Genomic DNA, 286,351 nt, shown 5'->3' on the forward strand with positions numbered 1-286,351 from the left:
CTGCCTGGAAAATTTGGTGCAATTTTCTAGGCAACCTTTTCAGAAGGGGCTTGCCCCGATCCCCCTGGGGCTGAGAGAGAAGATCTGGCCCAAGGATGGAAGGAGCCACTGGAACTCACTGCCCCTTGATCTGGACTGGGGTTTTCAACCAATACCACTGGACAGAGGAAACTGTTACCTTTACCTTGAATGGTGAACTATATTTATATACTATACACAACAGGTGGTCTTGGACTTACAACAATTCAACAATCAAGGGGAGGGGGTTGGGAGATGAAAAGCTTTGGATGTGGTTATTTGGATTGGAAGGGAAAATTTTATTCTATGTTTGGTTTATGTATAACAATACCTTGTGATTGACCCGGGAAGCGGGGAGGAGGGGGAGGAGGGGGAGGAGGGGTTTGGGAGGAGGGGGAAAGGGAAAAAGTTTTTGTTTTTTAAAACTCTTTCAATAAAAAAAAACAAAAAAAAACAATTCAACAATCACACCTGGCCAATAAATTCTATTCTATTCTATTTGTTAAGTCAATTTTTTCCGTGTTGGAAGGGACCTTGTAGGTCATCTAGTCCAATCACTGCAGTTGATGGTATTTAGTAAGTGCACTTACATTGCAGTTAGTAACATAGTTTTTAAGTGACTCTGACTTCCTCATTGATTTTGCTTGTCAGAAGTTTATAGGAGGTCGGGACACTGCAACCCTCATAAATGTGAGTCAGTTGGCAAGGTCTCTGAATTTTGATCAATGCCCAGGGCGATGCCGCCAGGGTCCTAAGTGTGAAAAGCGGTCGTAAGTCACTTTTTGCAGTGCCCTGGTCACTTGGAGCGCTCACTGAACAAACTGCTGTAAGTCGAGGACCTTCGCGTGCTGGAGCGGCGGAAACGGGGGCCCGGGCGGCCCCAGCCGGCAGGAGGGGCGAGGGGAGGCGGGCGGGCGGGCCGGCGCGCAGCAGAGGCGGTTCCCTCGCCGTCCCCACCTCCGGCCCTCCCTCCCCCGGGCGGGGACTCTTCCAGCGGCGGCAGCGGGAGCAGCAGCAGCAGCAGCGGCGTGGGCGCGGGGCGATGGGGCGGCCGCAGTAGGGCCGGGCCGGCGCGATGGGTTCGGAGCGCGGGGCGCCGCTGCGGCTTCCCCGGGAAGGGCGGCCTCTGGAGGCGGAGCGGGCCGGCGGGAGCTGCGCTTGCGGGCGGCGGGGCTCGGGCGCGTGGCGGGCGGTGGCCGGCTTCTTGGCGCTCTCGCTGGCGCTGCACCTCCTGACGCTCGGCTGCTACCTGGAGCTGCGCTCCGAACTGCGCCGAGAGCGGACGGCGCCCCAGGCCGGCTGGCAGCCCGGCGGTACCGCCAGAGCCCCGCCGGCCCACGCGGTCCCCCGGCCCGCCCGGGACCTCGCGCCTGCCGGACGGCACCAGCACCAGCACCAGCACCAGCACCAGCACACGCCGGGCAGTGGCAGCGGCAGCCTGCGGCAGGTGAGGGCGCAGCGGGCGAGGGCTGGGCGCAGGGGCCGGAGCCGGGGCTGCGCGGCGGAGGGAGGTCGGGAAGCGCCTCCCGGCCGAGGATGCTCGGGGTGACAGCTGGGCAAAGGCGCCGCTCTCCGGGCGCGCCAAGGACGAGCCGCTCCGGCGGAAGGCGGGCGACCCTCGGGAGGCGCGGCCGGAGCGTGGCGGCGTCCCCTGCGGCCTTCCGCCCGCCTCTGCTCAGCCCGCTTCCCCTCGGCGGCAGGTCCGGGCCGGCTGAGTCGCGGGCGGGCTGCGCTGGGCGGGGGGAAGCCGGAATCGGAGGGAGGTTCTCGGCAACTGGTTGTGAATGGACGAGTGATGGTTGTTCTGGGTCCGGAATCCTTTTTTCTTCTGCAAGCAGAAAACTTCGTATTGTTGGCATTGCGGGTCAAAAGTGAATGTCGGTAGGAGGAAGAAATGAGCCTCGCTCCACTCTGGGCTCCTGACTTAGTTGGCGCCTTTGGACTGCAAAGTAGCCAGATGGGCAGAGACCCCCCCCCCCAAGTACCAAAGTAACCGAAGCCAGCACCAACCAAGCTTAGCATGTGGTGCAAAGCCTGCAAGTGCTGGGAGGGTTATTTTGAGGTGTGTGTTTGTAAATTGCTTGTAGTTTTAGAACCTTATAATGCCTGCTTTGAAGAGTTTGCAATAAATAAAAATAAATATGTGATGCAATGATGCATCATTCTGGACATGTGGGCCGGCCAGCAAGTCTGGCAACTAGGCCAAACAAAGGTAAATAACCCGGGTCCTTGTGGAGCCCAGCGACTACAGATTGCACTCTCCTGTTCCTCCAGCACCAGGCAGAGGCACCATGGAGCCCCACAGAGCTGGGGAAGGGGGAATCATCCATTGGCAAGCTTTCCATTTGACTATAGGCCTTGGTGATAAATATCCTGGTGCAAGTTATTTGAAGAGTACTTAATGATCAGTGCACAGGCAGAGTAGCTCCCTCCTGCAGGATTAGCACACTAGGTGCAAATTCCATGAAGTTCAGCTTCTCCAGGGAAGCTCCACCTAGCGCACATTAGTAATAGCAAAAGCAGACTTGTATACCACTCCATAGCACTCTCTGAGTAGTTTACAAATGTCTATATACATTGGTTATATATACAATATACTGGTTTACAGTATATTGCCCCCCATAATCTGGGTCCTCATTTTACTGGAAGGATGGAAGGCTGAGTCAACCTGGAGCCTACCAGGATCAAACTCCTGGCTATGGGCAGAGTCAGCCTGCAATGCTGCAGTCAAACCACTGTGCCACCAGCATGCTTTCCATTTAACCACAGTCCTCGGTCCAATATTGCTCTCATAATGGCTCAGCCCCCAGCAGCTCTGGCTAACATGGCCTGTGGTGAGGGATGCTGGGAGTTGTAGTTCAACCAGTATTTTTCATTATGGTCATTGCTGCTGTATATGGATGCCTGTCTGATTTGGTTGTGCATCCAACGATTGTGCCAGTGCTTAGGAGTGGGTGGCCGTTAGCTGGTCGGGGGGGATATTAGGGTTTGACACGTATGGCACGTGCTCTGTGGTTCACCTTCCAGTGTGAAGCTCTGGGCAGTGCGGATGATGGCCAAGATGCCCACAACCCTGCCAGCCCTAGTTTTGACCTGCGGCTTTCGTGGCAGCCATCTCGCTACCACAACGAGGGGTCCCTCCGAGGACAAGTCATTAACCCCCCTGACATGTTCATCGGCTGGAATGCCTGTCTATGTGTGGTGACATGTTTCTCATCGGAACCCCCAGACTACCATTCCCTTATGCTGATAGGAACCTTTGTATCCCGAGGTAGCACATGTCGGAGTGAGTTCACCTGTGGGATTTCCTGCACTGCATGAGTCAGGCACACACTTCTGACAAGCAAAATCACTTAACAACCATGCTACTAACTTAACAACTGCAGGGATTCACTTAACAAATGCACACGCAAAGCACGTGCGCAAAGCGAACCGGTGGTAACACCGGTTGGAACCCACCACTGCTCCAAGCTCCCTTCCAGTTCTGTTTTTCTATGCTCTCTCTATACCAGTTTGATTTAATTACTGATTTTCCTGTCAGAGTCTTTGCACAGATTCGTTTTGTGTCAATTATGGATCTTTCCTGGATCAGGAGCTCCTTCAGTCGAACACTCACGTCCTCCTCGCTTTCTGTTTGAAATACAGCAAGGAAGTTCACTTGGGGCTAATTCAGAAAGTAGCGGTTGTAGCTGTTTCTTGGTTCACCCCTGTGACATATTTCTACTTTGTTAGCTGCACAAGTTGCCAGTTGGTTTCTGGGCTGCATTCATGGGATACATTGTCATCTCTAAAGTCTACAGGGCTTAGGACCATTTTCCTCTGTTGTTTCTGCCTGTCCTATCTGGATGACTCCTAGTCCCATCAGCAAAGCACTGTCAAGGGGTGGGGGGGTGGGGGGTGTTTCTCCTCTGGAAGAGGCCTCCCCTTCTAAGTCTTCCCCTGATCCTGCAGTGTGTTTTTGTAAAGCCTTAGAAATCTGCCTGTTGCAGCTGGCCTGGCAGGAGTTCCTCTCCTGAAATCTGTTTGTGAGTTTTGCAACGGAGTTTACAGTTTTCCTGATTTGTTTTTCCCCTGTGTGAACTGTTTTATTGTTCCTGGGTTTTTCCCCCCTTTTTTCCCTCTAATTGTGTAAGCCACATAGAGATGCAAATTGCAATTGAGGTGATCTGAAATACTTATACATACAGTTGTCATGTAAAGCGAGGAAGCATTTGTGTACCTCTGCTACTGGGAGAGTCACACAGCTAAATAGAAGATTCTTTTTGCATTATACATATCCATTTTAGACCAAACTAAAGGGTGTACCTTATATGCTTGGATGGATAGCTTGGCTGAATAGATCCATTTCATTTGCTAGGAGAGATTTATGGCTTTAATAGCCAGTTTGATCATGCGTCCGTCCATCGTCCTCACCTTTTGCAAAGGGTGCTGCCAAACACTTAGAAAGAAATACTCTTTGAGGCCAGTGTGATCAGAGTTGTCTGTGGGATGAATTAAGCAGCCTTAACTTGAGCAAAAAGCCCAACATTTTATTTTTTATAGATTTACGATCTCTGTGCTTCTCTAGTGAGAGAACAAAATGTTGATGCTTTTAAGCACAGCACCTTCAAAGTCTGGTTAATTTCTATGAATAAAGGTTGTTTATTTTCCTGGCTATTCTAGTAGTAGTATTCCAGTACTAATTCTCACCTGAGCAATAGAGAAAAGGGATTGTTTTTCCCTTTCTTTCTTTTTTGTTTTATTTTTCATGCATGGAAAATTGTTCCTAGGTTTCCTGTAAGATTTAACACAGATAAATTCTATATTCTCCCCTTATTTAACCTGAGTACATATTAAGTAAAGTTGGATTGAAGGCAGGCTGAGTGCAGTTTTGACACTGGAGGGAAAATATCAATAGCCTATACTGTGCTAAGGACCCTGTTGAAAGGTCCTGAGATTTAAATTCTTAAATTTTGGTTATTCGAAATAACCAAAAATGCAAAGGATCTGAAAGATCTAGTAATAAAAGTCAAGCTGCACAGTGATAAAATGGGGCTAAAATTAAATATAAAGAAGACCAAAGTAGTGACCAGCCTGAGAGTTGACAGTGAAAATATCAAAGTGGAGAGTAACTTCTGCCTTTTAGGATCAGCCATCAACAGTCAAGGAACAAGGAGTCAAGAAATAGGTTGCAGACCAGCAGATAATAGAGCAGCTGTGAAACAGAATAATTGAGTCAGAAAGAGGGCTCAAGCAGGAGACTGTTCTGTTCTGGACAAATGGCTGTCCTTAAAAAACTCTAGTGATGGAGCACCCTCAACCTCCTGAAGGCAGGCGGTTCCATTGGTTAATTGTTCTCATTGTTAGGAAATTTTTCCTTAATTCTAGATTGCTTCTCTCCTTGATTAGTTTCCATCCATTGTTTCTTGTCTTGCTTTCTTGAAACCTTGGAAAAGATACCCAAATGATGTGACTGTAGTACCCAGAAAGAACAGAATTGTACAAGCCATGAAATTCCCTGTAACATTCTATTTTTAAGAAACAAGATAGGAAGAATACTGAGGCCTTCGAACTTTGGTGTTGGAGAAGACTCTTGAGAATACACTGGACAGCCGAGGAAACAAACTGGGACATTGGGAAAAAAAACCAATGAGGCACAAATGGCCAAATTATTCTACTCAATTATTCTTTGGACATGTGATGTGAAGACCCAGCTGTCTGGGGAAATGTGAAAAGGAAGATGCTGGGAAAGGTGGAAGGAAGAAAACGACAATCATAACAAGGTGGATGGATTCAGTTAGTGTGGTGATGGGGACACTGTAAGAAGATCTGAAAGACCAAGGTCGGAATATTGGCATGGAGAAAATATATGTGGTCACTAAGGGTTGACAGTGACTTGATGGCAGATTCCTCTTCAAAAAAGGAAAAAAAAACAGATCCAGGAAACTACAGACCTATCAGCCTGACCTCAATACCAGGGAAGATTCTGGAAAAGATAATCAAGCAACGAATCACCAAACAACTAGAAGCAAACAACGTAATAACCAAAAACCAACATGGGTTTGTCAAAAACAGATCATGCCAGACTAATCTTATTGCATTCTTTGACAAAGTGACAAAATTAGTGGACCAAAGGAATGCTGTCGATATAATTTACTTGGACTTCAGTAAAGCATTTGATAAAGTAGACTATAACCTGCTACTAGATAAAGTAGAAAAATGTGGGTTAGACAGCACCACCACCAGATGGATTCGTAATTGGCTGACCAACCGCACTCAACGTGTAGTCCTCAATGGAACTGCATCCACTTGGAGGGAAGTATGCAGTGGAGTACCCTAAGGCTCTGTTTTAGGCCCAGTACTATTCAACATCTTCATCAATGACTTGGACGAGGGGATAGATGGGGAACTCATCAAATTTGCAGATGACACTAAGCTGGCAGGAATAGTCAACACTCCAGAAGATAGGCTCAAGATACAGAAGGATCTTTACAGACTTGAACATTGGGCGCTATCTAACAAAATGAAATTCAACAGTGAAAAAAGTAAAGTTCTACATTTAAGCAAAAAACCCCAAAATACACAGGTAACATATACGTGCTCAATAGTAGTAACTGTGAGAGGGATCTTGGAGTCCTAGTGGACAACCATTTAGATATGAGCCAGCAGTGTGCAGCAGCTGTTAAAAAAGCCAACACAGTTCTGAGCTGCATAAACAGAGGGATAGAATCAAGATCACATGAATTGTTAATACCACTTTATAATGCCTTGGTAAGGCCACACTTGGAATATTGCATTGAGTTTTGGTCGCCACGATGTAAAAAATATGTTGAGAGTCTAGAAAGAGTGCAGAGAAGAGCAACAAAGAAGATTAGTGGACTGGAGGCTAAAATATATGGAGACTGCTTGCAGGAACTGGGTATGTCTAGTTTAATGAAAAGAAGGACTAGGGGAGACATGATAGCAGTGTTCTAATATCTCAGGGGTTGCCACAAAGAAGAGGGAGTCAAGCTATTCTCCAAAGCACCTGAGGGTAGAATAAGAAGCAATGGGTGGAAACTAATCAAGGAGAGAAGCAATTTAGAACTAAGGAGAAATTTCCTGACAGTTAGAACAATTAATAAGTGGAACAACTTGCCTGCAGAAGTTGTGAATGCTCCAACACTGGAAATTTTTAAGAAAATGTTGGATAACCATTTGCCTGAAATGGTTTAGGGTTTCCTGCCTGGGTAGGGGGTTGGACTAGAAGACCTCCAAGGTCCCTTCCAACTCTGTTGTTGTTGTTGCTGCTGCTGCTGCTGCTATTATTAATCACATTACTAAGCCTGTGGATATTTAGGGATTTGGCAACAATCCATAAATTGTTGAAAGCAAGCAGCAGAAAATACCAAGATAAGATGTACACACATTTTCCTAAGTTAAATAACTTTTCTCATTGTGCTTCTATAACTTAGGAACATTATATTCTGGTATCACAATCCACAAACTGTTTAGACGCATTGTGTGTGAACTTTGGCTTGGATAAAATTCCCATGAATGCATAAACAGCTGGAACTGATTTCTTCAACTTCATTTGATATTTTTGTGGAACAGTTGGTAATCTGTTTTTTTCCCTTCATTTTGCTTTCAATATGTATAGAATACTTTTTGAATCTCTCAACAATCTCAGCTTCTTTAGCTTTTCTGTTGCTTACCTTCAACTACAATTGTGTCTAATTAATTGATTTATATCATCAACAACCCTTACAGATATTTAATTTTTATTGCATTGTTTGCTTTTCTCTCTCTCTCTCTTTTTTTGTATTTGATTTCTTGTTTTTTCTTCTGTTTTACCAAAGAGATTTTTAAATAGCCATTTGTCTGGAATGGTAGAGAGACTCCTGCTTGAGCAGGGGGTTGGACTAGAAGACCTCCGAAGTCCCCTCCAACTCCTGCTATTCTCTATTCTGTTTCCATCTCATTGTGGAATCCTCGGTTTGTTTTTGAACTTTTGCTAGATGTTTATGTAGCACTACAGTTTCTTTTGCCATCCTCCCCTTCACCATAATTGAAACAAATGATTCTTTTAGAATCCTTTTTTTCTGTTGGTACCAGAATCATAATTGCTGTTGGGGATGGAATCTCAATTCAGTTTATTTCCAACTGTAGTACAGAATACAGAAGAACAGAGAGGGAAGGGACCTTGGAGTCCAAGGCCCTACCCAGGGCTGGAGTTCTTAACCCATCCTGGACAGATGGTGTTGAAAATCTCCAGTCACGGAGCAACCACAACTCTGGGGAGGCAAGCTGTTCCATTGATTAATTGTACTTCTTGTCAGGAAATTAGTTCCGGATTAGATCTTCTTCTGATGAGCTTCCATCATTGCTTCTTGTCCTGCCCTTTGGTGCTTTGGAGTATACTTCTCTGTATCCCACTGGAGTCCCACTTCTCTGTGGCAGCTTTTTAAGTATTACAGGATGCTTCCAGGTCTCCCCTAATCCTAAGGCTATCTCCCTTAGCTGTTCATCATGTGATTTAATCTCCATACCCCATATCATCTTTATTCCTCTTCTCTGCCTGCTTTCTAGAATCCCAGCATCTTCTTTGTATCTTGGTGACCAGAACTGGATGCCGTTTTCCAAGTGTGGCCTTCCCACACTTCACCTGTATAGGTGATGCTATCACTTCTTATTCCTCTCTTGATGCAACCTAAGAGTGGATTGGCTTTTTTTGGCAGCTGCAGCACACACGGTTAGCTCCTATTTAAGTGGTGGTCCATCAGGACAACTAGATCCCTGTCAGAGTTACTATTTTTCGAGCCAAGTACTATCGGTTTTGTACCTGTGCATTTGGTTTTCTGAAGATACTTTAGTAAAAGCATTGAGCTGATTAATAATATTAATAATAATAATAATATTTTAATTTGTATACCGCCCTTCTCCCGAAGGACTCAGGGCGGTGAACAGGCAGATAAAATATAAATACACACAATAATTTAAAAACAACCCTTAAAAAACTAATTGAAATGCCCAAAACGTTAAAAAACATACTCCCCTGTAAAATAACACAATTTTAAAAACCCATCCAATAAAAATAAAAATCAGGCTAGTCCAGCCATATGAAATAAATAGGTTTTAAGTTCGCGGCGAAAGGTCCTAAGGTCAGGTAATTGTCGAAGTCCGAGGGGAAGTTCGTTCCACAGGGTCGGAGGATGCCCCTCCCTCTTTCTGGCTGTGCATTTGGGATACATCTCATTAACCACAGTGGGACCCAGAATAATTCATATCTCCTTATGCTCTTAATTTCTTCATCTCACTTTCCCCCAATTTTTTGGGAGGCTTCTGGAGTATATTAAGAATAAAATTTTAATCACATTGTAAGAGAAATATGATCTTAATTTTTTGGGGGGGGGGCCTCTGGTGGCTCAGACTGGTAAGACAGTCTGTTATTAACAGCAGCTGCTTGCAATTACTGCCGGTTCTAGTCCCACCAGGCCCAAGGTTGACTCAGCCTTCCATCCTTTATAACAGGGGTGTCCAAACTTGGTCCCTTTAAGACTTTTGGACTTCAACTCCCAGAGTCCCTCAGCCAGCAAAGCTGGCTGAGGAACTCTGGGAGTTGAAGTCCAAAAGTCTTAAAGGGACCAAGTTTGGACACCCCTGCTTTATAAGGTTGGTAAAATGAGGACCCAGATTGTTGGGGGCAATAAGTTGACTTTGTATATAAATATACAAATAGAATGAAAACTATTGTTTGACATAGTGTAAGCTGCCCTGAGTCTTCGGAGAAGAGCGGGATATAAATGCAAATAAAAAAAAAAATTAATCACATTGTAAGAGAAGTATGATCTTAATTTTGATGTGAAGTGTCAACGGAGTGCTCTAGGGGTGGAATATCATAACACTAAATATACAAAAGTTCACCTGGTTCTTGGCACTCCTTTTCTGCCTTTGGGCTTTGTGGAAATAATCCAAGAAATTTTGGAATCCACACACTCTTAAACACTACAAGTTCTACTGAAATTTGGCAGCCATCGCAACTGCTAAAGAGTCTAATCTATTTTCCACAGTCTTCTATTTGAACCTGTCTAAGACACGCGACATGGCTGTGTTTTTCCAAGTGACTCAAGGTTATTTCTCCTCCTTAAAAATCTGTTAGAATACTTTCTTCTTGTGACTCTGACTTGCTCAAAAACACCGTTGTGCTCTTGGACTAAAGAACTAGAAGGCCTGATCATTGAGAATACTTAGAAGTCTCATTCCCATAGGCCTGTAATGGCAGACCCATGGCATGTGTGCCACAGGTGGCATGCAGAGCCCTCTTTGTGGGCATGCATGCTGGCCACCTGGTCTTTGGGTTTCTGGCACATCAGCTGGTCTTTGCACATGCCAGAAACCTGAAGACCAGCTGGCACACTGGAAACCCAAGGACCAGGTGGCTGGCGTGTCATGTGCCCCGGCCACCTGGTCTTCAGGTTTCCAGCACTCTGGCGCATGCACATATATTCCAGTTTGGACACTCGGTGCCGAAAAGGTTCGTCATCACTGCCATAGACCCACAGGGTTTGAAGGGACCTTGGAGGTCTTCTAGTCCAATCTCCTGCCCAAGGCAGGAGTCCTCATACCATCTCAGACAAATTGGTTGTCCTATCTTTTCTTGAAACCCTCCATGTTTTAGTTCTTGGAGATAAGCTGTTTCACGGATTAGTTCCAGGTTTTGGAAAACATGGTTTATCTGGATTAAATTCAGTCTTATTGTTGGTATACGCCTTCTCCCGAAGGACTCAGGGCGGTGAACAGGCAGATAAAATATAAATACACACAATAATTTAAAAACAACCCTTAAAAAACTAATTGAAATGCCCAAAACGTTAAAAAACATACTCCCCTGTAAAATAACACAATTTTAAAAACCCATCCAATAAAAATAAAAATCAGGCTAGTCCAGCCATATGAAATAAATAGGTTTTAAGTTCGCGGCGAAAGGTCCTAAGGTCAGGTAATTGTCGAAGTCCGAGGGGAAGTTCGTTCCACAGGGTCGGAGGATGCCCCTCCCTCTTTCTGGCTGTGCATTTGGGATACATCTCATTAACCACAGTGGGACCCAGAATAATTCATATCTCCTTATGCTCTTAATTTCTTCATCTCACTTTCCCCCAATTTTTTGGGAGGCTTCTGGAGTATATTAAGAATAAAATTTTAATCACATTGTAAGAGAAATATGATCTTAATTTTTTGGGGGGGGGGCCTCTGGTGGCTCAGACTGGTAAGACAGTCTGTTATTAACAGCAGCTGCTTGCAATTACTGCCGGTTCTAGTCCCACCAGGCCCAAGGTTGACTCAGCCTTCCATCCTTTATAACAGGGGTGTCCAAACTTGGTCCCTTTAAGACTTTTGGACTTCAACTCCCAGAGTCCCTCAGCCAGCAAAGCTGGCTGAGGAACTCTGGGAGTTGAAGTCCAAAAGTCTTAAAGGACCAAGTTTGACACCCTGCTTTATAAGGTTGGTAAAATGAGGACCCAGATTGTTGGGGGCAATAAGTTGACTTTGTATATAAATATACAAATAGAATGAAAACTATTGTTTGACATAGTGTAAGCTGCCCTGAGTCTTCGGAGAAGAGCGGGATATAAATGCAAATAAAAAAAAAAATTAATCACATTGTAAGAGAAGTATGATCTTAATTTTGATGTGAAGTGTCAACGGAGTGCTCTAGGGGTGGAATATCATAACACTAAATATACAAAAGTTCACCTGGTTCTTGGCACTCCTTTTCTGCCTTTGGGCTTTGTGGAAATAATCCAAGAAATTTTGGAATCCACACACTCTTAAACACTACAAGTTCTACTGAAATTTGGCAGCCATCGCAACTGCTAAAGAGTCTAATCTATTTTCCACAGTCTTCTATTTGAACCTGTCTAAGACACGCGACATGGCTGTGTTTTTCCAAGTGACTCAAGGTTATTTCTCCTCCTTAAAAATCTGTTAGAATACTTTCTTCTTGTGACTCTGACTTGCTCAAAAACACCGTTGTGCTCTTGGACTAAAGAACTAGAAGGCCTGATCATTGAGAATACTTAGAAGTCTCATTCCCATAGGCCTGTAATGGCAGACCCATGGCATGTGTGCCACAGGTGGCATGCAGAGCCCTCTTTGTGGGCATGCATGCTGGCCACCTGGTCTTTGGGTTTCTGGCACATCAGCTGGTCTTTGCACATGCCAGAAACCTGAAGACCAGCTGGCACACTGGAAACCCAAGGACCAGGTGGCTGGCGTGTCATGTGCCCCGGCCACCTGGTCTTCAGGTTTCCAGCACTCTGGCGCATGCACATATATTCCAGTTTGGACACTCGGTGCCGAAAAGGTTCGTCATCACTGCCATAGACCCACAGGGTTTGAAGGGACCTTGGAGGTCTTCTAGTCCAATCTCCTGCCCAAGGCAGGAGTCCTCATACCATCTCAGACAAATTGGTTGTCCTATCTTTTCTTGAAACCCTCCATGTTTTAGTTCTTGGAGATAAGCTGTTTCACGGATTAGTTCCAGGTTTTGGAAAACATGGTTTATCTGGATTAAATTCAGTCTTATTGTTGGCAAGGTTACAAGATGGAGATAACCTTAGGTATTCCAACATATGGCATCCCATAGGATTTCAGGGCGTATTGAACAAGAAACCTGCAGGTTCTCTTTAGCCGCTTTGTCAAAGAAGACAATAAGGCTTGTCTGGCAAATCTATGGTGACGTCTAGTAATTGTCTTATTCTATGATGGTCATTAATGAACTACATACTAGTAGTTCATACAAGCTAGTTAAAATATGGGTAGAATGACACCAGAATTAAGTGGATACAGATGGTTAAAAATAGTAATTAAAGAATGCTCATGACATTTGAAAGGACTGTTGAGTGGAGCCCCATAAAAATCACAACTGGATCCTTGAGTCTTCAGGGTTTTCTTTATTAATGATTGACAGTAGAGAGAATTCCTATTAAATTTGCACATGGCTCAGAATAGGACAGTGTTTTAGAAGGCAGATATCAAATTCAAAATGATCTGGAATGTTTAAAAAATGGGCTGAAACTAATAGAATTTTATTTAATAGAGAAATCCAAAATTCTTCACTGAAGAATAAAAAAAACAAATCCACAGGGATAGGATGGGGGACATGCAGATTATTAACAAAATATGTGAAATATATATTGGAATCCTTGATGCTCTCTGAGCTTGGTTGTTTTATCTAGCATCTAGCATCTAGCATCGAGCAGTAACAGAGTTCTGTCTCTTTGTCTAAGAATGCAGTAAGGTTTGTTTAGTGTGACTTTTAACAAACCCATCCTGGCTCCTAGTAAATCACCTTGTTCATTTGTAGGTGCTCACATTTCTGTTGCTTGATTATCCTTTCCAGGATTTTTCCAAGTATTGATGTCAAGCTGTAATTTCCTGGATCCACTTTTTCTCCCCTTTTTGAAGACAAATGACATCGGTTGTTTTTCCAGTCCTCTGGCGGTTCCCCTGTGATCCAGAAGCTCTGAAAAGTTTTGTTCAGTGGTTCCAAGATCATGCCAGCCAGCTCCTACAATACCCTGGGATGGAAACTTTCTGGCCTTGGAGATTTGAACCCGTCCAAAGGAGCTAGCTGTTCTCTTACCAAATTCTTGCTTATCTTGACCTGCATTTCTGTTCTGTCCCCCATCATGTTGAGCTATTTTTTCCTTTTGTGATTACAGATGCACAGAAGGAATTAAGCAAATTGCTTTCTTCCTGCTGCCCACCAGCTTCTTCTCATATTCTACCATTAGTTATGCCCTTCTTTCACTTCTTTATATTTGTCATTTTTGTCCCTCAATTTGTCAGAGAGCTCTTTGGGTAATGCTGGTCTTGTGTGATGTATTTTGTTTTTGTTTATCTGTGGTATTGTTTTTCCTTTGGCCTTTATTCTTTATTAACTCAGTTTTCAGAGATTCCAAGTATCCTCAACTGTTTTTCCTTCTAGGATTTCTATCCTTGGAATCGTTCTTAATATCTTAGTTTGTTGAAGTCTGCTCTCTTAAACTCTGAAACACAAATCTCACTTTGCTCAGTTATCTGTGGCTGCATTATGGCAAATTCTAGCATGACATGGTCACTCTCCCCCAAAGTTCTGCAACTTCCACTCCCATTTCATCCCTGTTAGTAACAATGAAGTCCAGCATAGCTGCCCCTCTAGTTCCTTCCTCCACTGTTTGGATGATGAAGTTGCCAGCTGGGCACATCAGGAGCCTGTTTGATCTCCCACTCCTTGCAGAATTTGTTTCCCAATTGATGTCACAGTAGTGCTGCATTTCTTGTGCACCTCAGCTAACCAATTAGCAAAAATTCTGCTAATTTCTTCTGTTTGGTTGTGTGGCCTGTAGTAGACAGCAATGTCATTTCTTTTTCCTCAAATATTCACCCAAATACTTTCAAGATGTTGTGTATTTCTGTAGAGATATAGTAGTTCAATGCAACTCCTCCTCCTTTTTTGCTGGGTCTGCTTGTTGTTGTTTTTTAACAAATTACATCCTTCTAGGAATATATTCCAATCATGGGTTCCATCCAGTGGTGGGATTCAAGTAATTTAACAACCGGTTCCCTGCCCTAATGATTTCTTCCAACAACCAGTTCACCAAATTGCTCAGAAAGTTAACAACCGGCTCTCCCGAAGTGGTGCGAACTGGCTGAATCCCACCACTGGTTCCATCCCACCAAATTTCAGTAATATCATATCTGCCCTCATGTCCCAGGACCTCAGGTTCTCCCTGTTTATTCCCCATGTTTTGAGCATTAGTGTATAGGTGTCAGCTGCCACCTTATCTTGCTTCACTGCGGTGACAGACTGGGGAGGGGGGGATGAAGGGAGGAATGCTTGGGAAAATGAGAGTAGATACTGAACCTCCTGGAGACACTGCCTCAAGGTCACCCAGCGGGAAGGAGGGAGCCACATACCAACCTGCGATTGGACTGACCATTATGAAAACATCTTGCCTGAACCTGATTGGTTACACTGGGATAGGCAATGAGAGGCAGTTAAGGGGGGAAAAGTAGAACTTAGGGATTTTGGTGCACGATTTTCAGTTCCGACTTTGCACTACTGCAATACGCTTGATCTCTGATAAACTATACCTTTCTTAACAAATGGAGCCAAGGATTGTTTCTACTTAGAGGTGTAAGTTGTGGCAGGTCAGACATTAGGCATCTGAGTCCTTTATGGCTGACTCTGCACTTGCTTCCTGCCTCTCCTGTTACATGCCTGAGTGCCCCTTCTCACCACTTACTTCCTCGTCTGATTTACTGTCTAAGAATCATCCGAAAATTTGGATTTTTCCATTTGTTCTTGTTCATTTCAGGCCACTGTTCAAATCTGTCTAGATCTTTTTGGATCTTTTCTTTTTCTTCAGAGGTATGAGCCAGTTCTCCTAATTTTGTATCATTTGCAGATTGGATAATTGTCCCCCTTAGCATCATTATTCAAGTAAGTGATAACTATCAAACAAGCCAGTGGAGCTCTGTGACCCTTCACATGCTACCTTTGGCCAAACTGACACGGAGCTACTCATTACAGTCTTTATTCAACTAATTAGGAATCCATCTACCTTACATTTTACCTTTTTACCAATAATGGTACTATGAGAATATTTGTGGGATGTTTTCCTGAGGTCAAGGTGTAACTTTGTCCATGGCATTCTTCCAATCTAGTAAATCTTTCAAAAAGGAGAAGTTCGTTTGCAATGATTAGTGTGCTTAAAGCCTATGGTAGCTCCTGCTAATTGTAGCATGGCAACCCATGCGCTCAAAAGCAGCTTCTTGGTCATCTGTTTGAAGACTTTGCCCAATATAGGCATCAAGATGAAAGTCCTGTAATTTCTTCTTTCCCCCTTTTTGAAGATAGGGACAATAGCAATAGCACTTAGACTTATATACCACTACACAGTGTGTTACAGCCCTCTCTAAGTGGTTTACAGAGTCAGCCTATTGCCCCTAACAATCTGACTCGGAACGATGGAATGCTGAGTCAACCTTGAGCCAGTCAGGATCGAACTGCTGAATTGGCAGAGTTATCCTGCAATACTGCTTTCTAACCGCTGCACTTTTGGTCTTCTGGGACCTTGGCAGGTCTCCGAGGATTTTTTGATATTATAGGCCATGGTTCTGCTTTTGTTCCTCTTCATTGCCACTAATTCCTTGATTCCTCCAATTCTTCTGGCTCTGACTTAAATTAATTGAAAATAATTGGGTTTTTTTAAACCATCTCCTGAGCTGGAGCTCCCTCCTTCCTCAAGTGGCTGAATAATAATCAACTAGGGACAGGCACAAAATACAGAAAGGGCTGTTGGAAGATATCCATCTGGTTCAGTTTCAAGTGGGGAGAAAGACACTGGAAACCTGGAAGCTGATTGGAAAGATGGTTTACTAGAATAGGATAGAATTTTTTATTTTAATTGGCCAAGTGTGGTTGGACACACAAGGAATTTGTCTTGGTGCATATGCCTCAGTGTACATAAAAGAAAAAGAAAAAGAAACCTTCATCAAAGGTACAACATTTACAACACAAATGATGGTCATAGGTTGCAATTTAACCCTTAATGATAGCAACAAAAAGTTACAGTCATACAGTCATAAGTGGAAAGAGATTGGTGATGAAAACGATGAGAAGATTAATAGTAGTGTAGATTTAGTAAATAGTTTGACAGTGTTGAGGGAATTATTTGTTTAGCAGAGTGATGGCCTTCAGGAAAAAACTGTTCTTGTGTCTAGTTGTTCTGGTGTGCAGTGCTCTATAGCGTCGTTTTGAGGATAGGAGTTGAAACAGTTTATGTCCAGGATGGAGGGATCTGTAAATATTTTCACGGCCCTCTTCTTGATTCGTGCAGTATACAGGTCCTCAATAGAAGACAGGTTGGTAGCAATTATTTTTTATTCAGTTGAATGAAGCAGAACCATCAAGCATATGGTCCTGGTGCAGCTGACCACATGGAGTTGAGAGTGAGGGTTATTTATACCCTCTCTTGGGCCTTGCCCTTGAGCTTCCTGTTCCTGTGGCAAGAGCATGTATTCTATTGGTTGCTGTCAGACTCCCATGGGGCTATGCAGGGGTCATAGCTGAGGTTGCCTGAGCTCCTAGTTTGGTTGACCCTTGGAAGGTGATGATGTAATGAAGAGGCTTCTGTTCTGAAAGGGGGAAATTCCTATTGTATCTTAATGGCTTTGTCCTGGTTTGGATCTTGAGTGAGGGCTAATCCTATCACCCTGAGGCTGAAGGTCTTTTGTCTTGTAGATCGGCTGGCCCAGTCCTGCTGGGGCTATTAAGAAAAGTGGGGGCTGCTTTCCAAGAGCATGTTTCTCTTCTAGGGAAGTATAATATTCTGCCTTTTTAATATTTTTCAAAATATTTCCTTCTTTTAGGAGAGGGGTGGATGCTAATTTTCTACAGGGTTAAGGGGCTCTGCATTCTTGCTGTTTCCTGCTGCCAATTCATACTTTTCTCCTAGCAACAGACCCACACTCTCTCTGCCTTTGTTTCCAATGTACCAGAAAATCCATTTTTTCTGCTGCTTTGTTTTAGACATTTCAACAAGTCTCAACTCATTCTGAGCTTCAGCCTTCCTGACATAACTGTAGATTTTCTGCTGGCTGTTCTGTGTCTTTAGTATCTAAAATTGCAGGGTTTTCAATTCTTTTCTGGATGTTTTTTCCTTTGGGAAAGAACGTCTGTTCTACCATTGATGACCATGGAGATGTGACAACAATTGTAACTGTGGAAAATGGTCACGAATCACTTTTTCGGTGCTGTTATATTGTTGAACGGTCACTAAATGAATTGCTGTAAGTTGAGAAGTATCTGTAGCCATTCTTCAGGCAGCTCTTATTGTCTGAAGCTGGTTTAGAGATTGGACCTTCTGATTCAGAAGACACTTTCCCCAGGTCTCCTGATGTCCATGGAGATTCTCCGTCCTCCAGGTCCTGGTTGTCCCAAAGATGCTTTTTCACGAGGCAACTGGACTTTCTGGTTTTTCTTTGAAGATGTTTTGGTACTCATTGAAAAAGCTTCTTCAGCTTCAGAACTAAAGAAGCTTCTTGGATGAGAAGCAAAACGTGCATAAGTGCACAAAAGTGCCTACCGTTCCTGTCCTATTGTTCCCTTCATCATATCAAATTGATATAGTTGATGCATATTTTTATACATATATGTATATTTTCTTCAACATATGTTGTTTTATCTATGACAATTGTTTGTGTATACTGTTGTGACAAAAAGAAATTAAAAAAAAAAGCCAAAAAGTCTAGTTGCCTCGTGAAAAAGCACCTTTGAAATCCACATCTCCTGCTTACTTTCTCTTAGTGACCCAGAAATCATAACTTAAATCCTTGCATTGAGGAAGGGGCTCCTCTGTAGGATATTTCTGGATTAGGTAGTAATAGAGCAGACTTCCAATCTGCTTAGATATTTTTTTTTTTGCTGTTGCTGATATATTTTCCCTATTGCTTGCTTATAATCACAAAAAAATATTGGCTTGATCTTGTGCACACCTGTGAATTTGCATCCTCTGCCAACAATTTGTTCAATCCAAATGTTGCCTTTTGAAAATGTAGACAGTTTGTGCCATAGGCATTAATGTCTTGAGCAAGGAGTTTCTCTGAGTTTGCATCTCTCTTTGGTGTGATGGAAATGAGCCTTTGTTTTATCCTGCCAGGTGAACTGTTCCACTCTCAAGTGTTTACATCAACAGCCAACTATACTTGCTGAAGTCAACTTATTGGAAGGGGTTCTTCACCCCAGGGCAAGTTTTTGTCCAAACTGGTCATAATAAGAACTGGTGTCTCTGCTTCCTTTTTTCTTGATTTTTTTAAAGAGTATAAACCTTAGTAAGGGTAGTCCTTGGCTTACGACCATTAGGGAGCCCAAAATTAATGTTGCTAAGTGAGTTTTGCCCCATTTTATGACTTTTGTTGCCACATTTGTTAAGTGAATCACTGCAGTTGTTAAGTTAGTAACATGGCTGTTAAGTGAATCTGGTTTTCTCCCATTGACTTTGCTGGTCAGAAGGTCACAAAAGGGGATCACGTGACCCACGGAACACTGCGACCGTCGTTAATAAGAACCAGTTGCCAAGCATCTGAATATAAATCATATGATCTTCGAGATGCTGCGATAGTCATAAGTGTGAAAAACTCACTTTTTTCAGAATGTTGTAACTTTGAACTGTCACTAAATGAACTGGTGTAAATCAAGGATTACCTGTATGCATATCACTGGATTAAGCTGACATTGACTGAGTTCATACAACACTTTAAACTATACATCAACTTTAAAAAAAACCATTTTGTGTGGATTCTTCAAGGTTGAACCAAAATAAAACAACTATATTGTCATATTCCAGCATAAAAACAAATCCAGCGCAATGTACAAATAATATCATTAACATGCTATTAATAAAAAAAGCAAAGTTATAGGAGGTGCAAGTAAACTGAGCTGCAGGAGGCCATTGGAGGGGGTATCTTGCCCCCATCTTCAAATCTACACAGGATAGTTGGTGAAAATGACCACTAAATAAGTCAGAAAAAGACGCGATTGCTTCATGCAGATTCAAAATTCAGCCATGACTTGCTGTTGATACAGTCTGCACAAACTGTGGCTCACATTGCTATAAAACATGAGCCAGCTTTGCCACATGCTTTCTGAAAAAAGTGTGTGGGTGTGTGTGGGGAACTTCGTGCATTGCTCAACCCTGATAAACCTGTGTCTACTGTACGTCATCTTAAAATAAAACCTAGTTGTAATTTGATGCACCATTCCTTGGCACTGCTTATGAATGGCAGGAATGATGCAAAGTTGGTTTTTAGTGCTCTTTGAGGTTTGGTTGAAAAACCTTGCTGAAACCACAAGAAAGCTATCGGGTGCATAACTGAACAGCTGGAACAAATTTGTTAAAACTGTTATTAGGAAAACCGCTTTTTAAGCAATAAATCACTCATCCTTCATTATTCTTCAGTCTCCCATGGACTATGACGGGCTCTAAAATTATCAGCAATTGCAAATAAACTTCTGAATTTGCATGATTATATTACCAGTGGCTAAGATACTAAGCAATTTGAGCTATTAAGCTGTAATGCCAATGTATTTATGGCAGCCAAAGCACATGGAATTCTGGAAGGAACATAGAACAATAGAGCTGGAATGGATCTTGGAAGTCTTCTAGTCCAGGGGTCTCCAACCTTGGCAACTTTAAGACTTGGGGACTTCAACTCCCAGAGTTCCTCAGAAACTCTGGGAATTCAAGTCCACAAGCCTTAAAGTTGCCAAGGTTGGAGACCCCTGTTCTAGTCCAACCCACTACTCAAGAAGGAGACCTTGTGGGAAAAAATAGGGTTAGAAATGTCAAATTTACCCAAGCACAAAGTTTAAGAGAAAACTCTTATAAAATGTTTTATAGATGGCATTTAGATCCTAAAAAACTGGCATGTATGTATCCGAATATGCAAGCTAGATGTTGGAGATGTGATTGTGATGATACTACTTATTATCATATATGGTGGTAAAAAAATCAAAGCATTTTGGATAAAAATTTGGTGGATTATGCAGAATATTTTGAAAAAGAAGGTAAAGTTTACACTACAGTTATTTTTATTGGGTATAATTACGGACTGTACAGTAATAGAGACTAAACTGATTTTAAATTTAATATCAGCAGCGAGATTATTGGTTGCGCAACATTGGAAGAAGGAACATCTGCCTACTATTGAAGAGTGGATATTAAAAGTATCAAATTTAGCAGAAATGGCAAAAATTTCAGCGTATTTGAAAGACTATTCACAAGAAAGATATATTTTAGAATGGAGAAGTTGGATTGATTACATTCAAAACAAATATCAGACTAAAAAGTATCAAATAGTTTATGAGTGATTGTAGGAATTGTACTGTATTAGTGTATTTGTTTAAAGGGGAGAGGGGAGTTAAGGTTGCAAAGGGGAGAGAAGTTATGGGTGATGGTTTATTGTTGTATTTTAGCTTATGATTGTTAGATGTAACACCCTGTATTTTGCTCTGGGAAGTCTGGGGCGGGGGAAGGGTGGAGGGGAGTGGGTGGAGGGCGGAGGGAGGTGAGGGGGATAATTGCTGAAAAAATTTTTTTGTAAAACTTTTTCAATTAAAAAAAAAAGGAGACCTTATCCCATTTTAGACAAGTGGTTGTCCAGTCTCTTCTTAAAAACCTCCAGTGATGGAGCAACCATAACTCTGAAGACAAACTGTTCCATTGGTTGATTGCTCTCACAGTTAGGAATTCTTTCCTTCATTCTAGGTTGCTTAGTTCTAGGGTCCTTGTATGTCTTCTACGGAACGCCCTTGCCCAAGGCAGGAGTCCTTTTACCATCCCTGACAAATGGTTGTCCAATCTAGTCTTGGAAACTTCCAGTGATGGAGCACCATCCACTCTAGGAAGCAAGCTGTTCCCTTGACTAATCGTTCTCACTTCCAGGAAATTCCTCCTTATTTCGATGTGTGCTCATTTACTTTGGGATAGATGTAATTCACAGCTCTAATCTTAAATACAATGTTCTTTCAGCTTAAGGTTTTAACATAACTATTAAATTGCCATGATTGGTTCAAATACCTGATTTATTCCAAAAGATTAAATCAAGTGTGGGTGAAGATGTTTGAAGGACAATAAAAGGGGAAGTAATAGTTCTGACCTAGGCTTCCTGAGTAAGTAAAACACACTAGTAGTCCCCAAAACCTCTTTTATTGCAACCGCTGTGAATTCTGTTCATTCACAGATGAGTCCCAAATAGTTGTAATGAGTCCTTCTGGATAAGGCTGATAATCACCCACCTTTATCTCCCTTGACACGCTGCCAAAGATCTAATTGGCAAAGCCACACGGAGTCCAGAATCAAACAGAGCTTCAGGCTTTAAACTAAACAGAGTTAACAACGTTGCTTCCTGCAAAGGTCCATGTGCCTTTGCTCCTCTTTTAAGTCTTATGGGAGGAGCCAATCATCTCCAAGCTTTACTCCGAAGTCGTCCCTTTTGTTTTAACCATTCTTGCCTTCTGGCAGCTCTGTGCATGCACGCACTGGGAACAGGATCCCCCTCTTCCTCTGCCTCGCTGAGGTCCGACTCTGGAGGCTCCGGAGGCAGCACATACTTCCCAGATGGCCCTTTCTCTGCCTCCAATGCAGAGCCCTCGTCCGAGCCTTCCCCAGACTCCAGGACTGGCCCATGTTCCTCCCCAACCTCCTCACTGTCCGACTCTGCTGGCAGCTCTGCAGGCCGCTGGTGGACCACAACAGTAATGAGCAAGCAAAGCACATATTGTAGAGATGAATTAAGTAAAGCAAACAAGAAAATAATAAAAAAACCCACATACTGTAGGAGTGGTAATAATGATAATATATACCATACTAGGTAAAGGTAAAGGTTCCCCTCACACATATGTGCTAGTCGTTCCTGACTCTAGGGGGCACTGCTCATCTCCGTTTCAAAGCCAAAGAGCCAGCGTTGTTTGAAGACGTCTCCATGGTCATGCGGCCGGCATAACTAAACATCCAAGGCGTAAGGAATGCTGTTATCTTTCCACCAAAGGCGGTCCCTATTTTTCTACTAGCATTTTTTACATGCTTTTGAACTGATAGGTTGGCAGAAGTTGGGACAAGTAACGGGAGCTCACCCCGTTATGCGGCACTAGGGATTCCAACCGCTGAACTGCCGAACTTTCGATCGACAAGCTCAGTGTCTTAGCCACCGAGCCACCGCATCCCTTTTATATACCGTACTACTGAGGGTATTATTCCTATCTCTTCAGTTTCTTTGCAATGCTAGTATCAGAAATTCATCCAAAAATTATTCATTTCACAAAATTTGGCAGTGCCCATCTCACTATCTAAGTGACTCTGGGCGGTTTACAATTTTACTGTACCACAGTTTTAAGTAAGTGATCACGATTAATTATATTTAATTTACTAAAAGTTGGCATACACCTAGATTTAAGAGGCTGTATTCCTTCATCCATGTCTGGCTTTGTTTGTTTCCTGGATTCTTCTATTTGTGAGAGCTGTTCACAAGATTTAGCAGTCCAAAAATATCTGCCCACTTCTGCTATTAGAATAAGCTGGGAGATGGTGCGCACCCCCCACACCCGCTTCAGTATGCTGAGGTCAGAGACAAGCTCTGAACTCAAGCCTCTTCCTCAGTGATTTGCTCCATCAGTGAGCACTTAATGTCAGCATTTGTTTTTGCATATACAGATAGTCCTCTATGAGTTTCAACGGGCACTGAAAAAAGTGACTTATAACTGTTTTTCGTGTCTTTTGCAGCCTCCCCATGGTCATGTGATCAAAATTTGGAGTCTTGGCAATTGGTTCCTATTTATGACAGTTGCAGGATCCCAAGATCCTGTGATCCCCTTTTGCAACCTTCTAGCACAGGGGTCTCCATCCTTGGCAACTTTAAGCCTGGAGGACTTCAACTCCCAGAGTTGGCTGGCTAGGGAATTCTGCGAGTTGAAGTCCTCCAGGCTTAAAATTGCCAAGGATGGAGACCCCTGTTCTAGCAAGTGAAGTCAATGGGGGAGCCAGATTCACTTAACAAGCATGTTGCTGACTTAATAACTGCAGTGACTCACTTAACAAATGTGGCAATAAAGGTTGTAAAATGAGGCAAAACTCACTTGACCAATGTTTCTCTCAGCAACTCAGTTGTGATCGTAAGTCAAGGACTATCTGTAGTTATAACCTGCCTTGCTGAAATTTGAATTTATTTTTTTTCTGTGCGTCACTGGAATAAGAGAAACGGACAAGGCCAAGGGACCGGGGTTGCCAGGAGTCTTGCGATGTAGATTAACTTAGTTAAGGTACCGGAAAAAGAATCCTGAAAGCCCGTCAAAGCCTTCTCTACTTCAACATGACCCAATCAAAGTGAAATTGTTGTGAGTGTCAATTGGCCAGCCTGTGTCATCCCGCTTGTTATCTAGATCAGGGGTCTCCAGCCTGGGCAACTTTCAGCTTGGCGGATTTCAACTCCCAGAATCCCCCAGCCAGCATTCTGGGAGTTGAAATCCGCCAAGCTGAAAGTTGCCCAGTTGGAGACCCCTGATCTAGCCAAGCAACCGGAGAAACTGATATGGCAGGAGGCGGCTGAGGCCGAAGGGATTGTGTGTGTGGGATTTTGGACCCAACCGTTGGTGAATATCCTCTGCTGCTTCCCAGAGTTGCTTTGTGTCAGGGTAGCTCTTCCAGTGAATGAAACATTCAAGCCTCACCCTCCTGTGGAATCCAAAATATCCTCCCCCCCACTTATGTTCCTCTCCCTTGTCTGTGAGACTGGTGGGGAGGGGAAGTTGCTGAATGCGGGACAGCGAGGTCCCCTCTGCAGAAGGGGAGGACAGGTGAAATTCCAGGTGTTCCTTCATTGAGAAAGGCAACTGGAGACGGAAGGGCAGCTGGCTTAATCTGAGGGCAGGGGTCAAGGCACTTTTGGGTCTGATATTTTGGGTGGCTGGGAGGAAGGTAAACAGGCACTGAGAAGCCATACCAAACCCCCTGCGGCAACCGTGGCTATTTCTTGTCCGTGCATGTCTGCTGTGTCTTTGTGCAGAGTCCTGACCAAATCAGTTGCTTTAGAGGAGCTTCAGAGGCCAGATTAGTGGGGATTAGAGTCAGAAACTGCTGGAAAAGGACCCTGTTATAGGCAGGTTTTGCGATTGAGAACAAATCAGGTCGCATGTCCTGTTGGTAGGAATCCAGCAACGCAGAAATGGCCTCCGGCGTAGCATTCGACTTCTCGGATTCTCCATTTGGTTGCAGAAAACGAGACAGTGGCCAGTGAGTACAAATACAGGTAGTCCTTGATTTATAACAGTTCTTTTTTTTTTTATTCAAAAAGTTTTACAAATTTTTTTTCCCCCTTTCCCCCCCTCCTCTCCCCTCCCTTCACAACCCCCCTCCCCCCCCCCGACTTCCCGGAACGGGCACAAGGTATAGTTAAAAATAAAACAAACATATGCTAAAAAAATTTCATCCTAACTTAATTATACCCCTACAATCATCAATTCCTAACTTCCCCCCAAAACAATCAAGAATAATACATCATAATCATTCAAAAACAGTCTGATAACTCTTAGTCTGATATCTACATTGAATATAGTCAATCCATTTTTTCCATTCCTTTAAGTATCTTTCTTGCGTATTGTCTTTCAAAAAGGCTGATATCTTCGCCATCTCAGCCAAATTGGCAACCTTCAATATCCATTCTTCTATTGTAGGTACTTCTTTTTTCTTCCAGTATTGTCCTATTAGTAATCTTGCTGCTGTTATTAGGTTTAAAATCAATTTAGTCTCAATTACTGTACATTCCGTAATAATTCCCAACAAGAAAAATTGCGGCAGGAACTTTATCTTCTTTTTCAAAACATTTTGTAAAATCCACCAAATTTTTATCCAAAAGGCCTTTATGTCCTTACAAGTCCACCAAATGTGAAAATATGTAGCAGTTATAACAGTTCATTTAGTGACAGTTTGAAGGCATTGAAAAAGTGACTTTGGGCCTAGAGACAAAATCATGAAGAACAGTTGCAGGAATTGGGGATGGCCAGTCTAGAGAAAAGAAAGACGAGGGGTGACACGACAGTTGTGTTCCAATATTTGAGGGGCTGCCACAAAGAAGAGGGGGGGGGGTCAACTTATTTTCCAAAGCACCAGAAGGCAGGACAAGAAACAGTGGATGGAAACTAACAGAGGATGGAAGCAACCTGGAATTAAGGAGAAACTTCCTAAAAGTGAGGACAATAAACCAGTGGAACTGCTTGTCTTCAGAAATTGTGGGTGCTCCATCAGTGGAGGTTTTTAAGAAGAGGCTGGACAGCCACCTGTCTGAAAAGGTATAGGGTCTCCTGCTGGAGCAGGGGGTTGGACTAGAAGACCTCCAAGATCCCTTCCATTGAGTGATTGACTTTCTTGTCAGAAGATTGCAAACAATGATCTCATGACCTTGCAACCATCATAAACTTGAATCCGTTGCCAAACATCTGAATTTTGATCACATGAACATGGGGCTTCCGCAAAGGTGGTAATTGTGAAAACTGGTCATGTCACATTTTCAGTGCTGTTGTAACTTTTGAACAGTCACTATATGAACGGTTATAAGTCGAGGACTACCTGTACTACATATCTATTGTAGTGACATAGTATTAAAGATGTACTCTAATGTGGGCTAACTTATTACTCGAACAAAACGATTTAAGGCCCCGTGTTGTTATTGTTCTTTTGTTTGGGTGAATATCCTCTGCTGCTTCCCAGAGTTGCTTTGTGTCAGGGTAGCTCTTCCAGTGAATGAAACATTCAAGCCTCACCCTCCTGTGGAATCCAAAATATCCTCCCCCCCACTTATGTTCCTCTCCCTTGTCTGTGAGACTGGTGGGGAGGGGAAGTTGCTGAATGCGGGACAGCGAGGTCCCCTCTGCAGAAGGGGAGGACAGGTGAAATTCCAGGTGTTCCTTCATTGAGAAAGGCAACTGGAGACGGAAGGGCAGCTGGCTTAATCTGAGGGCAGGGGTCAAGGCACTTTTGGGTCTGATATTTTGGGTGGCTGGGAGGAAGGTAAACAGGCACTGAGAAGCCATACCAAACCCCCTGCGGCAACCGTGGCTATTTCTTGTCCGTGCATGTCTGCTGTATCTTTGTGCAGAGTCCTGACCAAATCAGTTGCTTTAGAGGAGCTTCAGAGGCCAGATTAGTGGGGATTAGAGTCAGAAACTGCTGGAAAAGGACCCTGTTATAGGCAGGTTTTGCGATTGAGAACAAATCAGGTCGCATGTCCTGTTGGTAGGAATCCAGCAACGCAGAAATGGCCTCCGGCGTAGCATTCGACTTCTCGGATTCTCCATTTGGTTGCAGAAAACGAGACAGTGGCCAGTGAGTACAAATACAGGTAGTCCTTGACTTATAACAGTTCTTTTTTTTTTTATTCAAAAAGTTTTACACAAAATTTTTTCCCCTATCCCCCCCTCCCCCCCTTCACAACCCCCCTCCCCCGACTTCCCGGAACGAGCACAAGGTATAGTTAAAAATAAAACAAACATATGCTAAAAAAATTTCATCCCAACTTAATTATACCCCTAAAATCATCAATTCCTAACTTCCCCCAAAAACAATCAAGAATAAAACATCACAATCATTCAAAACAGTCTGATAACTCTTAGTCTGATATCTACGTTGAATATAGTCAATCCATTTTTTCCATTCCTTTAAGTATCTTTCTTGCGTATTGTCTTTCAAAAAGGCTGATATCTTCGCCATCTCAGCCAAATTGGCAACCTTCAATATCCATTCTTCTATTGTAGGTACTTCTTTTTTCTTCCAGTATTGTCCTATTAGTAATCTTGCTGCTGTTATTAGGTTTAAAATCAATTTAGTCTCAATTACTGTACAATCCGTAATAATTCCCAACAAGAAAAATTGCGGCAGGAACTTTATCTTCTTTTTCAAAACATTTTGTAAAATCCACCAAATTTTTATCCAAAAGGCCTTTATGTCCTTACAAGTCCACCAAATGTGAAAATATGTAGCAGTTATAACAGTTCATTTAGTGAGAGTTTGAAGGCATTGAAAAAGTGACTTTGGGCCTAGAGACAAAATCATGAAGAACAGTTGCAGGAATTGGGGATGGCCAGTCTAGAGAAAAGAAAGACAAGGGGTGACACGACAGTTGTGTTCCAATATTTGAGGGGCTGCCACAAAGAAGAGGGGGGGGTCAACTTATTTTCCAAAGCACCTGAAGGCAGGACAAGAAACAGTGGATGGAAACTAACCGAGGATGGAAGCAACCTGGAATTAAGGAGAAACTTCCTAAAAGTGAGGACAATAAACCAGTGGAACTGCTTGTCTTCAGAAATTGTGGGTGCTCCATCAGTGGAGGTTTTTAAGAAGAGGCTGGACAGCCACCTGTCTGAAAAGGTATAGGGTCTCCTGCTGGAGCAGGGGGTTGGACTAGAAGACCTCCAAGATCCCTTCCATTGAGTTTCTGACTTTCTTGTCAGAAGATTGCAAACAATGATCTCATGACCTTGCAACCATCATAAACTTGAATCCGTTGCCAAACATCTGAATTTTGATCACATGAACATGGGGCTTCCGCAAAGGTTGTAATTGTGAAAAATGGTCATTGGTCACTTTATTCAGTGCTGTTGTAACTTTGAATGGTCACTAAATGAACTGTTATAAATCGAGGACTACCTGTACTACATATCTATTGTAGTGACATAGTATTAAAGATGTACTCTAATGTGGGCTAACTTATTACTCGAACAAAACGATTTAAGGCCCCGTGTTGTTATTGTTCTTTTGTTTTGAAAATATTCTGAACCTGCCATTTTCAATTCCAGTTACCTGTCTCCTCACACTACATTTCTTCTTTTTGATTTCCAGATCTTTGCCAAGTTGTTTGAATAGATTTAATGATTTATTCCGCTATCCTTCCTTTTTTTTTTCTCCTTGGGATTGTTTGCAGTTGAGCTTTTAGTATTTCCTTTTAGTTTTTGCTTATAGCAGGGGTCTCCAATCTTGGCAACTTTAAGACTTGTGGACTTCAACTCCCAGAATTCCTCAGCCAGCTTTGCTGGCTGAGGAACTCTGGGAGTTGAAGCCCACAAGTCTTAAAGTTGCCAAAGTTGGAGACCCCTGGCTTATAGTATAAAATGCTTCACTGCTAACTTCTTCCCCTCCACACCTTCCGTACAGGTGAGTCCTCATCACTTCTGCTTGCTCTACTTCTCTCTTGCTCATTAGCCAGCACCTGACTTGGTGTGTGTGTGTGTGTGTGTGTGTGTGTGTGGCCGGCCGGCCAGCCCCTCTTCTTTCTTTTGGTTTTCTTTGGATTCGGCTGCTTCTTGGCTGGGGCCTCCTCTACTCTGCCTGCCCACCTCCCTGCAGCAGCATTCATGGTTCCCCAGGTCTTTTGTTCACCTGCTCTGCCTTCTTTTGTATTTTCTCCTTTTACTCTATTACTCTATGCTCTAAAACCTGCCTGCCAGCTTGCAGGTGTTTCTGGGGAGTCCTTCCCCCCTTCCTTTGCCAAAGTCCCCCTGCCAAAGCAGGGCAGCTGGCAAAGACAAAAAACTGGGGAGCTTGATAGTTTTGAGGTAGCTGATTGTTCCATGCAGATCATCTCAACTTTCCTAATAGAAGTGATTAAATCATAGTTTGGTTTACCTAGCAGCTCTGCATTTTCTTAACTACCTATTATCAGGTTTCAGTCTCTATTCAGCGGTAGGAATATTGATCATGTTATTGTTCTTTTGTTTTGAAAATATTCTGAACCTGCCATTTTCAATTCCAGTTACCTGTCTCCTCACACTACATTTCTTCTTTTTGATTTCCAGATCTTTGCCAAGTTGTTTGAATAGATTTAATGGTTTATTCCGCTATCCTTCCATTTTTTTTTCTCCTTGGGATTGTTTGCAGTTGAGCTTTTAGTATTTCCTTTTAGTTTTTTAGGACATCCCACTAACCGTTTTTCTCCTGCTTTAGCAGGAGACCCAATACCATTTCAGACAAATCGTTGTCCAGTCTCTTTTAAACCTCCAAGATGGATCACTGACAACTTCTGAAGGCAAGCTATTCCATTGGTTGATTGCTCTCACCAATAGGAAGTTTCTCCTTAGTTTTCGGGTGTGCTTCTCTCCTTGGTTAGTTTCCAACCATTGTTTCTTGTCTTGCCTTCTGGTGCTTTGGAAAATAGGTTGACTCCTTTATCTTTGCAAAACCCCTTCAAATATTGGAACAGTGCTGTCATGTCAGCCCTGGTCCTTCTTTTCATTAGACTAGACATACCGTGCGGGTCTGGATGGGGAGAAACAGGCTTCGACTCAACCCTTCCAAGACTGAGTGGCTATGGATGCCGGCGTCCCGATATAGCCAGCTAACGCCATCGCTGGCTGTTGGGGGAGAGTCATTGGTACCCACGGAGAGGGCTCGCAATCTAGGCGCCCTCCTGGATGTACGGCTGTCTTTAGAAGATCATATGACGGCCGTTGCCAGGGGGGCTTTTTATCAGGTTCGCCTGATACGCCAGTACGTCCAGTATTCTGGACCGGGATTCTTTATGCATGGTCACTCACGCTCTTGTCACTTCCCGCCTGGACTACTGTAACTCTCTCTACATGGGGCTCCCCTTGAAGAGCACCCGGAGGCTCCAATTGGTTTAGAATCCGGCCGCGCCTGTAATAGTGGGAACAACCCGAGGCTCCCATGTAACACCTGTCCTGCGCAAGCTGCACTGGCTTCTGGTGGTCTTCCGGGTGCAATTCAAGGTGTTGGTTATCACCTTTAAAGCGCTCCATGGCATAGGACCGGATTATTTACGAGACCGCCTGCTGCTACCAATAGTCTCCCATTGACCCGTGCGCTCCCATAGAGTGTGTCTCCTCAAGGTGCCATTGGTCAAACAATGTAGACTGGTGACCCCCAGGGGGAGAGCCTTCTCTGTGGGGGCTCCTGCCCTCTGGAATGAGCTGCCTCCAAGGATACATCAACTGCCTGATCTCCAGACCTTTCGCCGCGAGCTAAAGACCTTTCTATTTTATCGTACAGGGCTGGCTTAATGAAGTTTTTGTTGGGGTTTTATTATAGTCTTTATTCCTTCAGTTTTTAATTTGAGTAGTTTTTATATGTTTTTTAACTTTTCTGAGTTGAGTTGTGTTTTTACCTTGGTTGTAAATAAATAAATAAATAAATACCCAATTCCTGTAACTTTTCTTCGTATGTTTTAGCCTCTAGCTCCCTAATAATTTTTGTTGCTCTTTTCTGCACTTTTTCCAGAGTCTCAACATCTTTTTTATATTGTGGTGACCAAAACTGGAAGCAATATTCCAAGTGTGGCCTTTCCAAGGCCTTGTAAAGCAATACTAGAACTTCATGTGATCTTGATTCTGTCCCTCTGTTTATGCAGCCTAGAACTGTGTTGACTTTTTTGTTTCTTACTTTTGTATTGTATCTCTTAGATTGAATCTCCAGTCTGCTTCAGCACATGTAGAAGCAACTACAGGTCTGGTTATTCAGGCATACTTGCAAGCAAGGACTCTCATCTGGGTAGAAGGTCTCAACAAAATAGACCCTTATGTGAAAAATGTCTCTCGTTTTTCAAACCTTTTCTGTCAGATTATAATATTATCTCCAAGTAGCTCATGCTGTGCTTTCTAAACATGTTTTGTAATTTTAGCAATTGCTGGAGAACTGCAGACAAGTAGCTCTCATTGCATAGACATGATGCCTGGCAGCATGTCACAACAACTGCCTCATCAGTCTCAATTTACTGTTTCACCTACACAACTTAAGTGACTTGTTTTTAAGCACCTGAGTGTTGGTTGACACATTCCAGTCTGCTTTACTCATATTAAGCAGTAAACACAACACCACTTTCAAATGTTTTTTGAAGAATTGCTTCATACATGCTTGGCAATTATAGGCCAATAGATTTATGTACCTTTGCATCCTAAAGTTAACTACAATTTGATGACTCTTTAATGAGTCTCCAAAGAATCATAATTGGCTTTTTAACACAGGTTTAGTAGTACATAGAAGAGGTTAATTTGTAGCTCAGGATTGATGATGTTATCTAGTCAGGTAATGAAATGTTCTGCAAGCAAACAACCAGGCTCAGAGAGGACCAGTGACTCCACAAATAATATATAACATGAATCATACTTTGTTGCTAGGCTAATTGTTGCTTCATCATTTGTCATAGGATTCTAGGGCAGTTATTAATCTGGCATTATAGTATATCATCTAGCATGAGCCTTCCATCCTTCCGAAGTTGGTAAAATGAGGACCCAGATTGTTGGGGGCAATATAGTCTATAGTCTCTACTCAAAATCCCAAAAATGTCAACCCAAAACTGTCTACTATTGACCTCACCCCATTCCTAAGAGGACTATAAGGGGCGTGCATAAGAGCACGAAAGTGCCTACCGTTCCTGTCCTATTGTTCCCTTTCATTATATCAAATTAATTTAGTTATTGCATACTTTTTACTTATATATATGTTTTTCTTTTATGATGTGTTGTTGTTTTATGTTGATGTTTACGTATGTATACTGTTGTGACAAAATAAAATAAAAAAAATACCCAATTCCTGTAACTTTTCTTCGTATCTTTTAGCCTCTAGCTGCCTAATAATTTTTGTTGCTCTTTTCTGCACTTTTTCCAGAGTCTCAACATCTTTTTTATATTGTGGTGACCAAAACTGGAAGCAATATTCCAAGTGTGGCCTTTCCAAGGCCTTGTAAAGCAATACTAGAACTTCATGTGATCTTGATTCTGTCCCTCTGTTTATGCAGCCTAGAACTGTGTTGACTTTTTTGTTTCTTACTTTTGTATTGTATCTCTTAGATTGAATCTCCAGTCTGCTTCAGCACATGTAGAAGCAGCTACAGGTCTGGTTATTCAGGCATACTTGCAAGCAAGGACTCTCATCTGGGTAGAAGGTCTCAACAAAATAGACCCTTATGTGAAAAATGTCTCTCGTTTTTCAAACCTTTTCTGTCAGATTATAATATTATCTCCAAGTAGCTCATGCTGTGCTTTCTAAACATGTTTTGTAATTTTAGCAATTGCTGGAGAACTGCAGACAAGTAGCTCTCATTGCATAGACATGATGCCTGGCAGCATGTCACAACAACTGCCTCATCAGTCTCAATTTACTGTTTCACCTACACAACTTAAGTGACTTGTTTTTAAGCACCTGAGTGTTGGTTGACACATTCCAGTCTGCTTTACTCATATTAAGCAGTAAACACAACACCACTTTCAAATGTTTTTTGAAGAATTGCTTCATACATGCTTGGCAATTATAGGCCAATAGATTTATGTACCTTTGCATCCTAAAGTTAACTACAATTTGATGACTCTTTAATGAGTCTCCAAAGAATCATAATTGGCTTTTTAACACAGGTTTAGTAGTACATAGAAGAGGTTAATTTGTAGCTCAGGATTGATGATATTATCTAGTCAGGTAATGAAATGTTCTGCAAGCAAACAACCAGGCTCAGAGAGGACCAGTGACTCCACAAATAATATATAACATGAATCATACTTTGTTGCTAGGCTAATTGTTGCTTCATCATTTGTCATAGGATTCTAGGGCAGTTATTAATCTGGCATTATAGTATATCATCTAGCATCAGCCTTCCATCCTTCCGAAGTTGGTAAAATGAGGACCCAGATTGTTGGGGGCAATATAGTCTATAGTCTCTACTCAAAATCCCAAAAATGTCAACCCAAAACTGTCTACTATTGACCTCACCCCATTCCTAAGAGGACTATAAGGGGCGTGCATAAGAGCACGAAAGTGCCTACCGTTCCTGTCCTATTGTTCCCTTTCATTATATCAAATTAATTTAGTTATTGCATACTTTTTACTTATATATATGTTTTTCTTTTATGATGTGTTGTTGTTTTATGTTGATGTTTACGTATGTATACTGTTGTGACAAAATAAAATAAAAAAAAATACGCTGACTCTGTAAACTGCTTAGAGAGGGCTGTACAAGTACTAGGAAGCAGTATATAAGTGTAAGGGCTATTGCTGTTGCTATCCACTGATTTCAGTTACAAGAGCAGAAGAGTAGATCCAAGAATGCCTGTTGACTTTGGTTATCCAAGTGCTGCGCTTCCAAAATATTTAGGCCTTGCTTCTTGTCCTGGCAGTGGTCTAGACCAGGGGTCTCCAACCTTGGCAACTTTACGACTTGTAGACTTCAACTCAGCTGGCTGAGGAATTCTGGGAGTTGAAGTCCACAAGTCGTAAAGTTGCCAAGGTTGGAGACCCCTGGTCTAGATGGGTTTTAGACTGTGGTCCTCTGACCTTGTGAGAGCAAGTATACTGAAGGCATTGTGCATTTATTTCAGTTGTGTAGTTGTTCACCCAACATGTGTAATTTGTGAATGAAAATCATCAGTGATTGTTTTGGGGGAAAAAAAGTGTGTGGGGGGAATCCCTGAAATAATTCCAGCTTCTCAAGAGAACTTGATGGGGAGAGAGGGGGCTGTGTACTCTTTACTGTGTACTTGAAACAAGAGGGCATTTTCAGTAGTTTATTTGCCAAATTGCTCTTTAGCAGAGACAGTTGTAGATCGACTGGGAAGCATCTGAACCAAAGAGTGAAAACATCTGGTTCCTTTACTGTATTCAGCACTAAAATAGCAAACTACTACGGAGACAAGACAATTGTTGTGTGTCATCTTGTCCAACACCATGCTTTCATGCTTAACACATTGAACACTCTTCAAAAACAAAGTTCTTTGATTTCTGCCAGTTCCTGCTGTCAGTTGTCCTCCTTAGCCCTCCTTGGCAATTTTGCAGGCTTCTGAAGCTTGAAAGGCCAGGCCTCTTTGGATTCAGACTGCATGGATTTCAACCATGGCTGACTTCCTTTGGTTTTGGGTTTTCTGCCAAAATTTGAAGGTCTCTGGGATCTGAAGTGTTAATGCGGATTTCTAAGGCCAGTTTCCTCCTCTTTCTCTGGCACAATAGAATCTCCTTTCTGAAGATCTGTTTTCAACAATAAGGAAGTTCTGAGGCCTACTTGCTTAAATGAATAGATGAAAGCAGACCCAGCCTTAATTCTCAAAGGAGAAACGGGCTGCTGCCCCCTCCCCTGTAACCCACTTGTGCTGAGGAGGGAGATCCACCCTTTCACTTCTTCTCAGAAACCCAACAGAACATGGGGGATGGGTGGGTTGCCATACCTGTCCCCCAACTGCCTTTTTCTGCCAACTTTTATCTTGAAAATGCAGGAAATGGATATGCTGAATCTCTGACAGTCTTAGCATAAATCTCCCAAAAATGAGCCAGAGGTTCACCTACCTTTCCCGACAACTTCATGTGACACAAATCGCTGCTTATCTTTTTAATTCTGAAAAATCAGTTTGAAAGAAATGTGATTATGGTAGGAGAAAGCTATCTGTCCTGACAAAGAACATGAACTGTGGGATAGTATAAAGATCTTGTGAAGTGTTAGTAGTGCTTTAGACTGCTTTGGTAAGATCAACGTTTTGGTCATCATGATACAAAAAAGATGTTGAGACTCTAGAAAGAGTGCAGGAAAGAGCAACAAAAACGATGAGGGGACTGGATGCTAAAATATGATGACCGGTTTCAGAGACTGGGTATGTCTAAGAGAAGGACTAGAGGTGACATAATAACAGTCTTCCAATATTTGAGGGGCTGTCACAGAGAAAGGATGCGGTGGCTCAGGGGCTAAGAGAGCTGAGCTTGTCGATCGAAAGGTCGGCAGTTCAGCGGTTCAAATGCTGCCGTGTAACGGGGTGAGCCCCCATTACTTGTCCCAGTTTCTGCCAACCTAGCAGTTCGAAAGCACATAAAAAATGCAAGTAGAAAAATAGGGACCACCTTTGGTGGGAAGGGAACAGCGCTCTGTGCGCCTTGCCACATGACCACGTAGATGTCTTTAGACAGCGCTGGCTCTTCAGCTTTGAAACTGAGATGAGCACTGCCCCCTAGAGTCGGGAACAACTAGCACATATGTGCGAGGGGAACCTTTACCTTTACACAGAGAAGAGGGGGTCAACCTATTCTCCAAAGCAAGAGAAGTCATCCCGAGGGCAGGACGTGGATGGAAATTATTATCAAGAAGAGCTCCAACCTAGAACTGAGGAGAAATTTTCTGACACTGAGGGAGAACAATTAACCAGTGGAATGACTGACCTCCAGAATCTGTGGGTGCTCCATCACTGGAAGTTTTTAAGAAGAGACTGGACAGCCATTTATCTGGTATTGGGCCTCTTGCTTGAGCAGGGGGTTGGATTAGAAGACCTCCAAGGTCCCTTCCAACTCTGTTACTTTGTTATTCATTCTCTGATAAAACTGTGATAACACATGTGCTTTCAGTGGAGAAGATCAAGGTTTCAGCTTGTACAGATGAGGTTGAATAACTCTTGTCTGACACTTGGAAAGCTGACAGCATGATGAGCAGACACTGAATTCCATTTATCCAGGTGTCTTGGCATGTGATCAGTGTGCCAGATGCATTGGGATGCACTTTTGCACTATTCCAAAAAAAATGGGTGGGGGAAGTCATGACAACTTCTAAACTACAAATATTCAATTTTTCCCAAAGCAGTGTTTATAAGCAATAGAATTCCAGGGTTTGGGATGGGCCTTCAGAATTGTACAGAAAGGATATAGTGTTTTGCTTATTATTTGTTTTATAACAATGGTTAGAGTAGACCTAGAATTCTTCTGGGCATGGCATTTGGGAAAGGGTATTGATGGAATTATGGCATATGCAGAGAACAGCAACGAAGCTGTTAAAACTGCTTGGAAGGACAACTTGAGTACAATGTCTGGGGGGAATAGTATGTTTAGCCTGGAGAAGAGAAGAATGTAAGGAGATTTGATAGCTGTCTTTTAGTCCTCTGTAAAAGACAGGATGGAATTGTTATGAATTGCTCTGCAGGAGAGGACAAGAAATAGTCTGTTTAAATTACAGGGCAGAAGGAGTTGATTGGACACCAGGAAGAAGTTCTGAATATGGAGGGGACAGCAAAATGTATATGGAGATTCTCAGTCATCCAGGTTATAGTTGTCCCAAAGGTGCTTTTTCAAGAGGCAACTGAAGAAGCTGAAGAAGCTTCTTGGATGAGAAGTGAAATGCATTCAAAGAAAACGAAGAAGTCCAGTTGCCTGTGCAAAAAGCACCATTGGGACAAGGTGTCAGCAGTGGAATGGACTACGTCAGGAGTGTGAAGGTTTCATTCCCTGACGGCATGTAAATTGAGATTGCAGGATACTTGGGTTACATTACATGCTTAACAAAATAAAAGAATCGGAAGGGACTGTGAGGTCATTTAGTCCAAGGAGGAAACCCTAGACCATTCCAGACAAATGGCTGTCAGTCTCTTCTTAAAAGCTTCCAGTGGTGGAGCACCCACAACACCTGAATACAAGCCATTTCATGGGTTAATTGTTCTCACAGTTAGGAAATTTCTCCTGAATTTTCACGTTGCTTTTGTCCTTGATTTGTTTCCATCCATTTTCATTGTCTTGCCTTCTGTTGCTTTGGAAAATAGGTTGACAAACCTATGCTAGCTTCTGGTTATAACTTGCAAGTTATAACTTGCACGATCCCTGGAAGATCCTGAAAAAGATAATCAAGCAACAGATCGTGAGGCTGATTGGTGTGTAGTTTCCTGGATCTGTTCCCTCCCCCACCGTTTTTTTGAAGATGGGAACCATATCAGCTCTTTTCCAGTCCTCTAGTAGTTCCCAGTGTGCCAGAATTTTTGAAAGCTATGGTTCAATAGTTCCGAGATCACATCTGCCAGATCCTTCAGAACCCTGGGATGTAATCCATCAGGTCCCAGTGATTTGAACATGTCTAGAGCGGACAATTTTCTTACTTATTTATTTATTTTATTATTTTATTAATGCGTTGGTTCCGTCCCAGGCGCCTGATGGACCCGGAGAGGTTTCAGATGGAGCTTGGGCCGTTTCCTGAGGATCTTGCCCACGGCACGACTGAAGAACTAGTTGCGGCCTGGGAGCGGGCCGCGGCTGGGGCTTTGGACCGTGTCGTGCCTTTGCGGTCTCTGACCCGGCGTAGATCTCACTTGGCTCCCTGGTTCTCTGAGGAGCTGAGGGAGATGAAACGCCGGAGAAGACGCCTAGAGAGTACCTGGAGGTCTAGCCGTTCCGAGGCTGATCGGACACTAGTGAGTTCTTTTACTAAGACCTACCTAGTGGCAATGAGGGAAGCGAAACGTTCCTACGTTTCCACCCTCATTGCATCGGCAGATAACCGCCCGGCCGCCCTGTTTTGGGTGACTCGCTTCCTCCTTCAACAGGGGGGGCGAGATGACCCCCTGCAGGGACGTGCCGAGGAGTTTAACGGTTATCTATATGATAAAATCGTTCAGCTTCGGGATAGTTTAGACCAAAATTGCGATGATCCAAGTGGGATGGCAGAGGCACGTCTTGTTGAGGTTATTTGGGATGAGTTTGAGACTGTGGCTCTCGAGGACGTGGACAGGTTACTGGGGAGGCTACATGCGACCACATGTTTACTGGACCCGTGTCCTTCCTGGCTGGTGCTGGCTACTCAGGAAGTGACACGAGGCTGGCTCCGGGGAATTATAAATGCTTCATTGTTGGAAGGGGTTTTCCCCGCCGCCTTGAAAGAGGCGGTGGTGAGACCCCTCCTCAAGAAGCCGTCCCTGGACCCAGCTATTTTGGGAAATTATCGTCCAGTCTCCAACCTTCGCTTTCTGGCGAAGGTTGTAGAGAGTGTGGTTGCATGGCAGCTCCCCCGGTACCTGGATGAAGCTGTCTATCTAGACCCGTTCCAGTCTGGCTTCCGACCCGGTTACAGCACGGAGACGGCTTTGGTCGTGTTGGTGGATGACCTCTGGAGGGCCAGGGCCAGGGGTTGTTCCTCTGCCTTGGTCCTATTAGATCTCTCAGCGGCTTTTGATACCATCGACCATGGTATCTTGCTGCACCGGTTGGAGGGGTTGGGAGTGGGAGGCATCGTTTATCGGTGGTTCTCCTCCTATCTCTCCGACCGGTCGCAGACGGTGTTGACAGGGGCCAGAGGTCGACCGCGAGGCGCCTTACTTGTGGGGTGTCTCAGGGGTCGATTCTCTCGCCCCTCCTGTTCAACATCTACATGAAGCCGCTGGGTGAGGTCATCAGTGGTTTCGGGGTGAGTTATCATCTGTACGCTGATGACACCCAGCTGTACTTTTCCACCCCGGACCACCCCAACGAAGCTGTCGAAGTGCTGTCCCGGTGTCTGGAGGCCGTACGGGTCTGGATGGGGAGAAACAGACTCAAGCTCAATCCCTCCAAGACGGAGTGGCTGTGGATGCCGGCACCCCGGTACAGTCAGCTGCAGCCGCAGCTGGCTGTGGGGGGCGAGTTATTGGCCCCAACGGAGAGGGTGCGCAATTTGGGTGTCCTCTTGGATGGGCGGCTGTCGTTTGACGACCATTTGGCGGCCGTCTCCAAGAGGGCCTTCCACCAAGTACGCTTGGTGCGCCAGTTGCGCCCCTTCCTTGACCAGGATGCCTTATGCACGGTCACTCCCTTGTCACTTCCCGCTTGGACTATTGCAATGCTCTCTACATGGGGCTGCCCTAGAAGTGCACCCGGAGGCTGCAGTTAGTCCAGAATGCAGCTGCGCGGGTAATAGTGGGAGCAACATGTAACACCAATCCTGCGCAGTTTGCACTGGCTTCCTGTGGTCTTTCGGGTGCGCTTCAAGATTTTGGTTACCACCTTTAAAGCGCTCCATGGCTTAGGACCCGGGTACTTACGGGACCGCCTGCTGTTACCTTATGCCTCCCACCGACCCGTACGCTCACACAGAGAGGGCCTTCTCCGGGTGCCGTCCGCCAAGCAATGTCGGTTGGCGGCCCCCAGGGGAAGGGCCTTCTCTGTGGGAGCTCCTACGCTTTGGAATGAACTTCCCCCTGGCTTACGTCAAGTGCCTGATCTTCGGACCTTTCGCCGTGAGCTGAAAACGCACCTATTTATTCAAGCGGGACTGGACTGAAATTTTACTGGGGTTATTTATATTTTAAGATTTAAATTTGTTTTAAAATTTGGGCCACATTATAATATGTTTTTTTAACTTTCTCTTAATGTTTATATATTGAATTTTATTTGGCTGTACACCGCCCTGAGTCCTTCGGGAGAAGGGCGGTATAAAAATCGAAATAAATAAATAAAATAAATAAATAAATAAATTTGTATTCCTAATCTGTCTTCTACAGTTATGTTTTTGATAGATTGGGGTCAGTGGTAGGTTGCTCGGGCGAACTAGTAGTGGTGGTGGCGGGAAGCTCCGACCACCCACCCACCCAGATGTCATCAAAAACACTCTGCGCATGCGCAGAAGTGCTGCACACTCACAAAGCGAATGCACCCATCCACGTGCGTCCAGTTGATATCAGGATAGTTAAAGTTCCCCATTACTATTGTGGTGTGTTTCCTACATATATTTGTTATCTGGTTAGCAAAAAGTATATCTATTTTTTCTGCTTGGTTGGGTGCCTATTGCTTACACCTATAGCAATGTCATTCTTTTTGCTATATGCCAGGGGTCCCCAATCCATGGACTGGTACAGGTCTAAGGCATGCCAGAAACTGGTCCATGCAAACAAGTGACGGCCCATACGCAGGATGCGTGCAGCACACAAAACCACACCCCCTTCAGTTCACAGAAAAATCTCTGTCCAAAGAACCGGTCCTTGGTGCCCAAAAGGCTCCTATGTGCAGTGTCATTCTATATGCTATGATAGTGGGCAGAGATTGGACTAGTTTCCTTCCAAATTTTTCATTTTAGGAAACAGGCTCAGTGATAACTTGTTTACTTTGAATATGAATACCAAGACTCATGTGAATGATGTCCTAGACAGTATTGAAGAACCTAACTGAACCCAGGCCTTCGAAAAAGGCTAGAGAACTTCCCTTCTGAAATTGAAAAAATGAAAATCCAGCAAACAATACGCTTGTCAGTCTGACACGAATGTCTGGTAAATTGTAGAATGTGTAATAATGTGTGTGATTTTTAAGCACCTAGAAAACAATATTTTAACTACCAGAAATCTGTGTGGATTAATCAAGTCCCTTACCTTTTGCCTGTGGTGGCATCTCCAGCTAAAGTGCAGGATAACTTTTCTATATAAATGTAAGAAGTCCAGAAAGAGTAAAAGAAAGTGAGAAAAGCAAAGTCTTCCACTTAGTCAGGAAAAAAAACAGGTGCATAGGAAGGCTCTGGTTCAACAGTAGAGCTGGTGGCGCAGTGGTTAGAATGCAGTATTGCAGGCTAATTCTGCCCACTGCCAGGAACTCTATCCTGACCATCTCAAGATTGACTTCCATCCTTCCAAGGTCGGTAAAATGAGAACCCAGATTGTTGGGGGAGTATGTTGACTCTATGAACCTCTTAGAGAAGGCTGTACAGCATTATGAAACGATATACAAGTCTGTGCTGTTGCTATTGCTGTGAAGGGGAGCTATGTGTCTGGTGGACAATAGCTTAAGTAGGAGCCACCAGTGTGTTGCAGCCGCCAAAAAGGCAACCCAGTTCTGGGCTGCATCAAGATCATGGGACGTGTTCGTACCAGTTTATACTGTACCACTGAGGCCACATTTGGAATACAAAATCCAGTTTTTGTTGCTGTAATGCAACAAAGGTGCTGAGGCCCCAGAACGGGTGCAGAGAAGATCAACAAAGAGAATAAGGTGTCTGGAGGATGAAATTACAATGAGCGGTTATTATTTTATTTTATTTATTTATTTTATTAATCGAACTTATATACCGCACCATCTCCCGTAGGACTCAGGGCGGTTCACAGGCATATTAAAACAGTACAATAAATAAACATTAAAACCCAATTAAAACTAGATAATATCATGGCCTGATAAGGTTATGGGCCTTAGGTATGTTTTTAGGTTAAAAAGAGACGGCTTAGGGGAGACCTGATAGCAGTCTTCCAATACTTGAGGGGCATCAATTTATTGTCCATAGCATCTGAGGGCAGGAGAAGAAGCAAGGGGTGGAAGCTCATCGGAGGGAGATCCAACCTGAAAAGAAGGGGGGATTTCTTGACATTGACAACGATTAATCAGTGAAACAGCTTGACTCCTGGAGTTGTGGATGCTCCATTACTGGAGGTTTCAAGAAAAGATTTTGCAGCCATTTGTCTGAAATAGTATGAGGATTCCTGCCTTGGGCAGGGGTTGGACTAGAAGACCTTTAAGGTCCCTTCCACTCCTATGATTCTATGAGAATACTGGTTTTTGTTAAATAAGCCATAAACCAGTATCTGTTGAAGGTTTTTGCCATTTTTTAGGCAAAATGGGATCTCCAGTCCCTTGTTCCAGACTGTGTTCAAAATGTGCATACATTGGTTTATTAATAACTGATATTTGTAGACTTATTCTTCTCTTACTTGTCTTGTAAGTGATCACTTCTCATAAATTAAGATTCTCTGGCGCTGGAAATGTTGTAGTTGTAATTACTGCCAGTGGGTGGCATCAGACAAATAGTATAACTTTAAACATAGAAAATGATAAAAAACTTACAATTATCAGCATCACCCAGTAGTTAGCTGATCTAAAGAAAAAAAATCCCATCATTTATCTAGATCTTTCATATAACAGATTGTTTATCTATTTTGTAGCCTGGCTTATCCAGTAAGTCTCAATGTGGCATGAAAATCTTTTTTTTTCTCATGAATTTTTTTTCCAAAAAGGGTATAGCTCAGTTTTCAAATCATAAAAGATCAGCTTTAAAATATAAGCATCCTTGTTTCAGTATGACAGTAAGTGAGAAAGGGGGCTTCAGATTATACAGGTAGTCTTTGACTGATGGCCACAATTGAGCACAACATTTCTGTTGCCAAGTGAGACAGTTGTTAAGTGAATTTAGCCCCATCTTAAAACCTTTCTTGCCACAAATGTTAATTGAATCACCACAGTTGTTAAGTTAGTAACACTTTTTTAAAATGACTCTGGCTTCCACATTGACTTTGCTTGTCAGAAGGCTGCAAAATGGGATTATGTGACTCTGCAACCGTCTAAAATATGATTCAGTCGCCAAGTGCCTGAATTTTGGTCACGTGACCATGGGGATGCTGCAATTGTTATAAGTGTGAAAACTGACCATAAGTCACTTTTTTCAATGCCATTGTAATTTCAAATGGTCACTAACTGAACTGTTGTAAGTCGGGAACCACTTGTATGTTGGACTCAAAGCATCTGTATTAACTGTGGGTGCTACAGAGTGGTCCAAAAGTGCCCAAGGAGACCCAAAAGTGGTCCAAAAGTGCCCAAGGAGAATTTGCACTAGGATGAAGTTTCCCCAAAATGTTTTTTTTTTGTGGTTTTTTAATTTGCATTTATATCCCGCCCTTCTCCGAAGACTCAGGGCGGCTTACACTATGTCAAGCAATAGTCTTCATTCATTTGTATATGTGGTACTATAGTCTCTAGATTATGACAGCAGTTGGGATGGGAATTTCCACTGCTAAACAAAGCTTCATGTGACCGCATTACTTAGCAACGACAATAAGATTGCCGTTGTTGAGTGAGGATCTCATGTAGGAAAAATCTGGAATCCAGAAGTGCCTGTTTAGGCTGCTGCAACTGCATCCCAGGCCAGAGGGTGGGCACACTGGCATTATGGGCAGGTGGGCAGCACTACGAAATGTGGGCAGGTGGGTTGGTGTGAGCAGGCCAGCGGGATGCAGGCAGGCAGGTAGGCAAGCAGGTGCTGCAGGGATGTGAGGAGAAGGGACAAGATCCTTGGGCTGTTCGGAGGCTGCTCAGGAGGAAAGTGCTGGGAGCAGCAGTGACTGGCGGGAGGGACACCTGTCATCACAACCCCACTGAGTGTGTTTGGGGGAAACTGGAGGGGAAGGACACAAATGGCAATCATGGGACCAGGGGACACAGCAACCATCAAAACTGTGAGTTAGTTGCCAGGCATCCAAATCGCGATCATGTCAGCATGGGGATGACGCGACAACTGCAACTTTGAGGACCAGTCGTAAGTTGCAGGAAACCAATATGTCTTGTCTAGCGAAAAGAAGGACCAGGAGTGACATGATAGCAGTGTTCCAATATTTGAGGAGTTGCCACAAAGAAGAGGAGGTCAACCTATTTTAGAACATAGAATAATAGAGTTGGAAGGGACCTTGGAGGTTTTCTAATCTAACCCCCTGCTCAAGCAGGAGACATTATAGTATTTCAGACAAATGGTTGTCCGGCCTCTTTTTGAAAGCCTACAATGATGAAGCACCCACAACTTCTGACGGCAAGCCATTCCACTGCTTGATTGCTCTCACTGTTAGAAATTTTCCAAAGCATTTGAAGGCAGGACAAGAAACAGTGGAGGAAACGAACCAAGGAGAGAAGCAACCTGGAATTAAGGAGAAACTTCCTGAAAATGAGAACAAGCAACCGTTGGAATGGCTTGCCTTCAGAAGTTGTGGGTGCTCCATTGTAGGCTTTCAAAAAGAGACTGGACAACCATTTGTCTGGAATGGTATAGGATTTCCTGCTTGAGCAGGGGGTTGGACTAGGAGACCTCCAAGGTCCCTTTCAATTGTTCTGTTCTGTTCTCCTTTATTCAGCATCACTGGAGGTTTGAACAATCACTGAACGACTGATAAGGGTTACAGATATTGGAAATAGTGAAGTAAATGAGCCACAGTGGTACAGTGGTTAGAGTGCAGTACTGCAGGCTACTTCTGCTGACTGCCAGCTGCCTGCAATCTGGCAGTTCAAATCCCACCAGCCTCAAGATTGAGCCAGCCTTCCATCCTTCTGAAGTGGGTAAAATGAGGATCTAAATTGTTGGGGGCAATTATGCTGACTCTGTAAACCATTTAGAGAGGGCTCTATATAAGTCTAAGTGCTATTACTAAAGTGATGCTGAAGCATCAGAAACCGGGGTGAAGGACCTTTGAAACAATATTCAAGTCACCAATTCCCTAAAAGCCTGTTAAATGTGCTTCCAGGTTCATTCCAGGTAAAAGTAAAAGTTCCCCTCACACATACGTGCTAGTCGTTGCTGACTCTAGGGGGCGGTGCTCATCTCCGTTTCAAAGCTGAAGAGCCAGCGCTGTCCGAAGACATCTCCGTGGTCATGTGGCCGGCATGACTCAATGCCAAAGGCGCACGGAACGCTGTTCCCTTCCCACCAGAGGTGGTCCCTATTTTTTCTACTTGCATTTTTACGTGCTTTCGAAACTGGTAGGTTGGCAGAAGCTGGGACAAGTAACGGGAGCTCACCCCGTTAAACAGCAGCACTAGGGATTTGAACCGCTGAGCTGCCGACCTTTCAATAGACAAGCTCAACGTCCTAGCCCCTGAGCCACCGCATCCCTCTCATTCCAGGTAGTGACTTATAAAGCCCTTCATGGCATGGACTAAGTTATTTGTAGGACCACCTCTCCCCCATTGTGCTTGACTATTCCATCAGATCAGGCAGGAAAGACATGCTATGGATCTTGTCTATGAAAGGGGCAGACCCAGTTGTGACACCCATTCTTTGGAACATCTGCTCCCCCGCCGGACTAGGTTCTCCTCAACCCTCATAGGCTCTCATAAGGACACTTGGCCGTGTCACTGGGCGTGAAGGTCACGACACTACAAACCTGACAGGTTCTTCAACCATCAGAAAACGCCCTTAAGATTCCAATGGTTAATTTAGACCTGGATCCTTTAACCTCAACTTGAAATAGAAGCTTGCAAAAGAAGGCAAAGGATAACCCTTCCCTGAAATCAGCCTACCCAGAATAATTGCAGTAGATATGGGTTGCAAGGCAGTGCGATGCCATGAAATGCTGAACTGCACCCCCCCCCAAGCGCCCAGTGGTTTTACAGATATTTTTTGCTAAATTATAGATGGGGCACTTGATCACAATTTAGGAGACAGTATTCTAGGTAGTAATATTCTGGTGGATAGCAATATGCTACACAGGGTTCATTGTTTAATCTGTTAAGTGTCTCATACAGAAATTAGATTTCCAACAGGGCACATATAGCATAATAGGGATTATAGAAATGTGCTGAAATAAAGTCCACTGTAATGTTGGGCTTGATGGAGAGAACAGGACATCATCTTTGAGGAAGTCTGAAGAACAGGGTAAGTGCCAAAGGCCTGAAGAAGACCAAATGTGACCTCCTTTCTTCAGGAAAGGGAAAAAAGAGGACCTCACATTCCCTGCTGAATATCAACCCCTGGTAGAGACGGTAGAGTGGATGGTAAACTAGGACACTTCTATGAATTATGAGGAGAGTACCATGATTTCCAAGATCCACCAGGACTTTGTCAAAATAAATCATGTGAGACAAATCATGTCTTCTTCCTTGGGCAGAGAAACTAGTCTAGGGAACAAGGGTAAAATCTTGATTGGAACAAAGCTTTCAGCAAGGAAGGCTCTGCATAAGATAACCATAAGTTTCCATAAGTTGTGGACCCACCTTAATTAAATACATCACTATCCAAACTATTACATAATAGCTTGTGGAGGAGTCCTTGGTGCTGTCTGAGCTCAGTTGTTTGCTTGCAGAGATTTCGTTGCCAGATTATATACTGTAACATCTTCAGTGCATCTTCAGATTTGCTCTCTGGTTATACAGTCACTTGCCCCGCCAATTTTGGGGGTGGGGGGGAGAGCAGGCTCTATCTACTGTAGTATTACAGAATGAAATTAATCTAATCTAAATCAGTCTAACCTGGACAGGTTGGAATACTGAATTGAGCTGGGAGGAACAAGGAGTTATTTTACAAGGAGAAAAAAAAATCCTGATGGCAAACAGTATACTTATAGAAGTTGTAGGTACTTTATCTCTGAAAATTCTTAAGACCTTTCAATTACTTTTCATGAATGGCTTAATTGATTTTGATGCAGAATGCAAAGCAATATCAACAGCACTTAGACTTATGTACCATTTCATGGTGCTTTAAAGGATTCTCTGAGAAGTTTACAATGTCAGCATATTGCCCCGAACAATCTGGGTCCTCATTTTACTGACTTCGGAAGGATGGAAAGCTGAGTCAATCTTGAGCTGGTCAGGATCAAACTCCTGACCAGCTCTGCAGAGTTAGCTTGCAATTCTGCATTTTAACCATTGTGCCACCATGACTCGGGTTGAAGTAGTTGACCCTTCATCATTGCTTCCCTTTACAGTTCTATGATTACCGTATGTGATTTTATGAGCTCTTCATTCAACCACATGGTGTTTAAACACTTGTTCCTGTAGCCTTTGAATGGCTGAAACGGGCAGCAGGGTTTGAACCAAGATTTCTCAATTGGGCTAATTTACAGAGTGTCCAACATTTGGAACCCACGACTCCCAGGAAAGTGAAATTTGGCAAATTTTATAAAATATTTCATGACATAATACAAAATGTCATAAAACATTTTTCCTGAAATGTTTTAACTGAACTTTGACTGCACTATCAAATTCAGCAGGGGCTGTTTCCAAGGCAGATATAGCTTTGACTCTAACCCAATTATTACAAGGAAGGCAGCACATTAGAAGTTCTGCCACTGGTGGAGGCATTGAGGAATCTGGTAAAGAAAGTTGATCCAGGTCATGGGTTGTCTGGTCCTTATAGAAAATTAAATTAAACTTTGCAGTACCCAAAAGCAGTCCTGAAATATCATTCTATTCAGATCTTCTATCATTAGTTTAAATTCCACAAATTAGTTTGGTACTGAGCCTTGTCTTGATGCAGACTTCTCATCTTTTAGGTCGGGGTCCCCAACCTTTTCTATAGCCTGCACCCCTAGAACGCTTCTGATATATTCTCACACCCCTTACAAAAGTAAATAATTATATCCATATAATTATGCATATACACTATAATTTTGAAACTGGGAAGCCACTGGGAAGTGGCTCACCAGACTAATGCAGCCTGTTATTAACACACAGCTGCCTGCAATTACAATTACTGCAGGCTCGAGTCCCACCAGGCCCAAGGTTGACTCAGCCTTCCATCCTTTATAAGGTAGGTAAAATGAGGACCCAGATTGTTGAGGGGGCAATACAAGTTGACTTTGTATATAATATACAAATGGATGAGACTATTGCCTTACACAATGTAAGCCGCCCTGAGTCTTCGGAGAAGGGCGGGATATAAATTCAAATTAAAAAAAAACCAAAAACTTCTAAACCCAAATTTTTGCACCCCTTGGAATATCGTCTCACACCCCTGGTTGGGAACCCCTGTTTTAGGTGGTCATGCAAATGTAGGGAGATAATACATGTGAAATTGAGAATTAGACATCAGTTTATGACATAATACAAAATGTCCTAAAACATTTTTCCTGAAATGTCTTCCCCTAAAAAATCAGGGGAAGAAGTTTTCCTTCCTTCCTTCCTTCCTTCCTTCCTTCCTTCCTTCCTTCCTTCCTTCCTTCCTTCCTTCCTTCCTTCCTTCCTTCCTTCCTTTTGTTCAGCTCTCAGAAAGAGCTATCCAAGGTCCTGTTTATTTGCTGCCTTCTTTTCCGGAGGGCTTCTGTCTCAGTTCTTTGCTGTCTGACCAGGTTTGATTGATTGGCTGTGAATGGCACTTTCTTTCCTGGATTACTGAGACTCCTGGAATACAAAGGTGTCAAAGAATGAGATACCTGCCTTTTGTCTGAGAGACCTTCAACGCATTGGTTCATTGATGAAATCTCCATGCTGTTCTATCAGAAGGCACTAAGCCAGCTTCTCAGAGTTCTGACCAATTGGAGTGAGGCGAGCCCTGAGCATTTCTGTTGAAGTTGTGCTTGCCTTTACCAGATGGCTATTCCAGCAGTAACTTATGTTACTCAACAAAGGGCTTTGTCTTTCCATACTATTTGCACCATACTATTTGCACCAAGTCAATTTGCACCTTGACTTAATAGATAGCAACTGTAGGAATAGGCTTCAGAGAGACTAAGGGTTTATATAGAAGTAGCATCTTCCTTCTCTGAACAGGATTCTTGGGCACCTGGGCCAGGCTGGCTCTGGACACTGGGAAAGGATTTTACTACCTTGCATGCTGAGCACTGGGATTTGGGACACAAGCACATTTTTGGACTTTGGCAGGTTCTGAGTAGCATGATTAAAAATTGTGACCTTCTTCTATGACTCAGATGTTGGCTTTCTGTTATACAAAAGCAGATTTTTCTCTTGCATTACCTTGGGCATTGCAATGTGAAGGATAAGATGTGAATTCAGGTGGAATGACCTCCCTAAGGCAACTGCACATTCCTTGGGGTTGAGGTATCATACTCTTTTTGAAACTTTATACTAACTTCAGCACCTGTTTAATGATCATATCACCGATGCTGAGCTAAATCTGGGTCGTTATGAAGAAACGCGTATGCCAAAGAATCGCAGTGCTGTTAGATCATTTGACGATGGAGTCTAACTGTACTATTCCCAGCCCCTTTGGTTCTCAAAGAACTGTCTCCAAGAGATTGATTTGTGCTATTACTAAGCTTAAAATTATGAAGCTGAACTATTTTGTTCATTGGTTGGAAGGCAGGCAGATTTAAAGGCTGGGCTGCTAATCAGTCAGTGACTTTCCTTGTTGCTCTTCCTGGTGAGAATAATGGGGGGGGGGGGGCAGAAATGGGACAGATCCTGAGAAGTGGCACATTCTGGTGGTTGCCCTCTGCAAGTAGTTCCACAGACACTGGGAAGACCACTGGAGGGAGTTTGAAGGTTTATTTATTTGTTAAATTTATTTGTCATCCATCTCGCCAAGCGGCTACCCTGGGCGGCTTACAACAGTAAAATGGAATTTTTTTTAAAAAAAACGTAAACCTAATGATAGCAAAGCAATGAAACAATAAAAATAAACAAGGGAAGTGCAATAATAAGATGAATTAAAAGATGGGCAGAACAGGAGCAGAAAGTGCAGCAGTGAGGTGGGGTTCTGCTAATTAGCCCAGTGGCCGCCACCAGTGTGGGGTACTCCCCCATGGGAGGAGGCCCCAGGCCAACCAGCAGAGCCAGGTCTTCAAGCCCTTGTGGAAGGTTAGGAGGGGGGGGGGAGAAAGTGTGTTCCAGAGGGTTGGCACTACAGCAGAGAAAACTCTTTGCATGGGTTGCGTCAGCTGGAGTCCCTTGACTGATAGGATCTGCAGCAGGGCTCCTCTACCGACATGAATAGGGAGGGCTTGTCTTAGTGCAATGTGATGGTATTTGAATCTATGCCAGGTTACCTTCCTGTTTCCCATTTTTCTCTCACATGGTTGAGAGGAAAGCAGGAACTGGGTATGCCTATCTAGAGAAGAGAAGGACTAGGGGTGACATGAGAGCAGCCTTCCAGTATTTGAGGGGCTGCCACAAAGAGGAGGCGGGCGGTCAACTTATTTTCCAAACCACCTGAAGGCAGGATAAGAAACAATGGATGGAAACTAACCAAGGAGAGAAGCAACCTGGAATTGAGGAGAAACATCCTAACAGTGAGAATTAACCAGTGGAACAGCTTGCCACCAGAAGTTGTGGGTGCTCCATCACTGAAGGTTTTTAAGAAGAGACTGGACAGCCACTTGTCTGAAATGGAGTAGGGTCTCCTGCTTGAGCAGGGGATTGGACTAGAAGACCTCTAGGGCCCCTTCCAACTCCATTCTGACTGATTGAGAAGAGTTTCACTGCTTTTGTCATCCGTTTGACATGTTACTGGTGATTATGTGTCATTGTGTTGGTACTTGTCTGTTGTGGACTTCCCCTTTGATAATGGTTGTTGATGATGGGTCCAGGCATAGCTGTGCTCCTCTCCAAAGACTTTGTGCCATCCTTATCCTGAACCCTCCATGGAGCTCATCTCAGAAGGAAACATTAGATATGGACTGCAGTTAGATTTGAACAATGTCTTAATATGGTCAGAGATCAAAAAGATGCAGCTGAGTGAGAGGTGGCAGAATCTCACATTTTTCTGATAAAATTATTTCTCTGAATTGTCCTTTAAAATTTGAGTCTAGTAGTTTCAAACAAATTAGAAAATTTAAAACCATAAAATAAAAATTAATATCAATAGAATAAAAATAGAAATGTGGACATTCGTTTCAAATTATTCAGAACAGAACAGTTTTAATATCCTGCGAAAAATCGTTCAATCCCCTTCGTGTGACTCAGCGAAGCCAGTGGCAATAAAATTGTCAGTGTTTCATTTTGCCTTCCCGCTCCCCTGCCCCAAGTCTGGTGTTTGCTCAACGTCACAGCTGGTTCTCTGGAAACTGAGGCTGGATGTGGTTTGGCTGCTGCTCTTACTTACTTAATGGTCAAAGTTGCTAATCTTGGCATTGTGCATTATTTGCTTTTCCAAACTGCCTGATGTGAATTGTTTGTGTTGTGCTGATCTCTGCTGACCTCTCCTGTTCTTCTTCTCTTAGATGGCCTGGCTGAATGTCTTCTCCCCCGAGGAGAGGACTCTCTTTAGAGAAGAAAGCCGCCGTGTGCGCAGAAACAAGAGAAGCAAGAACAGCGAAGGATCAGAAAGTGAGTTGGCTTCCTCTGGACTGTCTCCCAACAAATGGGTTCCTTCATCAGAGTTTTAATATCCCATCTTCCCACCAAGCGCTTGAGGGGATATGTACGTTGTGACCCAAGCCCAAGTAGGTAGTAGGAAACTCAGTTAGTGAAAAAACAAACAATCTTTATTCGAACAGCTGAGAATTACTTCATTCTCAGCATAGTTCAACTAAATTAAAGCAAATTCCTCCCAACACAAATTCCTGAGTCCTATCGCAAACCTTGGTCCAATTAGGCAAACTGCCAAAGGCCTTTCTTGGCAAATGTTCAGAAGTCACAAAAATAAATGCAAGACATAGACGAAGCAGAAGACGAAGCTATCTATGTTGTTTTCCGACAAAGAGCCCAAACACCATTGCTGGTCTGTTTTAAGCCTTATGGGAGGGGCCAATCATCTCTTGGCCCTACTCGCGAGTCATCCTCTTTGCTTGAGCTGCTGTTGCCTTCTGGCAGCTCTTCTCATGCGTGCACTAGGAACAGGCTCCTCCTGTTCCTCTGCCTCACTACTGTCAGCCTCCCCTCAGCCTCATCACTGTCCAATTCCATTGCCAGCTCCACAGCCTGCTGACGGACCACAACAGTGTATGTCTAGTGCTTTCTTCTTCCTGGTCCTTCATGGCCAGCTTGTGAGCCTGGCTGGGCTGAGAGGAGGAGGCCGGCTGAAGGTGGCTTCTGTGATTGAGCTGCTTGTTTTCTTCTCTCCCCCAAACCATTTATGTCTGGAGCATCAAAACATCTTCCACCCAAACAATGTGTTGCGCTTCTCAGTACAGGTTAATCTCAACTTAAAACCATTTGTTTAGTGACTGTTAGAAGTTACAATGGCACTGAAAAAAAGTGACCTTATGGCCATTTTTCACACTTATGACCATTGCAGCATCTCCATGGACACACGATCAAACTTCAGACATTTGGCAACTGACTCATGTTTATGACGGTTGCAGTGACCCCGGGTTCCTCTGATCCTCTTTTGTGACCTTTTGACAAGCAAAGTCAATGGGGAAGACAGAGTGACTTCATATCCATGTGACTAACTTAACACTTGCAAAGATTCACTTAACAACTATGGCAAAAAAAGGTTGTAAAATGGGACAAAACTCAGTAACTGTCTTGCTTAGCAACAGAAACGTTGGGTTCAATTGTTGTAAAATGAGGACTACCTGCAATGGATATATTTGGCTTAACAGAAATTTATCAAACCATCTATACATTTACCTGCAATGGATATATTTGGCTTAACAGAAATTTATCAAACCATCTATACATTTTCAAATTTTCAGGTTCCAGATTTAGGACAATAAAAGAGCCAGACTCCTCTTCAAATCAGTGATCTACAATTGCTGGAAGATCCTGAATTAGTTCAGAATTTCAGCTAAGTTCTGCCCTGGAGCTCTCTCTGTAAGAGGTTGCCTGGAGACAAAATCTGGAATTCTGAGTGTAAAATTGCTGGGGAGCAATGAGTTTTAATCTTACGCTTCCTGCATTTCTGGTCCTCCATTCTGAGGGTTCAGAAAGATGCACCTGTCTTCACCTGCAATGACATGAATGACCTTGGGAGATTTGGAGTGGGGGAGAGATGGGAATGATCAGGTGAGAGGGGGCAGAGCCTGCAGCTGTATAAGGGGCAGAGAAAGAAACTCAGAAAGGAACCCTAAATTTTTAGGCTGTGTAAAAAGTTTGCAGGAGATTTATACTATCAGACTTGCAAGATTCTACAGACTTACAGTAAAGTAGAAGGAGCTCCCCTGAAAGTGCTTCCTGCCTGCTCTACCTGGGAAGGTTGACATCAGCCTTCTGCAGTAGGAAACGGACCTTCCTATCCAAGGGCAGGGAAAAGTTTATTCAGCTGACCAGTCTTCATTCCTGCAGTATTATGAATTTCTGCAGGTTATCTTAGCATGGTAACTTCTGCTAAAACAACGATAGAAGAAAATACAGCACCATATTTGAATGATAGTTGATAAAGAGCAATAACGCATCTAATATATGGATGAATCAAGGTTAAGCTTGAAATATAATTTAAAACTGCTTGCTATAAATTACCTGGAACTTCCAAAGTAGCGTCGGAATTTAGCATCAGTATGTCCCACATTGACCCACATCAGATTAGATGCCGGGTGTTGTAGCACTTTTAAGCACCCTATCCCAGTGAGTGATGGCTAACCTTTTCTGGACCGAGTGCTAAAAGCGCATGCAAATGTATGTGCGCCCAAACCCCCAAAATGCAATGTGTGTGCGGCCCCTGCGCATGTGCCCCACCCCGCTGCGCATGTGTGCGTGGCCCCCTTGCATGCATGGCAGAGACCTGAAGACCAGCTGGCTGATGAGAGGTGTGCGTGCATGCACAGCGGAACTGAACTGAGGCGATGGCTTGCATGCCATCAGAGAGGGCACTGAGTGCCACCTCTGGCACACGGGCCTTGGCTCGCCATCACAGCCCTATCCGTTATTAAGGTATACACAGCTACTCTTGATAGTTGATGCTCCAATAAATTGGCTTAGCTTAGAAGCGGCTTTCAGACTCCATGTCTGCTTTATTGCTGTTGATAAACATGCTAGTGCCCTCCTTCTCCCATAACCCAATAAATAATTATTTAGAAGCAAATTTAAGAGTGTTGCAGAATGTCACATTTTAACAATAGGTAGTTCTGCTTATTTCTTCTGATCAGGTTTGAGTGTGCAGAGTGTGTTTGTGTGAATTGGACTTATTTTGAACTTAAATGTGGTGAGTAACCCAGAGTCATGTACTTGAGTTGAGTGGTCTTATAAAATGAATGAATGAATGAATGAATGAATGAATGAATGAATGAATGAATGAATGAACAATCCTCTCCCATTTAGGCAGGTCATATGAAAAGAGAAGTTAATCGTCTCTTTCTGTTGTCAAAGAGGTGACCAAAACCATGATCACTGGGGAGGGGGCAGTTTGAAGGGGGAGGCAAACATAGGTGATTAACTTAACATCTAAGGGCTTTGACAAGCTTGCACATACTATCTGGAAGTCCTTTTCATTATCACTGAAAATTATGGAGGGTAGGCCTACACATTGTACTGCAGTGTTTCTCAATTTTGGCAAAGTTGAAATCAACTTTGGATTTCAACTCCCAGAATCTCCCAGCCAGCATGGCTGGCTGGGGGATTCTGGGAGTTGAAGTCCACACATCATAGAGTTGCCAAGATTGAGAAACATTGTAGGAGAGGATTGGAGAAGGGCCAATGGAGAGACCTCAGATATTTGATGCTAATTGTGGGGAAAATATTACTAATTTTGAAATATTTTATTACTCTAATCCAAAACCAGTGATTTTCTTGTATCATTTCTTAAAGTCTAACAAATGTTTCAGTGTCATTTCTTGGTAACAGTGCATTAGTGTAAAAACCCAAAGAAATGACTTTCCTAAAATGGAGCGGGAATTACGTACCCATCATATATATCATATTTTTTTAAAAAGCCTTTTTTAAAAGAAGTGCCATGATCTAAGATCCATTGCAAACAGAACCGGAACACATCTAACATTATAGCCTTCCCCCCACCCTCTCTTTTTTATCTGTCTCAGGATGGATTTGATTTAAATCAAGTCAATTTAAATCACAATTTAAATCATGGTTTAAATCACTAGTAAAAAGGCTTGATTTAAATCAACTCAATTTAAATCATAATTTTTAAAGAGCAAGTGTCAACTCTATCCTGCAGCGTCTCCTCCTCTAACCTGCTTTGACTCACCGACAGCCCCAATACTGCAGAATATACAGCCTCATGCTACATAACTAAGTTCCATTTCATGCTGAATAAACTAAATTATTAATGTACCTTAAATAGAAAATGATCTTTAGGTAGATTTTTACTCCAAAAGCATTTTATTAAAATAAATTTGATAAAAAAAAAAAAATCCAGTTTAATTTTTTAAAAAATCTGATTGTTTTTATTTTAAAAAATCATTGATTTTTATCCACTCTGTCAGTCTGTCTTTCTGCTGTCCCTGTCTCTAAAATGAATTCTGTCCATTTTTGGCTCCTAAAAGATTTTAGTGCTTGCTCAGATGAGTAGCATTTCTGTCAGCCGCTTTTTACTTCAACTTTTGTTAGTCAAGAGGCGAAGAAAGAAGAGACACAAGACTTTACTCTGGCAAGCTTCAACCTGCTGTACATAGACCTAGGCGCACTCAGGCGTTGCGCGTCACGCCAGCAGCTGCACTGCCATAATTCTGACTGCAGCTGATATGCATAAACAGCCCTTTTGAGGAAAAAACCCCCGCCAATTTTTGGAATGAGAGCTGGATTCCTATCTTAGTATGCAGGTCTAGCTTGTGCGATCTCCACAACAGCTGTGGGATCTCACCCTAACCCTAACCATGTGTAGTGGAGTTGTTGTCATCGAACCAACCCAGGTTTGGTTTGAAAGAAGGCCAACTGAATTCCACCAAGTTCTTGTGGATTTTGCTTGCTTTGGGCAAGGGTCATAGGTCGGAACCAGTCATCCTACTGAAACTGATTAATAGCAATAGCACTTAGACTTATATACCACCCCACAGTGCTTTACAGTGCTCCCTGAGCACTTATAATGTCAACGTATTTCCCTCAATAATCTGAGTCCTCATTTGACCAACCTCAGAAGAATGTGGAAGGCTGAGCCAACCTTGAGCCGGTCAGGATCGAACTGCTGGCAGTCAGCAGAATTAGTCTGCAATACTGCATTCTAAGCACTGCACCACCAGGGCTTAAACTGAAAGAATGAGTGCCATTGACCCAACCAGCTCTCCCTGGTTTTCTGGGAAATAGCTGGCAGAGTGCTGTTGTAACCCAGGCCCAAGTAGGTAGTAGGAAACTCAGTCAGTGTAAAAACAAACGAACTTTATTCGAATAGCTGAGAATTACTTCATTCTCAGTGTAGTTCAACTAAATTAAAGCAAATTCCTCCCAACACAATTCCTCATTTCTATCACCGACCTTAGTCCAATTAGGCAAACTGCCAAAGGCCTTTCTTGGCAAAAGTTCAGAAGACACCGATGCGAAATAAATGCAACAAGAAGAAGATATCAACTTTGTTTTCCAGCAAAGAGCCCAAACGCCGATGCTGGTCTTTTAAGGCTTATGGGAGGGGCCAATCATCTCTTGGCCCTACTCCTGAGTTGTCCTCTTTGCTTGAGCTGCTCTTGCCTTCTGGCAGCTGTTCTCATGGAGGAAGGCTCCTCCTGTTCCTCTGCCTCACTACTGTCAGACTCTGGAGGCTCTGGAGTCTGAACTTCACTCCCCGATGGCCCTGGCCCTACCTCTGCCTCCGACGCAGAGTCCTCATCCAGGCCTTCCCCAGCCTCCAGGATTGGCCCGTGTTCTTCCTCAGCCTCATCGCTGTCTGACTCCGTTGCCAGATCTGCAGGATGCTGGCAGACCACAACAAGTAAAATGATACAACAGCTGTTAGGAGACTGACTGGGCCCAACTGCCAGCACCCCATCGCACCACAAGCGGGACAGTGCAGGTTTCAAAGGAGGCTCCCTTTATTGTCCAGCAGAGGTTTTCAAAGCAGTTCAGAGATTGCCCCTGGAACCCCTTAATGCAGCTCTTCCCAACCTTTCCAGCTGGGCAGACTGGCGGAGGTGTGGAAGGGGAGAAGGGATGGTTTTGCGTGCACACATGCCACTTTCTGAAATGACGCTGTGCCTGCACACACATGTGCTCGCTCACCACTTTCGTGGTCCAGTTCCAAACAGACTGAGGCCTGGCACTGGGCCATTGACTGGGGGTTGGGAACCCCTTGCCTAATGGAGCTCTTTACGGATGAGATGACTGTCTGTGCTGTTGATGAAGCTTTCAGCTCTTGGTTTGTAGACTTTCTGGCCCAGTTATGTTTGATTGCTTTCCATCTTGAAGGCCTCAGGAAAGGCCAGAAAACATCTGCCTGTGGCCAGCTTTTGCTCCCTTGCCCAACTTGACTTGAGGTCAGGTGAGCCAAGCAGACGTCTGACTGAGTAGATCCAGGGAGGAGTGAATTTGTCTTTCTGCAGTGAAAAGGGGTCACCAGTCTATTTTACTGGGATTTTTTGAGAGGATTCTCTCTATATATATATTACCTGAAGCCAGAAGCAACATTCCTGGAAAAAAAGTATTTTCTAATGCTCAGAGAAGATTTAGAAACAAAACAATCTGATGGGGAGAGTTTCCTTTGGGGAGGATTGTCTCATAGAGCCACAGGTATTTGCAGGAGGAAACATAACTGCTTTCCCTCAGAGTTCAGGGCCAGCTTGGATAATGAATCAGGTTTTGGCCGCTGATGGAAGTCTTTGGTTCTGCTGGATCTCTCTGTAGCCTTTGATACCTCTGGCTCCTTCTGAATCATCCCCACAGTTGGGGTTGGAGACCATGTTCTAGGATGCTTCTATTCCTGATAGAAGGACTAATTTCATGGGGACGGACTGATGGTCTTTGGGCGCAAAGGCAGTACCATATCCCCGGGGCTCCTTAAGTTCTGGACGGAACTGTTGGGGACAGCCATGAAGAGTCTGGGGAGGGGTGCCACCATTCTGCTGAGAATAGCTATATTTCTCCATAACATCTCAACCAGGTGAGACTGTGCGTGTCATGAACCAATGCCAAAATTGAGGAATGGGCTGGGTGGGAGCCAATAAACAGAGGCTAAATCTGGCAAGATGGAAGCTTGTGGGTGGATGCTTCCCAAACAGAGGCATCATCATGTCTGTCTGTTCTGAAAGAGGGTTGGGCTGCTTCGGAAGGAATGCAGTTCGCAGGGAGCTCTCTCTCATCGTAATCTCCCCTGTTAGGAAGGGCTTCACCAGCCACAACTTTCCTCGCATAGGGTCAGTCAGCTGCTGTCCCCTGTGAGCCGGAAGCAGCATTACTGTCATGTGCTATAGGTGGGCTGCACTTGTATCTGGAGAAGAATGTGCAGAACAGAATGGCAGCCGTACAGTTGAGGAGGGCCGTGTCACCACTGGTGACAAAACAATTCCATCAGATAGGAGTTCGCTACTGGGTGAATGATGCAATAACGTGCAGTAGGTGATATTCAGGGGAGAACATAATTTATCTCTTTTGAGTCACTCTTTAAAAGTAGGATTTTTAAAGCTTTTCCTGGGAAGTACAGCTCTAAATAACTTAACCTTCTGATACAGAAAGCAGCTTTCCCTTCATAAAGCTGTTCCATTATTATGATTACCTGAGGAGGTTCTACTGTAGCTCCACAGAATGAACGAGACCTTGAACATCACTGGGCCAAAACTCTCTCCACAGCTTCAGAACCTCTAACTGATGCCCCAGTCCATTTAAACACACACACACACACACACACACACACACACACACACACACACACACACTATGAAGCTTGTTCTACTGTTCAGTAGCTCTTCATGGTAAGAAATGTTTCTTGGAGTTTACAATAAGTCGATGTCCTTGAAATGTAAGCCCATCATTGCTTGTTTGGTTCCCTGGAATAACTCTAAACAATTCTGCAAAATGGCAGCTCTTCAGATACTTTAAGCTAAACATATCAGATGTGTTTTCTTTCCCGATCCCTTCTGCTCATGGCTGTTGTCTTTAGGACACACCTTGGAGGAGACTGTCAGATGTTCCTTCCAAATCATGGTGCCCACCTTGAGTAATGCCTCCTCCTCCTCCTCTAATCTTTGAGAGGGTGAACACTTAGGTTGTTTGGGTGCCCCCTGACTTCTCTATTCCAATTCAGTAGGTCACATTCTATTTTTCTTCAGGCATTAGACAAATTGGTTAAATGTTTAGGTAATTTTATAATTGTCTGTATCCTTCTTTTCTCTGATATTTCTTCATATTTTTTGCAGGGTTGGCTTTTTTTGTTCCATTGTTTTATTCCATTGGAAAGGGCCACACTTTTACAACAGGCCCTGTCTGTTTATTTTGATTCCTAGAAGTGGATCTAAGGAGTATGTCTGCCACCTTGAATTATTTATAAAAACAACAAAGGTGGCATATAAAGAAACAAATAAACACTTCACTTGTCCCTAAAAAAAAGTTGCTCTGAATTGGGTGGGGAAGGCTCCCCCGCCCCAAAGCAGGGCCTGCAGGTAGACCAATTTTAGCCCTTTTTTCTCTTGATTGTGAAGACCAAAGAGCAGGAATAGGAATCAAAAGGCGATGGGCATGCTTGAAGAGGCTTTCAACTTGACTGCAGAAAACCTCCCTTTTTACGATCCTGCAGCCCTTATTCAGAGTAGAGTCAGAGTGACTGGATGGAGCTGAGTGTTTACTGGCCAGATGCCCTTCCTGATGCCTATGCAGAGTTCCCAGCAGATATTTTTTCTTTGCAGCCTTTTGTGATCCTTTCCTCTCTGAACTTATACCTCTGCTTCTCTCTCTCTCCTCCTCCTCTTCTCTCTCTCTCTCACACACATACACACCAGGGGTGGGTTCTACTTACCTTTACTACCGGTTTGCACTGGGATCGCGTTCCTGATGATGTCAGGGTCGATGGGCAGAGCCTACCCCAGGTTTTACTACCGGTTCGTAAGAACTGGTCCGAACCAGGGGCAACCCACCAGTGATACACACACACACACACCCTTATATTATCCACTGACTTTCCTTTGCTAGAGATACTTAAATGGTAGGTGGACAACCAGGCCTTCAGTGCTCTGAGCAAAATGACCTCTTTCCATCCTCAGGCCGAAACCTGACATTGCAAAACAAAAATATTCTGGAAAGTTGCCCAGTACATGAATTTGAACATTTTAATATTTTCCCCTTACCAAATACACTTGGAACAAACACTGCAGAAAAAACAACAACAGAACAGAATACAAACAGGGCTAATCAGACAATCTTCTTCGTGATTCTCTTATATGTACAAATCTATTTGCACCAAAAACAGAGCTTGAACCTTGGGGTTTAAGAGACACAGAGGGACAGTGAAGCAGAGGTTGCATGTGACTAAATCCCTACCACCCCAAAACGGGGAGAGGAAATATAGTCTGCCTTCCACCCCCCACCCCCAATAAGACACTTTTTTCAGTGCCTCTGTAACTAGAAACAGTCACTAAACAAGCTTGTAAAGCTGGAGGCTACTTATAAAATATTGCCCTCTGAATAACAATAACAATCCTACATAGCAATATTCAAAACTGCCCAGTTTGATTTTTGGGGAGAATTTCTCCATCTCTTCCCATATGAATTCTGTTGCGAGCATCCTTGGTTGCAAAGCATTCGTGCCTCTTGGGAATGTGGGAGCTGCTGATGCCGAAGGAAACATTTTGTAGGTCCTCTGAGGGCGGTCACACACAGCTCCAAATTGCACATTAGAAGCCGTTTCTTACCTTAAAAGGTTTTGCTCCATGCTCTTCCAGGCAACCGCAAAGAAGGTTTTGCAATATGACCCACATGATGTTGTACAGGCAGCCTGGAAGAAGCCTCGGGGGGGGGGTGATCCCTCCCCAGCATCTTGTCCAGCTTCTGACTTGGATTGGGTCACCCTTGGCAACAAAACCGGATCAGAGGCTGGCCTGCTGAGAGAAGTCCATGGTGGACGCAAGCCCTGTTTGTTTCCTAACACGGGGCTAAAAAGCTGAGGCTTTCCTGAGCTTGGATAGTGGGAAGACCCTCTCCTGGGTGGTTCTTCCCAGGGGGCACTCAGGATGGAAGTCCTCTCCAATGGAGACCACAGCAGAGCCTTTCCTGGATGCAGCACCACGTGGTGGTGATTCTGCACACATGCACACTCATTTGTACACGCAAAGAGAAGGTTCTGCTCTCAGGGATGCACAGATTCAAAAGCCGGTTGAGGTGGAATAGATCTACAACGAAATACAGGTGGTCTTGACTTACGACCACAATTGGACCAGAATTTCCATTGCTAAGCAAAGTGGTTGTTAAGTGAGTTAGGCCTGATTTTATAACCCTTTTACCACGATTGTTAAGCAAGTTTTAAAGAAACCAGGCAGTCATTAACCAAATCAGCTTCTCCCGTTGACTTTGCTTGCCAGAAGCTGGCTGGTGATCACGTGACCCCAGGATGCTGCAACCCTCGTATCTATACTTTGGTTGCCAAGCGCCTGAACTGATCACATGACCTGCAAGGATGCTGCAAGGACCACTCAAAAGCCACTTTTTTCAGTACTATAGTAAGTTTGAACGGTTGCTACACGAATCGTAAATCAAGGTGCCTTTTTCTAGGATTGGATGGCAGGAACTGAGGATATTTACTTCATTCCCCCCAGCTCTTGGTATCCAGATCAGGCTCTGCTGTTCCAGAGCAGCAATCTCCAACCTTTCCAGTTCGGCTGACTGGTGGAGGCGGCGGGGAGGGGAGAGGGAACGGTTTCATGTATGCACGTACATCGCTTTCACAAATGCAGCGTTGTGCACATGTGCGTGCTCCCCCACCACTACCTTGGCCCCGTTCCAAACAGGCTATGGCCAGGGACTGGGCCACGAATCGGTGGTTGGGGACCCCTGTTCCAGAGCAAGGGGCCATGAGCAGAGAGGCCAGAAAGATCTGGACTGGGGGAGGGGCAGGCCTGTGCCATCTACAGTAGCTCCTCTCATGTGCTCTCCTTCCAATTTTCTCGTCTTCCTAAAGTCTTGCTTTTACATTTGCACAGAGTTTAAACCTTTCTGCAGAAATAACCTTTCCACTTTTAGCTAGTTTTTATTAGAACCGAAACAGGGTTTCCGCCTGCACCTAATTCACAGCCATCAGCTGCGTTAACTTTGCTTTCAGGTGGCTGAATCGTCTTGCAGAAAACGGAGCTATTTTCCCACTTCTTTCTGTCCTGCTCTTCAGTCCATCATCATTCAAGGTCCGACTCTGACTGTCCTTCCGTAGGAAGCTTCAGGAGAGTAGAGGGAGAGGGAGAACCCGGTAGAGAGAAGGGTGGTTGGCAAGGGGAGGCTTTCATTGAGTCATCCATGAAACTCCGTGTGGATGCCGTGAACTGGAGGGTAACTGCCTCCTGGACTCATCGGGGCTCCATCACCTTCGGGAGTGATTCTTGCTCGGGCAGGAGGTTGAGGACTACAGTAAACTGCAAAATATAATTATAAAAGTATTTATACTTTAGTTTCTTTTGTTCTTGTTTATATACTGAATGCATTGTGCAGGGATGGAATATTGGATTTTTATTCTTTATTCGTCAGATGTTAATAGATGTGGGACGTGGTTTCAAACAACAAAAATATATATGCATATATATTTTTTTCTTTTGTAGGCACAAGTCCTAAAAAGAAGAAAGGTAAGCTTGTTTTTCTATTTTAACGCACACACATAAACACACATATGATGTAGCCCAGGGGTCTCCAAGCTTCACAACTTTAAGCTGGCTGGGGAATTCTGGGAATTGAAGTTCTCCAGGCTTAAAGTTGCCAAGGTTGGAGACCCTTGATGTAGCCTATCAGTATTTTCTGCTTCGTCATCTGTTTCCAAAATCCAATCATTTGTGTTTATTTGATTTAGATGGCTGCCTAAATCATGTTGCAAGCCAGACATTTGGCTTGGAACAAAGCAACACTAACTAGTAGAACCGACATCCCTTTCTGGCTCAAAGCACTGGAGAACATCCAGGTCTTTCAAGGTTTGCAAAAGGCTAACAGGGTTAGGTCTGATGGGATTTTCAGAGAATGTGGTTCTCCAGAGGAGAGGAGATGGCCCAGAGTACATGACCCATCAACATGACGAAGGATACTGAATGTCCTTCCAGGCCGTTTCCTCTGCCCTGTACACATGAGAGCAGCAGCAGAGTGGAGAAGACATCCTACACCCTGTCCACAGTGTCCACTTGACTTTCCCACCCATGGCCGCTCCGGGCAGAAGGACAGGAGGAAGGGCTGCTACCAAGACAGTGGTTAGATAAAAGGCCCTGGGCAAAAATGTAATGCAAGGAAGCATCTCAGACCAAGATCCTTCCTAGTTAAAGAGAGAGAAGGGTCAAGCACATTCAGACTTAGAAAGTTCTGTTACTGTAGCTTTCCAATACTGGCCTATCCGGTGATGGTTTGCTAATCCTGAAGGGTTTGTTGCCCCTCCTGCTAGGTCGCATCCGAAGGTCTGGATAGGGATGGGCAACGAGCTCTGGCACTTCTTCCCAGGAAAAGCTTGAGGTGAGGGCAGGATCTCCAGGAACTTGCAGAAACGCGGGGAGGGTAGCTGCTCCGTGCTGGATTGCACAGCAGCAGAGAAGGTGTTGGCTAGTTTTTTAAGCAGGCACCTCACTTGGATGGGATCCTGGGTGTCCACGAGCCAGAACTTGCCTGCACGTGCCACTCTGGATTCCGTGTAATTGTCTAAGACCTGAAGTAGCAGCTAAATTAGCAGCCGAAGGCCCCTGGGAAGGATTAGCAAAGGCAGCTGGAGCGTGTCTTTCCCCTGGGTTGTTTTTTTTTTTTTTGGGTGGGGGGGGGTGGAGACCTGGCTTAGGTACACATCTCATCCCATGAAGTCTAGGATGATATGAACCAGAGGAATTTTATAATATCTGTAGATAAGATTTCGTGAAGTTCGAGATTCGCTTCAGACCAAAGGCAGGACAGCCGACAGGCAGACCAGCCAACCCCGTTGATCCTGAAAAGAGGGTGACTTGCATGGAGAATCTTCTGCCGCTCATGTTTTTTTAAAAAAGCAAATTTGATTTTTATTGGTATTTAACACCAGACAAGCTGTCCAGAATGTGTAAAGGTATTTTATATGTTGATGGAAGCCAGATTATTTTATGCTCAAAAACGGAAGGACACTTTTATCCCCACAATGGAAGAAAGACTGCAAAAAGTGATGGAGTTAGCAGAGGTCCCTAAATTGAATGCGTTGATCAAAGGGGGGGGGGAAACATTTACTTTTGTTTTTATTTGGAAATAGCTTCTGGACTTTGTACTCAAGGTGGGGAAAAAATGAAATTTTGATTTTTTTAAAATCAATTTTTATAGGTTTGTTTCATAGAAATGGCCAGTTTATAGTAGTATGTAAAAGTAAAAAGTTGAGATTTGATGTTCTTATCTTAATTCTCCTGCACCCAAGGGAGTCAGAAGTCAATGCCTTTTCTTTCTTTTTCCCCTTTGCCCCACACTTTTCCCTTCCCTTTTCTCTCCCCTATCTTTTCTACTATTTTCTTTTGCATTTTTGCATTTTATATTATAAATTAATTTATTTAAAAAATAAATAAAGAGCAAGTTTGCGGCTGCAACACCATGCACTCTTTATAGTAAGACCGCATTGCACTGCCTGGGACTAGGCTTAACACGGGTGGAAGAAAATAATATCATGATGTCATCCAATCAGATAAACCCAAGGAAGTGAGCCTTCCAGATCCACGCATTGTTCCTCAGGAAATAAAAATAGCTCCCATGGTGATATGTGGCCCCCCTGGGCCACCTGCCAGAGTGATAGAGGCGAGTGCAGCCTGGGGAGGGGTGTGAAAAAGACATTCATGCCCACCTTTGCCTGAACCTGCCAGTCTTGCCTGACCCATAACGGGGATCCAGGATCCTTTTGTGGCCCCTCCTGCGCAGGCTGGTCCAGAGAATGGGAATACCCCAAAGGCCAGTCAGGTCTCATGTCAGTTGAATTGCTGCTCAGCAAGCATCATTTAGGGCTTTATAGAGGTTTTGATTTGGGCCCAGAAGCTGACTGGCTACCAGCAAAATTCAAGCAAAATTCAAGACGAATCTTGGTAGATTACAGGAATAGAGTTATAGGCCTGGATAGTGGGTGCTGGTTTAGCTACTACTTGTACTACTACTGGTTTAGCTACTACTTGTAAACGGGAATTCTGGTTGATCACAAGGTGAATATAAATATCAGTTGTGAAGTAGTTTCAAAAAACCATAAACACCATTTTAGATCACATGAGTAGAAATAAAATTTCCAAATTACAGGATGAACTAATTCCACCCTTGAAGAGCCAATTTGATATAATGGTTAAGACACCAGGTTAGAAACCTGAAGCCAGCCTTGGGGAGGAAGCCATCTGGGCAGGAAGAACCTGGCCAGGTATATATACCATCTCAACCCTAGAAAGCAGGCAGTGGCTAGCAGCTTTTGAAATCTTGCCAAGAAAACTGCAGGGATTTGGTCAAGCACCTGCCAGGAGTCGAGACTGACTCAAAGGGGCTAATAATAATTCCACTCTATGATTTCAAGCTACTTGTTCAGCTAACCGGAGCAAGTAAAGATTAAGAGAAATCAGAATGGTTCACTTTAGGAAGAGAAGATGGGGATATTCACAAGCTCCTAACTACGGTGCCAAAACCTTAAAGCCCGATTCCAACCAAAGAGACTCACATGCAGAGATCGGCAGAGCAAAGCCCCTTGAAACCCTCTAAGACTTGGGGATGACAACAACGGCACCCCAAAGCCTTAGGTGGCACTTTCCAAGAGGGGAACGACCCACTCCAGGCCCACCCAGGTTTCAGTAACACGGATCAAATTGTGGACAAGGTCACTTTTATTGTCCAGACTGTGGTATTGAACAGCAATAGTTGCCCAGTGAGCCCGAAGTCCCCATGTCTGGACTGCCTTCAGGATCCCATTATTTCCCCTCCCTGCCCCCCATCCCTCTCCCAGTGCCCAGCCTGCCCCCTCTTCTTCCCCCAGAGCCCTCCTCATCCTTGCTCCCTCCTCCCAGGCCAAGGCATCCATTCATCCCACCACTCACATCCCCAGGGCTCCCAGCAGAACCCCTCCCTCAAGTCACACTTGCCTCCTAGCACTCAGTTGCAGGGTGGGGGCAGCTGCTATGATAGCCTCCAAGAAACACTGGATCAGTCAATAGCCCCCACCCATCTGAGAGTTGGGCAATCAATTGTTCCAAGCCTTTTCTCTCCTTCTTGAAGACTGCCATAAGCTTGCAAATATAGACCAGATTTCTCTCAGGCAGGAATGCAAAAGGATCACAAGCATTGCAGGAAACGAGTGCAGGGGCCTGTACGCTTTGCTTTGTTACCCTACGAGACTTTCCTTTCTCTTACTGTTGCCTCTGGCTCTCAGGAATTCTTCACAAACTCTCACAATGAAGTACACTGTTAAATTAATCATGGTGAATTCGTTCCCTGGTTGTTTATATTCCTCTTACAGCCTCTACTTACTCAATAGGAATATCAATTGACAGCTCTCAGGATATATTCATTGTGGTCAGCAGCTGTCCGGTGAACTCGGACACTTCTTGTCTTTCTCTGTTCATTCTGTTCTGTTCGTTCTTTCTTGCTTCTGTTGGTGCCCTGCAAATGCCTGTCAGCCCAGTCAGTGGGCTCGCTTCCCGTTACTTTCAAAGAACTGTATGTGGATGAGTTACTGGAGGAAGTTATGATGCCAGTCCTGGTAACCAACCCAGGAAGCAATAGAATCTGCCCATGTAGCTTAGCAGCCATGTTTATACAAATGAAAACGTAACCCTGTATTTTCAACAGGCAAAAAAGCTGGGCCTCCAGGACCTGTTGGGCCCCAAGGCCCTCCTGGACCACCTGGACCCCAAGGCCCCCCTGGGATCCCAGGTATCCCTGGCATTCCAGGTACCACAGTGATGGGACCTCCAGGACCTCCGGGACCTCCAGGCCCCCAGGGACCCCCTGGGTTGCAAGGCCCTACCGGTAAGTGATTAGGAGAGCATGCACACATGCGAGAAAGAGTAAAACTCTCACCCTACTATATAATGCTTGTCAACCTGTGGGGGTTTGTAGGCGCATCTCAGGAATCTGAGAAACTGACACCTCAAAAGATCCCTGGAATCTGTCCCATCCCAAAGAGCCCAAAATAGAGGATTGTCCAAACTACATATTTGATCTCCACATAACCCATGAAGAATGTCACAGATGAGCAAAGGAACCTTACCAGGACCTACCGGAATCATCTCTTGCACTTTGTTGTCTTTTCTATGTAGAGACTTGGAGCCAGTCCTCTCTCTCAATGCAACAGGGATCAGTGAATTAATCATTAATGCTGCAGCAAGTCTGAGTTATAGCAATAGCACATAGACTTATATACTGCTTTGTGGTGCTTTCCAGCCCTCTCTAAGCAGTTTGCAAAGTCAGCTTATGGCCCCCAACAATCTGGATTTTCATATCACCCACCTTGGAAGGCTGGAAGGCTGAGTCAACCTTGAGCTAGTCAGGATTGAACTCCTCGCAGTGTCAGCCTGCAATGCTGCATTCTAACCACTGCTAACAACTACTCTTGTTATGTCACTTTACACATTACAAAGAAGCACATCTTTCATTGGATAAATGGCCACGAACTATTTCTGAGATTATACTGAAGTTGCCTATGGTTCAAGTATAAAGCAAAACGTGAAGATTGTTGTAGCTGTGGGAAAAGAGTAATGCAACTTTGCATAAGCTATGGAGGAGGAATATCATCATGTCCCTTCAGTTATTTCAATCAACCCACCAAAATTATGCCAAATGTGGTCTTAAATTGTAGAATTAAGGCTGATGGATCTCTCTCCATTTTCCCTCCCGAAAAGGTAAAATTTCAAAAGGAGACACCATTCCTAACCTGTTTAAAAGGTCTACAAATACATAAAATACTCATTTAAGAATATTGAGTATAAATTGTGAAGCAACGTATTTTTCTTTTGATACCTTGATAATATAATCAAAAAAAGTATCAGCTATTCAGGAATTTTTGGAATTATGCCTTATGTTTTAATAAATGGGAATGAATAAAAGGGGGAGGAGAATAGAGCAATAGTGACGTAAATCTTCTGTGCTAGGGTTGGGAGGAGCTGCAGTTATATAAGAGCGACAAGGTGCTAAAAATGATTTTTTTGGCTGCAGAAGAGTAAAATACAATGTCACGGTATGGAAGGCATCTTTGCAGGATGTAGGTATCCTACAAAATATAGTGCAGATACTCAGACCAATGAAATCCTAAAAGCATGGGATTTTGATGCTTTTTAAAAAGCTTGCTCATATATGACTCTCAATACAAAAACTATTTTGCAGGCACAGCAGAAAGAGCAGGACCGAGGGATTCACAGGTCAGTGACTTCATTGGAGGGAAAACATCAGGTACCCTGATTACAAATGAATCTTGCCTCCTTTTTAAATGCAAAAATGGTAATTTTCCAGCCAGACCAGATTTATCCATCCATTCATCTTTACATAAAATCTAGGTGATCTGATTAGATCTACTATCTTTTTCTTATGTTATGCTGCTAAAGGACTTACTTGCTGTAATTTCACAAATTTGTGTCAGTTTTTCACAGCTTGCATTTAATAAATTCTTGATGACCAAATAAGCTATTTATAGAAATGAATGGACTTTAGTTCCCCAGGTCAGAAATTAATGGTCTCTTCCAGGTTGTCCTTAACTTATGACCAGACATTTAACAAACTTTCAAAGTTATGACGGCCTTGGAAAGGTGAATTATGGCCCTTAAAGCACTTCTGGCCATTTTATAAAAAGTTTTATAAAACCTCCCTTGTGGTTATATGTCCACATTTCAGCTGCTAGGCAAGTGACTCGCATTTACAACCAGTTGCCAAGCACCTTACAATCCTGTGATTGCCATTTGCAATCTTCTCTGCCAGCTTTCCCCAAAAGTCAGTGGGGAAACTGACAGGGAAGGTTGAAGGTGGAGAACCCATTCCTGCCGCCCCAAGGAGGGGAGGGGAAACCCTGCAGGACAGGGGTCTCCAACCTTGTCAACTTTATGACTTGTGGACTTCAACTCCCAGAATTCCTCAGCCAGCGCATGCTGGAATTCTGGGAGTTGAAGTCCACAAGTCGTAAAGTTGACGAGGTTGGAGACCCCTGCTCCAGGAGGCATTCTTTTACTTTGTCCATTCAATGACCCTGGAGGTGGCTTTACAAGTGCAACTGCCAGAAACCGTGACATGGGTGTCTTTGCTTAAAGATCATCCAGTGCCCGGGGGTTTCCAGTCCTAATTATGATCATAATTTGAGGACTATATTATAAATGTTCACGATGAGCATATGGGCATTTCTGTAAACTGGGTAAGTCTGCCTTGTTTTAATCTGAATCTGCTCTCTTCTGTTTTGCAGCCAGCAGTCGTTCACCTGCAAGGCCAGGGTTCTGCTATCCAGGTCAAGAATGGTAAGCATGCCAAGCGCTCGGCCACACCAAAAACTCAGTGTCAGTTTCCTACCACCTGTTAAAGAAAGGAATAGAACGTTTCTTAGGTTTCTGATTTTAATATTTCAACAGCATTTATCACTCATTTGATTATCTTTTTTCTTTCTCCTTCGTTTTTTAATTTTTAATTAAAATTAGTTACCACATCAATCCGGATATTTTGTTTTCACCGTCACCACCATCTTCAAACTAGGTTTGCCTCTAATTGTTGTGTCAAATCGAATTTTATCTCAGGTGTTCTGTGGAGTTTCTCCTTAATCTTCTAGGCCAAGGGTCTGCAAACTTGGCTCTTTTAAGACTTGTGGACTTCAACTCCCAGAGTTCCTCAGCCAGCAAAGCTGAGTTGAAGTCCACAAGTCTTAAAAGAGCCAAGTTTGCATACCCCTGTTCTAGGCCTCTAGTAGCAACACCTATAACTTTTCAGAACAGGTCCCTGTTCTTTGGTCCCTGTTTTGGTGTCTTCCATATCACCTTCTATCCCATTTGCCTCAAAGGTGATGCATATTTGCTTTACATGTGTCTACTATTAAACCTCGATGTGCAGCCAAACGTATACTTGTGTGGAGGCGCCAATAAAATTCTAATTCCGTAGCTCTTAGGACAGACCTTCTTCTCTGGTGGGCTTTTGAAGGTTTTCTCAAATATCTGCTTCTCCAGATGACCCTGCAGCATCAGGAGAGCCTTCCTTCTTCCCTTCCTGAAAGCCCGTTGAGTTCTGTAGGGCTTCGTTGTGGAGGAAGGGAGTTCTGAAGCTTCCTGAATTATTCTGCAATGAAAATATAAACTGTTGAATAGGCAACCGTTCTAACAAATACAACTTTTCTCACATAGAGAGTCACATGGTGACTCTTTGTGTTCGTTTTTAGTGTTTTTTTATCAGTGTTGTCTCCAACACCACCAAAAAAACACCACTAAAAACAAACACAAAGTGTCAGCATCTAAAATATTTGTATTCAGAATGCCACCCAATTCTTGCATCAGTCAGATTTTCTCAAATTTTTCTCAGCTTACTCAACAGCAACCCATAGACTTGACCTGAAATGTATTTCCTTAGTACAGTTCAATTTTCCTTTTTTGATTTATCTCCAAGATCAGGGGTCTGCAAACGTGGCTCTTTTAAGACTTGTGGACTTCAACTCCCAGAGTTCCTTAGCCAGCTTTAACTCTGGGAGTTGAAGTCCACAAGTCTTAAAAGAGCCAAGTTTGCAGACCCCTGTCCAAGATAAATCTTTCCTCTCAAATCAGTATACATACTATTCCCTCCACTATTTCTTCCACAACATCCCCATGAGAAATATCACCCAGTGAATTCCATAGCCTCACACAGTTATTGTCCTGCTTTGGGTTTCAATCACACACGGTCAAGCATGGTTGCTATGGAGATTAGCAATTTTATTTTCAGGCTGAAGAGGTAACAGCAAAACAGAACAACAACAGAAAGATGCCTCAAGAATTTGCTTTTAATAGGAGCATGCAGAAGAATAGTCCAAATCTGGAAGAGTAGGAAAAGCAGAAGCTGCGGGCAGAGTTAAAGAGGGATCAGCCTAGAATCTGATGTAGCCACACGCAGAATACATCAACCCCCCACCCCTTGAATTGCATTGACCCTATTCTAACTCCAAGCAAGTGCCGGCAGTTACTTGAGAAGATTCCTATGCCTGGGTTTTTAGCAGAAAATCAATGTAATTGGACTTTCTTGGGTGGACCAGGTCCTTTTTGTGCCTGACCAAATTCAGTCCAGGGTTCCAGAAGCCACATCAGGGATATCAGTCAAACAAAACCACAAATTCTAAGAGGCTTTCCACAGAGGTCAGGGGTTCACAGTTTCTTACACCAGGGGTCTCCAACCTTGGTCCCTTTAAGACTTGTGGACTTCAACTCCCAGAGTCCCTCAGCCAGCAAAGCTGCCTGAGGAACTCTGGGAGTTGAAGTCCACAAGTCTTAAAGGGACCAAGGTTGGAGACCCCTGCTCTAGAGGAAGGCTCGGGCCAAAAGTTGTGATCCAATTCCTTCCCATGACACACTTCCCTACAAGACAGAGGCTGGCTATTAGTGGAAAGGGTCAGTGCTGCCCATATCCATGCGCAGGCTGCTCACCCTTTCCATTCCCTATTTTGTCTTTCAAGGGAATTCCCAATAACCTCCGTAGCAGCCTCAAGGCCCTTGGCAAAGTCTTCTCTTTAGTTACCTGGTCCATATTCCCACAACGCTTGGACCCGGGTTGGAAGTACGTTGTGGGAACAGCAAAAGGCAATTATTCCTTTCCTGCTCAGACTCTTTGATCTGGTTTCAGCGGTGGGTTTCTACTGGTTCGCTCTGGTTTGGATGAACCAGTAGTGGGAGGGTCTGCCGACCTGCCCGGATGTCATCACAGATGCTCTGCACATGTGCAGAAGTGCTGCTTAAGCTCTCGATTCCAAACCAGTAGAGGAGATAAGTGGAATCCATTGCTGTCTGGTTTCATCTTGCCTCAGCAGAGACTCAGTGGCCTTCCTCAAAAATGAGAAAGAGAGAGAAGGGCTTCTTGTACGTGCTTACATAACAGTTTCAATAAAGGGTGACCCCATTTCACTGTAATATCCATAACTGATGCTTGCAGACAGATGACTTGTCCATCACAGAGGCTGTGATGCAATGTCAGGTCTCTACTGAGCAATTAGGGCCATCAGTGTATTTTCCCAATTTTTAAGGCCTAGCCTCTTAGCAATTTTGCTTTCGTTTGGCTCTTTTTTCCTTTCAATTCTTTTGTCATTGTTATGTTTAATGAAATAAAAGTTCCTTTTTTAGCGCCCTCCAAAGCAGAGTTGTGGGAGTGTGTGTGGGTGAGCCTTCTGCAATTTACCCACATAGTCTCTCAAGAGAAAGATCTGAAAATCAAGCTCAGCCAACACATCAGCAGAGCAGTCGCATCAGGTCTCCACTTCCTCTTGCCTTGCCCGCCTCCTCTGGGGGAAGCACTGCCTGGAGACGTTGGCTGTGAATTGGCTTCCCCGAAATAACTACTTCAGGCCAGCTGCCAAAGTCACTGATAAGGAGATCCGGCTGGGTGTCTGGTTCCCCAAGTGACCAGAAAAAAATCAGAAAGGAAAAAAAGAGGAGCTTATTAATAAGGAATTTGTAGGAGGAATTCAGTGCTAGTATAAACTGAAAGAGGACTGTTCCAAAAAGTAAAGATTATAAATGTTATACAAGAGGTAGAGGAAAGAGCAGGAGGGTGAGTCAGGTAAATTAACAGAAGGAGGGCCAAGTAGTGAGAAGGGCAATGAAAATGATGAGTAGGAGACCAGGTCAATACCTCAGGAAGCACTGCGAGAGCAGCGCCAGTCTCTGCCCATGTATGCAGAGGCTCTGGGGAGTCTTCCCACATAGCCCTGAGCAAGTGAGATTGGCCCAGAGCCTGGCAAGGGAGCCTCTGTGCCTGGGGGCAGGGCTGTCTGTGACTGGAACTGACATCTTGGCTGCTACATACCTCTGTTCCCTCTCTCCCCCCTCCACTCCTCCCCAAAGGATGCGGCCCATCCATCAACCCAATTCTTCCGTTCCCCTGCCTTCCCCTCCCCCAAATAAGGCTATTTTAATGCCCAATTTGGTGCTTGCTATGGGTCAAATGATGGGCGAGGACCTCTTTCCCAGTGGCAGCAAAAAACCATCTCTCTGACGGCTGCCTATTGGCGGGAGGCAGTTCTCCTTCAGCCACGGGATACAGGATGCTACTACTGCATCAGCCCCGGATTGTATGAATGCAACTCTTGGCCGCACCAAAATTTTATTTTGATCAACTCAGAAAAAAAAAAAGTCTGCGCAAATATTCCTGTATCTCTAATGCATATTTTTATTGGCCTTTTCACAATGTGATTTTTAATGGAAAAAGTGTGTACGTGCTGTATGGGTTTTTTGCTACACACTTTTCCTAATGTGTGTATGTAGATACGTGGAGTTGTGAACTCAGCTGCGCACTTCAGAAGATGGCAGATTTCAGTCTTTAGATCTCCCAATGAAAGGCTTGGGAGAGAGAGCACGTTTCTTCTATTAACATTCGGTGGCCTCTGGATATATGCAGCCTTCACAAGGTAGCTGGGTGGGGGAGGGGGACACCTAACATTAGGGATTTCCTCTGAACTTCTGGAGCCCCTCTGCATGGGAGTGGCTGGGCGGAACCTCCATACCTGCCTTCCTCTTTCTGTATCTTCCCAACAGTCATATTCTCAACATTTCTGCAACCTCTGATTGTAGAGGATTTTGTGGAAAACCTTCCTCTCTGTTAACAAGGCTTTGACAATTACTAGCCCACTTTTTTATTCTGGCAGATTACAAGTTTCCGCCTAAGGGTGGCTGTCACTGTCTAGACTGGTGAGGACACCTGTTGAATGTGCTTTGTTTTTGCTATTTGGAGTGTCCTTGAGAGGCCACTAGCTGCGTCTCGTCATTCATGGGACATGAATAAACCAGAGGTCTTCAAACTTGGCAGGTTTAAGACTTGTGGACTTCAACTCCCAGAATTCTTCAGTTAGCATAGCCGGCTGCAGAATTCTGGGAGTTGAAGTCCACAAGTCTTAAAGCTGCCAAGTGGCCTAAATCAATCTTCACCTTTTTTGTAATACATTCCACTTTGATCCCGTCAAGTTTGTACTGTTTTTATGTTTCTTTTCCTGAAGGCTTTTGAGTGACTGCCATTTTCTCTTGCTGAGATCTTTCAGGTGGAGTTCTTAATGACTGGTCTCGCATAACAATGAACCCGAAAGTCTTTAAGCTGCACACCCGGAGTGGCGAGCTGGAGGTACTGGCAGACGGCACGTACTTCGTCTATAGTCAGGTAGAAGTGAGTACGGTCTTAGGCCTAACTCCTTTTCCTCTATCCAAAATGGAACATCTGTGGCATCAGAAAGGTGTTGCTGCAGAACAAGGAAGGCAATTAAAAGTGGATGCATTAATAAGTCTCTTATCTTGTAGGCCAGGGGTCTGCAAACTTGGCTCTTTTAAGACTTGTGGACTTCAACTCCCAGCCAGCAAAGCTGGCTGAGGAACTCTGGGAGTCGAAGTCCAAAAGTCTTAAAAGAGCTAAGTTTGCAGACCCCTGTTGTACACAATAGGAAATAAATTCAGGGCGTTGTGGTATCGCTGAAGTAGCAGCTGTCTTGCTAGATCAGGAATGCAAACTTTTTCTAGACTGTATGTGTCAAATCTGATTCTTGACAAATGTGTCTTTTCTTTTTATGTACTCTGAGAGCATATGCAACAAGACAAATTCCTTGTGTGGCCAATCACACTTGGCCAATAAAGAATTATATTCTATTCTAACAGGATTCTGATGGAGCCTACAGCCCCCCTCCCCTCCCGCCTCGTCCCACTGACCTCGGCTCCCTCCCTTCTCCAACCTTGCATCTCCCTGCAGTCACCACCTGTCCGGCATTTTCCAACTGTCCTCTTTGATGGCCAGGATTTCTTCTCCTTAGCCCCTTCCCCATCAATTTCTTGGTTGCCTCACGTACTTATTCACTTACTGCCTCAAAGAGTGTGTCCTTTTCTATCTCTCCTAAATTAAAAAAAAATGAGAACCATTTTTTTAGTGTCATAGGTGCTAAAGGGGGAATAAAACCCAACCCGCAAATGCTGCAGATCATTGGGGTTGGGGTTAGGAATAGAGAAATAGTGTTACAACAAAATTACCCCACCCCCAATAAATAAATGAAAAATAATACAATTTAAAAATAAAACAAAATTTCAAATATTCTTGCCCATTTTCAGAGCACATCCCTCGATTTGCAGATCTCAGCCTCTAAGCCAATGGGAGTTGCACAAGGCTTATCATGGAGCATGTCTACAAAACTCTTTCCTCAGCTGCCTGTCCTAACCTGCCCGGCCCTTCTTGTGGTTGACCTGTTGTCCTACTGTATATTATAATTTTAATTTTAATTTTTTTAATTTTTTTAATTTTTATACCGCCCTTCTCCCGAAGGACTCAGGGCGGTGTACAGCCAAAAATAAAAACAGCAAGTATACAAAGTTAAAATATCAATTTAAAATACCTATTCAATAGTGGCCGAATTAAAACCGTCAGATTGACCTAACCTAAAATACCCCATATAAAATTACAAAGGATTAAAACTTTAAAATTTGGAATTTAAAAAATCAGTCAGTCCAGTCCCGCTTGAATAAATAAGTGAGTTTTTAATTCCCGACGAAAGGTCCGAAGGTCAGATATTTGGCGCAAACCGGGGGGGAAGTTCGTTCCAGAGTGTGGGAGCCCCCACAGAGAAGGACCTTCCCCTGGGGGCCGCCAGCCGACATTGCTTGGCGGACGGCACCCTGAGGAGACCCTCTCTGTGAGAGCGTACGGGTCGATGGGAGGCATAAGGTAACAGCAGGCGGTCCCGTAAGTACCCAGGCCCTAAGCCGTAAGTAAGTACCCGGGCCCTAAGCCATTATGAATTGAACCTTCCTATAGAATTCGAGGTGGGGGTGGGGTGGGGTGAATGAGCACCAGGTAAGGAATCTGGAACTCGCTAGCCGAAGACGGGCCAAGTCAGCAGGCAGAGAGAAGTGTTTACACAGGTGGCATCGGGTTGTTTTAACCGGGCACCTCATAAAACTGTAATTGGAGCATTCTGTGAAGAATAGGAGGGTGCTTATTTTTTTTAAATAGCTTTCCACAAATCATTTATTTAGGTAATAGAGCCCATGTGGATGTTTGTCCCCACAGGCCAAATCTTTCCGAATGAAGTTACATATTTTACTTGTGTCGATTGCCTTATTCCTCAATTTCAGCAATGCTGCTTTGATAGGCCACAACCATGGAAGTGGAAAATCAACTGAAGCCTTACGTTTTCTTTGAAAGTAATCCGTAAACAAAATTAGATTTCTTCCAAGGATAATTGATTATCAGTTCAATCATCATCATGTATTCCATTAAAACGAATTCATATTTTATTTTTTTTGGGTGGGACCCTGAGTGCGTGAGATGGAGACAGCTTTTGGCTCAGTGACAGGTGCCCATGTTCTCTGTCATCATTAAAGAGTAATTTATCCTGTATTTTGAATAACAAGCATTGCTGTAGGCGTCCTTTTACATGAATCTCCTGCAGGGTTCCTTCCTCCTGGTGATACTTTTCTCTCCCCAATGTTCGCTTCCAATTAGGTGTATTACATAAACTTCACAGATTTTGCCAGCTTCGAGGTGGTGGTGGATGAAAAGCCTTTTCTGCAATGTACTCGGAGTATTGAGACAGGGAAGACCAACTTCAACACCTGCTACACAGCCGGGGTTTGCCTCCTCAGAGCTCGGCAGAAGATTGCTGTGAAAATGGTCCACGCCGACATCTCCATCAACATGAGCAAGCACACCACCTTCTTTGGGGCCATTCGGCTAGGGGATGGGCCCTCTTCCTAAGGACCTGAGGTGGGAGCTTCCCCAAACCACCTGGCATCGCTGTTCAAAAGATTGGGAAGAGTCAAAGAACTGATATTTATTTTTTTATGCAACTACAGAAAGCAAGCCAGGTTTCCCTTGGCTCCATTGGAGCAGTGCTTAAAAATGGAGCATTCCACTTGAGCTGTATATATCACATCAGAGGCAGGCAGTGAGAAGGTCCCTTCCTTCCTGCAACTTGCACTGATAAGAGTTACTATGGCAACAGATGACGGAAGCCACGCAACTGAATGTTCTCCAGGAAGATGCATGTTAACGGGAAAATTCTTTGTTTCCCACCCCCTCTCCAGTTTTTCATACCAAAATTATAAGGGACCCTATAATGTGGCCACGACACATCCAGATTCTGATAGTAATAAATTTCATGTTTAGAAACTGGAAATTATAGATGAGGGACTATTTATAAAGTTGGAAGTCGCCTTTGGCAAAAACACACTATCCATCCAGTTAAAATAGTGAATTTGACTTTCAAAAGCGAATGTGTTGTTTCAGGTTTTTTAAAAGGTTTATTTCTGGATTTGGTTTTGTAGTCTCTGTCTCTACCCTGATAGATTCAGAATGTGGCATTTCCCAACTCAGTCTTGATACTTTTCTTCCAGACCAAGATTAACAGTTTGTGTGTGGGTCTGTTTTCAAACTTCCCAATGGGCCTTTTCTTTTCTTAGTGAGCTGAGTCAGAGCAGTAAAACACAACCTTGCCTTATGCAGTGTATTTGTCCTGAGATGTGGACAAGCAGCCTTTTTCCTATTAAGAGAAGAGAGGCTCAGGGAAGACAATCAGGCAGTTCTAGGATCGAGTTCAGACTTGGGTGGAATCTGAGAAGCAACTTTTTCTACTATGTACAGATCAATATCAGCCAAACTTTAAAGCAATTGCTCCCACCGGATACTTTAACGCTGTGAATTATGATTGCAAAGACAATATGACCAAGTACTCTATATTTTTTGTGGAGCAATTTTGGCACACTATTAAGTCAGCTGGCAAGGGGGATCACTTAGGGCTTGGCTGTCCCTTAGAAAGGTGATGGGAGAAATTTAAAGCAAGGATTGTGATGATACAACCTTGTTTCTTCCAGCTCTCTGCCAGGGAGACAGGGAAAAAAAATGTCACCAGTTTGTTTCAGCCAAACCTGTTCTCAGTAACAGCTACCCTGATAAGAGTCGTTGGAGAAGCAGAAAAGGGCCAGTGTAGTGCTTGGTTTTAACTGGCAACTGTACAGTTGAAATTCTACTCTTGTGCTATGCACAGATGTCTTGATTCTCCTGTTCTCGTTTATTTGCAGAGATGAAGGAATGCTGCTGAAAAAGGTTTGTGTATGATCTGCAGGATCTAGGTTAGCTATGATTTTTAAAGGGAGACTGCAGCAATGCCAATCCCATCACTTCTAGTGATGTAAGCTTATTTTACTTTGGGCAGAGTGGCCCAAGACTGGAAACTCCCCAAGAAATGATGAAGCCTCTTCTCGTTCTGCTCTGCGACCAGCAAGATCAGGGTCAAGGCTTCAGGCCAGCGGTTCCCCTTGGCCAATGGGACACGAAGTCCCTGGCTTATGACCACAATTGAGGCCAAGATTTTTGTGGCTATAAGTGAAACATTTGTTAAGTGAGATTTGCCCTCTTTTACAACCTTTCTTGCCACAATTGTTAAGTGAATCACTGCAGTTGTTAAATTAGTAACACGGTCGTTAAGTGAATCTGACTTCCCCATGGACTTTGCTTGTCAGGTCACCCAAGGGAATCACATGATCCCAGGACATTGCAACCGTCATAAATATGAGTCAGTTGCCAGGCGCCTGGATTCTGATCACGTGACTGTGCGGATGCTGCAACGGTCCTACGTGTGAAAAAACTTTTTTCGGTGCCGTTGTAACTTTGAACAGTCACTAAACAAACTGTTGTAAGTCGAGGACTACCTGTATTTACAGACCGTCCCACTTCAGGCTTCCTGGTTTTAATGGACTTAAAAGACTTGGCTTTATTAGAATATAAAGTACGACCCGCCATGAGGGGTTTTAAAAGAGTGATGTTAGCCAAACTCTGTTCAGACTGAATGACAGGAAAGCTCCAGGCACAATTCAGCTTCTCTTGCAGGGGGTACAGATGGCAGGGGGGGGGGCAACCTTTAGGCCGCTTTGTGGGCCAGCAGTTGTAGTCACGATATGATCTCTGTGTATATAGATAAATATATATGTAGGTCTTTGGTTATTCGGGTTTTCTCCCACGTAAAATTGGAAGTGTCTTGGCGACGTTTCGACGAGGTCTCATTCGTCATCTTCAGGCTTCAGCTTTGTGCTTGCTCCCAGAAGCACGGCTGAAGCCTGAAGATGACGAATGAGACTTCGTCAAACGTCACCAAGACACTTCCAATTTTACGGGAGAAACCCAAAACAAATAAATATATATATATATATGTGGAGACAGAGAGAGAGAGAGAAAGATATATATAGATATATATAGATATATATAGATATATGACTGTATATAAATTGGGATGTAAGTTTAGTTAATTTACAGAGTTTTCTTTGCAAATAAAGCTCTCTTGATGTGATTTCAATGGCTCAAATCCCAGTCTCTGCTTATCAAACACAGAGCAAGACAGCTGTACCTGATTCTAACTGAAAGCACTACCAGGGTCTGGGGCTTTTCATGACTCGGGAAAGAATCAGGACACCATTGTTAGAACAAGATTCCATTATACAAGATTACAAGGTCAATTAATAATGGTTAGGCATCCTTTTTATCCTTAGGAAGCATAAGGAAGCATTTTCTTGGCAAGACTGGAAAAAATGAAACGGTTTGAGAATGACTAGACGGAACTACAAAGAATGATATTTATCATGGTACACTACTCTGAGCTACAACACACCACCAGCTCAGCACTGAGAGAGGGAGGAAAAGCCATTTAATTACTTGCCACACTTCATGGAAACGTAATTCCTGCTCATTTTCCACCCTGCCAGTTCCCTAATAGAAGTAGGAAATGTTTTGAATGTCACCAAGTAGCTCACAAGTTTGTTCCAGAAATTTCAATAAATCTGTCCCAGATACTGCTTAGGCTACCATTTTGCAGGATTTTGAGGTACACTGAGGAAACGTCCTCTTGGTCTTCAGAACATGGAAGAAGCAGCTATGCAGATACATACCTGCTGAATCAGGTTCATTTTTATATACTTAGCAGGATCACAAACTACAGAAGATCTGCTCAGTGCCCTGGCCTCTGCCTGCATTTTAATTCCTCTACCAAGCCCGTTCACAGCAACAGAACAGGGATCCGCTGCCCACTGCCGGGAGTTCGATCCTGACCAGCTCAAGGTTGACTCAGCCTTCCACCCTTCTGAGGTTGGTAAAATGAGGACCCAGATTGTTGGAGGCAGCAGGCTGACTCTGTAAACCACTTGTAAAGCACAATGAAGCTTGTAAGTGTCGAAATGCTATTGCTATAGCCATGAAGAATTGCCGTCCTCCCTTAGGGCAGTGTGGGGGTCCTCCCCACTTCTATCCTCATGGCTGGGTTTGCCCCTCAGACAAGGGCAGGGACTACAGAAGGCAGGCAGGGCCTGAGGTAACAGCGCTTGAGGCACAGAAGGCTTCACGTTCAGTCAGCCTCTCAAAGCGGCTCTGGAGGCTACCAGCAGCCAAAGTTGGTCTGGTCAGCGAGGACTGGCCATATCCTGGATAGCCGTGACTTCCAAAGGCCCTCTGGGGACAGCTCTGCGAACCGACTGATTTCTGAGCCTCCCAGCCCAAAAGGGCTGCCAGTGGAAGGCTGGCTAAAGGCCCTCCTTGGTGCAGGTCCAAAATCCCATTCAAAACTCTCACTGGAAAACATGGGAAAAGGCTATGCACATCTCACAGAGGGAAACTGGGCATCCAGAGAAAAGGGGAACCACTTATTGTGTGCAACCCGGATTTAGCCTGGCGCAGATGCCAATCAGAACCAGCCACGAGAGCTGGTTCAAGGAACTTTTATTGAAGTACTCCAGCAAAAGGGCCTCAGCCGGTAAAGGAGTCAAGAATACACCAATTGAACAATACACCAATATAAGTTGTATGGTTATGATTAAGGAAGACTTTGGAAAAAGTGTAGAGAAGAGCAACTAAGACGATTAAAGGCCTGGAGACAAAAACATATGAAGAATGGTTACAGGAACTGGGTATGGCTAGTTTAGAGAAAAGAAAGACTATGACTTAGGATATGTTACAAGTGCCAATATCACCTTATAAAGTGCTAACAATGAAGCCGAAAGTTTAAGCAACACCATCATAGTTTCCATCTCCTCTTTTATGTCTCCTTCCCAAGACTTCACCTTTCCCTAATTATCCCTGTGTAATGCAACTATTTGCCACTGAATGAGTTTTCTGGAGAAACAAGGGATTCCCTTAAAGAGTGAGATGCCCCAATTCCTACCTCCCGATAGATAAGAAAATATATTTCAAAGGATGGAAGCAACTGACTCTGGGCCTGCTAACTAGGTGAGCATCCGGTAAAGTGATCAGTAAAGCTTGAATCATTTCAAAGTGCTTATTCCTGTCTCCATGGTAACCTGGGATGTTCTGAGATGCAAAGAGAATTTTCAGAGTAGAACCTGATGATGCAAAATGACATCACTGCAGAAGGCAAGGAGCGCATCAGTGATGGCTCTCAAGAGGTAGTAAGCCCAGGAGGAAAGAAAACATCCTGTCCCAGTCACATGAAGTATCACTTGATAAGACCACCCTTGGAGTCCGCATCCAGTTTTGGTCACAATATAGAAAAGATGCTGAGGCAGAGAGATCAAAGATGATCAGGGAACAGGAGGCTAAAATATATAAACAGCAGGGACTGGTTATGTCTAGTGTAATGAAAAGGACGACTTGGGGTAACATGATAGCAGTCTTCCAATATTTGAGGGTCTGCCACAAAGAAGAGGGGGTCAACCTGTTCTCTAAAGCAGGGCTCTCCAACCATGTCAACTTTAAGACTTGTGGACTTCAACTCCCAGAATTCCTCAGGCAGCTTTGCTGGCATTCTTCAGCTTTGAGGAATTCTGGGAGTTGAAGTCCACAAGTCTTAAAATTGACACGGTTGGAGATCCCTGCTCTAAAGCCCCAGAAGGCAGGACAAGAAGCAATGGATGGAAACTAATCAAGGAGAGAAGCAATCTGGAATTAAGAGGAACCTTCCTAACAGTGAGGACAATTAACCAGTGGAACGGCTTGCCACCAGAAGTTGTGGGTGCTCCATCACTGGGAGCTTTTAAGGAGAGGCTGCATAGCCACTTGTCTGAAATAGTATAGGTTCTCCTGCTGGAGCAGGGGGCTGGACTAGAAGACCTCCAAGGCCCCTTCCAGCTCTCTTCTGACTGATGAAGTTAACGCCCTAAGACAGGGCTCTGCAAACTTGGCTCTTTGACTTTGACTCTTGTGGACTTCAAAGCTGGCTGAGGATTTCTGGGAGTTGCAGTCCACAAGTCTTAAAAGAGCCAAGTCTGCAGAGCTCTGCCCTAAGAATAAACCGCTGGTTCCTTGACACCCGTTTCTTTCGATCGGGTTCTTCTACTTCATGCGCGGGATTTGCTGGTGCAAGAAGCCTGCTTTATCTATCCACGTGCTCAGCTGGCGGCCTTCCAGCCTGCAACGCCCCCCCCCCTTCCCCGCTGCTCTCGCGACCCCCAATCGCGGCTCCGAAGTCCCACCCGGAGACCCCGCCCTCGCCCCGCCCAAACACCTGGGGAGGGTGGGGGGGGCGGAACGGACGGGAGGCCACGCCCTCCTCCGGTGCGACTCCGCCTCGCGGCGTGACGTCTGCCCTGCGCCCGCGCTTCCTCGCGGCGTCACTTCCGGCCGGGCGGGGATGGCGGCGGCAGCTGAGGAGGAAGAGCCGGTGCGGCTGTCGGAGCTGCTGGAGTCCGGCTGGCAGCTGCTGGAGGAGGTGGAGAGCGACACCGAGGGGTCGTCGGGGGCGGCGGCCGTCCAGCGCCGGGTGCAGCGCGGCCTGGAGCTGCTGGAGCGCGCCGCCCGCGCCGTCTCCCAGCTGGAGCTCTTCAGGTGAGGCGGCCGGGCGGGCGAGGCGGGCCGGGGGCGGGGGGGGGCGGCGGGGGGCGCGAGGCCCCTCCGGCTCAGCCGCCTCGGCCTGTCTTGCAGCCGCAACGAGGAGCTGGAGGAGATCGCCTCGGCCGACCTGCGCTTCATGCTGGTGCCGGCCCTGCTGGCCGCGCTGACCCTGCGGCAGGTGGCCCCCCCGCGCCGGCTGGAGCACCTGCGGAGGGCGCGCGGCCTCTTCCTCGACTTCCTCCGCCTCTGCCGGGACTACGCCGTGGCCCGCTTCGATCTGCCGCGAGAGGCCGTGGACGGCGGCGACGACGACGAGGAGCAGCGCGGCGGGGAGGCCGCCCCCGGCCCGTCCGACGGCCAGGCCTCCCTGCTGGCCATGGCGGCCGCCCGGCGGGCCAAGATCGAGAGGTAGGTGGGAGGGGGCGCCGCGGTGGGGAAGGGGCTCTGGAGACCTTTCCTCTCGGCCCCCGCGGCTTCCAGCCTCCCCTCCCCAACCGCCGCCCGCCCGATTTAGGCCGAGCGATTTTGGGCAGCTCCTTCCACTTGGGGGGGCGGGGGGAGGGGAAGGAAGATCACCCGTTGAGCCTCTCTGGGTTGAAGCAGCTCCGGTGGAAATGCTCTGGGAAGGACAAGCTGGCAGGGAACAAGTTTTGATTCTGGATTCTCCCTCTGATTTTTGGAGCAGAGCTATTACAGTATTTTGCAGACACAAATTATGGTCAGCAGTTGGTTTTGTGAGAACCAGGTCTGTAAGAGGATGGGTTTTGATAATGCAGTGTGCCAGTGATTCTCAACCTGTGGCCCACGGAAGCCTGGGGGAGGGGAACGATATCATCACAGGGGGTTCATAAAGACTTGAAGAAATGTTAAAACTTGAGCGACCATGGTCCACGGCAGCAAAAGGTATTTGAAGGGGATCCGTGGTGAAGAAAAGGTTGAGAACCACTGCAATGTACAACACTTGCTAGGTTTAACATTAGAAATTGCCTACAAGTTATCTCAGCTCGTCCTCAAAAACATTGAAAATAACAGCAGAAAACATTAAAAATGCCTTGTACTGGAGGCGACCTCAGTTCAAGAGATTAAAAAGGAACATCATGGCTGGAGGTCTGAGGCAAGAACGAGGTTAAGGATGGGAAAGTTAGGACTGACTCAATTTTTTGGACTGGGGGGCTGGAAAGATTAACTAAAAAACACAATGCATTCCCTCTTTGGATGAGTTCATACAGAGCTATGCAACTGCCTGTTGCAAATGCTTTTGCTTGAATGCCTGTAGCTAGACTCGTTTTTCACTTCCATAAATCTTTTGGAAAACAGATACAAGCAAAAGAAAGAGTTGGAGAACCAGCTGGCTTCTTTAAAACCCTTCATTGATAGTGGCCAAGCTGAAGAAGAGCAAATACGAGAATTCTATTTGCTGCAGATCAAGAAGTGGATCACTGTAAGCTTGGAAGAAATTGAAAGCATTGATCAGGAAATTGCAATCCTTAATCGGCGGGGTGCTCTACAGGTGAGATAATGACGCAAGTTGTACGGATCAAATTGCAGGCCTTTTTTGATAATCTCCCTCCACAGTGTCCCCTGATCATCATTGCTGAAAATTAAGACCATAATTTCATAAACAAAAAGAAAAATATGAAAGCTATAACATATGCCTTATAACAAATAGGATATAATCTATATATTGGTGTATAATGGTAAAAAGTTCTATTCCTTTCTGGTCAAAAGTAAGAAAAGTCCCTAAATCTTGGGATATCCATTAAAATCTAAAAAAACATTAGATAGCAGAAAGTTAGATATTATCTTTATCTTCCAAAAACAGGTGGCTTTCCTGGCCAGCAAAATTCCTTATTGAATTATTTATTAAATTGATTATGCATTTTTCTTTATTGAATAGCTTTCAACTGAACAAACATTATTTATAAACCTTCACATTCCAGGCAATTGAATGCATCTGAGTAATCTTTGCAAGGGAAATATTCATACTTTGGGGATTTGGACTAGAATTTCCCTTCTCTCTCTCTCTCCTTTGAAACAGTTTGAATTCTAGTTTTATATAAGTTAATTCAGATATGCAACCAACCATCTGTAATCTGAAAGGTGAAGTGGCACTCTGTCAGATTTTATGTTGGAAAAAACCAACTCGCTCTCCCCTGCCTGGCCTATTTCTCAGCCTCAGTTTCCCATCTATGAAATGGAAGCCAGTCTTGCTCTGGAAGCAGTTTGTACACACAAAAATACGTTCTGTGCATAATTGACATGAGGAAGACCAAAATGGTTTCAGCATTTTGATGACTTTGGTAGACGCTGAATTGAAGGATAAACTTTAATCACCTCTTTAAAAAAGGTGTCTGTCTGCTTTTTTTTCCACCCCTAAACCAGAACATATTCTGCAGGTGGGTAGATGTCATGTTTTGAGGGAAAATATTGTTGCCTGTCCTCCGCTTCCTGGAGTTTTTGTTTTTGTTTCTTTTAGTGTGAACAGATGCTGAAAATTGCTCCTCCTCCTGTTTTTCCATCCCTTCTCCCAGGGTCCGTCCACACGACCTTCCCAGCCATCCCGACCTCCAATGAGGCCCTTCATCCTTACTCGGGATGCTGCCCAGGCAAAGTATATCATTTGGGGGAAGGGAGGTTCCTTCTGCTGCTTCTGGCAGGGAGGAGGCCTTGACGGCAGATGGGCGGTTCAGGAGGGGAGGGTGGATTCTTCCTGCTCCTGCTGCTCTGCTCAGCTTGAGAGGTCCTGGGCTGGTTTTCTCTCTTGCAGGGTGTTTGGCGCTGGCTATCCTAGCCTAGCCACCATGACGGTGGATGAATGGTATGAGCAGCACCAGAAACAAGGAGTCCTGCCTGACCAGGGCATCTCCAAAAGAGCTCCAGGTATTTCTGAGCGTAAAACATGCAAGAGTTGAGGAAAGGCCACTCTTAGAGGGGAGCTCCCCGTTTGGCTGATCTATCAAAAGCCCCAAACTGAGACAGTTTAGGATCACTTGGAAAGCTAACTGGATGAGGAACCTGAGTAGCAGAATTTGGGAAGTACAACATCTAACCTTTGGGATGTGGAATGCCCTCACACAGCTGTCAACAATTGTTATTCTAAAATGTGCTTGGTGAGATACAACAGGTGCTTGTCCAAAGGATAGTTTAAAATCTTTAAAGAATAAAATCCCCTTAGCAAACAATGGAAATTATAGTTAAGCCTCCATTCTTTGCAGTTGCACTTAAATAGCCACAGAACTGACGCCCCCCAAAAAATACCTGAATGTGTGATGAGAAGTATCTAGGGCAGCGTGGATTGCCCTTGTGCTGCTGAGCATAGGCTGCCTGGGGGAATGACCAGCACCCACATCCAGTAATTCTCAAAACCACGTAGAATAAATTTTGGAACCCATGGGCTTTTGTTCAGAATACAGAATGCTTAAATGTTTCGCTCATCCTATGTTGGTGCATAGTATGCCTCTTGTTTATCTCTTCCCCCATTCCATAAGCATCGCCTCAATTGAAAAGGTGAAATAGAGAAAGAGTAAGAAATGCACTTGATTGGGATTGTGATAACTGAACCCTAAAATTGTGTTGATGGACTTACTTAGAAGCATATAGGTGCGGGGGTAGGGGGCTGCTGTTAGCACAGCTCTGACTTTTGGCCTGCAGCAGGTCCCGAAGACCAGCTGAAAGAACAGGAAAACGCCACGGAGGAGGAGGAGCAAGCCACAGCATTGAAAGCCCGGGAATGGGATGACTGGAAGGACCTGCACCCAAGGGGCTACGGCAACCGGAAGAACATGGGCTGAGGAGAGCCCCTCGGAGCCTTCGTGAGGAAGTGTGAGTGGTTCCTCTTTGGGAAAGAAGAAACGGAGTTGCCAGGTGTTGTATCAAGGGCCGAGGTAGATGGGAGTTCCAGAAATGCCAGTATAGGAAACGCAGAAAGCATCTGGGGCCATTGCATTCCTGGCTCCTCTCTTGTCTTAAAATAGTCCTTACTGACCAGATCGGATGGCTGCTTGGAAGTACTTTGGGCTGTTGTCACTTATTTCTTTATTTTAAAAGACAAATAAAATGCTCCCGTCGGTTCATCCAAGCCTTCTTTCCTTGAGTCTTTCTCAGCCTCTGGCTGCTTCATTCTGTCTAAAAGAGAGCGAGACTTGCCTTGTCAGCCAGACATCTCTGGAGGACATCTGGAAGTGGTTGTGGCGAATCCTTTGTTTACTACCAGATTCTGTGCATCACTTTTTTACGCCCCTTGGAGAACGGGAAAAGCTGCCACGTGCACCTACAGGCTCTCCCTGTATTCCTGAGATGGGAAAATGTGTCCTTGTACTTTGGTTCCCAGCATGCTTGTAGTCCTGCGTCCACAGCTTGTGAGTGACTCAGGTTGCCTGGGTCCCCAAGGCAAGGTTTGAATCTCTGAACTTGTGCCTCCAACATTTAAACGGTGCTGTTTATCCAGCTGTTCCCCCTATGGAACTGTACGTCTAAGTTCTGGAAGCAGCTCTGAAGAAGAGTGCAAGGGAAGATACGGGGAGGGAAGGGGTGGTGGGTATCATTGCCTGATCTCCATTAGGTAGTTGAGATGGGTTTCTTAGAGGCAAATGACCCCAAATCCTTTTCACTTGTGATAAAACAAAGTGCTCTTGCACCCTTCATTTGAATTAAGTTTCTAGCCATAGAGGTTGTCTTGCTTAACGACATGGCAACATCGCTGAATGAATGGTAGTTACGACCAGTCCTTGAAACCTCAGCCATTGCAGTGCCCCTACAGTCACGTGATCCAAATTTGGGCACTTGGCAGCCCACCTACAGTTATGACCGTGCTGTCATTAGGCAAGGACCATATGCTTCTCGCCTGCACAAATGCCAGCTTCATCCCGCCAACTCCTCCCCACCGTCTGCCACTGCTCCCCCAGTTTCTGGCCCTTTGCGAAGGCCTTGTGAGGGTTGTTAAGTGAACTTGGCTTCCCCATTGACTTTGCTTGTCAGAAGGTCGTAAAAGGATCACGTGACCCAGGTACACTGCACCTGTCATAAATACGAGTCAGTTGCCAAGCATCTAAATTTTGTTCTCATGACCACGGAGATGCTACAACATTTGTGTGAAAAACGATCACCAATCACTTTTTTCAATGCTGTTGTATCTCTGAACGGTCACTAAACGAACTGTTGTAACTTGAGAACTACCTGTACAAGTGCTGTTATAAACCCCAAGGATCAATTTTGGTCCGGTGCTGACTGAATTCTGGTCCTGCCTTAGACATGGAAGCTGACTGGGTGACTTTGGGCCCGTCCTTCTCTCCCAGCTCAACCCACCCGCCCATGGCTTTTGTTGGGGGTGGGAGAGCAAATAAGACTTCTCCCCCCAGTCTCTGAGGATCAGTATCTGCTTGTAAGTACCGCACTTGGAATCTCTTCTGTTCCCATCACAAGAGGTGAGGACTATTTCCTAAGAGTTTTAGGCAATCTGCTAAAGACTTTTCCTCATCTTACTTAACGTTTTTCAAAGAAAATAAAAGAAGAATCCCAGCTTCATTGACGATGAAACAATGGAAAACAGTAATAAAGTTTAATTTGATTTTGACTCTGCCTGGCTTCAGTAAGATTTCTTGAGTTTTATTAAAAAAATTGAATTTTTAGATTTTCTAGAAATACCATTTCAACTCAGTTTTACTCAAGACAATATTATAGATAATTATACTATTATAAAATGAGTAAAAATATTAAATATAGTAAATATATTAAAAATATCAAACAATATTAAATATTAATATAAGTCTAAATTATTAGGAGTAGAATATTGACTTAATCATTTGAACGTATCAAAAATACAAAATTAATACAACATACAAATAGATAGAAAACTAGGACATGTTCATAGTAAATTATCACCTCTACAGTTAATCCCAACCTGATCTAAAATATTCAGTGCTCTTCGAAATGGCCTTTGAACTAAAGAGCGCAGCCTTACAAGTGTGACCATGCAGATTGCTCCAGAGATGGTGGGTGAAACGATACACTCAACTGAAGATGGATTTTTCTTCTATGTCAGAAATGGTAGATTCCATCTCTTGGGAATTCCGTGTTTTAGGGAAAAGATTGCTGTCATCATACTGCATATTGTTGCCTGCAGTATATCACAAAACGTTGCATTCTCTTGTTTATGGATTGCAATTGCTAACGGTTTGGAAGAAAGGCTCAAGATTCAGAAGGATCTTGACGCCTTGAACACTGGGCCCTATCCAACAAAATGCACTTCAGTGGTGAGAAAAGTAATGTTCTACATTTAAATAAGAAAAAAGTAAATGCAGTCTAAAGCAAGGGTCTCCAGCCTTGGTCCCTTTAAGACTTGTGGACTTCACCAGAGTCAGCTTTGCTCTGGGAGTTGAAGTCCACAAGTCTTAAAGGGACCAAGGCTGGAGACCCCTGCTTTGGAGAATAGCTTGACTCCCTCTTCTTTGTGGAACCCCTGAGATATTGGAACACTGTTATCTTGTCACCTCTAGTTCTCCTTTTCATTAAACTAGACAAACCCAATTCCAGCCACCATTCTTTGCCTGTTTTAGCCTCCAGTCCCCTAATCCTCTTTGTTGCTCTTCTCTGCACAAAGAAGAGGCAGTCAAGCTATTCTCCAAAACGGGTCTCCAACCTTGGTCCCTTTAAGACTTGTGGGCTTCAACTCCCAGAGTTCCTCAGCCAGCTTAAGTCCACAAGTCTTAAAGGGACCAAGGTTGGAGACCCCTGGTCTAAAGAGGACCTGATTCAATAGAAGTGCTTCTGAGAGGCATCTAGGTGTCTTGGTGGACACCACTTAAGTATGACTCTGTGCTGCAGCTACCAAAAGCCAGTGCAGTCCTAAGCAGCATCAACAGGGGTAGTATGAAGATAATGAAAAAGTGATACTGATAGACTCTATAGCGTTAGTGAGGCCACACTACTACGTCCCAGTCTGGGTTACCACGATACAAAAGAGAAGGGCAACTAAGGTAATAAGTGATACGGAGGCTAAATTATACAATGAACGGCTGAGGGAGCTAGGTATGTTTAGCCTAACAAGGAGAAGGGTTATGATGGCAAGCTTCCAGCACTTGAGTGGCTGTCACAGAAGAGAGGACATGGATTTATTCTCTGTGGCACCTGAGGGCAGGACAAGGAATAATGTGTGGAAGCTGATCAGAGGGAGATCAAGATCCGGAAAGACGTAATTTCCTGACTGAACACTTAATGAATGGAACAGCTTTGCTGGCTGAGGAATTCTGGGAGTTGAAGTCCACAAGTCTTAAAAGTTGCCAAGGTTGGAGACCCCTGCCGTTGAGCACATAGGGCTGACTGCTCCCCCCTTCCTGGTCTTTGGGAACTTCTAAGGCGGAGGAGGGCCAGAAGCTGGCACTGCCCCACTCTCTTCTAGCACCTCTTTGAGCTATGATCCTGGAGGCCCGGCCTCTGCGGACTTTTCTAAAGCAGCCTTAGTCTTCTGGAGGTCCCTTAAAGGAAAGGCATTGAGCTGTAGGCTTTTTTTTTTTTTTTTGGATACTTACCATATTTGGGGCCATATATTTGTCTGGAGAAGACTTCCATTGACTGCTCTCAAGAGTTACCGGGATGCAAACTTGATTGACAGATTTAAGTGGCTTCTGCATTTGGAGTAGGTTCTGTTCATCTTTGGTCGGAGGAGGTGGCAGAAGGTCAGAAAGTAAGAGCATTATCAAGAGAATTGTCAACCGCATTTGGCTAATTACCAATGAGTAGCTGCCACCATCTGTCACCAGGAGGGATCATGGCAGGGCAGAGCAGAAAGGGCACCTCAAGGGAGGGGAGCAGACTTTGCTGCCAGGGCCTCTGTCACAGCTGAGAAAAGAGGAAAGGAACCAAAAGTAGGAACAAACTTTTAAGATTCCTTCTGGGTCCTCCATCAAAGGCTCACACGGCCCTGCCTTCCTTGGATTCCCCTTCCCAAAAGGATTCAGGCAGGGTCAAGAAGGTGGCCAGGCCCAGAGCGAGCCAGGGAGGGGATGAAGGTTGCGGTCCCCCCCCCAGGCCTGGGCTAAGGGACTCCCTCAAAGGCTGCACCATGCTACTTCACTTCACCCCCTGAGCATTTGTAGCAGCTGTGGCTTCTAATCCTCTTGCACGGACTTTGAGGCCACCGCACTGACTTTAGGATGAGTGGGGCACGTCTCTGACCCAGCCTGTCACCTCCGCCCCCCCAGAAGAGCAGAAAGAATTTGGCAGGTGACCCAGAGGCCCCCTCGGTTTATTTCTGCCCCAGGGCCTGGTCCTCTCCATGGGGGTTGCTAAGCACCAAAGACGGCCAGCCTAGAAAAGCTGCTTGACGTTAATTTTTCAAGTGTGTTATGCAAGTAAGCTTAAGTAATATGTAACCGTTTCCCCAGAATTGCTTGCACGATATCCTCTAAATCTCTATCCTGTGTCTTCAGTTGCGGTGATAACTTTGGAGAAGATGCAACGGTCAGTTAACGTTTGGCTGTTGAAACCTTTCCCTTTTAACCAACTCTGGATATCTAAACTCCCCCCTGGATCCTTCTGGAATATTTATAAACAGCCCCTTTAGTTGATTGGACTGTTAAAAATGCTGTCTCTCCTGTTCCTGTTACAATGCATGGATGTGATCACGCCTTTTGTCTGGTTTCTGGAAAGCTGCCGCCTCCATGATGATCCTCCTCCTCCTCCTCTGGCCAGGCTGAGGACCACAGTGGAGCAGCCCCGAGCCTTCACTGGCTGAGAGGGCTGGTCAAGGGGAAGGTTGTGTGTGTGTGTGTGTGTGTGTGTGTGTGGGGGGACGTTGGGCTTTGGGTCTCCTGTTGTGAGGGAGTGGAGGGGCTCTTCCCTCAGTCTCAAGGGATCAAGGCCATTGCTCCACCACTGTCACCTCCTGGTAGGATTGACCATGGCCGGCTTTGCTGACCGCTTGATTTGAACTGTTTTCTGCTTCAGAAACTTCAAATGTGGAATAACAGAGTTGGAAGAGACCTTGGAGGTCCTCTAGTCCAACCCACTGCTCAATCAGGAGACCTTATCCCCAGCAGTGGGTTCCACTTACCTTCGCTACCTGTTTGGAACTCTGAGTGCGTGCGTGAGCGAATGCACAGAGCATCCGTGATGATGTGTGATGAACTGGGGCAAACCAGTAGAAATCCTCCACTGCTTAGAGCAGGGGTCTCCAACCTTGGCAACTTTAAGCCTGGCGGACTTCAACTCCCAGAATTCCCCAGCCAGCTTTGCTGGCTGGGGGATTCTGGGAGTTGAAGTCCTCCAGGCTTAAAGTTGCCAAGGTTGGAGACCCCTGCTCTAAGCAGTAGATGCAAAACTAAAGGACATCCAAGTCTTGCTGGTGGAGGGCAGCCTCATTCAAGGACAAGGATGGAGACCTTCTCAGCCCAAGGTTTCCAAACAGCCACTCAGCCTTATTAGAATTGAGCTGAAGTCTACTCTGCCCCATCCAGACCTTGGCCAATGCATTTCACCTGTGCCAATTGGGATGTAGAGCTGGGTTTGAGGCCGAGATCGAGGCTAAATGGTTGTCCGGTCTCTTTTGGAAAGCCTCTAGTGATGGAGCAGTGAGCATTAAATCTTTCGAGGCAGAAAAGCCCCCCCCCCTTCATAAATGCTTCATAAATGTCAAAAAATCAACGGGATATGCACATTTCAAAGGCTTGAATGGAAGAAGGGATTGGAGATCCCCATTTGGCCTAAATAATGTGAAACCTCCTTGACATCCATGCCCCAAATCGCAGCACACCTTAGATTACGACCCGCATATTCAACATAAAATAAAGGACCTCTTGGGCCCCACTGTGCTGAACGGAAGAGGAATGTGTGGATCCCTGAACTGTTGGAGATCCAGTGAGAATGCCACTTTGAGAATAATTCTGGGGCCCAGGGAGTCAGTGGAGATCCTGTTTTGCTGCTGATGGAAAACCTTATAGATCAGTGATAGGTCATTGTGGACCCCTGGAAGTCCACGATATTGTTACAGGGGCTCCATGAGGGCTTGAAGAAATGTTATTTAAATCTTAAGTCTTTGGGATCTGTGGCCACAAAAGGTATTTAAAGGTGGTGAAGAAAAGGTTGAGAACCCCTGGTATCGATGGATGGCTATCGTGAGATACAATCCCTCTTTTAGGGAAACGGTTGGATAGCATTTGAAGTACGCCTAGGCCTGTTTGAGGGATAGGCATACCTGCAATCATCATTGGGGCTGCACCACTTTCTCCTCTCCTCTCCTTGGCCCTTTTGCCCAGGCTTGTCTTTTGGCCCCATTTGCAACTGCTACAGCATTGCTTATCCATTCCTTGAGCAGAGCCAGTCGGGAGGATGCTGTGGGGCCCGCAAAGCCAGCCAGAAGCTTTCAAGAGGCAGAAATGTTCCATATTCGGGTCTCTGGGAAGTGGTGTGTGAGGAGTGTGTGAGTTCAGGGCAAAAGGGGTGGGTGGGTGGGTCACACTGTGGTCTTGAGTTCTTTGACCGACAGCTCTTTCTAAGCCAATCTCCCTTCCTTTCTCTCTGGCTGCCCCCATCCCCGTTAATCTGATTGCTGGCTTCCCTGTTTGATTGCTCGTGCATAAAACATTCCCTCAAAATAAGTATGGGGAGTCATGGAAATAAAACGGTTAGCTGCCCAGTTTGGAGGAGGCTAAGCCACTGGTAGAGCTCGTTACAGCTGACATTGGCTGATCTTCGGACTTTTCGCCATGAGCTGAAAACGCACCTATTTATTCAAGCGGGACTGGATTGAAATTTTATTGGGGTTATTTATATTTTAAGATTTTAAATTGTTTTAATTACTTCGGCCACATTATAATATGTTTTTTTTAATTTCTTTTAATGTTTATATAGTATTTTTACTTGGCTGTACACCGCCCTGAGTCCTTCGGGAGAAGGGCAGTATAAAAATCGAAATAAATAAATAAATAAATAAATAAATAAATAAATTGGCTGGCGGGCATCGTTCTTTGTCTCCTCACTTATGTAGCCCAAAGCCAGTTGATGGGTGGTGAGGTAGGCTCGTCATTCCCAACAATTAAAATGACAGTGATGGGGCAACCTAGAGGCCAGCCAGAAACTTTATGCAAGAGGAAGAGTGGGAAGCTTTGGCTGGATGGATCAAGAGAGGATTTCAGAAGATGAGCTGGGGATTTGGGAAGGGAGGCCACGCTAGATTATTGTCTGGTTTTGTAACGCTTGGCCGACAAACAGACCTGCAGCTCTGACTCCCACTTGAATGTGGTCTTTGTTGACTTCTTTTGGTCTGATCTCTGGTGCCCTTCTATGGAAAATTCAATCAATTTCCATATGGAAAAAATATGGACCTCAAAAATTCCACTGTTGATCACTAACAGTTGCTCTTATTGATATTTATTTAATTTTGACTTAAAGAGCTAACCATCTCAGTAAATGACTCTGGGTGGCTTACAATTCAAAACATATATTATTATTAAAATTTAGATTTTTTTTAAAAACAATAAAAACAGTAAACAACATTAAAATTCTCTTTGCATCTCAGAACATTCCAGGTTACCATGGAGACAGGAAAAAGCACTTTGAAATGATTCAAGCTTTACTGACCACTCTTTACTGGATGCTCACCTAGTTAGCAGGCTAGAGTCAGTTGCTTCCATCCTTTGAAATATATTTTCTTATCTATCATGGGAGGTAGGAATTGGGCCATCTCACTCTTTAAGGGAATCCCTTGTTTCTCCAGAAAACTCATTCAGTGGCAAATAGTTGCATTACACAGGCATAATTAGGGAAAGGCGAAGTCTTGGGAAGGAGACATAAAAGAGAAGGAGATGGAAACTATGATGGTGTTGCTTAAACTTTCGGCTTCATTGTTAGCATTTTATAAGGTGATATTGGCACTTCTAACACGGCAGTCCGGAAAGGAAATCAAAAGAAAACCAATGAGAGGAGCCTTCTCTAAACCCAGCTTTGGGAAATACTTTTTATTGCATTTGCTCATATCTTTGATACTTTGTTCAGTGGAGTTTTATATCTGCTGCCAATAGATATTTCTCAAAAGTATTTTTTGATAGACTTAAATTCTTAATTTTGTTTCTTCATGACATCTAAAGTTGAGCAGGGGGACTGATGAGGCAGAGAGAGGATAAAAATAGACACTGCAAGGCAGGAAAACAGCAATCCTGCTGAGCTGCCTTGGTTTATTTCTCCATGGCTCAAGAAGACACTTGAAATTTTAGGAGGAATATTCAGAGACCCTACTTTTGAGTTCCCAGCTATTTTTATTTGGAAGAAGCCTCCAATCAGCAGGATGAAGGGAATAGTATATTTCTCAATCTTCTTGTAACAGAAGTTACAGGCATAAATACAACCCCCTGCTCAAGCAGGAGACCCTATACCAGTGCTGACGAAATGGGGGTGTGCTTACAACGCACATATGTGCCAGAAACCAGAAGAGCCGCCGCCTAGTGTGTATGCATGTGGCAGGAAGATGATCTTCCGGTTTCCTGCATGCACATGTGCACCAGCCACTTGCTCGTCTGGTTTCTGGTGTAGATGCCCTTATGAAGACCAGCTGGCCGGTGGGCTGGAACCTGGAAGAGCAACGGGCGATGACTGGCGTGCCTGGAGAGATGGCTCTGTGTGCCACTTCCGGCACGCGTGCCATAGATTCACCATCACAGCCCTAGACCATTGGAGACAAATGGCTGTGCAGTCTCTTCTTAAAAGCCTCCAGTGATGGGGCACCCACAACTTCTGAAGGCCAGCCATTCCGCAGGTCAGTTGTTCTCACTGTCAGGAAATTTCTCCTTAGTTCTAGGTTGCTTTTCTCCTTGATTAGTTTCCATCTGTTGCTTCTTGTCCTGCCTTCTGATACTTTGGAAAATGAAAAGAAGACACACACCCCTCTTCTTTGTGGCAGCCCCTCAAATACTGGAACAGAGCTATCATGTCATTGCTAGTCCTTCTTTTCATTCACTAGACATACCCAATTCCTGCAACTGTTCTTCGCATGCTTTAGCCTCCAGCCCTCCTAATCAGCTTACCCAGGAGGTACTACAGTTTTAGTCGTATGGCAATTAATTCTTATGGCATTTCTTGGCCTGCATTTCTGAGCATTCCTTTCAAACCATTATGTTTCTGTATGCTAGGACACCTATTACCATACAGGGGCCTGCAACCAGTGTTGATATTAAAAAGCGTCCTCCTCCTACTCAGAAACTGCATCTCTCCTATCCATGCTTCATGAACTGACATTTGCAACTGGGGGTGGGGGTGGGGGTGGGGAAGGAAAAGACTGGAATGTAAGGAAGAAGGGGGGTGATGGAAGCCCAGCTGAGCCTTGTGAGAACCTTCAACCAGCCAAAGACGACTATCCATATGCAGAGCTGGGAACCGAGAATCTGTTTCCTAAACAATATAGAGGCACCTGACTGGACATTTACAGATAACCGGGGGATAGCTGGAAGGGTGGGCAGGAAGAGGGGACTTTCCTTTGTGTTGTTTGCATTGGAAAATCTCCGATTCATGTTAATGTCAACCGTCCCACTCAGGACGCTCCTGTGAGTGCAGTCCTAACGCTGCTTGTTGCAAAGCCATAAACTACCTTAGTGACCCTCTGCTCACTTAGTCCTGCCCTGGAGCACCTTGCCAGTCGAGATGCCCCTGCTTTGCCCCTTCTGGAGAGGTGGCTTCCTCTGGTTTTGCCTTTAAAAGCCAAGACAGACAGATGGAAAAGAAGAAAATGGAATTGACTTCCTGTCCTCTAGTTCAGGGGTCTCCAACCTTGGCAACTTTAAGCCCGGCGGACTTCAACTTCTAGAATTCCCCAGCCAGCTTTGCTGGATGTTGAAATCCGCCAGGCTTAAAGTTGCCAAGGTTGGAGACCCCTGAACGAGTTCAAAGTCTGCCACAAAAAGGCCTTGGCATAGGGTGAATGAATTGAAGCTACGGGCTCTTCACCTGCCTTCAGCCAAGGACCAGAGTTCAGGGAGAGGAAGCAGGAGGCTCCTGGCAACTCAAACCCAGTGATGCAAACTGCACAAGTGAGAAGAGCTTGGATTCTCCAAGAGAGGCTGAGGCTGCCTTCCCAAAGGATTTCTAGGTAGAAATGAGACCGGTTGTGCAGCCACTGGGGAGGCCATGATTGGTAGGTGGACCAAAGTCTCTTCAGCAGGGAGTTAAGCTACAGCAAAAGGAAGCCCAGAATCGGATGGGCTGCTGTGGATCAAAAAGCGGAAGAGAAAGGGAGAAGCTGGAGGCCAGAACTCTGCCCCAGAGATGCTGCAAGTGAGCCTCAGAAACTCAGGTGTTTCTGCGGCAGAAAATGGGGAGAAAGCCACAGAGAACTAGAGCTATCACTCATAGCTCTTGCTCGGGGAACAGGTGGCAGCTGTGGCCAGGACACATTTTGCACTGCTTCCTATCATGCAATAATCGGGGCCATTCCTGGACCGAAAAGCTCTTCTCACAGTCGTTTGTGCCTCAGTCACCTATCAAATGGACCACTGCCTTTACGGGCCTTGAAGAGCATCCAGAAGCTGCTGCTGGCTCAAATGCAAATATGCAGTTATGTGTGTTCACTGATGGAAGCTGCATTGGTTGCCAAGTCATTTATGGCAAGGGCTAGGCAATCTGAGGGACCACCTCGCCTTGATTGGATCTACTCTACATCAGCCGGCAGGAGAAGCATTCTTAGGGGTCCTGCTATTAGGAAATGCCATCTGATGTGAGCCAGGATGAGAGCCTTTTCTGTTCTGGCCCCTCTAATAGAGTGTGTGGATGATCTTGGGGGCAAGAGGAAGAGATGCTACCTACCCTATGACTATCATTAAGTGTTGTACCTTATAATTCTTGACGAATGTATCTTTTCTTTTTATGTACACTGAGAGCATATGCACTAAGACAAATTCCTTCTGTGTCCAATCACACTTGGCCAATAAAGAATTCTATTCTATTCTATTCTATTCTATTCTATTCTATTCTATTCTATTCTATTCTATTCTATTCTATTCTATTCTACCCTACCCTACCCTACCCTACCCTATCCTATCCTATCCTATCCTATCCTATCCTATCCTATCCTATCCTATCCTAAGAAACCATCAGAAAAGAGAGACAGGAGCCCTCGATGACTTAATGGTCACAGAATGAAACTTAGGAATGACCTGTCTTAACTGATTCGGCTGTTAAAAGTGGCCACAGATTTGTACCTTCAGACTTGCATAATTTTGTTAACCCTACAATAGCAATAATAATAGCCCTTAGACCAGTGGTTCTCAACCTTTATAGTGCTGCGACCCCTTTAATACAATTCCCCATGATGTGGCGACCCCAACCGTAAAATTATTTTTTTTTAGGCAGTGATCTCAGCACGCCTCAGCAGCCACAGAAGGGTAAAAAAAAGTGGTGAACTGTTTTTTTGAATTTATTGCGCCTGAAGCCGTATTGGCTAGTGATCTGAACTGCTTGCGATTGCCTTGAGGACGGGGGCATTAAAGCGGAGACTCCTCCCCTATTAAGTTTATCGCGCCTGAAACCAGATTAGGCTAGCGATTGGGAGTGACTGCAGCTGACTTGAGAGGAAGACATCAGAGCAAAGATTTCTCTCTTTTTTAATTCATCGCGCCTGAAGCCGCATTCGCGATTCTTCGACTCGCAAGAATACTTCCCATATTTCCAATGGCCTTAGGCGACCCCTGGCAAATCGTCATTCGACCCCCAACGGGGTCGCGACCCACAGGTTGAGAACCGCTGCCTTAGACTTATATACCGCTTCACCGTGTTTCACAGCCCTCTCTAAGTGGTTTACAGAGTCAGCATATTGCCCCCAACAATCTGGGTCCTTGTTTTACCCACCTCAGAAGGACGGAAGGTGGAGTCAATCTTGAGCCAACTGCCAAACTGCAGACAGCCGGAAGTCAGCAGAAGTAGCCTGCAGTACTGCATTCTAACCATAAAGCAGAATTAGTTCATCTACTTGTTCCTGCCTGGTCTACCTAATGGCTGACACTCTGGAACATCATCCAAGGAGATTAGATTATCCCCAGCCCAGGTGCCTTTCATATGGCTTAGAACAGGACTCCCCAACCCGTAGGCTGAGGACTGGTACCAGACTGCAACCTGCTGAGAACTGGGCTGCCAAAGTAGCAGGCGAGCATGGAAAGCTTCATTTGAGCATACGCGGGATTTAGGTTGCACATGTGACACCTTCCCCTGCCACCACTGCGAATCTGCGAAAGTCACTGCTGTCAGTCAGTCCATGGAACCAAAAAAGTTAGAGACCCTGGTTTAGAAGACCCCTGGTGGAGCCTTTGGGCATGGGGATAGGGATATGTGGCAGAGGTCATGGGATGGTTGTGTTGAGATGCTTTTTACCTTGACTGCCAATTTATTGTGATGTTACAGTATTTTTGTTTTGTTTTGTGTTTACTGTTTTTGTTTTGTGTTTACTGTTTTGTGTTTTGTTTTGTGTTTACTGTTCACTGCCTTGAGTCATAATATTAAGAAATCTGGTGGGTTGACACTCATGATTGTCAGATCATAATGGAAGGAAAAATATTCAGAAGGAATTGTCCTAAAAGAAACAATGTATATAAAGAAAAATGTAGACTTAGATATAGAGGCAGCCTTTCCAAGTTGCATGCAATAATGGGAAATTTCAGATATATAAATGGGAAGAGTCAAAGGTCCAACCAATTTTTGTCCTCACCCTCTGACAATTTCAGTTGGAAGTTGGAAGAAATTACAAGGGAGCCTTCTACTCTGGACTAACTAGGAGAAATTGGTTGAAGACAGGAAGGTGACTGGCAGCCGGAGGACACGATCCACAGAGCCTTGAATTTGTGTTCTCCAGAGGAACACAAACGAGACGAGTCAGACCTGCTTGGTAGACTTCTGGAGAGCAGATTTTGATCCACTCTTGAGAGAAATTAGGTCAGATCCAGTTGGCTGAATGATTACACTTAAAAGGTCCTCTTTAATTGCTCCAGTATCACCCAGAGAGCCATCATGTTTTGGCCCCTGGGATCGTCTACATTTTAAACAATGATTTGGGTGAGGGGAGTTGAGTTCTTCAGTTGACACAAAAGTGCTTTAGGGGAAAGAGCAGCGATTCCAAAAATATCTAGACAAGGGAGTGGATTTATTCTCCGCAGTTTTCTTGGCAAGATTTCAGAAGTGGCTCGTCACTGCTTCCTACTTAGGGCTGACGAAGGGAGATTGGCCCAAAGTCACCCAGGTGGCTTTGTGGCTAGGACGGCACTGGAACGTGCTCTCTCTCTCGGATTATTCTGGACTGGACTGCCATCTGTCAGAAATGGGGTAGGGTCTCCTGCTTGGGCAGGGGGTTGGACTAGATGATCTACAAGGTCCCTTCCAACCCTGTTATCTATTCTAGGCTGGTGCCTTAACCTCCGCACTTAAGTGGCCGAAGAATGCAAGAGACAGCCCCAAAGGTGCTCTAACGGGCAGCTCAGCATGAGAGCGCCCCAGTGGAAAAGAGGGGCGGGTTCCATCAGTCACTGTGTATCCAGCTGTCCCCACCAGCTGTTTTTAGAGAAAGGGAAGCATACTGAGAACAAATGAAAAAAGATCCAACCTTGGTGTGTGTGTGAACTGGACATGAGTAAGAAAGCAAGCTCAGCCTTGGGCTGCATCAAGGGAAGAATGGCATCAGGATGCAGGCAAGCCCCTTCTTCTCTCTCTGACCAGGTTTTAAGAGAATCACTGGGGCCTGTTCAGAGGAGAGTCACCAAGACAATAGGAGCCTATTAATAAATGATATAATTATAAGGCAACACTTATATGTTATAAATTATATGTTATAAATTATAAGGCACCACTTGGTGTGTTTAGGCTGAAGAAGAGAAAGTTGCCAGCAGCCCATGAGAGCCATCTGAAAGGCTACTGAATAAAATGACTGTCACAATTGCAAACTGGGAACCAGTGGCTCAGAATTGGTCCCGAGGAAGGTTTTCCTAGCGCCAAGAGCCCCTTCCCCAACGGAGCAGGTGGGCTTCCTTTGCTTAGCTGCCTTTGGGAGAGGCTCCTGTTCAACCACGGAGTCACTCGGTTCCTCCTGCACTGGGCAAAGTGGGACGTTTGAAACGTGGTTGAAGCCCTCACCCGAATGCCCTGCATTGCTCTACGGTCCTTTGGAACGATGACCGAGTATTCTCAAGTTTGAATATCATATTTTTGTTTTTTTGTGTGCCTGTGTTCCATACGGAGAGGGAGAAATAGAAAAACAAAAACAAAAACCCCACAAACTTTCAATGTCAACTTTTTGCACTAGCAGGTGACCAAAACCTAAAACCTGCATTTTAGCTAGTTGGAGACCCGCCGTGCCCACCTCGAAGCGGGGCAGAAACCTTCGCTGGCTACCCGTGAGCTCGGCCGCTTTTCGCCTAGTGCGGGCCTTCGAGAGCTTCGCGGGGGCTGGTCTTGGGGCTGGGGTTGGACTAGAAGACCTCCAAGGTCCCTTCCAACTTTCTTATTCTATTCTACTCTATTCCCTCCGGGTCTTTGTTCCCCCTCGCCTTTCCCGCGCCCGTGGAAGAGGCCAGGCGCCCACTCGCCGCCGCCCCTCCGGCCAAGCCGCCTGACGCCGCCGCGGCTAATAGGATTGTGGCCTGGAAGGGGCGGCCGGGCGGGGCGGGCCGGTGGGGTATAAGAGCAGGGGCCCCAGGAGCTGCCCCAGGAGCAGCCGAGCAGCGGGTCGCAGGTAAGAAGGCGGCGGCTTCCCAACTCCCGAGGCGCCCAGTAGCCGGTCGGCCGCGGAGGCTGTTCGGAGCACGGGCGGTTCCTTCGGGGAGGGCTCGCCCGACGGACGGGGCTCTTGGAGGGGCTGAGCTGGCCGGGCTGGGCTGGGCTGGGCTGGGGCGGAGGCACCCAACCCTGCAACGCTTTCCCCAGAAACCCTCGTCCACCGCGGCTTGCAAGACCGTCCCTGCCGTCGGGCAAAGATTCCGCGCGGGCTGGGTCGGTGGGGCGAAGCTCCGGAGTTGGGAGCGCCACTTTATTCGGAGAAGCGTCGGCTTCGCCAACTCCCCGCCCCAGACGCCGTCTAATGCATTAGCCGGCCAATATTTTAGTTTTGTGGGATTGCAATTTTTAAAACTCATCTGCAAGAAGTTTAAATGCTTTTCCTCCCCAAAGGAAGTTTCCATAGATTTAGGAATTTCTGTATATAAATGTTTCAAATATTAAGACTCACTATTACTAAAAGGGTTAAGAAAAAAATTATTAATTACTGAATGCCTACATAGAAGAAATAAAACAAGAATTGAAAAAAATTGGACCAAAAGTATTCCAATAGATGGCTGGTGTCAGAATTTAAATCCTTACAAGCAGTGGTGGGATTCAGCCAGTTCGCACCACTTCGGGAGAACCGGTTGTTAACTTTCTGAGCAGTCTGGCAAACTGGCTGTTGGAAGAAATCATTAGGGCAGAGAACCTAATGTTGTTAAATTACTTGAATCCCACCACTATTTACAAGGCTCAATTTTTTAACTTTAATACCTCCCAGTGGAAGTTCCAGCACAGGTTTTAAGATTGCCCCCTCCCCCACAAAAGAGTGTTTTGCTTTCACCCTCCCCCCAAACCCACCCTTTAGAATTAAAAAAATTATAGACCCCCCCCAAAGCAGGGAAGCTTTTAAATTAAACACCCCAGTTTTTTTTAAAAAAAAGACATCGATAAACTGGATCAAATCCAGAGAAGGGCTCCCAAGATGGAGAAAGGAAACCAAGTCCAGTGAAGGTACCCAGATATATTCAACTTGCAGAAGAGAAGGCTAAGAGATGGGGCGGGGCCCACCATGGCTGTGTTGAAGGATCTGAAAAGCTGTCATAGAGGATTCAGTCTGATTCTCACTTGCTCTGCAGGGCTAGGCTAGAACTAAGGGTTGAAGATGTAGAGATTGGCCCTGAGGAAGAAGAAGCTGTTGAGAGTCAGAGCTTCCAGTCAGACTTTTGGGTAATAGAAATGACTTCACTACAGACCAGTGAGCTTAGGTGGGCCTCTCCTGAGGCTTTTTTCAGGGTTTGTCCTTCCTGCATTGGATGAGAATACTAAGTGAAGGGGCATCATCTCCATTGTGCTGCTGCATGGACCCCTACTCTCCTTTCTCACCTTTCCTTCATCCTTGACCCAAACCAGATGGGCCAACCAGGGACAGCTGCAGTCACGGTGGACTGCCTGGCTGGGGAAGCCCCCTTTAATTGGGCTGCCCCAGGACCCTGGCAGCCGAGCCTGCCTGCTCTGCCCCCTGGGAAGGGGCCAATCTCTGCTGTGGCTCCCATTCTCCCTTGGTAAGCCCCTTTGAGATGTGGGCTTGTTGGCCAACTTCATTACTCTAGAGCTTCCACTCGGGTCCTCTCAGCTGGGCCATCAGATGTGGGCTGCAAAAATCAGATGGCATTAGAGGGTTTCAGTATCATTGCCCTTTAGACATCTGGAGTTTTGTTAGCTGGAAATGCCGTCTGTCTGTCCTTCAAAGCAAGTGCATCTATCGCCTGAGATTAATTGAATCACAGAGTCGTTCCTTGTTTTCCTTCCGGGTGGTCAGAGGGGATCATCCCAGTTCCCTGATTGGTCCATAAGGAGCGGAGCCATCTGGGCTTGTTCATTAAATCTGTTGGCAGAAAGCGCCAGGGAAATAACTGAGTAATGAAACAGAGCACTTTGGATCATTTAGTATTCTATGAAAATGCTCCCACTAAATTTTTTAAAAAAAATAAATGTTGTAGTGTAAGATGTGCTCCTTATTTCCTCTACTTATGTGGAAAACCATGATTTCAGATTTCCACCTGTTTCTCCATTAATAAACATTCAAGTTAGCGGTTTCCCGTGTCCTATTCACTTGGTGCGTTGATTCCAGTTGTACAGAAAGATCCTTCCCAGCTAATCTTGCTCGGTATTGAGTTAGAGATCTTAAACTTAAGTCACTGGACAAATCCCTGAAAACCAGCTAATTAAAACTGAACGATGTATATAGCTTAGCACTAAGAAATAAGATTAGGTAACTAAAAATATTTTAGATGGATATAGTCAGCGGTGAGCTAAGAACATTTTCTTGGAAGCCAGCCCTTTTGGTGGAGCGGTCCCTCCTGAAAGAATGGCAGCTGCGGCACAATATATATATGCTTGACAAAAAATAAAATAATAAAATAAATGATTTCCCCACCTCCAGAACTTCTAATGGCACAGCTCTTCTCAACATCCCCATTTTAAATAGGTGGGTCTCTGATCCTAAGCTCCCAACTGGGTCTCCCAACTGGTACAATTCTAAATCCATCACCACTGAAATATAGTTAATGGGGGGAGGGATACAGTTTGACAATGCTAGTTATACCAATGTTGTATTGTTAACTGTGTGGATATGACTGTGCAAGCCAAAGGAGTTGGCCGGCCTCTTCTAGACTACAGACCCTGAGCTATTGCCCTTGCCACCTCTTGAAAAATCTGCCATACAGATGCCCCATTGCCCAAAGATTCTTCCAGGAATGAGGAGGAAGCTTATGGCCTGCGAGTCTGTTGGCTCAAAAGCATCCCCAGCCTTTTCAAGCCAGAGCAGGAACTCTAGGGAGCCCCCGTGGGAGAAGCTGCCCCAAGAAACCTGCTTTGGATGTATTGGGCCTTTGAGGGGAGGGCTGTCTGGTGGGGAGGGGTTCCCACCACTGCACTGCTGGCCTACCGCTTGGTTTTCTCATCTTTTGCAGGAGTTCTGCTTCCGGTCCCCAAAGATGGCTGACGGACCAAAGTAGGTCTGGCTTGTCTCCCCTGTGGTCTGCGCCTCGTTTCACTGCCTCACCCCAGCCCAGTGAAAGGCACCCCGAAGAGGCTTCCTAGAGGGGCAGTGGGGCTTCTCTTACGCTAGGCCCCTTTTCCTTGTGCTTGAGGCAGCAGGAGCCTCAAGTGCCCAACCAAGATTGGTTGCTAAGCTGATATCTTCCCAGGTTTCCCTGTTCACATTCTGTAGTGCAGGAAGATAACACCCCCTTTCTCTCCATCAGCTCAGCTTCATTTCATAATTTGGCCAGGTTTCAATTACAGCACAATTTTCAGTGATATTGTTCAACTCTTAACAATTTTAGCAACAATTAGAATGGTGGAGTCCTTGGTAGTGTCTGAACTTGGTTGAGTGTGGGGTTTGGTCCTCGTTTTATATGCAGTAGGTTGCCCAGCAGCTGTTAAGGGGCTTTTCTCCTTGGTAGTTGCTTGATTAGGGTATTGTTTTCTCTGTGTTTGTCTGGCATTAATCCCTGCTTATCTGGGTGTCAGTTGCTGGAGAAGATGTATTCTATATTTTTGTTTCCTTTTTTAGCTTTTGTGAATGGTATGGTTTATCTTGATGTGTCTATTCATGGCTGATTCATCTGAGTGCCCAAAACCCCTTAGCATTCTTTGCCATTTGGCTTGGTCTAAAATGCTCAGTTTTCCAGTTGAAACTGTGGTTGAGTCTATCCATGTGTTGTGACACTAAGGAGTTTTTATGGTGTCCTTTGACTGCTTCTTGGTGTTCATGGATGCGCTCTGCAAGTCTTCTGCCCATCTGCCCTCTATAGTGGCTGTTATATACGCTCTTTATGTTGTCATTCTGGCAAATCGGGCATCAACTAGCTAGGTCATGAAAAATCTGCCAACAAAGCTTAGAGAGCACCAAGGACTCCATGGTTCAGATGCTGTATTCTCTTTTACTTGAATAATTAGAATGGATTGCTATGTCACATGAAAAGTGGCTTATATGTTTTATAAGTAAATAAATATTATCAGATTGTGAACATTGGCCCCCCCCAGAAAATTAAGGCCGGAAATGTAAGCTCCCAGGAAGAAATGGGTTATTTCCATGATGATAAGCAACCCCAGAGCTGTGATTGCTTCAGCCCTGCCCCCTCCCCGCCATTGAAAGATCCACCCCCAGAGTCAAAGGATTCCTCCTGAGCTGCATCTCCCCGATGGAGCCAAGGACCTTTGCAAGGAGTCCCGGGTGACCTCTCGGACTTTCTTCCCCTAGAGACCCTCCTTTATTTAATGGGAGCGGGTATATTTTAAAATTCAAGGTTCTGAATCTGAGGAAAGGAGCTAAAGTGATATTGCTCCTAAAGCTCAGATTTAAAGCTGTGATCTTTGAGGCTCTGGAAAAATCCAGGAGGAGCAAAGTGGCTGCATTTTGGATAGAGGACTCCGCTATTACACCTTTCAGGGCCTACTGCCTGTAGTCTCTGCACCATTCCTACTATTTATCTTTTCTGTAGCTGTTCAGGGATGCCTCATGGGCACACTTCTAACAAATGCACTTTAAATTTTAAAACTATTTTGTGTTTAAGATTAACCACCTTGAGTATTATGGTTTATAATATATTGTCCAGCCTCTGAAATTTCTTCTCCCTCCCTGCCCCCTCCCCGCTTTGTCCCCCCTCTCTCTTTTGGCAGAGTGTATAAGAAGACTTGTCCCAATGAGAAGGTAAGATGGGAGTTTGCTGTAAATACATCATGAGGAGGCTAAATTGGCCCAAGCCAGGCCTGAGGATTTCTGGCTAATTGGCGTTTAGTCAGGGTCTTAATCAGATAAGGGAGAGTGGATAGGATCATTCAGGGGAACCGGAGTGCCAACCTGGCATTGGCTCTGCTGGATGGAGATTGACATTTGAGGAAAATTGAACCGGACCTGAGGCTGAGTTTTACGTGCCCAGCAACGGATGTGACAGTTCAGTGGGGTTGATTCTGATGCATGCAGGAATTGACCCTGACATAGCAATTTCTGTATATGCAATACAGGTAGTCCTCGACTTACAATATTTCATTTAGTGACCATTCAAAGTTACAATGGCTTATGACCTTTTTTCATGCTTGTAACTGTTGCAGCATCCCCATGGTCACATGATCAGAATTTGGATGCTTGGCAACTGGCTCGTATTTATGATGGTTGATGTGTCCCGGGGTCATTTGATCCCCTTTTGCAACCTTCTGACAAGCAAAGGCAATGGAAGAAGCCAGATTCACTCAACAGCCATGTTATTAACTTAACAAATGCATTGATTCACTTAACAACTGTGGCAAGAAAAGTCGTAAAATGGGGCAAACCCACTTAACAAACATTTCATGTACATAAATTTTGGGCCCGCTTGTGACTCCAGGACTACCTGTTATATAAAAGAAGGTTGTGCGCCATTTTCTGGATTAGAGCAGCAGCCAAGAAAAGCGAAAAGATCTTTTAGAATAGAATAGAATAGAATAGAATAGAATAGAATAGAATAGAATTTTTATTGGCCAAGTGTGATTAGACACACAAGGAATTTGTCTTGATGCATATGCTCTCAATGTACATAAAAGAAGAAGAGAAAATATACCTTCATCAACCTACAACATTTACAACACAAATGATGGCCATAGAGTACAAATTTAACACTTAATGATACAACACTTAATGATAATCATAGGGTACAAATAAGCAATCAATCAATCAATCTTTGTCCAATCCAGTAATCTTCTCAGCTGGAGATCTTTTTTCAAAGGGGATTCGGGTTAGAGGTGGCTCCTGAGCAGCTTAAATTGCACCAGGTCCAGAAATATAGTGTCACAGCAGGTTTCTGTGTTGGACCCCCAGCTGCTCTTCTCTGAGTCTCCCCCCCCCTGCCCTGCTTGAGCTCTCCCGGCTCTGAAAAGCTGGCAGAATTTCATGTTTTAATGTTTACCAGCATGTTTACAGAAAAGAGCAACCATAATCTTATTGTCTTGTCTTGCTTTATCACATAGTGTACTGTGTATTTGATTTATGTTTAGGAAAAAATAAATCTGTAGAAGGCAAAACATTTCATTTATTTATTTATTTATTTATTTATTTATTAATTAGATTTCTAGACCGCCCTTCTCCCGAAGGACTCAGGCGTGTATTATTAAAACACATAGGTACACAATAAATTTAAAATACATTTAAAATGAAATATTTAACCGGCCAATTTAAAACTAAAACGGTCAAACGACCGATATAAAACCCTAAACTATAAAATCACCATTAAAAACCCATAACTTAAAAAACTAACCCAGTCCAGCGCAGATAAATAAGTAAGTTTTGAGCTCGCGGCGAAAGGTTCGGAGGTCCGGAAGTTGACGAAGTCCTGGGGGGAGTTCGTTCCAGAGGGCGGGAGCCCCCACAGAGAAGGCCCTTCCCCTGGGTGTCGCCAGACGACACTGTCGCGCCGACGGCACCCTGAGGAGTCCCTCTCTGTGAGAGCGCACGGGTCGGTGAGAGGTATTCGGTAGCAGCAGGCGGTCCCGTAAGTAACCCGGCCCTATGCCATTTGTGTCTTCAACTGCATTCTGTATTTTGCAGCCCGTTTTCTACTCTTTTAAATATCATTTTGAATTTGTTTTCTACATAATTTTGCATTATCTGCAAATTAGAACCACTTGATAGTCCAGACTGATGAGGTACCATCAAGGAGGGCCTCTTGAGTTCCGAGTAGTATTGTGTGGCGGTGCCAACCTTTGTCATGGTGCCATTGGCCGAGATTATGGGATGAAAGATACCTGTAAGCAAAGGTGGAGACCATCTTCTCTCTCTCTCTCTCCTGTCTATCCAGTTATCCATCTACCTGGGAAAGCGAGACTTTGTGGATCACGTGGAATCTGTGGAACCTGTCGGTATGTGATTTGCTTTAAATCCTGTTAGTACTGATTCCCTTGTACAGATTCTGCACCCTTTGGGAGATGGTGACGTAGAGGGCCAAGAAGGTTCTGTAAAGAGATAATCTGAATTTGCACAGTTACTTAATGCAGTTGTGTTAGTCCAGGGAAACCAAAAATTGCAAGAATCGGCTAATCCCTGTCCTGATTAACACTTTTTATTAAAGGAAATATGAGCTTTTATGAGCTCACTTCATCAGGTGCGTGGTGTGACTAGGCCTGATTTAGGGTTTGAATTGGCATGAGGGTGATGAGGGCAGCGGGGGTGGGGAAGAGAAAGGAAGACAGAGCATTTTCAGCAATTTGGTTAAGACACTGTTTCTCAGCCTTGGAACTTTAAGTGGTGTGAACTTCAACTCCCATGCTGGCTAGGGAATTCTGGGAGTTGAAGTCCACATACCGTATTTTTCGGAATATAAGACGCTCCGGACTATAAGACACTTACCTTTTTTGGTGAGGAAAACAAGAAAAAGAAATCTGCCTCTGTCTCCCAGCAATTTTGCCTCCTTGCAGCAATCAGCAAATAACCTGCTTTACTTTCATTTTCATAGCTTGATTAGCACAAGAAAAAAAAATCTACTCCCAGCAATTTACCTCCTTGCAGCAAGCAGCAGAGGCCTGCGCAGCAATAGGCCATGGCAATCCCTGCAGCCTGAAACAGCTGAGAGTCGGGGACAATCAACTTGTGCGAATTAGGATGTGCTGAAGCTGAAATGGGCTGTTTCTTCTTGCTGCTTGCTGCAAGGAGCTAAATTGCTGGGAGGCAGAGGCCAAAGGATGGAGGCCAGTGGGTGGACGGGGCTGGAAGATTAAGTTTACTGGGATTTTCTCCATTTGGTGTAATAAATGACCCTGTCTCTTGCTTTGTCTTCCTCTTTTCTTGATATATTTGGGGAAACCATTCTTAGAACGTAGGATCATAGGGCCAGAAGGTACCTCAGAGGTCTTTTAGTCCAAGCCCCTGCTCAAGGCATTAACTTTATTACCATCCCACTCAAATGGTTGTCCAGCCTATTCTTGAAAACCTCCAGCCACGGAGCACTCACAATTCCAGGAGGCAAGCTGTTCCGTTGATTGTTCACACTGTCAGAAAATTTCTCCTTAGTTCTAGGTTGGATCTGTCTGCGATAAGTTTCCACTTCTTGTCCTCCTGCCCTCTGGTGTCTTGGAGAATAAGTCAATCCATTCTTCTTTGTGACAGCCCCTCAAGGACTGGAGGATGGCTATCATGTCATCCCTACTCCTTCTCTTCATTAGGCTAGACATAGCTAGCTCTCTCAACTGTTCATCGTATGATTTAAGCTCCAGAAGCTTTATTATCTTTGTTGCTCTTCTCTGCACATTTCCTAGACTCCCCCCCTTTTTTTTTTACCATGGTGAGCTTTCTTTTGTTTTTCTTTCTTTCTTCTGGTTGGACTCTGCCTCTTTTACTAGCCTTAGTTCATTTTCTATCTTTGCCCTATATTCTGAGCTGAAGCTTGGTAGGCCTGCTTGGTGGTTATATCTATTTCACCCAGGTAAAATAATCATCCTTCCTTAGTTTTAGTCCCTTTATGAGCTGGCTCTTCAAATACAGTTTCCTAATTTTCTTCCTTAAATTGTTTTTCAAGTATTCTCCGTTTGCTATAGTGTAACTGTTGGAATTCATTGTCAGAAGTTATTTCTATGCAACAACTACAGTAGTATTCAGCCAGTAGATGGCAGAATTTTTAACTTTAGATCTATGGTATACATACTATATTCTCTATGGTCTATGCTCTTTTGTTCTGAGTAGAGTTTCCTGTTTCCTATTACAGTTATATAGTTGAGCAGTAAAGCACATGGTGAATGTACTCTTTATTTGCTCTGTGTAGTGTTTTATATAAACAGAATTTCTAACAGTAACACATTTGCCTTTGTCCCAAAGGTGCTTTTTCAGGCGCCAACTGGACTTTCTTGTTTTTCTTTTGAAGACGCTTCTCTTCTCATCCCAGAAACTTCTTCAGTTCTAACAGGATGGTGGGGAATGGAAGGATTTATATTCCTTGCAGACAGCTGGTCATTAGCATCCTTTTAGAGAATCGTTGAAGCACTTGGAGGCTTATCTGTGCCTTCAGGGTCACCTGAGTGGTGCTCCTGGTTCCTGTAGTCTGCAATTTTTTCCTCTGGAAATCCACTGGGATTAGGAGTAGGAATGGATAACTGGATAAGTCCAGTTGGCTCCTGAAAAAGCACCTTTGGGACTTAAAGGCAAATGTGTTACTGTTAGAAATTCTGTTTATATAATGCACCAAAGCTGGCTGAGGAATTCTGGGAGTTGAAGTCCACAAGTCTTAAAGTTGCTAAGGTTGGAGACCCCTGGAATAGATGACAACAACAACTGGGCCCCAAGGACCCTCAATGGCCTTTGGAAAGCCCGGAAATTGGTTGTGGAGTTTCATTGCTATGGCTGGAGAGAAGGCAGGCAGCCCTTTGCATCGTCTTCATGCTGGTTTTTTGTTCTGTTTTTTTTTAATCAGGTTCTGTTATATTTTTTATTTCTAGATGGAGTTGTTTTGCTAGACCCAGAAACTGTGAATGACAGGAAAGGTACATTTCTTGTTTCTTTTTTCTCTCTGCCCTCTTCAGAAACATTATTTATTTATTTAGCAAATTGATGTGGCCTCCCATCTCACTGGTCATGACTCTGGGCAGCATACAGTCAACAATTAAAACAATAAACATAATAAAATACTTAATCGGCCAGATTGCAAGAGAATAACAACCATCCAATTACAAAACATCCGTCTCTCAGCTCCCCACGGGATCCTCATGGTTGCTGGGGAAAACACCCATTCAGGGCTTTTCCAAAGGCTGTCAGGGATGGGACCGACCTCACCTCAGAGGGAAGGCTGGGGGCCACCACGGAAAAGCTGTTTCTTCTAGGTTCCACCAGGTGGAAGTTAGCAGACAGGACCCACAGCATACCTTTCCTGCTGAATAGGTATATGGAATTGGGGAGAGGCAGTCCCTCAAATAGGCTGGTCCCAAGTCAGGCTAGTGATCAAAGCCAGCACCTTGATTTGAACCAGGAAGCAGTCTGGAAGCCAATGGGACAGAAGTATAAGGTGCCCTATAAGGGCTCACGGAGCTGTCCATGCAGCTGCACCAGTTGAAACTTCCAGTTATTCTTCAAAGGCAGCCCCATGTAGAGCACATTACAGTAATCCATCCTAAAGGTGATCAGGGCATGAAGGACTGAGCCTCATGGCACAGGAAAGGGCATAAGTGGCACACAGTGTGAAGCTGTGCAAGGCCCTCTTAGTCACAACTGTCACTTGCTCCTCAAGCAGGAGTTGTGAGTCCACTAGGACCCCAAAACTGGACCCCAAAATCAGCCGCCAATAGACACCTAGACATTAACTTCTGTAGACTATGCAAAAGAGACAATCAACCAGCCCAAAAGAGAACAAAAAGACTCCAGCACCTCTCCACCAGTAATCAGCACCAAAATCAGCATAGTCTTGAAGTAGAAGTAGACCAACAATCAAGTAAGCGACACCAATCAAGAAACTGCCAAAGAGCCATCAGTAAATAGCCCAACCAAGGATCCCCCCTCCAACCCACAGACAGGCAAGTCACCAGAATATAAACTGACAGCAAACCATACTCCTTACTAGCACTGATGATGTTACCTAGTTGGGTAATGAAACATCTGCAAGAAAACAACCTCAGAGAGCACCAAGGACCCTTCATCTCAACCCTAAGCTGCAAATATTGTCCTTTATTGAGACCCACAGATTGTCTGTATAATGGAATGTATGGATGACCTTGGGGGATGAGGGGAAGAGATGCTGCCTAAGAAACAATCAGACAAGAGAAGCAGGAGCCATCAGACGCTTAATGGTCAGGAAGGATCCTCCCTAATGGATCAGATGGTCAAAATTGAAGTTTGGACCTCCATAGTTGCAAGATTGTGTTAATGTAGCCCTATGATAAAGTAGAATTAGTTCATCTAGTTGTGTTTACTGACTGGTTTGCCAATCTGAGGGACTTCTATCGTATCCAATATCAAAGATATTTGGTATTTGCTACCAAAGACAGCAAAGATCCAGAAGGCCCCAAAACCAAGAATCACTCCCATTTTCAATTGAAGCCTCTTTCCCATCCAGACCCTGAACTAAGAGTAATTGTTTTCTTAACTCCATCTCTCTGCCTAAACCTGCTTACAAGTGTTCTCTTGTATTTTTCACTGTTCTTTTTTTTTTTTGTCCTCCATCCTTCGATGGTCCAGTCTATGTGACCCTCACATGTGCATTTCGGTATGGTCGAGATGACCTGGATGTCATTGGGTTGACCTTCAGGAAGGATCTCTATGTCCTCACAACTCAACTTTACCCACCTGCGCCAGACCAGGCTCCAAAGACCCTCACACCCTTACAGGACAAGTTGGTGAAGAAGTTAGGAGAACATGCTTACCCGTTCACCTTTGAGGTATCCCGTGATTTGTGAAGTTCCTCCTTCCCCCTTCCTTACCACAGCTACAGCTGCTGCGTGGCCATACAAGGGGCACCAGAAGCTTTTAAGATGTGGCTATGGGCTACCACATCAACTCAAATTCCTGCTCTGTAAAGCAAATGATTGAGGATGTAACTGGTTTGTGGTGTTTTTTTTTTTTAAATTTACATTTATATCCCGCCCTTCTCCGAAGACTCAGGGCGGCTTACAGTGTATAAGGCAATAGTCTCATTCTATTTGTATATTTTACAAAGTCAACTTATTGCCCCCCCAACAATCTGGGTCCTCATTTTACCTACCTTATAAAGGATAGAAGGCTGAGTCAACCTTGGGCCGGGCTTGAACCTGCAGTAATTGCAGGCTGCTGTGTTCTAATAACAGGCTTCTTTCCAGCCTGAGCTACCACGACCCATTTTTTGTATTCTACTGCATGGAAAAAAGTTGCTACTTTTTTCTTCCTTCTTCAGTTCTCTCTACACTTCTCTTCTTTTTGACTTTTTAGGAATTAGTTTTTAGGAGTTTAGGATTTTTTAGGAGCCCTGGTGGCACAGTGACTAGAATGCAGAATTGCAGGCTGACTCTGCACACAGCCAGGAGTTCAATCCTGGTCAGCTCAAAGTTGAGTCAACTTTCCATCCTTTCCAGGTCGGTAAAATGAGGACCCAGATTGTTGAGGGCAATATGCCGATGTAAACCACTCAGAGAGGGTTGTAAAGCACTATGAAGTCTAAAGTATTATTGTGATTGTTATTTTTTTTAATTTCTGTTTCTGGAATAGATTTTTTTTTTTTTGGCCAAGTGTGATTGGACACACAAGGAATTTGTCTTGGTGCATAGGCTCTCAGTGTACATAAAAGAAATCTTAATCAAGGTACAACACTTACAACACTTAATGATAGTCATAGGGTACAAATCATAGGGTACTATTTTATCTTACAATAACCTTTAATTTAAAAAGTGGAAAATGCCTCCCACATTCCTTTATTCCCCTTACCTGCACTATGATTGTGTTGCCTGGGAAGGATTACTTTTCTCTCTCCTCCCCCATCACTCGGGGACCTTGGCAAAGACGTGGTGCTTCTTGGACTTTTGGGAAGGGAGAAAGAAGCTCTTTTTATGTCCTCAAACATGGGTCTATTTTAAAAAGCTGAGATTTTAGCTTTTTTAAAAGACAATACGCAGGAAAGATATTTAATTGAATGGAAAAAATGGATTGATTATCTACAAAATAGATATCAGATTAAGAAATATCAGATTGCCTTTGAATAATTAGAAAGTTATTTTATCTAATGGGGAGGGGGTTGGGAGATGAAAAGCTTTGGATGAGGTTAATTGGATTGGAAGGGAAAAATTTATTCTATGTTTGGTTTATGTATAACAATACCTTGTGATTGACCCGGGAAGCCGGGGGGGGGGAGAGAGGGTTTTCTGGGAGGGAGGGGGGAAAAAAGGGGGGAAAATGTCTTTGTTTTTTTAAAAACTTTTTCAATAAAACAAAACAAAAAACAAAACATGGGTCTATTTTCAGGGTGGTTATCACATTTGGTTTTTTGTTTTCATAGATGGCAGTCAATCTGCCCTGTTCAATCACGCTGCAGCCAGGAGCAGATGATGCTGGAAAGGTGGGTGGCAGCTTCGTGTTCGGATTTCACTCTTCTCCTCCGTGGGGGGGGTGGGGGGGTTGGTCGCCTAGCCAAATGCCAGCTGTAGCAACAAGACTGAGTTCAGGGACACTTAGGGGGCCCTCAATCTTGGAAGCCCCAAGGCTCTGGTTTATCAGGCTGACTCACTCCCCAGCTGTGGCACTGGGCCCATCCGCCCAACCCAGCCGGTTTCCCTTGGAGCTGTTCATCTGCTTGCCTGGTTCCTTGGCTGGATCCTTAACTCTGCTTCTGGTTCTCCTCACTTATCTCAAATTATCTTTAAAAAAAAAAAAAAAGATTTCTCAGGTGATCAGTTTCTTTCTATGTTTTGCTGCATTTCCTTCACCTTTCTTCCTTGAGCTGCAGTATCTCTGGAGCAACCACTGCAAAATACGAAGGGAATGAATAAGCAGAGCAACTGGTCTCTGGACACCGTCTCTGGTCCTGGGTAGCCAATACAAATCTGATCTCTTCTCTAAACCAGGGCTCTCCAACCTTGGCAACTTTTAAGACTTGTGGACTTCAACTCCCAGAGTTCCTCGGCCAGCAAAGCTGAGCAAAGTTGGCTGAGGAACCCTGGGAGTTGAAGCCCACAAGTCTTAAAAGTTGCCAAGGTTGGAGACTCCTGCTTTAAACGTATTTTATCTTCGGCTGCTTAGAATTATAGAGGGCTCGTCTTGGAAGGAACTGATCATCCTCGACTTATGACCACAATTGAGCCCAAAATTTCTGTTGCTAAGGAAAACATTAGTTAATTTTGCTTCATTTTACGACCTTGCTTGGCACAGTTGTTAAGTGAATCACTGCAGTTGTTAAGTTAGTAACATGGTTGTTAAGTGAATCTGGTTTTCTCCCATTGACTTTTCTGGTCAGAAGGTCACAAAAGGGGATCACGTGACCCATGGAACACTGCGACCGTCGTTCATATGAACCAGTTGCCAAGCATCTGAATTTTGATCCCATGGGGATGCTCCAATGGTCACAAGTGTGAAAAATGGTCATAAGTGACTTTTTTCAGTAACTTTGAATGGTCACTGAATGAACTGTTGTAACTCAAGGACTACCTGTAGTCCACTTGCCTATGTAATGCAAGAATGTCCCACAGGGGTTTTCTCAAAAAGGAACTGGCCTTTGTTTTTCCTTGAAGATGTTTCGCTTCTCCTCCAAGAACTGAACTGTTGTGTCTTGTCCGCTCTCACCACAGCCGGGGTCTGCTTATCTGCTCCCGAACACGGAGGAATGTATGCCTCCCGGCCCCAGTCCTGGCTCCATGCCCAGACAAACTGCAGAGGAGGGAGCATCCCCCGGCCCCAGCCCTGGCTCCATGCCCAAGCAGGCTGCAGAGGAGGGAGCATCCCCCGGCCCCAGCCCTGGCTCCATGCCCAGACAAGCTGCAGAGGAGGGGGCACCTCCCGGTCCCAGCCCTGGCTCCATGCCCAAGCAGGCTGCAGAGGAGGGAGCATCCCCCGGCCCCAGTCCTGGCTCCATGCCCAGACAAGCTGCAGAGGAGGGGGCATCTCCCGGCCCCAGCCCTGGCTCCATGCCCAAGCAGGCTGCAGAGGAGGGAGCATCCCCCAGCCCCAGCCCTGGCTCCATGCCCAGGCAAACGGAGCAGCTAGACCCCTCCCCCTCCTCCACAGCATGTGAGCCTGAGGAAAGTTTATTTCCAACAGCTGCTGATTGGAGTGACCCTCGCATCAGAAGACTGGATAGGCGGAGGCAACAGAAGGAAGGGAGGGGCAGGCCTTAATGAGTGCTGAGTCATGGAGCCACACCCCATGGCCTATATAAAGGATCTGCTTTCTGGCAGTCTCTGAGTCAGGCAAAGTCGAACTTATCTTGCTGAAGTCACTTTCTGGTCTCCTGCCTGCTCTGAGGACTTTGCTAGGACTTTGGGCAGAGCTGCAGAGGCAAGCCTGATTCGGATTTCCCTGACCCGGCCGTCAGCGGAGGAGTGGGACACGACATGAACTGAACTGAGAACTGAAGAAGCTTCTTGGAGGAGAAGCGAAATGTCTTCAAGGAAAAACAAAGGCCAGCTGCTTTTTGAAAAAAACACCTCTGGGACAGCCGTGACCTGGATGCTTAAATTTCCTCCATAGACGTCATGGAGGAAATCCCCCGCTGGGGATTAGTCCATCGGCCACTGCTTTTCACCTCCCTGTGACTCAGTTTACATTACGTCAGTGGCAACCTAGAATAGATGTTCTAGGAGGTGGGAAATCCTTCAAGAGGCTAAAGTTCCTCTCTTAAACTTTCTTAATGATAACTGTAAATAAAGGCACAATCTGCCCCTCATCAATTTGTAACCTCTATTCTTGTGTCTCCCACAGCCCTGTGGTGTGGATTTTGAGGTGAAGGCGTTTTGCGCTCAAGACCCAGAAGAGAAAATTCCTAAGAAGTAAAGCCAGCAATTTTTCACCTTTATTTACTGTATGTCATGCATGAACCAGTTCCACCGTTAACCAGACCAAAAGATACGACTGTGTTTTCAGGCTTGCTTTATCTTGTGTCGTAGCCTGTTAGACATTTGTGTCCTCTTTCATTCTGATTAGGTTGCAAATACTTCTCAACTCTAGTTGGGCAAAGAGGCCTTTGTGCCTTTGGTTAGCCAGTCTAGTGGATTTGGGATAACTGGGAGAGGATAACGGTCCCCGGTTGTCATCCAATGGTTTGGGTCTTTGTGGTCATGAATGACATGCCTGTGGGCTCTCTTCAGAATGGTCTTCCTTGTTTTTGGAGGATGAAAAATGATGAGTTGGAAGGGCAAATGAATTTGTTTTAGCTGTTGACATCCAGATACTCCTTGAGGATGGCTAACTGTCGCCAGAGGTGGGTTACAGCCTCTTTGCTGGGTTTTGGGCTCCTGGCTGCAAGTTAACGTTGTGGTCACATGCTTGGTATGGGGGAGGGGGTATTGTAGCTGCCTCTTCTTCCCCCCAATTATCTGCAAAGTCTGCATATTTTTCAGGCCTTGCTGACTCATCACACCTGAAAGTTTTATTTTCCCCTAAACTGGTGGGAAGGGGTCCCTTTTGGGATGCTTTCACTACTCTTCCTCCCTTGGACTCAAATTTCATTTGTCAGACTGTTGTCTAACCTGTGTCTCTTCCTCCTGTCTCCAAAAATCATTTTCACTTGGCCTTCACGCTCCAATTCCAGTCTTCTCTATGGCTATTTTCTCCTTATTCTCCAGGTTGAAACATTTCTGGGAAGTGGGGTGAAAGGTAAAAGACAAAGGCTGCATGAAGTATTTCCAGCTTCTCTTTAGAGCCTGGGGGACAGAGAGAGAGAGAGAGGGAGGGAGGGAGAGGGGAAGGGGGAGAGAGGGAGGGAGGGGTGGAGAGAGGGCGAGCTTCATGTTTCTGATTGGTTCAAGAGGCTTTGATGCTCTCTGCCCTTGTCCAGGTTGGCAGGGTTAACCTTAATTGAATTTTTCCTATCTGAGCCTTTGTGGGAGAGGATTCTTCCGTCACTGTTATTTTCTGTTATAGTTTACAAATTTAGCAAAGCTCAAAGAATTCTTCACCAGGATTCCCTCTCCTGCCTCTCATTGTGGCTCTGGAGTGCTTAACCGCCGTTTCATCTGCTTCCAGGAACTCCGTGCGGCTGGTGATCCGGAAGGTGCAGTTCGCCCCGGCCCTCACAGCCACCTCACCCAAAACTCAAGTCACAAAGCAGTTCATGATGTCAGACAAGCCACTGCACCTCGAGGCGTCCATGGACAAGGAGGTGAACGTCGCTGCCGTCTCTTCTCAGTCGATGCCGTGCTGAAGGTCTTGGTCCTCGGAATGGGACAACTCGCCAACTCACCACAGCCAGCTCACCGTGGGACAATTCAATTTTATTATTTAAAATAATTTAAAAACTATTTTAATTTTTGTTATTCACATTTCATTTTGTCCCTCCTTTGGCATCCTTCGTTTGAAGATTATATTCCACCATTTTTTTGATCTTAGTGTAATTCTTATTCTGCGGCAAATTGTCCCACAGCGAATTGGCCTTGGTGAATTGTCCTAGATGCTCTGTCCTGGCTCAGGTTCTCTCATTGAAGCTCTGTTTGGTAATCCCAACCCTTGCGGGAACCCTGGCTCTTGGCTCTTGGCTCATTGAAACTGCAGGACCCACCAGAGTAGCATGTGCATTTTTCATAGATGCTACTTGGTCATTGACTTTTTCTGATTTTGCTATGATTATTGTCTTCCTAAGACTGGATTTCTTATAATTGTAGATTGATAGGTTTGCAGTGTAACTTCAAATGAGTAGAAGGGAAAAGGGAAAGAGGGCAGAGCAGTTGGCTAAACGGGGCGCCTCTCCAGAATAAGAGGGTGCTTATTTTCTATCTGATTTTAGTAACTTATTGTGATTTCAGATTTATTACCACGGGGACCCAATTGGAGTGAATGTGGACATAAACAATACTACCAGCAAGATTGTGAAGAAGATTAAAGTATCAGGTAAGGAACAAATTAAACAAGCCATGGAAGCAGCTATTGCCCAGTTGGGCCCTCCGTCCACCTTCGTCTTTTAATCAAGGTTTTCAAGAATAGACTGGACAACTGCTTGACCAGGATGGTATAAGGTCCCTTACCTTGAGGACTAGAAGGTCCTTTCCAGCCCTATAAAATGAATGTATTTGTACTTTTGTAAGCAAACAATTGTGTTGGTGACAGAGGCAAGAAATGCTAGACTGAATGATGCTGCAATCAAAAGTGTAGCTCTGAAAAAATCAAAGACCAAGATTTTTGAGAGGAAAAATGGAATGAATGATTTCGAGTTATACATATAAGTTAATAAACTAGAGCAAGTAGGTGAATTGCTCAGAATGTTTATAAAGATATTTTTAAAAATGGAGAAATTTTAAAGAATGTTAAGTTCTGGTATAAGGATGGGATGGGATCTACCGTGATGCTCACTTATGACCCTACAAACTTCCTAGGAAAACTAAGGCAAACCCAAACCCATGGATGGAGATACGCTGCCTCTTTCATCAAGGAGTCAGATCGCCTGACTAGGTTTCTACAGTCCTGCCGGCCAGATCATTGGGAGGATGCGGTCCAGAAATCTTATAGATCTGGTGAACCTTCCTAAAATATCCAACCTTGCAGAGAACCAAGATGGCAGTTAAACAGAAATGGACCAGGAAGTGACCTGATCATATTGTCTAAATTATGATTGCCTGAATATGTTTCGCTGGAATTTACTTGGGATAAGCTTATGGTCACCACAAAGGCCACAAACTCTTTGGCCACGCCCACCCAGGTTTTGTGGCTCCCGGTGTTTTCTTTTCTGTGGGAAATGGATCCAAATGGCTCTTTGAGTATTTAAGGTTGCCGACCCCTGTTATAGGGACTTCTGCCTGAGCAGGGGATTGGACTAGAAGATCTCCAAGGTCCCTTCCAACTCTGTTATTCTGAAATGTTAAAGTATTAGGGACATAGTTCTACCTGCATGTTTGATGAACTTGTAATATCTGCGTAAAATCCCCTACTCCGTATAACCTTAGAGGATTACCACTGTGCTACGGTGTCTCCCTTTCTCTCCAGTTGACCAGCTGACCGATGTGGTCCTGTATTCCCTGGATAGCTATACGAAGACAGTCTGCTCGGAGGAATTTGTGTAAGTGTCCTGTCCTTGGTAGGTGGGAGGCAAGGAGAAGAGAAGGGCGGTGGTCCAGTCTTGGGGCTTTGGGTAAAGACAGCCGTTGTAAGCAGAGCATCTCTGATTGTCTTCTGCGTTGCCCGGAAACATGCTATATATGTGTTTTATTCATGTTTGGATTTTTAAAGACATTTTGGAAAATGGGATCTTTATAGTTGGATGTCCTATGGAGATGTGAAAGCCCTGGACAAGGGAAAAGGTCACTCCTGAATTGAGGAGGGGGAATGCATTTCCCCCCACCCCCTGAAAAAATGGAGGAAATGGCTGTTTAGATGATCTGACTGTTCAGAAGCTGAAGTACGGGATCATGAAATTGCTCAGTTTGGATGAATTGGGGACAATTCCCTTGAATCCAGGAAAGGAGGGATCACTGCTGCCTCATGCCATGAAATGGTCTGTTTTGAACATCGGAGGGAACCTGATCCTCTCGCCTTTTCCATCGCATGCGCACACAGTAAAGCCCCTCCTTTGCACGCACACGGGGCCCACAGAATGGGAGTGCAGGCGTGTAAGTCACACGTTCCTTGGTTAACGTTCTCTTCTGGGGAAAAATGTTTTTCTCCCATCGGTGCCAAGACAAGAGTTTTCACAGGCATCCGCAGGACCCACCACCACTGATCCTGTCTCCCCTTTCCCACAGGGAGAACGTGGCTGCAAACTCCACTTTCTCCAAAACGTTCTCAGTAACTCCCTTGTTGAGCAAGAATCGCGAGAAGCGTGGTTTGGCTCTGGATGGCAAACTGAAGCACGAGGACACCAACCTGGCTTCCAGCACCATGTAAGAGGAAGCACCTCCTCCTCCTCCTCCCTCTGGCTATTGCTCCCTGGCTCTTCCAACGTCTCCCCTTCTTTCTCCTTAGTCTGAGGCCTGGGATGGACAAAGAGGTTCTAGGCATCCTGGTTTCCTACAAAGTGAAAGTCACCTTGGTGGTATCCAGAGGAGGGTGAGTCTTTTCTCCAGAAGAACAGCGTGAAAAAGCCCCCTTTGGATTCTGCCCCAATGCCTCCGTCTCCCTCTGTCCCCCCCCCTCCCCACACTTTTCCTTGGGGAAGTCGGTCCCAGTTGGCATTGGGGCGTGGGGGGTGGGGGGGCGGGGGTGGGGGTTTCCATGGCTTTGAGTGGCAGTCTGCTCAGAGAACCGGTCCGGAGCCTTCAGGGCTTCCTTTGCTCTGTTCCTGGCAGGTTCTTGCCTGGAATTTTGATTCCGTCTCAGTCCTATGATCTGCTAGGTCAAGTACAGGAAATCCTCAACTTGCAACGGTTCATTTAGTGACGGTTCGAAGTTACAACAGCACTGAACAAAGTGGCTTCTTATCGAGTTTTCACACTTATGACTGTTGCAGCATCCCCAAGGGCCACGTGACCAAAATTCAAGATGCTTGTCAACTGACTCATACTTACGACGGTTGCGATGTCCCAGGGTCACGTGATCCCCTTTGGCAACCTTTCTGACAAGCCAAGTCAATGGGGGAGCCAGATTCACTTAACAGCCATGTTACTAGCTTAGCAACTGCAGTGATTCACTTAACAACTGTCTCGCTTAGCAACAGAAAGTTTGGGCTCGATTGTGGTTGTAAGTCGAGGACTTCCTGTACACATATGGGCAGCCTTTGGGTTTAACCGTTATCACAACTGATATATATATTAACAACGTGATATGTGACATTAAATTAAAGGAGAAAAAGTTGTGGAGAACCATCTCAAAGGGCTCTTCCTCGCCCATTTGCTAAAGACAAGCAAACCCTCATTCAAATATTCATCTGCAGTCTTGAGCTGCCAAGATCTTTCTGAATTGTGGGATGGTTATTCTCTTGCCCATCGTTCTTGAGCTCTCGATCAGTTCAGAAGAACCCAGCTAGCTTTGGTTGACCTTTGAAAAAGGACGCTGGGTCAGCCTTTCTTAGAACTCGGGTGGGAGACCCACAGGGCCTTCCAGGGGGATAGACTAGACTGGGGAAATTCCCTGAAAAAGACAGAGGTCAATTGGTTTACATGTTGTTAACCCACCACCCAAAGCAGGGCAGAAAGTGATCAAGCAAACCCAGGAATGACTTCATTCTTTCTTCAACAGACTGGAGCTCACATGCTAAGACGAAGCCAGGCGTCCTTGCCAGGCAGTCATTCATCAAAGCAACCAACCAACGTTGCAGGGAGTTTGGCCTTCTGCTTAATGCTTCTGGCTGGCCTGTTAAACTGTGTAACTAGAATTAATCGGAGAAGTTTAATCAAGGGAGTGTCGCAATCTCAGTCTATTGGCACAATTCCTTTGTGCCTAAATTGGACAGAAATTGGAGATCGGAGGCTGCACACCAGCAGTTTACTGGCCAAAAAATAGCAATGGAGAGTTGCTGTTCTGAGAGCCAGTTTGGTTTAATGGTGAAGGTGCCAGGCTAGAAACCAGGAGACTGAGTTCTAGTCCCGCCTTAGGCATGAAAGCCAGCTGGGTGCCTTTGGGCCAATCATTCCCTCAGCCTAGTCCACCTTGCATGGTTGTTGTGGGGAAAGTAGGAGAAGGAAGGAGTATTAGGGATGTTCACTGCCTTGAGTGGTTTATAAGAATACCGGTAAATAAAAATATAAATAAAATATCTTCCCTTTCCTATATATGTAGTGCTCTTTGTGTATTCCATACTGAGCCTTCCTTCTTTCCACAGCATCCTGGGAGATCTCACATCAAGGTAAGTACGGATTTATTGATCACTAAATCAATTTATTCCTGGTTGTTTTGAAAGGTGCCTGGCTTAAGCTTTATGGCCTGTGCTCTTGAGCTGCGATACCTTTGAGGTTGGTGGGTTATTGGAGTGCCAGTAAGGTGGTTTTCAGGGCAGTCCCTAGATTAGAGATTGTGCTTGCATAGAAGAGCGTGAACATTTGGGCTGTGATTCCTGGTCAGCATGTACCAGGATGTGCCCTTCCTTCCCTCCCCATTAGTAGGGAGCACCACCCATGGCATAAAGGTAGTTAAGGCTGGTGACTCAGTGTAGAGTTTGCTCTTATTGAGGAGCAGATGTGAAAGCCTCCGTTGACTAGAGCCAGGATGGCTGGCAGGGTTCAGTCTTTGTAGGCCCACCTGCTGGCAACCACAGCCCAGGCAAAATGGCAATGTAGAATAAGGAGAATAAATGAGGAAGCCAAGAATATGACATCTGTTGTGTCTATGAGTCTATGAGAAAGCTCAAGAAATATTAGAATGAGAGTGGAGCTGATTTTGTGGAGCTGATGAAGACACAAAGTGAAGTGAAAGTGGGTTTAATGATAGTCACAAGCACTAAAAATATGTCAGAAGCTCTTAGTGTCATTTGGGTTGCTTAGATGTGTATGGAAGGAGGCAGAGCAGAGCTTCACAACTGCCCCATGGAGCTTCCGGTCAGTGGCCCAGGGAGCTGTGCTTGCGTCCATGGACTCTCCAGGATGGGTGTGCTGCAATGCCTGGTTCTCACCTTGTTAAATGTACACAGAAGCCAGTAGGAGAAGTGATCTGGCAGGTGGGGCTTAGGTGTCACCAGTATACCTGGTCAGGGGAACTCATGCCAGGATCACCACCTAGTTGGATGATAGAAACGTGTTGGGTCTAGGCAGCCTGAGACACCTGAATAAGGCCTGCTGAATGTCCCTTCCCATCTAGGTTTCATTGGAAGTGCAGGACCTTCCTCTCACTCTTCCTTCCTTCCTTCCTTCCTTCCTTCCTTCCTTCCTTCCTTCCTTCCTTCCTTCCTTCCTTCCTTCCTTCCTTCCTTCCTTCCTTCCTTTTTCTTTCTTTCTTTCTTTTTCTTTCTCTCTCTCTCTCCCCCTCCCTCCCTCCCTCCCTATGACGGCATAGGGTGCCCCATAGGGGTGGGAGGCAGCTTCCTTTCTTGTCATCGGAACTGCAGAAGCCGTCTCTTCCCAACCTTCCTTAGGCCCCAGCTGATTGGTCAATGGGGCTTCCTCCAAGCATGTGTATTTCTGTTGTATATTTCATTGTTTTTTTTATATCAATTATTTATTATTGGGTTGCTTTTTATTCTGTTGCTTATGGCCCACGGTCATAAGATCAGTCACTTAGCAACTACTTAAAAAAAAACTAATGCATGTGTAAAAAACTTAAATGAGTTTTGTATTAAAGAACATTCTGTGCCTCCTTTGGATAAATTGATGTGGTTTCCTTTTCAGTGACGTCTCTGTCGAGATGCCGGTTATTCTGATGCACCCTAAGCCCCCCGAAAGTAAGTGTTGTCTAGGAAGCCCCCCGGCCTTGCTGTCTCGAGACAAGGTGGCTTTGGGGGAAACGCCAGGCTCTGGGAAATGCTCCAGTTCTCCAAACTGGAATCAGCTACAGGCCCCCCCCTCTTTCAATGATGGGAGAAATCCAGGGGCCCCTGATGGAGAGGGGGGATGTGAAGGGCCTGTCTTTGGGGGTACCCTGTCTCCCCAAAGGGCCCAAAGCAGGCAGCAAATGTCTGCCTTTGGAGGAGGATTTCATGCTGCTCTTAGAAATGGACATTGGAACCAGGTTGTTTATAGAGATGTGTTTTCCCCATTCTTAAAAACATAAAAAAGGCCCATTGGAACACATTGGCCTCCCCCTTCCTTCCAGTAGCGGAGGTGGGAGAGAAGAGTGAAGGAGACCCCCAAACCTTTGAAAGTGGCCCCTCCCTGGCCTGCCTTGCGGGGATCGGCTTCTCCCAGCAACAAGCAGTACCTGCTGGGTCCTTCAAACTCTCTGGTCCATTGGAGCCAAAGGATCACTATGGATTACTGGCTCTCCCTTTTCCACATCTCTGTTAAAAATACATCAACATTCAGTCTTTTGAATGGCAGATTTTACAGGGGGAAAAAAAATCCGTATTTTTGGGGAAAAAAATGAATATGAAGAACGGTTGCAGGAACTGGGTATGTCTAGTTTAACAAAAAGAAGGACTAGGGGAGACATGATAGCAGTCTTCCAGTATCTCAGGGGCTGCCACAAAGAAGAGGGAGTCAAGCTATTCTCCAAAGCACCTGAGGGTAGAACAAGAAGCAATGGGTGGAAACTAATCTAGGAAAGAAGCAACCTAGAACTAAGGAGAAATTTCCTGACAGTTAGAACAATCAATCAGTGGAACAACTTGCCTGCAGAAGTTGTTAATGCTCCAACTCTGGAAATATTTAAGAAAATGTTGGATAACCATTTGTCTGAAATGGTGTAGGGTTTCCTGCCTGGGCAGGGGGCTGGACTAGAAGGCCTCCAAGGTCCCTTCCAACTCTGTTATTATGTTATGTTATGTTACATATCAATAATTAGCAAGTGCATCTAACTGCCTGAGCCCAATGCTGGGGAAGCACCAGGCCTTCCAGGCATTGCAAAAGGCTAAATTCCTTGAATAATCTCCTTTTTTTTTTTTGGCTCCCGCCCCACTGACGAGTTCTTTCATGAGGGGCAAATCCCATCAGTTGGAGGGCTGCACCAGGCTGAAGGTTGACTTGGGTTTTCAGTCAGTCTCTATCTATAAAGCTGCAGGTCCCCATTGGCCACCTGAATGACCCAACTATTAAGTGTTTCAAAAATGACCTGAGAAGTGGACCTGCTTGCTTGGTGTCTCTGTGTGTGTGTTGCACATGGCCAGCTAATAGGTACAGATGGGCAGGGAGTTTTTGATCAATAACTTTGTCGTGATTAATGTGACTAAATGGCGCATGCATTTATTTCTCTTTCATCCTCTTCCTCTTCCTGATTGACAGCAATATCCAGGTAAGGAAAGAGGGCTCCACGCTAGAATTGGCAGCATGTCATTATGGATAATTCATTCTCCAAAATAAATTTAGCTGTGACAAAAACTTGCTGTTGCTAAGAATTGGTGATTCTTCTGACTACCCCAAAACATAAGTTTTCAACTTCCATGATAAATTAATTAATTGGAAAGCTTATGATATTCTCGTGTTTCACTGCAGAAGAAAAATGTGGCTTTTTTCTTCTTGTACATTTTTATCAGCTAGTCTTTAGACCGGAGTTTCTCAATCTTGGGAACTTGAAGATGGGGGAACTTGAATTCCCAGAATTCCCTATTGCTGGCTGGGGAATTCTGGATGTTGAAGTCCACCCGTCTTCAAGTTCCCAAGATTGAGAAACACTGCTTTAGACAAACCCATTCCCCTAAATCATATTTATAGATCCTTACATTTTGAATGAGTATCTGAAACTGCTGAATTTTGAACCAGTGTCAATAGTGGTTTCCTCTCCCATCCCTTGTGATGGTTCAGGGGTGAAATATACTCACCTTCCTTACCGGTCCGGAAGTGCACACGCACGTGCAGAAAGTAAAAAACACATTACTTTCTGGTTAAAACCAGGAAGTAATGATACCTGGGCGGGTGGGCAGAGATTTGCTCTACCATCGCTACCTGATTGCTGAACTACCGGCCATGAGCGCTACCGATTGCGTGATCTGGTTCGAACCGGGAGCATTTTACCCCTGTGAGGGTCCCATATCTTCTTCTGCCTGGTGGATTGGCTTGTTGTGTTCAGCCCCCCTCCCCCCACCCATCTGGGAGAACAGATTCCCACTAGCAGAACCCAAGGAGCCCCCACCCCCTCAGACCCCAAGAACCAAGAAGGAGCCCCGAAAGCTCCGAGAGCTGGGCCTTTCAGCTCTGCTGCCTTCCAGTCTCCTCTATTGCATCAGAGTGGGAACTCTGGGCTGAGCAAACTGAGTGGGGGGGCAGGGCTGGTTGTGCATGGAAGGGTGTGAAGTGCTATTCACCCCTGTCCTTGAAAACGTTCCCTGGGCAGAAGAATTGAGGAGGGAATGGGGGCTTGAATGCAAGACCAGAGACTGGTTCTATCATAGCTTGGACTCTCATTTTGAAACCTGGCTTTCGTTTTCCGTGATTTTCAGCGATGACGTTATGGTTGAGGAATTCGCCCGCCATAAACTCGGAGGAGAAGGGGACAGTGAGGAGGAGGAGGAAGGAGGAAAAAGCTAATGCTCAACTGTCTTCAGTAGGGGCTACTCAAAGAGTTTCAAAGCCGAGATTATATTTAGGGCATTTTCATGAGTTCCGGGCATTTTATCCTAATATTTCAGTATCGTGTTTGTAATGTGATAATTTCTCGTAAGCCTGTATTTTCGCTGTGTTTAATGCGTTTTGCAAAAGACTCGCTGTACTCCGAATTTTTTCCCCTAAGCTTGACAGCATGAAGGAGACAGCCAGCCCTGCCCCAAGGTGGCTCCTCCACTCCTTCATTTTGCCTGCTTCCTTTCCCCCGAGCCCGGCAACCGCTGGACCCTTCCTGATCCAATAAACAGTCCCCCCCTTTCAGTTGACTTCCCCCCACCCCCGCCAGCAGATTCTGATCATTTTAGTGCAGTTGAAGCGGACCTCACAACCCTTTCCTAAGAATTATTAGTATTATTGGAAAAAGCTGATTATCCTGTGATTGTGTGAATAAAAGTTATTCTATCAAAATGCTTTGCTGGACATGTGTTTATGTTTAAACTCAGTTACTGATGACTGACTCATTACCTCTGCTGGAAGTTGGTTGCAAGCTTCCACTACCGTTTCTGTGAAGTCATCTGTCGTGTCCCACTCCTCCACTGACGGCCGGGTCGGGGAAGTCCGTATCAAGCGTGCCTCTGCAGCTCTGCCAAAGTCCTATCAGAGTTCTCAAGGCAGGCAGGAGACCAGGAAGTGACTTCAGCAATCCAAGTTAGACTTTGCCTGACTCAGAGAATGCCAGAAAGCAGATCCTTTATATAGGCCATGGGGTGTGGCTCCATGACTCAGCACTTATCCAGGCCTGCCCCTCCCTTCCTTTTGCTGACGTCGCCTCTCAATTTTCCGGAAGCGAGGATCTCTCCAGCCTCCAGCTGTTGGCAATCCTAGCTCATGACTGGCCTCACATTCTTCAGGCTCACATGCTGTGGGGGAGGGGTTTAGTTGCTCCGTTTGCCTGGGCATGGTGCCAGGACTGGGGGCTGGAGGCACGTCAGGCCCTTCGTCTTGCTCGGCTTGTCCGGGCATGGTGCCAGGGCTGGGGGATGGAGGCATGCCAGGACATTCTTCCGAACTATCAGCGTCCGGCAGGAGATAAGAGGGGCCCGGCTGCAGCAGGGGGAGCGAGCGAGACACAACATCATCTTTTTTAACATTGCTCTTGAAATTCCCTCCTATCAGTTTGAGGTTATGCTCCTGTGTTCTTCGTGTTTGCTTAATACTGAAAATACCGTCTTCTAGAACCTTATTCTCACCCTTAATAGATTTAAAGGTTTCAATCGTGTCCTTTTCCCCCTTCTGTCCTCCAGGCTGCACATACTCAGTCCTTCCAATCTCTCCTGATACGTTTTGTCTCTCAGGCTTTGCACTGTTTTTGTGCCTGTCTCTGGACTCGGTCTTATCAATACCTTTTCATTTTTTTAAAAAAAAAGATCCTTCTCACACTTACTGCTGTTGAACCAGGTGCCACCCATTCTGTGCCTATGCATTTGATTTTTCTTGCATAAATGTAAAACCTTTTCTCACTGCTCAACTGCAATTTTTGGGGGATGGGGCCCACTCTTCAAGTCTGTCAGGGTCCTTCTGGATCTTGAACCCACCTTCTAAAGCAGGGGTCTCCAACCTTGGCAACTTTTAAGACTTCAACTCCCAGAAACCCCTATTGCTATTGAACTCTGGGAGTTGAAGCCCACAAGTCTTAAAGTTGCCAAAGTTGGAGACCCCTGTTTTAAAGCGTTGGCTATTCCTGCCAGCTTGGTGTGGTCTGCAGATTTTATTTCTTCATATGAATCATTTATGGAAAAAAATGAATCCTTAGAGATAGATTGATGGAGGCATGTCACTCATGGAAAAAAAAAAATCCAGGTCAGGCCAGGCCAGACTAGCTGCCCCACTGGATCTAAGCAACCAATTTCAAATTGTGGGTGCTTTGGAGGTTTGTAAGAAGAGATTGGACAGCCATTTCTCTGGAATGGTGTAGGCAGTGTTGGTGAACCTTTTCGGCACTGAGTGCCGAAACAGGAGCGTGCATGTGCGGGGGAGCTAAAATAGCTATAGCACTTAGTCTTATATGCCACTTCACAGTGCTTTGCAGCCCTTCCTAAGCGGTTTATAAAGTCAGAATATTGCCCCCAACAATCTGGCTCCTCGTTTTAGTGACCTTGGAAGGATGGAGGGTTGAGTTAACCTTGAGTCGGTGAGAATCGAACTGCTGGCAATGGACAGAGTTAGTCTGCAATACTAACCACTACACCATCACAGCTCGGTAGGGAGAAAAGTGGGGAAGGAAGGAAGGAAACACAGGGAAGGTAGCAATAGCACTAGACTTATATGCTGCTTCACAGTGCTTTACAGCCCTCTCTGAGTGGTTTACAGAGTCAGCATCTTGCCCCCAACAATCTGTCCTTATTTTACTGACCTTTGAAGGATGGAAGGCTCAGTCAATGTTGAGCTGGTAAGACTCGAACTGCCAAATTGCAGGCAGCTGGCAGTCAGCAGAAGTAGCCTGCAGTACTGCACTCTAACCACTACACCACCATGGTAAAATGAGGTAAAATTACGAAGAACTGGTATTAAGACGCCAAAGAATCCCAAAAAGAGAAAAAAATCATTAAAGGAGCGTTGAAGTTATAAGCTCTGTCACAGTTCCACTCAGTGACTCTTCGCTTAATGGCCGAGTTGTTGCTCCCAATCCAGGTTGCTAAACAAGGACGACCTGTTGCTAACCAGACTGCTGTTTCACTCACGTTTACCAATTACATTTTTGATTACTGAATGATCATCTCCAGCCTCAACTTCTATTGTCTGAAACGAACTACAGAAGAGGGTTGAGGAATATTTTCCCTACCCAGTTGGCTGGCAGGCAGGCAGATGCTGCCCTCTGGTGGCACACGAGGTTAATGCACAGCTTAGAGCAACAATGAAAAGTCAATTGTATGATGGGGCTGCCCTTCAACATTTTATTTTTATTTATTTATTTTTTGTCACACAGTATATATAAGCATAAGTATGAAATAATTATACAGTATATAAGCATATATATAAGCATGAGTATATATAATAACTATATTAATTGGATATAACAAAAGGAAACAATAGAACAGGAACGGTCGGCACTTTTGTGCTCTTCTGCATGCCCCTTACAGACCTCTTAGGAATGGGGGGAGGTCAATAGTAGACAGTTTTTGAATCTTTGGGGATTTTGGGAAGAGACCACAGAGTCAGGTAGTTTATTTAACCCCTGTTCTCTAAAAACAGCAAAGTCTTTTAATGTTATCTTTATTGTTTTTTTAAATGTCAACTAAATTTGACTCTCTGATTTTAAAGAGCATGTCAGGACTGCCACCTCACGCCTGTGCTCTGCTGTCGTTCAGTGCCAGTCTGCCATGGATCATGGGGAGGATGGAAGGGGTTGGGGGTGGTGGTGCGAATGCTTGGGGAGAAAGTGAAACGGGTGGAAATAAGTCTGCTTCTCAGATCCTCAAGGTCGTTTCCCAGGGAGAAGAATGCAGCTGAAAGTCAGCCTACACTCAGAGTGACGGTTTCAAAACATCTCCTTTGAAATTGATTGAACTTTGGGGGGAAGCAGCAATGGGAAATGCCTGGGAGGAGAAAACTTATACCTAGGGATCTGGCGCAGGAATCTCAGTTCTGACTTTGCTCTACTGTATTTTTTTTAATTTTTTTTTAATTTTACATTTATATCCCGCCCTTCTCCGAAGACTCAGGGCGGCTTACAGTGTATAAGGCAATAGTCTCATTCTATTTGTATATTTACAAAGTCAACTTATTGCCCCCCCCCCCAACAATCTGGGTCCCCATTTTACCTACCTTATAAAGGATGGAAGGCTGAGTCAACCTTGGGCCTGGTGGGGCTTGAACCTGCAGTAATTGCTGGCTGCTGTGTTCTAATAACAGGCTTCTTACCAGCCTGAGCTATCACGGCCATCATCATTTCACTTGACCTTTAGTGAACTATACCTTTCCCAGCAAATGGAGTGTTCTTGCTTAAAGGATCAAGCTGAGGCAGGACCGACACAGCTCCTCTGAAAGAGATCACCGGGATCAGCTCGCTTCGTAGGGTGGTGTGGCACTTAGTATCACAAACCAGTGTTTCTCAACCATGGCAACTTTAAGATGGGTGGACTTCAACTCCCAGAATTCCCCAGTCAGCCAAGCTGTGAAGTTGAAGTCCACCCATCTGAAAGTTGACAAGTTTGGGAAAAGCTGCTATCGACCACTGTCGGTGTCTGCAGAATTGTTATCAAATGTTATCACGTTCTCAACTGGTGCTTGACCTTCCTTATTATTGGAATTTTAGACATTTTCAAAAATAATGTTCTGAAAAAGGATAGGCCAACATGACCTCCTAAGGTTTCATTCTATCTGTGGTGAATACATTGCCTCAAATGTCTTCAGGGACTTCCAGACGTTGACTTCCAGAGCTCAAGAAGACATCTGGGTTCAGTTCTCCACAGACACCTGAAGAGAATGAGGTACAACTCATGTTTCGACTGAAGATGCACCAGTGCTGAGGAAAACTAAAGAATTGCCTGAAGGCATGACATATCAGCCATCTGAACCACTAAAAGGAAAGTGGGCAGCCCAGAAAGCCATTGGTAGAAACTCTCCCAAATTTCTATAGAAAAGAATTTTGCTTGCTTTCCTAAGAAACTGTTCTCTCTCGTCTGACTTTCAACAAGAGGATGACCAGGAGCAGGTGCGGGGCCCTTTGTCACTCCTGAAGGCTTTGGGATTGTCCAACCCTAAGGAGCTTGGGAGGCTGGAGGATCTTCCCTCACCTGCTCAAACTCTGGTGGGAAGCTGAAGACCCATCCCCCACTTGTCTCAAAGGCACTTTTCCCCCCTTCAATAGGCAACTGGATTGTTTTTTCCTTGAGGAAGAAGGGGAAAAAAACATTTAACCTCACTCAAGAAGTTTCATCAGTTCTGATGGTGGAGGAATGGAAGGATAGGTACTGGTAGGTATATATCCCTATGGATAGATACAGGACCTGTCCTTCCATTAGAACTGATGAAACTTCTTGGGTGAGAAGTGAAACATTGTCTTCTTCCACAAAGAAAAAAAATGTCTGGTTGCTTTTGAAGAAAAAAGCACCTTTGAGACAACTAGGACCTGGATGACTGAGAATCTCCATAGACAACCCCCCGCCCCTTGGACTCTAGAGCAGGGGTCTCCAACCTTGGTCCCTTTAAGACTTGTGGACTTCAACTCCCAGAGTTGAAGTCCACAAGTCTTAAAGGGACCAAGGTTGGAGATCCCTGCTCTAGTGAGAGGCTGGGACTCTTCCCATTGCTTGGCTCTTGTGGACACTGAGGGACATTCCAACCCCTGCCCATGTTTGAAGCTGCCCCACATCTGTTACTTTCTCTCCCCAAGAAGCCCCCTATGTTTCCTAAGGACAGAGGAGGAGGAGGAGGAGGAAGATGGAAGAATGGTGACAGGCCGTGGTGGCTCTCTGGAATTTCATCAACCAGCAGCTGCTAAAATACGAACGGGAATAATAAAAAAGAAATTGCAAGAGAACGGGGCACTGCTCTCTTTTTGGTGACAGTAAATCCGTCTGTGAGTTGAATGATTAGCCTCTTTTTTGTGATCTCCTTTCTTTGGTTCTTTTTTCCTGTTTTGTTTATTACTGTCCTACAAACACCTGCAACCCTCCAATCACATTCATTGATCCTACTTAATGTGCTAATTTAGCTTTAACCACGAGAGGGAGCAAGAGACTCATTTTTAGTTCTCGGCCTACTTTAAGTATAAGTGAAATATATAAAATGCCTGCTTCTTTTTATATAGACTTTGTCTTTACACACATACATGCGCACACACATGACTCTGTTCTACTTCTGTGGAGATACAAACAAACTGAAAATAAATGTTTGGACCAGGAGAAACAAAACCAGGAGGGAAGAGTCTAACAACATTGTCACACGTCTATGGAGATTCTCAATCCTCCAGGCCAGGGGTCTCCAACCTTGGTCCCTTTAAGACTTGTGGACTTCAACTCCCAGAGTTCCTCAGCCAGCTTTGCTGGCTGAGGGACTCTGAGAGTTGAAGTCCACAAGTCTTAAAGGGACCAAGGTTGGAGATCCCTGCTCTAGTGAGAGGCTGGGACTCTTCCCATTGCTTGGCTCTTGTGGACACTGAGGGACATTCCAACCCCTGCCCATGTTTGAAGCTGCCCCACATCTGTTACTTTCTCTCCCCAAGAAGCCCCCTATGTTTCCTAAGGACAGAGGAGGAGGAGGAGGAGGAAGATGGAAGAATGGTGACAGACCGTGGTGGCTCTCTGGAATTTCATCAACCAGCAGCTGCTAAAATACGAACGGGAATAATAAAAAAGAAATTGCAAGAGAACGGGGCACTGCTCTCTTTTTGGTGACAGTAAATCCGTCTGTGAGTTGAATGATTAGCCTCCTTTTTGTGATCTCCTTTCTTTGGTTCTTTTTTCCTGTTTTGTTTATTACTGTCCTACAAACACCTGCAACCCTCCAATCACATTCATTGATCCTACTTAATGTGCTAATTTAGCTTTAACCACGAGAGGGAGCAAGAGACTCATTTTTAGTTCTCGGCCTACTTTAAGTATAAGTGAAATATATAAAATGCCTGCTTCTTTTTATATAGACTTTGTCTTTACACACATACATGCGCACACACATGACTCTGTTCTACTTCTGTGGAGATACAAACAAACTGAAAATAAATGTTTGGACCAGGAGAAACAAAACCAGGAGGGAAGAGTCTAACAACATTGTCACACGTCTATGGAGATTCTCAATCCTCCAGGCCAGGGGTCTCCAACCTTGGTCCCTTTAAGACTTGTGGACTTCAACTCCCAGAGTCCCTCAGCCAGCAAAGCTGGCTGAGGAACTCTGAGAGTTGAAGTCCACAAGTCTTAAAGGGACCAAGGTTGGAGACCCCTGCTCTAGTGAGAGGCTGGGAGTCTTCCCATTGCTTGGCTCTTGTGGACACTGAGGGACATTCCAACCCCTGCCCATGTTTGAAGCTGCCCCACATCTGTTACTTTCTCTCCCCAAGAAGCCCCCTATGTTTCCTAAGGACAGAGGAGGAGGAGGAGGAGGAAGATGGAAGAATGGTGACAGACCGTGGTGGCTCTCTGGAATTTCATCAACCAGCAGCTGCTAAAATACGAACGGGAATAATAAAAAAGAAATTGCAAGAGAACGGGGCACTGCTCTCTTTTTGGTGACAGTAAATCCGTCTGTGAGTTGAATGATTAGCCTCCTTTTTGTGATCTCCTTTCTTTGGTTCTTTTTTCCTGTTTTGTTTATTACTGTCCTACAAACACCTGCAACCCTCCAATCACATTCATTGATCCTACTTAATGTGCTAATTTAGCTTTAACCACGAGAGGGAGCAAGAGACTCATTTTTAGTTCTCGGCCTACTTTAAGTATAAGTGAAATATATAAAATGCCTGCTTCTTTTTATATAGACTTTGTCTTTACACACATACATGCGCACACACATGACTCTGTTCTACTTCTGTGGAGATACAAACAAACTGAAAATAAATGTTTGGACCAGGAGAAACAAAACCAGGAGGGAAGAGTCTAACAACATTGTCACACGTCTATGGAGATTCTCAATCCTCCAGGCCAGGGGTCTCCAACCTTGGTCCCTTTAAGACTTGTGGACTTCAACTCCCAGAGTCCCTCAGCCAGCAAAGCAAAGGGACCAAGGTTGGAGACCCCTGCTCCAGGCCATGGTTGTCCCAAAGATGCTTTTTAGAAAGCAGCTGCACTCTAGTTCTTCTTCTTTTAGCAGTTTGGCAGCCAGAGGTGAGCTTCACAGGCTGTAGCAACCGGTTCGCCCAGCACCGGAAATGTGAGCGTGTGCCGTCCACGCATGCGTGTGGAGTCACAAAACACGGCAATTTGCTGGTGCGCATCATCCACACATGTGTGCGGCATAAAAAACACAGTGGTATAGGATGGGATTGTGTCCGGGCGGGTGGACGGGCCCTAACCCTAACCCACCTGCAGGTTGCCACTACCGGTTCACCTGAACTGGTCTGAACCATCTGAATCCCACCTCTGCTGGTAGCACATTAGGTGACAGAACTAACCTCAGCCCAAAACTCATGTGCCATGCTGGCCCTCTGCCTCACCACTACCTATTTTAGATACAAAGAGGTTTCTACAGACAAAGACATGGCTGTGCCATGGAAGACATGGAAGACTCTACATGGAACTAGAGAGTCCTAAACTGCTTCTCAGGAATTCTACTCACTCATTGGCATAGATATGTGGATGATACTTGGACCAAAATTAAAACAGACAAACCCCCAAGTGGCCTCTATGACTCAGAGCTAATGACCAGAGGACTATAAAGAATATCAATCCTCCCATTCCCCACCATTCTGACTGAGTTCTGAGGAAGCTTCTTGGCTGAGAAGCGAAAGGTTTTCAAGGGGAAAAAAAATCAAGGAAGTCCAGTTGTGTTTTGAAAGCATTTTTGGGACAACATTGTTATGTAGGAAGTTAGCACCCACCCCTCTCCTAGAAGAATGCAATATTTTAAAAAATATTTAAAAAAGGCAGAATATTATATTTCCCTGGATGAGAGAAATGGAGAAACATGTTTTAAGGACAAAGCAGCTCCCTGCAGCTTCCTGCCTCCCCCCCACCTTTGTCAATGGGACCATCATCTGCAACACAATAGGACCCATCTAGCAACAGAAACTCACCACATGGCACCTGGGAAGATTACATCAGCCAGCAAGGTTAGCTAAGACCCCCCACCCTCTGGAAGTCTGACAACCAATCAGGATACTCTTCTTGTGCCCCAGAAATTCAAAGCTCAGAGAAAGCATAAAGCAGGGAGCGCGCAGGTTCCCTTCCCTTTTCTGTTCAGGAACTCAAACCATGTGAACCTGACCACCATTAAACCATCTTTCCAAGTAGTCTCCGTGTTTCCAGTGTCTTTATCCCCACTTGGAATAGAACCCAGATGGATGTTTCTTCCAACAGTTACACGCAAAAGGTGTGCAGTATTTGTATTCCTACTTATGGAGGACTCAAATTACACTTGCCAGAATTGCAAACTGGCTAGATTACTGGAGGAAAAGTCTCTGGAGGCCAGTCAAGCCACCAAGGCGGCAGACTCTCCCACACGAGGCCCTCTGAGTTCCAATGACGAACAGGATGAACAGGAGAAAGGCTTTTGAATTCCGAAGTGTCTTTCCAAGCAGAGCACAGCAAGGAAGATAAAAGGGAGCACAATGGTGACAGCAGAAAGTCAAGCTAAGAACAAAAGAACAGAGAGAAGGAAGCCCTGGCCCTCTCTGGGATGGAGCCATCAATCTCATATCTCCCGCCCCCGGAAGGAAACACCTGAAGAAAAGATTTTGCCAATTTTTTATTCAATTCCAACCTTTCTTTCGGTTGCTGATAAGTAAACCAATGGCAAGCAGAACCTTCTAATTTCAAGTTCTTCCCTCTGCTTTAGTATTGGGTCACCAGAATTGAAAGATAAAATTTGACCATACGTCAACCAATCTGGCTTTGCCACCATTTCTTTTCTAAAAAAAGCTTCCTGCAGTGACATCCAGAGAAGCAGCTTCATAAGAGAGCCTTAGATTAGACAATTTATTAAGGATTGTCTTAGATTAAAGATGTGACCAAGAAAAGTTAGTCCAGAATGTAGCTGCGCGGGTGATAGAGGGAGGATCTCGTACCTCCCACGTAACACCCCTCCTGCGTAGACTGCACTGGCTACCTGTGGCCTTTCAAATGCACTTTAAGGTGTTGGTTACGACCTTTAAAGCGCTCCATGGCTTAGGGCCTGGGTACTTACGGGACCGCCTGCTGTTACCACATGCCTCCCACCGACCCGTACGCTCTCACAGAGAGGGACTTCTCAGGGTGCCGTCCGCCAAGCAATGTCGGCTGGCGGCCCCAGGAAGGTCCTTCTGTGGGGCTCCACACTCTGGAACGAACTTCCCCCGGGCTTACGCCAAATACCTGACCTTCGGACCTTCCGCCGTGAACTGAAGACACATCTTTTCATTCGCGCGGGGCTGGCTTAAATTTTAAATTTTAAATTTTAAATTACATAAATTTTATCGATTTTAAATTTTTTACTAATTTTAAATGGGGTTTTGGTTTTTATAAATTTTTAAAGTTCTAGGCTAATTATAATAAGTTTTTTAACTTGCATTTTAAATTGTATACTGTAGTGTCTGTATTTTATTGTTGCCTGTAAACCGCCCTGAGTCCTTCGGGAGAAGGGCGGTATAAAAATCAAATAAATAAAAATAATAATAAAAAGAATGATCAAGCCCAGGGGTGAAATGCTCCCGGTTTGGACCGGATCGCCCGATCCGGTAGCGATGGCAGCGGGTGGTTCAGAGAATCGGTAGCAAAAATTCCTACCCCCCCTTCCCCCCACCCCAGGTGAGCCGCGCAATCATCAGAGGTTTTTTTTACTTTTAAAAGCATTTTTTCTTCTGCCGAAAAAAATGCTTTTAAAAGTAAAAAAAAAAAAGCCTCTGATGATCGCGCGGCTCACCTGGGATCGTCAGAAACCTTTCAAAGCATTTGTTCTACAAGCTGTTCGGCCAAAGAGGTTGTAGAAAAAATGCTTTTAAAAGTAAAAAAAAAAAGTTGGCCATGCCCACCCAGTCACATTACCACCTACCCACCACCACCAAGCCACACCCACAGAACTGGTAGTAAAAGTTTTTACATTTCACCCCTGATCAAGCCCACACATTATTCTCCTTTTTCACGTTGGGATAAATGATCAACTTCTTCTTCTTGTGCCATATCCGTCATTGGACTTTGGGGATCATGTTGGTGATCCTATTTTTATGAACAGCTGCACAAAAAAGTGCTGTTGAGTTTTGTCCAAACAAAACCCTTAGGTTTTGAAGCCATGATGTTCTTCTTCTGCCTGGACCTCGTTTGCCTCCAATCTTTCCCTGGAGGATTAAGTGAAATATGGCGTATTTTTCTGGGCTTCCCATCACATGTTCAAAATATCCTAACTTTTGCTTTTTAATGGTTTTGATGATTTCCCTTTGCTTTCCCAGGTGGCTTATCACCTCCTCATTTCTGAATTTGTCAATCCAACTTATATGTAACAGCCGTCTATAAATCCACATTTCAAATGCTTCTAGTTTCTTCAAGTGGCTTTCTGTCAGAGACCAACTCTCTACTCTGTAGAGCAGGATAGAAAAGATGTAACATCTGACAAGCCTGGTTTTCAATCTTAGGCTTATGTCGTGACTGTAGAAGACTGAGAAATGAAGACTAGAAATGATCAACTAAGAGCCTGAAAAACCATTTCAGTCGACTACGGCCAACTAGGGAGCATAGCCAAAGAGTAAAGAGCACAGGTGTTGATCTCAGCTAGACTTTCAACTGAAGGTCAACATCCACTGCAGGAACAGAGAATGATAGAAGGAAGTCGCCAGCTCAAAGGATGGTGCCATTCTGATCGTGGATGACATAATCTACAAGAAGGGCTTCTAGAAAGAGATGGGCTGCACCTCAAGACGACCAGCAAGAAGTAACACCTGGCTTGGCTCAGTGGTTTGGGAAGGGCAGAATAAAAACTAACATGAAAACTTAACAAGGAGAAATTTAGTCTGGAACTAAAGAGGAATTTACTGAGAGTGAGAACAATTAATCGGAAGTTGTGGGGGCTCCATCAGTGGAGGTTTTTAAGAAGAGTTTGGATAGCCATTTCTCAGGAATGAGATAGGGATTCTTGCTTGAGCAGGAGGTTGGACTAGAAGACCTCTGGAGTTCCTTCCAACTCTGTTATTCTGTATTCTATATCTCCATAAAACGCTTTTGCCCATATTCCTTGCGAGAACTTGATTTAAATGCCCAATTTCTCCTCTACTGTATTTTGTATACACATCAGTGCAAAATATTAATTATACAACTCTTACCCTCTAGTTGTGAAAAGTAGAATACCAGTTCTTTGTCTTCCTCCTAGGAATTTTCAGGAAAGTAACTAAATTTTGTCCAATAGCCCTTGCTGTTTGATAGGAGTTAATTTTCTGGACATCGTTTTCATAATAGGTTTGTATTTATTTATCCTTTGGATTATCTTTTAAGTAGTTTTACAAGTTTTTAAAGTAGTTACAATTACTAAGCCAAAGTTTAAGATATTTCATCATCTGCATATTTTAGATAATCTAGTAATTTTAGACTTTGTTTCATAATCTTTATATTATACCAACACATTTTCTGTCCTTGAGCTTTTAAAAGTTTACTTACTTTCCCTTACAATATTTTAGTTCATCTGCGTGCACTATTCTGACACTTCTCACTTCACTGGTGGCTGACTATAATGAAGATTTGATTGACTGAGTTTCTACACTGGAGGCATCAGAGAAGCCGAAAGGTTCCTGGAAGGCAGCTGGAGGGGCAGAAAAGGGACCCCCAGTGAAGAGGAACATCCGGGAAGCAGGTGATGCAAAGAATCAACGCAAGGAAGTACTCAATCTCAGAGCTACTTGGGCTTTTTTCAAGAAAATGGCCAAGAGCCACAAGAGCAAAGCTGGCCTCAGAACAAGACAAGGCAACGCTGGCTGCCCCCCCCCCACAAGGACCTCAGAACCCCCCATAACAGGGAGTCGCAGAAGAGCACCTTGTGTAGGGAGGAGGGTGATTTCTGGGGAAGAGGAACAACCCTCTGAGACCTCTTGGGAAATTTGCTGTCTTTCAGGTATTTGTATCCTAAGACAAGTTGTGCTGGCTGGGAATTCTGGGAGTCGAAGTCCAGCCATCTTAAACTTGCCAAGGTTGGGAAACTGTGTCCTAAGAGATAGCAGCAATATTAATAAAAGAGAAAACAGGTTAGAGATAAAAACAGTATTCCAATATTTGAGGGGCTGCCACAAAGAAAAGGGGGTCAACTTGTTTTCCAAAGCACCAGAAGGCAAGACAAGAAACGATGGATGGAAACTAATCAAGGAGAGAAGCAACCTGGAATTGAGGAGAAACTTCCTGAAAGTGAGGACAATTAACCAGTAGAACGGCTTGCCTTCGGAAGTCGTGGGTGCTCCATCACTGGAAGTTTTTAAGAAGAGAATGAATAGTCACTTCGTCTGAAATGGTAGAGGCTCTCCTGCTTGAGCAGGAGGTTAGCCTTGAAGACCTCCAATATCCCATCCAGTTCTATTCTGTTCTGTTCACTGAGATATTGAAATCCATCCCTCACCATCCTTTCTTTTTCATTCATGTCAGGATGAACGCAATGGCAAGAGAGATTGTGGGGGGGAAAAAAGCCTCTGGAGGCCCTAAGGCCTTGGCAGAAAGGTGAAGGAACTGGGAACATAAGTAATAATTTAAAGAACCAGCCCTGCCAACGGCAAACACTTCCTTCACCAAGAAATCCTGGGCAGAGGCAGAATCCAATTTTGGTGTTTGGCAACGCTTCACCAATCTCGTCGGACAGGGTTTAACTACAGCAAGAAAGGTCCCAAAGGGAAGACAGGCAATGACTCGAAAAACAGACCATAATGGGAAAAGCAGGAGGGCAGGCGATGCTTAGAATTTTGCAGGACATGACCTGCAATATTGTGCAAAACCACAGATGTTTCTACTCAAATGAACAGTCTTGCCAGGCTCAAAGGATCAGGACAGTACATTCACTTGCAATTCGGAAGCTTTATTGCTCAAGCCTCTTCAAGATGAATTGAACTTGGACTGTTTGTGGGTACGTAATGACTCAAAGCTGATGACGCGTTTAACTCCCCCCCCCCAGCTCTGTCTGCCCTTCTCCTACATGTATGGGAAATAGGGACACTCAGGGATACTAATGCAGGAAGGCAAATGTTAAGGTCAGAGGAGTCACTGAAATTGATGGGATGCTCATTAAGGGCACACAGACCTGGAAGACTACCATTTTTCCAAAAGTGTGTGCTCTGTCTCAGGTTGCAGACACACACACAAAGTTGCTAAGGAGTTATTTACTAGCTAAGCAAGTGACAGTAGCAAGATTTTAAATCTTGTTCTGTGCCGAGTGCTTGCCTGTATAAGTCCACTTAAAGTTCAAGCAGCAATAGAATAGTCCAACTCATTGCAGGAATCAAGAACCAAACCAGATAGCCAGCAGGTCCAATAGTAAAGGGTTCAAAAGCAAGGAAATATGGGAGCAAGAGTCACAAGCTGGAATTCCAAACATTGTTTCCAACAAAGATTGAAGGCAAAAGAGCTACATAAATCTCTCTGCAGGCAGCTGGCTGCTATTTCAGAGGTCTCACCTTTTGCCCGGCAAGGATCCTCTTTGAATAGAGTTGTTCTGTTCACTGCTGTTCGCATCGACACCTGCAGCTCATCAAATTTGCAGATGCCACCAAGCTAGAGAGAACGGTCAACCTTTAGAAGATAGGCTCAAGATCCAGAAGGATTTTGATAGGGTTGAGCATTGGGCCCTATCCAAGAAAATGCTATTCAGTCATGAGAAAAGTAAGGTCTTACACTTAGTCAGGTATATAATAGGTGGTTCCTACTGTAGCTCAATAGTAGCAACTGTGAGAGGGATCTAGTGAACAGCCACTGAAGTATGAGCCAACACTGTGCCAAAAGAGCCAATAACCTTCTAGGCTGCATCAACAGAAGAATAGTATCGAGATCAGGTGAAGTCTTAGTATGACTTTATGTTGCACTACTGAGATCAAACTTGGAATACTGCATCCAGTACTGGTCACCACGATACAAAAATAAGTTGAGATCCTAGAAAGAGTCCAGAGAAGAACAATAAAGACAATATGGAATCTGGAACTGAATTGTACAATGAAAAACTAAGGGAACTAGGCATATTTTATTTATTTATTTATTTATTTATTTATTGTTTTGATTTGTATACCGCCCCTCTCCCGAAGGACTCAGGGTGGTTTACAGCCAAATAAAACAGGAATATAAAAATTAAGATCATTATTAAAAAACTTATTCAATTTGGCTAACAGCTAAAATTCAATAAAAAACTAAAACTTAAATTAAACTCAATTTAAAAGCCCCCATTAAAACTATTAGGCCAGCCCTGCACGACGAAACAAGAATGTTTTAAGCTTGCATCTAAAGGTCCGGAGGTCAGGGAGTTGACATATCCCTGAAGGTAGCTCGTTTCAGAGGGCAGGAGCCCCCACAGAGAAGGCCCTCCCCCTGGGGGTCGCCAGTCGACATTGTCTGGCCAACGGCACCCTGAGGAGGCCCTCCCTATAGGAGCGCACTGGTTGATGGGTGGCATTTGGAAGCAGCAGGCGGTCTCGTAAGTAACCCGGCCCTATGCCATTTAGCTTAACAAAGAGAAGGATTGGGGAGACCAGAGATAGCTGTCACAGGGAACAGGGGGTCAATTTATTCTCCATACGCCAGAGGGCAGGACTCACGGTAAGTGAGAGGGGCAGATATGGCGGAAGGGGAGGATCATATCGTTTTGGGGGGGCGCGCACCCGATGTTTGCAAGCGGTCGCGCGCCCCGATCCCCCGTCCTTTTCCCGTTCCCCAGATGGTCATGACCCCCAGAGCCTGGGCCTTCGGCTGATGTTATGCAACGCACGGTCCGTAGTTAATAAGGCCCCCCTAGTATACGACCTTATTCAGGGGGGCGCTGCGGACCTTATAGGCGTTACGGAAACCTGGCTGGGCACTGAAGGGGGTGTGCCCCTTGTTGAGATGTGCCCGCCGGGTTCCCGTGCATCCCATCAGCCGAGGGCCCAGGGTAGGGGTGGGGGGGTGGCGGTTGTGATTAGAGAAAGTCTAGAGCCGAGGGAGACCACTGTACCTCAGATTGCCGGGTGCGAATCCCTCTTTGTGAGATGGGGCCATAGGTGCCAGATGGGGTTGCTGGTCACGCACCTGGCTCCTTGCTGCGTGACAGCTGCCCTGCCCGAGCTCCTGGAGGTGCTGGCCGGGTGGTAGTTGAGACCCCAGACTTTTAGTCATGGGGACTTTAACTTGCCATCGTCCGCTCGCCATCGACGGCAGCTCGGGAGTTCAAGGCTTCCATGACGGCCTTGGACCTGACCCAAGTAATTGATGGCCCTACTCACATTGGGGGTGGCACCCTGGACCTGATTTTTGTCTCTGGTCAGTGGTTGAGAGATCTGGACTTAAAGGAAATAGTCATTGAATCTTTGTCATGGTCAGATCACTCTCTTCGCCTGGACTTTCTGACCGCCATTCACCGCCGCAGGGAGACGGAGCCGACACGCTGGTTCCGGCCCCAGGCGCCTGATGGACCCGGAGGGGTTCCGGACGGAGCTTGGGCCATTTCCTGAGGGTCTGGCTCACGGCTCGGCTGAGGAACTTGTTGCGCCTGGGAACGGGCCGCGCGGGGCCTTAGACCGGTCGTGCCTTTGCGGCCTCTGACCCGGCGCAGGTCCCAACCGCCCTTGGTTCTCTGAGGAGCTGAGAGGATGAAGCGCCGGAGAAGACGCCTAGAGAGTTCCTGGAGGTCTAGCCGTTCAGAAGCTGATCGGACACTAGTGAAGTCCTATACTAGGGCTTACCTAGTGGCAATGAGGAGGCGAGGCGAGCTACGCCTCCTCCCTCATTGCATCGGCAGATAACCGCCCAGCCGCCCTGTTTGGTGACCCGCCTCCTCCTACACCAGGGGAGGGATGACCCGTTGCAGGACGTGCTGAGGAGTTTAACGGTTATCTATACGATAAAATCGTTCAGCTTCGCGATGGTTTGGACCAAGATTGCGGTGATATGGGTGAGACGGCTGAGGGTGGTCTTGGTGACACTTTATGGGATGAGTTTGACCCTGTCGCTCCCGAGGACATGGACAGGTTGTTGGGGAGTCTGAATGCCACCATGTGTTTACTGGACCCGTGCCCTCCTGGTTGGTGCTGGCCACGCAGGAGGTGACACGAGGCTGGCTCCAGGCGATTACGAGCGCTTCTTTGGTGGAGGGTGTCTTCCGCCGCCTTGAAAGAGGCGGTGGTGAGGCCCTCCTCAAGAAGCCTTCCTGACCCGCTGTTTTAGGTAATTATCGTCCGGTCTCCAACCTTCGCTTCACGGCGAAGGTTGTAGAGAGTATGGTGGCATATCAGTTTCCCGTGCACCTGGATGAAACTGTCTATCTAGACCTGTTCCAGTCCGGTTACCGACCCGGTTACAGCACGGAGACGGCTTTGGTCGCAGGATGATCTCTGGAGGGCCAGGGATAGGGGTTGTTCCTCTGCCCTGGTCCTATTAGACCTCTCAGCGGCTTTCGATACCATCGACCATGGTATCCTGCTGCGCGGTTAGAGGATTGGGAGTGGAGGCACCGCTTATCGGTGGTTCTCCTCCTATCTCTCTGACCGGTCGCAGTCGGTGTTGACAGGGGCAGAGGTCGCCCCGAGGCGCCTCACTTGTGGGGTGCCGCAGGGATCGATCCTCTCGCCCCTTCTGTTCAACATCTATATGAAGCCGCTGGGTGAGATCATCAGTGGGTTCGGTGTGAGGTACCAGCTGTACGCGGATGACACCCAGCTGTACTTTTCCACACCGGACCACCCCAACGAAGCCATCGAAGTGCTGTCCCGGTGTCTGGAGGCCGTACGGGTCTGGATGGGGAGAAACAGGCTCAAGCTCAATCCTCCAAGACAGAGTGGCTGTGGATGCCGGCATCCCGGTACAGTCAGCTAACCGCAGCTGACCATCGGTGGCGAGTCATTGGCCCCGATGGAGAGGGTGCGCAACTTAGGCGCCCTCCTGGATGAACGGCTGTCTCTAGAAGATCATTTGACAGCCGCCTCCAGGAGAGCGTTCTACCAGGTTCGCCTGGTGCGCCAGTTGCGCCCCTTTCTGGACCGGGAGGCCCTATGCACGGTCACTCACGCCCTCGTGACGTCTCGCCTGGATTACTGTAACGCCTCACATGGGGCTCCCTTGAAGGGCATCCGAGGCTACAGTTAGTCCAGAATGCGGCTGCGCTGGTGATAGATGGAGCCCTCGTGGCTCCCGTGATAACACCTATCCTGCGCGGTCTGCACTGGCTACCTGTGGCTTTCGGGTGCGCTTCAAGGTTTTGGTGACCACCTTTAAAGCGCCCATGGCATAGGGCCGGGTTATCTACGGGACCGCCTACTGCGACCAGATACCTCTCACCGACCGTGCGCTCTCACAGAGAGGGACTCCTCAGGGTGCCGTCAGCTAGGCAGTGTCGCCTGGCGACGCCCAGGGAAGGGCCTTCTGTGGGGGCTCCGCCTCTGGAACGAACTCCCCCCAGGACTCCGTCAACTTCCGGACCTTCGAACCTTCCGTCGCGAGCTCAAGACACATTTATTCATCTGTGCAGGACTGGCTTAGTTTTTTAGATTTTAAATTTAGAGGGGTTTTTAAATTGATTTTAATATCTATATTTTTACTTTTAATTAATTGGGCACTAGAATAAGTTTTTTAATGATTGTTTTAATTTGTATATTGATGTTTTTATATGCCTGTGAACCGCCCTGAGTCCTTTGGGAGATAGGGCGGTATATAAATTCAAACAATAAATAAATAAATAAAATAAATAAGAATCAATGGGTGGAAATTCATTAGAGAGAACCTGGAAATAAGAAGCAATTTCCTAACAATAAGAACAAGTAATCAGTGGAACTGATTGCCTCCTGGAGTTGTGGGTGCTGCATTGCAGGAGGTTTCAAGAAAATAGCAATAGTAATAGCACTTAGACTTATATACTGCTTCACAGTGCTTTACAGCCCTCTCTAAGCGGTTTACAGAGTCAACCTTTTCTTGCCCCCAACAATCTGGATCCTCATTTTACCCACCTCGGAAGGATGGAAGGCTGAGTCAACCTTGAGCCTGGTGAGATTCGAACTGCCAAATTGCAGGTAGCCAGCAATCAGCAGACGTAGCCTTCAGTACTGCATTCTAACCATTGTTTGAGATGGTATGAGGACTCTTTCCTGGGGCAAATTGTTTGAACTAGAAGACCTCCAAGGTTCTTTTCAGCCCCATGGTTCTATGAAAATGGGACTAACATTAAATATAAAGAAACCCAAACTAATGACAACAAGCACATCAAGCTATCTTGGAACTGACATTTTGAAGTGGTGCAGAGCACCTGCCTCCTAGGACCATCAGCAGTAAAAGCAGTCAAGAAATATTATTCTATGAAATGCACAGCAGACTAGCACCTGGTAGAGCAGCCACAAAGACCTTGGAAAAGATATTCAAATGCTGTATCTATACTTGTTCAGGATTGGGTTCCTGAAGGATTGGGTTCCTCTACAATCCTGTAGAGGATTGACACTCTACAGAAGTAGAAGTTGAATTTTAAAAAGCAGGAAGTATATTGAGGTCTTTTAATGTTGGAGAAGACTCCAAGAATACAATGGATAGCCAAGGAAAAAAACTGATGGGTCACTGAAAAAAATCAACCCAGATTCTCACTCGAGGCACAAATGACCAAGCTCAAATTATTCTACTTTAACAATAACAACAACAGAGTTGGAAGGGACCTTGGAGGCCTTCTAGTCCAACCCCCTGCCCAGGCAGGAAGCCCTACACCATCTCAGACAGATGGTTATCCAACATTTTCTTAAAAATTTCCAGTGTTGGAGCATTCACAACTTTTGCAGGCAAGTCGTTCCACTTATTTGTTGTTCTAACTATCAGGAAATTTCTCCTTAGTTCTAAGTTGCTTCTTTCCTTGATCAGTTTCCACCCATTGCTTCTTGTTCTACCCTCAGGTGCTTTGGAGAACAGCCCGACTCCCTCTTCTTTGTGGCAGCCCCTGAGATATTGGAACACTGCTATCATGTCTCCCCTAGTCCTTCTTTTTATTAAACTAGACATACCCAGTTCCTGCAACCGTTCTTCATATGTTTTAGCCTCCAGTCCCCTAATCATCTTTGTTGCTCTTCTCTGCACTCTTTCTAGAGTCTCAACATCTTTTTTACATCGTGGCGACCAAAACTGGATGCAATATTCCAAGTGTGGCCTTACCAAGGCATTATAAAGTGGTACTAACACTTCACGTGATCTTGATTCTATCCCTCTGTTTATGCAGCCCAGAACTGTGTTGGCTTTTTTAGCAGCTGCTGCACACTGCTGGCTCATATCTAAATGGTTATCCACTAGGACTCCAAGATCCCTCTCACAGGTACTACTATTGAGCAAGGTACCACATATATGGTACCTGTGCATTATTTTTTTTTGTCTAAATGTAGAACTTTATTTTTCGCTGTTGAATTTCATTTTGTTAGATAGCGCCCAATGTTCAAGTCTGTCAAGATCTTTCTGTAACTTGAGCCTATCTTCTGGAGTGTTGGCTATTCCTGCCAGCTTGATGTCATCTGCAAATTTGATGAGTTTCCCATCTATCCCCTCGTCCAAGTCATTGATGAAGATGTTGAAGAGTACTGGGCCTAAAACAGAGCCTTGGGGTACTCCACTGCATACTTCCCTCCATGTGGATGTAGTTCCATTGAGGACTACACGTTGAGTGCGGTTGGTCAGCCAGTTACAAATCCATCTGGTGGTGGTGCTGTCTAACCCACATTTTTCTACTTTAGTAGTAGGTTATGGTCTACTTTATCAAATGCTTTACTGAAGTCCAAGTAAATTATATCTTTGGACACGTGAAGACCCAGCTGTCTGGGAAAAGGCTCTGAAAGGAAAGATGGAAGGAAGAAGACGATCAGAGCAAGCTGTTGGAAGAGTTTAGGGACAGCATCATGGTAAATCTAATAAGCAACTTCAATTGCAAGTCTATAAACTGGTTGCAGTAATGAAATCTCACGTATAGCAACTTTTTTCTCATGAAAGTTGCTATGAACTAATTAAGAAAATGAAGACAGCAACTCACATGAGACCTGTTCTTCCAGTTATAGCCATCCCAACTTCATCCCTTGATGAGTGAAAAAAGGACTAGGGGCGATAGGATAGCAGTGTTCCAATATTTGAGGGGCTGCCCCAAAGAAGAGGGAGTCAAGCTATTCTCCAAAGCTCCTGAAGGCAGGAGAAGAAGCAATGGATGGAAACTAATCAAGGAGAGAAGCAATCTGGAATTAAGGAGAAACTTCTTAACAGTGAGGACAATTAACCAGTGGAACAGCTTTGCCTTCAGAAGGTGTGGGTGCTCCATCACTGGAGGTTTGTAAGAAGAGACTGGACAGCCATTTGTCTGAAATGATAAAGGGTCTCCTGCTTGAAAAGGGGGTTTGGACTGGAAGCGCACCAAGGTCCCTTCTGTTATTCTGTAAATTCTTTGTTGGAGCCCAGAATTTACTTCCGGGCTATTGAATATTTTCTCTCCTATTTTGGATACATAATGTAAGGATCCAGTTCTCTGGAGGAGGATATAATTCTGGAAAAGCCAGAAGGAAACAGAAGAAGAGAGCAACCAGCAGCAAAGTGGAGGAGCTCAGTTAGTGGGGATGTGGGCATCTGACACTGATCAGGTGAGGAACAGATTGTCATGGAGAAAACTGTCACGAAAATTGGAGAAAATTGTCATGGTCACTAGGAGTCGAAAATAACGATGGCCCATAATCTATCATTCTACAGTTAGTTCCTGCTTAGCAATCACAATTGGGACCAGCAACTCAGTCGCTAAGCGGAAAATCACGCGACTGGAAAAATGGATTTACAGCCTTATTTTCCTTTCAGCTGTTCAATCAATTAGAATAGAGCTGGAAGGGACCTTAGAGGTCTTCTGGTCCAGGGCTCTCCAACCTTGGCAACTTTAAGCCTGGTGGACTTCAACTCCCAGAATTCCCCAGCCAGCTTTGCCAAGGTTGGAGACCCCAGTTCTAGTCCAACCCCCTGCTCAAGCAGGAGACCCTGTATCATTTCAAAAAAATGATTATCCAGTCTCTTCTTAAAAAACTCCAGTGATCGAGCGCCCACGATTTCTGAAGGCAAGCCATTCCATTGGTTAATTGTTATGTTTAGAAGTTTCTCCTTAATTCCAGGTAACTTTTCTCCTTGATTACTTTTCATCTATTGTTTTTTGTCTTGCCTTTTGGTGCTTTGGAAAATAATTTGACCTCTTCTTCTTTGTGACGGCCTCTCAAATGTTAAGCAAAGAAATGTGGTTACTAAGTGAAAAATCACAACTGAAAATTTTCCTGCTGCCTTTCATACAGAATTGAACAGAATTAACTCTTCTTCATGCAAGCAAAAAGCATGCAAATGGCGATCAGGTCACTGAAGGATGCTGCATTGGTGGTAAATGCACATCAGTTGCAAAGCACAATGGTGATCATGAGACTGAAGGATGCTGCAAAGTGGTAAATGTGAGGATTGGTTGCAAAGTTACTTTTTGTTACCATCTTAACTTTGAACAATGGCTACACAAGGCAGTCAGTTAATGAGGACCACCTGTACCGCATCCTACACAAACTTTACTTCCATTGTAAAACGCTGTTATTGAATTTGGCAACCAACTGTTTTTTCAATGTTCTTATGACAGATTATTGTCATACTTTTTCTTGGATTACTACTATCTATACCAACACACACACACATACACTGTAAAATATTCCTTTCGGTATCTACAGTTTCATCCAAGCTCATTTCTAAGCCTGACTAAACTGTGGTAATCCATCACTCTAAGATCTTAGACAGTTCTCCAGTTGAGTTGTGTTCTCCAATGACTGTGAGCTCAAGACTGGAAAGGACTTAAGAAAACATGTGACCAAACATCCTTTCCATCTGTGATTAGCTGAGGAAACAGATACTCGTCTGGGAAACAGGTACTGTACTATTGTCCAGGTTGTCCCTTCTTTAGACTGCTTGGCTTGGTATTTGAGATGGTTTTTGTGTTGAAGGAATTCAATGACGATCCATTGGGTTTGGTGTGACTTCCGTGGCAACCATAGGTTGGTCAAGTATCCACAAGTCATTTCTTGTGCTGCACATGCAGCTGTTCACATAGTTAAGTCTTGAGTAATTACTTAGTGAAATGACTTTGGACCTGGATCGCTTCCTAGTAGAACCTAGTAGAAGTTAATGTCCACTTGTGAGCTCTAGAAGTTCTCTTCCAGCTCTTCATCTCCAAGAGCTTCTCCTAAGACCAAGACCCACCTCTATGAGTATGTGGTAATCTTGTTTAGCTGCCTGTTGACACCTGTAATCAGCTGAAGTGTCCCGGTAAATTGCTGGGAAATAACCCAAGGGGAATTCTGGAAGCCCTTAGGATCCCTTGCTGTCTGTCACGGACTCTGCAAATGCGTTCCAACTTGTGGAATTACAGTGGTAATCCTCCTTCACTAATTCTCCCAGTCCTTCATCACAATCAGTCATGTTGCTGACTTATATTTTAGAGGTCTGCTTGCTCCTTCACTACTATGACTTCACGTCACTGTGACTACATTTATGGTTGAACCAAATAGTTCAGGAGTCTCCAACCTTGGCAACTTTAAGCCTGGCGGACTTCAACTCCCAGAATTCCCCAGCCAGCAAAGCTGGCTGGGGAATTCTGGGAGCTGAAGTCCGCCAGGCTTAAAGTTGCCAAGGTTGGAGACTCCTGACATAGTTGAAATGTTATTTTTTTTATACATATTCATCAATCACCATTCTGGTATTCTTCCAACTTTCACCATTTGCTGGAAAGTAACGTGCATCTAATACCAGCCTATGGATTACTACATGCACATAGTTTATACCAAATTATACCACAACATTTTTCCATCTTTTCACTCATTATTAAATTATATTCTCCCTTCCCTACATTCATTCCTTGCATTCCAACAAAATCAGGCCACTTTTATTGGGATCTTTTGCAAGGTTCCACGTTCTCTTGTTTTCCCAGGGACAGAACTTATATTTCTCGGCCTTCACCCATTCATTTGTGTGGTTTTCCCTCTACTTTTATACAAAATCGGCTCAAGGTTCAGATTTATTTTTTTTAAAATTTATTCTTATGAACAAGGCGAAACCGACTCCTTTCTCCGCAGCTTTTCCCCACAACCACCACAACCCTGCGAGGTCAGCCAGTCGGGTCCCTCCTTGGGCAGGACTGGAACTCGCCACCTCCTGCTTTCCAGCCTGGCGCCTCCCCACTCGGCCAACCTGCCTCCGATTTCGCCAGCAGTCTTTTGCTCGGGTCTCCCCGAGGTCATCGGTGCGGCTCCGACAGGTGCGAGAACCCCGCCCAGGCGCGCTCTCCGGCGGCTGGAATTCGGGCAGGAAAGGCGGCCGCCTCTCGTGCTCGTCTGATCGCGGTTTGCCGCTCCGGGGACCCCTCGGACCCCAAAACCGACCCCGGAGCCCCACCGAGGGCGGCGACGGGGACGGGGAGGAGCAGGGCGGGGCCTCCCGGGGACCGCCGCTCGGCGGCCCCGCCCACCATCCCGCGTTCCCGCGCGGCGCCGGCAGGGGGAGCCCGCGGCTCGCGGCCGCGAAGGGAGCAAGGAAGGCAGGACCGCCCCCCTCCCTTGCGCGGCCCCTGGCGGCTTTCGGCTCCTCCCGGCCCCGCCCCGTCGAGTCCGGCGCGCCCCTCCCTGTCGGGGCGGGGCTGGGCGGGGCTGGCCACGCCCCGTCCGGCGGCGGGCGAGGACCCCGCGCGCCGCTCTGCGATTGGGCGCCGCGAGGGCTGTCCGCCGCGATCGCCTGCGCCGGAGAGTAGAGCGCGCGGCGTCGCCCGGCGCGCCCAGTGCGAGCGGAGGAGCCGGCGCGGGCGCTCGACGGCGGGAGGCGCGCGGGGACGAGGCGGGGAGAGCGCGGGGGTGCTGCGCCGCCGCCCCGCCGCCACGATGGCCGGCCCGTGAGGCGCCGCGGAGGGTCGCTTCGCCGGAGTAGGCGCCGCCGCCGCCGGAGCAGCCGCGGCGGTGGCGGTGGCGGTGGCGGCCGAGGATGGGCCGGCCCGCGGGACGCCCCGAGCGCCTGTGCCGGGGGCTGCTGGCGCTGCTGCTGGCGCTGGGCCGCCTGGCGCCGCCGCTGCTGGCCAAGAGCCTGGAGCCGGTCTCCTGGAGCGCCGCCAACGCCAAGTAGGTGCCCGGACGGGACGGGACGGGCGGGGGGACGGAGGGGCTCCGGGGCTGCAGCGGGGGCGCCCTCCGGCGCGGGTGGGCAGCCGAGGCGCCTTCGGGGCCCGTCCAGCCGTCGCCCCGCCCGGCCCCGCAGCTGCCTCGGTCCCCGGGGGGAAACAGCGCCGCCCAAAATAGCCCCCGGGTGGAGGCCGCCTTTCCCCGCAGACCCTCGGCCGGGCGGCTGCCCCGAAACGCCCCGGAGAGGGTCCTGGCTCGGGTTCCCGGGCGGGGAGGGCCGGTGCGGGCGGCGGCGGCTGCCTTGGTCGAGCGCGGACCGGGCGGGGGACTGAAAGCGTGTCCGTGTCCCTCGGCCTCCGTCCGGGCAGAGCGGCCGGCAAATCCCTTGGGAGGGGGAAGCGGCTCCGGGTTCCCGGGATGCCCTCCGCAGCCTTTCCGGGCGGAGAGCGGCGCTGGTGCCCGGGGAGAGAGAGCCCTTCGGGGCCCCCCTGGAAGCCGCCGCCAAGAGCCGCGTTTCGTCTCCTTTTGTAAGCAGCCCTTGGAGGAAAAGGCTCTGCGGGACCGTCGTGGCTTCGGATTCCATCGGCCCCTTTCTGAGCATCCATGTGCGACTTCACGGGCTGCGACTGGCGGAAACGCTGCCTGTGGACGGACGGGGGAGTTTGGGCGGCTGGGCTGGAGCAAATGCCGGCCAAGCCTTTCTTTGAACGGGGCTCGCTTTGTGTTACTGCACTTCGGTGGGGTTGCGGGGCTTTTACGCCGTGAAACGCTCGGAATGAGATGCGCGCGAGAGAATCCGCCTGCCGCTCCTTGGGGGTTCCGTTCGGAGCTGGCCGGGATGGCAGAAACCCGGGCGGTTCGCTTGGAGTTCGCGTTCGAGGCGAAGGGCTCGCTGCGGCTTCTCGCTTAAGGCTCGACGGAGCGAGGCCTCTTTTAGGAATGGTGGTTTTTTTTTGTTTTTTTTTAACGGGGGAAGAACTTCTGTAAAAACTTCGCTCTGCCCCAGTTGAGGCGAGGAGCTGCCGCCCTTTGGGATCGAGGGTGGCCCGGAGCCCCTGATGGGAGAAGCGCCCGTTGTGGAGCGTTTGCCTGGCCCGCAAGCAGGGCGGCTCTCCGGCTCCGTCCCCCTCGCCTTCCCCCTCCGCCGGAGACCAAACTGCTGATACTACAGAAACATGCCGCCGCCGCCTTCGCTTCCACTCAGGATCCCGCGGTTAACCCCTCGCGGTCGGCCAAGGGCTGCCGGCGCGTCATCGCCAGCCGAGCGAGGGAGAGACAATGTTGCCAAACATTCCGAAACCTGCGCCTTGTTTTCCCTTCGGTCGGCTTCGCCTCCGGCCTCTCCTGCCGGCTGATTGGCTGCGGGCGCATTCCAGCCATTGCTCCCCCCCCCGCCGCCCACCCCGGCTCTAATCTCGGGGCAGGGCTGGTCAGTAACCCAAGAGGCCGGAGTTGCTCGGTCGCCTTCGGCGGGTCTTGCTCAGAGCCCGGGTGGAGCGGGAGAGCTTTGTGTTCCTAGCCTGACTTACAGGCGAGATCCCCAAGGGGGTGGGTGGGGGGTGGGGAGGACAGGGAGATCCCGCTGCGGTTGGGTTTCAGGTCCCGAAGGCTCTCAGGACGGGCAGATTGGAGTTGGGCAGACCTGGCCGGCTCTTGCTTATGGGCTGCCCTTGGCTTTGCTGCCAGGGTTTCCACCGGGAGCTTCTTTCTTGAGTAGCTCACTCTTCATCTGTAGCAAATGCCTTGTTAAAACAGAGGGCAGGGTCTCCCTCTCCCCCTTGCAGAATGGGGAGGGGATTACCGAAACTCTCCTGGGCAGGCCCATCTTCCAAGGCTATCTATTTGTCTGCGCAGGGCTGGATTAGGTTTTTTTTAATTTGTTAAATTTAGATTTTAAATGGGTTTTATATATATTGTTTTAATTATCGGGCTATATTTAATAAGTTTTTTAACGGACATTTTATCTTGTATTTATATGTATTTTATCTGCCTGTGAACCGCCCTGAGTCCCTAGGGAGATAGGGCGGTATACAAATTTGAATAAATTTGAAACTAAACTCCCCCATTCACCTGTCCTTGGGTTGGAGGTCCAGCTGGGGCTCTTCTGCCCAAGACCTCCCTCTCTAGCTCGGTTCCGTGAAAACCCTAGAAAGAAGGGTGCATCTGCTCTTCGTAGGCAGAACTGAACAAATCTTGCACCATTCCTGAAATGTCGGAGGCGGCGGATGTGGAAACGGTCTTACACTTGGGGAAGGTCTTAATGGGAAACCACCTGATGAGGGCCATGAGTTTGTTGTGGGAAAACAAAAAAACAGTCATGTAATGAGCACCATCGATCTTGCTAAAAGATGGCGTTGGCCGTCAGCACCTATTCCCTGGTTCTGTGCATCTTAAATATGGACTGGCATTTTTCTGGGCTGAAATCAAATATAGTAGAGTTGTAGCTATCACACTGGAAGCAGCCATCATCAACAGTACATTGTTGACTTGCTAACGTTTGAATGAGGGCATCTTTTTACCTTTTGAGGAAAGTCAAGGAAGAAGACTTTTGAGCAACAAGGGGCAGCTTTTTCTGTTAATATCTTAATTTTCTGGCTCCTTTCTTCAATTTTCCTTTGTTATTCTGTTCATCCTATCTCAGGGGCAAATAACGTAAAGGGGACTAGATCTCTTGCTTGTCAGCCTCTGGGCACAGAACCAGCTTCGCTCATAGCAGTGGGGAAGATCCAGGTAGCTGGTGGTGGCTTTGAGGTAGCTGAGCAGAGATGACGCATCAAAAGCGGCACCTCCAGTGCCAAGGAGAAGAAAAGAGGTGAACCTGACCATGTATTAGTATGTGCCTACCTTTGGTGGGCATACCCTGTGCCGATAAGAGGGTTGATGCATCATTGCTGTTCTTTTGGCATGCCAGCAGGAAAGCCAGTTCTCTGCTAAGGAAGAACCAGCATCTTCCCAAATCTCCTTGTCGGCTGCTATGGTCAATGATCAGGTTGCTATGATCATTTTGCTGCCAGGGTTGCCCAGATTTGTTCACCTCTTCAGGGTAGGATCCAGGATGATGGACTTACTTGGTTACCCAGATTTCTTTTGAGCTATGATTTGGGAAAGTGATTTGGAGGTTCTCTTAAGATTTTCCCTGCAGGCTGAATCTCTGTTTCTCCTAGCTTCTGGTGGAGGGGCAAGTGTTTAGATCAGGGGTCTCCAACCGTGGCAACTTTAAGACTTGTGGACTTCAACTCCCAGAGTTCCTCAGCCAGCTTTCTGGGAATTGAAGTCCACAAGTCTTAAAGTTGCCACGGTTGGAGACTCCTTCTGGTCTCCAACCTTCCTCTGGATATGTAGGAGAGATGGCCTTGGTGGCACTAGTGAAGGACATCGGCTGGGACCTAGATCAGGAGAGTGGATCCACCAAGATCCTTTTAAGAACACTCAGCAATGTTTGAACGTGGTATTCTTATGGGCCCCCTTTGGTGATTCGGGCTCTGTATGGCAGTAATTTTAGTTCTTGCTCAGTGGCTAATCGCAGTAGGTGTTGCTTTGTCTGCCTTTGTGGTTTTCTGCTCCAGTGGTGTCCCTTGCTGGGATGTCGGTACTCCTGAAGGAGCTCGTGTGTGACTTCATTCTGAACTCCTGGCTCCTTTTAGAGCAGCAGATGGGAAACTATAGACAGTGGGAGGACTTTGCTAGAGTGACTCACACTCTTGGGCCGCCTGTTCAGACTTTGCCACAAAGAAGAGGGAATCAAGCTATTCTCCAAAGCACCTGAGGGCAGGACAAGAAGCGGTGGATGGAAACTGATCAAGGAGAGAAGCAACCTAGAACTAAGGAGAATTTTCCTGATAGTGAGGACAATTAACCAGTGGAACAGCTGGCCTCCAGAAGTTGTGAATGCTCCAACACTGAAAAAATTTAAGAAGAGATTAGACAACAATTTGTCTGAAATAGTATGGGGCTTCCTGCCTGAGCAGGGGGTTGGACTAGAAGACCTCCAAGGTCCCTTCCAACTCTGTTATTTTACTTTAGCATGCTCTGGGTAGAACTGCACCTTTAAAGATGACTCAGAGACTGCAGTTCATTCAGAGTATGCTAATGGAATTGGCATTTGCTGATAGGCGCATATTACATTGGTGCTGTGGACCATACACTGCTTGCCAGTAGTTTTCTGAATGAAACCCAGAGTGGTGTGCTTGCCTATAAAGCCTTCCGTGGTTTGATGCTTCGCTTCCATGAATTCTACCCTTGGAATTGGCCTAGACAATTTGATTTACCTGGGAGAAGCTGCTAGTCTTGCTGCACTTTAGGCAGCTCTATATGTATGTGTGTGTGTGTTTGAAGCTCGGTGGCACTGTCTTCTTGGTGGGAGCTCCACTCCTTTGCATAGCCAGTTGCATTCTGGAAGCTTCTCAAAATTGAGCTGTCATGGAGGATGTTAGGGCTACGACTGCATCTTGGTTGGGTTAACTGTAGCTTGTTTCATTCTGTTTTTGATGGGTTTCTGGGCTTTTTAATTTTTGTCATACATTGTTTATTGTGCATCCTTTTCTTGTAAGTCCTTAGAGATGCAATGATCTATACATGAAATAAATCAATCTTACGATCATAAAACATACGTTGAATGTTTTTCTTACAAACTAAGACCATTGACTTGTTAAAAACAAATACTCCGATTCTTTACTGAAGGTTTTGTTTAATTTGTAATTATTCCTGCTATATATTTTTAGTTCATAAACATCTATTTTTTAAAATTGTAAATGTTTTACATCCAAAATCATTGGAGTTTTCTCTAGCTGACAGTGCATCACTCCAAAGTGAAAATACATTAAATGTTTTAATGGAATTTATTGCCATTCCACAGTTTTACAAGTTACCTTGTATATAGCTTTGAAGGTATACTTAGCAGTAAGTTGACTGTGTGCTAAACTAATTTTCAGCCTTTAAAAATGTTTTAGAGTCACATTTTCATGAGAGAATAAATCAGATTTATTACCCAGTAACATTCACATATGTTAGGTTGCCTTTAATGTTAGGAACACAAACAATTCCCAGGATAACTGGGACATAATATGTGCCAAGAATTTAGAGGCTTCTAATAGAAACATAACAGTTGCATACGTTACAGTCTCATTTACAGTCCAAATAATAGCACATTGATATATAAGTCCAATGATTCAAATGGAAGCCCTCACATATGGGAACCTCAGTTTAAAAAGAAAATTTGGTGATCTGGTCATTCCATTAAAAAAATGAATGATTAGCTTACTAGTTTGTTTAAAGTATCAAAGTAGAATTGACGTAGGGATTCTGATTGCAAGAAAACTGGGAGGGATAGTCCAGGATTTGAAAGCACCCCCCACAAAGGATATTAGATTTATTTATATTTATTGTGCATCTGAAAACATAATTTATTATTTAATCTGGCTTTTATCCTGCCATTATTGTAGTCCCCAACATGTGATCATAATGGAGCCTGTCCATTATGATTATAAATTGGGTCAGTCATGTGCCTTACCCTATTTTACGACCATTTCTGTGGCTAAGTTGTTAAGCAAACCCATTGTTTGCTATGAGTGGTGTTGCCGAAAACAGGAAATAACTTTCAACAAAAGTGTCATAAAATGTCATGTGACTAAGGGTGCCGCCAATAACAAACGTGACAGCATTTAAGTTGAATGAATTACTTGTCAGAGATCTTATTTGGCAGAGTCAGAATTGGATGACAAATCACAGTTTGTCCAATCTTAAAATAGCTGTTCTATAGATCTCCTCTCATACCAGTGGTGAAATTCAATTTTTTTACTGCCGGTTCTGTGGGCGTGGCTTGGTGGGCGTGGTATGGCTTAGTGGGTGTGGCTTGGTGGGCGTGGCAGGGGAAGGCTACTGCAAAATTTTCATTCCCTCCTCACTCCTGGGGGAAGGATATTGTAAAATCTCCATTCCCACCCCACTTTGGAGCCAGCCGGGGGTGGTATTTGCCAATTCTCCGAACTGCTCAAAATTTCTGCTACTGGTTCTCCAGAACCTGTCAGAACCTGCTGGATTTCATCCCTGCCTCACACTGTAAGAAACCTGTCCCAGGAGCCCTCCTGGATTGTTTAATACTTCTGCAGCATCAAAGATGCCTCAGAATCCTTCAGCTGAGTTTGTATTAGAAAATGTATTTTGTTTTAAAAAGTTTGGAGCTTCTTGTCAGGTATGTTTAATTCAAACTATAAAGTGTGTGGGAGAGGGAACATAAAATCCCAAAGGTGAGAATTTCCACTGACTCATTATATATTTTATCTGCAGAGTCTTTAATTGTATCTATTATGTGATTTCAATTGAGAAACAAACATTTTTCCTGGTTCTTCTGTCAGTTCCCAACACAAGCATTTAATACACCTCATTAACTCCTCCGCTTCAGGTGCAGCCAGTTGATCAAATTCCAGTGTAATCTGTTGAAAGCCATTATAGAATTCCAAATTTGATTTTTCACATAGATGAACAAATTTTCCTTAATCTTCTTTTCCAGATTTCAGTGGCAGATTTTTTTTCTTTCTTCTTCTATGATGCTAAACCCCCATTGTGTAAAAAACTTTAAAATCCTCAGCAGTCTTTGTATTTGTTATTTGGGAAAAAAAAGTTGAAGTATTTTATTGGTGGTCAGAAAATTTGGGAAACATCTGATTATGATGCATTAAAAAAACAATTTTAAGCTTGCTAGACATCTTCTTCCTAAAAACCATCCAAACAGGATATTATAAGAGAACCTGTAAAATAACTGTCTAGCCCCTGCGCTAAAGCTTGGAATATTAAAAACTAATCCAAATAAACAAATGAATGCTGAAAAAATAGGAATTGAAAAAAAAGAGTTACATTCTCATTAGGTCCTAAATTAATGCTGTCCAGATGTCAACTGTATTAAATTTCTTTCTGTAAGAACAGAGGGCACTCCAGCTCTGTAATAACTTTTCTTAGAAACTTTATGATCGTCCAAAACAAAATTGAATTCCTTGACCTTAAATTTATGGTTTACCAGTTAAATTAAAACTATTTAAAAATCCAACATTTCTAACCAAGGTATTACTAGTGTTACTACTTTATAGTTTGTTACACAGTCAGCCAGATGTTTAAACTGGATTTGGCATTTTTACCATCCTGCCAAGTCCTTTCCAAGCAGAATGGGTCAACTCAGCCCGGCCAGCTCACTGATGCCAGCTTGGCACTGCCAAGTCGCCTCTGCCAACTCACCACCGCAAACTCATTGCAGGACAACTCAACAAGGCCAATTCGCTGCAAGGACAACTTGCCACTGGCAGCCAGAGGGACTCCTTTGGGATGGCCCGTGGTGAATGTGTTTGTGAAAATGGGATGTGCCCAGCCTCTGCTGCCACCTCACCCACTGCCCCCAAATGGCCTGAGCACCACTGCCGCTGAACAGCCCATGGTGGTGGGCTATATGAAAATGGGACCCGCTGGGCCTCCACCACGGTTCACTCTGCCCACCTGCCTGGCTCTCCCCTCTGACTGTGGGCAGAGTTTGCCTGCAATACTGCCCTTTAACTACTGTGTCAGCAGGGCTCCAACAAGAGCTGGCAATGGCTAAGGGCCCAAAATTTGAAGAAAGAGTCAAAGGCAGGGATGAAATGCTCCCAGTTTGGACTGGATCGCTTGATCTGGTAGCGATGGCGGTGGGTGGTTCGGAGAACTGGTAACAAAAATCTCTGCCCCCCCCCCCATGCCCAGCTGAGCAACGCGATCATCGGGGTTTTTTTTTACTTTTAAAAGCATTTTTTCTTTGGCCAAAAAAAATGCTTTTAAAAGTTTAAAAAAAAGCCTCTGATGATTGCGCGGCTCAGCTGGGATTGTCAGAACCCTTTAAAAGCATTTTTTACAACCTCTTTGGCCAAAGAGGTTGTAGAAAAAAATACTTTTAAAAGGCTCCTCTGGTGATCCCAACTGAGTTGCCTGATCATCAGAGGCTTTTAAAAGCATTTTTTACAACCTCTTCAGCCAAAGAGGTTGTAGAAAAAATGCTTTTAAAAGTAAAAAGAAAAAGGTTGCCACGCCTACCTAGTCACATTACCACCCCCTGCCAACCCACGCCCACAGAACCGGTAGTAATGAATTTTACATTTCACCCCTGGTCAAAGGGGCTAATTCTGGATGCACAAGACCAAACGATAAGAATAAATGCATACAAAGCAGGAGTTGAGAAGATGGCAACAAACACCAAATGCTATTTCTATAAGAAACTGAAGAAATAGTGGACCATCTAGTTAGCTGTTGCAAGAAGATCACACAGATTGACTACAAACAACGTTATGACAAAGTAGCAACAATGGTGCTTTGGAATACCATTTGCCTGCAAGAAGGAACTGGTGGGACAACAAACTAATAGAAAATGAAAAAGCTAAAGTGCTCTGGGACTTCAGAATTTAAATGGATAGGCTTCTGTCACATGACACTCCAGACTTAACCAATGTTGATTGAAGTCTGGATACTGGATATTGCAATACAGGGAGACAGCAGAAGACCGGAAAAAATGGAGAAATCATGAAATAGATGCCTTGGCTGCTGTCCAAAAACATCTGGAGCATCACTTAAACACCATTGGCATTGACCAAATCACCACCAGTCAATTGCAAAAGGCGTCTATATTTGGAACAGATTTTGTGATGATATCTTTAACAGCATCAAAAAACATCATCTACCCCAGGTTCTTGGGAATGACTCAATAAAAATGCCAAATCAATCTGGCTGACTGCAACCAGCCATTAGAAGGAATGAAGGGCTGCATTAATATTTAGAAATGTTGAATTTATTGAATCTGAACATGCTAATTTTGCTGGCTGAGGGACTCTGGGAGTTGAAGTCCACAAGTCTTAAAGGGACCAAGGTTGGAGACCCCTGCTTTGGAGAACAGCTTGACCCCCTCCTTCACAGAAGGAATCCTTCCTAGTTTTATGGCGACTAGGAGTGGAGGAGGGAAGTACTTTAAGTCTTGCAAGGTTCTGTTAATATTGCCTAACAATGGAGTTAATACTCATAGTTGTGCTTGGTGTCTGAACTGGACCCGGTCTCGTTGTTGGCTTATCACACCTGCATTCCAAGGGGGATAGTTTATTTAATAATTTTTCAACCTGCTGAAATCAAGAACCAATTCTTAGGGGCATGCAGTCAAAATGAAAATTAAAAATTTGCCACAAAATTAAAAATATACTGCCATGAAATCTGAAAGCAGTCGAGACCATGACCGTGACAGTTCTATGCTCACAGCCATCTCAAGAGGTATCCTGGGGAAATGGTTCCTTGAAGGAGGACAATGTCTTCGGGGTCCACCTGGTGTGCTTAACCCCGCCCCCCAGCATCCCCGGCCAGGATGATCCTCTGTGGAAGAGGAAGTTATCCTAGAGATGCCTGAAGTTGACTTTGTCAGCTGAAACGAGCATTCAATCTAGCACAGGCAGAGCCGGTAATAGTGAACAGGGCATTTTGGTTAACGGGTTCCTATAAGCCTCGTCCTCGATGCTCCTCCTGCCCCAGTTAATTCTTAGGCCCCTATGTGAGTCAGATTAGAGATTAACTGAGGCAAGCCACGGTTAGCTGAGGGTGGCGGCGGCTGTGAATTCCTAACCTTTCCCACTTCCTGAGGGTAGCAGCAGCCAAGGTGCTCCCAGTTCAAAGGTGAGGACCAGGGGATCCAGCGGGTGGCCTGCGGGGCAGCTGGGTGGGCAGGTGGTCTCCCCTCTTCGCTTGCTGCTCCGTGAATTTCCAGAGGCTCACAAGGAACCTCGCCCTCACCCCACCCTTTGTGCCTTCATCTCCGCTGCAATCTTGCACGCACTGTGTGGTTGTCCCTCAGGGTATGTGCGAGGGGTGGGGAGGCAGTTACACTTGGCAGCCCTTTTCTGTAGTTGTGTGTTCGTTGAGGCAATGTGTGTGTGGGAGGAGAGCTGGTGTTCCTGATCAAGTGGGGGAGAGGTTATGCTGTGGGCAGATGGAGCTCCCCCTCCTCACATTTGGGGATTGCTGCGTGAGGGGACTCAGTGTGGAGATGCTCTCTCTCCCGGGCTTTCATGAGGCTCCTTCTGAAATGGTGTAGGGTTTCCTGCCTGGGCAGGGGGTTGGACTAGAAGACCTCCAAGGTTCCTGCATGTTATGTTATGTTATGTTCCTGCCAAGCCTTTAAGATTTGCAAATGTTGGCAGGCTTGCCAGAGCGTCGTGGCATTGCACTGGCGGGCGGGCGCTTGAGGAGTGGCATGCGTGCCTGGATGAGGAAATCCAGGAGAGGTTAACTACAAGGGGTTAGCAGGGGCAGTACTCGAAAGACAGCTGGATGGGCAGCTGGGTCCCTTGGCCTCCAGGGACCCAAAAGCCATTATTGCCCAGTTGTGTTTTCATGTGACAGAGGTTGTGGGGGATCCATGGAGGGAGGGAGAATATGAGATGGCACCTGTTACACATGGAACAAACAGGCTTCTGTATGTACTCATGCCTCACTTTATTGGGCTTTGTCAATTACATCACACAGGTAGTTCTCGACTTACGGCCACAATGGAGCCCAGAATGTCTGTTGCTAAGCAACACAGTTGTTAAGTGAATTTTGCATTTCTTTCATTTAACAACATTTAATTGCTGTTAAATGAAACATTGCAGTTGTTAACTTAGTAACCCTGTTTTTAAGTGAATCTGGCTTCCCCATTGACTTTGCTTGTCAGAAGGTCACAAGAGAAGAAAACACTGCGGCCATCCTCAATATGAGTCAGTTGCCAAACATCTGGAATTTGGATCCCATGATCATGGCGATGCTACAAAGATTGGAACGGGAAAATGGTCCATAAGTTACTTTTTTTCGTGCCCTTGTTATCTTGACTGTTAACTTGAACAGTCAAGTTAATGAATTGTAAATTGAAGGCTACCTATACTTACAGATCTGCCCATCACACAAAAGGTAACTTTGGATGATGTAGAATAAAACGCAAACCTTAGCATGAACAATATTAGAAAACATTCCAGAATTTCAAACATTATTATTAAAAGGGCTAAGCGAGAACATCTGAGGTTACAAACAACAGAGTGGGGCATTCTGGTTCAAATTTGCTCAGGTGTCCATGGATGCTGGCCATCAGACTCCCGTGTTTGTGTGTGTGTTTGTGTGTGTGTGTGTGTGTGTGTGAGAGAGAGAGAGAGAGAGAGAGAGAACTATCACAGTGTAGGCTATTCCAGTCTAAACTTAGTGGCTTATTTAATAAATGTTTCATGCAAAAACAAGCCATGACTTTATTTGAGCATATTTCTGGCCCAGGCCAATTAATTAGTTTAGCAATAAAATTAAAACTGCTGTCAAACAGGTACAGACAGATCCTGCTGAATGCACCCTTGTGCCGTGTTGTTTTGTGGAACAGAGAGGCCCCAAACTGAGGCAGTATTGTGTAAAGGTTGTGGTACTTTGTGATTCATGAGCTCTGTCTTTTACTCTGCCAAGAATGGGTCAGGTGGTCCTTCTCCTCTTCCCCCACCCCGACCCAGGTCGGCCCTTCCTCACCAGCAGCTCTGAGCAGAAACTCCCTAGTCTGGGCAGAAGAAAAGGCTCCCCAAGTGACCACTGGAGGTGGCAAGCATTTCTCCTTCTCTCTCTACTGCCCCCCCCAAATAAGGCTGGCACTGTGCTGACCAGCCGCCTCCCCCACAAGCGCCTGGGGCATCCGGCAGCTGTGCGTGTCTGTGCTGGGCGCCTGGCCCACAGTAGCTGCCCACCTGGCCTTGGGAGCCTTGGGTGGGAAGGCCATTTTTAAGCACTGGAGGCTCTTCATACTCGACTGGGTCCAAACTAGGAGAAAGTTTGGTGTTGATGATGGCTTCTTCAGATGAGTGATCTTGCATTGTGATTAATGCCTTTTTCAGATGGAGCGACAAATCACAATCGTTTGTGGAGAGGGGAATAAGGGAGAGGTTGCCTTCATGATGGCTTACCTTGAGAATTTATGTACAAACGATTGGAAGCATTTCCTTCTATTGATACCCAATGATTTTGTGAGCGGTATTTTATATTCTAGAATCAGTTTGAAAAATATGTGATATTATAGAAAGTGCCACCTTCTTTTTTTTTTTTATTAAAATAGTTTTACAACAATTAAATTTTTCCCCCTCCCCCCCTCCCTCCTAAACCCCCCTCCCCCCCCCGGACTTCCCGGAGCAAACACAAGGTATAGTTCCTTAAACAAAACAGTCATACATTAAATTTTTAAAATCTAACACAAGTATAATCTTTCGCTCTCACATAACCTGACTTCTTCCATTAAAATCAAAAATAACATCCTTCATTCAAAAGCAATCCGAAATTTCTTAATCTGATATCTATTTTGAATATAATCAATCCAGTTCTTCCATTCATTTAAATATTTTTCTTGAGTACTGTCTTTCAAGAAGGCTGAGATTTTAGCCATCTCAGCCAAATTGGAAACTTTCAATATCCATTCTTCTATTGTGGGTAATTCTTTTTTCTTCCAATATTGTCCAATCAACAGTCGTGCTGCTGTTATTAAGTTCAAAATCAACTTAGTCTCAATCACTGTACAGTCCGTTGTTATTCCCAAAAGGAAAAATTGCGGTAGGAACTTTATCTTCTTCTTCAGAACATTCTGCATAATCCACCAGATTCTTATCCAGAAAGACTTAATTTTCTTACAAGTCCACCATACATGAAAATATGTAGCATCATCACAATTACATCTCCAACATTTCGCTTGCATATCTGGATACATACATGATAATTTCTTAGGATCTAAATGCCATCTATAAAACATCTTATAAAATTTTCCTTAAATTCTGCGCTTGCGTAAATTTAACATTTCTAACCATATTTTTTCCCATGTTTCCAACATTATTGGTTCTTGAATATTCTGTGCCCATTTTATCATACAATCCTTTATTAAATCTCTTTCAGAATCTATTTCTATCAACACAGTATACAATCTCTTTATATGCCCCTGAGTTTGATTTCTAATTTGTTTAACCAAATTTCTTCATTTTGAATGATACCAATTTTCTGATCTTCTTTCCATCTAGCCTTTAACTGTCCATATTGAAACCAAGTATAATTCCTCCCTTCTTCTTTTAATGTATCCAAAGATTTTAGTTGTAAATTTCCCCTCTCATTGTATAAAAGATCTTTATAAGTAATCATTTCTTGTTCCTGTTCTATATTTATATTCTCTACTGCGTGCCTAGGACATGCCCATATAGGAATTTTGTAATTTAACTTATAATAATATTTTTTCCAGACACGCAGAAAGTGCCACCTTCTGTGTGTGCTGACGTATATAGTTTAAAGAACGTGCTACAATATAGGTAGTCCTCGACTAACGACCACAATTGAGCCTCAGATTTCTATTTTTAAGTGAGACATTTATTAAGTGAGTGTTGCCTCATTTTACAACTCGCCACATTTGTTAAGTGAATCACTGCAGTTGTTAAGTTAGTAACCTGGTTGTTAAGTGAATCTGGCTTCCCCATTGACTTTGCTTGTGAGAAGTTCGCAAAAGGGGGTCACGTGACCCTGAGACACAGCAACTGTCATAAATATGAAGCAGCTGCCAAGAATCTGAGTTTTGATCCCATGACCATGAGGATGCTGCAAAGGTCATAACTGTGAAAAATGGCCTTAAGTCACATTTTTCAGTGCTGTTGTAATTTTTAATGGTCACTAAATGAATTATTGTAAATTGAGGACTACCTGTACTTACCTATGTGGCTCCAGCTTAAAACATGGCAATCTCTGGGTGGTGGGGAGAAGGAGAACATTGGAAGATGGTCCGTAGCTCAGTGATAGAGATTTGGGTGGGGAAACCAGTGTGGGAGTGCTCTGCAGTTTCAAGAAAACATGCGCTCCCATGCACTTCTGCGTTGGTTGCGGTGGAGGTAGCAATAAGTTGGCAGCTCCCAGACCCATCCAGTTCTGTGAGGTTGGGCAGAGCTGAGCCGATTCCAGAATGCTGCAGACGCATCTTGCGGAAATTCCCTGGGTCTCCCTTGGGATGCTATCCAATTTGGGGGCCCAAGTAAAGTAGATTGGAGGATCAGCCATATCGGAAAAGGCCCAATTTGTCACGTCCTCTGTTGAGTTACTCAAAAATTTCGTGGCACTTAACATCTTTTGATGGTTGGCTGATGGCAGCACATGCTTGCTTTCACCCTGTCCCCCTTCATGGATATCCACTCTGTACGCAGCCAAGAACTTCCTACATTTCTCGTCTTCCTGTCCAGGATGATGGAAAAATGGTTGAGAAGGTCCTCTCTGGGGTAGGATCCTGCTAGTGTAATGCTTGCATACCCTGTGACTTGTGACCTGGTCCTTGAAGAAGGACGAGTCAATGGTCCAGAGTTGCATGAATGGGATCGGCCGGCTTCCATCACAACGGCATTGATGTAGAAGCAGAAAGAGACCTTCCTGAAAGCTAGACAGAGACAGTCCTTCCAAGAAGCTGACTTTTTCCTGAGGGAGGGAGGCAAAACCCCACAGTGTTCTAGAGAGGGAGCCCCACTGCATGCAGCCCAGAAGCCAACCTCCCCCTCCCCACTGCAAACTTTGAGGCCTCTCCTGCACGGATATGTATTGAGATGTGTCTTCTCCTTTCCCACTTTGTAGGGCTGGGTGTGCTCCCCCCTTGCCTTCTGCTGCACTGCCATATTTCCTTCCACCAAAGTGTAGGCGCCCCTGTGCCAAGGTAATTCTTTGTCTTGGAAGGGCAAAATGGTTTCTTTCTCCTGTCCGGTTTCTCAAGGGGCCGAGGAGATAAGGAAGTTCTCGGCATGAGCTGATTTTCCTTTTTCCAAGGAAGGGCAGAAAAACCCTGGGAAACTATTGGGTTGCGTGGCTGAGCCTTAGGCAGCTCAGTCTCCCCCTACCAGGTGGTGGGACATCCGTTTCCTTTTGGGCCTAGAGTTGTCCCATAGTGATGGGGGCTGGCCAAAGAGCTCCTTCAAGGAACACAGAGCCCAAGAGCTTCTCCACCCTGGAATGGAGGTGCTGGTGACCATACGGCTTTCTCCTAACTTTCCAGTGGCTTTATGAGCCTCTTGATTAGAGGTCTTCAAACTTGGCAGCTTTAAGACTTCTGGAGAATTCTGGGAGTTAAAGTCCACAAGTCTTAAAGCTGCCAAGTTTGGGGATCTCTGCTCTTGATGGAAGGGCTTTGGGGGAAGAATCAAGACACTTGGCTGATGGGTCCCCTTTTTCTTGCTTGGTCTGGGACTGCTTTGACAATTCACCAAGCTTGATCCCCATTTATGTGTCATCTTCTGCTGGATGCTATCACAGAAACTGCTTGTTTAGAAGAAACCTCTCCTGCGGTCATAACATTGGAGATCTGCCCAGTACTGCAGCATACCTCCACCTAGTTTCTCTTTGAACATCTTGAGGACAGAAGAATCTACTGCCTCCCAGAGAAGTTGGTCCTGGGGCTCTAATTTTAGGGAATATTTCTGATCTGCTGTTCCATACAGATCTAGATCTACAGAATATTTTACATAAAATATGACCAACGCAGAATTGAGAGAGACGGTCATTTTTCTTGAGGATAATACTGTGTTTCTGTTGATGCATGCTAGGATTGATTTTGCATTGTTTGCAGCTGACTGTTGTTCAGTGTGTGTTTGCTCCAGGTGGTGCCTTAGTTTCCTTCTACCCAAAAATCGGGTTTTACATTTCTCCTCACAGAAATTTATGCTGCTGTGTGGTTTTATTAGGGCTTTATGAAGTTGTACTAATACTTCATGAGATCTTGATTCTATCCCTCTGTTAATGCAGCCTAGGATTGCATTGGCTTTTTTAGCAGCTGCAGCACACTGCAGGCTCATATATAAGTGGTTGTCTACTAGGACTCCTAGATTCCTCTCGCATTTGCTGTGGTTGAGCCAGGTTCCACTATTCTATGCCCTCATCTAAATTATTGATGAAGATATTGAAGAGTACTGGATCTAAAATCAAACTTTGGGTTACTCTACTGCTTACCTCCCTCTGTGTAGATGCGATTCCATTGAGGACTACAGTGCTCAATGCAGCTTGTCAGCCAGTTATGAATTCATCTGGTGGTGATGCTGTCTATCCCATATTTTTCTAGCTTACCAAGAAGTAGGTTGTAGTCTACTTTGTCAAATGTTATTGGAACTCAAGTATACTATGTCGACTGCATTTTGCTGGTCCACTAAATGAGTCTGAGAGGTTGCCCCAAAGATCTTATATCCTAGGAATGCATATTTCTCCACCTTTGGCAAGAAATTCTGAACTGTTTCTTTTAGATGCATTTAGTGGTAGTAGTATCACTTCTTGGGCCATTTATCCAAAGAGTTTAATCAGTGCATGCTAGTTTATTGAAAAAGATGCAGTTGTAGCAATATTTAGGCATTGTTGGTCATATTTATGCCATATGTGGCCTGGCCTGGCTGCAGTTCTTCTGGCAGGAACCAACCGCTTGAGTAAAGAAAAAGAGGGAAAAAAACCTTGTCATTTTTGGCCTTCGAGTGCAGCTGCTCCATTACGAGGCTGACACGCTGGTCTGGCTGCTAGCCCAGGCTGGTGTGGGTAGCTTTGGAGCCAGGCGTCTAGTTGGTGCATGGGGACTGGAGCTCTGAGGGACTCCCACCTCTTTGGTTGATGCGGGACATGCTGTCAGTCTAACCAAAAATGAGAGGGAGGGTGTAAAAGACTGCAGTTGAATGGACAGAGTAGCTGGAGAGAAGTTGGGTCTTCCCTGAAAAAAGGAGAGGGGAGGGGAGCTCTCTGCAGGGTCCAAGAACAGGAAGGAAGGCCATGGCTGGCTGGCTGCAGGAGTGGCTTCACCCAGGCCCCTGGAGAGGATGGAAGGAGGCAGCTGCTACTGGGAGAGAAGCCCAGTATCCGATCGTAGGATAATTTGAGCCTGGGTGATTTGTGTCTGGCGTGAGAACTCTGGGCTGATTTGATGTTCCCTAGGGTTACTGTTTTGGCTGTCCACCGGCTTCTCTGGACTCTTCCCCCACACCAAAGTTCAAAAACATCTCCCTATCCTGCTTCTTAGGTCTCCTTGCCTACACTGCATATTTGAGATTAGATTTTCAGTATTTAATAGCAATAGCACTTCGATTTATATACCACTTAGAGTGCTTTACAGCCCTCTCTAAGGGGTTTACAGAGTCAGTCTCTTGCCCCCAACAATCTGGGTCCTCATTTTACCCACCTCGGAAGGATGGAAGGCTGAGTCAACCTTGACCTGGTCAGGATCGAACGCCTGGCGTTGAGCTGAATTAGCTTGAAATACTGCATTCTAACTACTGCGCCACCACGTCAAGTTCAGATGATGACATTTGCTCAAATCTTTCTCTTTCCTTCCTGCATTTCATGGATCGTTTGGAGGCATGTTTTGGATTGTCGTCTTGATGAAATATACACAGTCTTTTCATCTTCAGCTGGCAGGTAATCTAGTTAGTTAGAATAGAATAGAGCTGGAAGGGACCTTGGAGGTCTTCTAGTCCAGCCCCCCCCCACTGGCCTAGCTCTGGGAGGACTTGCCCTATGACCCCCATTGTGTGTCAGAGTGGTGGCTGATGGGCCCCTTCCTCACTTGATGCACTTTCTGCTGGGTCTTTAATCAGAGGTTCATAGGAGGGATGGCTGTTGCTGTATCTGCTCTGGGAAAGTGCGCTGCAGGCAGGAGGCCTCCTTCTCCTCCTTCTCCTTCTCTTCCTCCTCCGCAAAGGCCCCTGGCTGTTTTCAGCAAGAATTCCTTAATGAACCTGAGATCTGCCTGGATTTGCCGAGAAGGGCGTGTTCACACATTTCTCAGCCAGGTGAAGGTCTTTCCAATGCCTGCGCCTTTTAGAAGTGGTTGGTGCTGTGGTACAGCTAGCTCCACCTGTCAGTCAGAGCTAGCCCCAGGACCAGGAGGCCTGCTCATTTTCTGAACTGGGAGCCAGCTGGTGCTGGGATGAAGGTGTGGGGCAGGTCCACCCTCGGTCTTGGAAGATGCCTGGGTGGTGTTTTTTTCCAGCCCCGCCTTTGCTTCAGGATGGCAGTGCCTCTCGCTGCTCCTCGGATAGAGCAGTGATTCCAATCAACGCATTCCTGCAACTTGGAAGTTAGGTGGATGAGTCAGGCTTCCCTCTAGCAATATTGGAGGGTAGGAATTGCGTGACTCCTTGCTTTTCTTTGACCCTGTCTTAAAGTGCCAAGGTAGGCAAGGTGAGTTCTGACCAATTTCAAATTCTGTAATTTGGAATTGGGAATTCTGCTTCTGTTGTTGTAGCCAGAAATGGCACGTTCCCCTTCGCAGCCCCTTGGTTACTATTTCCATTTTTTAAATGCAAGCAAGGCATCCCTCATCCTATATGGTACATTCCTGTTTGATTTCTGTCTTCTAGGGCGGCTGGCTGATTGGGGAATTCTGGGAGTCGAAGTCCACCTATCTTAAACTTGCCAAGATTGAGAAACACTGTTTTAGGGCATCTACCTTTCCAATTTTGTTTCATCAGCACATTGGTTAAACATTTCTTCTATCTCTTAATTGAAGTCATTAATGAAAACATTGAAGAATGTAGGGCCCAGTAAACTTCGTTTAGTAACTCATTTCCTTGATTAAAATAACTGATGAGCATTCTTTGAGTTTGGGCTTTCGATCAACTGTGGAGCCACCTGAGAGACATAAGCCAGTACTTAACAAGTTGTTAAAGAGAATATGAGTTCTGCTTCTGCCTTAGGCACAAAGCCAGGCCAGCCGCTCTCTCTCAGCCATAGGAAGGAGGCAATGGCAACGCACTTCTGGAAAACCTAGCCGGGAAAACTGCAGGGACTTGTCTAGGCAACCTCTAAGGACTGACACAATTGAATGGAAAGGAGGAAGAAAGGTACTTCATTAAGCACTTTCCTGAAATGAAGGCATATTACACTGACAGCGTGTAAGCTTATGGTAAGCTTACCATAAGCTACCCAAGAACTTACCACATCGAAGAATGCGGTAGGCTTACAGAATGGCTCCGCTCTGTTCTGATCAGGCCTCACTTGCAATATTGTGCCTCGTTTTGGTTTCAAAAAGGATGGTAACACATTGGATCAAAGTCCAACAGCTGCTACCAAGATAGTCAAGTATCTTGAAACCAAGTTAAAAAACCTGGCTTGTTTAGCCTAAAGGAAATACAGCTAAGGGGAGACAGGAGCATCCATCAGAAGAACAAGTGGATTTATCTTCTCTTGCCCCAGAGGGCAACATACAAAACCCAATGGAGCTAGAAGTGTACGGGAAGAGGTTTGGGCTGGAACTGGCGAGGAAGTTCCTGTAGAATTGTAGACGCTGTCCAGTCAGCCAAACAGGCTCCTTCCAGAAGTGAGATTCTCCCAGTGGAGGCTAGAAGGTGTTAGAACTGGTTGCCATGGGTGATGATGTTCTCCTTCATTGAAGAGGCTGCTGGATGGTCCTCTGTTGGAGGTGCTGCTGTGGGTCTTGCCCTGTGGAAGGATTTGAACTACAGGGAGGGCGGAGTTTATGACCAGTTGCTTAATAACTGTTCAAAGTTTTGATGGGCTTTTAAGAAGTTACTTATATCCCGTCTTTGAAGTTACAACTAACCCCGCCCCTGCCACTAACGTGATCACATTTTGGGTACGAGGCAGCTGGTTCTTGCACTTTTGATCAGTTGCAGCACCCTGGGGTCACATAACCACAATTTGGTAGGTTTTTGTTTTTTTTTGGCATTTTCTGGCAAAGATCAGCAAAAAGTATCCATTGAATATGCTGTATTCGGTTAATGACCTCAGTGACTCACTTTATGACCATGGTAAAATTCACCTATGGGGTGCTTTGACTTACAACCGTAACAACTTACAACTAAAATTCTGAGCCCCATTGTGGTTGTAAGGTTGTGAGGACTTATCTGTAGATGACTTCTATAGTTTGTTCCAAGTCATTGATCTAAGATCCTTTTAAAAGATAGATCTCAGATCTGTTTCCAAAGCGATCAACAGTTGCTCCTTCTTCCTAAGAGAGAGAAATTCCCCCCCCCCCACTTTTCCCCTGAAACAGCATGAGAAAAAGAACTGGAACTGTCCTGCTCTAATTTGCCTATGCTTTGCCTATATATAGGTTTATAATTTCAAAATAGAGTACTCAGCAGAATTGTGAACTTTATAATAAGTCCTATTAATCAGAGCTCTGGGAGATTAGTTCTTGGGTATAATTATTTTCAGGCTGACATAGATACCTGTGAAAATGATTTTGATGTCAAGACTGTCATTTCCTGGATCTTCACCTATTTCTAGGATTATTATTTTTTTGGTTCATGCTTACTTTTTTCCCAGGTGGTCAGCCAGGTGTCCCTCCATGTGCTCTTGTCCCTGATGATGTGAACTCAATACAGAGTAGAGAAGAGTTGGTTGACCAAGCTCCTGTCAGCTTTGAAGACTTGCCCCATCCTCCTCCTCTTTCTTGTGGCACACTTTCCCTTTCCTTGAGACAAAATTGAGATGATAGGTTTGCTTTTTCCTTATTAGCCCTTTTTTGGGGTCTTCAACTGGCTGGTATACTCTCTGATTCATTTCCTTCTATTCTCATTTAAAGAAAGCCGGGAGATTTGTTAGTATCCTTTTCAATCTTTTCCTTCTACCTACTGGCCTGATTCTGCAGTGCTTCAGAGGACTTATCCCCACAGATGGCTGCCTGCCTTCTTCTTGACTACTCCAACAAGGGAGCGACTTCTCTTCTGTTCATCCTCTCTGGTTCATCCCAGGATGAAGGTTGTCCTATTGTTCAAAAGCTCGTCTACCATGAAGTGTGTTAGATCTAGTTCTGTCATCCATAGCAGCAGGGAAGGTGTTTCTGCTTCTTTTATGCCATTTCTCCTCAACAAGCTTTTATTCTTTCGTCTTTGCTCCATTCGCTTTCCCAAAGAACCTTCGTTCCAAAACCGTTTTCTTGGGGCCCCCTTTCAAGTCCCAAATCAGTCTACATCCTTCAAGAGATGCGGGCTCCGGATCCTGGCTTGGTCTCAGGGTTGGGGCACAATATGCAAGGATTTCTGGGTGGGATTTGACCACCCCCCTCTCTTCATCTGTCAAGTCTGAGGCTTGGTTATCCCTCTCAGTTGGTCTGGGTTTCCTCCCCCTCTTTATCTGGGGCATGGAGGCTTGGAAGAAAGGAGGGGCAGCCCCCATCGGCCCAGGACACAGAATGCCTGAACGTTGGAGAACATGGACTCCCCCAGTGGAAAGATTCTTGTCCCAATCTTTTTCCCTATTTCTATAAGTGGGCCCTTCTTAATCCCACTTTAAAGAATAGGTGACAATCATCTGCACTTTTATTTATTGGTGAAGCAATATATTCTCAACAATATTTTTCTTTATCCAGATTTTTCATTTGTCAAGTGGAACGTGAGACCAAAAACAGAAGAGACTCTCGGAGCAATCTTTCAGTGTGACAGATCCAGAAATGGTTCCTGGGTGGATGGGAGTTTCCCCCCCCCCCGGGAGGTTTTCAAAGGATCACCATTTGCCTCTGGTGAATCCTGCAGCATAGAAGAAGTTGGACTTGATCACCTCCTAGAACCACTTCGTGATTCAACGCTTGTCCTTCATTTGCCAGTTTTACCCCCTTTCCGGTTTCCCCAAAAGTGCTGTGGGAGAACAACATATAACACGTGATTTTCAGTCTAGCCACCGTTCTGCTTTTCCTTCCTTCCTTCCTCCTTTATAATCTGAATAGAGATTTTCTCCCTCTTGATTTTAGTTCACAAGCAGCTGCCCCCTGCCCCGGCTCCATGCTTGACCCCTGACGTTCCTGATGATTTCCTGACAAATCTGGTTGCAGCTCCGCAGGTCTAATCAGCTGCTTCTTTCTGGTGTCTGCTTTTTCAGAGGCCTTTGGGAGTCCCCTCTTCATGCATCCCCCTCTTTTCTTTTTCCTGGCAATGGACCATGGTTTCAAGAATTCCCATCTGCTTCTCTCTGTGTTATGCAGTCGTGAAAACCTATTTTGTATTTCTTGGCATGTCTTAAACAACACTTGGGCTGCTGTCACAATGGCAAACTTCTAGAATATTCATCTATAGATGATGTACTCTGATCTTAATAAGCACCTAGTTAAGCAGATGCACCGTGGCCATATTTCTTGGCATTGAGTAGTAAAAGGTTGACCAAGAGGTCAACCTGCTGTGCCAGGTCTTCTCTTTCTCTGGGCAATTTTAAGGCAGAGCCCTGAAAGTTTGCTGGGAGACTGTCAGGGTGCCTGGTTTGCAGACTTGCTGATGGAAAGGTAATCAAATTGCTGCATATCAAGCAAACATTTCTGGTGCCAGCAGAGCAGGGAAGAGACCCAGGGAAGATCCAGCCAGTTACGAATCCATCTGGTGGTGATCCTGTCTATCCCATGTTTTTTCTTTCTTATCAAGAAATAGGTTGTGGTCTACTTTGTCAAATCCCTTACTGAAATCCAAGTATACGTTATCCACAGCATTTTTCTGGTCCATTAATTTAGTCACTTCGACAAAGAATGCAATAAGGGTTGTCTGGCATGATCTGTTTTTGACAAACCCATGTTGGCTTCTGGTAATAGCTTTGTTTGTTTTTAGTTGTTTGAAAATCCATTGCTTGATTATCTTTTCCAGGATCTTCCCAGGTATTGATGTCAGGCTGATTGGTCTGTAAATTCCTGGATCCTTTCCCCCCCCTTGTTTGAAGATTGGTATCACATCATCAACTCTTTCCAGCCCTCTGATATTTCCCTGGTGCTCAAGAAGCTTTGAAAGACATGGTTCAGTGGTTCCGAGATCACAGCTGCCAGCTCCTGCAGAACTCTAGGATGTAATCCCTCTGGTGCCTGGTGGTTTGAACTTGTCTACAATGGACAGGTGTTGTCTTACTATTTTCTTGTCCACTTTGACTTGTATTCCTAATCTGTCTTGTACAGTACTGCTTTTGATAGGACTCGGTTTTTTCCCTTTAGCGTAAAGAGAGATGCAAAAAAGGAATTCCATAGTTCCACTTTTTCCCTGCTGTCTTTTATCTTCTGGCCATCTTCTCCCATTAGTGGCCTGATCACTCCCTTGATTTTTTTCCAATCGTTTCCTTGACTTTTGCCAGCAAGTCCCTCTGGCCCACCCATTCCTCAGGATCACGAGCACCAGACACCTGATGATGTCTTTAGAAATAGCGTTTGTTTCAACTTTTGCTTTGTTCTCACAGACAGGGACATGGGGGCTGCGGTGATTCATGTGTCTAGGATGCTGAGTCAGAAGATCATGGAAAGGCTGACGACTCAGCAGTTCAGAACCCCAGAGCTCCAGTCAGTTTGTCCCAGAGCGAAAGCATGCAAATGCAAGTAGATAAATAGGTACCACGTGGGTGGGAAAATACTGGGGACATAAAAGGAGCCCCCTCTGGCATTCCCTGGGCAACGGTAATGTCACTGGTTAATGCTTTCAACCCAGAAGTGCCTTGGTAAGGGTGCTTCTGACACAAAAGTAGTAGTAGTAGTAGTAGTAGTAGATGATGATCTAGTAGTACTAGTAGTAGAAGAGAACATTGTCAGGGATATTGAGGGATTTCTGAGTTGTCATTCTGTAGTGGCTGGCTTTCCCCTCTTTCCTTTCTTCCCATGGGCCAGGAGAGCCTCCGGGTTCTGCGTCGTCATTCTTGTTCGTTTCTTTGTGCATAGTTGGTGTTGCCTACCTGAAAAGCCAAGGCTGAGCTGGGGAAGGGGAATCTCATCCACTCCCTTCCAGTTGTGCTGGTTAAAGCAGTGCTTTAAGTGGGGGCAGTGGCAGGGGGAGACCTCCAGTGAGGCTCTGCCTTTTGTTCAGCTGTGGAAGGTGGGTTGGCTTCTTAAGAATTTGGCTCCTTTTTTGCTTGCTTCGTACAGGAGAAAGCAGAACGCCATCTGTTCACACAGACAGACACACAGACAGACAACGTCTAACTCTTGGGATTCGACTTCATAACCAGTTTCAGTGGAAAGGAGATGAATGCTGCATGTTGGGCTGGGTGAGGGTGCGAAGTCCTAAGCATGGCCGCCTATGAGGAGGTAGCTCCCCAGCTACGGATTGCCCGACCACCCTACACTCTTGAGGCTTTCTTGGGCGAAGCCTTCCCGGCCATCTTCAGGAGTACAGCTGCCGTGCTCAGGTGAAGGTGGCATCTGCTGAGCTCCTCTTGTGCCATCCTGCCATTGGAGGAGCAAGGCCACAGCTGCTCTCGGCGAGGCCTGGCCAATCCTGGGCCTGTTGCTTTGGCAGCATTTCCACGTAACTCAGAACATCAGCGAGGTGCAAAAGGTCTTCTGCGGCAGAAATTATGCACGCAGACATGGACCGTATGTCTGTGGGGTCCCCGTCCACAGCAGCAGCAATCGGTGCGGTCTGGCTTTGGGGTCGGGGTGGGGCCTGACTGCGCCAACTTTCTGTTATGGAGAAATGTGGAAAGCCAGGAATGGTGTTTGGTGAAAGAGACGACCCTCCTTGGCTCCCTTTCTTTGCCCACTTTTTTGCCCAGCTGATTTGGGGGTACAAGGCGGGGTGCAGTGGCAAAGGCAGCAGCCCTGTTGCTTGAAGGGAGGAGGAAAGGGTCAGCCATTTCTGGTGAGGGGGGCGGAGAGAAATCAGGAGAGGCAGGGCTGCTGAGTTAAGCCCAGATTCTGTGGTTACCAAGGCAACCTTGGATGCTGCATTAGCGCCTTGTGTAAATCTGTGCTGGTCCTTTGTCTCTGGGGGCCTGAGCAGACCTCTTGCAATTCAGAATGCTTTCTGAGAAAGAGCCTAAGGGGCACAAGGAGTGGACGAGGGGAGGAGGAGGCAACTTAAGCCTCTGTTGTCTAGGCTGAACTTCTCAATGGGGCCTTGAGTCTGAGGGTAGGGGGGGGGCTTGCCCACTCCCAGGGGGAGCCTGAGGTCCTTCCCCACCTTGTTCCAAGCGGCTTTATCTCTTGGGAGAGGGAGGGGTGGCGGTAGTGGTGGCCATTGGGAAGAGCAGAGAGTGGCTTGGAAGAGAGGGGCGGCCATGGGGCTGGGCGAGGTTATGGGCGTGCATAAGTGCACAAAAGTGCCTACCGTTCCTGTCCTATTGTTTTCTTTCATTATATGTGCTTGTATATCATGTTGTGACAAAGCTCTCCAGAACTGAGCCCACCCTTAGCAGCAGCAGAAGCGCCACAGGCTTTCCAGGCCAGGAAGCCGCTCCATGGAAAAGCCAGCAGCAAAGCCGGCTGAGGAACTCTGGGAGTTGAAGTCCACAAGCCTTAAAGTTGCCAAGGTTGGAGACCGCTGCTCTAGAGAATGTCCTGCTCGATCTGAACGCTTTTTTCTTTTCCCTCCTCAGGGCAAAAGTGGCTTGTTCTTTGTTTATTCATTTATATTTCCTATTTCCCTGGGAGATTGTTCTCTGTTGAGGGGAAGGCATGCTCTGGAGTGGCCCGGCCTTTGGGGAATAGGGAGGGCTCAGAAAGAAGAGCTCTCTAATGTCAACACTACATCAGGGACACCAAAGAGCACCTTGTGCTATGGTTTCTTTTAGTGCAAGAAAAAGAAGGGCGATTCTGCCCATCACTCAGTTCTCTAGGAGTCTACATGGCGCTTAGGAGATATAGTTTGGCAGGCATTGCCCTCTCGCTCCTGCCTTGGTGCCACTTGATGCTGCTGCCAAAAGGCCCCATCTGCAGCTGTAGTTCAAGTGGTGAGTTTAATCAAAGCAAGATGACTCACAACTTGGTATGAGCTGTGGTGGCGCAGTGGTTAGAGTGCAGTACTGCAGGCTGCTTCTGTGGATCACTGGCTGCCAGCAGTTTGGCAGATTGACTCAGACCAGGCTTAAGATTGACTCAGCCTTCCATCCTCCCGAGGTCGGTAAAACGAGGACCCAGATTGTTGGGGGCAAGAGACTGACTCTGTAAACTGCTTAGAGAGGGCTGTACAAGCACTGTAAAGCAGTATATAAGTCTGAGTGCTATTGCTATTGGTGGCTCAGCTTCATGGCCTGAACAGTCAGTGCCGCTCCGGAACTACAATTCTCAGCATGGCCATGGCAAAGTGGCTGGAATGCCAGAGATTGCCTCTCTGAATTTGTGAAAGGGCATTTGGCTGCTGTTTGACCTCTGCTGTGGATGCCTTAACATTTTAATATCGTTTAATGGTAAACGTATCTTATTTTATCTCTCGATTGTGAGCTGCCAAGCTGGGTAGCTATATAAACGTTTGAAATACGTAAATACATAAAATGAGGGATGCCTGTGGAGCCTCTTTCCAGGCAGCCTCCACGGGTGGAGATCGAGGGAATCTGGGCTCATTCCAAGGGGAGGGGGCTCTGTTCGTGTTGGTGCTTTTAGCCATATAGTTGCCCTGGTCTCCTCCAGGACATAAGATTGGCTTCTTCACCTTTGTAGCAGAGAGGCAGCTGTTGTGGGTGAGGCCTGGGACCCAGAGTGGTGTGAGGGCTCCGGTGGTGTGGAGAAGGCTTTTTCCACACATCACTTGGATTCTTTCCATGAGGCTCCTCCTTTGCACCGAAACCCTCACCCTGTTACGCTGATAGATGGATATTTACAGGTTGCCCACTAGGGCAGGGGTCTCCAACCTTGGCAACTTTAAGCCTGGAGGACCTCAACTCCTAGAATGCCCCAGCCAGCTTTGCTGGCTGGGGCTTTCTGGGAGTTGAAGTCCGCCAGGCTTAAAGTTGCCAAGGTTGGAGACCCCTGCACTGGGGGATTGTGGGCTGAGGCTTACATATGGGAAGTTAACACTTTTTTCAATCAAGGATGGGCTTATGTGGCCAGAATTGGTCCTGTAACTGAGCAGGAACCGGGTTCGTTCCTTGCAGCTTCATTATCATTATCCCTTGATCCATCTAAATATGACCTAGGCATTTAAGCAAGCCCTGCTTCTCTGGAAACTGCATTGCTACTGCCAGGTCTAGAGTTCCACCTTTCTGGGAATGAGCCAAGAGAAGTGTCTTCCATCTATGAGTGAATATATTGGCTGTCTTTTGTGGCCCAGGACTGGAAGCATGGCAGGCGCTGCTGGCTTTGGGGCCAGGAGGCTGCCAGCCCAGTCCAGACATGCAGTCTCGTGGCTGAGACTTGAGTGGACTGTCCGGCCACAAGAGGACGTAAGCTTGGTAAAGCTGGCTGGTGGAGACACAACCATACCTCCTGAATTGAAGATGGCTCAACCCATTTCTATTGTATTATTTCTTGCCCTAAGTGGCATTTGGAGGCTGCTGTTTATTGTATATTTTGGGGGCTTCAAGTCACTGTTGGCTCCTGGTGATTCCCTGGACAAATCCCTGCAGTTTTGGGGCAAGTTTTTTAGAAGATGTTGTCCAGCTTAGTTTTTCAGATAGTGTCCAGTTCTCCACGCAGGATATGCTAGGTCAAATGTGTTCAGATACAGATCTTCAGTTCCATCCTTCTTTCTTACTTACATTTCAGGATGTGGTACGGTAATTTATGGCCACTTCTACCAGATTGTTGGAGATTTCTGCCTCAGAAAGAGTATTTACGATGTAAAAAAACGATGGTTGTAGTGAGAATGCTTCTCATGTACTCTGACTACATGAATATTTCATCTGCCAGGAATGAATTTGACCAGTCTGCGTGGAGACACCATTGTAATTAGATGCCAGTCACAGCCCTGTTCAGTTCTAGGCAAACTTGTTCAGTTGTAGAAATACCATCCTGTAAGGCTGCAGGAGGAGGCCTCTGCTGCTCCATGGCCAGAAAGAGGGCAGCCTGGGAGTGACCCCTCCTGCTGGTCAGCTGCAGACAGCGGAGGGCTCTCAGGCATCCCTAGGAAGCCAGGCAAACACTTCCCACCCAAAAGTAGCTGATCAGCTTGCTGGGAGGGTCCAGATTCTTGGCGACCCTCTGCTAATGGCTACAGGAAGCCTAGCTTGCTATGTCGTCCTCGTCCCACTCGGTCGCTTGTGCTCTCAAGTTCTGCTTGAGCCTTTGGGGAGTTTGGTAGTCCAGGCATTTCTGCTTCCTGCGGAGGAGTGGGAAGCAGGGGACCAGAAAGTCCTGGGCCGCTTCATCAGTGAGGATGGAAGGGGAGAGCAGGGCTGCTCCGGTGTGCCCAGAAATCAGCATCGCTGTGTTCCTTGAAATGTGATCCTTGCCGTGGAGAGAAAGCCCTCTACGTCCTCAGTCAGGGCCAGAGAAGGAGCCCCTCCCATGTCCATCGGTCTTGGTCTGGACAGGAGGAGATTGTCTCTCTCTGAGGGCTGAGAGAGAGAAAATGCTGGGAGGGTGGGTCCAAGGGAGGGAGGGTGGGTCTTTGGGATGGTGAAGTGGGGAGGGGGTTTCTGGAAGGCTGCCTTTCTTCCTGCTGTCAAGCATCTCTCCTCTGTCCCGTTCCCCCCCTCCCGGCCGCCCCCAGAGCAGGGAAGGTGGGGGGCTCTTTGGCAGAGCGGATGGGAGCTGCTCTTGGCAGCTCCCAGAGCCTCTTAGCCAACACAGCTCCTGGCCTTGTTGACTCAGCTCGGAGGAGGAATCGGTTTACAGTCCTCACAAGTTCCTCTTTCCCATCAGAAAACACCTCTCCAAACGATGAGGAAACTGGATGCTGCCAGCTGGTGGGAGCCTCTGGAGCAGGGGTGTCAAAACTCAGTTTCATTGTGGGCCACATCAGGGTTGTGTTTGACCTGGAGGGGGGGCATGGCCAGCTCAATGTCACTTGTGTCAGGGGCGCCTGTGATGGCCCGAGCACTCTGCCAGCGAAAGTGGGCTCCTGAGCTTCATTTTTGGCTGCCACGGCCTCCTGCAACCCTCTGCCAGCAAAAATGAAGCTCGGGAGGGCCACATGCGGCCCTCCCGAGCTCCGTTTTCGCTGGCAGAGGGTTGCAGGAGGCCATGGCAGCCAAAAACGGAGCTCAGGAGCCTGTTTTCGCTGGCAGAAGCACCATGGGCCAGTCCTTCGCTGTTTCCAAGGCGGCGGTTCAGGCCAGATCTAAGCATCCTGCGTGTGATGGCCCGAGCGCTCTGCCAGCAAAAATGGGCTCCCGAGCTCCGTTTCTGGCTACGACGGCCTCCTGCAACCCTCTGCCTGTGTTGTAAATCCGTGGCACTCTACAGTTGACTCTTCCTTTGCTTTGTTATAGATGAACCTTTTTACCAGTTTTGCTTTTTATTGTGTGGACTCTTGGAGATGTCCCCCCCGCCCCAAAATGAAGGCTCTGTTAACAGAATAGTAAGAGTTTGTTTGTTTGTTTGTTTGTTTGTTTGTTTGTTTGTTTATTTATTATTTCAATTTTTATACCGCCCTTCTCCCGAAGGACTCAGGGCGATTTACAGCCACATAAAAAGTGATACAAAAATTAAGAACAATTTTAAGAAACTAATTTAAATTGGCCGAAATGCTAAAAATCTACTAAAATCCCATTAAAAACTAATTAAAACTGTTAAAAAACTATTAGGCCAGTCCTGCCCAGTGAAATAAAAGAGTCTTCAGCTCACGCTGGAAGGCCCGGAAGTCAGGGAGTTGGCGCAACGTTGGAGGTAGTTCGTTCCAGAGGGCTGGGGCCCCCACAGAGAAGGCCCTCCCCCTGGGGGTCGCCAGCCAACATTGTCTGGCCGACGGCACCCTGAGGTTGAAAGGGATCTTGGAGATCTTTTATTCCAGGAGTGTCAAACTCAATTTCATTGTGGGCCACATCAGGGCTGTGGTTGACCTCGGTGTGTGTGTATGTGTGTGTGGGTGTGTGTGGGGGACTGGGTAGACGTGGCAGACTGGGTGGGCATGGCCCCCTTGATGCCACTCCCCAAACTGCTGGCTTGTTTTCTCTTCACACCGGGTAGACTGGGCCGAAGCGATGTGGGCCAACCCCTTATAGTTTCCAGGACAGCCCTACGGACCAGATCCAACCATATCATGAACTGGATCCAGCCCACGGGCCTTGAATTTGACACCCCTCTTCTAGTCCAAAACTCTGCTCAAGTAGGAAACCCTACACCATTTCAGACAAATGGCTGTCCAATCTCTTCTTAAAAAGCTCCGATGTTGGAGCACCACCACGTTCCACTGGTTAATTGTTCTTACTGTCAGGAAATTTCTCCTTAGTTCTGGGTTGGTTCTCTCCTTGATTAGTTTCCCATCCGTTGCTTCTTGTCCTGCCTTCAGGTGCTGTGGAAAATAAGTTGACCTCCCTCTTCTCTGGGGCAGCCCCTCAAATATTGGAAGACTGCTATCATGTCATCCCTAGTCCTTCTTTTCATTAAACTAGACATACCTGTTGTTGCATTCATGTAACGTATTCCCTACCTGGTTGTCGGACTTCTAGTTGTGCCTTTCTGTGCAAAGATATTTCATCGCATAGGTCAGATCCTTCCATTCATACATGACCTTATTTTCCTTTTTTATTCACATGTGATTCAGCCAGTCACTCACTCTCAGCCCTAGGAAACAGAGGATGGAAAACATGTTTTCAAATCCTGGCAAGAAACTGCAGGCAATTGTCGAGGCCGTTGCCGGGAGTAAATGATGACTTGAAGAAACAAAAAAAACAAACAAACAATCACAGACATAATCTATACGGTTGCTAGGAGCCAAAATGACTTCATAGCACAGAATCACTCAATCGGTACATATGTGGCTCCTTCTAAACCTATGTATAATCTCTTAGAAAGCTTAGAATGGTCTTTGTGCATGCATGTGTGAGTGAATTCACAAATGGTTCATTGGGAAGAATTGCATCTCCATGGCCAGTTCTTCAACAAAAATTGAGGGTGACCTGTTTGCACATTTTGTGGGACCATCTGCCATGAAAACAGCCTCAACCGACTTGTGTGTTCATTTCATGCAGGAGATAAAAGGTGATTGTTGCATATGTACTTTTTTTTTTGTTAAATATTGTAAAATCTGTATGGTGAAATAGCTGACATGTTCTTCCTGCCTACATCTGTGCTTCACCAGATGGGGGTTACAACCAAACAGTCCCCCACCCACCCACCCTTTTGACGTTTGGGCTAGCCACAGTCCTGCTCCAAGTGAAATAGTAGAAGACACCAAGGGACTGTTGTTGTGTTTCTATGCCTTGTTTGGTGAATTTGTACAACCCTTGCAGTGGAGGAGGCTTAGGGAGTGATGGAATAGCAAAATTCTGCTCTTCGTCTTAGCAACTGGGCTTTGTGCAAATTACTCCTCACGTAATCAGAAAAAAAACAAGAGGAGAGTAAATATGGCAATTACCGAAACAAAAGACAGGTGGAGATTGACAAACCCACTTAAAAGAGGGGAAATGATATTTTCATTCTAGTAGAAGGAACAAAGGAAAATGCAGCTGAAAAGAATTTAAACTTTATTCTTATACAGGTAGTCCTTGACTTATGACCACAATTGAGCCCAAGATTTCTGTTGTTAAGTGAGATATTTGTTAAGTGAATTTCCCCCCATTTTATGACTTTTCTTGTCACAATTGTTAAGTGAATCACTGAAGTTGTTAAGTGAATCTGGTTTCCCTCATTGACTTTGCTTGTTAAAAGGTTACCAAAGGGGATCGCATGGCCCCGGGACACTGCAACCGTCATAATTAGGAGCCAGTGGTCAAGCAACTGAATTTTAATCATGTGACCATGGAGATGCTGCAGTGGTTGTAAGCATGAAAAGTGGTCATAAATCCCCTTTTCAGTGCCACTGTAACTTCAAACGGTTGCTAAGCAAACTGTCGTAAGTCAAGGATTGCCTGTATGTGCTTGGTCAGAACAAGAACAGGAGGGAAATCAACAGCCTAGAGCAGCGGTCTCCAACCTTGGCAATTTTAAGCCTGGAGGGGAATTCTAGGAGTCGAAGTCCTCCAGGCTTAAAGTTGCCAAGGTTGGAGACCCCTGATATAGATGACCGGACCCTTCCTAGTTGCACTGGGGTGGGGGTGGGGAGACGGGGAGCAGCAGGGGCTGTGCTGATTGGGAAAGAGAAGTTGTGATACAGCAACCTGGGCAAGGGGAGAGTTGCATCTCCCCAGGGTTTCCAGGAAGCCGAGGGTGGGAGAGGCCCCCTTCCGGCACAGGAGTTGCTGTGGGCAGATTTCCCACTCCTGCGGAGCTTCCCAAAGTGGGTCGGAGAGCTGGACTGCTGTTCTAAGATCAGCCATTGACATGGTGATGTCAGGAGTTGGCTTCCGTAAATTGCCTCACCTGGCTGATCTTGTCCTGCTGGGCTTGGCCAGTGGGCAGATCCAAGGCTGGGGTGGGGCGAGAAGAGAGTGTTGGAGAGCGCTTCAGGGCCAGGCATTGGGGGGGGGGCACTTCTTCCCGCTGCTAAGAAACTGCCAGATGTGGCCGTGAATTGGAGATGAGGCTCGGCTGAAGAAACTCTGGCTGGCTTGTGGTTTATCCTCTAATTTTTCCTGCCTGTCCATTTTAACAGGGTTGTGTAAAGCATCCTCAAGTCTTATGCAATGAAATGGAATCACGGCATCCCCTCTAACTTCTTCTTTGTCTACGGATGCCGCCCAGAGTTCGCCTTTCTTTCCTCTTTTGTGCTTGGGAATTCTTTTGAGGACCCTTTCAAAAGGCAGCGCATGACCCCCCCCCCTCTCTTTCTCCGGAGAGCCCAAGGGGAGGGAGGCTGGCACCAGGCACCGGGGCTCTTTGGCACTTGGCTCTTCCAGGGCAGCTGCTTTGCGGCTCTCAGGCTAGACCAAGCCAGCGTCCTAGAGAGAGGGACAAAGAGACACACACACACACACACACAAAAACCCCACACCCCTCTGTGTACATACACATCGTCCTATTCCCTTTCAACGTAAGCAACTTTGTATAGAGATTAGAAAAGAAGTAAAAAATAGTAAACCAAATGAATAATAATAGTGAATTCTAGTCCTGCCTTAAGCATGAAAGCCGGCTGGGTGACTTTGGGCCAGTCTGTCTCTCTCAGGCCAACCCACCTCACAGGGCTGTTGTTGTGAGGAAAACTGGAGGAGGAAGGAGGATTAGGTATGTTTGCCGCCTTGAGTTACTTACAGAGTCATAAAGGGATTAAAAAAAAAACAAAATTAAAAGCTTGAGTGAACATAAATGCTATACCTATCTAGTAGAAGTGGTCCTTGCTTACTGACCGCTCATTCAGCCTGTTCTCGAACTTGTGGCCATAACAGTTCCAGTTAGCTGATCACAATTTGGGCACTTGCCAACCCGCTCACATTTACAATGGTCATGACATGACATGGTCATGTGATTGCCACAACTGGCTTCCAACCAACAGTCCGGGGAGGAAGGGGAACCTGGCAGGAAGTCACTAGTCCCAGTCTTGTGGCACCTCACTTAAGGACTCTGCTGCTTAGCAACAGTTACCAACCCCTGTTGCAGTCGGTATGTGAAGACTATCTGTAATATCATCCATGATATGGTTGGACCTGAGAGGACAGGCGTCCTGGGTCCATTACTGCAACCTGGCTGGATAGAGAAAAGGGCATCACACTTATAGAGACTGGGCTGTTGTCGGTCCCAGAGCAGGGAGGCAGTATTTATTTCATTTAGCGAGAAAATAGCATTTACCGTATTTTTCGGAGACGCCCCGGAATATAAGACATAGCTTAGTTTTCAGGGAGGAAAATAGGGGGGGAAAAATCTGCCTACCAGGTATTCATCTGGCTAGCGTCCTTAGTCTGGTCAGCTTCAGCATATTAGTTTGCTGGTTTTTTATCCCCTGCTTGGTGATAAAAAAACAGCTTCTAAGGCACAGCTGAGAGGAAGCAGCAATGAGAAAAGCAGGCAAAGCATGGGGAGATTGCTTCATTCGGCTAGCACCTAGTTAGGGCTGAAAACAGGCTTCTAAAGAACAGCTGAGAGTCGGAGCATGGAGATTGCTTCACTACTAGCACCTCCTTAAAGCACATCTGAGAGTTGAGGGAGCAGGCAAAGCCAGGAAGATCGCTTCATTCGTTAGTGCCTTGTTAGGGCTGAAAAAAAAAGCTTTGAAAAAGCTACATTCAGAGTATAAGACGCACCCAAATTTTCAGCCTCTTTTAGGGGGGGAAAAGGTGCGCCTTATACTCCAAAAAATACGGTATGCTTTTATACTGCCCCATAGAGATTTATGGCTCTTTCCGGATGGTTTACAATATTGCCTCCAACAATCTGGGTCCTCATTTTCCGACTTCGGGAGGACAGAAGTTTGAGTCAAACTTGAGCCCTGTTGTGATCGAACTTCTGGCTGTGGGCAGAGGGCTCGTTTGTGGCTTGCTTATCACATGCCGCAGTCTTACTGTTGAAGGGACTGGGTGGCTGCTGGTGGGGGGATACTGCAGGGGGTCTCTTCCCCAGTGTCCGTCCTTGGGAGGTGGGCCTGGAGAGGAGGGGAGCCACAGGCTCAAGCCCTGCCCAAAGAAGAGAGGGCGGCTCGGGGTGCAGGTGGGCCAGTGTTTCTGCCAGCCGAATTGTGCTCTCCCCGCAGCGGGTGGGTCCTCAGAGGAGCAGGGAAGTTGTGAGGAGAATAGTGGAGAGGGGTTGCTCTGGTCGCTTCTGTTTTGAAGACTGCAGTGCTCGGCTATGGATCAGGGCTGGTTCTCCGTGGATTATCTTTCCCAGTGGATTGTGCCCACGGAAGGGGGAAGGGGGAAGGGGGAAGTTAGTGCATTGGGGGGAGGGGGCAGTTGGCCTCCTATGGAGCAGCCATAAGCTCTTGTTTTAGTTGAGCATCTGGCTCTGTCGAGGGCCTCCCTCGTTTGGATGGAGGTGGCAGCAAAATCGGGAAACTCACATGAGGCCTTGGGGCCCCGCTGCCTTGCAAGCCCGCCCTGCCCCTGCCGTGTCCTTAGTTCTAGGGGCAGACGGCCTAACCTAACCCCTACCAGCCGGCATTCCTATTGTCCATGTTTGATGAAGTGCTGGCTGAGAGTCACCCAGGTGCCCATTTCTGTGGCAGAGCAAGAGAAAGTAGAAGCGATTCTGGGCAGCGCTGTTATGGCGTGATGCCCTCAAATTCTAGGGTCTGCTCTACTAAGAAAGGTTAATTCTGACTAATTGGGAGCTTTCAGAATTTACCTGGATCTGCGGAGTTTATTCTGCTGCTGCTCTTTTTACTCTTGTGCATGATTTATGCCAGTTACACTAGTCTTGGGGAGTGGCAAGTAACTATGCAGAATACTGGAGCTCCACACCCAGGCCTTGGAAGATGTCATTAACTCTCTCTCTCTCTTTCTCTCCCACACACAAATGCACACCTGTCTCATTTACCTGCTTACGCATTTCAGTGTTCTCCCCTGACTTTCCATCTTCCCCCGCTTCCATGTTCCATACATTCATACGTTCAGGGTGCACCAAAAGTCAGGCCCCCTAGAGAACATACGATACGAATGACATTAAATGCTCAAATTGGTCGCCGTTTTCTTCCAAACCCTTCCTTACTCCCAAGTACAGTCATGTTTTCTCTCAAAATGTTAAAATTAATAAAACGTTGGGGCCTGATTGGTGGTACCCCCTGCAGTCAACCATCAATCGATCAAATCCCTCCTTAGGCATGAAGCCAGCAAGATGACCTTGGGCCAGTCACTCCTCTCAGCCCTGAAAAGGAGGAGGCAGGAGAAGCCCCTTCTGAAAAATGCCGCACTGGTCCAGGCAGTTGTCAGGAATCAAGGCTGACACAAAGGTGCGTGGGCACGTGCATGCGCGCGCACACAGACACACACAGCCCTGTTTAAAACTGGGCCTTCTAAATAGACCTTCCCCCCCTCCTGACTCTTTCCTTAAACTCTCTAGAGCAGAGTTCCCCAACCTCTCCTGGTTGGTGGCCCGGAGCGGGGAGGGAGGGGAGAAAGAGGGAATGATTTTGTCAGAGGGGCAAGCGCATGTGCACGTGAATGCATGCACACAGGTTTGTGCGAGGGGGTCCACAAGTGCCCACGATGACACTCGCACAGCTGGGGCTGCGAGCACCTGCAACGAGGTTTGTGCAGGTGGGGTCGCGAGCACCCGTGATGACACTCTTGAGTGGGGCTGCAAGCACCCAGGATGATACTCTCGCATGAGTGGGACCGTGAGCACATGCGATGACGCTCATGGGAGCACACCAGCTGGCTACTCGCGAGGCCCGGTGGCAATTAGCCCAGGGTCCAGTAGTGGACCATGGCCCACAAGTTGCGGTCCCCTGCTCTAGAACATGACTGGCTCAGGAATTCTGGGAGTTGAAGTTGGATGGATTGCAAAAGGGCCATAGTTCTCCACGCTTGCTCTAGAACAGGGGTGTCAAACTCAAGGCCCATGGGCTGGATCCGTTCTGTGGGGTGCTTAGATCTGGCCTGAAAGCTGCCTTGGAAACAGCGAAGGACTGGCCCACGGTGCTTCTGCCAGTGAAAACAGGCTCCTGAGCTCCGTTTTCGGCTGCCACGGCCTCCTGCGACTCTCTGCCAAGTAAAAACGGAACTTGGGAGGGCCGCACGCGGCCCTCCTGAGCTCCATTTTCACTGGCAGAGGGTCGCAGGAGGCCATCACAGCCGAAATGGAGCTCGGGAGCCCATTTTCACTGGCAGAGCGCTTGGGCCACCACAGGGCCCCCTGACACGAGTGAACTTGAGCTGGCCATGCCCACCCCGGTCCCCCAAGGTCAAACACAATCCTGATGCGATCCTCAATGAAATTGAGTTTGACACCCCTGCTCTAGAGAGTTGGGGCCAAGAGGTGATCCCCAGCCCTTCCGAAAGGCAAAGAAGGCCTTCCCAGTTAGCAGCCATGGATGCTTTGGGCCTGGGAGGGGCCAGGAGCAGTTGGTACCCAATGCAGATTTGGCACCACAGGTGTTGGGCCACCCAAATGTGTTATTAGTTAGCAGCCACGTGGCCTCGTGTTGTATCAGCTGAAGCTCTTGGACACCCCCCCCCCAGGGTTTCTTCGTTCCTGGTTTTGCTTAGGATTTGGGCAGCCCCGTTTTCATGACAAGACAATCACATGAGAGTTGTGGGGGTAAAGGAGGCAGGTTGGTGGGGTATCTGGTGTGCAGCAGTTTGTGTTGACCCGTTTCTCTCTTCAGAGGCCATTGAGGCCTCATTAGTATTTCAAGATCATGATTCTTAGTCTACGTTTGTTCATCGATACCTTTAGAAAGAAAACATAAACTTTCTCAGGGGAAAATTAGAATGAAATGGATTTTTCAAATTAAATGTTAGTGTTCTGGTGCAAAATAAATGCTGCATTCACCAGTTCTATTCTTGTAAATATTCTAGGTTGAGAAACATAAACAGACAAAGAAAGAAAGAAAGAAATGCACTTGAAATGAAAAAAAGTATATATGGGAAAGAGGCCTGGCACTTTGGCAGGGAAATGGGCTGCTCTTGGCAGATTCCATGGTGCAATTTAGCTGGGAGAAGCCCTGTGGGGGGAGCCCCGACTTGCTCGCTCCGGCTGGGCCAGAAGCTCAGCTTGCAAATTTTGGAGTGAGCTACAGTCGGCTGGAAGGGAGGAGACCTTGCAGGAGTTGCGTTTGGCCTCCAGCTTTGGCCTCAACAGGCCACCAGCAGTGTTCCATAGGCCCTGCCAGGTAGGCCAGGATAGTGTGGTGTCCACGTGGACATCTAAGATATGGGGCCAGAAGGAGGCTCAGAAGGTCAGTTCCCAGAATTTTGTGAAAGGACAAACAGTTCAGCATTTGTGCAGCAAGAAGGAAGGCAGCTGGTTTGGAATAACTCCTGATGGAAGAGAAACAGCTGATCTCCTTTCTTTGTCTTGGGGAGAGCAGCCCTGAACTGACCCCTTGTGCAAGGGCAAGAGGGAGAGGCTTGTCCAGAGTGGGCACCAAGATGCCCACGCACCGCCACGAGAGAAGTTTCTCAGAGCATCCCTTTGGTGTTGGTCCTGGCCAGCAGTGGCTGTGCAGCCTTCACCTGGTCAGTGGCCGAATTATGTGCCCTTCACCTCCACACACGCGTCCCCCCTTCCTTGCCCACTCCAGTCGCATTGGCCAATGCTGGTCAGGCCTGCAGTCCTCTGGTTGCCTTCTGTGAATGAAAGGCACCCCCGACTCCCTCGGACTTCTGTGCTGCCTTTTGTCAGGTTGCCAGCTCTCGCTTCTTTTCAGGATGGTTCCATCATCCTATTGTTGTGCATTGTAAGGGGGAGCTGTGTTTCCCTTCCCCTCCCCCCATTTAAGCCCTACCATGGTGGGGCTGAGAGCCTTCTCCGCTCTCTTCTTAAAATGCTTTCCCCTTTCAACCTATTTGACTCTTCTCCGGCCCTTAGATAGAAAAAGTTAGCAACTTCAAATAATGCACCTTCCTTAACTCTCCAAAATAAAAGTTAACATATCAGAGTTGGAGTCCTTGAAAATTAAAGGAGTCAAAAATGCCCCTTTTCACTCAAGAGCATCTCCCTTAGAAAGGAGGTTAGGCATCGGGACAGGTGATTTCATCCCCTCTCAAGCACCTGGAAGGGGATGACGGCTTACGGTTTTCATCCTAAGTTGTCATTCCCGGGCGGAAAAGAACCAGGTGGTGATGCAGATATGGAGTCTCCATTAAAGATTTGTTGATGGACAGAACTGTGAGACGAGCATCTGTCTTCAACCAGTCTTTAATGGGACTGGACTCTCAGCTGAGCTTTTACTTTTTCCAAACATGCCGAATTAAGGGGATGCAAGCCATTTTGGTTTAGCGGTTAAGGCACCAGGCTAGAGAGCTGGAGATGGTGATAGCCATTCTCTCTGTCTCTTAGCCCGGCCTACCTCACAGGTTTGTTGTTGTTGGGGGGGAAATAGGAGGAGGAAGTTGTGTTGAGTATGTTCACTACCTTGAGTTATTTGTAAAATTCATAATGGTGGGATACAAATAAATAAATAAAAATGCAGCACTTGGGAGTACAAATATAGTTCTTTGAAGCAGCCCCTGCTTTGATCCTCTCTCCTTGTGCAGGTATTTGCTGAATGTAACAAATACAGTTACATGTTATGTGAAGCGCAGCTCATTCCGTTCTGATTTTCTTTTTCTTCCGTTTTTTGCAGGTTCATGTCTGGCACAGGGCTGGTGATTTACCCAGAAATTGGGGACAAGCTGGACATAATCTGTCCAAAGGCAGAGCCATCCAAACCGTATGAATATTACAAACTGTACCTAGTGAAACGGGACCAAGCAGAGTTCTGCAGCACCATCATGGACCCAAATGTGTTGGTGACCTGCAACAGGCCTGAGCTGGAAATCCGCTTCACCATCAAATTTCAGGAGTTCAGCCCCAACTATATGGGCTTGGAATTCAAAAGATACCAGGATTACTTTATCACATGTGAGTGCCCCCCCTCCCCCAAAGTCTTCCTCTCCCTTGGTGTTAACTTTCTCTCCCAGACTCCTGTGGAGAATCTCACAATCACAATCCTCTAAACTCCGCTGAAGACGTTACCTGTGCTGGTAACGAAACGTTTGGAAACCAACCCACAAGCTCGGAGGACGAACCTTCACCCTCCTTTCACAGTCTTTCTCTTCCCCTCCTCTCTCTCCCTCCCACTTCCCTTTCTCCCCCCCCCCACCACCCACCACCCCATTTCCACCCAGGAACCTCTTTCCATAGGAGAGACACCGCATTGTTCAGTTGCAATTTGTTAAATGCTCTGTGGAGCCATCTTGTTACCTGTGGCTCTTTTGAAAAATTCTGAATTGGAAATACAAGGGGAAGGGGAAAGATTCCTCAGCTGCCTGATTCTCCGTGCACTCCCTGCGGGCGAGCCGAGCGGGCTGCTGGCCGAGCACAGGGGTAACGTTTGCCTGGGCAGATGTCACATCTAAGAGCAGGAGCCAGTGGAAGTCCGGAAAAGGGTTCTGGATTTGCTATGTTAAAGCCTCGGGAAAGCGTCTGAAGGGAGAACAGGAAATAAAGTCAAGAGTGCTGGGAGCGTTTCTCAGGATTTTGATCCAGAGATTGAAACCAAAGCAAGTGTCCGGTTAGAAGTCCTCTCCACACACCATTGGTGGTGGCTTCGGTGGCCCCCATAGTGCTTCTCCCAACCTCTGTCCCGTTTTAACTGTAGCTACACAGCATTTGGGGTTCTTCGGGAGAATCCAGCGGCTTGTTGATTTGCACATCCCTTGGAAGGGCTTTTTTTGAGTCTGGGAGGGCCTAGACTACCAAGGTGTTTTGGTGAAAAACCAGCCCAGAGATTTCAGAGCTGCAGAGAGTCACTGGCATGGAATATACTGCTTGCGCCTCCTTTTGGGCACCTGTTCAATGCCTCTCCATGGCTGAGGGGGACCACCCTGTTCAGGACCACCTTTTTAGCTCCATAGCAGTCTCTGCCCCCCATCCCCCCCAGAGATTGTCCTTCTTCCCCATCTTTCCACATCAAGAGTGTTTTGTGGAAGACACGAGGAAGAGCTGCAGGCCAGGACAATCAGTGTGTAAAAATAGTATGGGTAGCCCTTGACTTACAACCCCAAAATTTCTGTTGGTAAGTGAGAAATTTATTAAGTGCCCCATTTTATGGCTTTTCTTGCCTCAGTTGTTAAGTGAATCACTGCTGTTGTTAATCTAGTAACCTCGTTGTTAAGCGAATCTGGTTTCCCCATTGACTTTGCTTGTCAGAAGGTTGCAAAACATCAGGGATGAAATGTTCCCGGTTCGGACCGGATCACTCAGTCCGGTAGCGATGGCGGTGGGTGGTTCGGAGAACCGATAGCTAAAATCCCTGCCCTCCCACCGCCCATGCCCAGCTGAGCTGCGCGATCATCAGAGGTGTTTTTTTTTTACTTTAAAAAGCATTTTTTCTTCGGCTGAAAAAATGCTTTTAAAAGTAAAAAAAAAAGCCTCTGATGATCGCGTGGCTCAGCTGGGATCGTCAGAACCCTTTAAAAGCATTTTCTCTGCAATCTCTTCGGCCAAAGAGGTTGTTAAAAAAAATAATAATTAAAAGCTCCTCTGGCGATCCCAGCTGAGTTGCCTGATCGCCAGAACCTTTTAAAAGCATTTTTTTACAACCACTTCGGTAGAAGAGGTTGTAGAAAAAATGCTTTTAAAAGTTAAAAAAAAAAGTTGGCCACGCCCACCCAGTCACATTACCCCCACCAAGCCACGCCCACAGAACCGGTAGTTACAAATTTTAAATTCCACCCCCGGATCACATGATCCCGAGACACTGCAACCATCATAAATATGATTCAGTTGTCAAGGGTCAGAATTTTGATCATGTGACCACGGGAATTTCACAAAGTGTGAAAAACTGTCCTAAGTCTCTTTTTTCAGTGCCATTGTAACTTTGAATGGTCACTAAATGAACTTTTGTAAGTCAGGGACTGCTTGTATCTCCATCCACAGAGGGAGAAGAGCAAGATGAGTCTTTCAGAAGGACCCTCCCTGGTTTTCCAGAGAGTAAGGGGAGAAACCCTTCCAGTCTTGGCGAGATTCAGTAAATAAAGATAAGAGTTAGTACTCATACTGTAGTTATGCCTCATGCCTGGACTACCTCAAAGGACTAACGTAACTATTTGTGGGGCCCCTTTTGCTTATACTCCGTGGCTCAGACTGCTAATGCAGTCTGTTATTAACAGCAGCTGCCTGCAATTACTGCAGGTTCAAGCCCCACCAGGCCCAAGGTTGACTCAGCCTTCCATCCTTTATAAGGTAGGTAAAATGAGGACCCAGATTGTTGTGGGCAAAAAGTTGACTTTGTATATAAATATACAAATAGGATGAGACTATTGCTTAACACAGTGTAAGCCGCCCTGAGTCTTCGGAGAAGGGAGGGATATAAATGTAAATAAATAAATAATAATAAAAAAAAGATACACTATTATCAATTAAAATAATGTAACAGTAACAGGTACTAGTTCAATCTATAGATCAGGGGTCTCCAACCTTGGCAACTTTAAGCTTGGAGGACTTCAACTCCCAGAATTCCCCAGCCAGCTTTGCTGGCTGGGGAATTCTGGGAGTTGAAGTCCTCCAAACTTAAAGTTACCAAGGTTGGAGACCCCTGATCTATAGTCAAAGTAAGTAAATCGATCCTCGGAGCAGGACGGCCACTTTTGCCTCCTGCAGGCTCCCAACTTCTCTTTCTAACGTCCTATTTGTGTTATTTGTCAAGTGCTGAAGGGCCTCGTTGTCGGTGGGGGATGCAGCCTGAAAAGGAGGCACTGATCGATGGGCTCTCCTGTGGCTGACATCAGGAGGGCCTCTAATGATGTGGCAAGACGGATCCTTTTAGGCCCAGTCTTTGTTCAGCCCTTGGCATCGAGGGCCTGTTCACAGGACAGGCAACATCCGGTCCTACTTAGTCTTCCTCCCAATGAACGTCTCTCATTTCACTGATTTGGGAGAAGGGAATTGTTTGGTTTCTGCTACATCTGCTTTCTATATAGCCACGGAGGACGCATGGAATGTTTCTAGCTGGGGCTCTGGATGCCAGCAGGATTTCTTTCCTATTGTCTTCTGGGCCTGCCCTGTCTAGATGGTTCCAGAATGCCAGTGTGGCTTTGGGCTTCGTTTCCACCCTCCACTTCACTAAATGGACATATGCTGATGTGCTTGTTGGGCTTTAATTTCTGTTTGAAGAGTCGAAAACGGCAAGACGGTGAAGAATGACCACGTACAGTTTTTAGATACAGTAATTACAGACTTGGACCTGAATTTCCTTCCAGGCTGTCCCTTGGTCCCACGGTGAACTGAAAGGGGTGGAAGGAAATTGAAAGCAGATGCCTGTTTGGCCCATTCAACAGAGGCTTCCACCAGCTCCTCTGATTCAGAGAGCTATGATTTTCCGCTCTATGAAGTCTTCAATTCTTGGTCTCTAAAAGGAAAGGTTCCTTTGCTGCCATCTTGGCCCAGTTAAAAGAGCTTCTGGAATATCAGAGGAGTCACTGAGGCACGTGAGCGGAGAGCAGGACAACAGGTTGGCAGAACCAGAAAGGGGGAAAAGAGGTGAAGACGTGTGACGAGAACTGCTCTAGTTTGGATGGAGTTGACCATCAATTCGTAGGGAAGGGAATAGGTTTTTCAACATATTTCATATTAATGCTCAGGTTTGTTGTTCCGTGTTGCATTTCTCTTTTGATAGGAAGGAGTTTCCAAGTCTTTCCTGAACTGGACTTTGGCGGCCTGAAGCTCAGGTCAAATAAGACGGAAGGGTTTTGATGGGGGGGGGGAAGCAGCACTCAGGGTACCTATTTCAGATGATCATGAGGTTATGAAGCATAAAGGTTGGAAGAGTCCTTGCTTTTGAAATATACATTGATTGGGCTTTTTTTTTTTTTGGTCTTCTGATACAATTCTGAACAATTCTGTCTATACTTCTACATGTCAGCTCATCAGATTGAAGACAGTTGTCATGTGTTCCCCACAATCTTCTCCAGACAGAACACATATAGCAACTTATTCCTTGTGTGTTTTTCCTTCCTTAATTGTCTGGGTTCCTTTTTTTCTGGACACAATCCAGATGTCAGAAATGGTGTAGGGTCTCCTGCTTGGGCGGGGGGTTGGACTAGATGACCTACAAGGTCCCGTCCAACTCAATCTGTTATATCTGTTAGATATCCATAATGGAATACAATATATGAGGTGTGCTCTGGGCAAAGCAGACTAGGGAGAACCAAGGATTTCTCTTAATCTCAATACAGGTAGTCTTCCAGATATGACTGTTCACTTAATGGCCATTGAAAGTTACGACAGAGTCCCCACCCCCCCAAAAAACCCCACCCCTATATACAATCACATTTCAAAGTTACAGGTCAAGCACAAGAAACCATAAACCACGGTTGTTTAAATGAGTACAAGATTATTCCACACTGTCACAAGAATCTAAACTATTAACGCTTAAATCAAATGAAGAGTAGGTAAGAATCCGTGGAATTCAAGGTGGGCTGGACTCAGATCCCTTGTGGGCACGAAGAGACTCCAAAGGGTTGTGGGGGGGATGCACTTGACCCCTTCCTCAGCACGATCATCTCCTCCATAGTGGCGGCTGCACCAGCCCCTTTTCCCCAAAGCCTGCAGCGGGTTGGGGCAGAGGCCCAACCCACAAGTGTGGCTTCCTTCTTCTGCAAAAGGTTCCCCGTGGATGGATGGCTGAGCTTCCTCCTTGGCATTTCCAAGTACAGGGACTTCTTTGGCAGCTGCTTTGAACGTGGCTGGCGCCGGGCTGGGCTCTTTTTCAAGCTTTTTGCTGCTTGTTTGCCTCCTTCACAGACCCAGCTAGGTGGGGCCTCCCGGGGCCTTTCCCGTCCAGGTGGTACTCCATGTTCCGCTTAACGACTCGCATGTTCATTTAACAGCCACATCAGGAAGAACAGGGTGGAGGGTCATTAAGCGAGGCTGTCTCACTTAAAGGCCGTCACCCCTTGCGACCGTAATGGGCAGGCTTCTAGGTCAAGGACTGCCTGTACTACATTTTAGTTGATGTGTTTCATTTTTTTGCATCACGCTGTTGGGGTGTCTGGGATAACTCGCCACAGCCAACTCGCTGCGGGACAATTCAATATTAGACTAATTGTTTCATTGAGTTACTTTCATTATATTGGTGACCATGTCTTGGTCGTAATTATTGTAACTCTTGTATCTCTGGATTGACTTTCTTTTATTGAGCATGTTTCTGTTGAAATTAATTTAACTGTTGTATTTGTTGTATTGTCCTGTGACATATTGGCTGTGGTGAGTTGTCCCATTCTACACTGCTGGGTCATCTTCGCTTGCGATCCTCTGACCCCCCCCCCCCCCCCCCCCCCCCCCGGTTCCTTTCCTGTGAAGAGCTGCATGCTCTCGACAGGATTCGTCTTGTTATCCGGAAGGGCAAATCCCAGGAGCTTCAGCCAACTTTGGCCAATGCGAAGAGTTTTTTGATGGAGCAAGCTGGAGAATCGCAGGCTTCCCACCTCACTGGGGTCTTCTATGGCATTTTACCAGTTAGGGTAAAATAAAACCAGCACAACTGGATAATGATAGTAGACTTCCATTTTCTCCATTCTAGTAAACATTTTTTTAGGTTAGAGCAACGTGTTACTTGTGGTTTGGAGTTGCTGGAACCATGAACAATAAATATTCCTAATAATAAAGCACAATTAAAAAGATGGGGAAGAAGGGAGCAGGATGTGTAGGGGTGGCATTGGGGGGGGTCTTAGTCTGTCAGGCACCTCCAGAATGATGCACCCCCATTGGGGCAGCAGGGCAGCTGGAAGAGCCGGGTCTTCAGACCTTTCCAGAAGGCCAAAAGGGTGGGGGCAGATCCCACCTTGAGGAGGTAAGACGTTCCAGAGTGTGGGACTCACAGCACAGAAGGTTCTTCTCCTGGACCCACCAACCAGAATTCCTTTGCTGACGGGATCCGTAGCATGCCCCTTCTGCTGGTACAGGTGGGACAAACCACATGGGTCCGATCCTGTCCAGAGTCTGGGCCACCCTTTGACTCTAGGAGGTTACCAAAGCTTCAGCAGGGCTGTGTAGTGAAGACCCCAGGATATCCCCCAGTTCCTTGCTTGGTAGTTCAAAGTAGTCAAAATAGTGAGATCTGAGGTGATGGGCGTTAGAAAAGCTAAGCTGTGATCTAAGCCTTTTGTAATGTCTAATTGACACAGGGATATATCAAGCTATTGGGGCTCCCATTGCCCAACTGCAGCCACCATCTTGATCCCCCCTCCCCCAAGCAGAGGCTGCTGCTAGTGAGAGTATTTGTAGCTCAGGGTTGAAACGAGGGGTCCTTGGTGGTCTCTGAGCTCGCTTGTTTTCTTGCAGACGCTTCATTACCCAAACTAGCTAACATTATCAGTGCTCACTGGAGGCCCCTGGTTCAGTACCTTCAGTAAGCAGTTTATTATTTTACAACATCGTATTAAGAGGAAGCGATTTTGTGTTTTGGTGTCACCTGGCTTTGTGTGGGCTGGAGGCAGAAAGAAGAGAGCAAGGATTGATTGTGGTGCTTATAAGAGACAAATGCAACTGAAGAGGAATACTCCGGGCATTGCCAAAGTCTTCCTTGTCCATTATGTTCTGGAATGTGGCCTCTTAGGGGTCTAAGCTCCCAATCATCATTGTTAGCAGCCCCCATTCCATAACCATAGACGTGAACAAAAATGTAAGCTCTGCTTCTACTTGTGTCCTGCTGACAGTGTAGCTGATCTTCGGCAACCGGCTGGTGCAAGATACTGATTTAAAGCTCTCCTGGAGGGTTGTTTCTGTGCTTCGGAATTTAATCGGTTGTGTGCTGCTCTTTAAAAAGTCTGCTTTGCCCAAATTGGTCTTGGATGGTTTTGGAAGTTTCCTTGCCTTAGGGATAATTGGGTCTTGTTGTTTTGCTAGGAAGCAAATAGTCCTTTGATCCTGCCTCAAAACACAAAGCTGGAATGAACAAGGCCAAATTCCCAGTATTGAAGCTCAGAAAGTTGAATTCTTCAGCAATTGAGAAGAGGAAGGACAAAGCTGGTCATTAAAAGGTCTCAGTGGCTAATAAAATGGAACTCGGAGGAGAACATCCGGGACTCTCCTATTTAAGCAGGCAAACATTGCATTTCATGACTCCCAGTAATGTCTGTTTAGAACAAAGAGCAAACAATGCAGAGGTTTTGTAGTGAAGTCATGAGGAATCCATTACATATGACGGTGGTTAGGTAACCCTGTGTAGAAACAGACTCAGTTGCTCCTCTGGATTCACCGTTTCAAGACTGGCTGAACAATTCCGGTCGTTCTGGCTTCCTCATAGCCATAAGATAAGACTTGTGGGGCCTTTCAGCCCCACAGGTTGGTATTCACATATATTCGTACATATAACATGGAAATGATACCAAATGTAAAGAGGTGAGTTCAAGAAAAGAGTGGCCTTAGCAGAAGCAGCTCAAAATCTCCATCTTGGATGAGGGGGCTGAACATCTGTCTACACCAGGGGCCCCCAACCTTGGCAATTTTAAGTCTGATGGACTTCAATTCCCAGAATTCCCCAGCTGGGGTATTCTGGGAGTTGAAGTCCTCCAGGCTTAAAATTGCCAAAGCTGGAGACCCCTGTTCTACACAAATCAGTGAAGTTGTAGGTTCAGGAGCTCCACCATGGCTCGGAAAGGCGCTAGGCTTGGCGGCTTCTGTCTGTGCCTCGCATCTGATCACACAGTACAAATAATGTGGCCAAGCTGAGAAATGTCAGTAGCCTCATCAGTGTCTGGTTTCCTCCGCATTTTTTGGGTGTTCCTCTGAGATGTCAGCTTCAAGGAAAGTTGGTTACAGAACCCAAGTCCCGTCTGTCTTTTCCCCTGCATCAACCCACCAAATGAACGGAGAGCTGATTCAGCAGCAGGAGCCATCCGGATGGTTTCTGTGGGTTGCAACTAGAGCCATGAGTCACCCTCTTGGCACGAGGAAGTCCCAAGGCTTCATTAAGATGAGAGAGATCATCTTAATGTTCCGAAATTATTTTTAAATTGCCTGTAGACTATCCATTCCAATTTTGAAATAGTTGAAGTAAGCAATAACTATCACTAACTAGCTAAGCTCGATGCAGGTCAGATGTGATTTGGCAGAACCAGAGTGCTTTGAAAAGTGATCCGGTGGCAGCTACGTTGTGTTGAAAAATACCTTGAATTTTATTTCTGATGAATAGAACTGCATTGATGCCTTCTTGCTGGCTTCCAGAAGGCCGCGCTTTCACTGAGAATGATTGAGATGTTTGAATGCATATGAATGCAGGCAAAAGCTAAGTGCAGTTTAGCGGTGAGCAGAAAGTTACCCTTGAACCTTTTCCTTCAAGGTGCCTTTTGGATTATCCCATTTTTACAGTAACGATTCCTCCCTGAGATTCACACCATTAGGATATATTAGCAAAGGGAGGACTTTTATTATAGAACCAAAATATATATATATATGTCTCCCTTTGCTACCCAAATGCAAGCCTTGAAACTTGACTTCTCCTAATTGCAAAAAGGACAGTAATGGAAAGACGCAGAATAAAATTGTTTAGTGTAAAATAAGCTTGGTTGACTTCTATACGCTTTTCCCCCGTCTATGTTTGTATCAGGTTGAAAGACCAAGGCTTACTCCTTCCTCTTTTCTCATTTCCCTCTCATTTTTGTCTAAAGCAGGGGTCCCCAACCCCCTGGGCTGTGACCTTTTTGGAACTAGGCCAGGCAAGCGGCAGGCAAGTGCACACACGCAGCTCCATTTGCACGAGTAGTGGGCACTCACGTGCGTGCATGAAGCTCCATTTGTGCGAGCGGTGGGCATTTGCACCTGCCACTTGCACAAATGGAGTTTCACGTGCCTGTGGGAGTGCTTGCCTCTTGCACAAATGGAGCTGCACACACGCTTGCCTGCCACTCACACAAAACCATTTCCTTTCTCCCCACCAGGCAAAGCCGGAAAGGTTGGGGACTGCTGATATAAAGAGAAGAATGCATAGTAGGGATTCCTCTTCCCCCCCCCCCGCCTCGCCATGGGTGGCTTTGCCCCTTAAAAAAGACACGACTCAGAACTCCAGGAGTTTAGTGCAGACAAACCTCCAGATTCCCAGCCTTTGTTTAATGTTCTTGCTAGCCCAGCCTTAGACTTGTCATTTTTCATCCTGTCTCTCTCTGCTTTCAGAGAGTGGAGTTTCGCTTCCTCTGTGAATTAGAGATGAAGTGACTGAAGTGTACCTCCTCTTTTTCCAGGAGTGCCTGAAGGTCTCTCAACGCCTATTGGAAGCAACAGCGAATGGGTGCCAAATGCTGTTCAGCAGCCAGCCAGCTGCCTCTCTGAGTGCCTTGTGAGGCTTGTGTGCGTGAGGCATGTGAGAGTAAATGCCATTGTTTTCAGGGATGTGTCTTTCGAAGGGTGAATGGCTGCCGTCTGCATAAAGGAAAGAGAATAAGTCCTTCAGCTGCATTTCTTCAAGAGTGGGAGGGCTGAGTTGGTGGCAATGCGGGGCAATAGTATGAAGAGGTCCTAGTGGATCCCAAAGTGAATCAGAGCAGACAGTGTAGAATAATGGCTAAAAAGAAGTGTAATCTCAGGGTTTGACCACCACAACAAAAAATGGCATTCAGAGACTGGTAATTGTTCCCTTGGAGTTTGCGTTGTTCAGATCCCACGTGTGGTATTGAGTGCCTGTAAAGGGAAGATGTAGGTTCCTGAGCGAGTAGAAAGGGGAGGTTCTAAGCAAAACGAGGCAGCCAGGTGCCAAGATATTAGAGGAATTATAAGCATAGGATCTACAAAAACCCAAAAGGCTGCCATTTCCCGAAAATCACAGCTGTTAAAAGAGAGGTTGGTTAGTCCAGTATTCCTGAACCTCCAGTTCCCTTCTCTACCTTTTGGGAGCCAAAGTTGTTTGCTAGGTTTGTCAGGAATCTGTTCGATCTTCCACTAGATGTAGAGGTTACTCCCATTTGATGTCAGGGTAGTTTTTTGTTGTTGCAACCCATCACGACCCATGGACAACATTCCTCCAGGCCTTCCTGCCCTGTATCATCCCCCGGAGTCCATTTAAGCTCACACTGACTGCTTCAGTGAGTTAAAGTCCCCCATTATTATTGTGGTGTGCTTCCTGCATACTTTAGCTAACTGATGAGCTGTTGATCTACCATATTTCCTCTGTTTGGGTGGGTGTTTTGTAATATTGTATACAGCTATAGAAATGCCATTCAATTTTGTCCTTGTGCTTTTTTGTTTTTTGTTTTACATTTCTGTAGAGCTGTAGTTGTTTCTTATATATAGTGCAACTCCACCTCCTCTTTTATTAGGTGTGTTTCTTTTGATTGTCTGGTCTACAGATTCCTGGTTCAGTTTCCTTGAGCAGTAATCCAGTTGATTTCCAAAAACATTCTTCCCAGTTATTGTGAACTAACCCATCCCCTGCCAGAAAATCCCACCCCTAGCAGGTATTTTAAACCATGGTCTAGGAATCCAAAGTTCTCTCATCAAGACCATTCCTTCAGCCAGTGGTTTAGTTCAAAAGTTCTGCGTTCCTTCATTGGGTGCCTACCTTTCATTGGGAGTACAGAGATAACCACGACCTGTGCCCCCATCTCTTTGGCTTTCATGCCTAGCTGCTCATTGTCTCCTGATACTTTTTTCCTAACTCTTTGTCATATCAATCATCCCTCCATGAAAGAGGAAAAAGGAATAATAATCTGTGGACTTAATTATTTTAGTAAATCTCTCAGTCACAACTTTGATCTTTGTTCCTGGGAGACAGCACACCTCCCTAGATTGATTGTCCCGTCTACAAATTGCTGATTCAGATCCCCTGAGCCACAGTGAGTCTGCTATCACCAACACATGCCTGCACGTTTTCTTATGAAATCGATTGGAGTGGCTTGGATTTTTTCCCCTTCTATGAGTGACACGTCTCTTTGTCTTCATTCAAGGTTCATTTTCTGTTAGTTAATTTTTCCTTATTGTATTCAGTTCAGTTTAGTTTAGTTCAGTTCGGTTTAGTCTGAGACAAAAACAATGTTTTGTTGTTTGTCTCTCAGAGTGGTTAGACTTGTCTCTAGACTTATTCTCCCCCCCCCCCTTAAAATGTTTCAATTAGTTTGCATTTACATTTGAGTATGAAGACATACATGGCACCTATTTTGCAGACTTTTTCCCATGACTGCATATTTTTCCACGTCTTTTTAAAAGTGCTGTTATTTTTTTTTAAAAATCCTGTTCTGTTTTCTTCTTTTAAGCTAAGGAATTTAATTCCTAAATCAATCGTGGCGAGTTGGTGGTGGCAAGTTGGCCATGGCGAGTTGACCTCTTGGGGTTAATGGTGAAATAATCCTTGTTTCAGCTCTTCTTGTGGCTAGCGTTGAGATTCCTTTGCTTCTTCCATACCGCCTCCATTCTCAGCTGTCGCCCTGCAAGTCCCACTGTCTGTCTGATGCTGTCACCCCACCCTCTCCGTCCTCCCTCTCTGCCTCTTTTTCTTTCTTTGGCATTTCTTCAAAACTGATGTCTAAATTATCCCCCACCCCCAATTCCAAATTATTTTATCTGTATTCTTCCTCCTTTTTCTTCTCCACTCCAAACTACTCCTTGTTGTACTGATGCTTACATGATCACAAGATGTTGTAATTGTTATAAATGCAAGCCAGTTGCCAGGCACCCAAACTGGGATTATGTGACCGAGGAGTTGGTGGTTAATCATAATGTTGGGGATGACTTGTAAATCATTTTTTCCAAGGCCGTTTTAACGTCAAATGGTTGAAGAAAATGTGCACTTAAATTGTAGTGCATGTACGTATGCATGTATGCATTGGATGGTTGATTGGTTGGTCGGTCGGGATTTATGGATAGTTAACTAGAAAAGAATCATGGAAAATGTACATGCTAACTGCAACAAGATGCAATATGCGCAAAGATGGAAGGATTCCAAAATACCCACTCTGGAGGGGAATGCTTGGGAAGATGACAAAATTGGCAGAAAATAGCAAAATTAAGTTGCTTGATCAGGGACAAAACAGGAAGTACGCTTATTCGTGATTGGAAACCCTTTATGGACTTTTGGATGAAAACAGAAAAACTGAACTGGTGACTTTATTCTATAATCTGAAAGGATAAAGTATGGGAAGAAGGCAATTATGAGGCAACCTTAAAGAGGGAGGATAGATGATAAATTTCCTCCAGTGAGGAAAATGAAGGATAACTCTGACTGGACGCGACCTAGAGCTGCTATTAAAGCCTAGTCTGTGGTGATAAAAGCTGTGAAAAGAGCATTTTTTCTTTGTCCTTATTGTGGCCACAGGGTGCCGTCCGGTGGCTGTGTTCCCGATCACTCGGTCCCTCTTGGGTGATCGTCTACAGCAGGGGTCTCCAACCTTGGCAACTTTGAGACTTGTGGACTTCAACTCCCAGAATTCCTCAGCCAGATGGCTGAGGAGTTCTGGGAGTTAAAGTCCACAAGTCATAAAGTTGCCAAGGTTGGAGACCCCTGATCTACAGGGCCAAGCAAAGGAATTTTTTCAACTCCTGAGGGAGAAAGTAACTTGGATTCATGCCCACTTGGATCCCATGGGTGGAGCAAGTCCATGTGAGATGCCTGAGGAGAGGTCTTCCCAGTTATCTGAGAGTGATTTGACAATGTTGGATCTGAGGAAGTGGACAGAATCCTTGATGCTGTCAGTTCTACCACCTGTCAGTTCAATCTTTGTCCCTCCTGGATGGTGAAAGCAGGTGGGTTCAGGCAGTGATTGATTAATCTCTGCAGGAGGAGACACATTTTCGGGGGCTTTTAAGGAGTCTTGGTTTGCCGTCTCCTTAAGAAACCATCACTTGATCCCATCTGCATGGACAACTTTCATCTTGTTTCGCATCTTCCCTTTTTAGGGAAGGGGGTTCGAAAAGGTGGTTGCTTGGCAGCTTCAGAGGGTCCTGGATGAAACTGATTATCTGGACCCCTTCTGGTCAGAATTCAGGCCTGGATACAGGACAGGAACAACATTTAGTCAAACCCCGTTTGGAATACTGGGTCCAGTTCTGGAGACCTCACATAAAAAAGAGATTGCTAAAATTGAGCGAGTCCAAAGACGGGCAGCAAAAATGGTGCAAGCTCTGAGAGACAGCCTGGTTTCAGGCCCGGTTATGGGACAAAAACCAGTCTTTGGTGAGAGAGGAATGGGATAGTCCTCGCTCTCCTTGACCTCTCAGCTTCTTTCGGTACCATTGACCATGTATCCTTTTGGACCAACCGTGGGATTTGAGACTGTGCTGTGCTGGTTTGGTTTCTTCCTCCAAGGCTGGTTCTAATCAGTGTTGATAAGGCCCGAGAGGTCCAGCCCACGGCCTCCCCTCAGTCTCTCTCCGCACTTGTTTAACAGGGTGGGATATGATCAGTATGCCGATGGACTCCGCTTTATGTCTCCATCCTGGGTGACCCAAGTAATGCTGTGGCTGCCCTTCTGTGGTGCCTGTGGCCGTCTGGACAGGGCAACAGGTTTCAGCTGAATCTTGATAAGTTGGAAGAGCTGTGGGTGCAGGGCCCTTGGGATCCTTTATCATCTTCAGTTCTGGATGGGGTTGCGCTGGCCGAGACAGACTCCATGCAGAACTCGGGGGTTATCCTAGATTTGCCATTCCTGGTTAAAGAACAGGTGGCAGTTGTGGCTAGGAAGCCTTTGCACAGCTACCTATTGTGCCCTTTTCTGGATCTTGTGCTCAGTCACTCATTCCTTGATCATCTCATGTCTGGATTATTGTTATGTGCTCTGCATGGGGCAACCCTTGAAGAGTATTCAGAAAGTACTGTTGGTTCAGGACACACAGTGGCGCAGACCGTTCTGGAGGCCCCACCTGTGGCACATATAACACTATTGTTAAGTGACTGCACTAGTTGCTGATCTGCTTCCAGGTACAGTTCAGAGGTGTCGGTTATCATCACCTTTAAAACCCTTTATCGATCAGAGATACCTGAGGAACTGTCTGCTCCAATGGCTCTGCTCCCCTCCTCTTTTTCTGGAGAAAAGGTCTGCTGTGGAGCTGGCTGGCCTGCCCCCCCCCCCATGGGTTGGGGAGGTGGGGGTGCAGTGACAGGGAAGGAACCACCCCTGCTCCGCTTGAGCCTGTAGGTTTTGTAAATCTGCACTTAATCCTGTGTAGTTTCGTTTTTCTATATTTCTATTTTATTACATCGTAAACCGCCCAGAATCACTTTGGACAGCAAGATGGGCAGTGTAGTAATTTACATAGTAATCAGTGAAAAATCCTGGCAATTGCATGGATTTGTACGTATTCCCATACATGAAGAGGTGGTGTGGCTTTGTGTTTTTAAGCCCCATTGAGGTCCTGATACTGGCAAAGTGGGGAGCAGAGGAGTTTTGGCACCCCCACCCCCATTTTCACCTGGGCAAGCCAAGAAGGCAGGGAAGGTCTGGAAGGAGGCTGAGAAATGACTGAATTCTGGCGTGCTCTGGCCGGCCATCCAAACCATCTCCTCCTCAGGGACGGCAGGAAGGACATCAGTTGGGGTGACCTCCTGTGCTATGGGGTAATAGGTCTGCATCTTTGGGGTGCCCACAGACTTGTAAATGTTAGTGAGGATAATATATGAAATTGGGAGCCTCTGAAAATGGAGAAGCTTTTGTTGGGGAGAAGCAGAAAGAGAGACCAGCTGACCGGTAGGGCTGAGAAAAATAAGCTGATAGTGAGATATTGGAGGAGGGCGTGTTTTGGGCCTTTTGCCACTTAGGGATTCATTAGTTGTATTCATGGGGGTGGGGGAGAGTTGCATGGTTTCACTTATCGTTTTGGGGGTAGGTGTCTGCTAGCTGTTCTCTTCTTTCATCCACCCTCCCTCTCCCCCACTCTGTTCTCCATTCAAAACATGACTTTGCAGTCAGGAGATCTGGGCCCTGCTTCTACCGGATTACTGGGTACGTTTTCTGCCCCACAGTTGCCCAGAAGACAGGCAAGAGAGAGATGCACGGAGCGGAATTTGTGTGTCTGGCACATGTGGATTTGCACTAGTTGAAATTAGGCCGCTATGCAAGGGCCGTACTGAGAAGAGCCTGGAGCAAGGAAAAAGCAAGCCTGGCCTCCCCTTTCTGGTGCCTTCAAAGCCCCGTCTTTATTCCTTCCTCATGCACCAAATATTTGTGCGCCACGGTTGCTGAAGCAGCAGGCAAGACCTCCTGGGGCGGCATTCTTAAACTGCCCGTGGAAGAAGGGTCACCAATCCTTTCATGCCCAGGTGTGATCTCCTGTGGTGGGCTACAGCCGTTGCTTTCAAAATCCAGATACTGCAAAATTGCACGATTCTCGGATGAAGCTCCATAGCGGAGGGAGGCTAAAATCTTGTTCTCTTTTAAAAAGCTCTTTTTTTGTGCGGTTCAGTGGATCTGCAGGTGCCCACAGAGAACCTGTTGTGAAATACAGGCTATGTGGCGATCTGGCTTCAGAGGGAAAACAGTCATCGGAAGCGCCCACCTTGCACCTGGCAGGACCTCTTGAAGACAGATTCATTGTCTGGGCTCTCACGTGTAACATCCATAAAACTTTCCCTTCTATATCCAATGGCTTCATAGGCCTGTTTGCAAGCCTCGTATTGAAACATTTTGGCATCCTGTCTCCGCCCTGTTTCGATTTCGAATGGTTGCATCTTGCTTTAAATTAAGGGCACTGAAGCAAAAGTTTAGGGTCTCCTGCTTAAGCAGGGGGTTGGACTGGATGACCTCCAAGGCCCATTCCAGCTCTGTCATTCTGTTAGGTACAACTCCTGGGGTCTCCCAACTCCACACACAAGAGACATGCCTTTCGGGGCTTCTTCTAGGGGAGGGGTTTTACGTTTCAGGATCCGGTGGTACTTGCTTTGCTTTATTGGGGTGGGGTTGGAGAAGTTCCTCCCTCTCTGCCTGCGCCCCACCCGGGGCCCCTTTATTCTCCCCCAGGCCTTGCGGGGATGGGTGAGTGGGTGGGTGTCTGCCTGTGCTGCGTTGCTAATTAGGTTGGGTTCTGAGGGGAGCAGAGGAGGCCAGCCCCTCCCCCCCAAATCTGCACAATGGGTAGAAAGGGGGCAGGAAGACAGCCAGAGCCTGCTTCCCCCCACCCCCTTCTTGCCTATTTTAAGAGAGAGCTTGTTAACTGGAGGGAGAGACACAAAAGGACCTGCTCTTTTTGGCATCCCCCTCCCAGGGACTGTCCTAATCCCTTGGAGGGGTGGGGGCAGCAGAGGCTGAAGGCTCTGTGCGTTTGTGTGTGGGGGGAGGGGGGGGCTTTTCTTCCCACACCATGAGTGCCCTGACAGCAGCAGGACAAGCAGGGTCTCCATAATGGGAAGAGTCACTTTTCTCCCAATCTTGGGAGAGCTGAACCCCTCCCCCTTTTTGGCCTTCCAAAAGAGCTAAAGACCCTGGGGGCCCAAAGGGCTGCCCCCTTCTGGAGGTGACTCCTGGATCAGGAAAGGCCCCCCCTCTTCCCTGTGTACTTTGTGTTCCCCTCCCCTTCAACGCCTTTTGAACAGCATTTATTACTGTTTTTGTTTTTTTGCCTTATTATTTTAATGTGTAGTAGTTTTATTGTTTGTAAGCTCTGGACAAAATGGGCCTGGCATAAATGTCATAAAATGAATTAACTAAATCTGGGGCCTCTGAGCTGGAAGGATGCTGAGGCTCTAGGAACCAGCCAGCCGCTTTGGGCAGGACTGGTCCATCCTCCCCCTGCAGAACTGGCCGCCCCTTGGCAGAGTGGGAGTGGGGAGGGGCAGGACTAACTATAGGTGGAGCTTCCCTCCAACTTTCTCCCTCTTTGACCACTTTAGCATTTTAAAGAGAGAATGGCCACCGTGATGGGCTCTGGATGAGAGAGAGCAAGCTTACTTACGTGGGGCAATCTTCCCCAGACAGAGTTATGGCAGCTCTGGGCGGGCGGGGGGTGGGGGGCTCAGGCCCATCGTTCACCTTGTGGGCGGGGTGGGTGGGGGGCTCAGGCCCATCATTTACCTTGCCTCTCGTGCACCGTGGGTGGAGGAGGGGCCCTCACCGTCCTCAACCTTCCACAGCCCTGATGCCTTTTTTCTCTCTCCTTGCAGCCACGTCCAACGGGTCCCTCGAGGGCTTGGAGAACAGAGAAGGCGGCGTGTGCCAAACGCGCTCCATGAAAATCATCATGAAAGTGGGACAGGGTGAGTTGTGCGGGCGCTATGGGTGCCTTCCAGGACCAGCGCGGGTTCTCTGAGATCTTTGGGGCAAAGATGGGGAGATCTATAGAATGATCTGGACTGGAGCTTGGTGTCATGGTAGGAGACGACCTTTGGGAGCCTTGAGTGACTTGGGTCCTTCCCAGAATGACCAGGGGCCTGGAGAGGTTTAGTTGAAGCCCTCCTTGGAACTCCTTCGCATTCCAGATGCTTTTGGCCTAGAGTACCATCTGTAGCTGTCCTTTCTCCAAACTGCTCCTTCCAAACTTCGTTTCAGCTGAGTGGCTGCAGCCCTTGTCTCCAAATAGAAGAGCACCTGATTGATAAGAGGGATTGATCTCTGCATGGTGTAAAATTAAGAATCCTCCCCACCTTTGCGGGTTTAAATTGCCTTGATTCAGGAAGCTAAATAAAAACTCCAAAGGCAGCAATTGTAAATTACAAAGCACTGAAAAGACCTAAAGAGGTGGGGGGGGGGGATTTTGGAAATGCCTTCAGTGCTATCATTTCAGGCAAGAGAGATATTCCAGCTATGAAGCCTTTGAAAGAGCAGAAGAAAGTTGGGGTGCAGAGCCCATACAGGAGAAGCTGGTGTTCAGAAACTGGTTCCAACATTGGAGCCTCCAAAGTAGCTTTGATTTCACTTTCAAGATTTATATAGCCAGCTGATGGCAAAAAAATAATTACCCGTGGAGTAAAGGAAGCTTAACAAAACGCCCTGCATCATTAGATGATTACGAGAGAAGGAGGGGGAAAATAAACCTATTTAAAGCCTCAGAATAAAGACCTTTTTTGCACCCGCTTCATTCCACATGGAAGTTGATGCCAGAGAAAATCGTCTGAAGAAGACCTTTTCCATGCTGGTGCTAATGTCCAGGAAGCCCTTTTGCATGGCCTACAGAAGTGATGTGGCAGAAAACAAAGAAGGGAACCAGGAGGCAGAATTCCAGGCTGAGATTTCAACAAGAAAGTCAGTACAGTCAAAGCAGCATAAGAATTTGCTTAATGAGATTTGCCAAAACTGACTGGCTGTATACATCCTGGACAAATAATATGAAATACAACCATCTTAAATTCTCATAGGAGATCTGCAGTGACGACATATTTCAATCTGATAGCAATTGTGGTAGATCCAATTAAGTAAAGGTACTGAAAACTGGGCTCTAGGACAACCTGCCACGGACAATTCACCACAGTCAACTCATCACGGTCAGAGAGCTGGTTATGGCGAGTTGACTGCAGTGAGTTGACTGTGGCAAGTTGCCCCATTCCATGAAAACTGACATGTTTTCTTGAGGCTTTTGAGAAAGTCACTTCTTTGTAGACTTTTAAATGTTGGTTAAAACCAACATTTGAGGTTTTTCTGGCCCAGTGGGATGGGTGGGGCTTGGTTTTGTAAAGTTAATGTGGCCACTTCTGGGCTGCAAAGGAGACCTAGGATAGGAAATGCTTAACGGTATGGATGCCATGATGCCGCCAGGGTCAAGCGCTATTTCCTGGGTTGGGGACTGTAGAGGGGAAATGGGAGCATAGGAGCCTTTGACTGCTCACTCAAGGGAACCCACAGGGCTTCTGGGAAAGGCAAAATGCTGTGGAAGTGAAATGGGTGATTGGAGGGGAAGAAGGACACCTTGGAAAACGAGCCGAGGAGACAAGCAGGGGAGCCCCCCGACACTTTCCCACAGTCCTTTTGAAGATAAGCAGGTGAGGCCCAGGCTTGATTTCTACCAGGGCTGAATAGCAGCAGACACACCTGGGATGAGGGGCTTGGTGCGCTTGCTAGCATTAGCTGATTGACGGGTTTCTTTCTTTTCAGCTTATTCTCTCCTGGCCCAAAGACAGATGGAAGGGTAGAAAGTTTTTTTCCTGGTCTGAAGCAAAGCCCCACAGCCTTTGGACGGGTGGGATCATGGGGCATGTTTGCTTGGCCCATACAGTGCCAGCCTTTTTGATCACGGGAGATCCTTGTGTCTCTTTGACAGAATGCTGTTGGCTATTGAGAGGCCAAGCATTCCATGAATCCGAAGGCCAGTGTTTGTCCCTTGGCAAATAAACTACAATGCGTGTTGATTGAGGACATGCACATAGGAGCCATGATGGCGCAGTGTAGAATGCAGGATGGCAGGATGACTCGCTGCTCAATGCCAGCAGTTCGATCCTGACCAGCTCAGGATTGACTCAGCCTTCCACCCTTCTGAGGTGGGTAAAATGGGGACCCAGATTGTTGTGGGAAACAGGCTGATTCTGTAAACCGCTTAGAGAGGGCTGTCAAAAGGACCATGAATCAGTATATAAGTCTAAGTGCCAGTTCTGTTGCTACTCTGGGCTCTGAGAGGCCCAGAGATGTAAAGAGGAACGCCTGTGCCTGAGGATGTTGAAGAAATACCAACCTCTGTGCAATTTTAATTGGTTCGTGTTCTTGATGCTGGAAAGGAAGAGTCAAGTCTGTGCAGCTATAATTCTGTGGTAAAATCTGAACAAAACACAGAAGCTTTAATAGGTTTAAGTTGAAGGCGGGTGGGACAGATTTGTAAAAGCCAAAGGCTCTTAGAATAGGGAGTAGTTGGACCTCTGAGATGAAAAAGTTCTGCCTTTCTCAACTGGAGAATAGAAGCGATAGGCAAATTCTGATTTTGTATGGGTTCTGTTTGGCAGGTCTTTTGGTCTACTGCCTGCCTGTGAGCAGAAAAATAATTTATGTGTGATTTCCAAAATGGTTGGGTCTTGTCTTTGCTTGTTTTGGCTGTGTGGTGTATATGTGTTTTGATATTAAACTTGCTTAATCCCCCGCTCTGTCATTGCTTGAAATCAGTTTGGGGATTGTTTTCAGTCCAATGTTGGCATTTTTGCCAACATTCTAAGAAGGGAAATTGGAGAAGGGAGTCTCTGCGAGTTGAATTGTACTATCCCTACAGTTTTTTAGACAAGGTTTCTCAGAAGTGACTTGCCATTTCTTCTTTCCCAGGGCTGGGTAGTGTAGTGATTAAAGTGCTGCCTTTGGTGTGGGAGTCTGGGGTTCAAATCCTGGCTGCTCTCTGCCTTAGACCCCCTGAAGCTTCACCTACCCACCTTAAAACATGAAAGTGACCCAAAACAGGAGAGCCATGCTGGATTAACAAGGCCTCCATCAGGTGTTGAGGAGCCAGGGCAATCCAATGATATGTGGGAACCTGGGGCATCCAGAGGACACCAGCAAGATGGCACCCAAAGATGAGCGGCTGAGAGAACGCCTGAGGCAGCAGCAGATGTGGGAGGAAGATCAGGCAGAAGACATGCCATGGCAAGAATAGAACCTGCCTGGAATGTACCATTGACAGATGACTGAGATGTAGACGTTGGGAAATGCTACCAGCGGCTGCAAAGGGCTGGACTAAAAGAGAGAACTGAGGCACTGATCACAAGAGCAGACACTAAGCACCTGATTCATGGAATCAGGGACCTACCACACTAGACAGGATCCAAGGTGCAGACTGTGCAGAGGGGCCTCAGAGACAGTCCAAGGTGCAGACACTCTACTTACACAACCAAGTAGCTGGCATTGGGCACAGGAACATCTGTATAGAATATGGGCTAGACCCTCCTGAGTTTAAATGGGAGAACCCACAGAAGATCATGGAGAATAAGAAAGCTAAGATCCTGTGGGATTTCCAGATCCAGGCAGGCAGGCAGGCACTGGCCAACCAACCAGTCATCATGGTAGTAGACAAGGCCCAGAAGATAGTGGAGGTGATGGACGGAGCAGTGCCAAGTAACAGCAACATCTGGGAGAAAAGTAGTATGAGAAACCGGAGAAATAGCAGAGCCTGAAGGAGGAATAGAAAGGATGTGGAAGGTCAAGGCCACAGTGGTGCCAAGCTGTGTATGTGTGTGTCTGTCTGTCTGTCCGTCCGTCTGTGAGTGGGCTGCCAGAGTGCAGAGTGCAGGGCAGCCAAAAGGCTGGGCTGAGGGCAGCTGAAGTGCCCCCTGCAGTCATAAATGAGGCTGGCTGTCAAGGGACAGAATTCCAAGAGCCCTGGTGGCACAGTGGTTAGAATGCAGTTGTTAGTTGCGAAGTCGTGTCCGACTTTCACAATCCCATGGACAACGTTCCTCCAGGCCTTCCTGTCCTCTACCATCCCCCTGAGACCATTTAAGCTCACGCTGACTGCTTCAGTGGCTCCATCCAGCCACCTCGTTCTTCTTTTGCCCGCAATCTTTCCCAGTATTAGGCTCTTCTCCAATGAGTCCTTCCTTCTCATTAGGTGACCAAAGTATTTGAGTTTCATCTTCAGGATCTGGCCTTCTAAAGAGCAGTCAGGGTTGATCTCCGCTAAGACTGACAGGTTTGATCGCCTTGCAGTCCAAGGACTCGCAGGAATCTTCTCCAGTACCAAAGTTCAAAGGCCTCAATTCTCTGGCGCTCAGCCTTTCTTATGGTCCATGCAATAGAATGTAGTATTGTAGGCTAATTCTACCTACAGCCAGGAGTTCGATCCTGACCAGCTCAAGGTTGATTCAGCCTTCCACCTTTTTTGAAATCGGTAAAACGAGGACCCGGATTGTTAGGGGCCGTAGGCTGATTCTGTAAACCGGTCAGAGAGAGCTGTAAAACACTGTGAAGCGGTATACGTATAAGCCTCAGTGCTATTGCTATTCTGATCCCATGGCCACTGGGGCTCTGCAACACTTGGAAGTTCACGGATCAGGCATAGATGCCATTCATTCAGCCCTCTTATAACTTCATGTGGTCATTAAGCGAGGACTGCTTCTAACCATTTGTTAAAACAATCTCCAGGTATACATTGGAGACTAGAAGACCTTCAGGGTCCCTTCTAGCCCTGTGATTCCGTGACCTGGTAACTGACTAGGAACACTTGCCACCTCTTTGCTCCAGCGTAAGAGTCAGGAGGGCCTGCCCCAGAACCAGGGGATTTCCAGATAACCTTTAACTCGGGTGAAAGACAGAAAAGCCAGGCCAGCCATACCCCCTCTTGTTCTGGTTCTCCCGTTGTTTATAGCTGTGCTACTCAATCTCCTGAATGCTTGTCTTATAAATTTGATAGGATATCAGAGAAGTTTAAAGTTTTTATCATTCAGTGTGAGATATGCGAGACCAAGTAAGTTTCCCAGAGGTTATTCTTAGATGGAATTTATACACAGGGAAGAATTTTTCAGATCGAAATGCCAAATGCACAATTTCAATTATAGATAATAGTGACCTCCTTCTGGATTATGAGGCCAATTTTGTGCTTAAGCCACAATCTGTTTTTGAAGGCCTTGCCAGCTGGGAAATGCTAGTTGTTAAACTTGCTGATTGTGCTAAGATTAAAAACAGAGTGCAGGTGTAGTTAGCTAAATTTAAATTTTAGTTCTAGAGATGCAGGCTGGAATTAATTGGCTTTAATTGACCTATTTAAAGGAGGTTTATCTGAGGAATTGCAAGATTAGCTAGTTTGACGGGCATAGTAGACATTTCAGAGGAGCTGAGCCAGCGCTACATGAAGACAGGCTGAAGGCCAGAACAGCTGGAACTGGATGAGGACGAGGAAATTCTCTTCCCTCCAGACTCTCCCTTCCATTCCCCCGGTTTGGTTTGGAATTCGTAGCAAGTCAGTTCGAAGAAACCCTCATAGAAACATTCTTGGTCTGTTTATATCAGAGGCCTTCAAACTTGGCAGCTTTAAGATTTGTGGACTTCAACTTCCAGAATTCTCCAGCCAGCCAGCTATGCTATGCTATGCTATGCTGGCTGGAGAATTCTGGGAGCTGAAGTCCACAAGTCTTAAAGCTGCCAAGTTTGGGGGCCCTTGGTTTATATTGTGGCCTGTATAGATATTTTGCACCTGCACCTTGTCCCAATAAACTGCCTCTCTCTGACTTCCTGGGGAGGTGTCACTCTGGTGGAAGTACAGGTAGTCCTTGACTTACAACAGTTCATTTAGTGACTGTTCAATGTTACAACAGCATTGAAAAGTGTGACTTATGACCGTTTTTCTACGATTGCGACCTTTGCAGCATTCCCATGATCATGTGATCAAAATTCAGGCGTTTTGGCAACTGGATCATATTTATGACGGTTGCAGTGCCCCTGGGTCACGTGATCCCCTTTGGCATCCTTCTGACAAGCAGAGTCGATGGAGGAAGCCAGGTTCACAGTTACAACCAGGTAACTAACTAACTTATCAAATGCAGTGATATTCACTTAAAAACTGAGGCAAGAAAGGTCGTAAAATGGGGAAAAAACCTCACTTAACCAACGTCTCACTGAACAGCATAAATGTTGGGCTCAATTGTGGTTGTAAGTCGAGGGCTACTTGTATCGGTCCTTTTTCAAGCAAGAAACCTGATTTTTCAGTAAAAGGCCTCCCTTCTGAGACAATTAAGTGGCTTTTAGAATCCTGGCATTTGGCTGCGCTTGTTATCCTTTGCCTACTTCAGACCTGCGTTTTTTTGAGCTTTAGTGTCTGATTATTTTATTGCCTGATCCCCACAATCGCCCATTAGCAAATTTTACGATTCTACTCGACTTCTCCTCTGCCTGTTCCCATTGCACTGGGGGTGGATTGGCTTCCAATTTTTAATTTGCAAATCGACTGGGCAATACTGTGTTTCCCTGTCTTATATTTTTTTGAACCCTGAACTAAGCGCTTGGCCTTATTGCCACGTGCTCAAAAGCCCGATTGGGCTTATTATCAGGGGATGTCTTATTTTGGGGGAAACAGGGTATAGATCCATTACTAATAATGCCTAAAGCAGGGGTCTCCAACCTTGGTCCCTTTAAGACTTGTGGACTTCAACTCCCAACTCTGGGAGTTGAAGTCCACAAGCCTTAAAGGGACCAAGGTTGGAGACCCCTGGCCTAAAGCATTGTCTACAGAGTTTAGGACTCTTTGTTCCTCTTGCCACTGATCAACAGAAAGTTTTATCTGTTTCACCTGCCGAGTATTCTGATGTGGCTGATGGGTTTGGAGAGGAAGAAACACATCTTTGTTCTTCTCACCGTGCTAACTTTGACTGCAGGCGCTGGAATCACTGATAAATGCAGGAAGCACATTTATTTATATGACTTAGTTTGTTTAAAATGGGAGTGGGGAACTATGGCCCCTTTGTGGACTTAATTCCCCGTGCTGGCTCAGGAAATTCTGGGAGTTGAAGTCCACAAGCCTTAAAGTGGCCATAGTTCCTGATCTCTGGTTTAAAGGAGCTGGTGACAATTCACTGAAAGAGTTTATAGGCACTACGCATTCAACCTCTTGGTTTATCCAAGAGCGGTTCGTGCTTTCCGATTTTTAAAATGTTGGTGATCACTTACCTTCTCCCGCTGTTCAGTGATCATCTGGAATGATATCAGAAACCTTGTATTTTTTATTAAAATGGATCTGTGGGAGGACTTAAAAGTCTCACTGGTGTGAAGGAGGAACACAAACACTGAATTGTAGGGATGTCTCCCGGTTTGTGTAACACCACTTCAATCAATATGAGCTTTTATGAAGGAGATTTTGTGGCATGGTGGATCTCTTTCCTAGTTGTTTGGCTACGTAGGGTCCTGATTTACCCTGTTACGAACACGTCAGGATTGTCTTTAAGCACCATTACCTGCACAAGTTGCACGTCTTTAAGCTAGGATAATATTTGGATTCCTTGAATTCCTTCAGACAGCCTCCAAATGGGCTTCCGATTAAACTGGGGTTTATCCTGTCTCCTGGCATCTTCCAAGGAATAGCAAGAGGTGTTCGTCTTGTCCCTAACCTTGCAGTTGCACTAAAAAGCAGTCCCACTCCAGGCCCAGCCCCTCCCTGGTCCTCCTGCGATGTTCTTCCCTCTTTTGCTCAAGGATCCTTCGGGTTTTGTGCCAGGCAGGCAGCGCGTTCAGCCCTGGATTTGTTCTATCAGAACAAACGAGGAAACGGTTGTTTCGTCATGCCAGCTTTGGACCCACGAGCCGGCTGTTCCCTTGGCAAAGCAGCCATGGATGGATTGATACTACTTGGATTCGAAATCTGGCCGTGGAAATTTGCTCAGAATTTTGACTGCGTCTGCTGCCCTTTTCTCTTGTCCTTTCAGTGTTTGCAGCATCTGGGGTCTGCATGACCACAGTTTATTATATTTTTTTGCTGGAAATCAGAAAGTACTTCAGTTTTCTGGGAAAAAGGCACATTGCAGACAGTGGCTTTTTTTAAGGACCGTGGATTTGCCTAACACTATTGGTGATGCGCTTAAAGACCGATGCAAAGAAAGGTGCTAAAATTGGGTCAGTCACGCGATGACCCAGTTAACGACTGTCATGACTTATGGCTGTAATTCCAGACTCAATAACGATTGTAAATCAAGGACCACCTGTATGGCTTATTGGCTGCATTATGTTGTGCCTTCAGAATGATTTGGTTGCTTTTAATGAGGCAGATTTTGGCCACAACAGGCCTTGAAGGATCTCCCTGCATTGTCAGAGATGGTCTCTCTCTCTCTCTCTCTCTCGTTTTTATTTACTCTACAGACAATTTACAATTCCTTTCAAAATTGCCCTGCATTTTCTGTTACACTTTTAATCCTAAGCGTTCTTTCCCCTCCTTGACTATATTTTTTTCAACTGTCTTCACTTTCTCTCCTCCACAGTGTTTTTCATTTCATCACTTCATTGAGCTTCTTTTTCCCATTTCTTTGCTCTCACCGGATTCTTTTCTGTCTGCTCTGGGCAACTTGGACGTCCCTTTTCATCATGGCCACTTTTCATCCTCAAGTAGTGAATATTATTAGTTCACCCTGTTTACTGCAGTTCCTTTCACTTCTTTCCTTTTCCTTCATAAGCCTTTTCTGCCCATGACATCACCAAACGGTGTTTTGTCCCAGATTCAGAACCTTTCATTGGTCGGCTTCTCTTGTCCACTCGGGCTTTCATTGCGAGCTTTACATTTGGGTTTCTGTTCATTCCTTCACTGCCTGGACTTAAGAACAGACTTTTCAGTTCAACCCTTTCCTTGAAACAGACTTCTAAACAGAAACTCAGATTATTCATTTAATAGTAAATCTAATTGCCATTAAGCAGTGGTAACTAAGGTCCTACGCTTAGACAAGAAAAACCAAATATACAGAATGGGTATCTGGCTCAACAGCAGTAACTGTTAAAGGCATCTCCAACCTCCAAGGGCTCCAACCTTGGCAACTTTAAGACTTGTGGACTTCAACTCCCAGAGTCCACAATTCTGGGAATTGAAGTCCACAAGTCTTAAAGTTGCCAAGGCTAGAGATCCCTGAACTTAAATATGAGCCAGGAGTGTCCTGCAGCTGCCAAAACAGCCAATGCAGTCCTAGGCTGCATCAGCAGAGGGACAGCATCGGGATTGAACATGAGAAGTTATAATACTGCTTTATACTGCACTAGAGAGACCAGACTTGGAAGAACTGTTCTGATCACAAGATGATGAAGACCCTACGAAGTGCAAAGAAGAACAATGAAGATGATAAAGGGTCTGGAGGCCAAACCGTATGATGAATGGTTGAGGGAGGTAGATATGTCTAGTCTGAAGAAGAGAAAGATTAGGGGGGACTTTCTACCAGTACTTGAAGGGCTGTCACTCCTAGGGATCTAGGACCCTAATGTGCCACAATTGTCAACCTATGGGTTCCTACTGTAGAATGCCCTTGTTATAATTTATATGACGATGATTCATACTTTCTGATACATATTTTGGATCACTCCTGCATAACTGATATTGTGCCTTCACTGCCCCAGGTTTCCCCATCCTCTCTGCTTCGGACACCATCGCTTGGACCTCTTTTGCCCTTTCCCTTTATCTTTCAGAGAGAGAGAGAGAGAGAATATATTTTCTCCTTTCATTTCACTTGTTAATTCGTGTACTCCTCTTGTATTCCAAGTTCCAATCTTCTACTTGCGGGAGTTATGATGAGTAAGGTGGGCCTCTGCAAAGCCACCTATCACGGCCTTGGTCAGTCAAGGATGTCACTTGATGCTCTTTAATAGAGAAACAGGGTTGCCTTGAGCTGCATGCCGCATTCCTTGTTAAGTAAGAGCGCATGAGTTGGGTGTGACGTGCTTTGGGGATGAGTGTAACCACAGCCCAGCTTTATTGCAGTCATTTTCTATGCAAGCTTGGCTCTCTAGGAAACTTATCATTATATGCATCCCATCAGCTGTATGTGTGGTCAGTGAAAACTGAATCCATTTATATGCATTAGAAAATACGGATGGATAATCAACTGTAAGTTTCAGTACCAAAAGTTGGCAGTTTGGAAAACTTTCATCTTTCAGTCTGTAAAGATACGACTCCCATTGTGAAGCTATGGAATCGTGACTCGATTTCCAGAGAGTACTTGAGAATGTAACTTTGTGATCCCAGGAAAAAAGAGATGCCACCTAGGAATTTTGTCTTCCTGGCCAGTTCCTAATGACTTGCAGGAGGACAAAACACCTTCATTCTAATAACACATTAAAGCGAAGTCTTGGACAGTACAGGCCAATAGAAAGAGGGTTTTTCTTAAAAATCTACGTCTCCCCATTGCACTGAAGGGACCAGTCATAATATTGAGGCTGAGTCTCCACTGAGTGAATGGAAGTAAACAACCATCCTGAAAGCTTAATTCTAGCTCTGGATGCCGCAGTCTGTCGGTTCCTGATAGGAAAGGGGGCAAAACAGCTGACTCTGGTGGCCACAGGCAAGTTCTTCATGATCTCCAGAGCTTCCCATAATCTGCCAATATCTCCACCCTTCCCTTTTTTCTGATTTCAGAAGAACCGCTGAAATGGAGCAGCGTGTGACCTGCAGCGTTGCGGTTTTTTCCCCCAATTTGATTGCAGAATTGGAAATGTATATGAGCAGCTTCATAGCTGAACAGAGAGCAGGCTTTCAACTTTTTCTTGGTCCTCATTTGAGGCTGAAGCGATTTCTTTTGTCTAAAAGCAGGGTGTAGTCACTGAACAGAGTGCTGTGATTAGTCCCATGAGACAGAGGCTGGTGTTGAGTAGGGAAGGGTGATCTGGGAGGGAGGGAGGGAGGGAGGGAGGGAAGGAAGGGAAAAGGAAGAAAGGGAAGAAGGGAAGGAAGGAGATGGATGACGAAGGAAGGAAGGGAGGAATCTTAAGAGGACAGCTTGTATGGGACTTTGTAGCAGTTGGGTGGAAAGTCTGAACCGAAGGGGTTATTAATGGCATTTCCATTGTTTCCTTCTTGCATCAACTTCCTGCTCCTGGCAAAAAGCCGACACTGTTCGTGCCCCACCTGGGCCCTCGGGACCCCTTTCCCCTGAGACGGGCCTCTGTTTTTCACCCTGACTTTTCCCTCTCTGTTCTTAGATCCCAATGCGGTGATGCCAGAGCAGCTGACCACAAGCCGGCCCAGCAAGGATTCAGGCAGTGCGGGGAACATCGCCACGCAAAGCCCCCATCACAGATTCCCTTCTGTGGTGGAGGTCCCAGGGAAGCCAGGTAAGACCACCCACCGCCTGGCCCTGGAGAAACGTCTGCACGCAAGGATGGCTTATAACAGGGCTCTGCATTTTTTGCCTATTGGGTTGCTCCTGGTGAATGGGCACTTCTGGTGTTCCGTTTGGGCTCTGGCTACTGGCAGTTCGCATCAGTTTGCTTCCACTGGCATTCTCTCCTCTGAGATGGGCTCAAGAGTAGCTCCGGCTGAGTAATCCCAGGGCTTTAGGGTGAATTCTGATGTCGTCAGGGTGGGAGGTGTGGTTTTAATTTAATTTTAACTGTAATAACTTACAGTTGGTATTTTATGATTGCCGTGGCTGCCAAGAACCAAACCCTGTGAGGAACAGTCAGAAGATCTGGGTTTGCTTAGCCTGTAGAGGAAACGGCTGAAAGGAGATAGGACAGCAGTCTTCCAATACCCAAAGGCGGGTGGGGGGAGCAGACTTCTTCTTGGTTTTCCCAGGGGCTAGGACCAGAATCAAGGGGTGAACATTGCCCTACGGGAGGTTCAGGTGGAGCTTCCGGGCTCTGTGTGAGCCATCACCCAGTGGAACAGGTTGCCAGTAGAAGTGGTCACTTCTCCAATGGTGGAAATCTACAAAAGGAGGCTGAATGGGCATCTGTCAAATATGTTTGGAGCAAGGGGTCCTTGGTGCCTGGTTGTTTCCTTGCAGACGTCTCATTACCCAGACTTGGTAACATCATCAGTGTTGGTAGGGAACGGGGTTTTGAGGAATGTTATCTGACCAAGGTTGGAGTAGATAACCTCAATTGCCCCTTCCTACTCTCTGTTTCTGTAATTGTTGTGATTTTTAATTAGGAATGTGTATGTGTTTTTTTTTTTAAAAAAAGGAATATTGAAGGAAAAGATGCTCTTTAGGCTTTTGTACATGTACTCAAGTATCTAAGCACCTTACAAAAGCAGCTTCTAGTTGATGAACTGCAGCAATAGTAGGTTGGTTTCCAAGGTTTGTGAGAACGAACTTATAGGAAAGATGGGCTACGTAAGTCTCATTCAAACCAGATCACAAAGGGAGAATTTCCTTTGGCTGATTTCAGCTTTGGTAGCATCTGGAAGGGGATCCATAGTAACAACTTTAAGGAAGGCACAGCAACGGATAGTTTCCCAAATTCCAGACAGCTCCCTTGTGAACTGGATGATGCAATGGCATTCTGATGGAAACACACCAGTGTGAGAAAGTGTGTAGGTGTGTAAAGGAGTGGTATTTTTTGTATGAGGATTTTAAAATGTTTTGGGAGTGAGCGAAGAGGGTGACACGGGAATCCTTCCACAGAATAAATGAAAGGGATGAAATGATTTGGAAAGAAACACAAGTGAGGAACTGTTGCATGGAGTATTTCAGAGGTTTGCGTAGGGATTACGAGATTAATCAAATAGTGAATCTGAAATAAATTCTGGAAAGGTGCCTAAGGAAAAAGGTAATAAATTTCATGGAAGTGTGGAAAGGCTGCGAATAAAGGAGGGTCAGAAACGTTTATGGGGCAGCTGTTTGAATTGTTCAGTCTGGCTAGGGTGGCCTCTGGCCCCACCTTTGGAAAAGGGTTCCCCTGCACCAGGGGTCTGCAAACGTGGCTCTTTTAAGACTTGTGGACTTCAACTCCCAGAGCAAAGCTGGCTGAGGAACTCTGGGAGTTGAAGTCCACAAGTTTTAAAAGAGCCAAGTTTGCAGACCCCTGCCCTACACAAAGTTAGCAAGAGCGACTATTCAGGGGGCATAGTAGTTTTAAGCGTAGAAAATAATTTGGCAAAACTCTGATTGAAAGACTAAAAGCAATGACAGAGAAGGAGATACCCCATTTGGGGGAGGGGTCCATTGTCACATTATGTGGACAGGCAGAATGTGCAGGTTTATCCTTGGGAGGGGTGGGGGTGTTGTTTTGGAAGGGGGCAGTTGTGAAATGTAAAATTAGTTACTACTGGTTCTGTGGGCGTGGCTTGGTGGTGGTGGGGTAATGTGACTGGGTGGGAGTGAGCAACTTTTTTTTTTTTTTTTACTTTTAAAAGCATTTCTTCTACCACCGCTTTGGTCAAAGAGGTTGTAAAAAATGCTTTTAAACAGTTCTGATGATCCCAGCTGAGTTGGCTGATTGTCAGAACATTTTAGAAGCATTTTTTTTACAACCTCTTCAGCCAAAGAGGTTATAGAAAAAATGCTTATAAAAGGCTCTGAGTGACGATCCCAGCTGAGCCACGCAATCATTAGAGGCTTTTTTTTAACTTTTAAAAGCATTTTTTTGGCCGAAGAAAAAATGCTTTTAAAAATAAAAATAAAAACCCTCTGATGATCGCACGGCTCAGCTGGGCATGGGGGGTGGGAGAGGGCAGGGATTTTTGCTACCACTTTTCCAAACCACCCTCCGCCATCGATACTGGATCGGGCGATCTGGTCCGAACCGGGAGCATTTCACCCCTGGAAGTGGGAAACGATAGTCATGCCATACTCTAGGGTTGGAGTAGTAAAAAGGCTCAGTTTTTGGAACAGGTAGCACAAATAGGGGGTTGCAGGCTGACTGCTGAAGGTGTTGCTTAGCAGGGAGCAGCCTGTGTGAAGCCCTCCTTGCGTATTTAAGGTATCTGTGGATCTGTGTCTAATGAACTGTTACGCTGACCGCAGGCACATGTAGCTGGGAGATAGGAGTGCAGATCCTGCCGTCTGTTTGCAATAGGGGTTGATGACTGAAGAAGCCCTCTGGACCTGGGGGAGGAAGCTGGCTGTGAAGACCACCCATTCCAAGTCTAGATCTGGTAAAATCCAGCAGAGGGGTTGTGTACAAGGTCCCCCCCACCCAAGAAATCTGGGCGCAAGAGTCAGTGATCAATCTCCTTCGGGATATCTTCCCCCACAACACCCCCACTTTTCTGGAGGTGACAATCATTCTGTCATGTATGTGTGGATTTATTTATTTCATTTTTATGCCACCAAAAATCCAGGAAAGATACTGGTCTAATACCAGTAGTGAAAACACCAGCCGATGTGATAGAATGCACTATGGGGCCGATCCAGAAGAGAAAGAGGCAACTTAGCCCTGATGTTACATGTGGGAGAAAGAGGGCGAGGACGGCCCCTCCGTAAGAGTTCCCAGAGCGTGTGATAGATGGAGCTAGCAGAGTGCTCAAATCTGGCAATATTTCGTCTATAGGTGTGAAACAATAAAGAATTCAGCTGGGAAGAATCGCCACGTGCCATTCTTGCCTTTGGGCTTGGCAACAGTAAATTGTTATAGATAACCAACCCAAACGCCCAAAGGCTGCTGCAGAAAATGACAACATTAACAACATAAGAAAAACAGGTCTAATAGCAAAATAACAATACTGACAAAGTCCATCCCCCCCCCTCCCCCTGTTGCCTGGAAGAGTTTCATCTCTGTTACCTTCCTGAAAGATTTAGGGAAATGGGTCATCGCGGTGATGAGGGGGGATGAAGGCTTATCAGGTTTTCAGGTGCACCAGAATAAACCGACTCTGAGCTTTTAGAACAGAGGTCTTCAAACTTGGCAGCTTTAAGACTTGTGGACTTCAACTCCCAGAATTCTCCAGCCAGCTTAGCTGGCTGGAGAATTCTGGGAGTTAAAGTCCACAAGTCTTAAAGCTGCCAAGTTTGAAGACCTCTGTTTCAGAAGAAGACGAGGAGACGCTGCGTTGCAGCCAGCAAGACGGTGGGTCCCTAAAGGGAAGGCGGGGTGCAACCGAACCCTGCAAGGAGACACGAGAAGCGTTGGCATGGCTGGTGACTCACTGCTACGAGGAGACAAAATAAGTAGGTACTTACCACACCCCGGTGCACTAGGAGCAAAGATTAGGGATGGGGACGTGCAGCTTCCAGCATTTTCCGTGTCCAACAACAATTATCCCTACCTGCTAATACATGTGGGGGCAAATTATCCTGCAGTAAAAAAGCTGCAACTGTCTTATCAAGGAGGTGGAAGAACTTGGAAAGAAATGTAAATTCTTGGGAATTGGGGTGTGTGTGTGTGGCTCCCCCTGTTTCTTACAGAGTATATGGAAGGAACCAGAGCTGAAGGAGGAGGCATGGCTGTAAACCCTGGGCCGATGGGAGGGGGAGGGTTCTGCAACCATGGCCAGAATTATTTGGCCCACCGACTGCCGGCATCGTGGTGAGTCACACTCACCTGGTCTGATGAAAATCTGGTATGTTCAAGTACAGGTAGTCCTCGACTTACAACCACAATCGAGCCCAAAATGTATGCTTCTAAGTGAGATATTTGTTAAGTGAATTTTGCCCCATTTTACAACCTTGCTTGCCACAGTCGTTAAGTGAATCACTGCAGTTATTTAAGTTAGTGACACGGTTGTTAAGCGAATCTGGCTTCCCCATTGACTTGGCTTGTTGGAAGGTTGCCAAAGGGGGATCACATGACCCGGAGACGCTGCAGCCGTCATCAGTGTGAGCCAGATGCCAAGCGGCTGAATTTTGATCACGTGACCATGGGGATGCTGCAGCGGTCGTAAGCGTGAAAAACGGTGATAAGTGACTTTTTTCATTGCCGTCGTAACTTTGAATTAAATGAACTGTTGTAAGTCGAGGACTACCTATACAGCAAGTTTGATAGAGCAAAACCACTTTCAAAAATGCAGCCGAAAAAAACTGCAGGGTTTTTCTACAGGCAGTGAGTTGACATTAACTGAAAGACCCACACACAGACACCCCACCCTGCACAAAGTGATGTGTAAACAGGTGGAGAATTATTAAAGCACTCAGTGAAAAATCAGAAAGGACTGATCACTGCGTCACCTTCACGGCTTTTGTTATGTATTCAACAGTGTTTAAAATGAGGGGAAGAAAAGAAATAACTCGATCTCTTAGGACAGGAACAGTGGTGGGTTTCAAAATTTTTTACTACCAGTTCTGTGGGTGTGGCTTGGTGGGCGTGACAGGGGAAGGATACTGTAAAATCTCCATTCCCACCCCACTCCAGGGGAAGGTTACTGCAAAATCCCCATTTCCTCCCAATCAGCTGGGACTCAGGAGGCAGAGAATAGATGGGGGGCGGGACCAGTCAGAATTTTTACTACTGGTTCTGTGGGCGTGGCATGGCTTGGTGGGCGTGGCAAGGGAAGGATACTGTAAAATCTCCATTCCCACCCTTCTCCAGGGGAAGGTTACTGCAAAATCCCCATTCCCTCCCGATCAGCTGGGACTCGGGAGGCAGAGAATAGATGGGGGCGGGGCCAGTCAGAATTTTTACTACCGGTTCTCTGAACTACTCAAAATTTCCGCTACCGGTTCTCCAGAACTGGTCAGAACCTGCTGAATCCCACCTCTGGACGGGAAGGCTTCCTTGAGTTCAGAGTTTGGAGACCTGGCAGGATGAACCCCAGGACAGTCAGCCAGGAAGGAGCATCCCTTCAAAAGCAGCAGAAGCCACAGAGAGAGAGAACTTGCCCTTTGCTGCTTTCAAACTGCCGTTCAAAAATCCATCCCCAAATCCATTTTAAAAGGGAGGAAGGAGGGAGCCCCCAGCGTCTCTGCGGGAGGCAGCTCAGTAGCCCCCTCCTCCTAGGACAGGGCTCTCCAACCTTGGCAATTTTAAGCCTGGCGGACTTCAACTCCCAGAATTGAACTCCTGGTGAGGATCGAACTCCTGGCTGTGGGCAGAATTAGCCTGCAAATACTGCAATCTCACCACTGCACCATCAGGACTTTCATAGCCTTTTGTAATCCAAAGTGGTGCCTCCTAGATGGGCTGCAGAATAACTCCCTAGCAACACGGAGATTGACTGGAATTGGAAGAGATACTGATGCTCATCTAGAACGCCAGCAGCTCTGGCGAGGAGTCTTGGAGTTAGGAGAAAAGTGTTTGTGATATCAGTCTCGGGGCTCTTGGAAAGGCCGTGTTTCGACCTCCATTCTGGCCCCAAAACCAGCTCCGTTGTTGCAGAGAAAGAAGTTGGGCGCATTCAAGCTCTCCTCTCCGCAGCTTGATTGGGCAGAGGAAGCCCAGCGCAGCAGCTTCACTCCAATCAGAAAAATGTATTCCATGCCGTGGGAATGGTATTCTGCTCCAGTTCATAGAGCAGGTGGGGTGGCGCATTTCATCTTACCTGCTGTGTTCTTTAAGGCACATTTGAAGCTGCAGTGGGAGCTCAGAAGGGCATCTGCTCTCTCTTCTCTCTCTCTCTTTCTCTCTCTCTCCCTCTCTCTCTCCCTCCCTCCCTCTCTCTCCTCCCTTCCTCCCCCTCCCTTTCTCTCTGTCTCTCTCTCCCTCCCTCTCCCCTCTCCCCTCTCCCCTCTCCCCCCCTTCCTCTCTCTTTGCAGTGAGATGAGGTTGTGCAGGTTCAAACCTCTGCTTGGCTTATGGTCATGGCGTATGTGGAGTCCAGGAAATGGAACTGAATCATAACAAGACAAAGAGCTGATTTTCTTATCTGGGAGATGGGCAGTTCCTAAAGAACAGTGTGGTGGCAGTGGCTCTTATTCAATTTATACACGGTCCAGTAAACCAGGGCTCTTGTCCTTCATGTCCATAATCCAACTGTGTCCTTCCAAGCTAGTGGACCCTTCCAGTGGTGAAATCCATTTTTTTTACTACCGGTTCTGTGGGCGTGGCTTGGTGGGTGTGGCAGGGGAAGGATACTGCAAAATCCCCATTCCCTCCCCATTCTGGGGCTAGCCAGAGGTGGTATTTGCCAGTTCTCAGAACTGCTCAAAATTTCCGCCACCGGTTCTCCAGAACCTGTCAGAACCTGCTGGATTTCACCCCTGGACCCTTCGCTTATTTGTTCCTTTCTGGATGGGGGTGCCTTGCTGGGGGGACCCACGGACAGGTTACGTCCTGCATGGATTACTGTAATAGGCAGTACCTGACCTCTCCACAGAAATGACCCCAAAGCTTTTAAAAATGCCGTTTCCTTCCTATTTCAGTCAGGTGCGATTCCAGGAGACTCGTTCACTGGCCGCTGATTATACCTCCAGGCCCTGTTCCTACTCTGGTGTTTTCCTTTCAGAGCCTCAACCCCGACAGTTGGGCCTTAAAATCCCAAGGAATCCCTTTTCGCTTAGCCTCCTTAAGGAAGGAGCATTGGGTCATCCTGGGGGAGAGAGATCGTTTTGAGGTGGGACCCCTTTTTTCACAGAGATGCTTCTTTTGATCTCGAAAAGATCGTGGTCTATCTGTTCTAACCTACTTTATGTCATAAAGTGCTGGTAGTTGGGTTTGGGCACCGCGATTCCCATCCTCTCGAAGGGCCCTTTAAGATGTAGAGAGTGCAGCCGGCCTGCCTGGTCCCTTCCTCGACCTTTCTTAATTTCTCTTTTCTTTCCACACGTGCCAGACCCTGTTAACCAAGATGGCCAGGATACCCAAAGACCGACCGATGGATTCTTCAGCTCCAAGGTGGCCGTGTTTGCTGCGATCGGGGCTGGCTGTGTCATTTTCATCCTCATCCTCATCTTCCTCATCGTCCTTCTCATCAAGATCCGAAAACGGCACCGGAAGCACACCCAGCAGCGGGCGGCGGCCCTGTCGCTCAGCACCCTGGCCAGCCCCAAGAGCAGCGGCAACGCCGGCTCCGAGCCCAGCGACATCATCATCCCCTTGCGGACTACAGAGAACAACTACTGCCCTCATTACGAGAAAGTCAGCGGAGACTATGGGCACCCGGTCTACATTGTCCAGGAGATGCCCCCCCAGAGTCCGGCTAACATTTATTACAAGGTTTGAGGACAAACCTTGCTGCCCACCCCAAAAGCCCTCTGGGTGCCAGGGGAGAGGAGGAGGAAGAGGAGGAGGAGGGTCTACTTGCCCCCTCGAGCACTCCCCTCCCTTGATTAGCATTTAGCCTTGTAGTTTGGAGCTCTTCAGACCCAGGATTTGAGGGTGGGGGGGGTTCCTCTTGTCCCCTCTCTGCTCCCAGCCCGCTTTGTGGCCCTCACTTGGGCTCTGTGCCTTTCTCGCTCTTGAACCCACCCGGGAAACCCCAAGATGGCTGCCGCCTCACTTTGGGGGTAGATTTTCCGGCTCCTCGTCATTGTTTTGTTTGGGGCGGGGGCATTGTTGGGAGGGAAGCCACACCAAGCCTGGCTCTCCAAGTGTGTGTGTGTGTGGGGGGGTCAGTCCCTGCGGGGCAGAGCTTTGGGCCGTGCTGAGAAAGGAGTCTGTCTAGCCCCATCTTTTATATATATATATAAATATATATATATAATAATAATTCTAAAGTATTTTTTGTAACTTTTTAAGAAAATTGTGAAAGATTGGACTTGTGAGCTGCCTCCTGCGGTTTCCCAGCACAAGCTCATCTGCAGTCCTTCCCCGTCCACCTGCCCCGTCTGTCTTGGGCCTCATCCGCTCATCCCACTGGACAGTCATCTCTTCCTCCAGGCTCTGTGTCCGCTGCGAGAAAAGTGGACCTTTCTTCCTTTTGGTTCTTTTTGCTAATTTATGAACAAACAAACAAAGCAACCAACCCTGCAAAGTTTGCAATGGTCAGTCCAGGAGAGAATCTCGTTCTGAAAACCAACCGGAATGGGGGTCAAGAGGTGGGCTGCTGTTCGTGCCCACCGGAGCAGCCCCCCTCCTGGGCCAGAGTGCAGATGCATGAGGGCATTGCGATGCCCAGGGTAGGGGTCTCCCTGAATTCCCGATTCCATGACCCAGGCGAGGGGAATGAAGGGAAAGCATCCATGGTCCTTTCCAGAAAGCCCATGGAAGGGAACTCAGCTTTTGGCTCTTGGGGGTTCAGGAGGAGGAGCAACACGGACCCCTCACCCCTTGCTTGGATCCGGCCTCTTTTATGCCCAATTGCAGAATGTGGCAAAACCCTCCCCCCCCAATTTCTTTGATCCAGCCACCCATCCCAGAGCTCTTCATTGGTTCGCTTCCTGCCAGTCATATTAATTCCAATTGTGATTTCTGTGGCCTGCAAGGGCCCTTGATTGGCCCCGGGCCCCTTTACGGGAGAGAATGAGCCCCTCTGGGCTCAGCTTTCCCAGTGGGTGGAAGCGCCAGTCAAAGCCTCGGCCCCTCCCCTCCCCACACATCTCCTACCCTGTAGGGGGTGAGTCTCCCCCTCCCTGGGTGGGTGGGCAGAAGGAAGCCAGCCCCCCCTTCCCCCTCACATCTGCTTGGCTGCAGCATCCTGGGCTCCAGGCCCTTTCACGGCCACCTTGCACCTGTCATGCCAGAAGCCTTAGTTTGCATGGAGAGGCTGCTGCGCTTCTTGCTCTGCGCTTGTTTGTCTCACCCTCCTCGTCTCCTTTCCATGAGCGACTCCTTCATCAAACCCAGTTGCAGCTCACTATCCACCCCCCAGGCCGTCCAGCCCCACAGCAAGGCCCCAAGACCAGCCTTCTGCCTGGCAGCTGACCGCTGGAGTCTGCCTTGGCCGCTCCAGAGAAGATTGTGGGGCTGGCACTGTGTGGCCATCATCGGCCTGCCTGCCTCCTGTCTTTTGGAGACTGACATTTGCAATAAACTGGTCCGGTTGGAGTGGGGGGTGGGGTGGGGGGGGCAGAGGCTCTTTTGCCCGGCTGACCAGTTGCCCATCCTCAGAGAAAAGCCCACCTGAGCCCCCTCCGGCCCCTCCCTCCCCATCAGCATTTCTATGCAGGATATGAAGTGGGTGTGTCTGTCCGTCCGTTTGTCCGTCTGTCCGTCCGTCTGTGTAAGGGCTTAGGTTAATTGTGCACTTTGAGGCGTGTTCAGTGGAGATCAGCCAAGAATTCAAGTTTCTCAGGGCTCCACAGATAATCGACAGGTAATTTTTAGTAGTGGTTGTAGTAGTAGCAGTAGTGTTCTTTTTAAAATGTAAAGACTCTTCCCGTGGCCCCTTATTATCTTGCACCCAGTGGTAGGGGCCCCTACGTGGGAGAGTGGCCCCGAAAGGAGGGAAGCCCCTCTCTGGCCCAGAGGAGGGGGCTGCCCCTGCAGTGAGAGGCTTTCAGCATTTTGTTCTGATTCCCAGACTTGGCAGCCGTCTGCCGGATGGTGGAAGTGGCGGGTCAGAGGCCCCTGCCTGGCCACTCTTGGAACCGCTGACCCTCGCAGGCTCCGGAGCCCCCTGGGGAAGGGAAGAGGGACCCTCCGCACAATCCAGCTGAGAGAGATTGAGGGAGGAGAGGAGAGGAGGGATTGTGTGGTTCCAACCATAAACAGATAGTTTTCACACAGGGTGCAGCAAAAATAGGGGGAGAGATAAGATGCCCACTGCAGTCTTTAAGGTAGGCACTCAAGAAAAGTAATTTACAGTCACGGTTTATTTTCCTTTGTGCGCAGAAATGGAAAGCTGGGTGGTGTTCCCTTCCTGCTCCATGTGGAACAACAAAATTAAGAAAACACATGAGGAGTTCGATGCAGGCCATTCATTTTGCGTCGGGAATTTTGCCTTGTGTGAAATCCTCTCTAGTTTCACTTCTCTTTTACTACACACACACACACAAAATTTGTGGGGCGAGGGGGGGCAAGAAGCAAGTGGGGTGGCAAGAACCTTCAGAAGCTCAAGTTGGGGTCTAGAGCTGGGGTCTCCAACCTTGGCAACGTTAAGCCTGGAGGACTTCAACTCCCAGAATTCCCCAGCCAGCTTTGCTGGCTGGGGGATTCTGGGAGTTGAAGTCCTCCAGGCTTAACGTTGCCAAGGTTGGAGACCCCTGCTCTAGAGAGTGGTTGACTTGCACCTCCCCCTTACATAATCACAATCACAAACAAGTGATTGAGGTGTGGGCAGCCAAATAAATTTATAAAATGGGTTGTCTGGGGTTTCAATCTGCCTTTGGGGTCTTGTTTTTTTTGTTTTTTTTAGCACCTCTTTGCTGAATCTTGAAATGTCCTTCTGCTTCATCTTTCTCCCATCAAAAGGGTTTTTTTTTTAAAAAAAAAATGAGCTTTTATTTTGTGTAAATAACCAGTCTTTTTTGGAGGGTATAATGTAAAGAAGTTTTGTATAAACTTTGGATTATTTTCTGGTTGCTTTTCTTAGAAAAAGAAAACAAAACGAATTAAAAATATGGGAAAAAATCAGCCACAAGAACGGGTGTTAAAACATTTGTCATACTATTGTAGTCTCTCTACGTGCAGTTCATCCATCACAGAAGGACACACCTGGGGTCTGTAACTAGCAAGGTCAACTCCTGAAAGGCCCTTCCCTGTGCCCCCTCCTCCTAAAACTTCTGGGGGTCACCAGAGGGGCTTGCTGATACCCCTCCCCAGGCAGAGAACCAGGGTGGAAACTCCATCCGTTCAGGGGGCTTGCAGTCCTGAAACCCCTTGGGCTGGGATCCCTGCCTTTTCATACCCTAGAGCAGGGGTCTCCAACCTTGGTCCCTTTAAGACTTGTGGACTTCAACTCACAGAGTCCCTCAGCCAGCAAAGCTGGCTGAGGGACTCTGTGAGTTGAAGTCCACAAGTCTTAAAGGGACCAAGGTTGGAGACCCCTGCCCTAGAGGACTGTGCTGGTGCTTGAGGGGCCGAATACCATCTGCAGGTGAGGCACTTGGGTTCATGTTTCCCAGGTGCCTGGCAGGTTTGAGGAGTTCTGGCTTACTCTTGGGGGGGGGGCGGCGCCTGAGAGCAAGCAGCCCCTGAGGGCAGTTGGGGGGAGGGTGCACCCAGGAGAAGGTGTGTTTCCCTTCCCCAAGAGTGCCCTGTGCCCCCTATCAGCCTGGAGGCATGTTCGCATCTGGTCTGCCACTTGCCAGTCTTTCTGGCTCTGGTGGGCATCTGGCTTGGCCTCAGAGGATTCGAATTCTACACCCTCCATGCCCTTCCTGCCCCCAGCAGGGTCCAGCTCAGAAAAGGGGCCGACTGGCAACAGGCAGGCAATGCTGGGCCTTTCCTGTTCAAGGTGGGGATGTTCCCCGTCCTGCCTGGTGCTCCAGGAGTCGAGGCTGCGAGTGGACAACTCCGAATTGACCAGAGCAATGGTGTGGAGGTTTTTGATTTTTTTAAAAACAAGAACAACTATTGATTCTCTCACATTTTAGAGATTCCTTTACCCTTTATTCACTGCTTTCACCCAGTTGCCACATCATTGTCTTCAGTAATAATGGGAAATGAATTCCCTGGAGCCATGATGGAACGTGGTATATTGTTAAATAAAGTATTTTTTTCCTATGGAATTTAGTTGTCTTCCATTTTGGGGTTCTTTTGTGGAGAAGGTACCTGGCCGTGAATGCTCTTCTAGGAAAAGGACTAAAGCTGCCTCCAGAAAAATCTCCTTCTCAAATCACAAACAGTGGGGGGAGTTGCTGTTGCTGCTGCTTTGCTTCCTGCCATCTGGACCAGGGGTCTCCAACCTTGGCAACTTTAAGACTTGTGGACTTCAACTCCCAGAGCCTTGCTGGCTGAGGAACTCTGGAAGCTGAAGTCCACAAGTCTTAAAGTTGCCAAGGTTGGAGACTCCTGATCTGGACAGTTAAATGGTGAAAGGGGGGCCTGCTTGGGCCTCCCCCCAGGAACCTTTTATGTCATTCACATTTTGTCCCTTCCTTGAAAGATTCTGGTCCACCATTTCTTCGATATTAGTGTGACTCTTGTCTCGGGGTGAGCTGACCATGCCGAGGTGTCCCACCCCTGGCGAATGGGCTGTGAAGTGTTGGACTATGGCAAGTTGTAGACCTTGACCCAGGTGGGGAGGATATTCCTTGGCTCTGCCCAGCAGGAGTTTCCAATTGCTGCTCAAAGGGCAGAAGCAATCCTGAGCCCCAAGAACAGCTTTGGAAACCCCATGTTGGCTTTTCCCCTGCAACGGGATTCTGTTGTGTGTTGTCAATAAGAGATGGTGAAGAGGTACCATTGGGTGGAAGTCGGGATTCCTCCTTTTAATTGAATTGTCGGTTAAAAAAAAAACATAACTTGTTCGTTAAAAGGCAAGGAAGTAGTAAGAGAACGCTTATCCACCCCTGGCTGAGTACAGATAACCAGCTCCAGGTTTCCGGAGGAGCTGGCAGATGTGATTTCAGAGCCACTGAATGGCATTTTTTAAAAGCTCCTGGGACAGAGGGGGACTCCCAGAGGACTGCAGAAGATCTTATGCATTTCCAGTCTTCAAAAAGGGGGGAAAATGGATCCAGGAAATTATAGCCCAATCACCTTGACATAAGTACCTGGGAAAAATAATCAAAAGCAGTGGATTTTTGAGCGCCTAGAAATGAACAAGGTGATTACTATCAGCATGGGTTTGTTTAAAACAGATCACAGGCAAACCTTCGGTCCTTTGATAATGTGATTAAATGCTGTAGACATGGTATACTTCGATTTCAGTAAAGACATTTGATTGGTCTCCTTCACTTGATGCAACCTGGATTTCATGGGAAAAATATTAAGGGTCATAGTTTCACAAAATGCAAAGGTTGGAAGTAATCTTTAAGATTGGGGCTATATAAAAAGACTTTCAAATAAATAGTTAAATAAGGGTCAAGATGTTTAGTCTGAGCACATCAGCAGACAAACAAACTCATCTGAGCATGGAAAATAAGAGATTTTTTTGGTCTAGATCATATGGAGCATGCAGTGCTTTGTATTTGTCCCCATTTATTTTGGTCAAATATTGCATTATGCAACACCATGTACTAAAGTAGTTCTCTCTTTATTTAGCATACTGGTGAAGTATGATCTTCCCCCAATATTACTCCTAAGTAAGAAAAACAAGAAATAGCGACTGCTTTTGGGATATATAATTAACTATTCTTGCACTGGGACCATTGAGTTCCCTTCAGTCCTTGCAAAACTTTATAGAAAAATTCAACTGGATTGTTTGGAACAGGGGCCTGGTCTTTCCTTCTTTACAAAAGGGAAGCTTTAAAATGCAATTTTGATTCCCGTCTTGGGAAGAACACAAACAAATTGTGTTTATGACCACAATTGAACTCAAAAATTCCGTTTGCTAAGCAAGACAATTATGTCCACAGGCGGGACTGCAGAGACGCAGTCTCCCCTCCCTTCGGAGAGTGACTGTGTCCTCCCCCCCTTGCCCACCTCCTGTCTTCCTGAGGTCAACACATTGCAGGGGCTCCTTGGGGAAAGAGCCACTCAGAGGGTTCAGGAGTGATGCTTTCAGAAACATCGCCCTTGTGGGATCCCTCTTATCATGTGGCAGGGCAGAGGGACTTTCCATGCCTGCCTTGATCTGATGAGGCGGAAGATATAGTCTGAGCCATTCTAGAGCTCCTAGAGCAGAGCTCTCCCAACCTTGGCAACTTTAAGACTTGGAGACTTCAACTCCCCGAACTCTGGGAGTTGAAGTCCACAAGTTTTTCAAAATTGTCAAGGTTGGAAACCCCTGTCCTCGATAATCCTTGAAGGTCTCTTGAACCCAGATCAAGCTGCTTCCTCTCCCTTTGGCTGTTGCCAATCAGGAGAGCCAGATGCTCAGGACTGCCCTCCTTGGTCTGGTTCCCTGTTACCACCAAGCGTCTTTCTCTCCTGGCAAATTTAACCTCTGGGTATGTTGTCCTGCTGAAGTTTATAAGTGCCATTTCCCCCTCAGCTCACTTGAAGCATTTGATCCAGGAGGCTATTTCAGCAACTGAGACATTGTAATATTGGCTTTGCAGGCAGAATGACGCTAGTTCAGAAGTTGGTAGAAATATTACTATTTTTCTTTCCTTAAACTGCCTATCTTCCCCTCATTATTTAAAAAACAATAAGTGCAGCAGTACACCGTATCATCATTTCTCCCGTTACTTGAGGAATGACGGTTTGTTGAAATAGGTGAATGGGAGTAGTCCTAACAATTACTAGCACAGAGGGGTGTCTTAAATGCTAGGAACATGATTGTGCAAGTTCAGAACATGCTCTGCTAGAGTGCTTCTAAAACAAAAGCTGGTCTGTACAGAAAAATGTGAGTAAACATAACCTGCTTTGTGTTCCGTGCTTGATTAGATAAGGGGACAATACGGTCACGCTGAAGATTGCAAAGCAATTGTGAAGATTGCAAAGCAGTTGGCGTTGCTGAAGTTGCAAAAACGAAAGTGTTTCACTGCTTTGTTAAGCTGTGGCTGATGTCAGAATTGCTTATTTCTATCTCTGCAACTGAATAACAAGGGACTTGTTCCTATCAGATCCTGCAGAAAGGCTGGCAAAATATGGCAGGCCCCATAGAGGAGGCCTTTAGGAGGGCATTTGTGAGCACCTAGAAAAGAACAAGACAGTTAACAGAAGCCAGCAGGCGTTTGTCAAAAACAGATCACACCAAGCAAACCTTACTGCCTTCTTTTATAAAGTGACTAAATTAGTGGATAAGGGAAATGCTGTAGACATAGTATACTTGGACTTCAATAAAGACATTTGACAAAGTAGATCACAGCCTACTTGGTAAGCTAGAAAAATGTGGGACATTTTTGGACATTGACGGCACCACCACCAGATGGATTTGTAACCGGCTGACAAATTGTACTCGGTGTATAGTTCTTAATGGAATTACATCTACATGGAGAGAAGTAAGCAATGGAGTACCCCAAGGTGCTATCTTGGGTGTAGTACTCTTCAATAGCTTCATCAATGATTTAGAAGAAGGAATAGAAGGGGAACTCACAAATTTGCAGACAACACTAAGTTGGCAGGAATAGCCAACACCCCAGAACAGGAGTCTGCAAACTTGGCTTTGCTGGCTGAGGAACTCTGGGAGTTGAAGTCCGCAAGTCTTAAAAGAGCCAAGTTTGCAGACCCCTGCCCCAGAAGATGGGCTCAAGATCAGAAGGATCTTGACAGACTTGAACTCTGGGCTTTATCCAATAATGTCCCATTTAGCAGTGAGAAAACTTTTAGGTCTTACATATAACAAGTAAAACCAAATGCATGGTATTTGGCTCAAAACACTGCGAGGGATCTAGGAGTCCTAGTGGACAACCACTTAAGTATGAACCAGCACTGCCACAGCTGCCAAAAAAGCCAATGCAGCTCTAGGTTGCACCAACAGAGGGATAGTTTCAAGATCACACGAAGTGATAGATCCACTTTATACTGCACTGGTAAGATTACATTTGGAAACCTGCATCCAATTCTGGCCACCATGATACAAAAAAAGATGTGGAGACCAGAAGTAATGGGTGGATAAATCATTAAAGGGAGATTCAACCTAGAACTAAGGAGAAATTTCCTAAGAGTGAGAACAATCAGTGGAATTAATTAGTCAGTGGAACAGAAACTTCTGCCTTCAGAAGTTGTAGGTGCTTCATCCCTGGAGGTTTGTAAGAAGAGATTGGACAGCCATATGTCCAGAATGAGTTGAATGAGTCTTCTGCATGAGCAAGCGGTTGGCTAGAAGACCTCCAAGATCTCCAACTCTACTATTGTATGTTCTATGTAAATCATGAAAGAGGAAGCGGGGCCAGATTAGGGACATGCACAATGGGTGTCATCTCAGGCCCCGTTTCTGCAGCCTTTGAGAAACTATGAGATAGATAGATAAGATATAAAAAATGTTGAGACCCTGAATAGTGCACAGAGAAGAGTAACGAAGATGATAAAAGGTCTGAACAGTTGAGGGAGCTAGGGACTCTGTGTTTAGCCTATCAAAGAAAAGAATTGGGGGGTGGGGTCTTGATAGCTTTCCGTTAGCACTTGTGGGGCTGTCACAGAGAGGAGGAGGTCAACCTATTTTCCAAAGCACCAGAGGACGGGATAAAAAGTTATGGACGGAAGATCATCAAAGAGAGATCCAACCTAGAACTAAGAAGAAACTTCCTCATAGTGAGAACAATCAACCAGTGGAATGGCTTGCCTTCAGAAATTGTGGCTGCTCCATCCCTGGATGTTTTTTAAAAAAATAAACTGGACAACCATTGGACTGGGATGATATAAGGTCTCCTGCTTTGAGAGGGGATTGGACTAGAGGACCTCTGTGGTCTCTTCCAGCTTTATGGTTCTATACCCACTGCCCATGGACTGAAGAAGGGGAAATGTTTCTGTATTCAAGAAGGAGGTGGGGGGAAGAGGACCTGGGTAAGCACAGATTGTTGTGGTTGTTGGCCAAGATGATGGTCAAAATTCTGCATTCAGCACTCGGTATGTGAACACGGGAAAACTAATGGAATGTATAGCAGAAGTCAGGATGGGAATATCGAGTGCAAATCGTGCCAGCCAGCCAGACCCATAAGAAGTTGGCAAAATGTGGGTTGGACTGATACTTGTTTCCATCTGTGTGGCTGCCCCTTTCAACATCAGGACTCTGGGCAGCTAATAACAGTAAAAAAAAACAACACCACACAACATCACAACATCACAATAAATGCAAAACACAACCGAGATAATAATCCATCACAACTTTCAGCCCAGCCATCCCAAGGCTCTGCCATTCATCTCCCACCCTTGTCTGGTGACACAGTCAAGTCTTCAAGGCCTTCTAAAGCAGGGGTCTCCAACCTTGGTCCCTTTAAGACCAAGCAAAGCAAAGCAAAGCTGGCTGAGGAACTCTGGGAGTTGAAGTCCACAAGTCTTAAAGGGACCAAGGTTGGAGACCCCTGTTCCAAAGGGCTGTAAAGCACTGTGAAACGGTATAAGGGCAAGTACTAGTGCTGACAGGAAACCAGATCAGGCATCGGGAGCTCAGTCCTGACTGGGACAATCCCACGGCTGACATGGTGGCCGTGAACCCTCAGACTCTGTCTCAGACTCTGCCCTCAGTGAAGGCAAGTTGTAGTACCCAGAATCTGGGGAGCTCCACTGTCATCTAGATCAGTGGTCACCAACTGGTGGTCCACGGACCACTGGTGGTCCACGAGAAACTTTTGGTGGTCTGCAGAACAATTATTTACAATTTTATATTGCACTAAATTGGGGGGTCTTCAAATTACGGACCCTGGGCTGGATACGTGCAATGAATTTGTTTGTGTTGCTGCAGAGCATCTCCCCCCTTCAGGGTCTTTTTGTGAGGGTTGGAGGGGGACAGAAATTCTGACTTGGGGGTCTGCTTCAGCCTCCTGATGTGGGGCTTTGGGCAAAGGCTGGAGGGAAGTGCCACTGGTGGCAAAGAGCCGGAGGGCCTTGTTCCAGTGGGACTGCATCATGGCCTGGAACTGGCTGACCATCTCAGCCCACTGAGCCTCCAGGCGCCGGTACCTGGCCTTGCACTCCCGCAGGTCTTCCCTCTGTTTGGAAAGCCTATGCTCCTAGTCCTCAGTGAGGTGCTTCTGCTGAGCCTCTTTCTTGGCCAGGTCCAATTTGAACTGAGCCAGCTGTTTTGCCAACTCTTTCTCCTGGTGGCTGCTTAGCTCCAACAACTGCTTCCTGTTGGGGCCCTAAGGAGCCCGGGCGGGCAGGCGAGGAGTGGCTGGAAGGGGAGAGTTGAGTAGGGGCTGGCAAAGTGCCCCTCAACATGAGTGACATTGAGTTGGCCACACCCACCCAGTCACATGACCACCTGGCCACGCCCACCCAGCCAGTCATTAGGCAGATCATATTAGTGATCCGTGGGTTTTAAAATTATGAATTTAGTGGTCCCTGAGGTCCGAAAGGTTGGTGACCCCTGATCTAGATTGTGGAGTCAAGGAGCTCAGGAAGGGAGGTGGGTACAACAGCAACAGAGCCTAACTTAAGGAACAACTGTTCACATCTGGCAACCTATGGAGCAGCATCCCTGAAAGTGACTCCCAGATGACAACTGGAACACCTCTGCCCTGCCCAGATGCTACTTCCAAACCTGAGTGGACATTTCTCTAAGAGGGACAGATCTCATTTGGGGCCCAGCCAGGCTTCAGCAACACAGGCTGGACGATCTGTTCACCAATGAGGGAGGCCTTATTACAGAACTGTGAACCCCCCTTCAAAGTTCATTCAGGGTTCAAGAATACTTCTGAGACTGGACAGCTGGTTAGCTGGCTTCAAGAAGAGAAATGTCTACTGTGATCTTCCCATATCAGCAGCTGAACCTTTCAAGCCTTGGTACCCAGACCTCTGGGTCTTGCCCGCCTGACCAGAGCATTGGCCAGAGATCCGGCTCTCATCCTGGATCTTGATGGATCTGCCTTCTTTCCCGCTAGAGACCTTGGCAGGTAGCAGGCCTGGCTGAGGGAGGAGAGTAGCCTCTGCTTTCCCATAGATCAGCAAGAGGAGAAGGCAAGCAACCCCTGAGGTGCCAGGGCTGAAAACTGCCTGCCCAGCTGCCACCTGAGTGGAGAGGGTCTCTGCCAAGCAGCGGTTTGTTCCTCTAGATAGCAGCTGCCTGGTGGGGTCTCCTCAAAACCACAGGCAGGGGGGGATTACAAGACCATGGGATGCTGCCTTGGGGAGGGGATTCATGGGCAGCTCCCCAAATTTAGCTATCCGAGTTCCAGTTTTGTTCTGGTGCAAATTGATTTTGGTCCTGACATCCTGCAAAGCAAGATTTTGCCCCAGATAATCTCAGGAGCATTTTCTTCCCAGGAAGAGCTTGCCTTGTTCTCAACTGCTCAGCAGCCGTGGCCTTTCCTTGAGTAGCAGCTTCTCTGCAAGCTCCTCTCCACCTTCCGGAGCCCCACCCAGGCCAAGGGCGGGGGTGGGGCAGGGACCAAGCCTCCTCCAGGTAAAAGGCTGCTGGGAAAACTTCCTGGGTCTTGCTATGGAGCGAAGCCAGCATCTCACTCAGGTTCACACAGGAGGGAAAAGCAACACCCAATGAGGGCGGTTCCCTCCCATCTACTTTTTTTCTGTACATGTTGATTTATTGTGCAATTTATCTACTTTGTGGACTCAAGTTCTATTTTACAGATTATGCATGTGTACTTAATCGTACCAAATATTTGCATGCCACCTGCATTTGCAATCATTGAAACTTCCACAACTCTTTGGGGGCCACACCCATTTTTCTGGGTTTTCTCTTAGAGCCAAGGAGGGACCTCCCTTCCTGCCCCCTTCCTTTTCCCTCTTCTTGGTGCTCCAGGCCCCCACAGAAGTCCCCTCCACCAGCCCAGTTGTGGGGCCTCTCCTGCCTCTTTGCCTCTGCTCCTAATGGCCAAGTGGCTTCAGATGGCCTGGAGCTGCCCTTGCATATTTTTATTTTATTTATTTTATTTATTTTATTTTGTCACAACAATATATGTAGGAATCATACAAAAGATTATATAGTATATAAACATATATGAGTAAATATAAGGAGGTATAAGCATATATATAGAAAGAAGAAAAGAAAAACAATAGGAACGGTAGGCACGTTTGTGCGCTTATGCGTGCCCCTTATGGTCCTCTTAGGAATGGGGTGAGGTCAATAGTAGAAAGTTTTTGGATAAAACTTTTAGAATTGTGGGAAGAGACAACAGAGTCAGGTAAAGTATTCCAAGCACTGATGATTCTGTTACAGAAGTCATATTTTCTGCAATCTAGATTAAAGCGGTTGACATTAAGTTTAAATCTATTAGGGAGGCTCCAGTGACGTCACCCTCCTGCTGGGTGCTCAAACAGAGCACTCCGTGTTAGAAGATTGTAAAAGTCAGTGAAACAGAAAATAAATCACTGTTCACTGAGCTTAGCATAATCTCTGGGTGAAAGAGATTATCAGAATTGTGGAAGAGTGGCAGGTCTGACAGGGGGTTTGCTCTTAAGAGCGAATTTTCCTGGATTTATGACCCCATCGAATTCCACTCCTTCCAACTTCAGCACGCCCCTGTTTTTTATCAGGGAAAAGGAGAGGAATGTTGCTTCTGCTCTAGAGAACTTATTAAATTGATTGATATTCCAAGCAGACGGGAATTTCACAAGCGTTCGAACTTTGATGCAGAATCAGCACGGCAAGTACCGACTCCCTTTTTGAAATTTGAAACCTTTCTTTGTCTTTGATTAATTGACTTTTAAAATGGCGTCTAAAAGTGAAAGTAAAAATTTTTTAGTACGATGAAGCAGCGTTACTTGTGGATTGTTACAAACGGAGTTTTTTTATACTGAAAGGAGGGAAGGAGAGTTATTAAGTTTGAATTCCTGATTCTTTTGAAGACAGAATGGCAGCTAAACCTTTAAAGCCTTCTGGAAGAAGGGGATCTGAACCAAGTCTTGAGGAAATATTGAAAGAACAATTAAAACTTTCTGAAGATAGGCAAAAAGAGATGATGGAGAATTTTAATGCAAAAATAAGAGAAGATATTCTTATGGCAGTTCAAGGACTTGAAATTGAAGGATTGGAAGTGGAAATGCAACAGATCTCTCAGTCAAATAAGTATTTAGAAGACGAAATGAAAGGTGTTCAGAAAAAAGTGGATCAAAATGAAGATCAGGTTGTGATATTACAATATAAACTTATGGAAGGAGCTCTTAGAATTCGTGGTATGCGAGAAGAGCGTGGAGAAGACTTAAGAAAAATTATATCAGAAGCATTGGCTGAATTTATTGAAGCGGACCCCCAAGAGGTAGCTTACCAAATTGATAAAATATATAGAGTTAATTCTTGGATTGCAAGACAGAGAAAGCTTCCTCGGGACATTGTGGTTTATTTTGTGAAAAGGACTATGAGAAATCAAATTCTGCAAGTTTCATATCAGACAACTTTAAAAATTGGAGAACAGGAGTTGAAGGTGTTGAAAGAGATTCCTTCAAAGATGTTAAGAGACAGGAAGCAATTTGCTTTTTACACAAGAACTTAAAAAACATCAGATTCAATTCAGATGGGAGGTGCCAGTTGGACTGACACTATTCTATCAAGGAAGGAGATATAGAATTGACACGGTTTTAAAGGCAAAGGATTTTCTTTCTACAGTTTTGAAAGTCGAAATAGAAGTGATAGAAAACTTCAAGAGACTCAAGAAGGCGTGGTGACCCAAGAGCCTTTATTGCTGCCAGTATTAGAGGAACCACAAGAGCAAAGGGTGACAAGAGGAGCCCTTAAGCGTAAAGAAGAGCAACAGTCTCAAAGTAAAAGTCAGGATCCCATTATGGAAGCTGTGGGAGGAGCTAGACGGAAGATACCGGAGGAGGAGCTTCCGTTGTCTGCTTCAAAGCTTCAGGAGGCCAGTAATGGCAAATAGAATCTTGTCATGGAATGTTAATGGCTTGAATTCAGCTCAGAAAAGAAGGAAAATATTTCACTACTTGAAACAATTTAAAAATGATGTGATTTGTTTGCAAGAGACACATATAAAATTATCAGACCAAAAATATTTAATTAATTCAAAATTGGGTAACCATTTTGTTGCATCAGCTTTGGAAAAGAAGCATGGAATTGTTGTATATATCAGGAAAGATATACCAGCTAAGCTAATTGAGGCAGATATTCAAGGAAGATTTATTGCTATTGAACTGGTGATAGATGCAAAAGACTTTGTTGATAGGTATTTATGCACCTAATCAGCAACAAGAAAAGTTTTACAAAATGTTACATGAGAGGTTGACCCTCTGGGATTATAGTTCGTTTATTTTATTAGGAGACTGGAATGGAGTAATTGATACAAGAAGGATAAGAGAACTTCCTCCAAGAAGATACCTATACATGCAAAATTACCAAAATCTTTTTGAAATGATGGAAGACTTTGAGTTTAGAGATATATGGAGGTTACGGAATCCAGATGAGAGAGATTTTACTTTTTTCTGATAGGCATCAATCTTTTTCACGCATTGATTTTATTTTAATTTCTAATGACTTGCTTTCTAGGGTGAAGAAAACGAAGATATTTTCGAGGTGTTTAACTGACCATAGCCCAGTATGGATGGAATTATTACAAGGGAAAAAAGGTGGTAGAACATGGAGGTTGAATGAAAATCTGTTTAGATATGAGGATAATGTAACTTATTGTAAGAAACAGTTAAAAGAATTTTTTGATTTTAATATGTACAAAGGGACACCTATAGGAACTGTGTGGGAAGCGAGCAAAGCGTTTATTAGAGGATATTGATTTATTTGGACAATAGGCAAAGGAATAATAAACAAAAGCAGCGTAGATATTTGGAAGAAGAAATTCAAGGAAGATTTATTGCTATTGAACTGGTGATAGATGCAAAAGACTTTGTTGATAGGTATTTATGCACCTAATCAGCAACAAGAAAAGTTTTACAAAATGTTACATGAGAGGTTGACCCTCTGGGATTATAGTTCGTTTATTTTATTAGGAGACTGGAATGGAGTAATTGATACAAGAAGGGATAAGAGAACTTCCTCCAAGAAGATACCTATACATGCAAAATTACCAAAATCTTTTTTTGAAATGATGGAAGACTTTGAGTTTAGAGATATATGGAGGTTACGGAATCCAGATGAGAGAGATTTTACTTTTTTTTCTGATAGGCATCAATCTTTTTCACGCATTGATTTTATTTTAATTTCTAATGACTTGCTTTCTAGGGTGAAGAAAACGAAGATATTTTCGAGGTGTTTAACTGACCATAGCCCAGTATGGATGGAATTATTACAAGGGAAAAAAGGTGGTAGAACATGGAGGTTGAATGAAAATCTGTTTAGATATGAGGATAATGTAACTTATTGTAAGAAACAGTTAAAAGAATTTTTTGATTTTAATATGTACAAAGGGACACCTATAGGAACTGTGTGGGAAGCGAGCAAAGCGTTTATTAGAGGATATTGATTTATTTGGACAACAGGCAAAGGAATAATAAACAAAAGCAGCGTAGATATTTGGAAGAAGAAATTCAAAGGAAGCAACAGTTATTAATTCAAAACCCACAAGATCATAAACTTAAAGAGGCTATAAAAATATTACAGAGTCAATTTAATATGTTAATGGCAGACCAGGTGGCAACGAATATACAATATGCTAAACATAATACTTTTGTAATGCAAATAAACCTGGGAGATGGTTGGCATATAATTTAAGGAAGAAACAGAAAGCACGTGTCATACAAAAATAGAATATAAAGGTAAAGAGATATATCAACAGGATAAAATTAAAAGGCATTCTCAGAATTTTATACTGCACTATATGCAAAAGACAAAATATTGGATAGGGATATTTATGATTATTTGAAAGATTATAAGGTGAATATTCTAACATTAGAACAGAGGAGGAGCTGAACCGGCCGATAGCTACTGGAGAAATAGTGGAGGCAATTAAACAATTAAAATGGGAAAACCCTGGTACAGATGGTCTTACAGCAACTTATTATAAAAACACAGGATGAAATATTAGGCCCACTTAAAGAATTATTTAATCAGATACAATTAGGAGTGGGAATACCCCGTCATGGAAAACATCTTTTATTTCACTGATACCAAAGAGGAGCAAGACTGCTCTAAACCTGGTAACTATAGGCCGATTTCACTTTTAAATAATGATTATAAGATTTTTGTAAAAATAATAGCAAATAGATTAATGTTAGTTTTACAACAAAGAATTCATACTGATCAATCTGGTTTTATAAAAGGGAGGCAGATGAGGAATAATGTTAGACAGATTATTAATATATTGGAATATTTGGAAAAGAAGAATACTTCAGCGGCACTTATTTTTTTGGATGCAGAGAAAGCCTTTGATCGATTGCATTGGGATTTTTTATTTAAATTAATAGAGAAAATGCAATTTGGAGACTGTTTTATTAGAATAATTAAAGCGATTTATGGAGAGCAAACAGCACAGATTATAGTAAATGGTAGTTTGACAGAAGTTATTAAGATTGCGAAAGGAACAAGACAGGGATGTCCCTTATCACCATTATTGTTTGTTTTGACTCTGGAACCATTATTAGATAAAATACGAGAATTAATGAAAATAGAGGAATTAAGATTAGACAATATGAGTACAAAGTTAGAGCTTTTGCAGATGATGTAGTGGTTACGTTAATGAATCCTATAAATTCAAGTAGATTTTTGTTGGAAGTAATTGATAAATATGGAAAGGTATCAGGATTTAAAATAAATCAGAAAAAACAAAAGTGATAATTAAAAATATGTCTATACAACAGAAACAAAAACTAGAGGAAATGACAGGATTTGAGGTAGTAAAAAAGGTTAAATATTTAGGGGTCTATATTAGCTCATCGAACAAGAAACTTTATAAGAATAATTATGACTTGCTATGGCAAAAAGTTCAGAATGATATGAATGGCTGGAAGAAATTGCAGTTATCCCTATTGGGAAGGATTGCGGCTATTAAAATGAATGTGTTACCTAGATTTTTGTTTCTGTTCCAGATGATACCTATAATTAAAAAGGATAAAAATTTGGAAGATTGGCAGAGTGGGATTAATAAATTTATATGGCAGGGTAAAAAGGCGAGGGTTAAAATGAAAATAATACAGGATTCACGGAAAGAGGTGGTTTAAGAATGCCTAATTTTAAACTATATTATGAAGCAGTAACCCTCTCAGTAATAAGTGACTGGTTTAACTTAACAGAGGAAAGAATTTTGAATATAGAAGGTTATGACTTGTTATATGGATGGCATGCGTACTTATTTTATGGAAAAAAAGTGGATAGGGCTTTTAAGAATCATGTGTTGAGAAGTGCTCTTTATGGTCTGGAATAAATATTCCTATAAATTAGATTATAAGATTGCTATATGGGCGAGCCCTAGACATGCAATAGAGAATATAAATATAGAACAGAAACAGGAAATGATTACATATAAAGAACTTTTGTATGCTGAAGGAGGTAGATTGCAATTAAAATCATTACAGGTATTAAATGAAGAAGGGAGGAATTATACTTGGTTTCAATATGGGCAAATAAGTGCTAGATGGAAAGAAGATCAAAAATTGGTATAATGCAAAGGAGGAAAATTTAATAAAGCAAATTAGAAATCAGACCCAGGAGCATATAAAGAGATTGTATAATGTGTTGCTTGAAATAGATTCGAAAAGGATTTGGTAAAGGATTGTATGATAAAATGGGCACAGAATATTCAGGAACCAATAATGTTGGAAACATGGGAGAAAATTTGGGTTAGAAATGTTAAGTTTACACAAGCACAGAATTTAAGGAAAATTTTTATAAGATGTTTTATAGATGGCATTTAGATCCCAAAAAATTATCATGTATGTATCCTAATATCCAAGCGAAATGTTGGAGGTGTGATTGTGATGATGCTACATATTTTCATATTTGGTGGACTTGCAAGAAAATTAAGGTCTTTTGGATAAGAATTTGGTGGATTATTCAAAATGTACTGAAGAAGAAGATAAAGTTCCTGCCACAATTTTTCCTTTTGGGAATTATAATGGATTGTACAGGGATTGAGACTAAACTGATTTTGAACTTAATAACAGCAGCAAGACTGTTGATTGGACAATACTGGAAGAAGAAGAGATACCTACAATAGAAGAATGGATATTGAAAGTTATTAATTTGGCTGAGATGGCTAAAATCTCAGCGTTTTTAAAAGACAATACGCAGGAAAGATATTTAATTGAATGGAAAAATGGATTGATTATCTACAAAACAGATATCAGATTAAGAAATATCAGATTGCCTTTGAATAATTAGAAAGTTATTTTATGTAATGGGAGGGGTTGGGAGACGAAAAGCTTTGGATGTGGTTATTTGGATTGGACTTTACCTTGTGATTGACCCGGGAAGCCGGGGGTGGGGGAGGGAGGGGGATGTTTTGTTTTTTTTTTTTTTGGGAGGGAGGGGGAAAAAAGGGGGAAAATGTTTTTGTTTTTTTTAAAACTCTTTCAATAAAAAAAAAAAAAAAAAAAAAAGTTTAAATCTATTAGTTGCTCTAGTATTATTGCAATTAAAGCTGAAGTAGTCTTTAACAGGAAGGACATTACAATAGATGATTCTGTGAGTTAAACTTAGGTCTTGTCGAAGGCGACGGAGTTCCAAATTTTCTAAGCCTAGGATTTCGAGTCTGGTGGGATAGGGTATTCTATTGTTTTCAGAGGAATGGAGAACTCTTCTTGTAAAATATTTCTGGACACGTTCAATTGTATTGATGTCAGAGATGTGGTGAGGGTTCCAAACAGGCGAGCTGTATTCTAGAATTGGTCTAGCAAATGTTTTATATGCTCTGGTTAGTAGTGTGGTGTTTTTGGAAAAGAAGCTACGCAAGATTAGGTTTACAACTCTTAGAGCTTTTTTTGCTATGTAGTTGCAGTGGGCTTTGGCACTTAGGTCATTTGACATGAAAACTCCAAGGTCTTTAACGAGATGGGGGTCGTCTGTAAGGTAATGTCCATCTAGTATGTACTTAGTGTTTGGGTTCTTTTTTCCTATATGTAAGACTGAGCATTTGCTGGTTGAAATTTGGAGCTGCCAATTTTTAGACCAAGCGGTTAGATGATCAAGGTCGTTTTGAATGATAGAAGTATTGTCTGTGATGTTAAATAGTTTGACATCATCAGCAAAGAGAACACAATTACTTGAGATATGGTCACAAAGATCATTAATGTATAGTATAAAGAGTGTTGGTCCAAGAACGCTGCCTTGAGGAACGCCATTCTTGACAGGAACAGGATTTGATAGAGCATTGCCAATTTTGACCACTTGTTGTCTATTAGACATAAAAGCAGATATCCATTTGTGGAGGGGTCCTGAAATGCCATAGGATTTTAGTTTTAGGAGAAGTTTATTGTGTACTACTGAGTCAAAAGCTTTGCAGAAGTCTATGTAAATTGCATCTATTGATTTGCCTTGATCAAGATTTGAAGTCCATATGGAGAAGTTGTAAGTTACATGATAATTTTTTTCTGAAACCAAATTGTTTGTTGGAGAGTAGGTTGTTTGTTTCTAAGTGTGAGGTAATGGATTGGTTGATGATAGATTCCATGACTTTGCAGGTGACACAGCAAAGGGAGATCGGTCTGTAGTTTTCGACTAAGCTGGGATCTCCTTTTTGGAAGATAGGGATGACTGTGGCTAGTGACTAAAGTTTGGGAAGAGAACTGGTAATGAAAGCTTTATCAAAGATAATACTTAGGGGTTCTGCTATATTAATGGAAATTTTTTTTAAGAAGTATGCACACAGTCCATCGGGTCCAATAGATAGCGATGGTTTTAAGTTGTGAAGAGCTTTTCCAATGTTGTCTTCTGTGAAATCTATATGAGTTAAATCATCATAATCATTGCTGGTACGTTTGTGGAAAGTCGGATATGTGTTATCGGAGTTAACAAAAACTGAGCCAAAGAAAATGTTGAAGAGGTTTGCTTTAACTGTTTCGTCATTGCATTCTTTGTTGTTAGAATCTTTTAGTGGTGGGATGGATCTAGAGTCTTTAAGTTTATTGTTAACAAAATTATAAAAGGCACGATTGGAATTTGTGCGCAGAAGATTCTCTTCTTGCTTGGTGTGGTAATTTGTGCATTCAGTTTTTATTTGGTTGCATATGTTTCTGTAGCGGTTTTTGAAATTTGTAACATAGCCTTTTTTGTTTCTTTTCCAGAGGGATTTTTTTTTGATTGAAGCTTTTTTATTGATATGGGTAGTTTGTTTTTCTTGATCATGGTAGTCATTTGTGGTACATATAGTTTAATGACTCTATTGATTTCAAGTAGGAAGACTCTATAGTGGTCTTCAGCGGTTATGCAGGTTGCAAACAAATTTTGCCAGTCCAGAAATGAAAGATCGTTGTTTATAAGGTCGTAATTGGCTTTTTTGAAGTTGTAGTTGGGAGTACTGTTGTTATGACAGTTTAAGTATGGACGTATATTGAGACGAAAATCAATCATGCAGTGGTCACTGTTGGAAAAAGGTTCTTTAATTTGTAGTCCGTAAATTGAGTTTGAATTGTTGCAAAAGATGAGATCAAGGTAGTTGTTGAGTCTTGTATTGTTAGTTACAAGTTGTTCAAGACCTAGGTTTGTAACAGCGTTGTATAATGTAGTATGGATTGGGTCAGTTGAACATTCATTAGTTGTCCAGTTAATGAGAGGTAGATTTAGGTCACGCAGGAAGATGAGAGGATATCGGCAAGAGGTAGCCCATGTTAGCATTGAGGTTAGCATATTTGCATGGGTAATGTCATAGTCAGGGGCTCTGTAGCATAGTAAGAATCGAAGAGTAGTGTCAAGGGATAGGTCGCATACTATAGTTTCAGGAAGAGAGAGTTTATGTGCTACTTGGATATTTTGTAGATTCAGTGACTTTTTGTAAAAGATAGCCACTCCACCACCTCTTCGGTTTTCACGATCTGATCGATAGACTTGATATTCTTTGTTTGAGATAATGGAGTCAGGAAGGGATGAGTTCAACCATGTTTCACAAACAAAAATGATATCAAATGTGCCACTGTTTAATAAGAGGATAAGTTCAGGTAATTTGTTGACTATGCTTCTTGCGTTTATCAATTTGCATTTGAGATCTGAAGTGATTGGTGTTGAAGAGGTAAGGGGCGTGCATACCTAGTTTTGGATGTTGGTAGGTTGGGGGTTGTGTACAACAGATGGTTGCATAGATGGTTGGATAGTAGTTTGGTTGTTTGGATGGCTGGTTGTTTGGATGGCTGGTTGGGTGGATTGTTGGGTGGCTGTTTGGATGGCTGTTTGGATGGCTGTTTGGATGGCTATTTGGATGGCTGTTTGGATGGCTGGTTGGATTGTTGGTTGAATGGCTGTTTGGATGGCTGGTAAGATGGTTGGTTGAATGGGTGGTAGGGTGATGGGTGCTTGATTGAACACTGGGATGGCTGGTTGATTGTTATGGGTGATGGGGGGTTTGGAGGTGATTTTTTGATTGTAGGTTTTATTTTTTATGCAATCGGCACGGTAGTCGATGTATAGGTTGTCTTCTTTTAAGTTCTGTGCGAAGTTCACGAGAACGTATCCGTTGTAGAAAGGATAGATCAGGACGTGATCTAAGTTTACTGTAGGTAGGGTTGGTTTTAGCAATTGAGTTTATAGTATAAATGAATTTACGTTTATCATGGGTGGGTGGCAGGGATGGGGAGGGCTTGATGGGAGGGAGGGAGATGTGGTTACTTCCAACTACAGACAGTTATGGCTGCCTCACTCCTGGCCTGGTGAGAGATGAAGTGACACCCCGTTCTCTCCAATCCTCTAGGCTAATTTTGGGAGGCATAAAGCAGGTCGGGGGCCTCAGAGACCGCAGCCTCACTGGCCCAGAGCCACTCTGTTCCTTGGTCATGAGAGGGCCAACCTCTTGGCGTTGACATCTAGGGAATGGGGGAGGCTAAAGCAGTAGTGAAATCTGAACTGGTTTGCTACTGGTTCACTAGCCATGCATGCGCACTGCGCGCCAAACATGCGCTCTGCGCACATGCACAGTAGGTGCCAAAAGGAGACTTGGTAAGTCTTGGTAAATAGAAGCGAGGGGGGGGGGAATCAGCTGTGGCACACAATTTAGCTTCACTAGAAAGCAGGATTTCCTGCTTTGTAGCAAAGCTAAACTGCACTGCACAGCTGATCTCTCTCCCCCACCCCGCTGTTCTACTTACCTCCCCAAGCCTCCTTTGGCACATGCTGATGTACATGCATGCACAGTATGTGCCAAAAGGAGGCTTGGGAAGGTAAATAGAACAGCAAGGGGGAGGATCAGCTGTGGTGCACGATTTAGCTTTGCTAGAAAGCAGGATTTTCTGCTTTCTAGCAAAGCTAAACCCCTCTGCACAACTGATCTCATCAGAAATGCTGGTTTGGATGAACCAGTAGCTTTTTTAACTATCGGTTTACCTGAATGAGCAAGTAACTACCAGTTCACCCAAACCGGTAGCTTTTTAAAAACTACCTGTTCGTCTGAACTGGTAGTTTTTATCGCTACCGGTTCACCTGAACTGGAGCGAACTGGTAGCATTTCACCCCTGGGCTAAAGGCTGAGCCACACAGCCTTTCCAAGGAGTCCTGTGAACAGCATTCAATGTCCTCCAAAGCAACTGGTGGCCAAAGCTCTGGACGAGAGCCGCTATGAGCCACGGTGGCACAGTGGTTAGAGTGCAGTACTGCAGGCTACTTCTGCTGACTGCCTGCAATTGGGCAGTTCACCTCTCACCACCTCAAGGTTGACTCAGCGTTCCATCCTTACGATGTGGGTAAAATAAGGACCCAAAATTGTTGGGGGCAATAAGCTGACTCTTCAATAAGCTGTGATGTACTGTGAAGCAGTATATAAGTCTAAGTGCTTGTCGTGTCCCACTCCTCCTCTGATGGCCGAGTCGGGGAAGTCTGTATCAAGCGTGCCTCCACAGCTCTGCCAAAGTCCTATCAGAGTCCTCAGGGCAGGCAGGAATCCAAGGTGTGACTTCAACAATTCAGATTAGACTTTGCCTGACTCAGAGAATGCCAGAAAGCAGATCCTTTATATAGGCCATGGGGTGTGGCTCCATGACTCAGCACTTATCCAGGCCTGCCCCTCCCTTCCTTTTGCTGACATCGCCTCTCCATTCTCCGGAAGCGTGGATCTATCCATTGCATTGTTTCGTCTCCAGCTGTTGGTAATCCCAGCTCGTGGCTGGCTTCAGGCGCACGTGCTATCAGAGGGAGGTTTATTTGTTCGGTTTGTGCGGGCATGGTGTCAGGGTTGGGGGCTGGAGGCATGCCAGGACATTCTTCAGCACTATCAGCGTCCGGCAGGAGATAAGAGGGGCCCGGCTGCGGCGGGGAGAGCGAGCGAGGCACAACAGTGCTATTGCTATTGCTAGAGTAGTCCGTGCTGAGCCCAAGACAGGGGGCTTCTCATAAGCTGCCCTCAGAGTGGGTGGGATGGTAGGAGAGACTCCATTCTTTTTGAGGAGGGGGCTTGCTTCATTTAGGAACCGAGTGAGTTTTTACTCATAAGCGTTATCCCAAGATAGAGAAGCCACTCACTACTAGGAGAGAGCAGAGCCAAATTCTTGGTATGAACCAATAATTGTTTGCTGCACACAGATGTACCCAGGAGACATACCAAACATCCCTGCCATCCTCTGAGCTTTAGCCGTAGTAGGGGCTGCTCTGTGCCTGCTCTGTAGTAGCCATCCCCAAATTAGGGAGTTTTAACAGCTATTAAATGGGGCAAGCTTGTTGTGTGGATGTACTCAAGATGTAATAGTGACAAATGCAAACTTCTTCATTTTGAAAACAAACAAAAATCAAATGAACAGGTATGTGATGGGAGATACCCAGCTTGGTACAGGTAGTTCTCCACTTACAACAGTTCATTTAGTGACCGTTCAAATTTACGACATCACTGAAAAAAGGGACCAATGACCATTTTTCATACTTACAACCGTCGCAGTATCCCCTTGGTCATGTGATCAACATTCAGATGTTTGGCAACTGGCTCATATTTATGACGGTCACAGTGTCCCAGGGCATGTGGTCACCTTTTGTGACGGTCTGAGAAGCAAAGTCAGTGGGGAAGCCAGATTCATTTAACAACCATGCTAATAACTTAGTAACTGCAGTGATTCCCTCTGGAACGAACTCCCCCCAGGACTCCGTCAACTTCCGGACCTCCGAACCTTCCGTCGCGAGCTTAAGACGCATTTATTCATCTGTGCAGGACTGGCTTAGATTTTAGATTTTAGATTTAGATTTTAAATTTATAGATTTTTAAATTTACAGGGGTTTAAATTTGGTTTTAAGATTTATATTTATATTTTTAATATTTGGCATTAGAATAAGTTTTTTAATAGTTATTTTAATTGTATATAAATGTTTTATGTGCCTGTGAACCGCCCTGAGTCCTTCGGGAGATAGGGCGGTATACAAATTTGAATAAATAAATAAATAAATAAATAAATAAATAAATAAATTCACTTAGCAACGGTGGCCAGAAGGATCGTAAAATGGGGCAAAACTCACTTAACAGGTGTCTCACTTAGCAACATAAATTTGGGGCTCGATTGTGGTCCTAAGTCGAGGACTACCTGTACTGCTTTTAGTGAAAACGGTCTTAGAATGCTACTTGCTTGCAAACTGAGGAAGAATCAGCAGTGCGATGTGACTGCAGAAAAGGCGAATGCAACTTGAGGTGGTATCAACAGATCATGAGATTCTAGCTGACTCTGTTTTGGGCAGCTCCTGCTTGAAAATGGCCCCATTCTGGTCCCAAAGGTGCTTTTTTTCAAGAGGCAACTGGACTGCCTGGTTTTTCTCTGAAGTCGTTTCGCTTCTCATCCAAGAAGCTTCTTCAGCTTTGACTGGAAGGGAGCTGCAGAAGCTTCTTGGATGAGAAGCGAAAGGACTTCAAAGAAAAACCAGACAGTCCAGTTGCCTCTGGAAAAAAAGCCCCTTTGGGACAACCGGAGCCTGGAGGACTGAGGATCTCCATAGACGTTTAGCTACGTCCCATTCCGAGTATTACATATTATGAAGAATTTGGAGAACTCGGAGCAGGCCTAGGGAGCTCAGGGAGGATCAGGGCTGGGTTTGGTTATCCGGAGTGATGCATCTCGAGAAAAGAGCATTCTTCAAATACCTCAAAGGACACAACACAGAAGAAGGTCAAGCGCTTTTCTCTCCCCTTTCAAAACACACCACAGGGAATCATGAATTTATGTTAGAGGCAGGAAGGTTTTGGTGGAATATCAGGAGGAGAGCAGCTGGGCAGGAGAACCAGAATCCCTAAAGTGATGAGGATAGAAAAAAAGATACCGACAAGATCAAGGCAAAAATTAAATTTGCTTTGCTTTAAATGTTATTCAAGTAAATGCGTAAATACGACTATTTCATGTTTGCTTACTAATCCCTGCTTTTTGCCACAGTATTAACATGTGGCAATTTTACAGGCGTTCTATAATATAGGATACATATGCTTTTTATTAATTCATTAAGTCATGGCCCGTGCCTGCTTTTCATCTAATAGTTTTAGATAGTGATATTTATTCAAGTCAACAAACGTTTTTGGAGTCTAGAGACATACAATATTTTGTTGCTGACATACATCAGAGAATGAAAAGGGAAATTTCAGTTACAGATTAGTGAAAATATAGTTGCATTTTTCCCCATTCAAGTGCGGGAACCCCCTAGAAATCTATTCACAGGCCTTTTTGGGTCAAGAACCCCAAGTCTAAAGGTTTCCCACTTTCTGGTTTAATGAAACCTGTTGAGTTCCTTCCTAATTGTTGTTAGGATTTTGCTTGATTTTGCTTGTCAGAGGCCGCCTGGAAGGTCCTGAATGGCAGTGATGATGTGACCCAGGGGGGCTGGAACCACCATAAATGCATGCTGGTGCCAAGCATCCGAATTTTGATCACGTGACCATGGGGATGCTGTTGACAGTCATAAGTGTGAGAACTGGTCGTAAGTCACTTTTTTTCAACACGTTGTAACTTCAGTCATTAAACAGATGGTGGAAAGTCGGTGGCTGCCTGTAGCAGCTGAGTTCCTCTGCTTTTTGAAATCATCCTTCAAGATTTCTCTGTCTGAACTGGACCCGTCATCTCCCTTGTTTAGTCTTGCCATCGATGTATTTGAAGAACTCTTTTTTTTTAAAAGAATACACTATTACGTTTTTATTATGTTGAATTTTCCTGTTCACTCTATCAGCACAATTATTCTCCATATACTTGAAATCCATAGAGACATGTGTAGTTTGGATGATGCCAATTAGTCAAGATCTTCAAGAGCATATATTGAAATTTATCTCAAGGTGCTCCCTGAAAATAAAATAAAAGGATCAGGATATGTGAAGAACTCTTTTGTTGCTGGACTCGCCAGCCCCTCCCCCCCTTTTAATTATTATTAGGGTTGATAAGTTTGAAGTTACAATCTTCACTCCTCTGTGCGCTTGTGGCCTTTTGCTTTTGTGGATTGAATGAATGAAATGTATTTTGGAAGCCCTGCTGCTGCCTAACCTGAATGGGACTAGGATGAAAGAGGATGTAACCGAAGACCAGGGGCTGTCATGAGGCTGGGCGAAAACAAGAGACAACTGTGCATGTGGGGGGAAAAAATCACCGTGGTTGTCAACACTGCTGCGAAAGGGAGGTGGGGGATGTCAGGGGGCTGCAGAGAAGGACAAAGAAAGGGAGGCACTTGCAGACGCCCCTTCCCCAGATCAAGAGAAACTCCCCGGTGAAGCCCACTTTGGCATCTTCTGGACACGTGGGGCAGAAGGCGGGGAGGGCGCTCCTCAGAGGGGTGGGCCAGCAGCCTGGGGATCAGATGGAAACGAACAACAGCTGCAAAAATGGGGAGGGGGGCGGTCAGCTTTCTGAAAACTTGTGCGCATTTCCAGACATTCCCCACCCCCCTCCCTAAGTTTCCTGGTTCAAGTGAAACCTGTTTTCGGCAAGCAAAGGACTAGGTAAGGTGCTGGTTGCCATGGTGTCTCTTCCTGGCCCTCCCCACCCCCGTCCTCTTCACCCAAACAGATGGGACCCAGCTGTTGAGTCAGAGCCAACATATGTGCCTTTGAGAGACTTGGGCCTGGGGCGGCGGGTGGGCTTCAGAGGCGAGAAACTTCCCCTGTTGCTGGCACTTGGAGGGAGGGCCAAAGACCGCTGTGCCCACAAACACATGGGGGAGGTATGAAGAGGCAACCTTCAGGGGACTTTCTAGAGGTGGGTCTACTGAGCAGCTCCATTTTTTCAAAAGAGACAAACTTTTTTTGTCCGGCCATCTCATGTAGGAGCCTTGGCAGGATGAGCAGCTGCTGGCAAACACATCAGAGTCCCTCCTCTTTGGGAAGGGATCCCTGCTGTCTCTGGGTTGTGTGATGCTATGTGAAAAAGGCCTTGGAAGACAGCAGCAGACTAGACAACTGACATGCAGCAAAGACTTCAGAAGGGAGCCTTCTCCCTAGTTTTCCAGAAAATAAAAGCAAAGGAGGGGAGAAATAAGTTTATTACATGAAGGAGAAAGAGAACAAAGAAATATGTTTACTATTTCATACTATTCCAAATTGATGATGTATTTGACCCCACCTTCAGGCTCTGCCTGATCATTTCCGATAAATATCATTATATATTGCATTGGTGAGACCACACTTAGAATAGTCCATCCAGTTCTGGTCAACACAATACAAAAAAGATGTTGGGACTCTAGAAAGAGTGCAGAGAAGAGCAACAAAGATGATTAAGGGGCTGGAGGCTAAAACATATGACAAATGGTTGTGCAAGCTGGGAAAGTTTAGTCTAATGAAGAGAAAATCTAGGGGTGACATGATAGCAGCCTTCCAATATTTGAGGGCTATCACAGAGAAGAGGGAGTTGACCTATTTTCCACAGTACCTGAGGACAGGACAAGTAGTAGATGGAAACTAAGAAGGAGACATCCAACCTAGAATTAAGGAGAAATTTCAGGTCAGTGAGAACAATTAATCAATAAAATAACTTCCCTCTCGGAGTTCTGGGTGCCCCATCAGTGGAGGGTTTCAAGAAGAGATTGGACAGCCATTTGGCTGGAATGGTGTAGGATCTCTTGAGCAGGATGCTGGATTGGAAGACCTCCAAGGTCCCTTCCATCTCTGTTATTCTGTAACCGTAAGGTAGCCTTGAACAGGTAGAGCAGCATCTTTAAGAACCTATCCCTTCTTCCTGCATTTAAAAGAAAGCAACCACAGCTCAGCATTCATCTGTTCTGTAGCTCCCACTGTTTCTCACTTGGCAGAAGATCAAGGCTGGTGTCTTCCTCATGAAGGGATCTCTCATCACCTGGCTGATCTGAAGAACAAAGAAGACTGGATACCAAGCGCCCTGAGCCCAGCAATGGAGTGTGGTTGCAGTACCTCCACCCTTAGGTCTCCATTGTCTTGCCATGCCCTCTCCTCCCTAAAACACACCAGAGGATGCCTCCTGTCTCTGCCTGGTTTTCAGTGGCAGCTGAGGGAAGATCAGAAGAGCTGCGGTGGTGCAGTGGTTAGAATGCAGTACTGCAGGCTACTTCTGCTGACTGCCTGCAATTTGGCAGTTCGAATCTCACCAGGCTCAAGGTTGACTCAGCCTTCCATCCTTTTGAGGTCAATAAAATGACCCAGATTGTGGGGGTGGGGGAAAATATGCTGACTCTCTAAATGGCTTAGAGAGGGGTGTAAAGCACTGTGAAGCGGTATATAATAGAATAGAATAGAATAGAATTCTTTATTGGCCAAGTGCGATTGGACACACAAGGAATTTGTCTTGGTGCATATGCTCTCAATGTAGATAAAAGAAAAGATACGTTCATCAAGAATCATAAGATACAACACTTAATGATAGTCATAGTCATATAAGTCTAAATGCTATTGCTATTGCTATCAGCACTGTTGGATGCAGCCAAGAGGGAACACGGGCCTCCTCTCTCTCTCCTGGCATTAGAGTGGTCAAGCCATGGCAGCACTTGGCTCCACGGACGAACCCCAGTCTGGTGTTTTCCCAGGGATGCCCAGTCTGTGTGGCACTTCCTGGCTCCCACAATGCCCTTGCTGACTGAGAGGCTTGTGGGGAACATTCCTTTCACAAACTCAGGTCTTCCAAATTTTCCCAGTCCAGAATCTGGGTGTGCCAATGATGCCTTCACCCCGGAATGGATTTTTCTACACATAGAAAGCTGGCAGGCCAGGGAAAAATATTGTTTACCCCCCACCCATGGCTGCTAAGATTGGAGGTGGGAGGCTATATCTGAATCAATCAAGCAACTTTAAGATCAACAACTGATGCATTGAATTATGATGATCATTTTAGAAACATCGGAAGGAGCATCTTCAACATTGTTTGAAGGACCAAGATATATGATGGAACAATGTCAAGATGTCATGATGTACTGTAGATATGGAAGTGTGGCAAGGATTCATTTTTCATTACAATGACACACAATCCAACTTGGCTAGAAATATGACAGGACCTTTTTTTTTTTGAATCAGCAGCCAAATAATCAGCCCGATTTAATCACAAGAGTATTCAGTTTGAAGATGAAATACTTCGTGGACCACATGATCTCTTTGGTAGGTGTATTTGCTTATGTGATAAATATGGAATACCCAGAGTGAGGCTTGGCTCATTTGCACTGTCTTTTGTGGCTTGATGTGGGTTTGCATGGTATCTTTCCTGTCTGATAGTGTCTCTTTTAAACAGTAGCTTAACATAGCTGAGACATTCAAAGTCCTACACTTTGGTAGGAAAAATCAAAGGTATAATTAATTGTAGGATGTGGACAACTATAATAGCACCGTAAGGATCTTGGATCTTGGTGGATCACAAGCTGAATATCAACCAATCCTCTGGTGCAGCTTCAAAATAAGGAAATGCAGTCCTAGGCTGTCCAACAGAAGCGTAGTGTCCAAGTAAGATGTCTTGGTGTGATTGGTCACACCAATCTGAGGACAGGACTAGAAATAACAGTTGGAAACTTATCAAGGAGAGATCCAAGCTAGAATTAAGGAGAAAAATCCTGATCGTGAGAACAACTGATCAATGGACTACTAGAAGACCTCCACGGTCCCTCCCAATCTGTTATTCTGTTAGAGGACCCAGATTGTTGGGGGCAATATGCTGACTCCATAAACCCTTTAGAAAGGGCTGTGAAGCACTATAAAGCGGTATAGAAGTCTATGGCTATACTCCAAGAATATTGCATCCAGTTCTGGGCACTGCATCCCACGGAAGACATACTGTAGAGCAGGGGTCTCCAACCTTGGCAACTTTAAGCCTGGCGGACTTCAACTCCCAGAATTCCCCAGCCAGCTTTGCTGGTTGGGGGTTCTGGGAGTTGAAATGCGCCAGGCTTAAAGTTGCCAAGGTTGGAGACCTCTGCTGTAGAGAACCTGATAAGTTTCCTAACTATTACTATCAATATTGTGAGTGGGAAAAGTGAAAGGATATCTTCTGCACAAAGCGGTGAAGCCTTTGAATTCAATGACCCACAGCTGGATTTTCTGTGTTTGGAATTAAGGTGAGAGCAAAAGAGCAAAAGACAGGACCAGGCCCTCAATCTGATAAGGGGGCTTTCCTATTAGCCCCTCGGGTGTCCAAAGCCTGGGATTTCTGAATTATTAACTTGAACATTCCACAATACATGCCCAATCAGCCAGAAGATCATTTCCATGTAACCTGACATTTGCCGCTCTAGTAATTTCTATGCTGTAAACCTGCTTGGGGGAGGGGTCATTGTCTTTGTCTTGACCTAACCAGGTTACAGGAAGAGAAAACCGGCTTTGGTCCTCCAGCAATGCTCTCCCTTGTGCCTTTGGCTTCTGCTCCCTTCTCACAACCGCTTTTCTCCTAACCAGCAAACATTTCATTATCTTGTAAAGTAATTAATATGCACACGAAAGAGGAAATCCCTGCTTCAAATTCTTTTCACTTAGGAAATCAATCTGATCTCTCCCAAGGGATTCACCTGCCAAATTTAATTACAAATCGTTTAACATTTTTCAGATATAATAGAGACGAGTTTGTGGTATTGAAGAGATGCATTTGCAAGCCATGGATTCTGGACATACATTTATTTAGAATGTTTTTTTTTATTTAGAACATTTACATGACTACCCATCTTAAAAGCATAGCAGCAAATAACCAAAAGAGAAAAATAATGTTATAAAACTCGGACAGAGAAATTAAAAAATACAATTAAAAGCAGTTGCAATACAACCACTGAGACACTGCATAATTAACTTACCAGAGAGGAACAGACATCCAGGGTGTCACTAACATGTTGGCTCTGGAGAAAATCCACAACCTTAGAACAGAATAGAAAATAAACCTGGGAGGGACCCTGGAGGTGTTCTAATCCAGACCCTCTCCAACAGAAGATCCTATACCATTTTAGACAAATGACTGTCCAGTCTCTTCTTAAAAAACTCCTGCGATGGAGGCAACTTCTGGAGGTAACCCATTCCCCTGGCTCTCACTGATTGGAAATTTCTCCTTAGTTCTAGGCTGCTGCTCTCCTTGATTAGTTTCCATCCGTTGCTTCTTTTTCTGCCCTCATATATTTTGGATAATAGGTTGACCTCCTTCTTCTTTGTGGCAGTCCTTCAAATATTGGAACACTGTCATCATGTCTCCCCTAGTCCTTCTTTTCACTAGACATTCCCAATTCATGAAACCATTCTTCATGTTTTAGCCTCCAGCCAAATAATTATCTTTGTTGCTCTTTTCTGCACTCTTTCTAGAGTCTCAACATCTTTTTTATAATATAGTGACCAAAACTGGATGTGATATTCTAAGTGTGGTCTTACTAAGGCTTTATAGAGAGGTACTAGCATTTCATGTGGTCTTGATTCTATCCCACCGTTAATGTAACCTAGGACTGTATTGGCTTTTTTGGCTGCTGCCACACACTGCTGGCTCCATTTAGATTCCAAGATCCCTCTCACAGTTACTGCTATTGAGCAAAGTTTCAATCACTAATCGGTACCTGTATATATGCTTATTCTTGTCTAAGTGTAAAATGACATTTTTCTTGTGAGCAATGGTTCTCAGAGAATATTTGCTGGTAATTGCATGGAGATTTCCCTCCCTCTTGTCTTCCTTTATTGCTGTGCAAGGGGACACAATCTGTGAGGAATACACGAAAGTCTGATTTCTCTTGAGAAAACCTCTCTGAAGTATTCACAGGAGACATAAATATGCAGTCATGTTTTTGCTTTTTGGCAGATAATTGAACATCTTCAGAGCTCTTCTTAACTGTAGCAAACATAACTTTGAAAGGAAACCATATGTTTTAAAAAGTTTAATGAATCCTGAAATGAGGTTTGGACATTCTTGTGAGATTTGCAACATCCTCTTCAAAGTCTTGTTAGTGCTGAGAGCCCAGGAAGGCTGACGATTGCATCACAAAGCCAAATGCAACCACACACACACACACACACCGTGCCCTGATTAAGAATATTGTTCTATGTTGTCCCTTCCCTCCACTGTCCCCTCAAACTCTGGAGGGAAGGTTCACCACTGTCTGGTGTGTGTATGTGCGTGTGTGTGTGTGTGCGTGTGTGTGTTTGTTTGTTTCACATATCTTGTGGAGCTTCTTGATAGCTGCACTTGGGGATTCTCAGGGAAGTGGCTTTAACAGGAGTAAGATTGGTCAGGTTTTGAAAAAAACCCCGCCATCCTTTTCATAGCTAAAATTGGGATTGACACCCGGTTCCTACAGGATACCAAGGGAGGATCGATCCATCCTGCAGCTCTTTGAGAGATTCCAGGCCTCTGACGGCTGAACACACAATGGAAATTGAAAGAAAGCCACTTCTTCAAAAGGGAGAGGAGATTTTATGGCTTCTTCTGTCCGGGATGGAGTTTTAACTCTGGTGACTGCAAACCACCAGACCCAGAAGGAAGCAATTTGGGCTTCCCTTCTTCTAATTTAGTTCTTTCTCACTTGCCATTTTAGTGCATTTTGCCACATCTGAAAGCAGTAAATTCCACAGCTTCACCGTGCACTTTATCAAGGAGACCCTTCCTTTTATCCAGCCCAGATCAGCCAGAGCTTAACTTTCATGAGGAATCTCAAATTCTAACAGTGAAGAAGCTTTTCTGCCTCTTGCAAGATGTCCTGTACTTCTCCAGGTCTTCCCTTATCAGCCGCTGCCTGGGATGTAGCCCTCCAGCCTGGCGTCATTTTGGTTGCTCATGTTTTTGCAGCTTTACAATATTATTTTTCAAAATGCTGAAAATCTGGTAGCTTTTGATTTTCAGTTCTTAATCGTTCCAACTACAGAATCCGAGTTTGTGTGTTCTTGAAGTATCAGCCGTGCCATCTGCTCTCTTCCTGGACCCCCACGCCTCTCTCTTCCCGGCCAGATCCCCTCCCACTGAAACACAGGCAAATTTTAGACCAGATTCTGCCACCAACTGGAAGATGAAGCAATAGAAAACGTTTAAGAGTAAACTTACTAGTAATCAACTTATGAGTAGGGTTTACTCCCGTTGGAATTGCTTGATAGTTTATTATATTGTTTTTATTGAACTATGATGAATAAGCAACACCAGGAAACCATATTCACATAAATCCAAGACGCATATAGAGAAAAACAGGATAAATAGTAGATAAAAAAGATCTACTATGGTGTAAAAAAAACGAGACTGGAACATGTAGAGAAGGCAATGGGAGGCAGAAAGCACCCAGCCACTTTCGTCCTGGTCGCTCTGCACCGCCTGCTTGGAGGAGGAACGGAAATGCTCAATCTGTTCGTTCTGGCGGCTGCTTTCTCAACGAGCTCTCAGCCCGGTGGTCTCTTGTCTGAATCCTCCACCGCGAAGGCTTCCTTTTGGCCTTTAATTGGGGGTCTTTCTTTGGAAGAGGCCAGCCTTGCAGTTGACAGCAGATGGCGAACAATTATCTTAATGAACTCCCCGAAGCTTCCCCGGCTTTTGTCCACCACGTTCAGGAGGGGCCCTCCTCCGTGGTTTTCTCACTGCAGCTTCAAGCCCCCAGTTGGGAGTTAATTACTTTTTATTTAAAGAGTCTTATGCAAAGGAGACTTTCCCATGGATGGCCTTTTTCTATTTGGGGAGCCTTCCCTTCCAGGTATGGGGAGCCACTCAGGTCTCTTCCGGCTCCTTTACCTTCAGCTCCCGGCCAGTGCTAAGATTCAAGAGAGCTTCCCAACTACCAGTGGGCCCAAACCCAGCCCTGCAGACCTAGATTATCCTAACCTCAATTCACTGAATGGCGTTCACTAATTATACATGTGTTTGCACCAAGAGCATTTATGGCATGAATGAAGGCGAATATACAGGTCCCAGGATAATGTTACAGAATGTAACCTGGGTCGGTCACTGGGACCAGAGATTTAGTCCTTTGCACTTTTGGACTCGTGCTAGAGCCCATGGCTCAGAAGACTAAACCTCTGGTCCCAGTGTATGTATCATCCAAAACATGAATATACAAGGCCTGGCAGAAGCAGCTGGAAGGCAGATTTTGCAGAAAGTTGGGTGGCTTTTCTCTTTCCCTTAGTTGGGGACTGTTCAGTTCCAGATTTGTTGATTTGCTTTGTCCCGTCTCCTGCAGAAGGACCGAAAGGCAGAGCCTCGTCCTTAGGTCCAGGCCGCATCAAAGGAAGGCATGGTTGAAATCATCAATAACAACATCATTAGAAGAAAATATTTTTGTGATGGATCTGTAAAACAAATATCTTACTATGGTTGTTATATTATTCTTATATTCTCTGGTCTCTTCTTCTTTCCTCCTCCTCTTCCTCCCACCGCTGCTTTGGGTGTCAAGGGAGATGCAAAGTTTTGTGTTTTTGCTCTTCTGGTGGCATCGACCATTGTTAATCGATGTTGTTGTAGTATATCTTTGATGTCATCTCTGCACCTTCTGGGACTCCCTCTGCTCTTCGACCTTCTCCTCTCTTTGTTTGTGCCTTTTATGGTATGGAATCTCCAGGTGAGCATGCCACCTTCTTTGCTGTTTTTGTATGTTGTTTAAGACTGGTTCTATGCCAATTCTTTCTCTTCCCCAATGCAATTTAAAAGGTATAATTGCTTTTGATAAGCGCCATTTATATGACATGAACATTGGAAAGATGTCATAGAGAAAAGTTTCCTGTTTGGGTGAGGAAGAGATCCAGAAACAGCTATTCTTACACCAACTAGCAAGAATCCACCATGGTGATTTCGAAAAGTCCTCCCCTCCCCCTCTTCCTCACTGGCAGTTCTGCCCTAGAGAACTGGGAATATCTCCTATAAGGGCCTTCCCATTCAACTGGAAAGGAATTGGGATATATAGAAATTGTTCAAAATATTTTATTTATTCTTACCACCAAGCATATGCCTCATGCTGGCTTGCAACAGTAAAATAGATAACCCAGTAATAAAATAAGAAAAACTGCAATTATCCATAAAAGAAAAAGAAAAACAAAAAACCAGTAAAAATCACACCTAAACGCTGTGTTTGCTTTACATTACCTAAAATTCAATAACTAACATAAAATAACAGCTCAAATTAAATAGAAATAACATTTCTATGACATCAGCACTATTATAGCGAATGTATGGAATTCCTTCCTGCCAGCTCCTGTTCCCCAACTTGGAGGCTGGATTACAGATTGTTGGAGAACTTGAAGCCGGTGCTTTTAAATGCCAGGTCTACCTGTAACTGACCCATTGATCCACCATTTAATTATGGATGAAAAGGTGGATCTGACAGGTATTAATTAACTGGTGTGCAAGGAAAGGGAGGTATGCCTGACTCAGATATGACCACCTGAGTTTCATCCCAAGAGATCGGTGTCCCACTGGGAAGGAGTGGTGGCTTTCTTCTGAAGCAGCTGTTGAGTCCCAACAGGTGCCTTGAACATCATGAGGCCATAGAGGAGCCATGGCCAGTCTCACATCAGTGCATCGACCCCCCTGCAAGGTTCCTCATCCAGCTCAGCATTCTGTCTCTTGGGTGGTGGGCCATCTTTCATTTATCAGATGTGGGGCAGACTCTGTCCTTGGATGGTTTCTCCTCCAGGTCTCAGAATAATACAGGTATGACCAGAGCTAGGGGTCACTTACTTCTACAGAAAAAAACCTTCCTTCCTTCCTTCCTTCCTTCCTTCCTTCCTTCCTTCCTTCCTTCCTTCCTTCCTTCCTTCCTTCCTTCCTTCCTTCCTTCTTCTTTCTTTCTCTTTCCCTCTTTCCCTCTCCCTCTCCCTCTCCCCCTCCCTCTCTCTTCTATTTCTTCTATTTCCTCCCTCTCATCTCTGTCTCCCTCTCCCCCTCCCCTCCCTCTCCTTTCCCCTCTCCCTTTCCCCCCTTCTTTTTTTAGGAAGTTTTCTAAACATTCATATGCCCAAGAACTTTCTTTGCCGTTTCATTTTTTATATAAATTAGAAAAAGATAATTCTGTCTCCTCAAGAAAAAATGAGCAGGATGTTTCAGCTTGCCATTTTCATTCGGCCTCTACCACATTGTAAACCTACAAAAACGTAATTACCATTTTGCACTCAGGCCAAAAACATGCTTGTGCACGTTTAATAGTTGTTAGATATTTCTCTGATTGCAGGCGCTCTTCTTAAACTTGTTCCCCATTTTATCTTTTCAATGGATGCTACAGGGAAGATCCAGCGGTTCTAAATGAATGCGTACATATCACCCAGCACATATTGGGAGGTTTTTGTCTCCATGATGACTTGAATCTGCCTAAGGAAAAAAACCGTCCCTGTTATTACTTGGACGTAAAACAATTTTTGGCTGTCAACTGTTGGCATTATTTTCGGCTGCTTTTATTTTTTAACTGGACATTTCTAGATTGCTAGCTCAGGAGCATGGAACCGGCTGCCCTTGTGCTACTTTAGTCTCCATGTCTCATGGGGCCCCGTCTGGGGCCACGTATTGGGGACTTAGGAGATCTGAACCCCAGTCAATAGATTCACCACCCACCCTCTCTCTCCCCCTTCTCTCTCAAAATGTTTATGGCTGAATTACACAATGGGTGGCTAAGGAACTAGGTATGTGTAACTTAACAAAAAGAAGTCTAAACGGGCGATCGATGTCTTCCAATACTTGAAGGATGTCAATTTATTTTCCAAAGCCCCTGAAGGCAGGGCAAGAAGCAATGGGTGGAAGCTCATCAGAGGGAAATTCAATCTGGAAATAAGGAGGAATTTCCAGACAGTGAGAGCAATAATCAACGGAATGATTTGCCTTCTGGAGTTGTGGGTGCTCTGTTGTTGGAGGTTTTTAAGCGAGGATTGGACAAGCATTTCTCCCAGATGGCATAGGGCCCCTGCTTGAGCAGGGGGGGGGGGGGTGGACTAGAAGATCTCCAAAACCTTTGATTGTAAAAGGAGGAGGATGGTCATATAAATCAAGGTAGTGCAAGATGCCCATCCTCGGGTCCCTGAAAGATTTATCACCCTGATTTCAAAGTAAGGGTGAACATTGAGGGAAGGAGGGAAGAAGAGAGAGGAAAAGTAAAGCTGTTTTCTTGCTGCATCCTGGCCAAATCATAAAAACTGCAGATGTGGAACAGATGCCAAGCTATAATTACAAGGGGGTATATTTTTATTGCTGCTCTTTAATACTTCTTTTAAAGCCCACAAATCTAAGAGGCAGTTAAACTGTCTTTTAGAAAAACAGAAGCCAAATGAAATCGGGTCTCAGGTGTGTCAGATCATCCCAGAGTTTGGAAGGTTCTTGAACCTTGTCTTTTCATCATTCTAACTATGTCCCAGTCCCGAGTGCCAGAAAGAGCAGATGAAAAGCAGCTCCTGAGCTCTGCCATCAGCCTTTGCCCGTGGTCCAGTCATCTGTTCCAACTGGCTCCTCATGAAATGGTCAGAGTGGGCAGGGAGGGCCAACAGCCACCCTTCTCTCTCCGAATGGAAACACCTCCCAAGGGATTTTTGAAGCAAAAATGGAATGGAAAGAAGGGTTTCAATCTGTATTTCTCTTTTTGCATTTACTGGCAAGAGGAAACCAGGGTGGCCATGCATATGTCTGCCCTATCGAGATCCCCTTTGATACAGTTCTGACCAACAGCTGATTCTGAGTTATAAAGGGCCTCCTTTCTTCTCTCCCAATTTCTCAGTGCTCATTCTACAGTGATAGGATTCAGAATAATGGAAGGTCCAACCAGTGGTGGGATTCAAATAATTTAACAACCAGTTCTCTGCCCTAATGATTTCTTCCAACAAGCAGTTCACCAAACTGCTCAGAAAGTTAACAACCGGTTCTCCCGAAGTGCTGCGAACTGGCTGAATCCCACCACTGGGTCCAACCCCTTCTTGAGCAGGAGACTCTGTGCAATTCCAGGCAAATGGCTGTCCTGTCTCTTCTTAAAAGCCTCCAGTGATGAAGCACCCACAACTTCTGGAGGGAAGCCATTCCACTGGTTAATTTTTCTCACTGTCAGGAAGTTTCTCCTTAGTTCTGGGTTGCTTTTCTTCTTGATTAGTTTCCACCCATTGCTTTTTTTCCTGCCTTCAGGTGCTTTGGAAAATAGCTTGACTCCCTCTTCTTTGTGGCAGTCCCTCAGATATTGGAACATTGCTATCATGTCACCCTAGTCCTTCTTTTGTCTAGACTAGACATTTGCAATTCGTGCAATTATTCTTCATATGTTTTAGTTTCCAGGCCCTTATTTGCTCTTCTCTGCACTCCTTCCAGAGTCTCAACATCCTTTTTATAATGTGTTGACCAAAACTGGATGCAGTGTTCCAGGTGTTCCTTACTAAGGCTTTGTAAAGCAGTACTTGATCTTGATTCTATCCCTCTGTTTATGCAACCAAGGAATGCATGACCTTCTTTGCCTGCCACTGCCTATCTCTTCTCAAATGGTCTTGCTATGAAATGAAACGCTTGTTCCTTTAAGATCTCCTTCTTCCAGGATTTTGGGAAATTGCTCTTGTAGATGTTTCCATTGTCAGTATTATGTTGTTAACATGGAATCAATAATAGAAAGAGACCACTTCAGAGAGAAGAGAGCAGATCAACAATGGCTGGTCCACCAGCCTTCAATGTTCTTGTGCAATTTATACTTCCATACTACAGGACTAAGGAAGGGAGTACCTTTAAATCCCACTCCTTCTTTCATTTTCCAGAATCTTGGAATGTAAGGTCTGCAAGGTATTGTTATCTAACGCATGCCAATCCATCACCCCAAGAGCTGGACATCAGCTTCACTTACAGTGAAGAAGAGACAATGGATTGATTATCTACAAAACAGATATCAGATTAAGAAATATCAGATTGCCTTTGAATAATTAGAAAGTTATTTTATGTAATGGGGAGGGGGTTGGGAGATGAAAAGCTTTGGATGTGGTTATTTGGATTGGAAGGGAAAATTTTATTCTATGTTTGGTTTATGTATAACAATACCTTGTGATTGACCCGGGAAGTGGGGGAAGGAGGGAAGGGTTTTGGTTTTTTGGGAGGAGGGGAAAAGGGGGAAAATGTTTTTGTTTTTTAAAACTCTTTCAATAAAAAAAAAAAGAAGAAGAGACAATTTGCGGCATTGCTGAACTGCTCTTCTGTTATGAAATCCTTTCTGAACTGAACTGAAATCTAATTTAATGAGTAACTTAAACTCATGCAAATCCATTATTTTGTCTTCTGAAAAATGAAATTTGAGGGACTACCATAAAGAGGAGGGGTCAAATTATTCTCCCAAAGCACCAGAGGGCAGGACAAGAAACAATGGATGGAAACTAATCAAGCAGAGAAGCAACCTGGGATTAAGGAGAAACTTCCCAACAGTGAGGACAATTAATCAGTGGAACAGCTGGCCTTCAGAAGTTGTAAGACTAGAACAGAATAGAACAGAACAGAACAGAATAGACTTTTTTATTGGCCAAGTGTGATTGGACACACAAGGAATTTGTCTTGGTGCATACGCTTTCGGTGTACATAAAAGAAAAGATACCTTCATCAAGAATCATAAGGTACAACACTTAAACACTTAGGTGCTTCATCACTGGAGGTTTTCAAGAAGAGATTGGACAGCCACTTGTCTGGAATGGTATAGGCATAGGGCACAGGTGTCAAACTTGCTATGTCACATTATCGTCACATGATGTTTCATGGTCTTTTTCCCCTTCATGGAATTAGGGTGGGCATGGCCTGCACATGATGCATTTGGCCCATGGGCTGCCAGTTTGACACCCCTGGTATGGGGTCTCCTGCTTGAGCAGGGGGTTGGACTAGAAAACCTTAAAGGTCTCTTCCAGTTCTGTTATTCTGTTATGTTATACTTTGCACTGCCCAGGTATTGGAAGGCAGCTACCTCCACAGAACCTTCTTTTCTCCATGCAACACACAGCTATTCCCACCTCCATTCATTTCTCCCATCTTTTTCCTTCCAGTCACTTCATCAGCTTGGTTGGCCTCCTCCAGTTTGTCAGTGTCCTTTCTAAAATGATGTGGGCTCATCTGACTCTTGGCTCATGTTCAGTTGGTTTCCATCAGACATCAAGATCCTTTTCACATCTGCAGTGAAATTCAGGGTTTCAAATTCAGTGATCCTGAAGAAAAGGCCAAATGTTGAAAGAGATCCATACCAAAGTTGGAGCAAGCGTGGGATGAGGAGCGATGAGGGAACGAGGCCTGGACATGCTGGGTTTATTCTTCTTCTTGCAAGCAGCTCAAACTTTTCTGAGCTCTGCCACAGGGACCCAACTTCAATATCAGGGGTTGTTAATCAGAAAGCCTGTGGACAATTCTGGAGTTTTGACTAGAGAAGTCTCTTACAACAATAATCAGCCTGCGGTCTGTATAAAGAGAGCAGCTGCACATTGGTTGCTGGCTGAGGGTGCTGGTTGATGGTGCCCTGGGCCACCTTAGCAATGTGATCTCATGCCAAGGAGCTTTCTTGACTGCTCTCCTGCTCTGTGGCTGGCATCTTTGGGAAGACATTTTGGATACTCAGAGTCCTGGCCATTTTCCTCCCTGCTTCCTGAAGAAGCATTCATTCATTCATTCATTCATTTTTCCTATCTTTTTTATTTTTATAAATAACTTAAGGTGGCAAATATACCCAATACCCCTTCCTCCTCCTATTTTTCCCATAACCACTTTGCAAGGTGGATTAGAGTGACCCAAGGCCACTCGGTCAATTTATTGCAAAATACCTGAAATTTGGCTGCCTTCAATAAAATAAAAGGAGTGGAAGGGGTCTAGAATAGAACAGAATAGAATAAAATTTTTTATTGGCCAAGTGTGATTGGACACACAAGGAATTTGTCTTGGTGCATACGCTCTTGGAGTACATAAAAGAAAAGATACCTTCATCAAGAATCATAATGTACAACACTTAATGATAGTCATAGGGTACAAATAAGCAATCAGGAACCAATCAATATCAATATAAATCATAAGGATACAAGCAACAAAGTTATAGTCATAAGTGGAAGGAGATGGGTGATGGGAATGATGAGAAGATTAATAGTAGTACAGATTTAGTAAATAGTTTGACAGTGTTGAGGGAATTATTTTTTAACAGAGTGATGGCGTTCAGGAAGTGATGGCGTCTAGGACAACTCACCGTGGCCACCTTGGCACAGCCAACTTATTTATTTATTTATTTATTAGATTTTTATACCGCCCTTCTCCCGAAGGACTCAGGGTGGTTGACAGCCAAAGATAAGAACACAAGCAATATACAATTAAAACAAAATTAAAATCTTATTAAATAATTGGCCGAAATTTAAAACATTTAAAATCTAAAAACCCCTTAAAATTCATCTAGAAATTTAAAATTTAAAAATTAAAAATTTAAAATTTAAGCCAGCCCCGCACGAGTAAATAAATACGTTTTCAGCTCGCGGCGAAAGGTCCGAAGATCAGGCACTTGGCGCAAGCCAGGGGGAAGTTCATTCCAGAGGGTAGGAGCCCCACAGAGAAGGATCTTCCCCTGGGGGCCGCCAGCTGACATTGCTTGACGGACGGCATCCTGAGAAGTCCCTCTCTGTGTGAGCGTACGGGTCAGTGGGAGGCATGAGGTAATAGTAGGCGGTCCCGTAAGTACCCACCTTGGCACAGCCAGTGTCAAAGAAATGGTGGAACACAATAATTAAAGAAAGGATGCAAAAGGAGGGGCAAAATAAAATGATAACAAAAATTAAAATATTTTTTAAATTATCTTAAATACTTGAATTGTTGAATTGTCCCACAGCGAATTGTCCCATGGTGAGCTGGCCATGGTGAGCTGTCCCACCATGAGTTGGCCATGCCAAGTTAGCCATGGTGAGTGGTCCCATTCTGGTGGAGGATATATTTTCACAACTAATGAATCTTCCTGTTTGAAGTAAGATGTGGAAACATTTGTTCATTCTGGCTGTGATGTTGAGGTCTGGTCAGTTAAGCTAATAGGAGAGAAATGGGAGACATTTTTATCCCCTCAGGATTTAACTGTCATGAGGGCAGGGTGTCCTTACCAGCTAACTCCACCAGCCCTCCAAGGCAGGGTCCCTGCTCCATAGAGATGACCGCTGATTCTCTGGGGATGCTAAGCAGGACCAGGTTCGTCATTCTGCATGATCTGGATCTGGCCACACGGCCTAAGCCTACACTTAAGTCCAGCTCAGAACTATGCACGTTCTGAGATATAAAAATGTGGTTTCCCAAAGGGACAACTGTTTCTTTTATTTATTTCTAAATCTTCTGTGTTTCCATTGAAGAAGCAATTCCAAAGCAGAAATGCAGCAGCAGCTGGAAACAATTAATGATAGTAAAAATAATGGTAACTTTATGATACAAATCCTCTAAAAGGATTCCTGCATCTTAAAAACCATAAACACAAGCAGAACAGTAATAACTGACAGGCAGCGTCTAAAATTAACCAGAGACCTCAGCAAGCAACAATTCAGGGCCAGCGTTCCCGCTGAAGACTTCCATTGCACCAGCCTTGTATTGAGAAAATATGTTCCAGGTTGCCCATGTGAGCAAAGGTAGCATCTTCAAAAGAATGTCCCGTTAGATGTTAATAACTGGGCAGGTATACAAATGAGAAGATGCTTGGCCACATGTTCTAAGTCAGGGGTCTCCAACCTTGGCAACTTTAAGCCTGGCGGACTTCAACTCCCAGAATTCCCCAGACAGCAAAGCTGGCAAAGCCGGCTGGGAAATTCTGGAAGTTGAAGTCCACCAGGCTTAAAGTTGCCAAGGTTGGAGACCCCTGTTCTAAGCTGTAAAAGGCTGGTTATGTCTTGACAGTAATGCTTCATCTTATACGATGTTTGCAAGGGCAAGTAGGTAAGATCCATCCTCACCAGTCTGGATCAGAATCTCAGCCAGCAAAAGCAGTTCATTTCCATATTAATATTCCACAATACACGAGCACACAATAGATTTAAACTTAATGTGAACAGCTCCAATCTTGATTGTAGAAAATATGACTTCAGTAACAGAGTTGTTAAGGCCTGGAATGCACTACCTGACTCTGTGGTCTCTTCCCAAAATCCCCAAAGCTTTAACCAAAGACTATCTACTATTGACCTCACCCCATTCCTAAGAGGTCTGTAAGGGGCGTGCATAAGAGCACCAGTGTGCCTACCGTCCCTGTCCTAATGTTCCCTTTGATTGTATCCAATTCGTATGGTTATTTCATGCTTATACTTATATATACTGTTGTGTTTGACAAATAAATAAATAAATAAATATTACCTGCCCAGTTCCCAGCTGCAGCCCTGTCTTACCTGTGGGAATAATGGCAAACTAGCATAAGCAGTTTCTTTTATCAGAAGCCTGTTTGCCTTTTCTCAGCTCAAGAGTCCAAAAGGCAATTCAGGTTGTGGTTCCTGTAGAAAGAATACAAGTAGTCCTTGGCTTACAGCAGTTCGTTTAGTGACCGTTCAAAGTTACAATGGCTTTGACAAAAGTGGTTTATGACCGCTTTTCACACTTGTAACTGCTGCGGCAACCCCAAGATCACGTGATCAAAATTCAGATGCTTGGCAACTGGCAACTATTTATGACCGTTGCATTGTTCCCGGGTCATGTGGCGTTCTGACAAGCCAGGCCAATGGGGAAGCCAGATTCACTTAACAACCGTGTTACTAACTTAACAACTGCAGTGATTCACTTAATAACCTGGGAAAGAGGCTAAAGATTTATACGATCTGAAAAGAAACCAGAGCAAGCTCAGAGAGTACCAAGGAGCCCTCAAGGACCCCTCGTGTCAACCTTGGGCTACAGAGGTTCTCCTTTAAAAGAACTGATTCGTGCTCTAGAAATAATTTTTAACAGCCATCCATGATTCACACCCAGGCCTTTCTGTGGCCCCTCAGAGGCCTTTTCTTCAGGATTCCTGCTTCTCCCAACTCTTCTCCATATGTATGGACACACAAACACACACACACACACAGAAGAGCCACACAAAGGCCTTTCTGGCTTCTAGAGATGGACCCTTTCGTGCAGTCAACCTCCCTCCTCCTGCACAAGGCACAAGGGGCTTCTGGTGTGCCCTGGCCTTCGCAATTGCGCCCCTCTTTAGAATCCAGCTGGGCCTTTAAACCAAGAGTTTTCATCAGATTCCGTAACACAAAAATACATATATATCACCTTGCCTATTTCCTCCTCTTGACCTTTCTCTCGTGAACCGGAGCCCATTGTTACATGGGTGAGGGAATTCTATTCATCTCCACCAAATCAAAAGGCATAATTTAAAATGACATTCGTGCATTAAACTTAAATGTCAGAGTTTTCAATTAAAAAAATAAACTTTCAAGCAGGGAAGATTTCTTTTCTCTCCAGAAGGTTGTTTCCCCTCCGCCCCACCCATGTGCCAATCTGTTGGTGAGACAGGATTTTCGTATGGGAAGTAAATATAGGAAAGGGTCTCAGGAGATGCCTTACAAAATACACTGATCCACATTTTTCAAATTTTGGCATGCTTTGCAACAGATCTTAGCATTCATATCGCTGAAATAGGCTTTGTTTGAAAACGGCGCATCAATCAATCCTGACTGCAACAGATATTGGGATACATATTTTTGAGTTCAAGAGGTAAGTTCTGAAATGAAGGGTGAATATTTCAGAATATATACATTGTCATTGGTCCAAGTGTATGCAAGCAGGCATGGATATTATTGCATGGATATGCAATAATCAGCATCCCACATTTCTGTACAAATTATGCAGAGGAATGCAGTGGTAAAATGTAAAATTTGTTACTACCGGTTCTGTGGGCATGGCTTGGGTGTGTGTGTGTGTAATGTGACTGGGTGGGCATGGCCAACTTTTTTTTCTTTTTTACTTTTAAAAGTATTTTTTTGGCCAAAGAAAAAATGCTTTTAAAAGTAAAAAAAAAAACAACCTCTGATGATTGTGTGGCTCAGCTGGGAATGGGGTGGGGGGCAGGGATTTTTGCTACTGATTCTCCGAACCACCCATTGCCATCGCTACAGGATCGGGTGATCCCGTCCAAACCGGGAGCATTTCGCCCCTGGTGCAATGGAAGGGCAGTGTGGATATATTTCTTTTTATCCCTGATGCTCAGGCCTTATTTTTTCAATTGAACTGTCCTTGTTCACAAGAGACCCCACCTAGAAGTAAAGAGAAATTTTCTGATGGTGAGAACAATTAATCCCTGGAGCAGCTTGCCCCCTGGAGTTGTGGGTGCTTCTTACGGGAGGTTTTCAAGAATAGATTGGACAACCAATGGGATGGCAGAAGGCTCCTGCTTTGAGCAGGAGGTTGGACTAGAAGACCTCTGAGGTCCCTTCCAAGCCTGTCATTCTATGATTTGTCATATTCCATGGTGGTGGGTGGTGTGTTGTAGCATTTTGGTGGCAGCTGGAAAGACAGTTGCAGGGACCTAGGAACGTGACTCACATTTTTGTGGAAGTTTGTATGTGGAGATGTTTGGCAATTTTCAGGTGAATGGAGGGTGGAGAGAGGGAGACAAACTGACTACTTTAAAAAAAAACTTGTGAGGAAAAGCTAGGAAAAAACAAGGTAATAAGCTTGTGGTTACCCTCCTTGTTCTCTCCACTCTGCTCCACTGGAGTCATGCTGGATGGTTGAAGTTCCACATCCATCTTTTCACCTGGAAGGATTGTCTCTGCCACCCTCGGAGAATTGTGGCCATACTGTGAAGGAAACAGTGCCAGCTGGCTGAAGGCAATTTAGCCCCTGTGCGATGGGTTCTTTTCACCTGGGTAAAAATGGATTCCCTCTTGCTATCAGCCCCCAGCAGGATGTATTCCACAAACAGCCATGTGTTTGCGGTTTGTGTTTTCTTGCACACTTTTCTGCTGGGGGCTCCTTTTTCAGGCAAAGTTGGGTTTAGGGTTCCTCTGGCCCCTCCTGCTTGTTGGCTGCTGCTGTTGCCCTTCCAGGACTCCTCAAATGGCAACAGTAGGCAGACCACGCAGAAGTTAGTAACAGTAACAGAGTTGGAAGGGACCTTGGAGGTCACCTAGCCCAACCCCCTGCTCAAAGCAGGAGCCTTATGCCATCCCATTAGTTGTCCAATCTATTGTTGAAAACCTCCAGTGAGAAGCACCCACAACTCCAGGGGGCAAGCTGCTCCAGGGATTAATTGTTCTCACAATCAGAAAATTTCTCTTTACTTCTAGGTGGGGTCTCTTGTGAACAAGGACAGTTCAATTGAAAAAATCCCCAAAGCTTTAACCAAAAACTCTACCATTGACCTCACCCCATTCCTAAGAGGTCTGTAAGGGGCGTACATAAGAGCACAAGCATGCCTACCGTTCCCGTCCTATTGTTTCCTTTCATTATATCCAATTAATATAGTTAATTCATACTCATGCTTATATATATACTAATATGTTATATAGTTACTTTCATGCTTATGCTTATATATACTGCGTGACAAATAAATAAATAAAAAAAAACCCTGCTCGCTCAGGAGACCTACCCTATTTCTGACAAATGGTTGTCCAATCTCTTTTTAAAAGCCTCCAGGGACGGGGCACCCACAACTTCTGAAGGCAATTTGTTCCACTATTTAATTGTTCTCCTTAGTTCTAGGTTAGATCTCTCTTTGTTAAGCTTTTATCCGTTACTTCCTGTCCTGCCCTTAGGTGCTTTGGAGAATAAGTCGACCTCCTCCTCTCTATTCTAGCCCCTCAAATATTGTTTCCAACACACGTTTGTAAATTGCCCAGTAGCCTTGAAGCAATGGGCAGCAACTAACATCCTATGGCATCTCAGGACCCCTCCACAAATGGATATCTGCTTTTCTGTCTAACAGACAACAAGTGGTCAAAATTGGCAATGCTTTATCAAATCCTGTTCCTGTCAAGAGTGGCGTTCCTCAAGGCAGCGTCCTTGGACCAACACTCTTCATTCTATACATTAATGATCTTTGTGACCATATCTCAAGTAATTGTGTTCTCTTTGCTGACGATGTCAAACTATTTAACACCACAGACAACACTTCTATCATTCAAAACGACCTTGACCATCTAACCGCTTGGTCTAAAAATTGGCAGCTCCAAATTTCAACCAGCAAATGCTCAGTCTTACATATAGGAAAAAAGAACTCTAAAACTAAGTACATACTAGATGGACATTACCTTACAGACGACCCCCATCCCGTTAAAGACCTTGGAGTTTTCATGTCAAATGATCTAAGTGCCAAAGCCCACTGCAACTACATAGCAAAAAAGCTCTAAGAGTTGTAAACCTAATTTTGCATAGCTTCTTTCCAAAAACACCACACTACTAACCAGAGCATATAAAACATTTGCTAGACCAATTCTAGAATACAGCTCACCTGTTTGGAACCCTCACCACATCTCTGACATCAATACAATTGAGCGTGTCCAGAAATATTTTACAAGAAGAGTTCTCCATTCCTCTGAAAACAACAAAATACCTTATCCCACCAGACTTGAAATCCTAGGCTTAGAAAACTTGGAACTCCGTCGCCTTCGACAAGACCTAAGTTTAACTCACAGAATCATCTATTGTAATGTCCTTCCTGTCAAAGACTACTTCAGCTTTAATTGCAATAATACAAGGGCAACCAATAGATTTAAACTTAATGTAAACCGCTTTAATCTAGATTGCAGAAAATATGACTTCTGCAACAGAATCATCAGTGCTTGGAATACTTTACCTGACTCTGTGGTCTCTTCCCATAATCCTAAAAGCTTTAACCAAAAACTTTCTACTATTGACCTCACCCCATTCCTAAGAGGACCATAAGGGGCGTGCATAAGCGCACAAACGTGCCTACCGTTCCTGTCCTATTGTTCTTCTTTTCTTCTTCCTATATATGTTTATATGTGTATATACTATATAATCTTTTTGTATGATGTTGTGACAAAATAAATAAATAAATAAATAAATAAATAAATAAAATAATGAATAAATAAATAAATAAATATTGGAAGACTGCTATCATGCCACTCCTAGTCCTTCTCTTCATTAGACTAGACATACTTTAGCCCTATTTTGTTCATAGGACTAAAAATAATTTGGAATCAAAGCTACATAATATTAATGTATCCTAAAATTGCAGATGATTTGGACAGGAGCATGTTGCTATCATCAGCATTAATAAACCCATTTGTATAAATCTATGATGGGAACAGGAGGGATTCCACAGTGCTGCCAGGAAGGCATAGGAGAATTCTGGAGTGCCAGAATTAAACTATTATCCTGAATGCTCTGTTTTCTTTTTAAATATCGGGGCTTGTGGAACTTAAAAGTCTTCCTTTGTTTTGCTCAATTGGAATAAACTTTTGTTCTGCTTGAGTGGTGGGGAGCAGGAGAAACATTCTTGAATGCAGAGGATCAAATTTTCAAGAAAGAGGCCTTGTGGGCTGGCCTAGGTTCACCTGTGTTCTTTCCAAATCTTCTGCTGGTGGTGGAGGCCTCGGCTAGCCCATATTCTGAGCTCTCTCTCTCTCTCTCTCTCTCTCTCTCTCTCTCTCTCTCTGTGTGTGTGTGTGTGTGTGTGTGTGTGTGTGTGTTGAGAGCAGGAAAAGGCTTTCCTGAGACCACCAGGACTGAGTAAAGAGTTCTCCCATGCAGCTTTTCCCTTAACCCCGGAGCAGAACCCACCTATCCAATACGCCAGTTTGAACTGGGATGACCCTCTGCTCTTGGGAAGACAATCAACACCACAATCCTGTAGAGTATTTCTATTTCCTTCTCTTGGCACCGATGCCGATCCCATGGAAGAAGCTCGGGTGGGCCTTGGCTCTGCTAGACAAAGGAGAGGACAAGGCGGTCTCTTTGGGACCCAGGAGGCTCTCTAGCACTCAAACCCTCTGAGATGTCCAGGCAGGGGCCAATTCTTTAATGTCTTGATGCTTCTGTGAGAACCCAACCTCTTCATCCCACTGTTCCCTGCCTGCTGTGCCTGATGAAATTTCAGGCAATTCTCACATTTTGCACATTAACAGATGGTAAAACCTGTAAATGCATCTTTTCTCAGCAGACATGCCGGAAATTGAGCAGAAAACGTGTGGAGTGACTTTGCGGTCTTCAAACTCCAAATAGGTCTGTGCGTGGATGGGAGGGATGCAAACTCCAAGCAGGCTGTCCAGCTTGACTTGTGCGAGAGCAGCCCCCCCCCCCGTTTTCTTCCAGCACAGCATCTCTCTCTTGGACTGATAGGCCACCCTCCAATTCTCACACCAGCCAAGGGGCCTGTGGTGCCAATATACCTCCCTCCTCACAAGGAGCTTTCATTTTCCTAGTTGTGAATTGGGACTCTTGTCCTTCCCAGGGTGTCAGGCTGGACAAGAGGGCAAACAGCGGTTGTGTATTTGAGAGATCTTTGCTCCCAGAGTTTCAACTGCAGCTTTGCTCGTGGAGCCAAGTCTTCTCTTTTTCACACTCCAAATCTTGTTTGTTGTGTCATCCCTTGGCACCACAGTGGGTCTGCTCAGAGAGGCTGCTCCCCTGGAAAGAGCCCTTGGGCCCTTGCCCTGCCCTTCTCCGACTGCCCCTCCATGGGCCAAAGTTCAGAGCCCGAACTCATCAGCTGGCCTGTTGCGCTACAAGCAAACAGCCAGCATTCCTTTCCCTCCTGACACCTCATAAAGACCGAAGGAGGGCTCGCAGAGCCTCCTGAAGCTCCCCAGGGGTCAAGAGGAGGCTACTGTTTAGGCCGGACAACTGTACTAAAAAAGCCCAGCAAAGAACCCTGGGCTGCATTTGTACAAATGTCTTGGGATTGGTGCTGTGTTGTAGGTCTTGGTGTTTTGTTTCTTCCATCTGGGCTGCCTGGTGGTTCTCCTCTGGATAGTCTCCATTTTTTGATGTCCTTTCCCAAACTGTGCTGTCTAAAATGGGTACAGTTGTCTAAATGTGACCTGATCAGTCCTGAATGTAGAGAAGGAATGATCCTGACACTGCATTCCTCTTCATGCAGCCTTGGGAAGCCTTTGTGTTTTGGACAGCTGAATCTCTCTGTTGGCAAATGTCCTGATTGTGATCCAATGAGCACCCGGATCTTTTCTGTATTTCAGTGCTGCCCAGTATGGTCCCATTGTTCTGTATTTGTGCCTTCATTTTTTTCTGCTCGTGCAGATTTTTGCATTTCTCTCTTCTAAACTTCACCTTGATGGTTTCTGCCCATTGTTCCATCTTCTCAGTATTTTCTGAACTTTACTGTTCTCCCATCTTTGTGTCATCAGCAAATGTGCGACTATATTTTTATGCAAATTATAAATAAACGAGAAACAAACTGGACAAGGCAGCTAAGATCAGAATCCAACTCTGATTCTATGGTGTGTTGAGCAGCACCAGACATGAAAGAGAAACTTTACAGGTTCAGCAGTTCTTTCTAGGCTGACATGGAGCCACTCATGTCTGTATATTAGGTAGACCAGTAGGTTTCAACCTGTGGTCCATAGGCCCCTGGGGGCCTGCAATGTCATCACAGGGGGCTTGAAGAAATGCTGTGATTTAAATCTTGAGCTACATTTTGGGGGACCGTGGCCACAAAAGATATTTAAAGGGGTCTATGGTGAAGAAAGAACCAGTATTTAGCTAGCTCTGCATCCATCCAATAATAGCTTAGTCCAGCCCATTTTTTGTAATTTTCTCTCCTAGAATGTCCTGGTAAATTTTGTTAAATTCTTTGCTGAAATCAATTTCCATGATGCTCACTGCATTCCGTGGACAACCAAAGTGATTATGTTATGGAAAATTTGGTTTGGCATGATAGACTCTTGACAGATCCATGCCAAGCATATCATTCTTTCCCGAATGCTTTCAAACCAGCTGCTTAATTATCACTTGCAGAATTTTGTCCAGTATTGAGATCAAGCTGACTAGTGTGTAATGGTTTGAGTCACCTTTTTATTTCCTCTTAAAAAAATAGAAGGCCCTTTGCCTTCTGTAATCCTCTGAAATGATGCCTTCTTCTATGTCCTTCAAATATTACAGCAAATGGTTCCAAGACAGCATCTACTAGTTCTTTCCAAACTCTTAGATACAGTTGTCCTGTTTTTGGAAGCTTCAACTCACTCGCAGCATCCAGCCTCCCATTTACATGAAGCGAGAAATTGCAAGAAGGAAAGGAGGGAGAAGAAGTTTTGCTTAAACCAGATAATGCAGCTCAGTCCGGATGTGAAAGATGTTGGAAGAAAGCATTTCCAAGACATAAATTGCCTGGACTTTAACTGGGGCTGGGAATGTCCACTTGCGGTTTTCGTTTTTACCAAAACCAGCATTCAAGAGACCTTCCTAACCCAGAGTCCTTCTTGCTTCCTTGGCTTTGCCAACCATGTGGGGCCTGACCTTGAGTTGCCCTCCTTTGTTCCGCCTTGGTCCATCCACTTGAAGAGCCTTCTCTTTCAGGTAAAGGTACAAGGAGGAGGTCAGGAGCTCTGCTTTTGCCCCATCCCCGTGACTTCCCTGCCAGTGGGCCCATCACTTCCTTGGGCTTCCTTTCACTACCTCGGAAACCTAAAAAAACATTTTTTTCGTTTTTTAGGTTCTCTGTGGAGCCTTCGCTTAAGGCTTTCCCATCTTCTGATCTTCAACCTGATGGTGCGACTGTCCACACAGCCTTGTCTACTCCCATCTACAACAGCAAGAAGGTGGCTCCAGGGTCACTGTTCAGAGTCCAGAGGGACAAATGGGGATTGATTCTGGTCTGCAGACAATTGCCAGACAATTCCTTTGAAGCTTTTGACCTGGGTGCATTTTGGCAACGGAAGAACAGCCTAAAAATGGAGATACAAAGTTTTGTTTAAATTGGAATAATCCCCTATATCTCTATTATCTAAAAGGAAACCTATCTGCAAGTTTTATTGGTCTCTTTCTATTTAGTCTAAGGCAAATTAACTGATTTAATTTATACTTATGCTGGGGTGTGATGCCACCCTAGTTCAATTCAATGGATCAACCAAGACTTTTTTTGGACAATTGGCTTATCTATTACTCAAATATTTAAAAGCACTCAGAACAGAAGGATTTCCCCCATCCCTCCTTTATTATCTTTAACTTTGGAGAAGAGATTTTGCAGAACATACATCGCAATCATATGGAATCTCTGCCACTCTCCAGTAGGGGTAAATGTCTTTATAGGCTTTATACTACAGACTTCACGTAAAGCATCAATTAAAGCTGTAACAGACTACAAACAGCTGTAAAATCATAAAATCAGCCCAAGAAACAGATTTTTTTTTTACAAAAAACTATAAAGGAAACTGACTTGCATACAAGTCTGTTGAAGTTTGTTTCAAAAAAACTGGCACGGGCCGTGCTCTATGTGATTGTATGTTGGTTCAGGCTTGGTTCAGCACGTGAACCCAGGAGCCACCAAGAGACCCTTCCCACAGTTGTGCTTCTGCCTTGTGCCATCTTAGTCATTCATTCTAGATCCTTGCACATGGAGAGCCTGCTTCAGTTTCAGGCCTCCAAGACTGCAACATCTTCCCCAGGCTCAGCTCCATTAATGAATGCAGAACATAGAATAATAGTCCAACCCCCCTCTTGAGGAGACCCTAAACCATTTGGGTCTCCTCAAGACAAATGGTTGTCCAGTCTCTTTTTTAGAGTCTCCAGTGATGGAGAACCCACAACTTCTGAAGGCCAGCTGTTCCACTGGTTGATTGCTTTCACCGTTAGGAAATTTATCCTTAGTTCTAGGTTGGATCTCTCTTTGGTTACTTTCCATCCATGACTAATGACTAAGGCTGGTGTTATATTGTTATAATGATTTATTATAAAGTGTATATTTTATTATTTTGTGATACATTTTATTATAGTGGTATTTATACACTATTGGCTGGAGATTATAAGGTAGCCCTCAATTACAATAGAGCCCGCCCACTGCAGTTGCAAGTTGTGATGGTTGTTAGACTGTGTTAGGGAAGAAAGTGGACTGCTGTGTCCTTGGGCTGCTTGGCAGCATCCCGAAAGTGGCCACCATTTTGGCACAGCCACAAGAAAGTTTGGCCATCTGGATAACGGTGGCCACTTCAGGGACGCAGCCATGTAGTCCAGGGATGCTGAGGGATAGAGTGGCTTGGTCTCTTTCTCCAACCTGAGGTCCGGAGAGACCTCTGAAGATCTTCAAAAGGTAAGAGCACAATAGGTGATGAGGAGAGGAGGGTATGGGACCCAACAAGGCCTGTGGAGATGCGGTAGAGCAAGTTCAGTCTACACAGGGCTGCCCTTGAAAAACATCCAGAAGCTTAATTCATTCAGAACGAGTGGCCCACATAGTTTTACACAGATTCAAATGTGCACACGTGTCACCTTTCCTGTGGGAGCTGCATTGGCTGCTGATTTGATTCCGGGTACAATTCAAGGTTGTGACCTTTAAAGCCCTTCATGGCTTGGGACCAGGTTAACCGAAGGACTGTCTTCTCCTGGTCACATCTACTGGACCTACCACAATGTGGAGGCAGGGAATGTCCCCTCCCCAAAGGAGGTACATTTGGCAGGACACAGAAGAAGGGCCTTCTCTGTGGTGATCCCCTCCCTTTGAAACATCATCTCTGCAGAGATTAGACTGGCCCCCACTTACACACACATTCACAAGGCCCTGAAGACCTGGTTTGCCAATGGGCCTGGGGAACCCAGAATGGGATGGTGCCCATTAAAGTGGCTTGCTTGGTTGATTGTTGTCACCAAAAAGATAGGTGGCTATTGTTTTTACTGTTTGCATACTGGTTTTTTATTTTCTGTAAACTGCCCCGAGTCACCGAGAGTGAGTAGGTGGCCATATAAATTCTCTAAATTATTAAGCAAGTAAGCGAGCAGCATGGTGGCCTAGAGGTGAAGACTCACCTCCCACTCGAAAGGTTGAGAGTTCAATCCCAGCAGACATTTCTCTATCAGGGTGCAAGGAGAAAATATTTGCTGCAAACTCCATGTAGGTGTCGGGAAGAACATCCGGCTAGTAAATGCTCAGCTCCAATCAGTCTTCCTGACTCCATCCGGAATAAAAGGGTCATTAAAAAAAGAGTAAATAAGTAAGTAAATGGAGGGGAAGAGAAGCTGGGAGACTGCTGCAGCAGCCTTAGCTTCAAAATGGGGTCAGAGGTAGCTTGGGAGGGGCTCTGTCATAACTTCGGACAGTCTCTAAGCAACTGGTTGTAAGTTGAGGACTACTTATATTAACTCTCTAATGCAGTGGTTCCCAACCAGTGTGCCGCGGCACTAAGGGGTGCCGTGAGATCTTTTGAGGGTGCCGGGAACTTTTGAGCTACGGAGATTTTAAATATCTATTTCCTTATAAGGGTGCCGGGAACTTTTGAAAGGCTTTCCAAGGGTGCCTCAAACAAGAAAAGGTTGGGAACCACTGCTCTAATGTTTATATCGGTATTAAGTAATTGCTCTCCCTAGGATTTGGCCTTCCCTGAGGCCGTTCCAGTTTGTCTGAAGCCAGCTACAACCACTGTGGAATGATAATCTTCTGATTCCTAGACAAAATATTCCTCTCAGCAGGCTGAGATTCAACTGGTCCAGCAACGGCCGTTCACTGGGTGTCCAAGGAAAAGCTGCAGGAAACCCCTCGTAGGGGGCCAGCTGAGGCTTACCTGGCTTTTCCTGGATTCTCTCCCACAAGGTTCCAATCTTCTTTTGGGATCCAAATCTCCCCAGCTGTGGCTTCTTACTTTCTTCTGTTTAAACAGAACTTTAAGCCTTCCCAACCGACTTTGAACTGTGAAGAGAGGAAAGGTGGTTGCATTCCCAAGGGCAGGATATCCATCTGACGGCAGCCACTGTGAAGTGAGACGCAGTTCAACGCCAGCAGTTACACCAAAAGTTTACTTTTATAAATAACAAAACTTTGCTAAAGAAAAACAATTCTGATTTGCAGAAGCCTCTAAATGCAAGAAAGCCCCCAAGGCTGTTCTGATGTAGACAGGCTCAGACAATGGAATACCTTTAGGTGAATCATAAATATATTAATGGTTTATCCTGGAACAATGTAGCAGGATGCTAAGGAAATGCAGCTAGGTCTCTCGCCTTAATGGTGCCAGTGAAATTGGCACTAGCCTGGTGAAACTGGAAAACAGTCCAACTTCCTAGGGGGAATATACATGTAATATGTATAAAATTAACGTAAACAATATTTTTTGTTTAAAAAGTGGGTGCTAAGGATTCTTTTGTGGTGCTTTGTTCAATTCTTTCTTGAAGCCCCTTTCGGTTTGTGTCTTCTGGCATCCAGCCGCTGTTGGAGAGGAAACAGAAAGAAGAAGAAGGTTTACTCCTCTGATATTTTCCAAGCTAAAGTGCAGATGATCGTTTGGGAAAGTTAGTTGGGTGAATTAAATTCTGGCCAACTAAGGAGTGTGATGAACACTGATGGATTTTTTAGTAGCTGCGAAGTTATGAATGAACATGTGTTGGAAAGGGGCTCTAAGAGGAACCAAGACTTTGCTTGTTTCTGGGATTTGAATTGAGTGTTCCAGACATCAGACTCACAGGCAAGTAGCATCTTACAGGCGTAGAACACAGAATGTGGAATAACAGGGTAGGAAAGGACCTTGGAGGTCTTCTAGCCCAACCCCCTGCCCATGACCCCTGCATTGACATACAGCATTTCCTTTTCCCCTTGGTCTTAAAAATTAACTGGGCCTTGATTTTTCAGACCATAAATTGAATTTTTCCATAGCATCTAGCAAGCTCTTTCAAGTTAGAATCAAGTTCATATAAGCAAGGAAAAGTTATTGAAAAATTCTTAGAAACATTTAAGAAACATTATGTGGAGCTAGCCTGCAGAAAGCCATTTGGCCCCCTTTCTGGCCTGTATGCTTCTGTAGGAAATGACCAGGCAGTGCCCGAGGGATGGGTCACGCACATCAGCAGTCTGGAGTCACTGCGCACCCAAAAGAGACCCAAGTCAGCCTCCCTTTGAAGTCCATCGACTCTTATCTGGCTCCAATTGGCCTTGACCATTGCTAGATCAGATTCTTGGGTCTAGGTTGCATGGAATAAACTCACAGTACTTTTGACCTCTATCCTGGCTCCTGATTTCCTGCACCTGGTAGTTTCTGCTGAGTCCCCCCGAAAGACCAGCCGAGCTGACCAGCCAGGGTCTTCAGAGTCAGGAAGAGGAAGATCACGAGCAGGCTTTCAGGACTCGGATCCTTCTTCATGCTTGACTGCCCCAACAACAGTTCTTGTGAACAGAGTTCGGCTTGTCTTCACATCCTGAAGAGCCAGATTTCCCAGGTCATGGTGGCTTGACTGAGCTCTCCACACCACCACTGAGGACCCTGGGTAAACTTGAAGGGGGGTGTCAGCTGAGGGACTCTGCAACTTGGAGGCATCGTGGCTTTTTCTTGTCCAGGTGAGGCAACAACTTTTTCCCTGTGAAAGAGACATCCATGTGGCTCAGAGGTGGGTTTCAGCAGGTTCTGACCAGTTCTGGAGAACCGGTAGCAGAAATTTGGAGTAGTTCGGAGAACCAGTAGTAAACATGCTGACTGCCCCCGCCCCCATCTATTCTCTGCCTCCCAAGTCCCAGCTGATTGGGAGGAAATGGGGATTTTGCAGTAGCCTTCCCCTGGAGTGGGGTGGGAATGGAGATTTTACAGTATCCTTCCCCTGCCATGCCCACCAAGCCATGCCCACAGAACCAGTAGTAAAAATTTTTGAAACCCACCACTGATTGGCTCCTCTGCAGTGGTGGGATTCAGCCAGTTCGCACCACTTCGGGAGAACCGGTTGTTAACTTTCTGAGCAGTTTGGCAAACTGGTTGTTGGAAGAAATGATTAGGGCAGAGAACCGGTTGTTAAATTATTTGAATCCCACCACTGCTCCTCTGGCTCTTCCTTAAACAGGGAGCCTTTGTGGCTCTGTGAGGCAGCTTTGAAGGCGGTCCCCCCATGAAGCTTCACCAAAATGAAGAGCCCCTACTAAGTTTTGAATAGCTGTCCATTTATATTTCTGCCTTTCCTTGAAATGTCTAAGCCGTTTTCCTTGAGAATTCCCCAAATTCGCTTTGAATGCTGCTTTAGGCAAAATTTCTGAGTCAAAGACAACATGTTTTTTCCTTGTAGCTAAACGCCCATTTTCCACTCTAGGATCCAGAGCAGAGGTCTCCAACCTTGGCAACTTTAAGCCTTGGCGGACTTCAACTCCCAGAATTCCCTTTGTAACTTTGCTGGCTGGGGAATTCTGGGAGTTGAAGTCCGCCAAGGCTTAAAGTTGCCAAGGTTGGAGACCCCTGATCCAGAGCCAGAACCCCAGGCCAGGACAGTAAGAGAGAAGCAAATGTTTGGGGTTGGGGGTGGGAGAGTGGGGTGCCCGTTTGGCCAGAGGGTGCTCATCCAGAGTCGAGGGCAAAGCTTCCCTGCTGACCAAAAGGAAGGCTTGCTTTCACTTCTGGGAAAGTTGCCTTTCAGCAGTGTGTCGGTTAAATATTTGCACAGTTTGTAAAGCTCTTGTTCTTTCTTTCCGAAAGGAAATGAGGAGGCTGCAGAGAAGAGAAAAGAAAAGAGTCCCCCCCCACCCACATTTCTTGTGTAGTTGTGCTTCTGAAGAACCTGGGCTTGGACCTGTCTTTCTTCTCTCCAGACTTCACACTCGGAGGACCCCTGCTGGAAACTTCACAATGCTGTGATTGACAAGATGTGAAATTAGGCCCTCTCCTCCCACGCCAACCTCCTCGCTTGCATCTAGAGTTACTGCCGCTCGGGGCTCAGTGTGAAATTCCCCTCGCCGGAGCTCATTAAATGGGTCAGTGGCCCTTCCAGCTTCACAAAGGGCTGGTTCTGGCCATCCCATCCGACTCAGTCCCAGGATGTTGTGGAGTAAATGCTTCCAGATGGCTCACCTCAGCATCTCCAGAAGAGAACAGAGGACTAATGGTTCGCAGATCCCACCAGTTCTCATTGTTCATTCTGTGTGTGTGTGTGTGTGTGTGTGTGTGTGTGTGTGTGTGTGTGTTCATGCTGGGAGGACAAGGGGAGGCTGAGAGTGCCTGCTTCTGCAACCAATGGAGACAGAGGGGCCCATGGCTGGCCAGATGCCAGCTTTCCTGCAGGCTGTGTCTATGGGGCAGCAAAGTCGGTTCCCACTGAGAGAGGGGTCAAAAGCTGTGGCCTCCCCCAGTGGCCGGGGAAAAATGCCTCCTGGCTTTGCAGGCGATGG

The 286,351-nt window shown here is 45.4% G+C and overlaps 5 protein-coding genes across 20 annotated transcripts; 4 read left to right on the forward strand and 1 right to left on the reverse strand.

Moving 5' to 3' along the window:
* Nucleotides 1-994: 994 nt before the first annotated feature.
* EDA (ectodysplasin A) lies at nt 995-77,043 on the forward strand. Of its 6 annotated transcripts, none has more exons than XM_058196983.1 (8): nt 995-1,465; nt 50,897-51,002; nt 62,228-62,251; nt 66,414-66,593; nt 67,947-67,981; nt 69,010-69,061; nt 73,789-73,877; nt 76,236-77,043. In XM_058196983.1, exons 1-8 carry the CDS (start codon nt 1,094-1,096, stop codon nt 76,485-76,487), a joined length of 1,110 nt encoding a protein of 369 aa, XP_058052966.1. In that variant the 5' UTR covers nt 995-1,093; the 3' UTR covers nt 76,488-77,043. The 6 variants fall into 6 exon arrangements, with proteins under 6 accessions (XP_058052966.1, XP_058052965.1, XP_058052967.1 ...); XM_058196982.1 differs by having other exon boundaries at nt 73,798-73,913; XM_058196984.1 differs by having other exon boundaries at nt 73,798-73,877.
* Nucleotides 77,044-82,325: 5,282 nt separating this feature from the next.
* On the forward strand, nt 82,326-86,632 carry IGBP1 (immunoglobulin binding protein 1). 7 transcript variants are annotated; one of them, XR_009151858.1, is made up of 6 exons: nt 82,326-82,553; nt 82,650-82,967; nt 83,877-84,069; nt 85,036-85,192; nt 85,243-85,439; nt 86,214-86,350. XR_009151858.1 is itself a non-coding variant. In XM_058154585.1 (6 exons), exons 1-6 carry the CDS (start codon nt 82,360-82,362, stop codon nt 86,348-86,350), a joined length of 1,035 nt encoding a protein of 344 aa, XP_058010568.1. In that variant the 5' UTR covers nt 82,328-82,359; the 3' UTR covers nt 86,351-86,632. The 7 variants fall into 7 exon arrangements, 3 of the variants coding, with proteins under 3 accessions (XP_058010569.1, XP_058010568.1, XP_058010566.1); XR_009151857.1 differs by having other exon boundaries at nt 86,211-86,347; XR_009151860.1 differs by having other exon boundaries at nt 82,327-82,553; nt 85,036-85,170; nt 85,327-85,439.
* A 17,640-nt stretch (nt 86,633-104,272) lies between these two features.
* Nucleotides 104,273-126,938, forward strand: ARR3 (arrestin 3). Of its 3 annotated transcripts, none has more exons than XM_058196987.1 (16): nt 104,273-104,289; nt 105,963-105,993; nt 108,113-108,173; nt 110,739-110,783; nt 112,468-112,667; nt 114,254-114,313; nt 116,668-116,735; nt 117,931-118,066; nt 118,707-118,791; nt 119,881-119,953; nt 120,636-120,773; nt 120,856-120,939; nt 122,651-122,674; nt 124,149-124,201; nt 125,697-125,706; nt 126,851-126,938. In XM_058196987.1, the coding sequence occupies exons 1-16, from the start codon at nt 104,273-104,275 to the stop codon at nt 126,936-126,938; spliced, it is 1,173 nt and encodes a 390-aa protein (XP_058052970.1). The 3 variants fall into 3 exon arrangements, with proteins under 3 accessions (XP_058052970.1, XP_058052968.1, XP_058052969.1); XM_058196986.1 differs by lacking the exons at nt 104,273-104,289; nt 125,697-125,706 and adding exons at nt 104,893-104,909; nt 125,582-125,588 and having other exon boundaries at nt 124,149-124,207; XM_058196985.1 differs by lacking the exon at nt 125,697-125,706 and having other exon boundaries at nt 124,149-124,205.
* Nucleotides 126,939-151,543: 24,605 nt separating this feature from the next.
* Nucleotides 151,544-231,842, forward strand: EFNB1 (ephrin B1). Of its 2 annotated transcripts, XR_009156674.1 has the most exons (6): nt 151,544-151,890; nt 190,797-191,074; nt 208,233-208,325; nt 219,628-219,759; nt 227,075-230,238; nt 230,374-231,842. XR_009156674.1 is itself a non-coding variant. In XM_058196546.1 (5 exons), the coding sequence occupies exons 1-5, from the start codon at nt 151,757-151,759 to the stop codon at nt 227,461-227,463; spliced, it is 1,026 nt and encodes a 341-aa protein (XP_058052529.1). In that variant the 5' UTR covers nt 151,544-151,756; the 3' UTR covers nt 227,464-231,842. The 2 variants fall into 2 exon arrangements, 1 of the variants encoding a protein (XP_058052529.1); XM_058196546.1 differs by having other exon boundaries at nt 227,075-231,842.
* On the reverse strand, nt 151,922-178,411 carry LOC131204914 (uncharacterized). 2 transcript variants are annotated; one of them, XR_009156675.1, is made up of 3 exons: nt 166,437-178,411; nt 165,173-166,354; nt 151,922-163,967 (listed from the first exon to the last, which is right to left on the reverse strand). XR_009156675.1 is itself a non-coding variant. In XM_058196547.1 (2 exons), the coding sequence occupies exons 1-2, from the start codon at nt 166,682-166,684 to the stop codon at nt 165,613-165,615; spliced, it is 990 nt and encodes a 329-aa protein (XP_058052530.1). In that variant the 5' UTR covers nt 166,685-178,411; the 3' UTR covers nt 164,834-165,612. The 2 variants fall into 2 exon arrangements, 1 of the variants encoding a protein (XP_058052530.1); XM_058196547.1 differs by lacking the exon at nt 151,922-163,967 and having other exon boundaries at nt 164,834-166,354.
* Nucleotides 231,843-286,351: the final 54,509 nt, after the last annotated feature.

The sequence above is a fragment of the Ahaetulla prasina genome, chromosome 11, assembly GCF_028640845.1.
Source record: "Ahaetulla prasina isolate Xishuangbanna chromosome 11, ASM2864084v1, whole genome shotgun sequence".
NCBI lineage: Eukaryota > Metazoa > Chordata > Lepidosauria > Squamata > Colubridae > Ahaetulla > Ahaetulla prasina.

Excerpts from the sequence above, each read along its gene's own strand:
- EFNB1 (XM_058196546.1), top strand. The coding sequence starts at position 151,757 with ATGGGCCGGCCCGCGGGACGCCCCGAGCGCCTGTGCCGGGGGCTGCTG. Across the intron at positions 151,891-190,796 it reads TGGAGCGCCGCCAACGCCAA|GTTCATGTCTGGCACAGGGC; the intron begins GTAGGTGCCCGG and ends CGTTTTTTGCAG. Across the intron at positions 219,760-227,074 it reads GGAGGTCCCAGGGAAGCCAG|ACCCTGTTAACCAAGATGGC; the intron begins GTAAGACCACCC and ends CACACGTGCCAG.
- LOC131204914 (XM_058196547.1), bottom strand. The coding sequence starts at position 166,684 with ATGCCGAGAACTTCCTTATCTCCTCGGCCCCTTGAGAAACCGGACAGG. Across the intron at positions 166,355-166,436 it reads TTTGCAGTGGGGAGGGGGAG|CTTCTTGGAAGGACTGTCTC; the intron begins GTTGGCTTCTGG and ends GGAAAAAGTCAG.
- EDA (XM_058196978.1), top strand. The coding sequence starts at position 1,094 with ATGGGTTCGGAGCGCGGGGCGCCGCTGCGGCTTCCCCGGGAAGGGCGG. Across the intron at positions 1,466-50,896 it reads GCAGCGGCAGCCTGCGGCAG|ATGGCCTGGCTGAATGTCTT; the intron begins GTGAGGGCGCAG and ends TTCTTCTCTTAG. Across the intron at positions 62,252-66,413 it reads AAGTCCTAAAAAGAAGAAAG|GCAAAAAAGCTGGGCCTCCA; the intron begins GTAAGCTTGTTT and ends TATTTTCAACAG.
- ARR3 (XM_058196986.1), top strand. Across the intron at positions 120,774-120,855 it reads AACCTGGCTTCCAGCACCAT|TCTGAGGCCTGGGATGGACA; the intron begins GTAAGAGGAAGC and ends CTTTCTCCTTAG. Across the intron at positions 122,675-124,148 it reads CTGGGAGATCTCACATCAAG|TGACGTCTCTGTCGAGATGC; the intron begins GTAAGTACGGAT and ends TTTCCTTTTCAG.
- IGBP1 (XM_058154583.1), top strand. The coding sequence starts at position 82,360 with ATGGCGGCGGCAGCTGAGGAGGAAGAGCCGGTGCGGCTGTCGGAGCTG. Across the intron at positions 82,554-82,649 it reads TCCCAGCTGGAGCTCTTCAG|CCGCAACGAGGAGCTGGAGG; the intron begins GTGAGGCGGCCG and ends CCTGTCTTGCAG. Across the intron at positions 82,968-83,876 it reads CGGCGGGCCAAGATCGAGAG|ATACAAGCAAAAGAAAGAGT; the intron begins GTAGGTGGGAGG and ends TTTGGAAAACAG.